This window comes from Monodelphis domestica, chromosome 2 (assembly GCF_027887165.1).
Source record: "Monodelphis domestica isolate mMonDom1 chromosome 2, mMonDom1.pri, whole genome shotgun sequence".
Taxonomy (NCBI): Eukaryota; Metazoa; Chordata; class Mammalia; order Didelphimorphia; family Didelphidae; genus Monodelphis; species Monodelphis domestica.
Window position 1 is genome coordinate 118,699,808 of NC_077228.1, and position 288,358 is coordinate 118,988,165.

The following is a 288,358-nucleotide window of genomic DNA, read 5'->3' on the forward strand; positions in this document are numbered from 1 at the left end:
TGAAGGGGGGAGGGAGAATGTGAAAAAAGTCTAGAGAGAAGAGGAGCTGAGATATAAAAGATTGGCCTGAGTACTTTCTCAAATGGCCAGGAAATCATCCAAAGGAGGGGGGGGGGGGGGATAGAGACAACTCTGCACAAAATGAGGGCTGTATTGGAGGGACATTAGAGTTCCCCGGTTTTGCCCAAGCTCCCACCCACTTTAAAAAAATCACTTTATACTCTCCCTTTCAATCATCTATTCTCTACTTAAACACTTCTAATACAGGGAAACTTGTAACTTTGTGAGACAGCCCATTCCACAAATGAATAGCTCTAATCTTTAGAAAACTTTTCTCTAAAAGTCTGTTGACCTGAAAAAAATTTAATCAATGTAGTTATAATAAAAAATTTTTATGTAATTTCCAATTCATTTTGATTTGCCTCTCTATGTACCCTTACTAATTATAATTTTCATTGCATTGTAATCTGAAAAGGTTGCATTTATTATTTCTGCTCTTTTGCACTTGTTTACAATATTTATATGCCCTGGTACATGACCAATCTTTGTGAATGTACCATGTGCTGCTGAAAAGAAGGTGTATTCCTTTTCGTCCCTATTTATTTTTCTCCACATATCTACTAACTAATTCTTCTAAGATTTCATTCACTTCTCTTACCTCTTTCTTATTTATTTTTTGGTTTGATTTATCTAGTTCAGATAGAGGAAGGTTCAGATCTCCCATTGGTAGAGTTTTTCTATCTATTTCATCCTTGAGCTCCACTAGTTTCCCCTTTAGAAATTTGGATGTTATGCCATTTAGTGCATACATGTTGCGTACTGATATTTTCTCATTGTCTATATTGTCTTTTATCAGGATGTAATTACCTTCCCTAACTCTTTGTACTAGATCTATTTATACTTTGGCTTCCTCAGATATCATAATTGGGACTCCTGCCTTCTCTTTCTCAGTTGATGCCCAATAGATTCTGCTCCATCCACTTACCTTTACCCTATGTGTATCTACCTTCCTCATGTGTGTTTCTTGTAGACAACATATGGTAGGATTTTGGTTGCTAATCTACTCTGCTATTTGCTTGTGTTTTATGGGTGAGTTCATTCCTTTCACATTCAAAGTTATGATTATCAGCTGTGTATTTCCCAACATTTTGATTTCTACTCCTAGCTCTGTCTTTTCTTCTTTCACTATTTCCTTCTACACCAGTGTTTTGTTTTTAATCAGCCCCCCTAGTTCCCACCCTTATTTTACTTCCCTTTCTACCCGCCTTCCTTCTTATTCCCCTCTTATTTTCTTCACAGTCTTTTTAAACTACCTCCCTACCCTCTCCCTCCCTTCTATTGCTTCCCTCCTCACCAGTCCCTTGGCTACCCTTCTACTTCTCTATACTGCACAAATCAATTCTCTGCCCCGGTGGATTTGATTATTCTTCCCTCTATGAGTCAATATCAATGCACGTAAGAATTGAGTATTTCCTATCTCCAACCTCTTTATCCTTATTGGTGTTCTACCCCACTCCTGCCATGCACTTCTTTATGACATATAAATTTATCCCATTTTGTCTCTTTCCCTATTTCTCTTCATATTAACCTCTTTTTAAAAACATTTATTGGAAATTAAATAATATGATTCTCCAAAATTGGTTAGTTAAAGAACAAATCATAGAAACAATTAATAATTTCATTGAAGAAAATGACAATGATGAGACATCCTTTCAAAATCTACGGGATGCAGCCAAAGCAGTACTTAGGGCGAAATTTATATCCTTGAGTTCATATATTAACAATAGGGAGGGCAGAGGTTAAAGAATTGGACATGCAAATGAAAAAACTAGAAAGTGAAAAAATTAAAAATCCTCAGATGAAAACTAAATTAGAGATCCTAAAAAATAAAGGAGACATTAATTAAATTGAAAGTCAAAGAACTATTTATTTAATAAATAATATCAAAAGCTGGTATTTTGAAAAAAACAAAATAGACAAAATACTGGTTAATCTAATTTTAAAAAGTAGAAAAGAAAACCAAATTGACAGTATCCAAGATGAAAAGGGAGACCTCACCTCTAATGAAGACAAAATCAAGGCAATTATTAAAAACTATTATGCCCAATTATGTGGTAATAAATATGGCAATCTAGGTAACATGGATGAATATTTACAAAAATATAAATTGCCTAGATTAACAGAAGAAGAAATAGAATACCTAAATAACCCCATATCAGAAAAAAAAATTGAACAAGCCATCAAAGAACTCCCTAAGAAAAAATCCTCAGGTCCAGATGGATTCACAAATGAATTCTATCAAACATTAGAAGAACAATTAATCCCAATATTATACATAATATTTGACAGAATAAGCAAAGAAGGAGTTCTAACAAATTCCTTTTATGACACAAATATGGTACTGATTCCAAAGCCAGGCAGGTCAAAAATAGAGAAAGAAAAGCACATATCAACCTCCTTAATGAACATATATGCAAAAGTCTTAAATAGAATACTAGCAAAAAGACTCCAGCAAGTGATCATGAGAGTCATTCATTATGACCAGGTGGGATTTATACCAGAAATGCAAGAATGGTTCAATATTAGGAAAACCATCCACATAATTGAACATATCAACAAGCAAACAAAAATCACATGATTATCTCAATAGATATAGAAAAAGCCTCTTACAAAAGGCTATTGAAAACACCAGAAAGTATATGAATAGAAGGGCCTTTCCTAAAAATAATAAACAGTATATATCTAAAACCATCAGCAAACATCATCTGCAATGGGGATAAACTAGAAGCATTCCCAATAAGATCAGGAGTGAAACAAGGATGCCCATCATCACCTCTACTATTTAACATTGTACTAGAAACACTAGCAGTAGTAATTAGAGAAGAAAAAGAAATTGAAGGCATCAAAATAGGCAAGGAGGAGACCAAGTTATCACTCTTTGCAGATGACATGATGGTCTACTTAAAAAATCCTAGAGAATCAACTAAAAAGCTAGTCAAAATAATCAACAACTTTAGCAACGTTGCAGGATACAAAATAAACCCACATAAGTCATCAGCATTTCTATATATTTCCAACACATCTCAGCAGCAAATTGGGAAACAATCTTCATAATAAAAACCTCTGACAAAGGTCTAATTATTCAAATTTATAAAGAGCTAAATCAATTGTGCAAAAAATCAAGCCATTCTCCAATTGATAAATGGACAAGGGACATGAATAGGCAATTTTCAGATAAAAAAACCAAAACTATTAATAAGCACATGAAAAAGTGTTCTAAATCTCATAATCAGAGAGATGCAAATGAAAACAACTCTGAGGTATCACCTCACACCTAGCAGATTGGCTAACATGACAGCAAAGGAAAGTAATGAATGCTGGAGGGGATGTGGCAAAGTTGGGACATTAATGCATTGCTGGTAGAGTTGTAAATTGATCCACCCATTCTGGAGGGCTATTTGGAACTATGCCCAAAGGGTGCTAAAAGACTGTCTGCCCTTTGATCCAGCTATAGCACTGCTGGGTTTGTACACTAAGAGATAATAAGGAAAAAGACTTGTACAAGAATATTTATAGCTGTTCTCTTTGTGGTGGCAAAAAATTGAAAAATGAGGGGATGCCCTTCAATTGGGGAATGGCTGAACAAATTGTAGTACATGTTAGTGTTGAAATACTATGTGCTGAAAGTAATAATGACCTGGAGGAATTCCATGTGAACTGGAACAACTTCCAGGAATTGATAAAGAGTGAAATGGGGAAAAACCAGGAGAACATTGTACACAGAGACTGAGACACTGTGGCACAATTGAATGTAATGGACTTCTCCATTAGTGCAATGCAGTGATCCAGAACAACTTGAAAGGATTTATGAGAAAGAATACTATCCACATTCAAAGGCAAAACTGTGGGAGCAAAAACCTAGAAGAAAAACAACTGCTTGACTACATGGTTCAATGGGTATATGATTGGGGATATAGACTCTAAATGAACATCCAAGTGCAAACATCAACAACGTGGAAATAGGTTCTGGTCAAGGACACGTGTAATACCCAGAGGAATTGCATGTGGGCTCTGGGAATGGATGGGGGTAGGGGAGGAAAAGAATATGATTTTTGTAACCAAGGAATAATGTTCTAAACTGACTAAATAAATTTTTCAAAAAAAAACAAAACAAAACTACTTCATGGTCAGAAAGATTGCAATCTGAGTCTCCCCATAGCACTATACTCCACAGGACTTGGGGGTCTCTAATGTGATAGAGAGAGGGGGGTGATTAAATAATCTTTTAGAAGGGGAGGGTCAAAAACCTGTTAAGTGAGTTCACTGGAGGTAGGGCAAGACAGCACTAGCCAAAGGCTGGAGTGGCTGGGAATAGCTTGGTATTCTTTAGATTTGATTGTCCTATTTAAAATTCAGTCCTCAGTTCCTGGAGGTGGAGAAGTAGGGAAGGCAAGATCATTTAAAGTCTATTTAGAATCATTATCTATAGTTTCTTTGTTTTACCATGGAGGGAAAGAGTCAGGAGATGGTCAACAAATAACCTTTTTAAGTCAAAATTTGTTTCCTTACAAATTATGTTCATTGGTTTTGCCTTATGCTGCCGCACAAACTAGGCATTTAGGTGACCAATTCTGTCTTCCAACATTTATTAGCTGTATGACTCTGGACAAATCATTTAACCCTGTTGGTCTCAGTTTCCTCATCTGTAAAATGAGCTGGAGAAGGAAATTGCAAACCATTCCAGGATCTTTGCCAAGAAAAATCCAAATGACATCACAAAGAATTGGACACAATGAAATGACTGAACAAAACAAAAAGCTATGCAAATTAAATTGAAATCCACTTCTGAATAAGAGGTCTTCCTCATTTCCTCTGTGCCTCCTTGTCTTTAGTCAAAAATTCTCAGTGCTTTGAACTTTTCCTGGGATTCTGTTTCTAAACCCTTTAGCATATTGGTTGCTATTCTTCTCTGACATGTTCTAGCTCATCAATGTCACTCTTTAAAATGTGACTCTGAACTGTGGGAGTAGAAACATCAAAGAAAAGCACATGATTGATCATGTGGTTTGATGGGGATATAATTGGAATTTTGGCATTAAAAAATCACTCTATTACAAATATGAATAACATGGAAATATAGATTTTGAATGATGATACATGTATAACCCAGTTGAACTGCTTGTCAGCTCTGGGAGGGGGAAAAGGGAGAGGAGAGGAAAAGATCATGAATTTTTAACCATGGAAAAATATCCTAAATAAATAAATAAAGTTTAAAAATGTGACTCTGAGAATCACTAAATATGACACTCCAGGAACTCTTATCTCAGGTGCTCTGGGCATTATTCTTCTGTCAATTTAGTTGAAGTTTGCATTGCCTATATTGTAAGTTACACCACACTATAGAATCATTTTGAACTTGTAATCAATTAAAACATGGTTCTTTTTTCACATGAACTGAAGTTTAGTGTTTTTTCTTCTTATAAATGTGAATTTTTTCATTAAAGGAGTGGAATTTACATTTATCTTCATTTATTTCATTCTGATTTGTATTTATTCATCATTCAAGCCTGTTATAAACTTTCTGAATTCTTAATTTGTTTAAGGGTTTGTTTGGCCTTGTAAACAGAGGATTTTGGAATCAAGAAGATGTTTTTTCAAGGCCCTTCTATGATACATATTGACTGAATAACACCAGGACTGGTAGGTTTAAAGACTAATGTTTCAGAACAATTATGGCATGTTTAGGAGGAACTGCTTTACTGTAAGTTGTGTGAAGATTAAATTTAACTCTCCCCTGATTATAACAATGGAATTAATTAACTCTCCCCTGATTGTGAAGATTAAATTGTAACCCCTGACTATTTTTAGAACACCCTACTTAAAAGTTGAGTATGGAGATCTGCCTGTTTTTAAATCTAATCACCAAAAGTGTTAATATCCCACTTAATCATTTCGAATTGAGGCTGGTGAAGAGGGGAAGAAGGATTTGAGACCCTGTTTCTTTAGACTGACATGTGGTGAGTGAAAAGCTGACTCTTAACTGCTGTATATTCAGAAGAGACTAACCTCAGGAGAGACCTATTTTCTTGAGAAAGATTCCCTGCATCTTCAGGGCCTTGGCTACAAGGGCCAAGGCATCTCTGGTTAAGAATGAACTCTCCCTGCCCAGGAGCCAGGAGTAAATTACTTAGTGTTTAGGCTAGATATCTTACCTTATCCTCTCTGATTTCTTACTTCACTCTTTCTACATTTTGTAAATAAATTGTAAATAAAATCTCTTTAGAATTAATTAAATTCCTGGGGACCACACTCTTAAATAATCAAGTCCAATTCTTTTAAAATTAACCCCATTTCCCCCTTATACTTGTCTATACTGTGAAGTCTATACTGTGAATTAAATTTAACTCTCCCCTGATTGTGAAGATTAAATTGTAACCCCTGTCCATTTTTAGATCTAATCACCAAAAGTGTAAATATCCCACTTACTCATTTAGTGGGAAGGTCTGTGACCCATGTATGCAATATGGGTGATGAATCAGAATTAAACTGACTGCTCCCTGGGCAGTCCTAAAGCAAAGCTTCAACTGTGATTGGGAGATGTAAAATTAAGGGAAGGCACAGGAAGTGACGTGAAAGAAAGTGTCTTTAAAAAGGAGTTTCAACTTTCTGAGTGGAGTTCTACTTGGAGTTGAACTTCCTATGAGAGAAAGTTCTTCATTCTTTGGAATTGAGACTGGAGAAGAATCTGCTGACTGGACCCAAGACCCTGTTTCTGGTGAAACTATTTTTAAATCTCTTCCTTTGGACTGACATGTGGTAAGTGAAAAAACTGACTCCTTTCCAGGATTTTCTGAAAAAACAAAAACAAAAAAACCCCTAGCCTCAGGAGAGACCTACCTCTTGAAAGAGACTTCCCCAGGTCCTTGGCTTTGCCAAGGACAACTAAGGACTAATTCTCCCTGTCAGGGTTGAGCCTTGAGCCAGGAGTAAACTACTTTAGTGCTTAGGCTAGATATCTTACCCTATCCTTTCTCTGATTTTTCTTACTTCACTCTTTCTACATTTTATAAATAAATTGTAAATAAATCTTTTACCCTATTTTAAATATAATCCAGTCCAACCTTTTATAAAATAACCTCTGTTTTCCCCTTACAATATCAATGAAATTACAGGTTAGCACCCAAAAAACAATAATAATTTTATCATCCAGGAAGCCTAATAGTCAACCCTCCTAGGGTCTTAACAGTCTTCATTAGTATATTGTTCGTGTCTTTGTCTAAGTTCTTGATGAAGAAAAAATTTTATTGTTGGGCAACTGGGTCACTCAGTGGAGGCCTGGAGCTGGGAGGACCTAGGCTCAAATCTGGTTGCAGATACTTCCTAGCTGTGTGACCCAGGACAAGTCACTTAATCCCAGTTACCCAGGCCTTACTGCTGTAGTTCTAATATAGTATTATTTCTAATATAGAAGGTAAGAGAAAAAAATCATTGTACTTGATAATGCTTGGATGGGGACTGCTGAGTCATCACAAAAGGTCTCCTACTTGGCATGTGTTGATATATTATTACTCACTAGATGTGATTATTCAACCAAATAATAGTCCATATAGCTACTATCATTGAGAACATTTCACTATCTTATCCTAGAAGGACATGATCAAATGCCTTACAGAATTCAGGATACATTGTACCTGTCACATTGTAGTATGATACTGATATGGGGGTACAGGCTTCCCCTAGGCACCTCAACACCTAGATTGTGTCCCAGTCAGAGAGTACACAAAAGACTCATTTTTCTTTGCATTCCTGCAATGCTAAGAAGGTGGCTTGGAGCCCCTCTGCCCTCTCTCTTCATTCTAGAGGAGCACAGAGAGGCACCTCCCAGCTTGCATCTATTTTATATCTCAGCTATCTGATGATCCTCTAAACTGGACAGTTCACCCCTTTTGACTTTGAGGTATAGGATATAACCACATGACCCATCTTGAGTTCCAGACACCATGTAACATGCCATCATTATCCCATCTCTAGTCACGTAGGCCCTGTTGTTGAAAGGGTATAACATCCCCATAACCCATCTTCTTGGGGAGGTAGTGTTCCACTTGCACACTGTCTCCTAGTCTTTCAACATGACTTCCAAATGAATAAATTTCTCATTTTATTTTTAAGCTAAGTTTTGAAGTCTTACATTGTTGCAAAGGGTAAACTATCCTGATCCAGGGTTTCACCTCAAAGCTTTCCCACAACATTTTGGTACTGGAAACCTGGGAGTCCTGAGAAGGCTGCTTCTCCACCCCCCGCCCCCACCTTCCTTCCCAAATTCATGAGGACACCACTTTTCAGGTAGGATAGGGCCTTTCTTTGGCTCCTGAAACCCCCTTGGAAGAAATTTGTGTTGGGTCCTGTAAAGATGGGATTAACTCTCCCCTGCCCATTTTTAGATTTAATCACCAGAAGCATATACACCCCACTTATTCTTAAGTGGGTGGGGGGGGTCTGTGACCCATATGTGCAATAGTGGGTGACAAATCAGAAGCCACTAACTGCCCCCCTGGACAGTCCTAAACAAAGCTTTAGCTATAATTGGTCCACAGAAAATGGAAGGAAGTCACCAGAAGTGACAAAAAGGAATGGTCTTTAAAAATGCCAAGAACTTCCTGTGAGGAGGTGTTTTGCCTTGAACTTGACCCTGGAGGAGCTCTGGCTGAGGATTGCTTCTATTAGCACTACCACGTGGGTGAGTGAAAAAGGCTGTCTCCCTTCCCTGGCTTTTCTGGAGGTACTAGTCTCTGGAGGGCCCCTAGTGGCTAAGTCCTTTGTTCCTTGGGCCCTCCTGCTGCGGCTTCTGGAGCCCTGAAGGAGTAAAGCCAGGGCTTGAGCAATAGTCTAGTTCAGTAAACTAGATTTCTTACTCTGTCCTCTTTCTCATTTCTCTACTTTCACTTTCTCTCTATTTTATGAATAAATTGGTAAAAAATCATTTGGAATTAATTCCTGGTGACCATACTCTTAAATAATTTAGTCCAACCATTTTATTTTTACCACTTATGTTCTGGCCCTTATAAGCCTCTCTCCCATTGGGAACCCCATGAGTCAGTTGGGCCGCTAAACCTGGGGTTCCGATTGTTTCCCTTATGTAATCAGTAGATGATCTGGAAAAAAAAAAAACACACCTTGGAGTCAGAAATCAATCTGATCTGAGTGAATGTTCAGGGCAATCTACATGGACACAAGGTTGTTGACCCTCAGAATGGGATTTTGGCCATTTCTTATCTAAATGGGACAGAGGCAGAGTGTACCCCAAGATTCCTCTTTGGGGTGCCTACTTGAAAACCTAGACAGCTTGTATTCCCTGCTTGGGTAGTGGTTTTTTGGGGGCTCTCCCTCCTGTCTGGGGAAGCCTCAGGGTTTGGAGTGGCTGCCAAACCTGAGGTCAGATTCTGTGACCATGCTGAATCTTATCATGAATTTGCTCACCACACCAGAGGGAAAAACATTTTAGCAGACCCTCCCATTGAAAAGGGATCAGGTCTACGCAGCCTGAACAAAATTTCAAATGGATTTTTTTTTTCATAACATTCTGGAAAAGTGAGAAAATTTGCTTTTTTGATGGCACCCCAAATTCTAACACCATGTGGCAACTGGATGTCTTTTGCAGGGAAGAGGGGGCATGTGGATGGAAGTCCCTTACATCTTAGAGGGCTTCCAGTTCTCTGAACCCTAATCTTTTTTGGGGGGATGAAGAGCCCCCCAAAATAATCCAGGCCAGGATGACAAAGGGAGCTTGGAAATCAAATAAGACAGGAAAAAATTAGGAAACAGGTTGATTATCAGAGACTGAAAGAGATTATTCCAGACAAAGAGAAGCATCCAGTCCTCTATATGAAACTGAGGAAATGTACCAATTTAGACCTAAGAAGCAACAAGGAATCATTGTCCTACATTCCCATTTTATTAGTCAATCAACTCCAGACATAAGGCAAAAAACTGCAGAAACTAGATCTTAATCTCCAAAGTCCTATTTTCCAACTAACCAAAGACTCGGGGTCTAAAGCTTTGTGTTAGGAATGTATTGATAGGTGAACAAGGACAAGGTCCTGGAGCTAAGCTTTTTCCAGCCATTCTCACCTCCCAACCTCAGTAGTTCATGCTTTACCCTGTGGAAGGAGTGGGCACTGGTCAAGGGACTGTCGTTTGAAGGAAGGGCAGCCCCTTGCTCTGTGCCCGGCCCAGGCTACACGGACATCGAAAACACAATTGTCCTACTAGGACGGAGCTCCAAAAACTCAGAGTAATAGAAGCCCTGGAAGGGCCTTTCCCAGCCTTATCTCCCATCAGGGCAGCAGCAGACAATCAGAATTGGTCAGAAATCCCTTACCTTCACAATCTGAAATGACTTACACTTTTAAACCCCAAGCACAAAGGCTTGTCACAATCTACCAACAACTTACCTTCTATTTGGGGGTAAAGAGAGGCCCATAAGGAGTCCTGATCAACTCTCCCTTCCTTCTCTCCCGGCCAGAAGAAGGAAGTAATGCTTAAATCTATTAGATTTAATTTTATTGGTGTTTATTTCAGTTAGAATATGTGTACGTGTGGGTTTGAAAGAGAACATACTAATTTTTAAACTATGCTTGTTGTACTGGAATTTGTGCAGTCTAGGAAGTTCTCACAAGTTACAAGCATTGGGAAAGAAAGATGTTTCAAATCTGTAAATTTAAACGACAACCTGTACTACTAAATGCTTTATGAAAAATGGCTGTGTTATGTGAATTGCACTAAAAACTATTTTTATTAAAATGAAATTAAAATATTAATTAATTAATAATATTAAAATACTACTATTTTAAGATAAGAATGATTTCATTGTTTGAATGTAAGCATGTTAGTTACAACCTGCCCATATTGTAGATTTTGTTCAATCCTAAGGGGTTACCTCAGTTTACAAATTTGTACTATGGCCTAAAATGAATGGCTGACTTGAATTGGATAAGCAGTGTGCTAAGATATAGTGTTTAAATTGTACAATCTTTTAAATTAGGATTCTTTGGGAATATTGATTAGCAATAGAAGTGAAGAGTGTTTCCCTCATTTCCCAGTACTACCGACAGCTCGGATATGAAGCTATCATAAACTATCTGCAATCATTAACCCTTTTCCTGACTTAAGGAAAAGGAGGTGTATTACAGTTCTAAATTTGAATATTTAGGCTTTGGATCTTAGTGCTCTAAGAATCTCCTTTCCTCAATATAAGAAGAACTTTTAGGAAGGAGGTGAGGGCCCAAGACCCAGATCTCTCTCAGATAAGTAAATGAACTGTAGTAGCTCAAGATAAAATCTTTTCAGTTAAATTATAAAATAATGAGAGTCTATGGGGAAAAAAAGAGAGAGAATAATAATAGGCATGCTTTAACTGTTTGTGTTTTCTGTCCATGTAAGAGGTCCCTGTACTCTGTTGTAGGTGCACAGTGGGGAAGGTTTGGGGGAAAGAAAACCTCTAAATGATTTTGAGGTAACTGTCTGTCTTTCTTCCATTTCTCTGGAAAAAAGAAGGAGCTGACAGACCAGAGAATGGTTTAAAGAACTCAAAAAGAGCGCTCCTATGTGTGGATTTGCGATAATTTAACTAAGTGAGAAGGAATTTTGCATTTTGCTTTCTGCTTTTTCTAGAAGACAGAGGCTGGAAAAATTTATTCTTAAGAACCCTTTTGTCTTAGCAGTTTCTCCCCTTGTGTCAGGGGCCTCTCCTTCAGGTGGTCAAGTCCCATGGCTCAAATGATCCTCTCCTCTCTATTGTCTCTTTCATAATCCAGCCCTAAACTCCTCTCTTTGTCTTGACTGTGAAGCTAATCAATTTAACATTCTTGTCCTTTATTTCTGGATCTGTGACTAAAATTGTGATATGTTGAATGTTAGCCAAATATGTACTTTGTGCAAGAAAAACATTTTAAAATGTAAACTTGTAAGGTTTTAAATAGAGGGCAAGTAATCAGCCCTGTAGAGCAAAAGGCTTGTTTGGGTTATGGAATCTCAAGATAGTAAAATAAGATTACTGAGAAATGGAACTTCTCTGAGCTGCAAATGGTGAGGATTTGCCACTTGAGGAAAAAGCTGTTGGGATCTCAACTAATGCTATTTTGAGTTTGGGATTCCCGGAATAACTGTCTGATGACTGATCCACCATTTCAAGAGAGAATGATGAGATACTCAGAGGATAAGTGGAAATCTATGACAGTTGGATAGGCAGTACTAGGCTCAATTAGGACCAGATCCTCCCGACTTAAGTAAGGATGATGATCCCTGAGTTATGGCATGAGCTATTAACAGTGTTGGCACTGTTTGTGAAGTCAGGCAGCATGTCCTCTTAACCAGTGTAGACAGTTATTATCTTTTCCTGCTTTTTCCTTTTATGCCAAAGCCCCATAATGGGCACATGATGTAAATTATAAAATGAAAGTTTCTATTTCCCCAAACAACCAAATAAGTCAATAGTTGAAGATAATGAAAGTGTTAGGGAATATACTTTAAGAAGGAAGTGGACTTGTCAGATCTATGGGAAAGGAAAGATTTTAAGACTAAGCAAGAGTTACAAAAAATTACAAAATGTAAAACAAATAATTTTGGTTACATTAAATTGAAAAGGTTTTATACAAACAAAACCAATGCAATCAAACTTAGAAGGGAAGTAACAAATTGGGGAAAAAATCTTTGTAACAAAAACCTCTGACAAAGGTCTAATTACTCAAATTCATAAGGAGCCAATTCAATTGTATAAAAAAGCAAGCCATTCCCAAATGATAAATAGGCAAGGGAAATGAATAGGTAGTTTTCAGATAAAGAAATCAAAACTATCAATAAGCACATGAAAAAGTGTTCTAAATCTCTTATAATAAGAGAAATGCAAATCAAAACAACTCCGAGGTACCACCTCCCACCTAGCAGATTGGCTAAAATGACAGCAAAGGAAAGTAATAAATGTTGGAGGGGATGTGGCAAAATTAGGGCATTAATACATTGCTGGTAGAGTTGTGAATTGATCCAGCCATTCAGGATGACAATTTGGAACTATACCCAAAGGGTGCTAAAAGACTGTCTGCCCTTTGATTCAGCCATACCACTGCTGGGTTTTTACTCCAAAGAGATAATAAGGAAAAAGACGTACAAAAAGATTTATAGCCAAGCTCCTGGTGGTGGCAAGAAATTGGAAAACAAGGGGATGCCCTTTGTCACCATGGAAATCTAGAGATCCCCAGTTTATTTAGTTTGAGTGTAGAAACCCCAGGTTTTGACCTTGTCACAGGAGAGGTTTCCCCCTGAGGGAAGGTTCCTCTTCACCAGACAATGGACTTCCTGGTAGTTTGGGTGGGAACAGCTAATCCCACCCAATATTAAGCATCCCTTTGGTCCCAATGGTTTCTCCCCCTAAGCTAAGATCCATTACCAGGTGGCCCAGCCCTGGGTTTGGTCTTTCCCTTTTGTGTCCATTGTAGGGCATCAGCCCCTCACTGTTATTCCTATCTGGAACTCCTCATTTTCCTTTCTTACCATTGTAAAGTCAATCAAGTGTCCCTCTAATCCTAAACCCCCCAGGTCATCTAGTGTGGTAGATAGGTTCACCAAATCCTGAGTCGGTGACACTCCCAGGGGTCAGTGACCAGGGCGCCCAGACTCTGTTTAGTCTCGGGGAGCAGCTCTGTTGTCATATTTAGTAGCGCTAGCCCCTTTTCCCTTGATTAGAGAATGATTTTAACTATTTAATAGTTCTGCATTTTTTCTAGTTGACACCTTCAATTGGGGAATGGCTGAAGAAATTGTGGTATCTGTTGGTGATGGAATACTATTGTGCTCAAAGAAATAATGAACTGAAGGAATTCCATGTGAACTGGAACAACCTCCAGGAACTGATGCAGAGCGAAAGGAGCAGAACCAGGAAAACATTATACACAGAGACTGATACATTGTGGTACAATCAAATGTACTGGACTTCTCCATTAATGGCAATGCAGTGATCATGAACAACCCAGAGGGATTTATGAGAAAGAACACTATCCACATTCAGAGGGAAAACTGTGGGAGCAGAAACACAGAAGAAAAACAACTGCTTGACTACATGGATCAATGGGCATTGGGGATGTAGACTAAACAATCACCCTAATGTGAATATTAATAATATGGAAATAGGTCTTGATCAATGATACATGTAAAATGTAGTGGAATTGCTCATTGGCTACTGGAGGGGTGGAGGTGGAAAGAACATGAATCATGTAACCATGGAAAAATATTCTAAATTAATTAAATAAAAAATTTCAAGTAAAAAAAAAGGAAATGGGGTTTATTAATCAATGACCTATATTTGCAGTCTTAATTTACCCAATTGAAGTTTGGATCATGGGTTTAGAATATGACCCAGAGTTTCTGGATGTCTTCTAGAACCTGTGGTAGAGAAGCCTATCTGTAAAGTATTGTTACTTATGTGTTTAAAGGAGCTGGACTAACCTATGCTTTGCAAAAGGATTTTTAGCAGAAACATCACAAAACATCTCTGCAAGCAACTTAGGAATCAGATTTCCTGAGGAGGGCCCATTCCTGTCACAAATGATTTCTGAAGACAGAGTCTGTTGGCTGTGGGGATAAGCTACCCAAATGCTAATGTTTAATATCAATTTCTATTGTACTAATTTTCTCTGTTTATATCTGTTGCTCCAGTTTTGCCCAGCCCTGGCCTCTACTCTTCTGCCTTAGGGACTGACCATCTACCTTGTGCTCTGCCAGTTAGTGTAAACAGTCTCCTGGACTTGTCCTTCAGATCTCCAAGCCTTCAGGTCCTCAGCTATTAGGCCTAGGCATTCATTGAGGACATGACCCTAAGGATCCTATGACCACATCCCCTCTCCTCCCTCCTTCCCCTCTGTCCCTCTCTCAGGGAAAGCTCTATGCCCATTAGCAGCTTTGAAGAAGCCATAGAAGACTATCACCCTTCTCCCCACTGGAATTTAAAGAGGGGGAAATGATATGGGGGTACAGGCTTCCTCTAAACACCCTGACACTCTAGATTGTGTCCCAGTCAGAAAATACATAAAAGACTCATTTTTCTTTGCATTTCTGCCCTGCTAGGGAAGGTGATTTTGAGCCCCTCTGACCTCTCCCCTTATTCTGAGGAGTACAGATAGGCACCTACCAGCTTGCATCTAGTTAATATCCCAGATATCTGATCATCTTATAAACTGGACAGTTCACCACCTTTTGACTTTGAGACATAGGACATAACCACATGGCCCATCTTTGTTTCAGAGACCCAGTAACATGCCATCATCATCCTCTCTCTAGTCACGTAAGCCCTGCTCTCAAAAGGATGTAAAATCCCCATAACCCATCTCCTTGGAAAGGCAGTGTTCAACCTATACAGTCTTCCTGCCTCTCAACATGACTTCCAAATGAATATATTTCTCTTTTTATTTTTAAACTAAGTTTTGGAGTCTTGCATTCTTGCAAAGAAAGGGTAACCTGTTTAGAGGCAGGGTTTTTATCTTAAGCTTTCCCACAATAATACAATGAACAAATAAAAATTCAAAGATCTAATCTAGGATTGGCTCATATACTTGTGGTTTATGGGATTATAGGCTCCAAATTCCTTTGCTTATAAAATGAGAAAAATGATTCTTGAATTGTCTACTTCAGAAGATTGTAATGAAGAAAATTATTATTTTTGTCAGTATTTGCTTCTTTCTTGATAACACTATGAGAAAAGAAAATACTGTTAAATTGGAATGACTAATAAGTCATTTTACAATCACAGAATATGAGAGTGGGATGAGGCCCCAGAACCTATGCACAAAAGGAATTCTTAAAATATCCCCAACAAGTGGTCATTTAGTCTTACTTAAAGATCACTGTCTGTATAGGGAACCCAGGGCATTGCATTCCACTTTTAAGCAGTTCTAATTGTCAAAGAGTTGTTTTTTTCCCTTTATTCCTGATATCAATTTTAATATATCCTCTTCAACCAAATAGCATGTACTCTAACTCATCAATGTCATTCTTAAAATGTGACTCTGAGAATCACCAAATATGATACTCCAGGTACTCTTCTCTTCTACCCATTGTTCTTGGTTGTCCTCTAGAGCCAAAAGGAACAAATCTAATCCCTTCTCCATCAGAGCCCTTCAAATACTTGAATAATATCATGTCTCTTCTACATCTTCTCTTCTCCAAGCTAAAAGTACCTGTAGTTCCTCCAAGAAATCCTCATATGACATGTATCCAAAGACTTTCGCCATCTTGGTTGCACTCCTAAGCATTTAACATCTTTTTTAAACTGTGGTCTCCAGAACTGAAAACAGAGTCCAAGACTGGACTGTGGGCACAGCTGAGTACAGGCAGGATATGGATGATAATCTAACAAAGGATGGTGAGAAGGAATGGACACACAGGTAGAAGGAGAACCAAGAAAGAGTAGCATCATGATAACCCAGAGGATAGCCAGTATCCAGAAAAAGAAAGTGGTCAAGTACTACAGAGTCAAGAAGAGTGAAGATTGAAAAAAAGGAATTGCTCCCAAAAGTTTTGACTATTAGGAGACCACTGGCAACTTTAGAAAGAGTAGTTTCAGTTCTGTGACAAGGAAATCACTTTAAAAGACTGATATATATTAATTTAAGGTCGCCAAGGAATTCAGCTATGTAATTCCTAAATGAAAACTCAAGTCAGCAGTCAACCTTTTATAGAGTTTAATTACAAACAGGAGGAAGAAAGGAATTAGAGATAGAGAGAGAGAGGGAGAGAGAAAGGGGAGAGAAGGGAATAGGGCTTAAATACCCCTTCTGTTTAGGCTGGGCCAAACGGCCCAAGCCCTTAGATAGCTGAGGCAAAGAAAGGAGATCAGTCCCTATTACTCACGTGACCAAAATGGAGAAACAGTCTCAGGGGCCTCCACTTCCAGCTTCCTTCAGAGCCAACTCTCAAAGCACCACCTCTCAGACCAAAAACCTCTCCAACCAACCACCCTCAGTCCTCAGACCCCTCTATCTTTAAGGAAACCATCCAAGTTCCCTCCCCTCAGTTCTCACATCTACCAATCACTGTCCATGTCTTCCCTGTGCCAATGGTGGCTCTACCTTAACCCAGGACCGCCCAGAGGTCTGTGGCTTTGCACATGTCTGTTGAAGGCCATATTCTCAAATAATTAAATCTTGATCCTTTGCTGCAACCCTTCCTAAATCCTGTTACCCTGAGTAGGGTGGAGATTGGAATGATTAAATTTTGATCTATGCTGCAGCCCTTTCCACTGTTCAGCAAAAGGTTTCTGTCCTAAAGTAATCTTAAGAAGGGAGGAGGAGGAACCTCCCTTGCCAATGGGGTTCACATTCCAATGGTGAAATTTCCAACATTCACAAGTCTAAGAAATTTTAAGGTTTACAGTTCAGCAAAGAGGTTGTGAGCAAGAATCAGAGGTCTTAGAAGGAAGTAAGAGAACAGGAAATAGAGTTAACAAGTGTAGGTAGTCTTTCTGAGGGGTTTAGCTGAGATAGGGAGGAGAAATATTGGACAGTTTGCCAAGATTGTAAGATTAAGTGAGGGTTTTTTAAGGATAAGAATAAGGGAGATGTGTGCTTGAGGGGATATCAACACATGGCAAAATTCTCTAATAAAAGAACAGGAATTGAGATGGTTACTGAGTTCATTAAGAAAAAAGGGATAATTTCCTGGAGTCCTACAGATAATAGCCAACAGCATCTGAATTCGTTGATAAATTTAGAAAGAGTGAACCCCAGAAGTTGCTTAATGATAGTGGTAGAAGGAGAGTCTGGCAGTGATAATATAGAGCAAGGAGTATTCTCTTTGACCAATGTGTCCAAAAATAGGAGAAAAAGAAACCAGTATTGAAAAGGATGACCAGAACTATATTAGAAAGCATTGTGATGAATGAAATCCTCTGGAGGCCATATTTTTAGTTATATAATATTATTTTATTAAAAGACTGCTCAAGATTTCTATGTTTTTATTTTAAAAAATATTTTCCATGTTTACATGATTTATTTTCTTTCCCTCCTCTCTTCCCTCCCTGCTCCCAGAGCTGACAAGCAATTCCACTGTTATACAAATATTATCACTTGATACCCATTTCCATATTATTCATTTTTGCAATAGAGCAATCTTTTAAAACCCAAACCCCAAATCATATACCCATATAAACAAATGATAAGTCATATGTTTTTCTTCTGCATTTGTACTCCCATAGTTCTTGATGGAGATAGCATTCTTTTCTCCTAAGTCCCTCAGGATTGTCCCAGATCATTGTTTTGCTACTAGTAGTAAAGACCATTATATTGGATTATTTCACAATGTTTCACTTTATACAATGATCTCTTGGTTCTGCTCATTTCACTCTGCATTAGTTCTGGGAGGTTCTTCCAGTTCATGTAGAAATTGTCCAGTTAATCATTACTTACAGCACAATAGTATTCCATCACAATCATTTACCATAATTTGTTCAGCCATTCCCCAATCAAGGGATACCCCATCATTTTCCAATTTTTTGCCACCACAAAGAGTGTGGCTATGAATGTTTTTGTATAACTCTTTTTTATTATCTCTTTGGGGAACAAACCTTGTAGTGGTATTGCTGGATCAAAAGGCATATATTCTTTTAAAGCCTTTTGGACATAATTCCAAATTGCCTTCCAGAATGTTTGATTAATTCACAACTCCACCAGCAATGTATTAGTGTCCCAATTTTGTCATATCCCTTCCAACATTTATTATTATCCTTTACTATCATATTGACCAATCTGCTAGTTGTGAGGTGGTACCTCAGAGTCGTTTTAATTTGCATTTTTCTAATCAGGAGGGATTTAGAATACTTTTTTCATGTGATTATTGATAGTTTTGCATTTTTTTTTGTCTGAAAACTGTCTATTCGGGTCCCTTGACCATTTTTCAGTGGGGGAATGGCTTGATTTCTTACATTTGACTTAATTCTTTAAAAATTTGAGAAATCTAAAACCATCAGCAAACATCATCTGCAATGGGGAAAAACTCAAAGCCTTTCCAATAAGATCAGGAGTCAAACAAGGATGCCCATTATCACCTTTATTATTTAATATTGTACTAGAAACACTAGCAGTAGCAATTAGAGAAGAAAAAGAAATTGAAGGTATTAAAATTGGCAATGAGGAGACCAAGCTGTCACTCTTTGCGGATGATATGATGATTTACTTAAAGAATCCTAGAGAATCAACCAAAAAGCTACTTGAAATAATCAACAACTTTAGCAAAGTTGCAGGATACAAAATAAACCCACATAAGCCATCAGCATTTCTATATAATTCCAACACAGCTCAGCAGCAAGAATTAGAAAGAGAAATTCCATTTAAAGTCACCCAAGACAATATAAAATATTTAGGAATCTATCTGCCGAGACAAACACAGGAACTATATGAAGACAACTACAAAGCACTCCCCATACAATTAAAACTAGATCTAAACAATTGGAAAAACATTGATTGCTTATTGGTGGGACGAGCTAACATAATAAAAATGACCATCCTACCCAAACTTATCTATCTATTTAGTGCCATACCCATTGAACTACCAAAAAACTATTTTACTGAATTAGAGAAAACCATAACAAAGTTCATTTGGAAGAACAAAAGATCAAGGATATCCAGGGAAATAATGAAAAAAATACAAAGGCAGGTGGCCTTGCAGTCCCAGATCTCAAACTATATTACAAAGCAGCGGTCATCAAAACAATTTGGTACTGGCTAAGAGACAGAAAGGAGGATCAGTGGAATAGACTTGGGGTAAATGACTTCAGTAAGACAGTCTTTTACAAACTCAAAGACCCCAGCTTTTGGGACAAAAATCCAGTATTTGATAGAAACTGCTAGGAAAATTGGAAGACAGTGTGGGAGAAATTAGGTTTGGATCAACACCTCACACCCTATGCCAAGATAAACTCAGAATGGACAAATGACTTGAATATAAAGAAGGAAACGATAAGTAAATTAGGTGAACACAGAATAGTATACATGCCAGACCTTTGAGAAGGGAAAGATTTTAAAACCAAGCAAGACTTAGAAAGAGTCACAAAATGCAAAATAAATAATTCTGATTACATCAAATTAAAAATTTTTTGTACAAACAAAACCAATATAACTAAAATTAGAAGGAAAGCAACAAATTGGGAAACAATCTTCATAACAAAAACCTCTGACAAAGGTCTAATTACTCAAATCTATAAAGAGCTAAACCAGTTGTACAAAAAATCAAGCCATTCTCCAATTGAAAAATGGGCAAGGACATGAATAGGCAATTTTCAGTTAAAGAAATCAAGACTATTAATAAGCACGTGAAAAAGTGTTCTAAATCTCTTATAATCAGAGAGATGCAAATCAAAACAACTTTGAGGTATCACCTCACACCTAGCAGATTGTTCAACATGACAGCAAAGGAAAGTAATGAATGCTGGAGGGGATGTGGCAAAGTAGGGACATTAATGCATTGCTGGTGGAGTTGTGAATTGATCCAACCATTCTGGAGGGCAATTTGGAACTATGCCCAAAGGGCAATAAAAGACTATCTGCCCTTTGATCCAGACATAGCACTGCTGGGTTTGTACCTCAAAGAGATAATAAGGAAAAAGACTTGTGCAAGAATATTCATAGCTGAGCTCTTTGTGGTAGCCAAAAATTGGGAAATGAGGGGATGCCCTTCAATTGGAGAATGGCTGAACAAATTGTGGTATATGTTGGTGATGGAATACTATTGTGCTAAAAGGAATAATAAAGTGGAGGAATTCCATGGAGACTGAAACAACCTCCAGGAAGTGATGCAGAGTGAGAGGAGCAGAACCAGGAGAACATTGTACACAGAGACTGACACATTGTGGTACAAGAGAACATAATGGACTTCTTCAGTAATGGCTTTACAATGTCCCTGAACAACCTGTGAGAACAATCTACGAGAAAAAAAAAACTAAACTAAACTATCCTCAAGCAGAGGACAAACTGAGGGAGTAAAAACACCGAGGAAAAGCAACTGCTTGACTACAGAGGTTGAGGGGACATGATCGAGGAGAGACGCTAAATGAGCACCCTAATGCAAATACCAACAATAAGGAAATGGGTTCAGAGCAAGGACACATGTGATACCCAGATGAATCGCGTGTCGGCTAGGGAAGGGGTGAGGGGGACCTGGGGGGAAGGAAAAGAAAATGATCTGTTTCCAATGAACAATGTATGAAAATGACCAAATAAAATAATGTTTTAAAAAAAAAATTTGAGAAATTAGACTTTTGTCAGAGGTTTTTGTTATAATTTTTTTCCTAGCTTGTGCTTCCCTTCTAATTTTGGTTGCATTGGTTTTGTTTGTACAAAAACTTTTTTATTTATGATAATTCAAATTATTAATTTTATATTTTGTAATATACTCTATCTTTTACTTGGTCTTGAATTCTTTCCTTTCCCATTGATCTGACATGTATACTATTCTATGTTCATCCAATTTACTTATAACTTCCCTCTTTATATTTAAGTCATTTACACATTATATATAGGGTGTGAGATGTTGATCTAAACCTAATATCTCCCATACTGTTTTCCAATTTTCCCAGCACTTTTTCTCAAATAGTGGATTTTTGTCTCAAAAGCTGGGATCTTTGGGATAGACCATCTTACTGAGGTCACTTATTCCCTGTCTATTCCACTGATCCTCCCTTCTGTCTCTTAGCCAGTACCATATTGTTTTGATGACTGCTGCTTTATAGTACAGTTTAAGATCTGGCACTGCTAGGCCTTCACTCTTCACATTTTTTTCCATTAGCTCCCTTGATATCCTTTTTTTTAAAACATTATTTTATTTGGTCATTTCCAAGCATTATTCATTGGAAACAAAGATCATTTTCTTTTCCTCCCCTGCCTCCCACTACCTCTCCCATAGCCAACGTGATTCCACTGGGTTTCACATGTGTCCTTGATTCGAACCCATTTCCATGTTGTTGGTATTTGCATTAGAGTGTTCATTTAGAGTCTCTCCTCAGACATGTCCCCTCAACCCCTGTAGTCAAGCAGTTGCTTTTCCTCTGTGTTTTTATTCCCACAATTTGTTCTCTGCTTGTGGATAGTGTTTTTTCTCCTAGATCCCTGCAGATTGTTCAGGGACATTGTATTGACACTAATGGAGAAGTCCATTACGTTTGACAAACAGTGTGTCAGTCTCTGTATACAATGTTTTCCTGGTTCTGCTCCTTTCGCTCTGCATCACTTCCTGGAGGTTGTTTCAGTCTCCATGGAATTCCTCCACTTTATTATTCCTTTGAGCACAATAGCATTCCATCACCAACATATACCACAATTTGTTCAGCCATTCCCCAATCAAAGGGCATCCCCTCGTTTTCCAGTTTTTGGCACAAAGAGTGCAGCTATGAATATTCTTGCACAAGTTTTTTTCCTTATTATCTCTTTGAGGTACAAACCCAGCAGTGCTATGGCTGGATCAAAGGGCAGACAGTCTTTTATTGCCCTTTGGGCATAGTTCCAAATTGCCCTCCAGAATGGTTGGATCAATTCACAACTCCACCAGCAATGAATCAATGTCCCCACTTTGCCACATCCTCTCCAGCATTCACTACTTTCCATAGCTGTTATGTTAGCCAATCTGCTAGGTGTGAGGTGATACCTCAGAGTTGTTTTGATTTGCATCTCTCTGATTATAAGAGATTTAGAACACTTTTTCATGTGCTTATTAATAGTTTTGATTTCTTTTTTTTGTCCTTCCTTTTTTTTATTTTTTTTTAGTTTTTTTTTTTTAGTTTTGATTTCTTTATCTGAAAACTGCCTATTTATGTCCCTTGCCCATTTATCAATTGGAGAATGGCTTGATTTTTTGTACAATTGATTTAGCTCTTTGTAAATTTGAGTAATTAAACCTTTGTCAGAGGTTTTTATGAAGATTGTTTCCCAATTTGTTGCTTTCCTTCTAATTTTAGTTATATTGGTTTTGTTTGTACAAAACCTTTTTAATTTGATGTAGTCAGAATTATTTATTTTGCATTTTGTGACTCTTTCTAAGTCTTGCTTGGTTTTAAAATCTTTCCCTTCCCAAAGGTCTGGCATGTATACTCTTCTGTGTTCACCTAATTTACTTATAGTTTCCTTCTTTATATTCAAGTCATTCGTCCATTTTGAGTTTATCTTGGTGTAGGGTGTGAGGTATTGATCCAAACCTAATCTCTCCCACACTGTCTTCCAATTTTTCCAGCAGTTTTTATCAAATAATGGATTTTTGTCCCAAAAGCTGGGGTCTCTGGGTTTGTCATAGACTGTCTTGCTGAAGTCATTTACCCCAAGTCTATTCCACTGATCCTCCTTTTTGTCTCTTAGCCAGTACCAAATTGTTTTGATAACCACTGCTTTATAATATAGTTTGAGATCTGGGACTGCAAGTTCTCCTTCCTTTGCATTTTTTTTCATGATTTCCCTGGATATCCTTGATCTTTTGTTCTTCCAAATGAACTTAATTATGGTTTTTTTCTAATTCAGTAAAGAAGTTTTTTGGTAGTTCAATGGGTATGGCACTAAATAAGTAAATTAATTTGGGTAGGATTGCCATTTTTATTATGTTAGCTCATCCCACCCATGAGCAATCAATGTTTTTCCAATTGTTTAGATCTAGTTTTAACTGTGTGAAAAGTGTTTTGTAGTTGTGTTCATATAGTTCCTGTGTTTGTCTCGGCAGATAGATTCCTAAGTATTTTATATTGTCTCGGGTGACTTTAAATGGAATTTCTCTTTCTAATTCTTGCTGCTGAGCTGTGTTGGAGATATATAGAAATGCTGATGACTTATGTGGGTTTATTTTGTTATCCTGCAACTTTGCTAAAGTTGTTGATTATTTCAAGTAACTTTTTGGTTGAATCTCTAGGATTCTTTAAGTAGACCATCATGTCATCTGCAAAGAGTGATAGCTTGGTCTCCTCATTGTCAATTTTAATACCTTCAATTTCTTTTTCTTCTCTAATTGCTACTGCTAATGTTTCTAGTACAATGTTAAATAATAGAGGTGATAATGGATATCCTTGTTTCACTCCTGATCTTATTGGGAAGGTCCCTTGATATTCTTGATCTTTTGTTCTTGCAGATGAACTTTGTTATAATTTTTTCTAATTCTATAAAAAAGTTTTTAGTTTGATTAGGTATGGCACTAAATTTAGGTATGATTGCCATTTTTATTATATTAGCTCATCCTACCCATGATGCTCAAGATTTCTAAACAAGCCAGTAGACTCCCTACACAGTCTGAACAGATGGGGCTCACCCAAGAGAACCAGAGCATCTGAGCCATCAGGTTTGGAGAGGAAAAAGGGGGAAAAAAGCCTTAATTCCTGTTCTGAAAGCCAATATGTCCTCCTTGCGATGTAATTGTCCAGTTCCTCCCCAGAAATCCTAAGAGGTTTCTTATTGAACAAAAGCCACACAGAAAATGAACTCAACTCAAGAGACTTGCTCCCAGGAAGTAGTAGGTCTTCCAGATGCTAGGTCACTCTAAGATGTAGCCCAGTTCTTCCTGCCATGTGGCTGTACAACACACAATATCCCCCCTCCCAACATAGTAGCTGCTTAGTTCATTACCTAATCAAATACTAGTTTTCCATGCCACCAGTTTTTATATCTAGACTAAAGAAGGGAGGATGTAACATGGCCTTTGGGAGAGACAGATAGTGTTTCAGCCCTTTAAAATCAAAGTTTTAAAATCAAAAAGTTTTGGGGGGGCCAAAAGGATACAAATTAATATTAACTTTCCACAGCATCAGTCATTTAAACCATTCAGTAACAGTTTAAAAAATAGAAGAGTAGTTTAATGGAAGAGAACGGAAAAGGGAAAATCAGAGTTAGATGGAATCAATAACCTCGTGGGGGATGGGGGGATGGAGGGTTGTGGCTCGCTCTTGTCTTGCTCTTCCCTCCTTGCTTCAGCTTCTTGCTTGCTCTGCTCTCCTCTCACCGAAGTGCCCCAGATGTTCTTTGCCTATCTTTTGGGTTTTTCTTTTTTTGAAAGTTGTTTCACTCTGTCTCCTTGTTGGTTCTTTCACTCCTACACTCGTTTTGTGGTGATATTTTAATCTTGGTCTGAGAGGATTCTCATGGTGGCACAGAGCTGCTCTGGATTACTGTGCCATCTTGGCTCCACCCTTGGAAATTAATCCAGGTCCCACTCTTTAATCAGTGTGTAACCTACATGCCCCACCTGAGTGGTTTAAAAGAGAAGTGAGGTGGGGCAGCTGAGTGGCTCAGTAGATTGAGAATCAGGTCTAGAGATGGGAGATCCTGGGTTCAAATTTTACCTCAGACCCTTCCTAGCTGGGTGACCCTGGGCAAGTCACTTAACCTCCATTGCCTAGCCCTTACCACTCTTCTGCCTTAGAACCAATACATAGTATTGATTCTAAGATGAAAGGTAAGTAAAAATAAATAAAAGAGAAGTGAGAATTATGAAAGGTGAATTTATGTTCTGCACAGCAAAAATAGTTCTCAGATTAAAAAAAAAACAAATTTAAATCTGTAATGACAATCCTCACCAAAGAAATAGAAGAGAGCAAAATAGAATGGAAATGCATATATACAGAAGTGAAGGACAACCTAAAAGAAGAGAAGTAAAAAAAAATAGTATTCAAAGAAAATATATTGGGGACAGCTAGGTGCCTCAAGGGATCGAGAGCCAGGCCTAGATATGACTTCAGACATTTCCTAGTTGTGTGACCCTGGGCAAGTCACTTAACTCCCATTGCCTAGCCCTTACTACTCTTCTGACTTTGAATTATTGATTCTAGGATAGAAGGTGAGGGTTTAAAAGTTGTTGTTGTTTTTTTAAATCTATTTGTCTTTGAAAGGAGGAAGTTGGAACCCCTTGGGCAACTGGCACCTGGAAGAATGGGAGAGCATGGTCACAAGGTAGCAGTTTCTAGGTAAATGTAGAAAAACAAGGAGACAGGGTATTGAACAGGAGGGGGAGGATGTCCTACCATGGGGCAGAGTCCTCTCTGACACCAGTAATAATTGGTTTTTGTTCTGAAAGTGAGATACAATGGAAAGGAGAATCCTCCGAGTAAGCCCCACCATGCAGTGGCAGAAAATATCAGAAAATTCAGAGGGAAGAACCTAGAAGGGATACTTTGGAAGCTTTGATTACATGAAGTATATAGAGAAAAGGGGGAGACCAGATAATTATAGAAATTAGCAGTTGGAGAATGAGGGTCAGGAGTAAACAGAAAGAGAAGTTGGAAAACAAAAGAGAGTAAGAGAAATCCTTTTTGTCTGGAAAGAAATATGAAAAATGAAATTTAAAAAACTAATGGATTGGACTAATTGAAGGGCAGGGGAGGAAGAGGGAATCTACTTATTGAAAGAAAAAAAGGAGGAAGAAAACTATAATCAGATAAAAGCAGAGGAAAAGAACTAATAAAGCCCTAAAAGCAATGAGGAAATAAGAGGAAATTGGGGTGAAGGGTAGAGAACCATTGGCAATAGGGTCAACTTTAAAAAACAGATTGAAGTAACTGAAGGAACATAAAGATTGGGCTTACAGCTGAAGAGAGGGAAAAATCATAACTTGAAATCTTTGGGAGATTGCTTTTGACTCTCTAGACATAGGCCTGCCCCTTTACTTTTTGGGGTACCTTCTAGGAATTTGTGGGCCTAATTCCAAATTGTTCTCTTGAATGGTCCCTGATCCACTGCAGTCCATAAGTATATCTATTTTTCCTTTATCCCCTCCAGACTGCATCGTTTTGGATAGGTATGAGGAAGTACTTCCGGATTGTTTGCATTTACCTTTTTTTCTAATCAATAGTGATTTAGAGCATTTTTTCATGGTACTATAGTGTCAACCCAGAAAAACACAGAACCACTAAAGCAGTTATAAAGAACAAGTCTTTAATCAGATCAAGGGAGACAGAGTTCTTAAGGCCACCACACAGAGTCAGGCACACAAACTAATACCACCACACCAAGCTAGGCTCTGCAATTCTGGATGTCTCTGGGAAAATGCACCATGAATGGGAATGTCCTTCATGGGAATATCCTCAATGGGAATTTCCATTGAACAAAAGAATTTGGGGTTTTATATACTCCTTAGGGAATGTAACTAGAGAAACAACTAACTAGTAACATAGGGGCTTGGGAAAGAGGTTGTAGCCTGAGACTACGGTAATCTAGGAATAGACCCAAATAAAATAAGAGAAATCAAGAAACCCAAAAGGGTACTTAATACTTAAGTATCTTTATCCCTCCTATTCTGAAGGGTGTTTAATAAGTGCTTGATGGCTTATTTTTCAGTTTGGGAGAAGGGTCAGTTTGGGAGTTGTTTTTGGACTGAGAGCTCTGAAAGCTGCTGTTTGTGTGGGCATTAGACAAGCTTCCACCCTGGTGACACAAACTCCTGCCCCCCAAGAGTTCCTAGGTCAGAAAAATATCTTATCCTAACATTTGGTTGGCTCTTCTGCCCCCAAATTTGATTTGAGGATTTATTTTAAAGTTGTTTGGAGGGGAATGTTGAAATAAATCAGCTGGGTTGCCTCTAATCTACCATCTTGGCTCCACCCCCTTGTTATATTTGCTTCAGACTTAATAATTTTGCATGCCAAGAAAGAAGCTTTTTCAACATAATCAACAATTTGGAGGAAAAAAGGCTTCTTGGGAAGGCAAGTTTCTGAAAATAATTAATTATAAAGTCTATTTCTCTTTTTTAGGACCATCTAGTGGGAAAGACTATTTTCCTCCTTCTATCCAGTTAAATTCTAAATTTCACATCCAGTTAAGGTTTTAGGGCATTTCATGGGGTTTTTCATGATATCTAATTGTTGATTTAACTTGTCATTGACATATTAGTAGGTTATTTTACTAGAAGGAAAGATTTTTACTTTTCCTAAATCTGTTCATAAGGTGGAATGATCATTTCTAGGAAGAACTTCAAACTCTGTTTAGACAATGGTGGCCCAAATTCCATTGAATTACTTCCTTTTTCTCTAAAATGATATAAGGAAATATTAGAGAAGATTTGGAGACCAACAGTGACTTTTATAGCTGATAATTACTCAGAAGACTATGTCCCTCACTCCAGAACCTGCCTTAGTTCTAGAGCTATGATGGCAAACCTATGGCATAGGTGCCAAAGATGGTTCAACTTCCTTTCTCTGAGGGCCTGTCTGTACTTGCACATCTCAATGGTAAAGGATCTCCAGGTCTCAGATTTATTACATCCAAACAAAGCTACATATTGGGGGGAGGAGTTCCCTTCCATTGGGCAAAAAGGGAATCTTGTGAGTCCAGTATGAAAGCAACGTATCAGAACTTCTAAGATTGAAGTTGGTAGTTCATTCTTAGACGAGAATATTGTTTCTATATTTTCTCCAATAAAATTTTATTGCATGCATTGAGAAATGTTTGGTGTCATCACACCATGTCAAGAGAGAACAAATAAATATTTGTTAAGCAGTTCTCACATGCCAGATGTCATGTTAAATGCACTGGGAATACAAGGAAGGGCATGACAGTCCCTGCCCTCAAGAGGCTCACAATCTAATAAGAAAAGATAATGCATAAAAAGGGACTGAAAAGGAGGGAAGGAGATACCAGGTGGGGGGTTTGATAAAGTTGAAATTGGAACTGATCTGAGGTGTGAGTGCAGATCTGTATCATTTTAAAGAATGATGAGTTTCTGGAGATCATGAAATCCAGGAGAGAAATTGGGTAGAAATAAGTAATGGTACATCAGCTTTATGATGTGCATTGTGTATATGCAACAAGAATGCAGTGATATTCATTTTCAGCTTTGGTAGATGAGCTCTGTCTTGCCTCTTCAGGGAGGTGCATCTGGGCAGCAGATCAGCAAGAGAGGACCCAGGGACTTGTGTGCTCTCAGGTTCCCATCAAGTCTGAAAAGCTCAGATACTATAACTGATGGGGATTTTTTATGCCCTTAGGTGACTAGTTATCCCCAGAGCCAATCCTGGGGATAATTTGTCTCCTTTTAGGGAAGGCTAATACCTGTTGCAAGAAGAATGAAGGAAGAGTTCCTCTATTCCATGCTGGGATAGAAAGAAAGGAGTTGTATCAGAGAAATGGGCCAGTCAGGTCCTTGGACCACTTTGTATCATTTTGGGGAAAATGCATATTTGTGATAGGGAAGGGAAGATGAAAGGTGGTCCTAATGCATGTTGTGGGGGGAAAACACTAGTAGGTATATTAGTCCTCTCATGGTGGCAATAGGAAAGTTGGTTTACTGAAATTTTTTACTTCTAGAACTGTTTTCTAGAACCTTTTGGTTCATTCTGCTTGTTTTTTATTTATTTTAATTAAAAAAAAAATGAGTTTTTCTCCCTATGAAGAAAAAGAAAATACCTGTGACAAATAAGCATGGTCAAGTAAACTATATTCCCAAAAGGGCCATGTCCGGAAATCTTGAGTCCATCACCGTTTTTTAGGAGATGGGCCACATGTTCTTAGTTCTCTAGAATCATGATGATCTGTTACTGCACTGGTCAAAATTTACAAAATTGTTTTTCTTTAATGCTGTTGTTATTGTATAAATTGTTCTCCAGTTCTGCTCATTTCTGCATCACTTCATACAAGACTTCCCAGATTTCTCTGAACTCATTCTTTCATCATTTCTTACAACTCAATGGTTTTCTATATACCATCATTTGTTTAGCCATTCCCTCTGTCAATGGGCTTAGCTTTCTTGCCTTTGTTCTATCATGCTGTCTCCTGCCCATTAAGAAGAAACACTGTCTTGGTCTTCAGGTGAGAGCTTGTCCAAATTTACCCTTCCCTCTATTCCCAAATATCATTACCTTAAAGTTGAGAAGTTAAATAATTCAAAAATAGGAGGGCAAAGTATTGGCTCAGGATACACAAACATGGAAAAAGAAGTGAATTATCCATTCACCTGCTCCAAAATCATCATTTGCTTATGTTTCCCAAGTTCTCTGCCTCTAGGAGAAGAGATGCTATAAATTATTTTGTACATGACTCTTTTCCCTTTTTCTTTGATCTCTTTGGGTATAAGCTTTTGGCTCACTTGGATCCCTACCCCAGCATAAGCTTATTTAAATACTAAAAACATGGCAGAAGCTCCTTAAGGTTTAAAAGTCACCCAAATCACCTTGATGTAGTAATCTAAGGCAAGATTAGGACAAAGGAGTGGGAGAGGTGATCAGAAAAGTAAACAAAAATATGAAGTGATGAGTAATGAATTAAATATGTACTAAGTATACAAAATATGTTTATATACTTCCTAACTTTAGGGAGTTTATAATCAAGTGACTTGATTTTGGAGCAGGTAAATAGATAATTCAATTCTGTTTCCATGTTTGTGGAACCTGGACCCATGCTTTGCCTCCTTACTTTTGAATTATTATTTAACCTTTTAGCTTTAAGGTGATGATTTTTAGGAAGAAAGCAAGGGGTAAATTTGGGGACACACCCTCACCTGAAGTCCAAGGAAGTATTTTCTCATAATTGGCAGGAAGCAGCATGATAGAACAGAGAAGGCAGGAGGGTTTTACCCTAGAGTTCAAGTCTGGGGTCCTCTTCATCCTTGGTAGTCAGACTTCCTGCTTTCCTGTGAAGAACTGGGTTGATCAGCATTTGCTTTTGTCCTGGAACTGTTAAGCCTTTCCTGAGATAGACTGGAACAAATGGAATGGTGGGTTGAGCCAATACTGCCTTAACCTTAATCTAGCAGCCAGTGATTTTTGTTCTTATAAACTAGTCTATGGAAATGACCCAGATCCTAGAGCACAGATGGGGATAAGAACCCTCAAATTTCCAGATGGTAAAACTATTGAGAACCCTGTTGTTTATTGATTGAAACCAGGAAGATTTTCTCTCATTGCTCCTCTGCTTTCTTTTGGTAGATCCAAGCTGGGGATCTTAACCTATAAGTCCTCATCCTAGTTATTGCCTTTTCACGATCTGCAGATGTATGATATTTGGGAATTTTCTAGTCACAACAAAAGAATTGGAAGCATATCTAAGAAAAGTTTTGGGGAGAAAGGTAGATTCAGAGAGTTCCATCTAAAAATAAACTTTTCCTTTCCATTTTTACTGGCTAATAAATTACATGGCCACAGTGTGTTGAATTTCTGAGTCCTTTGAATGCAAGATGGTCAACTCCAGAGAGAAGAGTCTAGACATGGGATGGAGGTTTAAAAAAAATAATAATTTATTTATTTTCCCATGGTTACAAAATTCATATTCTTTCCCTCCCCATGAGCATTTCAACTGGATTTTACATGTATCATTAAGACCTATTTCCATATTATTAATATTTGTAATAGAATGATCATTTAAGTCTAGATCCCCAATCATATCCTCATTGAACCATATCATCAAGCAAATGTTTTTCTTCTGTGTTTCTGCTCCCACAGTTCTTTCTCTGAATGTGGATAGCATTCTTTCTCATAAGTCCCTCAGAATTGTCCTAGGTCATTGCATTGCTGCTAGTAGAGAAGTCCATTATGTTTGATTGTGACACAGTGTATCAGTCTGTGTATAATGTTCTCCTGGTTCTGCTCCTTTCACTCTGCATGGGATGGAGGTTCTTGATCTGAAGACTTTTTTTCATATTTTCATCAATATTTCCTATCATTCCTTAATCAAATGCTGAATCTGGCCAAATGTGGGTGTAAGCAGTTCAGAGCTAAAGCTTTAAGCCAAAGACATGTTGACAATGAAAGAGCTGCCCAGGTGTTTCCAGGATGAGCATACATAAGTGGCTAGAGAGGATACCAAAGTCTTTAGAAGGCTAACACTGGAATGTGCCAGAGATAAACTGAGGTGGCTACTGGCTCCTATATTATTATATTCCCTTAATGGATAATTAATGCAATGACATACTATAGGCTTAAGGAAGGGAGCCAATGTGCCAACTTAAACAATTGCCACATTTGCAGTGACCTAAATGTCACATGTGGGGCAAACAAGTTATCCCATTTGTAATACATTAGAAAACAGCGTGGCATAATGGAAAAGAACTCAACTATGAATCAAGTAACCTCGTTTCTTTGATTCCTATTTCTTCCACTAATGCTTTGTGACATTTGCTAAATAATTTTGCCTCTCTTCTTCTAGTTACCTCCTCTGTAAAGTAAGTGCTTTGGCTACATAATTAGGCTTCTTCCAGCTCTAAATTTCTAAACTGAAATCAGTGGTGATGGGGAATTTTAATTTTTCATAAACCTCATGTAGCCAGGCACATAGTTTCACTTCAGTGACATCTAGAGCCATGGGCATCGATTAAATCAAGGGACTGTAATCTCTTTTGTGTCACGGACCCCTTTGGCAGTCTGATGGAGCCTGCAGATCCCTTCTCATAATAATGTTTTTAAATGCATAAAATAAGATGAATAGGATTATAAAAGAAACCCAAGTATATCGAAATAGTTATTAAAATATGAACGAAACAAGTTCATAGATACTCAGTGAAGAAACTTTGGACTATATAACCTATGAAACAAGGTAAAGATTATGTCTTCATTAGCTAGAAAATATCACATCACTCATACAAAGGTGAAGAATGGATTGAGTTATTATGCTAATTGTTAGTTAGCTTCTTGTCTCAAATTGGGACTTTAAAAAAAGGTGTTAAACTAACCCAGAACAGAGGAAAGATTGAGCTTGTAACAGCAAGACAGCCTTACAGAAGTGAGAAGACTTGGATAAAAACCTTCCCAATAACACAGACCAAACTATTTTTCAATAATAGCCTGGCATGAGTTTTTCTTCCCTGCCCTGCCATGCCCACATCTATTCCAACAGAGGTTGATTGCTTAAGCTTTTATAATTCTCAATTCCTGTTCCAAAGAGCTATTGTGGTTTCAATCAATGTGCTTCTGAAATAAGTGTGCTTATTATTCCTGGTCTACATTCTTTGTCATGTTTTTATACTACTGTGACATAACAGTCTTTGTACTGTGGTACAATGCCAGTCCTTTCAAGAAATCTCTAAGGGCTTTCAAATCAAGACCCACAGCCACCTGACAGATGGAGAAACTAAGCTGAGGCCCACAGAGAGGAGTGACAGGCCTGCCCATGGCTATGAGGCAAGGGAAGGGAAAAATCAAATCTGGGTCTCCTCTTTCCAAGTCTGAGACTCCAATGCCTGCTCTATACCATCTCTGACTATAGAGAAGAAGGTTTATATAGTCTTTATGGAAACTTCACTTGTAACTTTTAGAACAAAGTCTGCCTTCTTTAGGTGATTATTCCTAAACTGATACTTTCTCCATAATCTCTCTTGTATCCATCTCCTTTCTTTCTTTTTTGAAAAATAATTTATTTTTGCAATTACATGTAAAAATAGTTTTTAATATACGTTTTCCAAAATTATAAGATGATTATTTTTAAACTGGTACTCTTCATAATCTCTTGTATCTATCTTCTTTCTTTTTCTAAAAAATAATTTATTTTTCCAATTACATGTAAAGATAGTTTTAAATATACATATTCCAAAATTATAAGATCCAAATTGTTTCCCTCCCTCCTTTCCCATTTTCCTCCCAGAGGTAGTAAGCAATTTGATCTGTTATACATGTATTATCATGCAAAACATTTCCATATTGGTCACTGTTGTAAAAGAATACTCATATAAAACCCTAACCCCCAAATAAAAACACAAATAAATTAAAGTGAAAAAATCATAAGCTTTGATCTGCACCCAACACTTCTTTTTCTGGAGGTGGATAGCCTTCTTTGTCATAATTCCTTCAGAATCGCCCAGGATCATTGCCTTCCTGAAGTTGATCACAGTTGATCATTGTACAATATTGCTGTTCCTGTGCTTGGTGTTCTCCTGGTTCTGTTTATTTCACTCCGCATCAGTTCATGTAAATCTTTCCAGTTCTTTCTGAAATCACCCTGTACATCATTTTGTACAGCACAATAGTATTCCATCACCATCATATACTGCAATATGTTGAGCCATTCCCCATTGGATGACTATTCCTCTCAATTTTCAATTCTTTGCCACCACAAAAAGAACTGCAATAAATGTTTGAACAGATAGGTCCTTTCCCTTCATCTCTTCCTTTCTATCCATAAAATGGCCATAACTATCAATATAGACTCTTGATATAGCCTTCTAACTAGTCATCTACCATGAAGTCTATCCCTTAATTGAATGTAAGCTCCAATCTTCATACCACTTTCAAAACTTTACAATGGCTTTTTCTTGCCAATCAAGTAAGGCAGTCCTGGAGAAACTTCCATCCTGAGACCTCACTTTCCTGACTGTTCATTGCTCACCCAGACTACTATTTCAGAAATGGTCACTCCCAAGTGGATTCTCTGGACATCGATTTACAGTGTGGATTCTTCCTGGATGGTGTAGTCAGACAGGGTGTAACAATCTTCTAGGTTGGGGAGGGGTGGAGCAGGGTTGGACCCGGCCTGTGGAAGACTGGGTAGGGCTCCAGCCCAAATGCAATGGAGGAGTGCCTGGAACTAATTACCAGACACTTTTAGCACCCTGAAAAATATATCAATGGCTTTACTCATAATTTTTCCCTCCAAGTACTTTTGTGAGACCTTATTCTCAGCGTTAAATAATATCAAAACCAACAAAAGAAACAGATGGACAGATGAAGTTAGCAGTGCTTGCTTGGGCTTGAAGTGTACAAAATACCAAACTTCAATTGAAGATTTAGCCAATGAAATTCAGCAACAAGAAAGTCACTAATAGACAGGTTAGTTAAAGATTTCCCCCTCCCCCTAACTTAGTTCACAGCACCCACACAAGTTAAATAATATCAAGACTAACAAAAGAAACCGACTGACAGATGAACAAAGAAGTCACTAAGCAGGTAAGTTAAATAATTAGTTTTTGGTTTATTAAATAGTTATATATTACAATTATACATTTTTGTTATTTAAACTAGAAATATCTCAAAATTATGTTGTTGTTTTTTTTTTAAATCAAAGTGACATACCACCCAAGTTATGCTAGGTTTTTTGGCAAATTTTGATACACCAAGCTCAAAAGGTTGCCCATCACTGTTTTAGGTGTTTCCCAGCAAAGACCAACTTCTACTAGACTGGGAGAGTGCTTTCCTTGTCTTGAATTTTAGCCTTGACATTCTCAGGGATGTGTTTGGGCTTCACTTCAGGTGTTTCCAGTCAGGGTTTTCACAAAGATTTGCAACTCACCCCTGAGGTAAAGGACTAAGTAAAGAGTTGGTTCTTTCTGGATATTGTAGGGAGTGATCATCTTCTAGTTGCTTTCCAGCAAAGATCAATCTCTGCCGGTCTGGGGAAATGCCTTGTTTAATCAAGCAATTGACTGAAAACATGATAATACATGAATAAAACTGGTAAATGATAAGTGTTTGGCCATAGCAGAGCTGAAATATGACATTAAGTTCAGGGCACTTCATTTTAAAGAAAGCCATGGAAAAATGACAAGAATGTTGAAGGATTTACATCTATGTCATTTACAGAATGATTCAAGGAATCAAGAACAGTGAATTGGAGATGGCAACATTTGGTAGAGGGAAGTATTCGTGATGATTGTGTTTGGGTGTCTGAAGGACCATTTTGTGGAAGGGGGAATTAGATTTATTCTTTATGGCTATAGAGCACAGATTTAGGACCACTGGGCTCAAATTATACATAAGCAGTTTTGGGGTGAATATAAAGAAGTAATGAAAGCTGCCAAAAATGGAACAGACATGGGGGCAGCTGGGTAGCTCAATGGATTGAGAGACAGGCCCAGAGATGGGAGGTCCTGGTTCAAATCTGGTCTCAGACACTTCCTAGATGTATGTCCCTGGGCAAGTCACTGAACCCCCATTGCCTAGTCCTCACCATCCTTCTGCCTTAGAACCAATGCGCAGTATTGATTCTAAGATGGAAGATAAGGGTTTAAAGAAAAATGAAAGACAGCTTTCTTGGGATAGTGAGTTGGGGTCTGTCTTCCCATCCCACCTTCAGATATTCAAGTTAATGAGTTAGATTAGGGGAAGTTAGGCATCAGTGGAAAGTGGGGTACAGGACCTATCAGGCTCTGAAGTTCTAACACTGCTAATGCTGAATCTCTTCAGAAACAAAGAAGATAAAGCAGTAGTTCTGCTTTTCTTCACCCAGTCCATATATACTTCATAAACTCACACAGATAAGCATTTAAAAAAAATAGGACAGCTTCTCTACACAAAGTCAAGCACCCCTAAGGGTTCAGGCAGTGAGGACCTCCTTTCTCTTTGCTGTATCAGCATGCTCTCATCACCATCATTAACAATCTGTCCTTCCTAGTTTCCCCTGGGCTTAGGGCTCCAGCTGTCCCTCCCTCCCTCCCTCCCCAGTTCCAACCCAGGCAGAGGCTGGAGGCCCTCATTCTAAGGACAGAAATAGCTGTGCCTGGGCTCTGGATTATTTATATCTCCTTCTAACTGAGCACTCTGCCTGGAGGGCATTTGCACTGTGGAGAATCAGAACCACATTCCCAAATTCCCTAGCATGGCACCAAGGAGCTCTTTGATGGAGGGTTTGTAGCCGTGGCCATCAGGGAATCACTGGTCTCCAAAGGGACTTCGATCACGAGGGAGGTCTCGGGTGGGGAGCCTGGAGGCCCATGGATTTGCCTACTTTCAATATTTTAAATTTTAAATCCAGATGATTTGGATGAAAATGAATATTTATAATAATATATAAATGATTAATTATTTAATAATGGAACATTTATTTATATTATTTAAAATGGTGATCTGGTCAAATTGTCCTCATCCAGAAAGGCCAATGGTGGTGGTGGTGGGATGAGGTAGGGATAGAATGAGCCCTGAATGGATGATTAGTTGGGAAATCTTGGCTATTCCTCTCTCCCTGCCCCCTTCTTCAAAAAAGCATGAAAGGGGCAGCTGGAGGCTTAGTGGATAGAGTGCCTGGCCTGGAGTTAGGAAGACGCCTCTTCCTGAGTTCAAATCCAACCTCAGACACTTAATAGCTGGGTGACCCTGGGCAAGTCATTTAACCCTGCTTGCCTGGTTCCTCCTCTGTAAAGTGAGATGGAGAAGGAAATGGAAAACAACTCCAGTATCTCTGCCAAGAAAACCCCAATTGGACCTTGTTTGGAATTGGACACAACCGAACAACAGATAAAAACTCAGAGACATCTAAAAAAACGCATGAAGGGAGTTTCACACTTGAACTGTGACTATGCAACTCGCTTGTCTACCTCAGTATAAAATGGGGATAATTGCACAATAGTACCTACTTCCCAGAGTTGTGAGATCAAATGAGATATTTATAAAGCACTTTGCAAGAGTGCTCTCTAAATGCAAGCCATTATCAAGGTTGAAAGGTTTTGAGAGGTGATGAGCCAGGTGTGAAGGAGAGAAGATCCCCATAGATACATGGGAAAGCCTCCCCTTAACACAGCCTTCAATCCCCAAAGCTTATACCCCCCAGGGAGGCCATTTTCTACTAGACAACCGAGTTCTTATCACAGTTCTTGGTCTTATTCTTATCTATTCCAATCTTCTAATATCTTTTTACTACTTTCTTTGAAGTGCAGGAGGGAGCTGTGACAGTCCTTTGGGCATTCAGCATTTGGAGTGAGGGAACTAGGCAGGCAATAGTATAAACTCTTATCCTCCACTGGAAAGTTATCGGATACTTGAGTTGGATAGAAATAATTCTAGCTCGATACTTTTTTGGAAGATAGGCAGGGAGATAGGCAAGCACCCAGCCCCAGTCCTCCTCTCATTCCCTCCAGAGGCAGAAATCAGAGACAAAGTAGAACAGATTCCAGGCAGATAGTTATCCATGTTCCCAGGAAAGGAGATGCATTTAGATTGGACCCAATCATGAATACTATATATATTCTATGCACATATACCCACATATGTCCTACAGTCATCAGTATGGAGATGATTGCTAAGTCCATAGGAGCTGATAAAGTTATCAAGAGAAAGATGAGAGGAGAGGGCCAATGACAGAATCTTGAATAACCCTCCATTTATGAGGTGTGATATAGTAATGGCTAACAATGGATATAGAGAAATGGTCAAACGGTTGAGAGCCAGCAGAAAGCAGCACCACAAAAATCCAGAGAGGAACGTTTAGGAGAAGAGGGTGGTCATGAGGGTCAAATGTAGCATTAAGGCAGAGAACAAAGCTTAAGACCATTAGATTTGGCAATTAAGATAGTTGGCAACTTTGGTGACTGTTGAATGATGAGGTCAGAAATTAGATCAAAGAATTGAATGAGCAGGGAGGAAATTGAGGTTCAAGAACTAAAAATGTTTTGATTATTAAAAAATCATTGAAGATAAATAATAAAAGCCATCTTAAATCAAAAATTATTCTAAAATCATCTTATAGAAATTTCAAGGTATTTGTGTAAAATGAGATTCAAATTGGAAAACATTAGTTTGAAATTTGAAATATATAAAAATATCAATCCTATACAAAATTAGGAGTGATAGAAGAAAAATAAAACATACTAATGAAATTAATGAGTGGTTTATATTCTTTAATTAAATGAGGATAGGAATGATAAGAAATGCAATTCATTATGTTACTTATAAAAAAAGAGAGTTGAGGGGATGATTGAGGTTACAATCTCCTAGAGAAGAGGGGGAATGGGATTAAGGGATATGTAGAGAGAAGGGGTGGGCCTCATTAAGGGTTAGGTCAGGGTGTTGGGACTGGAATCAGGAAAACTCATCTCTCTGGCTTCAGATCTGGTCTTACAAACTTGTGTGACACTGAGCAAATCACTCAAAATCATTTGCCTCCGTTTCTTCGTCTGCCAAATGAGCTGGAGAAGGAAATGGCAAAACTATTCTAGTATCTTTGCCAAGAAAACCCCAAATGGGGTCACAAATAGGTGGTCATAACTGAACAACAAACCTGTCAAGAGATTGGGGAATGGATAGCACATTACATGGCATCAAAGCTTATTCTCCTTTGTAGTCAGTTTAGGTTAAGGGAGGCTACTCTGCACTTGGGTCTGACATAAGCTCACCCAGACACAACTGAATGTGTATAGTGACACTTGCTTGCCACTGTCTGACTGAACTCTTTTCAGCTGAGGTTCAAAAATTCCTAAGAATCTATTTTCCTCCCAGTCAACTAGACTCTCTGCATGTCTCCTATAGGGCCTGGTGACTGGGTCCCTGAAGAGAGAGGTACAAAGGCTCTTCAGGGCCCAAGAAGAGCCAAGAGCCAGGAGCCATGTGCCAGCTGCAGGGAGAGCTACCCCTAAGGGGAAAGGGAGCAACACAGTTGATGCTGCCTAAGAGGCTTCCCACTTCCAGTTGTTCCCTCCCATCCTTCCATCTGGAAAATGAAATGGTAAAATTTTTATATTATACCACCCATCACCTGGCTAGCTAAGGGAGTCTGGGAGTCCTTAAAACTTTTTTAGTATCTCTTTTGGATGAGCTCCTGCGTATATGTTTTCTTGCTTATGTCCTACTAGGAGCTCCCTGAAGGAGCTTCCTCTCTATCCTCTATTTTTCCTCCATTTTCCTTGAGAATGCCCAATATAGGGATACAATTCTTGGACTGGCTGCAGAAAAATGTCAAATGCCTTATTTCTCAATGACTAAACATTTTTTATTAGGTACAAATGTGAGAGAAGCTACTAGAAATGATCCTTTTCTAAGGTCCCAATACCTGCGCTCTCATCTAGTCTCTGTTCCACTCACCTAAGCTCTAACTCCTATACTAGACTGCAGGCTTCTTTTGCACCCTTTCCCCAACCATCCCATGACCTACATCTAGGCTGAGTTCCTTCTGATTTCTCTCCTTTTGGTTTCCATGCCATTTCCCTTATTTTGCTTTCTGGGCAGCACTTTTACACCACCTCCCCTCAAGTGGGGGATGGTTGCCAAGACAGTCTTCTCTTATCTCAATCTCTCATCTTGATGTTGGAGAATAAAATTGGAAAAAATTAACTCACCACCAGGTCCCCCATCCCACTGTCTCACTGGTTCCTGACACCAAAGTTCTAAACAGCAAACTCATTAGCTGCTGCCACCAGAAACAACTGGCTTTGAAAATTTAGGCAGGTAGAGATCAGGAGTGAAGATAAACACAAGCCAGGCCCTTTAGAAGGAACAAAGAAGGTAACCAGATCTCAATTACCCAGGTGTAAGGGAGATAATAGCTCCAAGGCTTGCACAAAGTAAACTGAGACTTTAATGCCTTCTCTTTCCTTGTTTAATCCTTGCCTCATTTTAAACTTTTCTTGGACATATATACTAAAAAATTGGCTTCATTTAAAATATCTGGAACAACTCATTTTAAATTTTAGTCTTTTCCTTCCTTCTTGATGGAAGATGGAGATGGAAGGGCCAAAGGTACAGAACGGTATGAAGAATTTTGAAGTTAAAGGGCCTGATGTAGAATTCCATTGGGTGAATCAATAAATACTCTTGGCTATTATGTATAAAGGAAAGGTGGGGGGAAGGGTCAAAGTTTTGACTCTGAAGTTCCTTCCAGTTTGAAATCTATGACCCTTTCTAAAAAATCAGTTGGGCATTTAGGATATTTAGGAAAGAAGGAAAATGAATTTTCCATTTAAAATTTCTATTTGAGAAGAAAAATGAACCTGGAATTGTTACTTCTGACTGGGACACACCATAGCAGGGGATGAGCCAGTACAGTCTGTTGTAAGACAAAGATCAAAACCTGGGCTTATGCTTTCTGGCCAGAATGAGGAAGAGGCAGTATCATGCCACCTGCTGGAAGGGCTTGGGAAGCAGCAGCCAGTTGCATGGCATGTGGGCTTCTTGGAGAGGATTTCCAGGCCTAGGGACCCAAGGTTATATGTTAATTAAAGTTGATGCTTTTGACAGGAGTAGATTCTGAGAAACAAATTTAAAAAGTAGGCCTGGACCTATTTGGCTGGGTAACAGTAGCTGACTAGTTGGTATAACCTCCACCCCATTATTCTAGAAAACTTTAGTACTTTTCTACCTTGCATCTTCCTCATAAAAGATCTCAAAGAGTCATTTCTAATATCAATGAAGGGTGCCAGGAATTATTTAAACTATCAATGTGGATTGTTAGGGGCAGAATGCGAGGGGTTGGACTAGATTATTTAAGAGTATGGTCACCAGGAATTAATTCCAAATGATTTTTTACCAATTTATTCATAAAATAGAGGGAAAGTGAAAGTAGAGAAATGAGAAAGAGGCAGAGTAAGAAATCTAGCTTAATGAACTAGACTATTGCTCAAGCCCTGGCTTTACTCCTGCAGGGCTCCAGAAGCCGAAGCAGGAGGGCCCAAGGGTCAATTAACAAAGGATTTAGGCACTAGGCCTCCTCCCAGATGGGGGGGCCCCTCCAGAGACTAGTACCTCCAGAAAAGCCAGGGAAGGGAGACAGCCTTTTTCACTCACCCACGTGGTAGTTCTAAGGGAAGATAGAAGCAGACCAAGGTCCTCAGCCAGAGCTCCTCCAGGGTCAGGTTCAAGGAAAAAGATATCATCACAGGAAGTTCTAAGCATTTTTAAAGAACATTCTTTTTTGTCACTTCCAGTGACTTCCTTCCATTTTCCATGGACCAATTATAGCTAAAGCTTTGTTTAGGATTGCCCTGGGGATCAGTCAGTGGGTTCTGATTCATCACCCACTATCTCACACATGGGTCACAGACCTCTTCCACTTACGCTTCTGGTGATTAAATCTAAAAACAGGCAAGGGGGAGTTAATCCCATCTTCACTGTATTCATTCTTATGGTGAAATCAAGGAACTTGTCTAAGGTCACAGAGCAAGTCAGTGGTATGACTTGTGTTACAAAAAACACATGTATTAATATGTATATACTCATATATACATTTTTAATTAGAAAATTATTTCATTTTCAACCTCCCTCCCCCACTGTAAAAAACAAAACAAATACCTTATAACAAGAATGTGTAGGTAAGCAAAGCATTTTCATACTGACCATATTAAAAAAAAATGTTTCATTTCTGTACCTTGAGATCATCCTCTCAAAAGGCTGGGAGTCTGTTTCATCAGCATAATGCTATGGTAGGGTCACTGCACGGATTGGCAATTCTAACAATATTTTTTTACAACATATTGCTGTATCACATATTCTGCGCTTGCTCATTTCGCTCAGTTCATACATCTTCCCAAGTTTCTCCAAATACATCTTCTTCAACATTTTTTACAGGTGAGTAGAATACCATTACACACGTATACCATTTATTAACTCTTCCCCAGCTGATGGACATCCCCTTAATTTCCAGTTTCTTTCCACTGTAAAAATAGCTATTATGATTATTTTTATACAGAAGTCCTTTTCCTCTTTCTTTTATATCTTTGGTGTATAGTCCTAGTAGTGGTATCACTTGGGTATGGACAAACAGTGACTTTTTGAGAAAAGTTTCAAATTTCTTTTCAGAATTACTATACCAATTTGCAGCTACACCAACTGTGCAGTAGTCTCTCACAATTGCCTTTTTCCTTTCTTATCATCTGATGTAGGCACACTGGAACACCAGAATTATTTGAATATGTATTTCATTATTTATTATTGATTTCTTTAATTTTTGATGATCTGGGGCATTTTAAAAATCATTGTTGGTTGTCTGGATTTCTTTGACCACTAATCTCTAGGGGACTTCTAGTCCTTGATAGTTAGAGTTGCCAAGGGTCTACTGGATAATTTTATATTAGCTGCTGCATTTAGCTTGAACCTGAGCAGACAGCACTCACTTTGAACTATCCAGGGACTCTTGTCTAGTCTTGTAGTGGAAAGAGCACTGGCTCCCATCAGGTACTTAGATTTGAATCTTTGATATTTGGCAAGTCACAGTCTCTCTGGACCTTAATTTCCCCATCTGTAAAATAAAACTAGATGGCATAAAGTCCCTTTCAGCTCTATGATGATGACTTTGCTATTACCAACAGTATAAACTATAAATTATAAACACTTCTCCCGCCCAAGTCAGGCCAGGCTGCAGCATATGTCATACATACACCTATAAGCTCCTCACGTCTATCCGTGTCATGGCTCCATTTAGAATGCCCTCAGAGCCCCTGCCAGCTTTTAAAAAATCTATTACAAGTGCTCTCTTCCTCTTAAATTGCTGTTTTACTTTGTCTTTGCTTGTGGACATATTTTATTCTTCTTTCCCTCCATACCCCAGGAGAATCTTAAGCTTCAACAGAGAAAGGGACTGTTTCTTTTTGATCCCCAGAGGCTAGTAGACACTTAATGTTAGGTGAATTTAACTTGTTGAATGGAGGGGCACAGCTGTACAAATAATTCAATATAGATTTTTGCATAGCTTTGCAAAGTCATTCTTTGACCTTTTAAAATTTGAAACTGATCTGCCTTCCTGTTCAATAAACATTTCAATTAGGCACCAATTATGAACAGAGTACTATATTAGAAAGTCTAATTACTTTTGACTTGTTGTTAACATTAAAATGACTGTTTCCTCAACAAGCTGTTAATATGATGAGACAGCCTAGTTATATGACAGGTGACAGAGTAAGGTAAATTTGATTTAAAAAGTGTATCCCAGGTTAACTCACAAAATAGATAATGCAAATATGGATAATAGTGCTTTGCCAACTATAGATACCTATTGAAAACTGGAACTTGGTTGTATACTATTAAGATTTTGAGCTTTATGAAATGGTATGTGCCTGGCTTTCTAGATCCATATTGTTCTGAAAACACACTAAGTTCAAATAAAAGCAATTCTAATATGGAGGGACACACATTTTCATTATTATCAAAATGGCTTGTCAAAAAAATTATCTTCATTATACCATGAAAAGGCATGGGAATATTTTTGAAAGACTTTCAACAAGTATTGAAACATATATCCAATTCCCTGAGTACTACAGTTAACTAAGGTTTTAAGGAGGGATATCCTTATTAGATAGTGAAAAACAATATAGCCAAGGCACAAAAAACTGGAGTCATATAGAATGCAAACCATTATGAAAAATCAGTATGAAAACTTAGAATGGGTCTATCTACATTAATAAAGAAAAACTTTAACACTTGAAAGAAGACAAAAATTCCCAGAGACCCCATCTACCACCTATTTTTTGTTACCTATTTTTTGTTATCTCATCCAGATAATTACACACATGGACCAAATTTAAATTTAGAGAACCATTACTTAATATGGCAGGTAATCTGAATATTTCAGTCATTTGTTTAAAAAAGAGATAATTATAATGGTTAAACTTTAGATAATGCTAATATGCTTTAGAAAATTTTTATGTGTCTTCTCAATTGATAAGGCAGACAGGGAAGATATTAGCCTCCTTTCCTATTCCTATGGTTTTTAAAAACTAGATGAGGGAGGGTGCAGATAGGTGGCTCAGTGGATAAAGAGCCTGGAGAGGGAAGGTCCTGGGTTCAAATCTTGCCTCAGATATGTCCAAGCTGTGTGATACTGGGCATATATAGACAGAAGGTAAGGGTTAAAAGAAGAGAAAAAGCACAAAACAACTAGATGAGTGGAAAAAAACAAAAACAAGAACATTTGGTGGCTAAAACCGAGAATATGCATTTCGCTGTTGTTGTTGCAAAGGTTGCTGTGCTTGCTGTTGTTGTAGGCGAACCTGCTGAGAGTAAGGATCTTCCAGAGATTTCACAATGATGGTGGTTTTAGGTCCAGTCTTCCATACAATTCCATTGGAGTCCTTCACAGAAGACTCAACTGTGATGTTATGAGTTCCAAGTATAGAAAAGTTCAACAGAAACTGAGTGCTAAAGTAATCATTGTGTGGTTCAACATTCTGCTCCATCTCATTGGTTATACTGTCAATAGGTATCTGGAATAGAGAAATTATGCAGACTGTCATTAGGCATTAATGTATTAGCTGAGTGCTCCCAGTGCCTTTTGCAAATCTCTTGTATTTGAGTGAGTAGTTTGAGAAGCAAAGCTTTGAAGAAATAAGATAAAAAACGCCAAGTTTAACAATCCAACTATATATTTTGCCAGCCCTCCTTCTCCCCCTCTCTTTCACACACACCTACCTTTTCCAGTCCAATTGCACCTTATTATCACTTCCCCGCTCCAAAATATTTTGTGACCCAGCTTTTTGTTGTTCTTTAAAAAACACACTCCATCACCCAACTCAGTGACTCCCATTCTTGGAACTTTCTCCCTCCAGGTCCACCTTCTACCAGAAGTCATCCCCAACCAGTCTCTTTTAATTCTGGTTTCTTCTCTTTGTTCATTATTTCCTATTTATCCAATACATAGTTTGTTTGTAAAAGTTATTTATATGTTGTCTCCCTCCATTAGATTGCAAGCTCCTTGAGTGCAGGGAAAGTCTCATGCCTTTCTTTTTATTCCCGGTACTTAGCACAGAGCCTGCATAGCTTACTAAATGTTTACTGACTGACAATATAGAATAAGAGACTGTGATTTGGGAAATGGAAAACTGAAAAAAGGCATGGAAGAGGAATCCTAAATAGGTGTAGAATCTCCTATTAGAATGAAAGCCCTTTAGGAAAGGCATAACTTTGTTTTTGTTTTCTTAGCAGTTATACTATTGATAGCACATAATAAGCACATTTATTAATTCAACAATAAAGAAAATCAGTGACACGATTCCATAATATAGAGTGGGATACTACTACTATATCTTTTATTGTAGAGAGTATGCAGATGTGTAGAACATCTTCTTAATGGTGGAAACAGTATTGGAACAAGGTGTTAATGAGTGACAATTATGGCTACTGGTTTGTTCATTCACATAGAGAACTGCAGACAAACAGAAGCAGCAGGAATTTCTCAATATTTGCTTTGACTAGTAATCGAATAAACCTTGCTTTATTTCAACATTCTTGCAAAGTAGTACTTAAACAAAATAGGTGCTTAATAGATATTTATTAAAGTAATTTTCTGATTAAGAGAAGAAAATAGGAGGGAAATTGTGAGAATTTTCAATTTGTGGTTTCAACCTTGAAAAAGGTGAAGCCTAAATCAAGAGTATTCTTGTTCATTTCTTGTGCTTAGCTCAATGCCCTTCCTGTATCTTGTATTGCTCTGTGACTCCATTTTTGCTCCTCCCTTTCATAGTTTTTTCTTTATAATCCTGGGTTCTCAAGCTACTAATCCAAGTTCACTAATAGAGGCATTTTGATAGAGGAAACCCTATTCCCATCTAATTTTCGAATTAAGGTAACTACATCTACAACCCTGTGTAGTTGTTCCTTTACTCCTTTTCTCTATGTGTAAATATTCAAAATGGGGCATGGAAAGGGTCATTGAAGACAAAAACCAGTGCATTCAGAACACCCAGATTCTAGTTTCAGCTAGCAAAGTAAGCTCTTTCTAGCAGTAAGCAAACAACAACGATGATAATAGTAATACTCAGGATTTATAATAAATATTACCATGTATTAAGCATTGTGCTAAGAGTTTTAAGATTACTATTCTGATACATTAACCCTGGGAGGTAGGTGCTATTTTTATTTCCTTTTCATAGTTGAGGAGATGGAAGTAGAGGTTAAGCATCTTGCCCAAGGTCACATAGCTAGTAAGTATCTGAGGTAGGATTTGAACTGGAGCCTTCCTGACTTCAGGCCCAGTGCGCCAATTCTAACGAAGGCTGACTGTCATTTACACCACAGATTTCTTTGTAAATTGACTTCCAAAATTATATATGCACTCTTCAGAGAAGGCTTCATTAAACTTATCTCTGTTCTATGAGTGTTAAAAGCTTTCCTTTTGTGAATGCTAAAAATGATTTAACATAAAGCAAAATAAAACAGAAAGATCTTGAAATCAATGTCATCCAGACCCAGAGATTTTGACAAGGTGCTTATGCTAAAGTACAACTTGGAAAAATGTATTTTTTTTCCTCAAAACAGAAATGGGACATTCCTTACCTTGTACTCTTGTATAGATTTACTCTGTAATGTTGAAGAGACATTCAAACAGACAGACTGAATTTTACGAAAGAGTCCTGGTTTGGATCCATGCTGAACTACGCCCTCTACCTTTAGAGCCAGTTGCTGATTATTCTGAACTGCAATGGGTTCTGTAGGGTTTCGTGGGGAAGGTGACAAAGCAAGCTGAAACATACCAACATCAAGATCAATAACAACTACGAGCAATTAAAAAAATTAAAATGAAAAATTTCAATTCCAAATTTTCTTCTTTCTCTTCCCCAACACATTAAGACAAGAAAAATCAAACCTAATAAAGACACATACCCACACACACACACACACACCAAATTTCAACATTATTCCTGTCTCCTCCCTCAAAAGAAAATAAAATTAAATGAATAGGAGATAATATTTCAATCTGCACTCTGCATCCATTAGTTTTCTCTCTCTCTGGAGGTGAGGAACATGTTTCATCATGAGTCCTTCAGAACTGTGGTGGATCATTGTGTTGATTAGTTATTCAGGCTTTCAAAGTAGATTATCTTTACAATAATGCTTTTATTGTATAAATTTTCTACTGGTTCTGCTCATTTCATATAAATTCTAGAAGTCTTTCCAGGTTTGAAAAAAAACCAAAAAACATCTCTTTCAGCATGTCTTACAGCACAACTTCTTTAGGCATTCAACAATTGATGGAATACTACAGAAAGAGCCACTATAAATGTTTTTGTACATACAGGCCCTTTTCTTCTTTCTTTGATCTCTTTAGGATATAAACCTAGTTAGAGAAATTACTGGTCAAACAGTATGTACTATTTAAGAGATTTGGGGGCATAGTTCCAAAGTACTTTCCATAATGGTTGGACTAATTTACGGCTCTACCAGCAATGCATCAGTATAACCTGTTTTCTCACATCCCTTCCAGCATGTTATCTTTATCATCATTTGTCATCTCAGATAATCTGAGAGGCATGAGATTGTACCTCAGAAGTTGTTTTAATTCACATTTCCCTAATTATTAGTTATTTAGAGAATTTTTCATATGGTTATTAATAACTTTGATTTCTTCTTATGAAAATTCCAATTCATAGCCTTTTATCATTTATCATGGAATGGCTCTCATTCCTATAATTTTGACCAAGCCCTCTACGTATTTTAGAAATGAGACCTTTAAAAAGAGCAAAATCTGCTATAAAGATTTTTTTCTCCAATTTCCTGCTTTTCCACTAATTTTAGCTACATTGTTTTTGTGTGTGCAATTTTTTTTTTATGGTTTATGTAATCAAAAGTACTCATTTAACTCCCATGAACACCTCCCCCCTCTCCCTCCCTCCCTCCCTCCTTCCCTCTCTCTCTCTCTCTCTCTCTCTCTCTCTCTCTCTCTCTCTCTCTCTCTCTCTCTCTCTCTCTCTCTCTCTCTCTCTCTCTCTCTCTCAATTCTTCCATGCTCCACTTCCATTTATTACTATTCATATTTAAATCAGGGTCTCATTTGGTATAACAGAGGTCTAGGTTTAGTATTTGTCAGACTACTTTCTAGTTTTCCCATTAGCTTTTGTCAAGTAGTAATGAGTTCTTATACTAGTTCTTATAGCTAGGATTTTGGGTTTATCAAACAAGGTTACTGTGCCAAGGCAAATTTCCACATTCATGGGTATATTAGTACTAGTCATTTGCTGCAGATTCAAAACAAAGCAGTTTCAATCAAGTTTTTCTTTGCCTCCTTATGAAAAAGTCTTTGTTCACCTCATCCCAGATAGGTGTAAGCTGAAAGGACCCCTATCTTGCTTGAGTTGGTCAGTGGAATAATTACTATAGAATATACATATATGTACCTTTCTAGGTATTCAGTGGGAATGAGTTACATATTAGTTTTCATGGTCTAATGTCCTACTCTTGATCTTAATTAATATTCAATACATAAATATTGAATTGAGACTTAAAATTACAAGGCTATTTTAAACAAATAAATCATCATAGTACAGATGAAAAAACAATTCAATGTTTCATATGTTAGGCTTTTTTTTTTTTTTAAACCCTCACCTATCATCTTAGAATCGATAATGTGTGTTGGTTTCAAGGCAGAAAAACAGTGAGGGCTATGCAATGGGGGTTAAGTGACTTGCCCAGGGTCACACAGCCAGGAAGTGTCTGAGGCCAAAACTGAACCCAGAACCTCCCATAGCCAGGTCTGGCTCTTAATCTACTGAGTTACTCAGCTGCTTCCTACTTGTTAGTTTTAATACTTTTAATTAGGATAAGTTATCTTTATGTTTAATGGGTTATAACTCATGATATTTTTAGGGGCAGCTAGGTGGTACAGTGGATAGTATTAGTAATGGAGTCAGAAAGTCCTGAGTTCAAATATGATCTAGACATTTACTAATTATATAACTCTGGGCAAATCACTTAACCTCAGTTTCTTCATCAATAAGATGAGGTTAATAACAGCAAGGAGCTCTCAGGATTGTGGTGAGGATCAAATGAGATAATATTTGTTAAGTTCTTATTCTTAGCACAGTGCACATAGTAAAACACTATATAAATGCTAGCTATTGGTTACTATTTTGAAGACTTCAAAAATTAGATAGCCCTAACAGCTTAAAAAGTCTTTCGATTTTTCCAACGTGAAACTGAATCTATATACCATTAACACTGATATTTTTACATGATAAATTTGAGAAAAACTTCCAACTGACGAAACAAAAAAGTAGTACTGAATTTTATTTGAGCATGTTACTTATTTGAACATGTTACTTGGGAACTGCAAATTCAAATAAAATATACTTCTCTTATTGACATAAATGAGTTCTCACAATCATGTAAAGTTTCTTTAAAATTTCAACGAGTATATTAATTACTACTAATCAAATTAGCTAAAATTATATACTATATTAAGTTGAGAAAATATCTAAAGCTATAACAATATTTATTTACTTTATTAAAATTTTCCCCCCTTAATTTTATTCCAGTAACAAATTTACATATAAGTTTTCCAAGGCTACATGATTCATGCTGTCTCCTTCCCCCCTCCTGGGGCTGATAGCAATTCCATTGAGTTATATAGGTATTATCACTCAAAATCTATTTCCATATTATTCATTATTTGTGAGAGTAATCTTATAAAACCAAAACCCCAAATCATATACTCAAATAAACAAGGGATAAATCATGTTTTTTTCCTGTATTTCTACTCTAACAGTTCTTTCTCTAGATGTGGATAGCATTCCCCCCCCCCCCATAAATCCCCTGGGATTGTCCCTGGTTATATAATTACTTATTAACAATATTCTTAACAACAGAGGAGGAAGAAGACAAGTCTAGTCCTAAGAGTAATAATAATAATTCTGTTCTATTGAGTAGCAGTGCTTTAATTTCTGAACCTATTAAGCATACAATAAAAGATCATGGAAAAACTTTACCACAGAATGTTTATCTTTTAGAAATTTCATTCTCTTTCTTTTCTACAATATTACTTTAAAGAGTAGACTCTCACTCTAAAAAGGCAGGTACTTAGTACTCTGTATAACTGCTTAAGGAATAGCCAATTGTCGGAAAGGGTAGAACATGTCTGATGTGCAAAGAGCCTGAGGTAATTTTTTCCACTTTACTAGGACTTCCACTCAGGTCCTTTGATCTAATTGTGGCATGGAAATAATCATTGAATCCTGAAAGCTGTGGCAGAAGTGCAAAAGTTCTGGGAAACTTTGTACTTATATATAACTGGAAGGGCTCTGAATGTGATTGGCCAAAGACTGTGATTACTTTCCAAGACCAGACCAGAATAGCTAAGAACAGATAAACTTGGGCCTTTCACTGATGAATTCTTTGGTCCTGGCAATTTCAATCAAACAAAAACATTTAAAATGGCCCCTAATCTGTGAAGTCATTTACCACCACCTCCAGTCAGCCACAGTGATGGAAAAAGAAATTACTCAATATCTACCTTCCTGCTCCAAATTATACCAGAATATAAAGAAGTTGTCATTAAATAGAAGAATAGTCTACAGGCTCTCGTCAGAAGGGGCAAATAAAGGGATTGGTAGAGCTGGCTTATTAAATATCCAAAGGCAACAAAAATGGCATTTCAAGATCATTTCACCTTAAAGTATGTATGATGAATACAAACAAAATGGTAAAAAAAAAAAGTTAATTTAAAAAATTTTATATAACACCCATTGAAGAGGATAAAGGAATAAGAGAAATTCTAGGAAGAATTTAACAATACCCTTTTTATACTGATCCTCAGTAATTTTTAGGTGGGTACCAGAAAAAATGGGAAAAAAATTTATTGCTTAACATCTTTGGGGATTTTTCAAGAAACCTGCCTACTGGACATCTTGAATTGGATGTCCCACATACATCTTACACTCAATATATCCCAAACTGAACTCATTCTCTTTCCCATGAAACTCTCCCCACTTCCTAACTTTTCTATTTACTGTCAAGGGCACCACCATGTATGTATGTATGTATATATGCATGTATGCGTGTATGTATGTATGTATGTATGTATATGTGTGTGCACGCGTGTATTGTATGTATGTGTATCTGTCCATATTTTGTTTGTATTTGGTGTTTTTGTGTTCTTTTCCCTATTAGACTATGAGCTCCTTGAGAGGAAGAACTGTCTTTTGTCTCCTTTATACCTTAGCAGTTAAGTTAGCATAGTGACTGGCATGTACTAGATGCTTATTATGCATGTTGAGACTTAAGGCATCATAGTTGGACTCGTAACATGTCTATTATCTCAAAACCTGACATACCATACTAAATAGTAAAAATAACACTTATTTATTTTTTACACTATGGTAAATTTTACACTTAAGATAAAATCAAGAAGAACTGATAGATCAAAAAAATAATTAAAGAAGACTTTAAAGAAATTGGTGCTGGAGGTGGCATAATTTTGAAGGCACTCAAGGACTGACTTTAAAAGGTAGCTCAGAAAAAAAAGAAAGACTAATGGACAAAAAAAGATAAATCAGATCTACTATTATGTTCAAAGGAGGCAATAGAGAAGACATCAATGTTTACCAATCTATAATACTAATTTCTCATTTTTGCAACATTTTCATGAGACTGCTTTATAATACATATACTAAAAATATCCTTGATGAAAATATGAAAACTTAGATAAGTTTCTGCAAATATTTTCTACAGTCATTTCTACAGCACTCACTCTGTGCTACATACTGGGGATATATAGAGGTGAAAAACAGTCTCTGCTCTTAAGGAGCTCACAAATGTAACAGAGAATTCAACATGCAAAAATCTAGGTACAAAAAAGATACATAAAGACACACACAGAGCATAAACTGGAACTAATCAACAGAGGGAAGGCATGGAGATTAAGGAAGACTGTGAAAAGTTTAATAATTTAACATATACTCTTTACTAATGGTAAGAGTGCTAGACTCAAATTCTGGTTCTGACATTTACTACTTCAGAAGACCACATCACCACATGCAAAATGAACTAAAAACAACAGAGAAAAAGAATACAAGATCCTGTTGAATTTATATTTTGATTACCACAGAGGAGGAAAAATGGTATTTGCTCCTACAAGACAAAATGCAGCCTTAAAGACACTTGACTAGCAAGCTGCCTCTCCTGAATATATTAGATCGTGCAGGATTTCTTTGATAAGTATAATCAAAGATAGTTAGTTCATTTACCAAATTAGGCACAAAACAGATGCTATAGACTGAGTCCAAACTGAAGAGGTTATGTATGTAAGGTGAGGCTCTTGAATACTTAGTATTATTTACTAACACTTCATATATCCTATCAGATGCCAAATCTTGTTATCTCTAGCTTCACCACACCTTTTGTGTCTGATCCCTCTTTTTACTCCTGGTTGTCACCATAGTTCAGCACCCCATTACCTTTTACTTAAGACCTTTTACCCAGAGAGCCTCCTACTCCTTTCAAGTTTCTCTCCTACTCTAGTCCATCTTCTACACTGCTACCAGAGTGACTATGCCACAGCCCTCTGCTCAGTTAACTACAACAGCTTCCTAAATTGCCTTTAGGATCAAATAGAAACTCTTCTGTTTAGCTTTTAAAGTCCTTTAAAACCTGGCCCCAACACATTTTTCTAGTCACACTCAACCATACAACTAAATTGGTCTCTCTGTTCCTTATAATCAACACTCAATTTCCTTTCTCCATACCTTTGTACCACTGGTGCCCTTGTCAGACTGTAGCTCTTTCTTGATCATTTTTCACAGAATCCTTCTCTTGCTTTAAAATACTACTCAATTGCTGCCTTCTATTGGGAGCTTTTCATGAATTTAACTGCTCAAAATTTCCCTCTAAAACTACCTTATATTCTAGTACTTTGTATTTATTTTATGTATGTATTTACCCTCTTTCCATTGGAATATGAAGTAAGAATTGTTTTGTTATGTTTCTATTCTGAGTGCCTACCAATTGTGTTTAATTATTTGTCAATTTATCAAAAGAAATAAAATTAGTAATTGACAAAGGAAAAAACAACTGGGTAAAAAAGGCATATTTCCCAGAATATAACACACAGTTGCATACGTAGGCTGCTGAATTAGCCTATCTGAACAAATAGCCTTTGAGATGGACAGTAAAATTAAGCCAGAATTGAATGGGAGGAAAAGAGCAAGCTAGACTATAGTTAGGAAATTGAGCAGGGCTTTCAATAATCTCTAATTTCTCTGTGGGACTAAAGCCCATCATTTAAACACCTATATTCTCTTGGTAATAATGCATGGCTACAAAATCATGGAACTTTATCTTGAAAAAATTAAAATTGTGGATAACATCAAAAGGAATGGTAGGGTGAGAAGCTGCAATGCAATAAATGATGAATTGTGCACAACTGTGCACTCAATTATGGAATTGGCATAAACTCAATTATGGAAGTTTTCTGGCTAAGAAAATTGCAACTGTCACCTGGCCTGAAGGCTTTCTGGGGCCAGAGGCAAAGTCTGGTCTACTCACACATTTGTTCCAGTGCTCATGACATTAACATGCCATGAAAAAGGGATGGTGTAAATCTTCCAACTCCCCTCCTTGTTATATCACCTCAAGTTATAAGACAAAAAGTATGGCCATAGCTGCTTGTATGTTAACAGTGCAGATAAGTCACTCCAGGGAAGACAGCTACTACTATCAAATACTTGGAAAATAATCACTTTTATAACTCTAATTGCAAAGCATTAACTAAGGCAAGCTTTTAATAAATGTATTTAATATGTAATCTTTGTATCCCAAGAAAACTCTCTTACCTTAATACTAGTAGATTGCAGTTTCTGGAAAAAATATCTCTGGAAGGAAAGAGGAACTTTCAGCAAGGCAATGATAGCATTGCAGAGGCAAGCTGTGTGCTGCAGTAAAGAAAACCAAACAAAGTCAAATCAGATGAAAAAAATCTAATAACAGCAATAAACAATGCTTCCATTAAGAAAATTAAAATGAGGTACATTTTAATTCAATTTGATTGACTTTATGTACTACTTGCTACAAGAAAGGTCCTGTCCTGGGTGCTAGGAAAATAAAAGCAAAATCATAACAGTTTCAGCTCTCAAGAAGCTTGTATTCTCTGGAAGAAAAACAGCTTAATTAGGACACAATCTTTCTGGTCAAGATGTACAGATAGACATACTTACCTAATTAACTCTCAAACATTACAATAGGAGAAAGGTAATTTATGTTGTTTTGGATTCAAGCAGAAAACACACATTTTTCATATATTTTGGAATATGGTAGTTTTGATATTTTCATGTAATATGCAGACTTAGTTGGTTAGTCAATACACATTTAAGTACCTATTATATGCCAAGCACTGTGCTAAGTAGAAGTACTGAAGACAGAAAAAGAGGCAAAAGACAATCATGTAGCTTAAAGAGCACATGATTAAAAGGAGGCAACAGGAAGTAAATAATTACATAAAAACAATCAACATAAAGAAAAAACTGGAAATAATTAAAAGAGTGAAAACACTTTTTACTCTTTAAGAGGAAATTGGGAAATTAAAAGGGAGTTGGAAAAAGGGTATTTTAGTTGGGACCTAAAGGAAGTGGAGAAGAAGAGGGAGAGCATTCTAGTCATGGAGGACAGTCAGAGAAAATGACCAGAAGGAATGTCTTGTTCATGGGAAAGCCACGATGCCCCTATCACTGGATTGATGAATAGGTGTTAGGGAGGATAAAGTATAAGACACCTGGGAAAGTAGGAGGGGCCTGTGTTAAAGGGCAGAAGAGGAGCAGGACAAAAATTAGCAGGGATGGGAGGATCAAGGGAAGGAATGGAAGGATCTTCAGGACAGTGGAGACATGAGCATTTTGAAGGCAGGAGGAAATGAACCAGTAGAGAGGAAGAGATTGAAAATATATGAGTGGTAATGAAAAGGGGAAATCTGTTGGAGGAGATGGGATAAAATGATTTCACTTGTGCAGGCAGAGGGATTGGCTTTGGTTAGGACTTCATGTGAAATAGGTGAAGGATGACAGAAGGCATATGAATGATAGGAGACAAATAAGAGAAAAGAGTGTGAATGACCTCATTTTTTCTCTGTAAATAAGAGATAGTGAGTTAACCTGGGAGTAGTATAGTAGGATTATCTAGCAAAAATGAGGGCCCCGCTGAACTAGTGTAAGATAAATCTGTAGTGGACTCAATAAGCCATGTGATTTTCTCCACCTTCATTCTATAATAAATGGGTATGAGTTAAACCAATGGCAACAGATGGTGGGAGGGATTCAAGGCTAAGGCTAATATTAGCAAGGCACAATCAAAAATATAAGGGGGCTAAAGATTCAAAGAGACAGTGTAGAATAGAACTGGTTCAGTAGAAGGTCAAAATGGGGAAAAGGGAAGAGTCCTGGGAATATAGCCTGGGGGGAAACTGAGGCATCTTCCCATAGGAAGTCACAGTGTAGATGAGATGATTTTGTCAATCCTAAACAGAAAAGGTGGAAAACCAATAAATTATGGTCAGAGGTGGGGATTTTGGAATTTCTACAGAAGAGATGCATTTGTGGCTGATGGCAAGATTAAGAATACAATCATCTTTGTGTGTGGTGAAGGTGGAATGGAGGAAGAGTAGGTCATGAAAAATGAGCATGTTTGAGGAACGGAGTGGTTAGGATGCTTGAGAATGAAGTTCTTAAGTCTGAGGGTAGGGTTTAGGAAGAAAAGAAAAATTTTGAGTCAGGTGCCAAACAACTGAGGAAGGGTGTGTGACAGTGTGTGAGAGGTGTGTGACAGAGGCTGGCACTAAAGAAAAAGTACCAAGCTGAAGAGTATGTGAAACTGATCACCTTGACGGGGGAGGGGCCCCAAGGGATTGGAATCTGGAGGAGGAGAAGACTGGCTGGTAGAGAAGTTGGTTTCTCTCAGTCTTGAGATGTCAAAGACAGAAGGTGGAAAAAGACTTTCTCCAGAGGGTTACCCACCTTTCCTGCTGGTGACTGGAAATATTTCCCCCCAACACTTTTCAATTGAAGGAACTTTCTGAAGAGAAACCTGAGCAGACTTTACCTCAGCTCCTGTTGCCCAGGGTTGAGTCAACCTGACTTTCTCTCAGGGGGCTTAGGCTGCCAAGGCATGAGTTCCTCCCAAACTCAAGGAGGGAGGGGAAAGGGTTTAGAAAGAGGCAGGGACCACTTTTCCCCACTTTCCTTTTCCCATTCTTTACTGCCAGTTATTCCTTTGTATTATCCTGATTGAGTGGACATTAAAATAGTTATCTGTTCCCCAAGTTGTGAACAAGTGTGAGTGAACAGATCAAGGGGAGACCCTTTGGTCTCGAGTAGTGGGGGGGGGGGGACAAGAGGGACAAGAGTGAATCTGGGAGACAGCTTTAGCTAAGGAGGGAAGGCAGAAGGAGGAAAAATCTTCAAACCCCCTCTTTTGGTCACAGGGGTGACCTGGTGGTCTGTAGACAACAGCTACATGTATATCAGTGCTCTTGGGTCTGTTGCCTTCCTCCTCATCATACTAAAAGGTATGAGAGTTGATGGAAGTGTTAATGGACACAAAAGGTGAAAGAACAGTACCCAGCACATATCCTCCAAGTCTGCAACTTCAGTCTTTTGAAATTTTATTTCTGTCTCTTATTTCCATATATAGTACCACTAAGATGTATGAGTCCATAGAGAACAAGTAATAGTAATGGAAATTAACTGGAGTGCAGATTCTCTGTATTTGTGTATTTCAACTATATCCAATTTTGTAATTTAAAAATGAATTAATACTTCATTTCTAAAATAAAGTTTCAAGAAATGAAGTTAAATTTTGAGCAACACATTTTTCCACCCAGAAGAAATAGTGAACTATTCAAATTTTGGGGGTAGAAGTATTATTAAAATTTCAAACTTATCTTATAATCAGGGATGCAAATCAAAACAACTCTGAGGTATCACCTCACACCTAGCAGATTAGCTAACATGACAGGAACAGAAAGTAATGAATGCTGGAGGGGATGTGGCAAAGTCGGGACATTAATTCATTGCTGGTGGAGTTGTGAATTGATCCAAACATTCTGGAGGGCAATTTGGAACTATGCCCAAAGGGCGCTAAAAACTGTCTGCCCTTTGATCCAGCCATAGCACTGCTGGGTTTATACCCCAAAGAGATAATAAGGAAAAAGACTTGTACAAGAATATTCATAGTTGCACTTTGTGGTGGCAAAAAACTGGAAAATGAGTGGATGCACTTCAATTGGGGAATGGCTGAACAAATTGTGGTATATGTTGATGATGGAATACTATTGTGTTCAAAGGAATAATAAAATGGAGGAATTCCATGGAGACTGGAAGGACCTCCAGGAACTGATGCAGAGTGAGAGGAGCAGAACCAGGAGAACACTGTACACAGAGACTGATCACTATGGCACAATAAAATGTAATGGACTAGGAGCAATGCAACAATCCAGGACAATTGTGAGGGACTTATGAGAAAGAACACTATTCATATTCAGAGGAAGAACTGTGCAAGTAGAAACATAGAAGTAAAATATATGATTGATCACATGGGTCGAGGGGGATATGATTGGGGATATAGACACTAAAGGAACATCCTAGTACAAACATCAACAGCATGGAAATAGGTTCTGATCAAGGACACATATAATACCCAGTGGAATTGCGCATTGGCAACGGGAAGGGCGGGGGGAGGGGAGGGAGGAAAAGAATATGATTTTTGTAACCAAGGAATAATGTTTGAAATTGACCAAAAAAAATTAAATTAAAAAAATGAAACATGTAAATTTTTCAGGGGAAGGGAAAGGGCTGTTTCTCTAGAGGGCTTAGGAGAACCACATGTTGTATTTGTATGAATTGTAGAGATAGGAGTAACTTTGATTTTTATAATTGTTTTGACTTTGCAAAATGCTTTCATTAAAATCATATGAGTTAAAAAAAATTCAAACTTAAAGGACCTTAGTGATTATTATCTAGTCTAAATTCTTCTTTAAAATATGAGATGCAAACAGACACAGAGAGGTTTGTAACTTCCCCAAGAACAAAAAGCCAGGTTTAAAACATCATTTCTTGACTTTCAAGTCATTGCTTTTTATACCAGACAATGCAGACCTGGTCCTTTGGAGGTTCCCCAGCTTAGAGGTCTACTTCAAAGCACAACAGCACATAAGCCCATCTACAGAGACAGTTATCTATCTTTACCTGAACAATGCAAAAAGATAATTATGATATCTTCTAGTCAGGGTTGGTAGGTTTTGGTATTTTCACCTTGACCACAAATTCTTTTAACTGCTAAAATAAACTTTAGGAAGAATCTAAAAAATTATTTTAATACTTCAATTAACTATTTAACTTGTATAAATATAAATTAAGAAGAATTTGTGATTGGACAAATATAGCTAGAAATTAAAGGCTATGTCAAGACTTTGAGGCCAGAGGATAACAGATTGTGTGGCTACAACATTTGGTGTTTAGAACAATTTGTTATTTTCAAGTTCTGATAACCAGATAGGAGAAACAAATAGCTAAGAGAGTAGAGTTACTTCTCCATTTCTATTCATAGCCCTTATACTTCAGGGAATAGGATAATGATTAGAATTAATTTAGATTATATTTGAAATAGTGGTAATCCATTCGTGTAAAGGGTTCATGTTTTGGTATTTTAGCTACACTGATCTGATAAATTTGTTAGGGGTAATATGGTTGAATTTAAAATTCATTTAAGGGTTAAAAAGATCTTTTAAACAAAAAATTCACCAACAAATTAAAAATACTGCTACTTGCCATATAAGAGACAGGAGCATATTTCCGGTTCAGTGATTCTACCTCTTCTAAGACATGATTATATACAGACATCATTCTTCTTTCATATTCACTATCAGCATGAGTTGATCCAGTGGAACCATATTCCTGGAAACTGAAGAAACCATCTAGTCAATCAGCAAATTGATTAAATATTTACTATGTAATAAGATGTTGCATGGCTACATATGGTATAGGAGTGCAGCCTAAACCAGATTAAAATGTAATTTTAAAATGTTTAACAAAAATAAGTCAAAATACAACATAGATAATATTAGTTTGTAGTTTTTCATGTAAATATGAGACCAAGAGGGATACATTTCTATTTGGGTTCGACACTACTGTTCTAAGAAATATAAAGATATATAAATAGTGGTTTCTGCCTTCAAGGAGTTTTAGTGAGGATACAACTTTATTGAGGAACTAAGACATACTGTGCAAGTTAGCATATATCATGTGAAAGAATACTATTATTTATATGATAAAGGCAATGGTTTAAGAAAACCTGAGAAGACCTCCATGAACTGATACAGAATGAGGTAAGAAGAACTGGGAGAACAATTTTAAGGTAATGTCAATACTGTAAAAATGAAAAATTTGAAAAGACTTTAAGAACTCTGATTAATAAAGTGACCAGCCATGATTCCAAAAGATGATGAAGCTACCCCTACATGATAGGTTGTAATAATTAAAATTAGTCATCAATAATTAAAATATTATATTAAAAGACATTTATTAATGATCATTAGAAATAAAGGAATAAAAGGGATACAAAATAAAACCATGTGCCCATGGCTAACCAGCCTGTTCAAAATCCCCACTTACCACCACAGTTGCTGACAAGAAGCAAAGAGGCCTGGGACCAGCAATCCCACTGCCTAATATACCCTGTCTACAGGAAGTACATAACGATAGGAATTCAGTGGGCTCCCAGGAAATGTGGTTTTTAGGGTAACAGATTTCCAATTATACAAGGTGGACTCAGCACATACAATAAACAGTAACAACAATTTGTAAAGAAAATCCACTTTGAAAGTCTTAGGAACTATGATCAGTACAATGACCAACCATAATTCCAGAGGACTCATGATTAAAGAGGCTATCCAACTCCTAATAAAGATTCAAGAGTATAGATTGAGACATATTTTTTTGGACATGGCCTTTCCAGAAATTTGTTTTGCTTGCTTTCTCAAGGGGGGAAGAGGAGGAGAGAAGAGAGTGAGTAAAATTTAGTAAAATAACAACAAAACCATTAATTAAAAAAGGTAGGACGAGTTTGGTCTTGAATAATAACAACTAATAAGTATGCAATGCTTTAAGGTTTACAAAGTGCTTCACATATAATTTCATTTTATACTCATAAGACTCTTGTGGAATACATTTTATAAATATCATTCCCATTTTATGGATGAACTGAGAAGCACAGAGAACTGATTTGGTCACTCTGTAGAGTCTTACTTGAATTGAAACCCAACACATTTCTGGCTTCTCGGGCCCCTTTAGTTATTCTGTCTACACTGGAAGATGAAGCTAGGTTTGGTTCTATCTTGCTTGACTCCACTTTCTGGATAACTAAAGCCAAACCAAGTCAAGCATCTCTCTTCTAATGCCTTTTTTATCTTTCACCATTAGAATGTAATTATTATAAGGAAAGGAGCAATGCTGCAAGGCAGAAGCAGGAAGGTTCCAGAATTCAAGGGAAGTGATGGGGGTGTTGCTTCTTCTAAGAGATAGTTAAGCAGGCAGGAGGTTGAGTTTCTGTCTAGTCCTCTAGGGTGGACCTAGAGAACTAGATATTCTCTCTGCTGTGGCTTTCTTTGTGATCCAATCTGTTCCTGTGTATCCTGTGGATTGACTGAGATATTCCTACAGAGCTGTTTGAGACACCTATAGCCATCTGTCAGTAAGACCATCCCTTTGAGCCCTGTTCCTGCTTACCTTCCTATTTGGGTTAGAGAAGTATATTGTATTATAGGAACTGGGACTTTAGGTAGATAGGTAACTGACAGTGTAGATACCATCATTCTGAGAGGTTATCAGCTTATTTTGGGGGGGAGGTTTATTTATGTTCTTTAGTTTAGGTATCCCAAACCCTTTTCACCTTTCCCTCAGTTATTAAAACAAACTGTTATTATACAGTCCCTGTGTTTATTAGTTCAGGGTCTGGCTCTGCCTGCCCTGGGCTGGTATACCCTTCCCAAACCAGATTACCGGTCCTATAATACCACCCTTGAAGCCACATAGTTATATAAGTGTCAGATTAGTTATTTCTTCAGTTGGTGAGCTAAGTAGGGCATGCCTAGACAAATTGGGGTAGGCCATAGGGATTTTGTAGGGAGTGATAGTTGGAAAGACTACAACAATTCCATTTCCACTGGGAGTGACTGATTGCTCTCCAAGGTACTGCAAAATAGAATTTTAAGGGTGATTCACACTGGGGGGGTTTAACATCATTTAAAGAGCTAATTTAAAAGGATAATTTAAAGGGACAAAGGGAATTTTTTTTTGTTCTGTTGGTGATTCTTTTTTGTGAGCAAAGTGGATTCCAATACCACCTATCCAATACTGTATTATTACAATTCTGCATAGCTATAACATCATGATGGGGGATATGGTTAATGCAGTTTTAATGTTCATATATAATTGTTTCCTTTACATTCCATATGGTATTTTTAAAATGTTTCCTGATTTTTGCTACCTGTTATTAAGCTATGACTGGATGAAACCAATAATGGGGATTATGATCCAAACAATTTGTGCCTATTTACCTCTTTTGGGTTTATATTTTCTGGTTTTGTACAAGTGTAGATGGATGTTTTTTGGAATTGTCTGTAAACTAAAGGCTATGTTTCAATGGATATGCAGGGATTCTGAACTTAGATTGATGTTATAGAGCAGTGTTTTAAAGAAGGCATGGTACCAAATAATTATGCTGGCTTATGGCTTAAGGGAAGATATCATGTTTAAGGATAGGAACAGAGGAAAGGTTAAGGAACAAATGAGATTGGAAAGAGAAGCTGCAGAATTGAACAAGAGCCCAGTGAATTTGTTTCCTTTTAGGGATGTTCCAATTATTTCTCACAATGAAGTGTTTAATGTAAAGTCTCATAAGTGTCAAATTAGTTATTTCTTCAGCATGTACTCCTTAAGAAAAAGGTCAGCCTGATTTGCTCTTTTTTGTATCTCTCAGTATTAAGCATGGTGCCTGATACATAATAAACACTTAATAAATGTGCCATCTCTCACTGCTTTTCAGGAATACAGTATAATTTGGAGGAGTGGGAAGAAGACCACTATGTATGTATGAAGAATGAGAATGAACAGTAAACAAGCTAAGTGCTTTTCAAGTATTAGCTTTTGTAGATGAGGAAACTGAGGTGGATAAAGTGACTTATCCAGGATCACATAGCACATAGAGTCTGAAGGGAGGTTCAAATTTAGGCGTTCCTGACTCCAAGTGCAGCAGTCTATCCACTGTACATCCTATCTCTGATCAGGTCTGGAGAGTTAGCCTGGATATGCAAGTCCAGAAGACAGTTAAGTGGGCAAATCTGGCTAGAGCAAATAATTTCCATAGAAAATACTAGAATATGAGATTGAACCTATAACCACCCCCTAAATTAAAAAAAAAAAATCTTAAAGCTAACAGCTCTCTTCCTGTTAAATGGTTTTTAAAGAGAAAAAGGATATTTGAGAACGCACACTGGTCAGATATATACAAATGCTGTTAATCAATTCTGTACTTAATGAGTGCATGACAAGACATAATGGAGATTCATTCATACCATGAATTTTAAGGCTCCAACATAAAATCAATGGGATAAGAGACAAAAGGTCATTTTGTTGTTCCTCCTAGGCCAGGGTATTCCAAACTGTGTTGTGTGGAACCTTAGTGTTTATGAAGTGTTAGCTAATGGATGAAAAATGTTAACGTGAGGTGAGGCCTCTATCCTAGGCTGTACCTCCAAAAGACTATGCTTATGCTAAGCCATGGCACACTATACACACTTCCCCATTTGGGCTCTAATTGCTGGCTGACCCTGTTTTAAATAGCCAGGGTCTGTACAAAAGGGAAAAGCCTGAGGCAGGAGGTATTGCCCCTCATTGATGACCATTTCTATTCATACATATGGTTCTATTTTCTTCTTACCAAAAAAGAAAAAAGACAAATGCCAAGGCAAAATGTATAAGGCTGGATTGAATAAAGAGTGAGAAAAGAAGAACCATAAGGGACAAAATAGTTTAGGTCCAGTCTTACTAAATATATATAAAAATTATATTCAATCTGTTTTTTAAATGACAAGCTCATTATATTTTGCTTTTTCTGATACATTACTGAAAAAAACATGAGGTAGAAAGTAGAGAGTAATATCCTCATTTTATTATTGAGGCATTCATAATCAGTTGTTTCTTTTACGAAGTATTATCTCATTTGTTTCTTATAGCAACCCCACAAAGTAGGTTCTGTTATTATCCCCATTTTAGAGTTGAGGAAATTGCAGCAAAGGTAGGTTAAATGACTTTTCCAAGGTCATGCTGCTACAAAGTGTGTGAGGCTAAATTTGAACTCAGGTCTTCCTCACTCCAGGTACAAGGTTCTAGCCACTGTGCTGCTTAGGTGCCTCAGGAGCTTCTATCTCACCAAGAGATATTTGTCTACCTGAAACACTAGGAAGCAAGTCACTATCTAAAGCCACAGTAGAGCACATCAGATTCTTACCCATCCTGAAGAATTCCCACTCTTATATGTGCAACACAAAGGAAATCAGAAAGTGGGATAGGTTTTGTTTGTGTGTTAGTATGGCTAATCAATCAAAAAATGCTTATTATGTTGTGCCAGGTACCAGGGACACTAAGACAAAATGCCCAAGGAATTCATATTTTGTCTGCAGAAACAACATGCCTGCATATAAATAGATACAAGAATAAATACAAAAGGGGGCAGCTATGTGGCTCAATGAATTGAGAGCTGGACCTAGAGAAAGGAGGTCCTAAGTTCAAATTTGGCCTTAGATACTTCCTAGCAATGTGACCCTCGGCAAGTCACTTAACCCCCATTCCCTTACACTCTTCTCCTTTGGAACCAATACATAGTATTTTTCTAAGGCAGAAGGTAAGGGTAAAAAAAAAAAGGATTAATAAATACATGGAAATTCTAATGGGGTAAGATCAGACATTGGGGACCATCAGGACATGGTGCTTGTGCCAAATTCTAAAGGAAGAGGTAGGTAGAGGTGAGAAGGAACAATATTTCAGGTGAAAAGAACAGCAAGGAGATGGAAGGTCTTGTGTAGAGACAGCAAACTTCTAAGTCTGGCTAGATGGTGAAAGATATGAAAGGGAATATCAGTTTGGATAGGCATATTGAAGCCATATCACAAACACCTTTAAATGGGAAATGTAGGTGTTGGTATTGGATCCTGGAATTTTTTGAGCAGAGAAATGATGTGATTAACTCTGAGTTCTAAGATATATGACTTTAGCAGCAGGGTAAATGACAGACTGGAGAGGGTAGTGACTTGAGATTTTGTAACAGTCCAGATGAGAAATGATGAGGACTTAACTGAGAGAGCAGAGAGAAGGGAAGGGATGTGAGAAATGTTACAGAAGGAGAACAGGAAAGAAGTGCCACCAGGAAATTGGCCCAAAATTGAAGTTTGGGATCAGTCAACTGGAAGGGCATATTTATATGAAAAATGAAGGTGTGGGGGAACTGAATAACCAAAGAGCATGGGAAACATGTTAAAGGTCATGTCATTGAGATGAGAGTGTAAAAACTATTTGAAATTCTGAAAGTAGAAGCTAAGTTATAAATGGTCCTTTTATAAGAAAAAAACAGGAATTAGGTGATGGTATAAAGGCACTGAGGATAAGTAAGAGAGAATTAGTTCAAGTGAATGAGGCAAGAGCAGAAAAGAAATGTGCCGCAATCTGCTGGTCAACTGGTGAAGAGTTTTACAGGGCTCGTGTATAGTGATGGGAAATCAATAATTGAGGGAGAGATGTTAAAAACTACTCAGCTGATGCTTCATGTTGTCTTTGAGAAATTTTAATTAGCAATTTCAGTTTTGAATGCATATTCCAAATCATAAAAAACACAAGAAATGCAAAACTATGACCCTATTATTTGGGGAAGAACTTTAAAAAAGAAGGAATTCAAATTCCTTTTGTTTTGGAAAGCCAAAGGATGTTTCAAGCAAAAATCATTAATTTCTTTATGCTAAAATTTTACCCTATGGGAGATGTAAAAGAGCAATTAAAAACAATGGCTATTTTTGCTAATTTGAATGATTTTAGAAATGCTACCAGTAGAAAACCAAGGGGCAGAAGATAAAGCAACAATTTAATCAGGCTTACCTTGCCGATTCTGGATCCAAAATCAGGGCTTCTATTGCATGAGAGATCAGCAAACAACTCTGCTGCTGTCTAGAATAATGTTAAGGATTTTTTGGGGGGGGAATGGGGGGTACAGACCTATAGATTTGTGATTTTATTGGTGTCAACACCCAGTATGGAAAACTCCACTAATTAAGTTAGCAACTTGTCTCTAACTTAAGAAATTTATAAGAATGGTCAAGTTGCCCCTCAATATTAAAGGATATATTAAAATATAGAATTTCAATATTAAATAAAACGCATAAGAATTTTAAGCTGGCAGGGAGCGTAATGATCATCTGGGGTTTGAGTTTCACTAAATGAGTCAGCTCTCTCTTTTTAAAAAAATTTTGAAGATTTATTTATCTACCAATTACATATAATAACAAATTTCTCCATCAGTTTTCCTAAGTTATATGATCCAAATTGTCTCCCTCCCTTCTTCTCTCCTGTAGCTGGCAAGCAATTCAATCTGGGTTATACATGTATTATTCACACAAAATGTATTTCCATTTTATTCATTTTTGTAAGTGAATAATCTTATAGAACCAAAACTCCCAAATATATACCCAAATAAACAAGTGAAAAATCATGCGCTTTGATGAGCCAGCTCTTAGGAGCTGTACTGACTTTGGGCAAGTTGTTTACTATCTTCTGAGCCTTGGTTTCTGGGAAATGGGGATAATCTCACAGAATTATTGTGATGCTCAAATGTGTTGGTGCAAGTGAAGCATATGATATAAACTACTATCATTTAGCCCAATCACTTAATGTTACAAATGAAAAAAACTATGATTCGAATAGGTTATATCATTTGTCTAACTAAGGTAACTGAATCTTAATAAGGGGGGAAGGGAGAAGGAAGTGAGGGAAGGAGATGGTTTGGATCTTATAATTTTGTAAAATGTATATTGAAAATTACTTTTACATATAATTTGAAAAATAAAATATCTTTGAGTAAATTTTTTTTTAAATTTCCTTCCTGGATATATAAAAAGTTAAGTATGATAATTATGACAATGAAAAGCTTCAGTAATATTAGCAGGAGCAGCTATACTAAAATTAGTTAAAGGGCTATTTTCTTTGTGAAAGGGATATACACTAAATAAATAGAAGTTCTTCTATCCATCTTAGTTTATAGCAGGAATTAACCTTTATTATGTCACAGAAATATCAAAATAACATTACAATAACTAAATTTCTAATAGAAGTTGGTGAAAATAAAGATGTATTTTTCCTCCACCTAAGTTCATGGACTGTGAACCCAACTTTTAAGAAACTCCCAGTTTAATCATGCATTTAGATTCTATGGCTTGAGGGAGTATTAACTTGAGAGGTTTCAGAGAACAATGATGATTAGAGCTTTAAAGATAAAGAAATGTCAGACCTCAAGGTCCCTTCTAGTCCTAAACCTATGATCTTATAAATAGAATTATAGAGTATGAAGTAGAGAAACACAATAATGGTTTCTAGAATAAAAATATATTATCCTTGAATAGTTTAAGGAATATTACTGATCACCATCAGTAGGATAGATACTTAGGATAGTGCTTCCTTTTTATGGAGGTATTTGAGAACAAATTTCTCATATGTTCCCCAAGACAGAACATATTAGAAATAATACCTTTCATTTTTAAAATGATAAGGTAAATATGTACTCTCTGTATATCCCATGTTAGTTTTTTAAAACTATGCTTATTATTTAAAAATAGGCTTATTTTGATGGGCTACATGTTGTCAAGGAAGCATTACCATGCAATACTTTGTACTTAAAAGACTATTTAAAAGTACAATGGATTTGGAGCAGGCAGGATACAACTCAACATTCCTTAATGTCGCTGAGTCTGCATCAAAAGATGCCTGATAAAGATCCTCATAACGGGAGGCGAGGCTTCGGAATTCTTCCATAGACTGTTTCATCTAAAAAGGAAGAAAACTGCAATGACCACACATTTTTTAAAAGCTGTTATATAAAAAAGAAACAAAATAAAATCTGCCTCCAACTGATGAACATCATGCACATTCTGGTGAATGCTCAATTCTTATACCTTTTAATTTTAGAAAGTTTTAAATCAGAATGTTAACTAAGCATTTCTAAGAAATGCAAAAAGACAAAATTGATATAGTCAGAAGTATAATAATCTACATATAAAAATAAGTATATATGAAGTAAAACATTTTTTTCCTGGCTATTTTATAACAAAAATATCTTAATGCTACCTAAATTAAATCTTTACATCCATTAAGTGAAAAAAAACCCCAAAACTTTTCTCCATTAAGAATCTAATGCTTTATGATCTTCTTCATAGAACAAAGATGACAAAATGCAGGTTTTCTTTTCCCCATAGAAATATTTTCCTTCATGAAAATTTGAAATAAAAAATCTGCTTCTGAAACCAATCAAAAGCCAAATGGAAAATAACATACCAGCCAACTGTCAGTAATAGGCCTTGTACACCATTAAAATTTGTTACCTCATAAAAGACTTCAAAAAGTCTTACAAGACAAACCTATCTGAGAATAGATTTGAGACATGCCTGATTGGAGATGCGGCCACATCTTTGAAGGTCATTTCCCAAAGTCATGGCTATAGTTGTAGCAATAGCAGGGGGAGGACTTGTCTTTAGGCTATTACAGGTGCAGAAAAGTTGAGAAAAGGCCTGCAGAAGGTCAATTCTGAGTTTTACAAACTCACACTGAAAACTTAAAGGATTCAGAGGTGTGCTGGCAGCCTAGAAAAACAAATATAAGTTTAAGTATGTATGATGTAAACATGATACTAAGATGGTGCACATTAAATGACTGTTATAATTCAAGCAATAATACCAATAATAATGTATAATCCAAACCAAGATAACAGAATTTTCATAAAGATGGAAAAATACCTAAATTTATAAGGGAAAAAGCCTAATCTAAAAAAGTCAAATATACTAGAGAAAACATGGGCTATGAGACATGATCATCTAAAGAAACATGGGCCTGAATGAAATGGTGAGCCATCCTTACATTCTGGACTGGGTATGATATGTAGGAAAAATAGACAATAACCTATATGGAGTCACAACATACAAGGTACAATTTGAGGGCTACTCCTAGAATTTGCTGATATAACAACATTTATTTCCCTTGCCAACCTGTCAGGACAGAGCACCATCTCTTTCTATAAGAACTGAAATTCATTTCACTAGAGCCAAGAATGGTCAAAAACATACAAAGTAAAGAGGAAGGGGCAGTCAAGTAACGGTGGATAGAGCACTAGGTCTGGAGTTAGGAGACCCTGCATTCAAATTTGACCTCACACATTTCTTAGCTGTGTGATCTTAGGCAAGTCACTTAATCCCAACTCCCTAGCCTCTACCACTTTGAGGCCAGCTTTCTCTCCACTTTGCCATACTGTCAGGAGGCAAAACTGGACCAAAAAATAAAAATGACCAAGAGGAGTAGGAGTTTAAAAAAAAAAATTTTTTTTGAACCCTTACCTTCTGTCTTAGAATCAATACTGTGTATTGGTTCCAAGGCAGAAGGGTGGTAAGGGCTGTGAATTTTAAAACTACTCCACCCTACTCAGGCTGTACTTTAGAAGATCTGATTTAGCTATCTCCTGATTAGTAACAATGGAGATACTTGGTTTAACAAAATCAAGTCTTGGGAACTCTACATTTCTCCACCATATTTAGTTTAACAAGGTCAGGAATGTCTGCACCATACTCAAGGATTAAGTATTTGAGAAAATGGCTTTCAACAGACATGTGCAGAAACAGCAGACAGACCCCTGGGCTGTCCTAAGTCAAGCTAAGCTAACACTGGTACAGATGAGATGCAGGAAAGTAATGTAAAGTAATGTAAAGTAAAACCGTCTATATAGGGCACGTCACTTGCTCTCTTTGGCCTCTTTTCCTGGAGAGGAGTCTCTGGCTGGCAGCATGCTAAGCATTCTGACATCTTGGTGTGATGGCAGCTATTTGTCTGGGTTTTGGTGGTGAGTTTGCCCTTGAGCTAATTCAGGTTCAGGCATCTTGGTTGAGCCATCTTGGAGTTCAGGCTGATTCCTTCCTCTTTTTCTCTCCAAAACTTTACCTTCTAGAGCCTCTAATCTTCCCACCCGGCACAAGCCAGGCAGGAGAAATCCTAAACCCTTTTCCTTCTTAAATTTCTTTCCACTATATTAATTAAATCACCATAAATTTCCAGACTGACTTGGGTAAATTTTTTTTTGTTATTTAAGATATCCATGGCAGCCAATAATTAATATAGTTTAGGTCACAACGCTAAAATTATCCTTTACAGGGCTAGGCCAAGGGGGTTAAGTGACTTGCCAAGGGTCACATAGCTGGGAAGTGTCTCAGGCCACATTTGAACCCAGGACATGCATCTGTAGGCCTGGCTCTCAATCCACTGAGCCACCCACCTGCTCCCTTGAGGAGTGAGAGTTTTGAATTCAATAGAAGAAAATACCTACTTCCAAAGGGATGAAGCTCCTATTTGGGGTGGGGTGGGGTGGGGTGGGGTGGGGTGGTGTGTGTGTGTGTGTGTGTGTGTGTGTGTGAGAGAGAGAGAGAGAGAGAGAGAGAGAGAGAGAGAGAGAGAGAGAGAGAGAGAGAGAGAGAGAATTGCTCAGTGGATTGAGAGTCAGGCCAAGAGATAGGAGAGGTCCTGGATTCAGATCTGACATTATATACTTCCTAGCTGTGTGACCCTGGGTAAATCACTTAACCCCCATTGCCTAGCTCTTACTACTTTTGTGTCTAGTTACCAAATCACAGTATTGATTCTGAGACAGAAGATAAGTGTTTTTTTTTTTTTAAGTATTTAAAACAGAGGCTGGACAATAGCTTATCAAAGAGAAAACTGGACTGGGAAGAAAGTTAGAAAGAGGTCCTATACCTTTATGCTCTCTAATAATTCTATGAACAGTAGGCTCTATTTAAGTTTTTATATTGATAAGTTTTTATCCAGTCTCTGCTTAAACACTATATCTATCTACCCATTTAGATATGTCAAAAACACCACCAAATATTTCTTGTCTGATTATATAAACCGAGAGTTAAAAAGGACCTCTCAGATCATCTCAGAAGATAAGTGATGAGGTCATCACTTATCTGAAATATGAATCCCTTTTATAACATTCCTGAGAGGTGACTACTCAAATTCTTAACATCTTCGTTTAAGGAGAGCTTACGGTTAGCTTTAGGTTATTCAAAAGATTATACTGAAGAATTCTCTAAAAGAATGTGCTACATCATAGCAGAAGCTAGGATTAGTTATTATTAAAAGTACTTAATGGGATGTTTCTGAAGATAACTCTACAGAACTGAATATATTAACTGATAAATTTAAGCTATGTCTTAAGTCCTAGGACATTAAATTTAGATGATCTTTATATACTTAGTTTTATGAAGTATTTTCTAACTTATTTTGGTAGTGAATTTTTAGTTCCCTCAATTATAAAATGGGCATAACAGCACCTGCCCTGCAGGGTTGTGTGGGAATAAAATGAGATATTTGTAAAAGAGATTAGCACAGTGCCTGGTACATAGTAGGCACCATATAAAAACACTCCCTTCCTTCCCTTGCTTAATCTAAATTATTGAGAAATATGGTAATCTTTTATCAGATTATAAATATGTTCTCACCTTTATCCTTTTCTGAAGGTATTACTAAAGAACCAGCCATATGCAGGCAACTAAGTGGTTCAGTGGATAGAGAACCACAACTGGAGAGAGAAGGTACTGGGTTCAAATTTGGCCTCAAGACATTCCCTAGCTATGTGACCCTGGGCAAGTAACTTAATCTCAGTTGCCTAGTCCTTAATGGTCTTCTACCTTGTGAAAGAAGGAATTTGCAGGAACATGCAAATGAGGTGAAATTGCAGAGAAGCAAAGGAGAGGAGCCTTGGAATGTTTATGAAAAAGAAACTATAGCACACGTTCATGCAAATTCCTTCCTTCACTTGGAACCAGCACTTAGTATTGATTCTAAGACAGAAAGTAAAGGTCAAAAAAAAAAAAAAAGAAACAATCATATGACAATAGAACCAGAAGGAATCTTGAAGATTATCTAATTTAAGACTTATTTGATACTTTTTTTTTTTTAATCCCTTACCTTCCGTCTTGGAGTCAATACTGTGTATTGGCTCCAAGGCAGAAGAGTGGTAAGGGCTAGGCAATGGGGGTCAAGTGACTTGCCCAGGGTCACACAGCTGGGAAGTGTCTGAGGTCAAATTTGAACCTAGGACCTCCCATCTCTAGGCCTGACTCTCAAGCCACTGAGCTACCCAGCTGCCCCCCGACTTATTTGATACTTAAGAAATTTGAAAACATGTTTTATCACTTGTCCAGAAATCACAAAACTAGTTACTGCTTAGGTAGGTACCAGACTGATGGTCTTCCAATAGTAAAAGAGTTCATATAATTCTTCATATTTTCCCTGTTATCTACAATAAAATCCTGGCCAGGACAATAGGAAGCATAGTGGGGGCTCAACATAAACTCACATACTAGCTATGTGACTCTTGGCAAGTCACTTAACCAATACCTGCCTCTCTTTTCTCAACTACAAAATGGCAACAATAATAGTACTCATCTTCCAAGGTTATTACAAAGATCAAAGGAGATATTTGTAAAGTGCTTAGCACAGTGACTGGCATATAGTAGGTGCATAATAAATATATATTTCCTTCTTCCTCAAATCATGTAACAAATAACAAAACATATAATTTCCAGCACTAGTACAGCTGATAAAATGCTTATTTGAAACTATAAAGCTAAGTTATTAACAGGTGAAAATAGTGTGGATACTATTAGGCAAAAGCTAATAAATTACGTTACCAATATAAATATATTCCTAAGAACATGTTTCCCACATACTAGGGAATTAAAATACTCAAAGAGTTCACAAAAGCCCCCTTGTCCCTGAAAGCTTCAAACTTCTAACTGGTTGGGCAGGAACTACTAAAACCCAGTCATTTTCTCAAAGATGCACTAATAAGGACATGGATGGATCGTTAATTAATTAGTAGGTAAACAAACATGGTTATGCTCTAGTGAATCAAAGGAGATATTTATAGAGAGCTGTGCAAACTTCTAAATGCTAATTAAATGTCAGCAACTATTATGATGTTCCTTTCATTTTTCCCCTTCTTTAAATAAGATAAGAAACTTCCACAAATTTGAATGCACAAAATGAAATAAACAAATGGGACCTTCATATTTCAAAAAATGCATTCTTAATAAAAAAAAATTTTAACCAGATAAAAAAGGCACCAACAAAAATATCTTCAACTCATAACTGCCTCACTGTGTTATTCTATTTTAATTTCCATCATTATTATAAAAAACAATAAAAGAAATTTTCTGCTCTATATAAGTTATTATATTACTATTATATTTCTGCTTGACCTGAACATAACAGTTCTTTTTACTGAAAAAGCTGGATCTTTTATTCTAAATAGCACTCATATCATGTGTTACTGTCACAATCCATTTCCAGAATATCCAGCTAGATTACTGTTCAAATTTTGCCCGGTCATTAAAAATAAATGAATGAGTGAATGAATGAATGAATGAATAAATATTTTTTAAAATGTGGGTGGCTCAGTAGATTGAGAGCCAGCCTAGAGACAGGAGGTCCTAGGTTCAAATCTAGCCTCAGACACTTCTTAGCTGTGTGACTCTAGGCAAGTCACTTAACTCCCATTGTCTAGCCTTTACTGCCTTGGAACCAGTACCCAGTATTGATTCTAAGAGGAAAGGTAAGGACTTAAAAAAATAAAATAAAATAAAATAAAATAAAATGTCACCCACAAAGCTAACTTTTAAAAGAGATATGTATTATTGCCTTCAACAATTAATTAAAATTAGATTTCAAAAGCTTTAGTCCAAGCACATGCTAGGAGAAAACACCTACAATTTCATGTTCTCCCATTATGCATTACTTCATATCAGAATAGTTCATTTGTCAGAGCTTCTAAATTTGAAAGTCATAAATGACACATACTCTCCATATACTTTGTGATACTGAGACTCATTGGCCTCCTCCTGTTCCTCATTCACAAGACTCTATTTCCTAGGCTGAGCCTTTTCTCTAACCGTGTCTCATATCTGGAATACTTTCCTTTTCATCTCTACCACCTCCTGGCTTCTCTGATTTCCATCAAGTCTAAGCTCAAATCCCACTCTCTACCAAGGGTATTTGCTAGTTCCTTCCCCTGACGTATCTTCTCTGAGATTATCTTCCATTTACCCAATAATTCTCTCTCTCATCAAATATTTGTTTGGCTGTTATGTAGGAAACAGTCTATATTATTAGAGAACAGAAACAGGACCAATAAAAGGAAGGAAGTTTTCTATCTCAATATAAAGAAGTAGTTAATAGTTAAAGATTCATTTTAAAAAAGGCAAGGGCCACTTTGTGAGATGGTGAACTTGAATTTATGTGTGGAATTCTCTCCCTCAAGTTACAGGTAAAACCCTACCTTCTACCACAAATCTTTCCCAATCCCCCTTAATTCTAATGTTTTCCCTCAGTTGATTACCTCCCACTTATACTGAATATAGCTAATTGTACATAGTTGTGTTCATATAGGTACTCTCCCATAAGATTATAAGCCCCTTGAAGGCAGGGACTATCTTTTATCTTTCTATCTCCAGCACTTAGCATAATGCTTGGGCACATTGTAGGCACTTGATAAATGTTTACTGACTATTCAGGCCAATAGAGGGACTCTTTTTCCAGACTGTTGTAGAGAGGATACCAGAACTGGGTATAAGGTTAGACTACATGACCTGAAAGGTCTCTTTTAACTCTTAAGATTTTAATGAAATGAGAATTATTCATCTTTTGTCCTTTTTTTAGTAACTGTAAGAAAAGAACACTAAAGCACTTGTTTCCTTTTTTTGTTTTTAAAGAAAACTTTACCCATCACAACTGGATATCACACATAAGTAGATGCTTAACCAATGGAGTTTGATGTTAATAATAGTGGTAATGACTTGTGTAGAGTACTGTGTAGCAGAAGGATAGAGTGGGAGGATTCTTTATTCCATTCATACTTTCTATACACAATTGGCATTCTTCCTTCTAGAAGGGATTTAACTTGCTCTTACTATAATTAAACAAATTTTGATTTTCTGTGCATGCTTTAAAAAGGGGATTCACTATCAGTATTCTACCAAATAGCAGTTTAAATGAGTATTGGGATGATAATTAAACCCTTCTTTTTAATTATTTATAAGAAGTTAAAAGGTTATTGAACCAAGTCTTTGAAAGAGGTAATTAAAAGACCACTCAAACAAATGTCTATTTTCACACAGGTCATAATTATTATAGCAAAACAGACTCACTGTTAAGGATGCTATTCCTTTATGGTAGAATTTTAAAGATTCAGCAATGCAGGAAAGTGCTGAACTGTAATCCTCTTCTTGCAACCCAGTGAGGCACTGCTCTGCATGGGAGAATTCCTTCAAACTGTTCAGCCAAAAGTAGAAGTGTTCTGAGGCTACCTGAGTCAGCAGACTTTGATAAAGCTCTCTGGCCATGTCATGATTACCCTAAGAAAGGACAAAAAAGGGAAAGTGATATTTTTTTTACTTGAAATAGTTGATGCTGCACCTAAAAGGAAAACTGAAGTTTGGATAAGTTTGATAATTACTCTTCACATGATATACTTTGAGATTCAGTGAAAATATTTCTTTAGGATAAACTTACTAAATTGTTCTCATAGAAGATAAATTTAGATACAAAAAAGAAAAAAATACAATTAATTTTAAGTTGAAGCATTGAAATTACTTAGGGGAAAAAACTCCATATTAGATTAAAAACTGCTAGGAAAACTGAAAAGCAATCTGGCAAAAATTAGGTTTAAGGTAACATCCTATGCCACATTCAACAATAAATTCAAATGAATATATGATCTTAATATTTAAAATCACACCACTGAAAAAAACCTCAAAACATTAGAAGGTTAAGTATATCATATACCTTTCATGGCTATGGGTAGAAGATGTATTCTTAACCAAATGATAAAAGCAATTACAAAACATAAAAGTATAGGTGAAACTGAAAAGCTTCTGTACCAACAAAATTAATGCATCTAGGATAGGAAGAAAATTAACTGAATGTGGAAAAAAATCCTTGAAAATAAGGGTTTAATATTGTATATATAAATAATGAAGATTTACATTCATACATACACTACACACACTCTTCAACAGATAAATGAACAAAAAGATAGAAAGTTATCAAAAGAAATGCAAACTATTAACAATCATAGGAAAAATGCTCTAATTCACTAATAAAAAATTAAGAAATACAAATCAAAATATCCCTGAGGTTTCACTCCATTCCCAGGAAATTGACAAAAATGACCAGAGAAGGGAAAAGAGTAGATAGACATAATGGTATAGTGTAGGTGCATCTGTGAAATAGCACAACGATTTTGTAATTTGTAATTATGAAAATAAAGTGACTAAAATGTTCATTCCCTTTGGGTCAGAGATTCGACTAGTAGGCTTATATCCCAGAGGTTACATAGGAACAAAGACCCCCTCCCACCCCCCCCACCCCCGCCAGTGCTTTTTGTTACCACATAAAAGAACTATTAACTGAGAAATGAATAAACAAATTGCAGAGAATGAATGTAATGGAATAAGACTATACTTTAAGGAAGGATAAATATGGTGACTATAAAGAAGCATGGAATAACTTATATGAACTGATAAAGTGAAGTAGTAAGCAAAACCAAGAAAACAATATAAACAAATGACTACAATAATGTAAATGAAGAACCACCATCACAAAAAAAAAAGTGAATATTGCAGAGTTAAAAAGAAGAAACATGGTAGCAGAGAAGAGATAGGAGAAGATACTTCCATCTAACTTCTTTGCAGGTTCATAGATATGGAATATTTCATATATATTCAGGCTTTTAAATAATTTATCAATGGATTTTGCTATTTTTCCTTTCTTTTTTTGGTAAAAAAAAAGTATCTTTTATATATGATTGCTCTCTGGGAGGGGAGGGGAGGTCACACTAGAAGAAATATTGGTGATAGAAAGCTAGTCATTTTAGACTTGACTATGAAAAGTAGCAGTACCCTTTTCTCATCAATTTGGAAAAGCATACTTTTTCTGGTAGGAATGGATAATTATATCTATGATTTCATTTGCATTAAGGAAGTCCCTGGGTAGAAATTTCCTCCACTAGGTCTCTCAGGTGTTTTGTTTCAGAGGTAAACTTGAATGCTGACTTTCCTGACTCCAAAGTCAATCCCTCAACCTACTTTTCTGTAAGCACACATCTTTTTTGGTCTATTTATACTATTTTAGAGAACAACTGGATGAAGATTCTGGAATCTATTATGAAAAAGAAAAACAGATAAATACATTTAATTCTAATTATTTCAAACTTCCTTCAAAGCATTTCTCAGATTTTATCATTCCAGGTCCTTCACTACTAAGATTCCTGAAATGTAGAATCCTCTTAAAACAAAAGAGTAAACATTTCCTTTTTTTTTAAACCTTAGAAAGAACTGGTGGGGACTGTTGAGTGTAGGGGAGTGAGAAGAGATACATAGAAATTTCTTTCTTTCTTTTTTTTTTAAATCCTTACCTTCCATCTTAGAGTCAATACTGTGTATTGGCTCCAAGGCAGAAGAGTGGTAAGGGCTAGGCAATGGGGGTCAAGTGACTTGCCCAGAGTCACATAGCTGGGAAGTGTCTGAGGCCAAATTTGAACCCAGGACCTCCTGCCTCTAGGCCTGGTTCTCAATCCACTGAGCTACCCAGCTGCCCCCAGAAATTTATTTCTTATGTAAAAAGATTCATGAATTCTTCTAAGTATAGAAAAGTGGTGGATTTTGTATAAAGTGTATAGTGATGATGGTTGAGATATATAGTTCGTGCTAGACTTAAATCTTTTGGACTTCTGTAGAAACTCACAATGATTCTGACATATAGGCTTGTAATATATATATTTTAATAAGAAAAAAGTTTAAAATAATCTTTCTCCACATCATCCAAATTCTTAACCCAAATCTTAGAATTATTTTCATCCTAAGCAGTAAGTGTAGTTGGTAAGCCTTCATTCTGAGGATTCTTTTGTGTTGTTTCTCTCAATATAGGCTATTTGGAAGATTAGTACCTACCATCCTAGATGCCTGTCTGGCAATCCGGTATACCGTCCAACCGTTAGAGACATTCTCAAGTTGTTGTTTAATAACAGTTTTAACTTCAGCAGATAAGGTTTTTTGACTGGCTACAAAAATCACAGTGGCTAAAGAAACCTAATGTCAAAAGAAACAAAAAAAAAGTGAACATAATTACCCATATAATGGCAAAGATATTCCATGATATCCCCCCACCTTCCCCCAAATGATAAGATTCTCTTTTGATTCTGAATGCTCCTTCTCCCTTTCTCTTTCTGGTATTATATTTTCATCAATACTTCAAGGATCCATTATTCAACCTGGATGAACAGATTGTAACTCCCCTATTCCACTGAAGTCTTCTTGAGTTGCTGTGGTTGAAACAAAGCAGGTAAGCAATCTTTTGGTAAAAAAAAGTATCCAATTTTAGCTAGGATATCATATAGTAGATTGCACTGCCTATACTTCAGTTTGGTTTGAACTGAAAGGGCATTAAATACATTTGAAGAATCTGAGAACCTTGGATCCATCTATCTCCAAGCTATGATGTAGATTTGACAAAAGATTTTAGTGAAGACACAAATAACAACAATATTTGAAGTTATTGTGATTCTAAATTTATCTTAATCAAAAGTAATACCAAGGAAGGCTTCTGGGACATAAGTTGTTTTCATGAAAATTATAAAGGCTAAAAAAAATATAAACTACTTAAGCAAGAAAAACAAAAAGCCCTCATTGTTAGCCATTAATTTGAAAATTCATTTGTTAAATTAGCACTCAATTCTAGCATAAAGCTTTTTGAGGTGACACCAAATAACAATGACCTCCCAAAATGTTAAGAAAAATGAACTATCTTCAAGATGGAAACGTTATTTCAATTAGAAATGAGCTTAGTTAGCTGTCTCTGACCAATTATAAATACTGACACTTTCAAACATGCTTTGAACTGGTGGTATTTGTTTTCCTAATGAAACCAAAAAGCACGACCAGGTGACGTTTTCAACATTCAATGCCCTCTTGTGGATGAAATATAGAATACATTTTTTATGGACGTGTGAATATCTTCTAAATCTGTTTCTACCAGCATTTCTCAAGCATTCAATCAATAGGTATTTAAGTACTTTCTATATGCCAGGCATTGCACTAGGAAATAGGGATACAAATACAATAAATGGATAAACCTTCCTGCATATAAAGCTGGAAGGGGCTGACAATCCACCTTCCTCATTTTACAGATAAACAATCACAGGTTAGGAAAAATTAACCTAATTGCCAAGGTTATAAAGAAGGGTAAGCATTTGGGTATAGATTCAAACCCAGGTCCCTAGATTCCAAATCCAGAACTTAGAAAAAGAAGTAACTCATTTTAATTTCCAACATGGAAAGCAAGTTAAACTAGGGTCTGAATGGCATAAAGAATGACTACAAGTGAGTCAGTCATATAGCTTAGACGAGTCAGTTGGCTGGTATGCTGCCAAGATCATTTGTTTCTGCCCTTCTCTCTTCTTTACTCTTGGCTATATATCTTCAATACTTTCTACCTTGCTGGTCTTGGGGACTGAGAATTCCTCTTGTTCCCCACCAAAGACCACTTCAAGACAACTTCTTTACCACATTTACTCAGGAACTTATCCTCTAAGATTCAGTCTCAAAATTTACCACCCAATCTGCATTATGGTAGTTGTAACATATTCTCATTGGACATTATTCCCGCTCCTGTATGCTACTATCTAAGCAAAATGGTCTTTTCATTGAGGATACTCCATTTTCCATCTTTGTGCCTTTGCAATGGATGTTCCATGCACCATGAAGAAGGAATGTTCCCTCTTTAACTCTATCTTACCAAAACCTTCTTTCAAGGTTTACTTAAGGGTTATCTTGGCATTGCCCTGACTCTCAAAATACCTTGTTTTTAATTCCTTTCCTATTTGGTTGTACAAATGGAGTGCCCAATGGGATTTTTAAAAAATTTGGATTTGTTTATATTTATTTTATATGTATCTATATATAACTGTGTTGTCTTCATTAGAATAGAAGTTCTTGATGAGTAGGGATTGTTTTGTATAACTAGTGCATACCATGCATCTGGTACACACTTGCTTAATAAATATACCATGCATCTGGTATACATTTGCTTAATAAATACCCATTGATTTATTAATTGGTAGATATTTCTAATCCACTGTTTTGAAATGAGGCATTTAATTCATAATTTAGTTGCTTCATAGGTAGAAAAAAGGCTTTGTCTCTTGGAAATTTAGTTGAGATGTTAGCAAGGCTATTTTAGTTGAACTGTCCTATAAGAGGGACAAAACAGTATTTACTTCACAGGATTATTGTGAAAATCCCAAATCAGATATGTGTAAAATACTTAGCACAATGCCTGGCACATAGTAGGCAATACATGCTTGTTTCCTTCCCTTTCCCTAAAGTTCTTAGGAAAAAAGGTAGTTGTGAAAGGGAATTTTTAACTCCCTTTGTTTATTTTAATTTAATCAAGAATTTAGAGTGCCCCTCTTTTCACATTTAGTCAGGTACTTGAAGAACCTTTTACTAGAAATGGAAGTTCACACCCTCAAAGACTGGAAGTAGATCCCACTGAGAGTGCTCCACACCCCGGCAGGCTAGACAAATTAAGGAACTGTGATTGGTTTCTAAGATATAACATTAAGGAACTGCTGGGTGGAGAACAGTGCTCATAAGGTGAGAGACAAAAGGAAGTCAGGCATTCTTATTTTGGATTCCCATTTCAGATATGGCTTCTGATTTTGGCTTCCTGATATGGACTTTGGATTCTGGTGGACATTCAGATTCTGCATTGGTGGCTCTTGAAGAGACTACTGTGACTCCTGGTTGGGGATCAGTTCCCGAGGGAGACTTTGTCGGAGTTGAGCTGGATTCCCCTGGATCAGCAATTATAGGGTATTTAGATAGGCAATAATTTCTACCTCCTTCCTACTACTCTCTACTTTGCTGTAATAAAGCTACTAAAGCTAACAGCCTCATGACTTAAGATTTAATTTTTATAAATGGTGACCACAATAACTTTTAAAACTCTTTATATTTGGCCAAAAACAATTTTAACTCTTATATAGTTTTAAGAGTAGTTTGATTGAAAAAAAGGATTTTCTAGCTCATTACTAGTAACAACTCAAACAATACCCAATGTACAAAATTAGTCAAACATTTTGGTTCTAAACACAGTTTTGAAGTCAATTCTCTCATATAGTGTTCCCTATTACTTTTATACCATCACATATAAAATTTTTGATTTTTTTAAGTTTACCATTTGCTTTAATAAAATATTAGATTAAATACAATGAGGTATTTACTTCAAAGGGTTGGTGTGAAGATAAAAAAGACTATAGCAGCAAAGATTTAGAGTCGGAAGGGACTTTTAATATCACCAATTCAATCCCTTTATTTTATAAATGAGGAAACTGAGGTATGATAAGAAATGGAAAGGGATGAAAGTAATTATCCAAGGTCACACAGGTGAGATGTGAATCTACATTCTCTGACTCTTAAGTCCAACAACTTTTTTCCAATGTAATAATGTTAGTTCCATGAGGACAGGGACTTTTTTGCCTCTTTTTGTCTCTTCAGCACTTAGAACACCTAGCACACAGTAGGCCCAAAATAAATCTTTCCTGACTATAATATCAGTAACATATTTTTCAAAACCTTAAAATTCTATAAAAGTATTAGTTTTGATTATTAGTAACCTGTCAGGTTCACTCAAGTTGTATAGTAGTTTAAATGTTTTAAAAACAGACACAATTAGACTGGGTCCTACGAAATAATAGTACATTTCAAAGAAGTGGTTTCCTACCAAAAGCTCTTGTTGTTTATCAGTAGAAGAACGTCCAATTACTTTGTAGAGTTCCATTAAGTCTCCAAGCATCCCATCACCCAAGACTGGCAGCTGCATGGCAATGGAAGCCAGACAGTGGCACATGAGAATCCTGGATGCATCCTGAGCACTGTGTAACTGAGTCAGCAAAGACTCAACTACTGACTGGCTAAGATGAGGACGGCACTTGGCCAGCTTCACCATACAAGTCAAAGCAATCTGCATATCAAAAAAATCAGTTTAGTAATTCTCATTTTCTAGTACTTAAATTCATTCTTAATGCAAAAGAATTCTATACACCAATTATTAGTAACATAGTGGGCTAACTTCTTGGAGATACAATATAATTTGTGTTGGATGGGACCTCAGTGGTTATCTACATTAAACTATAAGTAATAAAAATCTCTTGTACATTAATCTAAGAGACTCCTCTTAACCTCTATAGAGTAAGAAAAGAAGGTTCTTCCTTTTCTTTCTGAAACCACTTTTGATTATCCCTGGTCAACTTCAAAGCACTGGACATCCTTCTGTGTTTAAGTGTTGTGCTTGAGATCTGCTTTGGCAGCCATCTGCCTCTAGTAATTTCTTTTGCTTTCACTTTTACAACTTTAACTTTTTAAAGGGTATTTATGAAATGTATGTATGTGTGTACAAATTGAGGAGGAGTTGGTGGCTGTAGAGGCAGGAGTGGGGAAGAGAGAACACACATATGGGGGTTAGCATGTGCTTGTTTACATCTGTAGTTTCAGCCTTCTATTGTGAATCTTAGAATGTAGGAATGTATTCCCTGATATGGGTATCCTCCTATATGTATAATTTTCTTCCTCTTTCACTTCTGATTTGCTAGCCTTTTTATTTCTTCTACTCCTTAGTTTAATTTTTAAAATAATTTATTTAATGTCTTTTCTTATAATTGTATTTACCTTTCTTATGTTTCTGTTATTTGGAAGCAGAATGATCTACTCACCTTTTTGTTATTTTTAAAAATGTCTTGGGGGCAGCTGGGTAGCTCAGTGAATTGAGAGCCAGGCCTAAAGACAGGAGGTCCTAGGTTCAAATCTGGCCTCAGTCACTTCCCAATACACAGTATTGATTTCAAGATGGAAGGTAAGGGTTTAAAAAAAAAATAAAAATGCCTTAATTGTTGCTCTGTGAAGGTCCATCTTTTTTTTAATCAGTGGTGCTTAGGTTGAGGATGTCATTTGGGTTGCTTAAAAGAAATACTATTCTTGTCTCTGATCTCTTGTTAATGTGAAGTAATATTGGTTATGAAATCAATCTTCATATTTTAATATGAATTGGCTAATTTCCTGTTACTTAAATTGTTCATTTTAACCATCATGTCCCTTAAAGCTTAAAGGATGGGGTTTTGTTTTTTAAATATCTTATGCAATATCTCTACTTATTTTGTCTATTTGGCTCTGGGTACTCTGTATCTAGTGACATAATTCCCCCTTTTTAGGGGTGGTTTGAGTTGCTAAAGGTTCCTTCATTTTCTGAATTTTCATTTTGCCAGTTAAACACTATAAAAAAGCATTTCCTGACTAGTCATTAGCCCTACAGTATCAAAATCCAGTACCACTAAATTCCATATATAACATATATTTATATTCATGTGTCTAGATGTAAAATTCCATCAGCTCTAGGTAAAAATATGGTATATATGACTTTATATATGTCTTGAGGTTCACATTAATATTGTATGTTTTAGATTATAAACTCTAAGTCAGAAGAGATCATAAATTTTATCTGCTTTATACTGTATTCAAGACAATATTGTATACACAAATGTTTAATCTCTTAGGGTGAAAATTTAAAAGTGTCAGCTTAAAATTTAATTTGGGTATCTTTTGGGATTTTTTAGATGAAAAACTAGGTTTTAAAGTGAAGATTAAAATAAAGCTTTTGTTCATGTAATATAAACAACTATGTTAAAGCAAGTAATATATCACCTTTAAAGTTGCTTGAGCACCTGGACTATCATCTTGACTACAAAGCACCAGGAGAGATTCGAGACCAAAGACTGCATCCTGTTCCAATGCCAAGAGTTCTAGAGAAATAAATTATACATACTGGAGTGATGAAGTATTAAAAATAAAAATATAAGTACAGTGATAACAAACAGCCTGAGAAACAGAAATTACTAAAATTCATATGGCCATTACAAAGATAGTAATTAAGACTGAAACAGTTTCACTGGGATAAAAAGTGAACATAGCATTTCTTTTTACCTTCTACACTACTTTAATGAAATATGACATCCCCCCCCCACTTATTAAAAGTTAATATGACAAAGATAGTAATAGAAACTCTTAGGTGGGGAATACTATAAGGAATAGTAAGCATACAGCATGCTTTATGTCTTCTCTAATGGATAGTATATTTAATATGTATAAAGTTATACATTAAACTATCCAGAGACTACCTAATTTCTATGCAAATATTAGTCAGGACAACAAAAACTTATGGTTTATAATGAAAGCTGAATTATACTTGTAAGATGTAAATATAAACTAAACCAACACCCTTATAATCTCATTAACTTAAAAAGTCAAATGCAAAAATAATGAAATCCTTTGTATCAAAAATATTTTTTTACTATCTTTTCAGTCTTTAAGAATTACAATTCTTCTGGAATGACCTGACAACTCTAAATGAATAATAACCTGAAATCCCATCATCATGTTGATTCACTCAGTTTTTAATACGCAATACTTTTCAATTCCCTCCCATGGCCTCTTCCTTCTTATAGGCAGAACACTAAACTGCTCCCAAAGCCTTCTTTCTTAGGGGGCTAGGATCTACATTTTTCAAGGAACTCTCCATTTTCAGCAGCTCAGCTTGGTTTCTTTATAGAATATCCTGTTGCTGGTACTCTGTAACTTCTCTTCCTCTCCCTCCATTTTCTTAGCTTCCTACTGTGTGTTGTTGCCCTCTTAGATTGTAAGCTCTTTGAGGAAGCTCTTATCTGTAGATAAGTTCTAACAGATAAGGGTAGAGAGAATTGAGTATGAAATGGAAGACAGATAAATGAAATGCTTTTAAAGCAGATGTGCTCCAAACAGAATGACTAGAGACTAAGAGAGGCTACTGTATTGGTAATTCCTACACAAAAGACCAAAAATAAGCAACTAACCATAACTGGATATTCTGATAGACACTTACTGCTTATGGAATCTCACTGACATGCATAGTGTAGTAGTTAAAAAAGTGGATTTAGAAGTAGAAAAATTAGATTAAAATCCCAGTTCTAGTTCCTACTAGTCGGATGACCTGGGGAAACTTCCTTAACCTTTCTGGTCTTCAAAATAAGGGGTTGGACTAGTTAATCTTCAAGTCCTCATCTAAAGAGCCAATATATTCCTTACATATGAGTTTACTGCTTAACAAATGTTACTTGTTGATAATGGAATGCATATGTCTTTTAAAAACCTTATAGTTTTATAGTTATAACTATAACCTATAGTTAACTAAACAAGTAGAGAAAACTCAGAAATGTCAAATAACCCATTTTCTCCAAGCCAAATAAATCAAGTGTTTCTGAAAGCCGTAGGTGAAACAGGTATAGTAGGCTAATTCACATTTCTGTTTGCTTGAATCATCTTTTGTTACTTCAGCCCCTGATCATGTTTAATAAGGTCCTAGAAAGATTACACATATTCCCCCCCACCCCCAAGTTTCCTGTGGGGAATGCTAAAGGAAGAATCCATGGTTAGTTTCACAGAAGATACCTATTAGAAGTCAAAAGTGTCCCTACTTGCAAGAATACAGATATAAGAAGAAAAACATGAGGAAATGGAAATCTCACCAAACCTTTCAAATTCTAGTCTCACTGCCTATATTGTAAAAATTTCTGTAATTTCTTATTTTGCTCAATAAACTTTGAAAAATCTTTATTTAAGACCATTTGGTAGTGACAGTCAAGAGGTATAGCATGATGTGGAGTAATGAGAGCTACACTTAAGACTTAAAGTTAGGAAGAACTAGATTCTTCTAACTAAATATCTGTGATATTTACTAGCTTTGTGACCTCTTGCCTGACAATCTGAGGCTGCCAGATTCCTCATTAGGCTATATAGGGTTCTAGCTCTAAAATTACTAATTAATCCTATGATAGAGCAAAGTACTTAATAGGATAATGACAGAAGGAGAGGGGAAAAACAAAACACACCAAAAAGCTAGTATAAATGTTTAAGTCTCCAACCCAAAAAATTGCTCAAATTTACCTTTTTCTTGACAAGAAGCAGTTATATTAGTTAGAACCCTTACTCCATGAACTGCAATACCTCGGTTATTATGGTAACAGCATTCTTGTGCCAATTTGACTAAATCAGATGACCTTGGTGAAGTAACTGAGTTTCCTAAAAGGAAAAAAACAGTACAAATGAAATTCATCATAACTGTCTAAAGCAGTGGTTCTCAACCTCTCAATTTGTAGCAATGAGAATACATAATGCATATCAGGTATTTACATTCCGAATCATAACTATAGCAAAATTACAGTTTTGAAGTAGCCACCAAAATAATTTTTTGGTTTGGGGTCACTGAAACATGAGGAACTGTATTGCAGGGTCACAGCATTAGAAAGGTTGAGAACCACTGGTCTAAAGCAATATGGATTATATGTCCTTTTTAATTTTTAAGTTAAAACTTCTTGCCTTGCTTTTATCTCATTTCCCATTCCTACTGGTATTATAACATAATTTTACTTCTTTTTGTCAGAATGGCTACGTAAGAGAATTTTTAAAAACCTAAATCTAAAAAGAACCAATGTAAAAAACAAAATAGAGCTATGAGTATACTTTAGAAATTAAATTCCACATTTTCAGAATGGACTAGAGATGATGCTACAAGCTCATTACTTAAAAAATATTCAATCAATGATTTTTCTTGATAAAATTAATATACAGTACATGCTTGAAATACATATTTCAAGTTTCTGTATTAAAAAATAATGGATAGGTGATGAAAACACTACACAAAATGAAACTCTGAAAAACTCTAAATCTCAGAAAAACACAACATATTTATGAAAGTCAAGAGATTAATTAAATCACAACTTTACAAAAATACTCATCAAGCATTTTTAATAATAATAGGTGCCTCCCAGATTGCCACATATTAAATCTTAACAGTACAGCTTGTTTTATTTCCTTAAGTTAATTGGGATAAAAACAAAATTATTTGGACAAATCTGCCACCAAGTCGAGAATTGCTTCTTAATCAAAATAAAGATAGGAGACAGTTACCAAATAATTTTAAGGAAAAAAAATATCTATTTTTATATTGAAAATGAAGTGGCTATTTAATAATGGCCCAAATTTAAGATACTTATTTACCTGGTTGTCTGTTTTGAAAATTCACATGGTGAGTGATAAACAACTTGTGAAGTTTTATAACATCAAAGGAAATGATCTATTCTCAAACATCTGGTTTTGTATGATGGCCCTAAAAAAAATCTGAAAGATTCTAGGAGCAGATTAACTTAAGGACAGTTTCAGAAAGAGAACTCCATTATTATAGTTTGTTTGCTCCTGCTGGCAACTAAAAAACAAACCAAAACAAATGAAACCCAGTCTTTATAAGGAATAGGGATGCCTTCTATACACTACATGAAAAACTGATGTTTACTATTAACAAGACTAAAATAAATACATTGTTTTTTTGCCACTTCAAATAACTTTATTCCTGGCTTGTTATATCAAGCCTTCTAACTATGACAGTTGGGTAATAGGTAGGTTAATATTCCTAACAAACCTAACCAGTTTTTTCTTTATTCAGGAATCCAAACCTCACCCTTCTCCTCCCAAAGAAGTAGTTCAACCTATAGAATAACCTTGTGGTTTATATGGTATCCTTTCTCAGAAAGTAGTATAGCTTTCTTTTTCATTATTGAAAAAAGTTTCTACACCTCTTTATCTTCAGTAATTTATAAGGTTATTACGCCAAAATATCTTTGTCAATATGTTGCTGGCTAAAACAAATGTGCATCTTAGGATCTAGGTTTAAAGAAAAAAAAATCCAATTTATGGCTTATGCTACTAAACCAAAAGATTATCACTCTTTTAAAAAGTTTTCTTTTTTTTTTTTTTTAACAATATGACATCTTTGAAAGACATTTCTCAAGAAATGTAAAGTCAGGCCCACTAAAGGTAAAATATAATAATTTGCAAGCCTTCCAATCAAATAGAGATCAATTTATGAATGGACATATTTCCTCTTCTGTAAGTCAAAGATAAGAAATGTGGATTAAAAATGGTACAGTGGCATAAGTACTAGGTAGAGTTTTACTTAAGATATATTTAATATTTGGATAAAAAAATAAGAAAAATAACAGCATTGCAGAAGGTCCTAGTATAATCAGTAGTTTTCTTATATTATTTGCTTACCTAATAACAATGGCTTAAAATCTCGAGTTTCCCATTCCAAATTGTAATAGAAATAGTCAATGACAACCAAATGTTGATCTGCTGCTAATATCTTTAAAAAATGTCATTTGCCATTGTACTATATATAATAAAAGAATGAAATGAAGTGCTGTTTTAAGATTGTAATTTTTCTGTTGCTCAATTCATTAACAACTTTTTAAGTAAACCATGGTTTGTTATTAGGAGCTGTGCAACAGAAGCTCGGTGATTTTCAAGGTTATTCAGCTCTTCCTCAGGCTCAAATCACTATTAGTATTCAATTGTGGGCCTAGTCCAATTGCTGTCTTGTGAGGAAACTTTATTCAATTGTGAGAATTGGGGGAAAACTATATTGCATTGTTATAGTCTAACCTCTCGTAGCTGGGAAATTAGACAATCTTTAGACGTTTAGACGTTTATACTGGCCAGAAAGTCAGATCTAAAGATTGATGCAAGTTTTCTAACAACTATCCATCTCAAGCAACTCATATGCCTTATCTGAAAACTGGCCCCATAATGATTAATCAGTTGTTATTTCCACATTCCTTTTTTTTGTTTTTGTTTTTTTTACAGATAATTGAATGGGGGAATGGGGGTACTTTTTTTTTTTCTGAATTCAGGATATTGTATCTGCTTATACTCACAATCCCAACTTGGAAAATCCCTAATCTTCCTCCAATTAGAAATCAGATTACCTAATGTATCCTGCTTAATTGTTTCCTAATAATTCTTATTTGATTGTTTTTAATATATAAAAGTCTGTTTCCCCCTATATATGGAATCTAGCCGTAAGCTGGCCTGGTCCCAATTTGTTGGGAAACTGACATGTATTGCTTAGTACACCAATAAACTCAGAAGCTCAAAATCTTTGTTTCGTCAGTCATTTCATCTTTCACTCACCAGAGTCCAAAGACTTGGGGTTTGATCTCTTGCCCTGGTGGGGGTATATTCAGTAATAAGTCACAATCTCTCTGGAATTCAGTTTTATTATTTGTAAAATGATGGTGGTACAGTTACTGCTATCACCACCATCACTGCTAACTACTAATCCTAATCTTAGCATTCATATAGCCTAGACAAATGCTTCTTAATTATTATTTGATCTTCATAATTATTTAATCCCCATAACAACTCTGGGAGGTAGGTGCTATTATTCTCTCCATTTTACAGTTGAGGAAATTGAGGCTAACAGAGTTTTTAGTGACTTGCCCAGGATCACAGAGTTAAGAAATGTCTGAGGTAGGATCTGAACTTGTCTTCTTGTCTACCTGACTTCAAAGAGCTGTTGGAAGGAAAATACTTTAAAGCTGCTAAATGATATATAAATAGAAATCATAACTGAATATTTATTTTTACTTATTTATTATGCACTTTTAGTAGTCCAGGTATAGAATTAGACTGCCCTCTTCTTTCCAAACCCGGACAAACCTAGCCTGCCCCTCTCCCCCCGCCCAATTCAAGAATATAAGAATGAGTCAGAAAGATGGGAAATCAAAGGGGACATATTAAGTGAATTAGCTTGGTTTGGCATTTTGTGCTTATGTGAGAGATGCCTTTCATTTCTGGTATTTAGGGGGATGAGGTAGAAGGGAGATGAATATGGAGAAAAAATTAAGAAAATAACTACTTTTTGTTTGAATAAAGCCATTATAGCATGGTTTCACCATTATAACATGGTTTCATTATGAGATTTAAGATATGACTATCTAGAACACTAGGCACATTAATTATATTCAAACATAAATAAAAACTATTCAATAAAACCAAATGTGAATGATTCTGAGCATCAGCCATACCATTATTCCTTTCTCTTTTTATGGATAAGAAAAAATTGTTATTAAATAAATGCATATTTATGTATCTATACACACATGATATACATGTAATTAAAACTGCATGGCACAGTAAACAGAGCCCTGGGTTTGAAGTCAGAAAACCTAGGCTCACCTCCTGACTGCTATTTACTCTCTTTGTGACCTTGGGAAAGTAATTTTACTATCAAGAACTAATTTTCTTCATTTATAAAATGTGGGGATTAGGAAAATCTCTAAGGTTCCTTTCAACTCTGATTCATATGGACATATGGAGTAAAATGAAAGAATTACTGCACTAGAAATATCGTGATTATTCAATACTTAACATACTCATTTTTACTTTCTCTGGGAAATTTTTAAAAAGAAAATTATCTTGCACATAAGCGAAAGAGTTGTTTAATCAAATGACTTAATTAGTTAAAAGCAAAACATCCCAGGAATTTTATTAAAAAAATATTCATAATAAGAGCTTTATTGGTAAACAAACTACTACTTTCTAGTGTGGAAGAGAGAAATGCTGAAGTAAATGCAAGGACTAGATTTGCAAGGTTCTCTCATGAAAAAAAAAAGATAGAACTCTGGCTGCTAACGGGGGATGGGCATAGAACATCCAGTTAAGAAAAGGAGTGAGAGATTACTGGCTTTTACCTTTTTGAATTGAAGAGGGAAGGAACAAAATCCTGATTGAGCCTACTTAACTACAAATCCCTTGTTGAGCAGAAAAGATCCAGACTAATTATCTGTCCTACAGTGGTTGGATAGACTTTTTCCCTTTGGGGAAGGCAATAGCCTATCCTTCAGAAGACTTCTTCAAACTATATCTCTGTGCTAAGAAATACCATCATCTTGAACTTACAAAGATACTAAGATCATCTGGGACTTAGTCCCCAGATTTGAGCCTCAAACCCATGAAGAAATCTATAGGAGGAAGATAGGTCAGGGACTTCCTCTTTCCTAATTTATTATACCCAACCCCTTCTCTAATAAATAGATATTTTCAACTTACTGAGAACTTAGAAATCTTAAATGTACTAAAAGGGGAATCATAGATACAATCAACTACAAAAGAAAGAGATTGAAGGGGATTTTCTCTTACACATCAGCTCTGGTCAGATATAACTCCATTTTCCAGACAGCTCTGCCTGGGGGGAGGGAGAAATGGTGTTTCTCTTTATCTGTTCCCTCTCTCTCAATTACCTGGCAAAACTTTGGTTCCTGATTCCCTGCTAGTACACTAGGTATGAGGAAATGTACTATAATAGAGATGTGATTTAATAAATTTTGTTGGTTATTATGTACCTTTATAAGTATAGTGATCATTTTTATCAGGGTAAAGTTCCCACATTGGAAATTTTTAGTAAGTTGAAGGAGAGCAATAGTCTTCAATTATGATCTAACCCCAACCAAAATCAACTAGTAGCAAATTGATGGCCTATTTGATAATTATAATGAGTAGAAATACCATAAAAATAAGATCTTTCAGAATTTGAATATTCTTTTAGAAACTCAAGATAATTAAACATAGTTTAATTTTATGAAAGTGAGTAATAACTTAAAGGAGACTTCTCATCTTCCTTACCTGGAGCAATGCTGAAATAATGCTTGATCGCTATGGTCCCTGACAAGGTAGAGAGGACAGAGAGCATTCCTAGTTTCAGACTGTCATAAGGAGTTTGGAGGGCACACTCACAGAGTACCTGAAATTGAAAAGGGGCATAAATATAAGGATTAGGCCACTCCTCACTACTTATTTTAATTTTTCTGCAGTATAAACAAAATAAGTACCAGTCACGCACTTTTATATGGGGACAAAAATCAGTGGCACCTTTTTGGAGAATTTCAATGGACCAAAAACTTACAATCCCCTCACTCTGCTTGAACTTCTCTTCTACTTATCATCATAGCTAGAACTTATATGTTGCCTAGTATGTGCCAGGCACTGTTAAGTACTTTACAAATATAATTTTTTTTGATGTTTGCAATAACCCTGATTATTATGATTTCCATCTTATAGTTGTAGAAACTGAGGCAAATTAGTTAAGTAACTTACTTGAGGTCACAGATCTAGAAAACATCTGAGGTTGTATTTGAATGCAGGTCTTCCTGACTACCAACTCTGTTGATTTATCCATTGATATCCATCTATTCATAGTGTTAAGAGATTTTTTCTTAATCTCTCCCTTTTTTTCTTTAAGAGGCAAGGGAGCAAAAAGATTTCTGAGTAAGAGCCCCCTGCTGTTCAAGCTGTCAGCTGATGACAGGAGGATGTGGCTGACAGTTGGTAGGTGAGTTGCGGGCAGTTGAAAGAGGCTTGTCTCTGGGTACCCAGAGAGCAGAAACGTCTGTCTGTGTCTGCGAGACAAACTGGGAGTTGGAAAAATAACTGACAGTGGGTAAAGAGAAACAGATTTAAGGAGGTGGCAGGTAATTAATGTTTATTGATTACTGCTTGTTGCTTAACTCAGATAGGTAGTTAGAGAGTGGACAAATTCTTAGATCTTCAGAGTAGGAGAGTAGGCTGGGTCTGGCCTGGCAGAAGACACTGCCCTTGAAGGCAGATAGCTGTAGGGTTTTTTAGAAAGTTTTAGTTAGGATTGGGATCATAGGTAAAGGTATAAGAGTTCTCTCACTTTCCTCCTTTCTATTTCCTATTGAACTTTCCTCAAAATAAACTAAATAAATAAAAAAATAAAACTTTGTGTTTTACCAAACTGCTCTTCTGACTTCTATTTAAACTCTACCCCAAAATTTAACCCATCACACTAGCTACCTACATTTATGAATAAGTAATATTTTCTCTATGTATCATGTCCCAGATTCCTAGAATTCTCTCCTACCTCATTCTTTTAAGTCTCAGGTAAATTCTCACTTTTTCTATAAGAAATCTATTCCAAATCCCCCTTAATGCATGTGCATTTGTCTTAGTGCATTAGTCTGTTGATTATTTCTAATTTATTCTGTATATAGCTTATTTGTATAGTTATCTATCTGTTGTCTCCTTCATAGATTGTGAACTACTTTGAGAGTAAAGCCTAGCTTACATGCAGGGAGCTAAGACAGTGAAATAAAGGGTGTTCTGCTTTCCTGAACCCTCCATGTACACACAAAAAGAAAACAAATTCCTTCAAAACAAAGGAAAGCAGGAGGAATGTGTCTTATTTCAGTAAGAAGAGAGAGTAGCCCAGGGAGCACAGTATCTGTGGGAACCAGTAGAATATGGACCTACCAGGCTGCTAAAAGGCCAGAGGTTTGAAGAAGCAGAGCAGGACCAAGCCCAATCTGAGATACTTGGCATGAGTAGTGAAGGCAGAGTAGGCAAAAGACCAAAACACTTTCACAAGGTGGCAGAACACCCAAGGCAGCAAAGTGGCAAAGCTCAGCTTAAGTCACATGGAACAGTTAGCAAAGCCAGAGCAGGGACTGAAACCAATGTACTTCTATGTGGTGTGAGGCAGTGAAGTGGCAGAATGGGGACCAGTCCAGCTCATGAGACAATAGTAGAACTGGCAGCATGGGGAATGGAATCTAGCTGGACAAAATAGGTGCAAGCTTTCCCACAACAAGGGCAGGAACAGCAACCTCCAAAGACACAATGCTGGAAACAAAGGCAGAAGGGCCTACCCCAAGTACCACAGAAGAGTATTCTGCAAGCTTGGAACAGTGCTTCCTCTACCCCAGAATCAAAGAAGGACTTTAATAGAAGAACAGAAAACAAACAAACAAACAAACAAAAAAACCCTGGAAAAATGAGCAAAACACAAAGAAAAAACCAGACCTTAGTCACTTTAGTGACAAGGACACAAACGCAAAAAAATGAAAAAAGGAAACATGTGAAGCCTTAAAGGAAAGTTTGAATGGATGTCAGGACCCAAAGAACCTTTGGAAGAACTTAAAGTCTAAAAATCAAATAATGAGAGATTTAACAGAAAGACTTCAAACACAGGTGAGACAGAGATATATCAAAGAAAATAACACCCTAAGAATTAGAATGGACCAAATGGAAATGGAGGGGGTAAAAAACAACAACAAAAGAAAAACACTGAAGAAAATTACTCTTTAAATTTAGAGTTAAATTGGCCAAATGGAAAAGGAAACAAACTCAAGGAAGAAAATAATCCCCAATTAGAACTGGACAAATAGAAGCTAATGAATCCATAAGATATCAGAAAAAAATAAGATAAAATCAAAGGATGAAAAAATAGAAAATCTGAAATACTTCACTGGAAAAACAATCAATCTGGAAAACAGATCAAAGAGCAATAACTAAGAATCATTGGACTACTTGAAAGCCATGATCAAAATAAGAACCTGAGCACCATATTAAAAAAAAAAAATCACTGGGGAAAACTTCCCCGATATCCTTGAAAAAGAGGGAAAAATGAAATACTCTAGGATTACTGTAGCCAAATTTAAAAGTAAAGATTTTATTTTGTCTTTCTTTACATATCAAGCACTTAGTACAGTGCCTGGCACATAGCCTGCACTAACTAAATGCTTGATTAACTAAGATTTAATCTAGTAAACACTTAAGTAAAAAAAAAAGTCAAATTACAGTCTATCTTCAACAACACTGAACAATCAAATTTCAACAACACTGAATAATCAAATTTCACCTTAAATTGTTAATTTAAAATTATGATTTTAGCCTTCAATAAACTAGTGTATATGTTTTTATATGCACATGGTTATTAGGTGTTCAAGAAAAAAAAAAGGAAGAAGTCAGTGGTCCTCATATATCTTACATGTTCTCTTTTCAAAGAACACATTAAGACAGGGGGGCAGCTAATGGCTCAAGGGATTCAAAGCAAGGCCTAGAGATGGGAGGTCCTGGGTTGAAGTCTGACCCCAGGTAAGTCACTTAACCTCTACTGTCTAGCTTTACTGTTCTTTTGCCTTGGAACTAATACAGTATTGATTCTAAGACAGAAAGTATGTGTTTAAAGGAAAAAAAAATACATAAAGTGTTTCAAGTTAATGGTTCATCTAAATCACTTGAGAAATAGATTAAAGTAGCCTGAAATCATCAACAGTAAAGAAAGTCAGTGTAGTATACTGGTAAGAGCATTAAACTTTGAGTCAAGGTTTCAGTTCTGCTTTAGATACGCAATAGCTATGTGACTATAGGATCACTTAAATTTGTCAGAAAATACATCTGTCTTTAAAATAGGGACAATAAAACCTGTCATATCTACATCACGGTTTCAAAGGATCATATATAGTTTGCATTTTTTTGTTTCCCAGGCATATGAGAAAGACTGATGTCTTCTACAACAGCCTACTTCTAGCCTAGATGATATTTCCTTATGACCATAAATTTTCTTGAGTCCTCCTCAGTAATATTTACCCATAAGTACCCACCTCTTTAGCTACTATTATAAGGAAAAGAAGGAACAGTTGCTGTAAAGGAAGCAGGAAGGTTCCAGAATTGTAGGAGGGTTGCTTTTCCTTGGGGACAGTTGAAGCTGGAGGTTGTGGGTCTAAGCTCCTTAGGTGGACCTCATGAGTTGGACTAGTCTCCCTCTCTTGTGACTGTATCCCTTACCTAATGGCTGGTTCCCGTGTCCCTGTTTGTATCGTGTGGATGATAGTGATTTCCAAAAAAGCTGCTCAAGAGATCCAAGTGGTAAATGTCAGTGAGAACTCTTTCCTCTTGTCCTGTTCCTGCTACCTTCAATTCCTTACCATTTTTATACACCAACTAAGGGGGGTTTAATTTCACTAGTTGTAGGAATTAGATTTGTAGGTAGAGAAGTGTTAAATAGTGTAGATACCAATTGCCATACTTATCAACTTGATTTTGGGGGGAAAGGTTATTTATAGTCTTTAGACAGATCATCCCAATCCCCTTCTCTTCCTTCTCTTATATTAAATAAATCTTGTTTAGTAATATTTGGTATCCTATGAGCTTTATCTTATTGGTCTTCCCAAACCCTGTGTCCTTCTGATATTGGTCTCAGCAATCATTCCTCGACCCACTAAAATCCATTATCATCAGATAGCTTTTAGAAACAATTATTTTAGTTATATGTGTGTGTGTGTATGTGTGTGTGTGTAATTTCACTATAGGCTCTCCTCAACCTATCCACTGTTTCCCCTCTATTATAGTACCATTATCTAGCTCCTAGTCCTTATGTAGCTATATCTCACAAGTCTTAAGATTCCAGGACTCTCAATTTCCATCAAGTTCATGGGCGAGCAAGTGCTTGGCTGTAGGAGTGGGATTTCACTCTCTATGCAGTCAATGTAATTACAGAGGGAGAAAACAAACCTCTTGGATAATATGCTCACACTGATATAAGAGAACAAATAAGTCATAGAAATACAATATGGTAGTTAAAAAAAAGGATTAAGAGTTAGGAAGACCTGGGTGTGAATTCTGCCTTAGACAATTATTAGTTACATGCCCCCCCCCATCAAATCAGTTCATAATTTTGTGGAAAAATTATCACTTTTATATTATTCAAGTTACCTATTTTTCAAAATTGCTTATAATCTTTATTTGGAAAAGAATACACCTCTTACCTATAGCTGTGAAATATACACAATTCCTTCTAATTTTTTTTAATAGCATAAGGATCATACATTTTGAGATGAAAGTTATTTTAGGAAATTATCCAGTCTAACATTTCAATTTTATAATACAGTTCAGAAGTTAAATTTTCACAGAGATAACAGATTCCGAATTTGAACAGTCACCTGATTTCTAATCCAAACCTTTTATCAATATACCGTGAAAGATAGGAGGAAATAACTTTGTAACCTCTAAGCACTATAGAAATGAGTAATAGTTAACTTTATGTGTATCTCCCAGACCCTGAATTCAGAGCCTATTCGTTTTTTATAACAGCATTAGACTCAAAGAGAGATAGAACCTAAGATAGGGAACAAAAAGAATTGAATATTTTCTAACTGTACTATCTACTAAGCCAGTGATGGCAAACCCTTTGGGGACCCTATGCCATGCCCCACTCCCACAGACTGCATGCCCAGGCCTGTCCCCACTGCATGCCCTGACTCCTGATTACATGCAGTGCCCCATCCAATCCTATGTCTGTAGGGTTAGGTTGCAGGCTGGCAGGGTGGCCTGCTCTAGCTGAAGGCAGGGCAGGTGTGGCCATGTTGCTGCCACAGCCAGCAGGGGCAAAGGTGGGCTAGCCACATTCAGCCCCGGAGACTGTAGAGGGAGGCTAGAATTCTCCATCCCTGTGTTTGGGGGCTGGGGGATTGGGAGGGGGAGGAAGGGAAGTCTGCTCTGGCTGGAGGCCCCTGGCAGCACAGATAGCTGCACTCAGACATGATCAGCCCTTGGTGCCATTGAGGGTGGCTAGGTTCAGCCCCTGGGACAGTGGAAGACTAGAATGGACTGTCCCCTGTGTTCAAGGGCAGGTCCAGGCTTCCAGTTAGCTAAGCCTAGGGTCCTGTATGTGCCCACAGAGCTGCATGCCATAGGTTCGCCATCATGGTACACTAAGTAATAACTAGATGAACTGGATTCCTATATGCAAAATGGGGGCACACAGGTAAAAAGAATAAAGTTTGTTTTTTAATCTTCTGATCAACTGGGATAAACTTTTTCCGCTTTCTCTTGTTATTTTTTCAAAAAATTCTTTATTATAAGGAATGGCTTCCTGGAAGAGTGAGGGAGTGATATAGCAGTAAACATTGGTAAAGAAAAAAGTTCTCTATTAAAAGTATTTTTTTTAAACTCTTCCCTTCTGTCTTGGAGTCAATACTGTATATTGGCTCCAAGGCAGAAGAGTGGTAAGGGCTAGGCAATGTGGGTCAAGTGACTTGCCCAGGGTCACAAGCTGATTTAAAAGTATTTTTAAAAAATAGTGCTTCTGTTTTGCTCAGTTTAAGGGCTGCATCACTTCTTTTCTTCAGCTTGGACTGGTGCTATAGAAAGACAGGGTGACTTTGCTTCCCTGATACTTGCAGTATAAAAGATCAGTCCAGGGGGAAGGTCATGATAAACCTTTACCTTGCCTCCTGCATGATCTCTGTGGAATCCCTTCTTAGCTGTGATGATTCTCTAGGAAAAGTTGATTATTATTTTAAAATTTTCCTCCTTTTGCCTGACTATTTTCATCTTTGTTGAAGTAAAAAGATTTTAAATTTCATATATCTTCTATGTGTGATCACTGCATTTTAAAGCCTTTGAAGCCACTGTGGTCTTAGTCTAAAATAAAGACATTATATACATAAGTGTATACTGTATTAAGGAAAAGACTGCATTTTGATGGACAGAGACATGTGACACAAAATCACATGGGACCCTGGGTCAAGATTCCAAGCAAGGAGGTTAGGGGAGGTTTTGTTCCAACTGCCAGTAGTTTTTCTTTCTGGAGCAGAAGAAAGAGCAAGAAGTTTGGCTGGTAGCTGCAATTTCAACCATACAGAGATACAACTGGCACTGGAAGACATCAGCTGTGGAGAGAATACTTCAGCCAGACTGCAGGTCAGCTGGACTGTAGAATATAAGGAAGATTCATCTACTTGGCTGGGAGCTGTTTTTACCTTTCCTCTTGGACCTTGGCCCAACTTGGACTCAACTTTGTGAGATACTATTTATGTGGGACTTAACTTATTTAGCTTAGGAAGTTGGTCAATAGGATAGTTATTGTGATTTTTAGATTTTCTCCATCTTGCAAGAAACATGCTACCTCTCCGAATCCAGAAACCGAACTGTTTGGAGAAGACACCATGAAGATGCCTGCACAGACCACACAGTGCACCAGAAGATCCAGAGGGAACTTTGGGATGTGGTGATTTGAACTGTGTGGGGTTTAAATGCATTTGTTTTGTATGTATACTTTCATGCCAAAGGGGACTGCCTCCAACTGGCTTTTTATCAATGCATCTAGCAATTACTGGTTTTCTTCTTTTCCTCTTATTCTCAAATTGTTGTAATTTCAAAGTTGGTATGTTTACAAGACCCAGTGGAGAGACTAGTCTTCCTCAAGCCTCAGGGGGGTGGAGGTAAAATGGAGATTTGAACACTAGAAGGCAATCCCCAGAAGTCCTTGGTATTTCCCAGAATTCCCTGTAATCTCACATGAGTGTGCACCTGGGCGAGATCACAATTAGTATTTAACTGGCTCTCTGCCTCACATGCTCTCTGTTCAGCCATTGCAATGATGTAGTAAGTAAGCTAAGTGTGAGCACTCTGAATGGGCTAATCAGCCCTAGGCGCGTGTTTTTCTTATTTTGTATTCCTTTATTCCAAATAATCATTAATAAACCTCAAAATATAATACTTTTATTACTAGAGACAAATTTAATTTTTACACTCTGGCTAATCCACGAAGGCTGTGACGAGTACGCTCAAAAAAAAAATTTCCTGAATTTTCTTTCCTCTTACTCTACTTCCTACTCACTCAGTCAGTCTTTTAACAGCTAACTTGGCTTAAAGACATAGCTGCTAGAACAGGTGAGTATAAAACTCCTTAAGTTGAATTGAAAACAGCAGTTTTTCTTTTTAAGTGGCAGTGGGGAATCCTGTTTATAAATAGGAAAAAAAAAATCTAATTAGCTGACCATTGCTGATTAGCAGTGAGGAAACTCTGGGAAAAGGAGTCCTTGCTTTGATCTCTACCAACAAAAAAAAGAATGGCTAGATCACCATAGTAAAAGATAGGGAGCCAGAGTAAAGCCCATTTTCCTGCTTTTCAGCCTCTCTAGTTTTAAAAATTTAAGTGGGCTTTGCTGAAAGAGGATAGCACACATGGTCCTAGCAGTTTTAGCCTGAGGGCTAAGGAAAGATCACTTGTGACCTCTCCCAAACATAGTTTTAAAAGAAGCCTTACCCCAGGCAAAAGGCTTTATTTTGTCGGCCTTCTCACTTGTGACCCCTCCCAAACTTTTAAAGGGAGCCTCAGGCAGAAGGCATCATTCTTTAGTCATTCCTTTACACACTGAAGAACTGAATAAATTCCCACCCAAAAGCCTAACCAGAAAGAAAGAAAAGGAAAATTTATAACACGTTAAGACATTAAGGGGCAAAAGTTACAGGCAACTTAGTGATTGAATTTAGAAAAATGTGGCTACAACTGATGCATGGCTTACTTAAGAATTAGCTTAACTGCTCCATGACCAAATTTGTAAATAAATGTATTATTCCGTGTCTCTCTGAAATGGCTCATCCCAGAGGACTTATGGCTATATATGATCACTGCACTCCTCCTCCTTGGGATTGTAATTGCTGGAGCTTTAATATTGTATCTAATTTTCTCTAAGAGAGCACTGGAAAATACCATGCATAAGATGGAGAAACAAATAGGATTATGTCAGTCTCCTCCTGAAGAACATGTTTCACGGCCAAACCAAACGACTCCTCAACAGTAGCAGAACTAAATACTCGGCTTGAGCTTCTCGAGGATAATATGGGGGAGATCATAGCTTCTATACAAAGCATTAAAAGAGACTTAAAAGTATCCCTTAATAGCAGTGATTTAACTCTCCATACTGCATCATTATCAGATTCCCTATCCCACCCTGCCCTATGCAATTTGACTCCTAGTTCTCAAATAGCTCCCCCCACCCCTAACCAACCAGCTTCTCCCCGCCCACTCGGCTTCCACTCCTAACCATCCCACTTCACCCCACCCCCACCCCCTCGGCTCCCACTCCTAACCCTGCCCATACTTCTCCCCCCCCACTCCTGAACTGGCTCCCCCCACTCCTAACCAACCCGCTCCTGCCCCACCACCTGAGCCCCAACTCCTGCCTCCTACCCAGCACCCTTAGCCCCAGCCCTGCTCCCTACTCCTGATGCTTGCCCCCTTAGCCCCAGCCCCTCCCCCACCCCCTCAACCCTAGCTCCACCCCCTTATCCCCAGCCCCGCCCCCACCTATGTCTCCTACCCTACCCCCTTAGCCCCAGCCCCACCCCTCATCTATGCTTCCTACCCCACCCCCTCAACCCCTTCGCCCACCCATGCTTCCATCCCCAATCCCCTTACCCTGAGTACCCCTGCTACCTGCTCTGACCACACTACCTTAAAGCCCCCGTTTCTAACCATCCTACCCCTTCCCCTTCTCTTACCTACCCCCTTAAGAACCAACCAAGAAGCCTAGAAACAGGAACACTAGATAATCAAGATAGAAATTTTTTTTCCGTTAAGGGAAGTACCCACCTTTAATAAAGATGGGAACTTGGTATGTATAAGACACCATACACCTTTTAAAACTGATGATTTAGACAAATTCAAGGGAGATCTTCCATCATTTGAGGAAGAATCAATATTAATTATAGAAAGATTAGAGAACATATTCAGAACTTTTGACCCCTCTTGAATGGATGTTGAAAATTTGTTAGAAAAATTTCTGAAAAAGAGAGAAAAAGAAAATGTCATCTCTTTGGCTAATCAGAAGCGAGGTAAAGGAGCACACCATTAGCCAACTGCAGATCCACACAGGAACCCCAATGTTGCTCCAGATCACACAAAACTAACCCTGGCCAGAGAAGCATTATTGACAGCCAAGAGAGCTTGCTCTGATAGACCTGAAACATGGTCAAAATTTTAAAGTTCCAGACAATAAATTGATGAGATCCTCTCCCAATTTATGGACACTTATTAACATAGGAAATACATATATGGACCTTGATTTGACCAGAGAAAGGGACATTAGACAAATACAGAGTCAATTCGTTGAGAATTGATGTTCAGTGGTAAAAGACTACTTTAAAACTAGCTACCCTGATTGGGACTCTATGGACCTCGAAGAATTGAGGAAAGTAGCAGTCTATGTTTATAAGGGTCGTACAAAAAGACCTTTGACACACAATAAGTCAGTGGAAGACTTAATGAAAGAAATTGAAAGGATACAAGAACAACTGAAAAATAAGGGAGACCATAGCACCTCTGCAGGAATCCACAGATAAATCATTAACATGCCTTTTCTGTGGGAAGAGAGGCCATGCAATGATGGTCTGTAGGAGCTGGCTATGGGAAAAAAGAAATAATAACAACTTTAGAAATAATAACTATAGGAACTGTAATGCCAATCAAAATAATGACAGTGCTCCAAATATGGAAAATGATAATATCCAAAACAATGCCCAACAACAAAATATAAAAAAATGGAGCTCATCCAAACTATACTCCAGGTGAAAACCCCCAATAGCGTGGGGGATCCCAAAAAACTGCCCAAGAATCTTTATGAAGGTGTGAAGGGGGAGTAAGAGCCTTGGAATCAGAGTGACATCTTTGATTTTCCAGACCCTGATATTTTAATGCCAATAATCCCTATACACTCCCCTGCAAATAGTAAGGGCACTCATGTCACTTTAAAAGGTGGGAAATTCATACTACGATTGTCTTTTGGACACTAGGACATCTAGGTCAGTTTTGGTAAGCAAACCAGATGAAAATTGTGACTCTACTGGCTCTCTAAATGTAGTAGGTGTATTAGGAACACCTTTAAAGGTCCCAAAACTTTCTCCTCGCATGGTATGTGTGGGACTCCTGACTGTTGAACATTCTTTCCTTTTTAATGCCTGGATCCCCCACAAACTTGCTGGGGAGGGATTTACTATGCAAACTACAAGCCACGATATTGTGTGCTCCAGATGGCTCTATGTCCTTGGAAGTGCCTGAGGAATCCTTAAATTTATTCCCAGTACTTCTCTCAGAGAGCCAGGAGGCTAAAGAGCCTGCCACCATTGAAATACGTACATATATAGCGGAGTCTCTTTGGGTCACGTCATCTTCTGATGTAGGCTTACTCAAATCAGCTGTTCCTGTGCAAATTAAAACAAAATCCAGCCGAACTCCTTCCATTCCTCAGCATCCTCTCAAAGGAGGCAATAGAGGGCATTACCCCAGTAATTAACTCATTAATTAAACAGGGAATAATAATCCGTTGTAAATCTAAATACAAAATGCCCATCCTGCCCATTAAAAAACCAAAAAGGGAGTCTGATGGCAAGCACCTCTATAGACTCATACAGGATTTGAGGGCTGTGAACATTATAAAGAGACACTCCATAGTTTCCAACATCAATACTATTATTTCCTCTATTCCTACCACAGCTACATACTTTACAGTAGTGGACTTGTGCTCAGCCTTCCTTTCCATACGCATACATGAGAACTCCAAGCATATCTTTGCTTTCACCTGGCAGGGATGCAAGTACTCCTGGAGTCAGTTTGCCACAAGGTTTCATAGATAGTCCGAGTTTATTTGCACAAATTTTGAGCCAAGATACAGATAATATAAAATTTAAAAAGAGCAAATTAATCAAATATGAAGATGATTTACTTTTGGCTTCAACAGATGCAGAAGAATGCCAGGAAGATAGTAAACACCTTCTTTTGGAATTGCACAAAAGAGGGCATAAGAATAAAGTTCAGTGGTATCTCCCTAAAGTAGAATATTTGGGGTTCATACTGACTGCGGGTGCCCATTCTATTTCTCCCAAATGAATTGAAAATATTCAAAACTTGAGTGCTTCTATGACTAAGAAACAGTTAAGAGCAATTCTGGGAGCAACAGAGTTTTGTAGAAAATGGATCCCTTGCTATTAGGAAATTACCAAGCCCCTTATAGTACTAACAAAAGAGTCAGTCCTTGAACCACTTAAACTAGAGCCAGAACACCTGTCAGCTCTATCAGACCTAAAACAAGCTATCCTGTCTGTCCCTGCTCTAGGCATCCCAGATTACAACAAACCATTTACTTTGTATGTACATGAGCGAGGAGGGGGAGCATCAGGTGTTTTAATTCAGACTTTGGGACCTTCTCAATGCCAAGTTGTTTATTATTCAGCCCAGCTGGACCCAGTAGCTTCAGGAGCACCACAATGTCTTGGAGGTGTGGCCACTACAGCTTTACTAGTGACAAAAACTGTTGATCTAGTATTGGGATGCCTATTAACAATCACGTGCCCACATGAGGTAGAAGCATTGTTGCTAAGGCATAGAACATAGACATTTTCTGATCAGTGAATTACAAGGTATGAAATAACCTTGTTAAACAATGAAAATATTACTCTAAAACGCTACACAACCCTTAACCCTGCCACCTTGCTTCCAGATTTACCAACTTCAGGAGAACCATTACACAGTTGTGAAACACTAGTGTCCGTGGCAGAAAAGCCTCGAGATGATCTCTTAGACACTCCCTTAAACAACTCAGATCTGGTCTTTTTTACTCATGGTTCCTCTTTTATGAGGGATGGCATACGCTACACTGGAGCTGCTGTAGTCACAGAATTTGACACTGAGTGGACAGCTTCACTGCCCTCTAATATTAGTGCTCAAGGGGCAGAAGCCATAGCTCTAAAACATGCCTGTATAATTACCAAGGGTAAAAAGGCAACAATTTATACGGATTCTACATATGCCTTTGGCATTTGTCACTCAGTCGGGATGCTATGTCTCCAGAGAGGATTTTTAACCTCAGCTGGAAAATCTATAGCTAATGCAGAAATTATTAATGAAGTTATTTCTGCTCTACAGTTGCCTAAAGCCCTAGCTATAGTTCATTGCTCTGCCCATACAGATGGCACTGACCCTGTCTCTAGGGGAAATGACCGGGCAGATACTGCTGCAAAGCTAGCAGCCATAGAAGGGCCTGAATTAATTTTAACATTAACAACCACTGATGATTTAAATTTATCACTTTCCTATAATGAAAAGGAAGTGGAAAAATGGAAATAAAAATTCAAAGCAAAACAGATTAATGGAGTATGGGTGTCCATCTGAAGGAAAACCCCTGGCCCCTAGAAGTTTCTATCATCAAATTAGACAATATGTTCATAAAAATGGTCACTTTGGTACCCAGAGCATCAGGGACTCTGTTAGCAGACTATGGATAGCCCTGGTATAACTACCATAGCCTGCTCTACCTGCCAGGCATATAAACAACATGCCTTTCGTGGCAAAGCCTTTGGTGGACGTCCTCTTGCTTACACACCTTTTGAGCACCTGCAGATAAATTTTATAACAATATCAAAGGCTGGACAATATAAATTTTGTCTAGTCATAGTAGACCAACTGACCAGATGGCCAGAAGCATTTCCTATGGCCTGAGCCACAGCGGCTTTCATTGCTAAGGTGCTTTTAAAAGAGATTATTCCTCGCTTTGGCCTGCCAGCACATATTGATTCTGATAGAGGAAGTCATTTTACTGATTCTGTTCTAAATCATATATATACTTGCTTGGGGATAACTCACAAATTCCACGTTCCTTATCATCCCCAGAGCTCAGGCAAAGTAGAAAGGATGAATAAAGAACTTAAAACTATGATTGGCAAATTATGCACTGAAACACATTTAAAATGGCCTGAAATTCTCCCTCTGGCACTATTTTATCTTAGAAGCAGGCCCAGGGGAGATCTACACATCTCACCATTTGAGATGCTTTCTGGACATCTGACTATACAGGCTAAGCCTTTCTCCCTGGCATATACATCACTATTAGGGGGAGATACTACTATTGCTTTCTATATACAGGAATTACAGCATAAACTGCTTGAACTCCAGGAATCAGGAGCTGCAGTACAAGCTTGAACACTAGACTTTTCGCTTCATGACCTGAACCCAGGAGACAAGGTGTATATAAAGAACTTCCAGCATACTGGAGCAACTCAGCCTTTGTGGGAAAGACCATTCCAAATATTGTTAATTACTCCAACATCTATAAAGATTGGAGAGAAGGACTCTTGGATTCATTGCTCACATGTAAAGAGAGCATCTTCTATTGAACCCGATTGTCTGTATCCTATACATGCATTGGAGATAATAATCCATTGACCAGTGGACACTTTTTTCCCTAACACATTGAATTCCTGAATATTTTTTCTCTTTTTCCTTATTTTTATTATTTTTTCTTTTTTTATTAAAATATTTGATTTTTCCCTTTTCTCATTTCTATGTACTCAAGGTACATACAATCAATATTAATTTTTCAACTATAATATAAGTTTAAATATATAGATATATATATAGATATATAGATATATATATACTTGCTATAATATTAATACATACCCAAACAGCTTTAGACTGTGGGAACCTGCCATATATTGATAATTGTTATGGGACTGTGATTAATGCTGGTGTCTGATTCTAGGAAACGGGATAAAAAAAAAAGGGGGCACAGACTTAACCTGAAATAGTGCCAAAAGAGCACATAGGTAAAAAAAAAAAGAAAACAATCCAGGTAGGATTGATGCACTTCTAAGCCAATACTAAGGACTTAAACCTAGCATGAGACTTGAGGTTGCAATGCTTGACATACGTTAAGACGTAGGCCTTCCTTATATCCACACTCTTCATGAAAATACTTACAGATAAGTACCAGAGGTAAGCTATCATCCTGGCTCCCTCTATCCCTGAGAATGAAGGTAAAATCAGACCAGAGAATGACATTTCCCTGTCTAAATAACAATCTGGTCCTTTTTTCTCTCCTATATTATGGCAACTTCCTGTAGCCATAGCTGCAAATGGGTAACTGAAATATTACTGCATTCTGTCCTACAGACTTATGGAATTTCTAATTTCTATTACTTTAATTGTACCCTAATACAAGGGCCTATTAAAAATTTATTCTTGATTAACCAAAATTTTGTATACATAGATTTTTGATATTTTGATACTGATTTTGAATTCTTAAAAAAAAAAAATATATATATATATATATATATAAATAAAAGGGTTTAAATTTTCTTTCATTATTTTTTTCTTTTGTTATTTGTTTTTGCTTTTTTTAATTGACTCACACATACCCATAACTAAACCTTGCATCCTGAACTGAACTGGGTGTTTTTCAGCACCTTCTTCAGGGGAGATTGTATTTTCATAAAATCCAAGATTAAATTTTTATTCGAGAAAGATCTTCAGAGAAGAAGCTTGCTAACTCCTAAATCCAGAGAATGAACTGTTTGCTGAAAGATACCTAAACCCTTAAACTACAGGAAGATCTAGAATGAAGCTTGGGGTGCGGTTGATTGAACATTTATTCTGAATGTATATTCTTATGCCAAAAGGGGACTGCCCCCTAATCTGGCTTTTGTCAATGCGCCCAGCAAAACAATTGGTTTTGCTGTCTCTCTCTCTTCTATTTCCCCCTTATTTCTAATTATTGTAGTTTTCCTCTTAGAGGGTAAAATTTTGTATACACCTGCAGTTAGAAATTTTTGGGTGTGCAGGATGCTTATGTTTAGTGATCAATTGGGGAGACTAGTCCCCAAATCATCATGGGGGGGGGGGGGGGGATTGTGATTTTTTAGATTTTCTCCATCTTGCTCTCTCCTCTCTCCTCTCTCTCTCTCTCTCTCTCTCTCTCTCTCTCTCTCTCTCTCTCTCTCTCTCTCTCTCTCTCTCTCTCTCCCCTCTCTCCTCTCTCTCCTCCCTCTCTCTCTCCTCTCTCTCTCTCTCTCTCTCCCTCTCCTCTCTCTCTCTCTCTCTCTCTCTCTCTCTCTCTCTCTCTCTCTCTCTCTCTCTTAATTTCTTCCTCCTATTGTAATTAAATCACCATAAAACTCCATTCTGACTTGAATGTTTTTCATTTTAGGATTTTAAAAATAAAATCCTTGGCAACCAAATAATTATTATATTCAGTCTCAACCATAAAATTTAACCTTTACATTATTAGGGGATTAGTTTGGGGATAAGATTTAGAAATTTCCCTTCTCCTTCTTACTCTCAATCCTATCCCATTTCCCATTAATAACTCAAAATATTTACATGTTTACCACTTGTTTCTTCCCCTTAAACATCCCATAATAACACACACCATACAATAGTGGTATGAAGATGAAAATGTGGTTCATGATATACATGTCAATTCCCTCAGGATTGATTTGAGGAAATCAAAAAGTAATTATATTTGGTTAATTAAATTTCAATGAGGTCAATAAATAGGACTATAATCTGATAAAATATAAAAAGCTATAAATAAAAGAATGTAAGATTAAGATTTTTAAAATTTTATTTTTATTGTCATGCAAAACACACTTCCTTATTGGTCACTGTTGTAAGAACACTCATACATAACCAAAACTCCACAATAAAACCATAAATACACTGATGTGAAAGACAACTCCAATAGTTCAAGATTAAGATTAAAAAAGAAAACCAAAGCCCAAAACCTTGAAAATGGGATAGCTAGGTGGCAGAGTGAATAGAGTGCCATGTCTAGAGGTGAGAGGACCTGGGTTCAAGTCTGCTACAATCATTTCTTAGCTGTGGGATTGTGGGTAAGTCACAAATCCATTTTGCTTACTCCTTGCCCTTTTATCTTAAGAGTTATTACAAAGAGAGATAATAAGGGTTTTTTTAAAAAGAAAACTTAAAATAAAGTTTACTCTTACTGAAAACAGAAAATTCCAGAACATCTCTCCATGAAAAAGAATATTTTGTGGGCAGGGACAGAAACATGTTAGTGACTATGTTTCTCCCTAAGAGGACCAAGAAGGAACAGATAAAGGAAAAAAATATACATCCAGTGCCCAATGCTAAAGAGAATGAAAATGGCAAGTTACAGCAGAAGTTTGTAGGAAAAAAGACATCTTTTTTTTATGTTATTGTTAAGTACAGAAAATAGGAGGTCAGCAGCAGATTCTGTACTCAAAAAACAAGTATTTTTCAGATCTTGAATCTTGGCCATATCTTAAATTTATAAGTGAAGAAATAACTCAATAGAATCTAATCTAGGTCTACTGAATTATCAATTTATTCCAGAAATGTAAATTATTCTCTTAGAACACTGACTATAACACTCATAAGACTATATTGCTTGGAAAAAAACAAAAGGAACAGATTTCTGGCCCTTGTGCATACTTTAATTCATATATAAAACATTATGTGGTTTTTTGATTAAAAAATTGATGTTTAAAGTTTACATACCTGTATGTTCTCTTTGCTCCATGTATGTGGTGTTTTATTTGCAAGTAACTTCAGGTCCTGAATAGCAAGTCTCTTTACTGCTTTCCTGGGATCATTCTTCAAGTATTGTAAAAGGAGTTGAATCTATAAAGAAAGTTATCATTCATAAAGAATAACATAAGAGTTTAAATTTTATTTGGGATTTGATAAAATCATTTATAAATTACTAAGATCTCTCTTAAAACATTCTGTGTTTTTTCATGTTCATGGCAGTAGAGATTTCATCAACTATCCCACTACATTTAAAAGTGGTGTTTATACTATAGTCTACTTACATGTGCAAAAGTATCATGTCTAAAAAATGAATGCTCATACCTTAATTAAAACTTTATTGCTAAAAATTGCTACCAATCATCAAGACTTAATCTTTTTGCTGGTGGAAGGTCTTGCCTCAATGTTGATAACTGATCAGTGTGATGAATGCTGAAGGCTGAGATGGCTGTGACAATTTCTTAAAATAAGATAACAATGAAGTTTGCTGCATCCATTGATTCTTCCTTTCACTTGAACACCATTAAGGCCATTAAGAGGTAATTAATTGGTCTAATTTCAACACTGTTGTATCTCAGGGAACAGGGGAACCCAAACAGAGGGAGAAAGACAGTGGAACAACCAGTTGGTGGAGTAGTCAGAAAACATGCAGCATTTACAATTACAAGTTCAGTGTCTTATAAGGATGGAGTTTGTAGCATTCCAAAAACAATTTACAAAAATATCAAAGAACACTGATCACAGATCACCATAACAGAAATTATAAAAATAATGAAAAAGTCTGAAATATGGTGAGAATTACCCAAATGAGACAATGTGAGGACATGCTATTAGAAAAATTACAATGATGTGATTGCTTGATGAAGGGTTGCCACAAACCTTCAATTAAAAAAAAGCAACATCTGGGAAGCACAATAAAACAAAGCACAATAAAATGAGGTATGCCTGTAGGTTGTTTCTAAGTTCATTTGTTTAATTATTTAAGTAATTAGTATAGAAATCAAAATTTAAGTTCCCATAGAAACCTCCCTATAAATGGTAAAGTTCCATGGATCTATGTAAAATGTCTATTTAATTTGTGACATAGATTTAACAGTTGTACCTTTGCTATGAAATATAAACATAATTTTGCTATATTACTAATGATTAATCAAAATAACAAAGTTGAACAAACTAGCTTTCAAAAAATTTCTGAATGCTAGAAACTGTAAAAATAATAAGCAATGAGTTGATTATTGATTATAAACTGATTTGATACTCTGCTTTACTGTGCTTACAAAGTATCTTCAGTTTATATCAATGAAGTGAAGCTTATAAGTGAACTTCTCTTCTGGGCCAGGAGCAAGGATGCTAAGGAGACTCTTGTTATAGAAAAATAAACTATTTATTGAGAATATAAGGATAAAAAAAAAGGATTTCTAACTCAAAGGGATTCTAACTCCACTCAACTCAAATAAAACTCCCTGGTTCCACAAGAAACCGCTTCTCCTGTTTCCACAGGCTACACTGATCCTTCCTGATCTGGCTAACCCAAATTTTTACCATTCTATAATAAACACTATTATCCTTATATGAAGTATATAACTCTTAACTCCAAGTTATAAAAATAACAAAGGCTAGCTGGCTGAGCCTCAGCAAGAACCAAGTTAGGACTCTGAGTCTTAACAGACTAAGAGTTCAAACCAAAGACCAGGTCTTTCTTTGGTCTTCTTAGATATAAAGACAATTTACTAAACTGCAATAGACAGTCACTAGTGTTTCCCAAGTTGGAAAAGGAAAATCACTTAGCTCCTTCAGGTTTTTCCTTCTTTTCCTCCTACCTTAGTGAGGAGAGAGAGAACTGCTCCTACCACTCCAAGAGAAACTATCAGAGACCAACTGCCAAAGAAAAAATTACCCCTCCCCCACACACTGTCAACATTTAAAACGGACACTGTCTCAACTCTGTTTCAAACTCCAAATCTGTCTCAAGCCAGCTTCTCTACTTCTTATCGCTAAACTAATATAACAAGACTTAAGTTCTAATATCATCATTATATAATTGAGAAAAAAGCAGCTTTATTTAAAGGTAGATAAGGAAATAAATGGAAGCCAATCAACTTAAAAGACTTCTGAGCTTTTCAAGCACTTTATAAATTAACAGCACAATCATTATGGAATAGGATGTCCCCTTCCAATTAGGAATTTGGACACTGAATTTCTCTTTGAAACTGAAGCTAATGAGAACCAACTTAAAATTCACACTTTAGAGGTTGGTTTGTAAATGTGTTGTTGATGAGACTGGGGTACTTCAAAATTTCAGGGAGAGACTTAAGGTAACCCTAAAAAAAGTAAGTTAATCATTTAACATGTAATTAATGTAGAAAAACTTAACACTTGGAATTTTAATATGTTTTCAAAGACTACACACAATTACAGAAGTTATAATGACTGATAAAGAATAGTGGAGAAAAATGAATAGTAATGATTTACTTGTATTCATATAAACACTGTTCCCATATCGGTCACAACTAAAACTGTTTTCTGGGTCATAAATGAAACAAAAAGAGAGAAAATGAAAACTGGAACAGAAGATAAATTTCTATAAAGAAGCAGGCAAAAGTTAGAAAACAAACTGGAAAAAGGTGGCTAAAATAAATGAGCTTGTATACAAAAATCATAACTAAGCTTTGAAAAGTCTAACAATAAAGGAAAAGCAAGAATCTGGTATGTATATGCTTCAGGGGGAGGAAAAAGTGAAGACATGGCCATGGATCAAAGAGCCCCCTAACTCACACCTAATCCATGGCCCCAGAAACTTAGTTAATATTTTAAGGGAATAGTGGAAGAAGAAAAAGCCTTAGGGTACGTGAATAATTACAAAGGCAGTATTATAAATGGCTATACATAGGTAAAGACCTATATATATATATATATATATATTAGTATTTTGGTTACTACTATCTCCATCAATATCTGTACAACTTCCCAAATTATGGGCTATAAACCAAATTAAAATTAACAATGTTGAATAAAGCAAACTTTTCATTTCCCCATAACAGAGATAAAGTAACTGAAAGATAAAAGGCTTTGAATATGCAAAGTAGAAACACACTATTTTTCAGGATGGTATTCTTAGAGAAATAAAAATGTTTTATCTGGTAAGGAAAAGGTTTCGAATGACCAGATGTGAAACTACCAATTATTTTTTCTTAAGGATATACAAAAATATTGGTATAGCAACCACAAGTAAAAAGCAAATATATGGAGGTTACCAGAGAATGAAGATTAAAAAAAAGTCATCAAAATTAGAACACCTATTTTTATTGTATTTATGAGGTGTGAACTACAAGTTTATTAGCTGTAATTGTCTGAAGAAATGATTTAATAAAGAAAATAAAAATTACCTGCTTGGGAGTATCAACTAAAGATGAAGCAGCAAGCAGTGTAAAAGTATGCAGTGTAACAATGACCATCTTGGTAGAGGGATAGGAAGTGACCAGCTGTTGTAGGAGTTGGCGAGCACTGGAAGCCAGGCTTGCATCATGATGCATATGTTGTAATATGGGGATCAATTTCAGTTTCAAGTCTACTGGTGTAGCTAAACCTAGTGCAAAAAATAAGTGTTATGGCTCCCAGATAACTAAAATTACTGCTTGTCCCAAGCAATTCATATACCATTAAATAGTCAAATAAATCTAGTTCCAGATAGGCTTTAACATGGCAAAACAAAAGTAATAAACAACAAAGAAAAAAAAGGCTTTTGTTCTATATCCCCTTTTAAGATTAAAATTCATGTGACTTATGCTTCTATTTTCATTTCTTCTTTCTTTAAAAAAAAAGTTTGTTGACATTTTTCTGTCTAGGGTGTTCCAAGAAGACTAGCACCACTGGTGTAAGGGCTTGCTCATCCACTTATGGTGTTTATCTTTCATCCAACTCTTACCTATGGCTCCAAGAAGTTGTAGCATGCTCAGCATCCACAGCCTAGTAAAACCATCTCTGCAAATGGGCTAACCTAGGTTGAGGATAACCAACTGGCCTCAACACCTCAGTCAGGTGGGGTGGGGGGAGGGGTTGTCTCTATCCTAAGCATGTGAAGTCCTCCCCCCAGTGAAATGGGTGGATGAAGACAGTTAGTTCTAACAGTCATGAAAGCAGCTGAAGCAGGTGTTGTAAAGTGCTTAGAGCAGAGTCAAGGCACTATCATGCACTGCATCTCAGGCCATCATCAGTCATACTGAATTTTGCCTTGCTACTGTACTTATAAAGCACCTGGAACAAAGTAGGTATTTAATAAATGCGTGTTTCCTTCCTATATTAAAGAGAAGGTGATATCTCTATTTTAAAGCCTGTTTAAAGAATATACTTTTTCCAAACTATATAGCTCATCGTTTCAAATATACCTAAAAAACTCACCTTCCATCTTAGAATCAATATTATGTATTGGTTCTAAGGCAGAAAAGCAGTAAGGGCTAGGGAACAGTGATTAAGTGACATGTCCAGGATCTTACTGCTGGGAAGTGTCTGAGGCCAAATTTGAATCCAGGCCCTTCTGTCTCTAGGCCTGGTTCTCTATCCACTGAGTCACCTGGTAGTCCCCTCAAATATACTTCTATTAATCATTTTATCAACAAGCATTCAGTAAGAGGTTACTATGTCCTAAGCACTGTAATAGGCACTTGATATACAAAGAAAAAACCCAAACAATCCTCTTCCCAAACAAGCACATGTTGGATCTCAAAAAATATAAGTGGATATGTAATATATATATATATATATATATATATATATATATATATATATATATATATATATATATATATAATAAAGTAATTTCAGGGGGGTAAAAAGAAGATATGGCATATAAATTAAGTTGTGAAGGAAACTAGGGATTCTGAGAGATAGAAGTGAAGGAAGACTGTATTCTATGCCATGAGTTCTTTCAAAGAGAGAGAGTTAAAGAGGAGGAAGCTCAGAACAGTACCTCAGAAGTAATAATTGCTAGCATTTAAATAGCACTTTACAACTATTTCATTTATCTTTAAGACAACCCTGGAGGAAAGGAGCTATTGCTATCCCCATCTTATGGATGAAGAAACTGAGGCAGATTTAAGTTATGTGACTTGCTCTGGATCATACAGCTATTGAGGTAACTGAGGGAGGATTTGAATCCTGATCTCCCTGGTTCTAATATCTAACCACGGTATCAATTACGTACCTTTAATTGTTAGTGGGCAAAACATGGTGATTCAGCAAAGGAGACTAAGAAGGAATGGAAAGATAGGTAGAGAGAAAATTAGAAAAAAGAAGTATCACAAAAACTCAGAGAGGACAGTATTTATTAAGAAAATGTCAATAGATTTAAATCCTGCAGAAAAATCAAGAATGAGGCCTGACAAAAAGGCCTTTAGAATCAACAATTAAGAAATTATTGGTAATGTTAAAAAGAAGAGAAATAGGAAGAGAGCTAGAGTGAATAATAGAGACAAGTGTTTTTAGAAGAGGGAGATATGAATATATCTTTTGGCAAAAGGGAATAAGCTAATAGATTGGGAGTCTGAAGAGAACAGAGGGAGAATCAATCAAAAGAATGAGTTTTGGTGTGTGGAGTAGGAAAAAAAAGATAGAGGTCCCTGAGAATGCTTCAATCTTCTCCGTAAAGTACCAATGAAGGTTGTCTGTTGAGAGGGTGAAAAGACCAGGTGATCTGGAGGTTTCAAGAGATCCTAGTTTTGAACATATTTCCTGTATGATAGGAGTCAAAACAGTAAAAAAAAATATATCATAGGATAGTGATGAAAATTAGAAATTAATGTATATTTATAGTGGACACAAATTCATATTTATGGGTGATTTCCTTCAGCAATAGTTAGTAACATCTGAGTAGAAACAGAGGAGGCAGATAGTGGTAGTAATGGAAGTAGAGAGGGCAAGAAACTTGCAGGGGATAAGGCTTAAGCTAGATAAGGAAAAGAAGCACCATCTCATGCAGCCAGCTCTATAACACTATACTTTTCTCTGCAGCCCCCCCCCCCCCAGTTGTTCTTTCCTTCCTTCAAATGCCATACATTATAAGGTAAGGAAGATTCCCATTCAGATCCTGAAGCAAAAACCTCTAAGATTAATTGGTAGATATAACATATTAAGTCTAAGTTTTCCAGCTGTTCATGTTATTTTATGAGGTTTTTCAGTATTAACTTTGTGGATTCACCTTTTATTGTTCAATATTTAGTGTAAAAATTTCCCTTCTTATTTCTGAAATAGAGAGTTCTGCAGAAAACAATTATTCTGTCACCTTGCTAATAACATGATTCCTAAACCTATTCATTTTACAGATGAAGCAACTGAGGCTCAGGGAGATTGATTTGTCCCAGATCATACAGATAAGAAGCACATCTGAAAAATGAATCTATATATAGGTACAAAGGGTCTCAGAGGTCATCTCTTAGAACTACTTTACAAATGAAGACAATGAGGTCCCAGGAAGTTTAATGTCTTTCCTAAGGTCTTTTAGAGAGTAAACTTCAAATTTGAACCAGGTCCTGACTTTAGGGCCAGGGCTCTTTCCTCCATAAGCACACCTCTTTCCTTTTTCCAAGGCCAGCACTCTCTTCCACAGCACATTGTAAAAATGTACAAAAACCTACTGTGGTTATTTCTTAGTCATGGTGTTTTCCTAGTTACATTTCTAAGATTTTAGGTACAATTGGCTATTGCTTTCTCTTTCTTGTTGCTATGGGCACTTTAAAACTGTGAATTTCCTTGGAGTACAACTTTGATAGTGATGTATAGCATCTATAGTACCATTATTTTTGAAGTAATCTATGTTTTTAAAATATCCCTTTTCAAGGGGGAAGCTCCAATGGCTCAGTGGATTGAGAGCCAGGCCTAGAGATAGGGAGATCCTAGGTTCAAATCTGGCCTCAGATACTTCCAAGCTGTGTGACCCTGGGCAAGTCACTTAACCTCCATTGCCTAACCTTTACTACTCTTCTACTTTGGAATCAATACACAGTATTGTAAGACAAATGGTAAGTTAAAAAATAAAATAAAATGTCCCTTTTTGCCCAGTAACTATAGACTAGGTGATTAAAAAATTTCTACCAGGAGTGGGTTTGATGCCTTTTACTATCCATATCATTTTTTATTACTAGTTTGGAAGCAGTATGGGGTATTTAGGGTTAGGTATAATGTGTTCCTTTTCAGTATTTGCATAGATTTTCTTTGTGGCCTAACAAGTCAGTCGATTTTATACAAGTATAGAGAAAACTAGAATAAAAAGTTACATTTAGAGCGAGAGGAGCAGAACCAGGAGAACATTGTACACAGAGACTAATACACTGTGGTATAATCGAACGTAATGGACTTCTCCATTAGGGGCGGTGTAATGTCCCTGAACAACTTTCAGGGATCCAGGAGAAAAAAAAACACCATTCATAAGCAAAGGATAAACTATGGGAGTGGAAACACCGAGAAAAAGCAACTGCCTGAATACAGAGGTTGAGGGGACATGACAGAGGACAGACTTTAAATGAACACTCTAATGCAAATACTATCAACAAAGCAATGGGTTCAAATCAAGAAAACATCTAATGCCCAGTGGACTTACGCGTCGGCTATGGGGGGTGGGGGGGAGGAAAAGAAAATGATCTATGTCTTTAACGAATAATGCTTGGAAATGATCAAATAAAATATATTTAAAAAAAAAAAAAAAAAAAAAGTTACATTTTTTTTTTGTTATACTGAAATGCTCCTTATCTATCAGATCTAATTTACATAATATTATCTTTAGTCCTGTAATTTTTTCTTATTCATCATTTTATTGATAATGGGGTGTCAAATTTATTAATTTTAGGTAATCCAGTTCTTTTTAAAAATTTAACTTAAACCAATTACATATAATAACAAATTTCCACATAGTTGTCTTGAGTTATATGATTCAAATTGCCTCCCTTCCTCCTTTCCTCCCTATTCCCAAAGCTGGGAAGCAATCCACTTTGGATTATACATATATTATTGTTCAAAACATACTTCTATAGTGTTCATTTTTTAAAGTGAAAATAATCTTATAAACCCAAAACATATACACCCAAATAAACAAGTGAAAAATTGTATGCTTTTATCTGTAATCCTACTCCAACCATTTTTTTCTCTGGAGATGGACAGCATTCTTTGTCATAAGCCCCACAGAACTGTCCTGGATCATTGTATTGCTGAGAGGAGTTAAGTCTATCATATTTGATCATTTCACAAATATTGCTGTTACTGTATACAGTGTTAAAAATCTTGTTCTCACAAGGTTTTTTTCCTTTGTAAATTTTGCTAAATAATTATTAGCTATATATACCTACCTATATTCAAAATTAATATAATCTCATTTTATGTTAAACATATTACATAACAGCTTTCCTTATCTTTTAATATATTTTGGTCTTACTGTAACTTGATTGAATGTCATTAATTCTATTGTCACTTAAGCCAAGTTAGAAGTTACATATTAGAATTCCAGGTTGTCTACTAACTGTGAAGTTCAGTTGACCACTTTCTCATCACTAAAATGGAATTGATAATAATTGCACTAGCTAATTTACTAGGTGTGAGGATTAAAGGAGAATATAAGAGACAATATAATCTTAACCTATTATATAATAAATGCTTTACTTTTAAACAAGGATAAGTTTGGCTAACAACCACATTTCTTGCTTTTACTCTAAAGTCATCAACCATTTACAAAAATTAGCATTTATATACACAAATTAAAAAACTATATATAAAGCCATAAACTGTCTGCTTCCTTGGCTCTTAAACTCTTCCGAGAACCATTTTTCATATTTAAGTATAGAATAACAAGACAGCTGGAATAGACTTAAAATATTTTCCTTGTATCAAGTATCCAAAGTTATCATGGGTCTAAAGAAAGAAGCTTCACTTTTATTGCTTATGAGCACAACCCAAGATCTAGGATATGATGGCAAAGAGCCACCTGCCAAAGATGGAAAAAGATGAATTTTTTATTGTTAACACAAAATAAACATGTGTTTGGTTTTTTTAAACTGTCAATGATCATTTAGAAGTCTACACTTCAGAGTTGCATCCTATGTTAGGATAAGGTTCTAACAGTGTAAAATCACCAATAGTTAAGATTATCCTTGAAAATTCCTTTAATTTCCCATAATAGTAAAGTATTTCTAACTAGATGGAAGAGGAAGCTCATTTCAAAAGGTAAATAGAGGGCAGCTAGGTAGCTCAGTGGATATTGCCAGGTCTGGAAATAGGTTCTGGGTTCAAATTTAGCCTTAAGACACTTCCTAGCTGTGTGACAGAAGGTAAGAGTTTTGTATGTGTGTGTTTTTTAAACAGGGCAAATGAATCTGAGATGGGGACTATGGAAATAATTGAAGGTAATTTTTATTTTCCATATTTTTACTATACTTGATGAAGTGACTGATTAGGAACAGGTAGCAGAAAAGATTTCTATCAAAAGAAAAAATAAAAATATGTAAAGATTTAGCTAGCATAAAAACATGTTAAAAGAGAAAAATTATGTTTAAAAAGGCTAGGTACATAAATGTGATTATTACATTAGAGGGTGATCATACCACCACACAATTGTTGCTTCTTCAGATTAATTTTAAGACAAGAGAAAACATAAAGATGACAAAGAAAATATTGTGGAAGCTTTCTAATTGACCAGGGAAACTAGGAAGGCTAAATAAGGTTTTCCCTCTCATTAGTTCCACCATCATAATCAGAATGGACTGTCTGGGGGTATTATGAAGAAGATATTGTAGGATTATGCTCAATGGAAATAGATATTCACCTTATGGGAGATAACCACAGAGCAAACAACAGAGTCACATCTCAAGTGATTTAACATAAAGTGCTATATAAATGTTAGCTATTATTACCTCTCATTTTATACTTGCTCCAAGGAAAATGTTGACAGGGAATTGATGGGCAGAACTGCCAGCACTATTTAAATAATTTCTTCTTTTTTTTTTTTGTCAAATGCATGCATAGGTCTGATATACTATGATATATAATTAAATTATCCTAATTAACTCAATAGTGCATAAAGCAAATATAAAGAAAAACCCATTTGTTTCTTATTATGAATATGGCACTTACGCACCTTGAATCATTTCACTGATTTTGTTACAGATTCCTGCAGCGAAGTCTCTGTGGAAAGAGGATAGATGTTTAAAGACATCTTTAGTTAAATTCATTGAACTTTTCAAAGGACTGAAAAGAAATTACTTTATAGAACTCTCCAAAACAGCTGGTGATCTCAAAAATCTAAAACCTCTAAAACTAACTTTAGTAAGTCTTACATAATAGTATACAAGAGTTTTCAAGCCCATAAAATGTGGACTAGCATCAAAGAACTTGGAAAGTGTCTAACAAATCATATAGTCCAACCCCCTCATTTAAAAGATGAGAAAACTAAAGTTTTGAGAGACTAAATTACTTGTTCTTAGTCACCTAAAGAATAAATAGCTGGAGAGGATTTAAAGAGAGGTTCTTTAACTTTAAATTCAGAGCTCTTTCTACTATTCCACACAATCTCTTAGTTCTAGTCCTTTAATGAAATTACATCCTTTACTTCCCATCTTAGAATTTCCAATCTTACTAAGTCAATTTAATTCAAAAAACATTTATTAAGTATCTGCACCGAACAAGCCAGAGTCCTAGGCATTGGGGGGGGGGGGGGGGAATTCCCCACCTCCAAGGAGTTGACAATCTAAAGTGGATGATGGTAGTAGTCTCTTGGTAACCGAGGATGACAATTGTCTTTGTGCGTTTTCATCTATGGTGTATAGATGAGTGTGCACAAAGACACTTGTGCATGAAGGAGATTTAAGTGGAAAAGTCGATGCACAGAGACCGTCCCACTCTCTCGGCGTTGGAAGCCTGGGTCCAGTGGCACGAAAGGTCGTTACACCTGGAGACTTCCTCAGCTGCATTGGAGTGCTAATAGGTCATATTTAAACCTTACTCTCAGTGAAATCAATTCTGAGAGGGAAGAGCTTCTAAATCCATTGGGGTCTTGAATTCTATCTTATCCTACAGGGAAAGTGAGAAGGGAAAACAAAGGGGGATAGGTAAGGGGCAGAGAGTACAAAAAGGGAGGGAAAGAGAGGGGGGAGGGAACTTAAACAGAACCTAAAACTTAACAGAACCTAAAAAAAACAAGAAGGGAACAAAAAAGGAGGGACCGGAAAGGGAAGCATATTAAATGAGGGGATTAGGGAGATTGGTTAAACATAAACCACTGGTTTAAAAGGATATAGCAAAAGAAGAAAGGACAGAACTAGGAGAGGATATTAAAATGCTGGGGAATACACAAGTGACAATCATAACATTGAACGTGAATGGGATGAACTCACAAAGAACGAAAACAAATAGGAGAGTAGATTAGAATCCCAAATCCTACCATATATTCCCTACAAGAAATACACCTGAGGCAGGTTAGAATGAAAGGTTGGAGTAAAACCTATTGGAACTCAACTGATGGAAAGAAGGCAGGAGTTCCAATCATGATAGCTGACAAAGTCAAAGTAAAAATAGATCTGATTAAAAGGGATAGTGAAGGTAAATACATCCTGATAAAAGGCAGAATAGACAATGAGGAAATATCATTAATCAACATGTATGCACCAAATGGTATAGCATCCAAATTTTTAAAGGAGAAACTAGTGAAATTGAAGGAGGAAATAGATAGTAAAACTATACTAGTGGGAGACATGAACCTACAAGTATCAAATTTAGATAAATCTAATAAAAAAATAAATAAGAAAGAGGTAAAAATGTGAATGAAATCTTAGAAAAATTAAGAGCTAATAGATATATGGAGAAAAACAAATAGGGACAAAAAGGAATACACCTTCTTTTCAACAGCACATGGTACATTCACAAAGATTGATCATGTATTAGTTCATAAAAACACAGCAAACAAATGCAGAAAAGCAGAAATAATAAATGCAACCTTTTCAGATCATAACCCAATAAAAAAATGATCACCAAGGATACATGGAGAGCCAAATAAAAAATTAACTGGAAATTAAATAATGATTCTTCAAAATAAGTTAGAGAACAAATCATAGAATCAATTAATAATTTCATTGAAGAAAATGACAATGATGAGACATCCTTTCTAAATCTATGGGATGCAGCCAAAGCAGTACTCAGGGGAAAATTTATATCCTTGAGTTCATATATTAACAAATTAGGGAGGGCAGAGGTCAATGAATTGGGCATGCAAATCAAAAAACTTGAAAGTAAATAAATTAAAAATCCCCAGAAGAATAAACTGAATTAAAGATCCTAAAAATTAAGGGAGAAATTAATAAAAGTGAAGGTGAAAGAACTATTGAACTACTAAATAAGACTAGAAGCTGGTATTTTGAACAAACAAAATAGACAAAGTACTAGTCAATCTAATAAAAAAAGGAAAAAAGAAAACCAAATTAACAGTATCATAGATGAAAAGGGAGACCTCACCTGCAATGAAGAGGAAATTAAGACAATGATTAAAAACTATTTTGCTCAATTATATGGCATTAAATATGCCAATCTAGGTGATATGGATGAATATTTACAAAAATAAAAATTGCCTAGAGTAACAGAAGAAGAAATAGAATTCTTAAATAATCCCATATCAGAAAAAGAAATTGAACAAGCTATCAAAGAATTCCCTAATAAAAAATCCCCAGGGTCTGATGGATTCACAAGTGAATTCTATCACACATTCAAAAAACAGCTAATCTAGCCTCAGACACTTCCCAGCTGTGTGACCCTGGGCAAGTCACTTGACCCCCATAGCCTAGCCCTTACCAATCTTCTGCCTTGGAGCCAATACACAGTATTGACTCCAAGACGGAAGGTAAGGGTTTAAAAAACAAAACAAAACAGCTAATCCCAATAATAATCAAACTATTTGACATAATAAGCAAAGAGGGAATTCTACCAAATTCCTTTTATGACACAAATATGGTATTGATTCCAAAGTCAAGCAGGTCAAAATCAGAGAAAGAAAACTACAGATCAATCTCCTTAATGAACATTGATGCAAAAATCTTAAAATGCAGTACTAGCAAAAAGACTCCAGCAAGTCATCACAAGGGTTATTCACTATGATCAGGTGGGATTTATACCAGGAATGAAAGGATGGTTCAATATTAGGAAAACCATCCACATAAGTGACCATATCAACAAGCAAACCAACAAAAATCACATGGTTATCTCAATAGATGGAGAAAAAGCCTTTGACAAAATATAACACTCATTCCTATCAAAAACACTAGAAAGTGTAGGAATAGAAGGGCCTTTCCTATAAATAATAAACAGTATTTATCTAAAAACATCAGCAAATATCATCTGCAATGGGGATAAACTAGATGCATTCAGGAATAAAACAAGAATGCCCATTATCGCCTCTTTTGTTTAACATTGTATTAGAAACACTAGCAGTAGCAATTTGAGAAGAAAAAGAAATTGAAGGTATTAAAATTGGCAATGAGGAGACCAAGCTATCACTCCTTGCGGTTGATATGATGGTCTACTTAAAGAATCCTAGAGAATCAACTAAAACGCTAGTGGAAATAATCAACAACTTTAGCAAAGTTGCAGGATACAAAATAAACCCGCATAAGTCATCAGCATTTCTATATATCTCCAGCACATCTCAGTAGTAAGAATTAGAAAGAGGAATTCCATTTAAAATCACCCTAGACAATATAAAATACTTATGAATCTATCTGCCAAGACAAACACAGGGAACTATATGAACACAACTACAAAACACTTTCCACACAATTAAAAAAACATTAACTGCTCATGGGTAGGATGAGCTAACATAATAAAAATGACAATCCTACTCAAACTTATTTATTCATTTAGTGCCATACCCATCGAACTACCAAAAAACTTTTTTTACTGAATTAGAAAAAAACATAAAAAAAGTTAATTTGGAAGAACTAAAGATCAAGGATATCCAGGGAAATCATGGAAAAAAAAATGCGAAGGAAGGTGGTCTTGCAGTACTAGATCTCAAACTATACTATAAAGCAGTGGTCATCAAAACAATATGGTACTGGCTAAAAGACAGAAAGGAGGATCAGAGGAATAGTGACCTCAGAAAGACAGTCTATGATAAGCTCAAAGGTCCCAGCTTTTGGGACCAAAATTCACTATTTGATAAATACTGTTGGGAAAATTGGATGACAGTGTGGGATCAACATCTCACACCCTTCACCAAGATAAACTCAGAATGGGTGAATGACTTGAACATTAAGAAGGAAACTATAAGTAAATTAGGTGAACACAGAATAGTATACCTGTCAGATCTTTGGGAAAGGAAAGATTTTAAAACCAAGCAAGTCTTAGAAAAAAAAAATCACAAAATGTAAAATAAATAATTTTGATTACATCAAATTAAAAAGTTTTTGTGCAAACAAAACCAGTGCAACAAAAATTAGAAGGGAAATAACAAATTGGGAAATAATCTTCATAACAAAAACCTCTGACAAAGGTCTAATTACTCAAATTTACAAGGAGCTAAATCAATTGTACAAAAAATCAAGACATTCTCCAATTGATAAATGGGCAAGGGATATGAATAGGCAATTTTCAATCAAAGAAATCAAAACTTAATAAGCACATGAAAAAGTGTTCTAAATCTCTTATAATTAGAGAGATGCAAATTAAAATAACTGAGGTATCACCTCACACCTAGCAGACTGGCTAACATGACAGCAATAGAAAGCAAAGCATGCTGGAGGGGATGTGGCAAAGTGGGGACAATTAATGCATTGCTGGTTGAGTTGTGAATTAATCCAACCATTCTGAATGGCAATTTGCAACTATGCCCAAAGGACGCTAAAAAACTATCTGCACTTTGATCCAGCCATAGCACTGCTGGGTTTGTACCCCAAAGAGATAAGGAAAAAGACTTGTATAAGAATATTCATAGCTATACCCTTTGTGGTGGCAAAAAATTGGAAAATGAGGGGATGCCCTTCAATTGGGGAATGGCTCAATAAATTGTGGTATATGTTGGTGATGGAATACTATTGTGCTCAAAGAAATAATAAACTGGAGGAATTCCATGGAAATTGGAACAACCTCTAGGAAATGATGCAGAGCAAAAGGAGCAGAACCAGAACATTTTACACAGAGACTGATACACTGATACAATCAAATATAATGGACTTCTCCATTAGTGGCAATGCAGTGAACATGAACAACTCAGAGAGATCTATGAGAAAGAATACTATCCACATTCAGAGGAAAAACTGTGGGAGGATAAAGACCAAAGAAAAACAACTGCTTGATTATATTGGTTGAGTGGGGATATGATTGGGGATATAGATCCTAAATGAAAAACCTAGTGCAACAAACATCAACAACACAGAAATGGGTTCTGATCAAGGTCACACATAATACCCAGTGGAATTGTGTATTGTCTACGGGAAGGGTGGGGAGAGGGGATGGAGGAATAGAATGATTTTTGTAACCAAGGAATAATGTTTGAAATTGACCAAATTAAAAAAAAAAAAGAGTCAAGGCTTAAAAATCTGTGCTGGGAAAATGGAAGTTAATAACTATGAGACATCAAGAAACAAAGTCAAAAGAATGAAAAAATAGAAGAAAATGTGAAGTATCTCCCTGAAAAAACAACAGACCTAGAAAATAAATCCAGGAGAGATTATTTAAGAATTATTGGACTGCCTGAAAGCCACAATAAAAAAAAAAAGAGCTTACATAGCATCTTTCAAAAAATTATCAAGGAAAACTGCCCTCATACTCCAGAATCAGAGGGCAAAATAGAAATGGAAAAAATCCACCTATCACCTCCCAAAAGAGATTCCAAAAAGATAATTCCTAGGAATATCATAGCCAAATTCCAAAACTCCCAAGTCAAGAAGAAAATATTGCAAGTAGCCAAAAAGAAACAATTCAAATATCATGGAGTCACAGCCAGGATAAAATAACTGCTTCTACATTTAAAGGATTGGAGGGCCTGGAATATGATATTTCAGACAACAAAGGAGGCAGAACTTCAAGGCAAGAATCACTCACCCAGCAAAACTAGGCATAATCCTTCAGGGGAAAGAAATGGGTATTCAATAAAATAGAGAACTTTCAAAACATTCCTGTTGAAAATTTCAGTGCTGAATGGAAAAACTGACTCAAATACAATACTCAGGAGAACCACAAAAAGGTAAATTTGCAACTCCAAAAGAATTTTGTCATTATTAGGACAGTTAGAAGGAGTATACATAGAGGTGAAGGGTATGAGTTGAATATGATGGGATGCTATTAAAATAAATTCAGGCATAAGAAAAAGGAATGCATTGGGTGAAAGGGGAAGGGAATAAAATGGGATAAATTATTGTACATAAAAGAGGCATGAATGACCTTTTATGTGGTGGGGAAGATGAGGGAGGTGGGGCGGAGGTGGGGTCATATGAACTATACTCTCATGGGATTTGGCTCAAGCTGAGGGAAAAATATACAAAATCAGTAGATACAAAAATCTACCTTATCCTAAAGGAAAATAGGAGGGAAAAAATATAAGAGAAGGAGGTGGGGCTGATAGAAAAGAGGAAAATTAGGTGAGGTTATGGTCAGAAAATAAACAGGTGGGGGCAGCTGGGTAGCTCAGTGGATTGAGAGTCAGGCCTAGAGATGGGAGGTCCTAGGTTCAAATCTGACCTCAGATATTTCTCAGCTGTGTGACCCTGGGTAAGTCACTTGACCCCCATAGCCTAGCCCTTACCACTCCTTCTGCCTTGGAGTCAATACACAGTATTGACTCCAAGACAGAAGGTAAGGGTTTAAAAAAATAAATAAAAATAAAAAATAAACAGGAAAACAGGATGGAGAATAATACACAACAATCATAATGGCACAGTTTTTTTTTACAACTCTCTAATAATATATAAAAGAATACAAATATATAAGAATACAAGTTATTCCCCAGTTGATAAATGGTCAAAGGATAAGAACAGGCAGTTCTCAAAGTAATTAAAGCACTCTTTAGTCATGAAGAAATTGAAGATGAAAAGATTTCTAAGTCATTTTCAATTCTAAATTTTTCTAATTCTAAATCTGTGAACCTTTTAACACTGTTTTCAAAGAGTTCCTCTAGACCCATAGACTTAAAAAAAAAAATGGAACCTTTGGTTTCATTCCAGCAAGAAAGTTTCCTCCCCCAATGTGTATGTCATGCAACCCAAAGCCCAGGCAGTTGTCCCCTTCATAAATGATTTTTAAACTGGACTTCTATGATCTTGGAATCATCCTGAGAGGTCCAAACCCCAAAATCTGACAGGGAAGGTGTAATAGAGGCTCCTCAACTAGGAAAGTTAAGGTAAGAGAAGTGCTGGAGCAGTGACACTAAGAAATAGGGTAAAGGAGAAGCTGGGATTCTCACTCCTTCCCCCCACCCACTTCCTGTCTCTCTCAGTTAGTTTTAACAGCTCTTCTCAGATGGTAAGTTTAAAGCAGCTTTCAAAAGACTAATTTCATACTATAGTACTTTCTAAAAGGGATTTGTTGTAAAGAAAGAAAGTTAGGGATTTAGGACAGAAAAGAGGGAATTTATGGTTTCCCTACTCTACTATGAAATTCAATACAAGGAAGTAAGGTTGATTTATCTCTGAGGGGATATTGTTGATAAATTGAAAAGGATCTTCAGAGTTGTGCCCCAATCTTTTGATGTTAATTCACTAGCCAAGAATTCAGAGCAGTGGCCTGCTAGCTCCTGATCTCCACAGTTCAAGAGAGAAGAAGTGATCAGTTTCAGATGCTGATTTCTTAACTGTCTCCCTGACCAAATTCTTCTTTGGAATCTTCCCTTCTCTCCTTGATTGACAGTCCTTCAAGCTTCCATTCTTTGCATATACTTGCCAACTTCATTAATGTAATCTCTTCTTCACAAAGGGTCAGGTTTCTCTAAGAAAACATTTCTACTTTACATTACGATGCATGTTAAATAGGTCTCATTTCAAAATTCAGCCTTAGATGGAGAGTACCACCCACTTTAGTCTGAATTCTCAAACATCTAACTACAGAAAAACTCAAGACAATACAGCAGCATATTGTGGGTCACTATGAGCCTCATAACATCCACAAGCTTTTGTTCTGCAACTTATAATATTACTGAGTTGTTTTTGAGCACGAAAAGTTGTTAATTGCTTGTTCAGTCACACAGTAAGTGTTAGAGCAGGGATTTGAGTCTATGCTTTCTGACTACAGGGTCAGTTCATGTGAACTCCACTTTGCTGCCTCCCTGGTATCATGCTCCCATGTTACACACACACTCCAATCTCTTCCACTAGACTAATAGGGTATTGACTATTATCTTTTAATAGTTTTATTATGATAATTTAAGGCTATTACATAAAAATTACATCTAGATTAAGTCAACAATTTAAATTTCTACTAGATACAGAGCACTGGGTTATCTTTTAACTTAGTGGCTCAATTAAAAAAAAGAATCTATGAAACTGTATCCTATACTTGACTCAAATAAATTCTCCCAGCCTAAACTTGTGTCACTATACATATTCTGAAAGCTATTTCTGGACCACCTATAACTATAACTTTTAATCTAAGTATATTATTAATATACTGTCACTTTGACAGTGATCGTAACAAGACTATTAATAATTGGGTATAATTTCATATCCAGGTATGACTGTGAAAGGTGATTAATATAATGCTCTTAGTATCTGAGACTGTTGGTAAGTAGGAAAAAAAATTATAAATATAAGAGATAAATTATAAATGTAAGAGATAAATTTCTTAACAATTTTTTAAATGGAGAAAATATATCGTTTTTTGTTGTAAATTTTTAATAAGAGACAATATTTCCAGAAATTATATATAAATTACAAGGAAGCAATAAAATTTATTCTTAAAATAAAATAAAACGGAAGGAATAAAAGGCTAGTGTCCATTGAAGAGAGATTATCTCTTCAGCAGAAGCTGATTCCTTCACAGTCTTTCTTCTTTCCACATATGCTGACCCTCTTTGTAAGTTTACTACACACATACTTTACAAAATAGAAAATGGTACTTAATGTTTCCTCTATTTCATAATGTATGTTAATCTTTTTTCCCCAACTAGACCTTAACTCCTTTTAGGGGTGAGACTATGTGCTATGCATCTTTTATATTCCCCAAAGCAGGGCAATGACTATTTACTAGGTGCTTGAAAAATATGAACATTTACTCGTTCAAAATACTAAACTTGGGAACCTAAAAGTTAAAAGTATGTACTTACTTGGACTGTGCAGAGAAATTAGCAGCAGCAAACACAGCAGCTTCAACTTCCACATTATCATGTGAATCTAGGCTCTGACGAATACTATGATGGGCATTCTTTCTCTCAGGAATGATGGATGCCAAACTTCCCAACATCCTATAGTATTCCAAAGATAAAGAAAATAGATGAATTTAGAGTCAAAAGGGGAAGTGTTGTAAAAATGGAGATTTGAACCCTAGACTTCAATCCCCAGAAGTCCTTGGTATTTCCCAGAATTCCCTATAATCTCACCTGAGTCTACCTGGGTGAGATCACAATTAGTATTTAAACTGGCTGTAATGCCTACTTCGGCTCTTCCTCTACTCAGCCATTGCAATATGTAGTAAGTAGGCTGTGAATGGGCTAATCAACCCTAGGCACATGGTTTATTATTTTGTATCCTTGATTTCTAATAATCTTTAATAAACCTCAAAAAAGATAATACTTTTATTATAGAAACTAATTGAATTTTTACAGTGTTACACTTTATTTTTAAAAACTAGATTGGATGAGTACTTTCATAGGCCATATCTGAATAAAAAGGTTGGTTATGAAAATGATGCACTGAAATATAAATATTCCTAAAAACATGCCTTGAAGTATTACTTTATTAGATACATTGTAGAGAAAAATAGCTTTTGAAAGTTCTCAGGTATTGTTTATTAATAGATTAAAAAATAATTTACATGAGACTTAATATTTTCAATTCTCTGATGAATGTTTTTTTTAAAAAGCAAAGCAAAGGCTAAATATTTTTTGCTGTCATTCAAAAGTATCTAAAAGAGGGGACCAAATACTATGTAGAATCTTTCTGTATCTGCAAACACTAGTAACATGATTTTAAAAACAAAGCATTCTCTACATAGCTGTATAGTTTAGCAAAACAAATTCTCCCATTAGCCATGTCTAAAAATGTTTATCTTGCAGCATTTTAAAGTCATCACTTCTATGTGAGGAAAGCAATGGAGTCTTTTCAAGTTTTTACTATAATAGTACTTTTTAAACCCTTACCTTCTGTCTTAGTATCAGTGATAAGACAGAAGAGTGACAAGGGCTAGACAATTGAGGTTGTGACTTGCCCAGAAGTTTCTGAGGCCAGATTTGAATGCAGCTTCTCCCAACTTCTGACCTGGCTCTCTACCCACTGAGCTATGTAGTTGTGCCCCTATAATGTTATTGTATAAATTGTTTTATTTCTGCTCATTTAGATCTGCATCAGTTGAAAAAAGCCTTTTATGTTCCCTTCTAAAATCATCAATTTCATCACTTTTATAGTATAATAATAGCATTACATTTCTATACCACAATTGTTTGATCAGTCCCCAATTGGTAGATAATCCATTTTGTGTAATTTTTTGCTGCCACAAAGACTTCCTTTAGGAATTTTTGAATATATAAATCTTTTCCCTCTTTCTTTGGTTTTGGGTACAGGTCCAGTAGTGGTATAGGAGAGTTAAAGAGTATATTCAGTTTGTTAACTTTATGTAGTTTGTTAACTTTCCGGGCACTGTCCTAAATGTAGTATGATTTTAAAATTTAGAACATGAAGAGAACTGAATCCCTCATCTACACATTCCACAATAAAATCTTTAACGCTTCAAACAGTTCAGTGACTGGAAACTCATGGAGCTACAATCAAGTGATCATAGTCAGAGTATTATTCAATCTATTGAAATGTAATTATATACTGCTTTGGAAATTCTACAAATTCCTTCCAAGTATTTGTTTAATATCATAAACGTTCTCAGGGGAACTGCTATTCATTTTTTTTTTTAGTATTTTACATAGTAAATAAATTACAGTTGTAGCTAAGAGGTGTGTATGAGGCACCATCTAGTAGTGGAGAGAGAACTGGTCTTGGATTTATGAAGGTGTAGCTTAAGGTCATACTTCTGATACTTATTAGCTATGTGACTATCAGCAAGTCACTTAAACTTCCAGGACTCCTTTATCAACAATACAAACATTAGGCAGTAAGATGTATTTAAAGAATTTCCTCACTGAGAGATCCCCATGCTAATTAAATAACAGGTCCAGATTGAAAAAAAAAATATTTTTAATTTTACCCGGACAAACTCAAATCATTTTTTCAAGGACAGAAAACAAAAGTTTATTCTTGATGGTCACTATTAGCAGAAACACTTATAAGTGCCCCGATATCCTTGCAATAACAAGGATCTCTGAAAAGACTCTTTTCTTTTACTTACTAAACTGACTAAAAAGAGGGGAAGGAGCAATAGCAGCCGGAGGGCCCTTAATAAGATACAATTTTAACAGAACAAAGTAGTGGGGGGAGTGAAAGTGGGAATGGCACCAACAACCAGGGAGAATTAGAAAAAGCCTCTTGAAGGGGTACTTTTTCTGAGCCTTAAAAGGCCATTTTGCCTTCCTAAAGGTATAAATGAGGAAGGAGAACATACAAGGCATGAAGAAATGAACAAAGCCAGAAAATGGAATGTCATGTACAAAGTAATAATAGGCCTCATTCTGGCTAAAGTGTAAAGAGTATAGGCTAGAGCTAGATTAAAAGGACTTTAAATGCCAGAGAGGATTATTTCATTCTATAATAGGGTAGGAATTAGTAACTTTCTTTTGTGCCACGGACCCCCCTTTGAAAATTTGGTTAAACCTATGAATCCTACCCCAGAATTTTTTAAAATTCATAAATGAAGAAAATATTGTCATTTAGAGATCATTGCAAATAGAGATAACTTTTCCCCCCATCCATATCACAAATCGTAGGTAAAAAATATGTATAATAGAGACACTAAAGCTTCGTTATTACTACAATTTCACTCATCTCCAGGCAGTCTTCTTGACTTTTCACAAGGCTTTTGTCTTTTCACCCTGTAGGATCAAATGAAGTTCATTCCACTTTCTGGACTACTTCTTATACTGGAAGTATTTTCTAGCCTATAGCTTTTTCCGCTGATTGCCTAGCTCCCCCTAGAACCTCTACTTTAAGGAAGAAGTCTATGCCAATCATGTGTTTATTTCTCTGCAGCCTGCACTGCATACTCTTCTCTTTGTTGAACGTTGGCTACTATGCCATAGAAATCTTTTCACTTTGGAAACTAGCTCCTGTGCTGGGCTACTTTCTCCTTGTAAGCACCTTGAGGGAAAGGTCTATATTTCCTTCTTTTTGTAATTGCATTCCTCAATATTTTGCATAAAGCCTGGCACAGGACAAGTGCTTAACAAATGCTTGTTAGATCTAACTTCCATTAGCAGGGAAGTGATATGACTGGTGCCATAGGATTATCAATTTGGCATCTGGATGAGGAAAAGGTTGGAGCTGGGAGAGTATGGGATACAGGAAGACAAATGAGAAGCTACTGAAAAACTCCAGGTGAAAGGTGATGAAGGCACACACCAAAGTGGTTGTGACAAGGGGGAGAAAGGGAATTGATGTACAAGATATTGTGGAGATTGACTGCATAAAGATTAACACCTGATCTGGTATGGAGAAAGGGAAATGTGAGAAAGTAAAGAGTCAATGATTTCTAGCTTTTGAAGTTGAGTGACTGAATGGATGAGAAAGCATTAACTGGTAAAGCACATAATGGTGGTACCCTTGATTGAAAAGGAAAAGTTAGAAAGAGTGGATTTTGGGGGAAGAGAATGAATTTGGTTTGGACCAGTTTGAGATGTCTATGGGACATAGAGGTCTGTCCAGCAGGTATTTGGAGATTCAAGAATGTAGCTCGGGAAAAAGATGAGAAAGTTAAATCTATGAGAGTTGATGAAATCAGTAGAGTATGGAGGGGAGGAAAAGGAGAGAATGGGATGTATGGCAACCCTTCTCTTTTTCCCTAATATAGCTAAAAAACCTTCCTTCTTAATTGTCTGTAGTTTCTCTGCCAGACTACTCATTCAGACCTTTAGTGCTCTCAACAATATTCAGATAGGGAAGTGCTATGTTTTTGCATATTTCCCATACTTGCCTTTGCTTCCATCTTTGTATATATATTTTTGGATTTTAAAGTTAGATAATGAGTTTTCTATGCGTCCACAATCATTCTAGCCAATTCCTGCTTTTCTCCATTATAAGTGTTAAATCATTCCAATCAAATCAAACAGTACATCGATAGGAAAAAAAATCAACTAGACAAAAATGTAGAAATAATATCCCTCTCTAAGGCAAGGAACAGAGACTATTTAAAAAGTTTCTCAGAATCATTTGAAAAAATTGCTTCTATGATCTATTTTTAAAAAAGTAAACTTCAGTCCTACCTCAACAAAGAACCTATAGTGCATTATATAAAATTATTCCTTTTATCTTTAGAAGGACCCAAGATCTGAAATTTGTAGATGTATTTTGTATGTATATTTTTTATGTAGTTTTTTTAAAAAACATTATTTTATTTGGTCATTTTCATACATTGTTCATTGGAAACAGATCATTTTCTTTTCCTCCTCCCCAAACCCCCCCACCCCTTCCCAAGCCGACGTGCGATTCCTCTGGGTATCACATGTGTCCTTGCTCTGAACCCATTTCCTTGTTGTTGGTATTTGCATTAGGGTGCTCATTTAGCGTCTCTCCTTGATCATGTCCCCTCAACCTCTGTAGTCAAGTATTTGCTTTTCCTTGGTGTTTTTATTCCCTCAGTTTGTCCTCTGCTTGAGGATATATATATATATATTTTTTGCTCATAGATCGCTGCAGGTTGTTCAGGGACATTGTAAAGCCATTACTGGAGAAGTCCATTATGTTCGATTGTACCACAATATGTCAGTCTCTGTGTACAATGTTCTCCTGGTTCTGCTCCTCTCACTCTGCATCACATCCTGGAGGTTGTTCCAGTCTCCATGGAATTCCTCCACTTTATTACTCCTTTTAGCACAACAGTATTCCATCACCAACATATACCACAATTTGTTCAGCCATTCTCCAGTCAAAGGGCATCCCCTCATTTCCCAATTTTTGGCTACCACAAAGAGCTCAGCTATGAATATTCTTGCACAAGTCTTTTTTCTTATTATCTCTTTGGGGTACAAACCCAGCAGTGCTATAGCTGGATCAAAGGGCAGACAGTCTTTTATCGCCCTTTGGGCATAGTTCCAAATTGCCCTCCAGAACGGTTGGATCAATTCACAACTCCACCAGCAATGCATTAATGTCCCTACTTTGCCACATCCCCTCCAGCATTCATTACTTTCCTTTCCTGTCATGTTGAACAATCTGCTAGGTGTGAGGTGATACCTCAAAGTTGTTTTGATTTGCATCTCTCTGATTATAAGAGATGTAGAACACTTTTTCATGTGCTTATTAATAGTCTTGATTTCTTTAACTGAAAATTGCCTATTCATGTCCCTTGCTCATTTTTCAATTGGAGAATGGCTTGATTTTTTGTACAACTGATTTAGCTCTTTATAGATTTGAGTAATTAGACCTTTGTCAGAGGTTTCTGTTATGAAGATTGTTTCCCAATTTGTTGCTTTCCTTCTAATTTTAGTTACATTGGTTTTCTTTGTACAAAACCTTTTTAATTTGATGTACTCAGAATTATTTATTTTGCATTTTGTGACTCTTTCTAAGTCTTGCTTGGTTTTAAAATCTTTCCCTTTCCAAAGTTCTGACATGTATACTATTCTGTGTTCACCTAATTTACTTATAGTTTCCTTCTTTATATTCAAGTCATTCGTCCATTCTGAGTTTATCTTGGTGTAGGGTGTGAGGTGTTGATCCAAACCTAATCTCTCCCACACTGTCTTCCAATTTTCCCAGCAGTTTTTATCAAATACTGTATTTTTGTCCCAAAAGCTGGGGTCTTTGGGTTTGTCAAAGATGTCTTACTAAGGTCATTTACCCCAAGTCTATTCCACTGATCCTCCTTTCTGTCTCTTAGCCAGTACCAAATTGTTTTGATGACCTCTGCTTTGTAATATAGTTTGAGATCTGGAACTGCAAGGCCACCTTCCTTTGTATATTTTTTTCATTATTTCCCTGGATATCCTTGATCCTTTATTCTTCCAAATGAACTTTGTTATGGTTTTCTCTAATTCAGGAAATAGTTTTTGGTAGTTCAATGGGTATGGCACTAAATAGATAGATTGGGTAGGATGGTCATTTTTATTATGTTAGCTCATCCCACCCATGAGCAATCAATGTTTTTCCAATTGTTTAGATCTATTTTTAATTGTGTGGAGTGTTTTGTAGTTGTGTTCATATAGTTCCTGTGTTTGTCTCGGCAGATATATTCATAAGTATTTTATATTGTCTAGGGTGACTTTAAATGGAATTTCTCTTTCTAATTCTTGCTGCTGAACTGGGTTGGAGATATATAGAAATGCTGATGACTTATGTGGATTTATTTTGTATTCTGCAACTTTGCTAAAGTTGTTGATTATTTCGATTAGCTTTTTGGTTGATTCCCTGGGATTCTTTAAGAAAATCATCATATCATCCGCAAAGAGTGACAGCTTGGTCTCCTCATTGCCAATTTTAATACCTTCAATTTCTTTTTCTTCTCTAATTGCTACTGCTAGTGTTTCTAGTACAACATTAAATAATAAAGGTGATAATGGGTATCCTTGTTTGACCCCTGATCTTATTGGGAAGGCTTTGAGTTTTTCCCCATTGCAGATGATGTTTGCTGATGGTTTTAGGTATATACTGTTTATTATTTTTAGGAAAGGAACTTCTATTCCTATACTTTCTAGTGTTTTCAATAGGTATGGGTATTGTATTTTGTCAAGGGCTTTTTCTGCATCTATTGAAATAATCATGTGATTTTCGTCGGTTTGCTTGTTTATATGGTCAATTATGTGGATGGTTTTCCTAATATTGAACCATCCTTGCATTCCTAGAATGAATCCTACCTGATCGTAGTGAATAACCCTTGTGATGACTTGCTGGAGTCTTTTTGCTAGTATCCTATTTAAGATTTTTGCATCTATATTCATTGGGGAGATTGGTCTATAATTTTCTTTCTCTGTTTTTAACCTGCCTGGCTTTGGGATCAGTACCATGTTTGTATTGTAAAAAGAATTTGGTAGAACCCCTTCTTGGCTTATTCTGTCAAATAGTTTGTATAGTATTGGAGTTAGCTGTTCTTTGATAGAATTCATTTGTGAATCCGTCTGGACCTGCGGAATTTTTCTTAGGGAGTTCTTTGATGGCTTGTTCAATTTCTTTTTCTGATATGGGGTTGTTTAGGTAATTTATTTCTTCTTCTTTTAGTCTAGGCAATTTATATTTTTCTACGTATTCATCCATATCACTTAGATTGCCATATTTTTGCCATATAATTGGGCATAGTAGTTTTTAATGATTGCCTTGATTTCCTCTTCATTAGAGGTGAGGTCTCCCTTTTCATCTTGTATACTGTCAATTTGGATTTTTTCTTTACTTTTTTTAATTAGACTGACTAGTACTTTGTCAATTTTATTTGTTTTTTTAAAGTACCAGCTTCTAGTCTTATTTATTAAATCAATAGTTCTTTGACTTTCAATTTTATTAATTTCTCCTTTGATTTTTAGGATCTCTAATTTAGTCTTCATCTGAGGATTTTTAATTTGTTCACTTTCTAGTTTTTTAATGTGCATGCCCAATTCATTGACCTCTGCCCTTCTTAATTTGTTTATATATGAACTCAAGGATATAAATTTCCCCCTGAGTACTGCTTTGGCTGCATCCCATAGGTTTTGAACGGATGTCTCACCATTGTCATTTTCTTCAATGAAGTTATTGTTTCTACGATTTGTTCTTTAACTAGCTGGTTTTGGAGAATCATATTGTTTAATTTCCAATTAATTTTTGATTTATCTATCCATGTACCCTTACTAATTATTATTTTTATTGCACTGTGGTCTGAGAAGGTTGCATTTATTATTTCTGCCCTTTTGCACTTGTTTGCAATGATTTTGTGCCCTAGTATATGGTCAATTTTTGTGAGTGTACCATGTACTGCTGAAAAGAAGGTGTATTCCTTTTTGTCCCTATTTATTTTTCTCCATATGTCTACTAACTCTAATTTTTCTAAGATTTCATTTGCTTCTCTCACCTCTTTCTTATTTATTTTTTGATTTGATTTATCTAGTTCGGATAGGGGAAAGTTCAGATCTCACACTAGTATAGTTTTTCTATCTATTTTATCCTTGAGCTCCTCTAGTTTCTCCTTTAAAAATTTGGATGCTCTGCCATTTGGTGCATACGTATTGAGTACAGATGTAATTACCTTCCCTATCTCTTTGTACTAGATCTATTTATGTGAGGTCACTTGATTCTAGTTGTTGTATTCTGGTTCTTAAAGATTGTATTTCATCTCTGGCTTTTTGGTTGTCTTTTTCCTTCTGGTCTGATTTTCTTTGAAGATCGTCTTTCATCCTCTTTACCTCATCTTTCATCTCCTTTGCCTCATTGTTCAGCTGGTTGATTTTGGCTTTCAAGACACTATTTTCTTGTTTTAGTTCAAGTGCCTGTTTCCAGATGACTTATCTTAAATTTTAAATTCTTTTCCCAATTGTCTTTAGCCTCTCTTAGTTGTGTTTTGAGTTCTTCCACAGCCTGTATCCAATTCGCTGGGATTTCTGGTTTATTGTTTGCTGATCTCTCCCCCTCTGTTCCATTTGCTGAGTAGTAGCTGTCTATTGTAGTTTCTTTCTTCTTTTTCTGTTGTTTGCTCAAATTCACCCCTTCTTTACTCCCCGTATTTGTCTGTGCTCTTGTTCCTCTCATTTTCTTTGTTTTTGGGGGACTTCTATCAGTCTCCCCACTTGGAGCTTTAACAGAAGATCTCTTGGTGTAGTCTCTGGGGGAGGGTTGTTGGGGGTTTGAGCTTCCCTGTCCTCTGGAGGCTTTTGCTTGGCTTAAAGTCCAGCAGTCAATGAGGATGGGTGGGGAGCCTGGGCTTCCCTGTGTTCTGGAGACTTTTGATGGGATTATATTCAGCTGGTTCTTTCAGAAGACTCTGCTCTCTAAGGGGGAGGGGTCATGGCCTCCCTGGGCTATGAGGGCTCTTGATGGGATTAGGTTCAGCTTCTTTGTACTGAATGAGCCCTAAAGCAAAAAACCTCCTCCTCCACAATCTGTGTTGAATGTCGGGAGACTGGCCCAGGTTGCTTTCAAGGTAAGTCCTTCCCAGGCCCTGTTTCTATTCTTTCAGAAGCTCTGAGGGCTCCTGATGGGATTAGGTTCAGCTGGTGTGGGCTGAATGATCCCCAAGCCAAAAAAAAAGAAAAAAAAAACCAACCTCCTCCTCCACAATCTGTGTTGAATGCCGGGAGACTGGCCCAGGTTACTTTCAAGGTAAGCTCTTCGGAGCAACCCCTTTGCTGGCCCTAAGGTCTCTCTCCTTTCAGTAGCTCTGAGGGCTCCTGATGGGATTGGGTTCAGCTGGTGCCCTAAAGCTAGGACCTCCCTTGAGACTCAGTTGGAGGGACCCAGCCAGGGGGCTACAGGCTTCCCCCTTCTCTCTATGTTTCCCTGCTGTCTGTGTTGCGCGTCCCAGAGACTGGCTCAGGTTGCTTTCAAGGTGAGTCCTTCAAAATAGCCAGCCCTGGGGCCCTTTTGCCGACTCTGAAATTCCTGCTGCCACCGTGGGCTCAGCACTCTGGGTTGGGGGGAATGGGTCCTGGGACCTTCCTTCTGCCTACCCCTTAGATCCGAGTGATCTAGGGTTTTGGGGGGCCGTACCTTTTGATTCAGGTCCAGGAGGAGGGTTCACTGGGTCTGTCCTGTTCAGCTTGAATTTCGATGTCCTAGGAGCTCTCAGTTTGTGATCGGTAAGGAAGGGTTTCTGAGGTCTGAACTTTCGCAGCTTCTAAGCCGCCATCTTGACCGGAAGTCGAAATATTTGTAATGTAAAATTTGTAGATGTATTTTGAATTTATTTTATGTAGTTTAAAAAAAGCTACATAACAGAAAGCCACAGTTTTGTGTACAATACTCTTTTCTATTCTACTATATATGGGAATGTCCATTTTATTTGGTGTCTGTTATATTCAGAATAAAAGAATTAGAACTAAAAAAGATCCCAGAAGCCTAGCTCTTTCCTTTTAGCATAAATAATTTTTTCAATGTAGACTGAATTATCTGACTTCAAAAGTTGTGAGTACAAGTCACCCATTGAGGTAACAAGTTAAATTTTAATCCGAATTTTTAAAAAGTATATTATGATAATTAGAACTAATTAGGGTTAGGCTTAATCTAAGAAGTGAAAGTCAAAGTAAGACAGATGTAGTCAGAGTATACTAGAATTTTCTACATTGTTGTATAAAAATGGAGACTTGAACCCCGGACTCCAATCCCCAGAAGTCCTTGCTCACTTCCCAGAATGCTTTGTAACCTCACTGAATTCTCACCTGGGCAGAGAGAAAATTTATTATTTAAAGAGTCTCTGCCTATGGCTGTCTCCTCTTCCTGTTTCCACTTGCAAGCAGAGGGGTCTATCATTATGTAGGTGAGATTGAATGGGCCTCTCGGCCCACCCAGACACATGCTTTCTTAGTTGTATTTTCTCAAATTCTCAATCTTAAATAAACCTCTAAAAATATAATACTGCTAGAGAGAAACTAATTTTTACCTGCCACAGCTTGGCCCCTAAATTTTTCTTAACAGTTGAGCCATCCATGTGGATGATGGAGGATAGGAAGAATAGGAAGTACTCCCTCATTAAAAAAGTGAGTAAAAGCTGGATGATCACTATCATGTTGTAAAATAGGTTTCTGTTCCCAAAGGAAAAGCAGGTTTCTTTCTAATGTATCTTACAAGTTTTAAGCACCTATGATTTTATGGACTATATTTTCCAAATGTTTTAAAGATTATAAAAAAGCAGTATGATTTTTTCCCTGTTAGGGGTAAATTTAGGGGGTTTTGACTGAATATATTATACTAGTGGTCGCCAGGGATTAATTCAAATCCCAATAAAAATACTCAAGTCAGTTTGGGAATTTTATGGTGGTTTAATTAATATAGAGGGAAGGAATTAAGAAGAAGAGAGAGAAAAGGGTATAAGATTTCTTCGGCATAGCCTAAGCCAAGGGAAGTTCAGAGAACTCAGCCATGAGGCTTCCTTAGAAGATTAAAACTAGCTCGGCTTCCGGTCATGAGTTCTATTCTGAGATGAGGGGCCTCCTAAGAGGATAGTGCTTTTAGGAGGTAAAGGAAAAAGGAATCAGCCTAAATTACTCACCCAGGTCACTCAGGGAAGACGCCTCACCTAACCCATGCTATAGAGCTTCTCCCAGTTACCTCACCAGCAAGCCCCCCGCCAAACCGCCAGGACATCCAGCACACTGCCACAAGTCACACCAGCCAGAGCAAGAGCCACATCTCCATAGACCCAAGAGAGGAAGTGACGTAAAATATATAGACCGGTTTTTACATCACTTCCTGCGTCTCACGTGTACCAATGCTAACTTAAGCTTGACCTAGGACAGTCCAGAAGGTCTGTCAATTGTTTCTTATTTGTCACTTGCTAGCACATGTCTGTCATAGGACATTCTCCTCAACACTTAATCCTTAGTAGGGGTGTAGACATTCCTGTTTGTTAGGATTTTTTAAACTAATCAGGGTGTAGAAAATCTAAAATTCACATCCCTCTATATTGGCATTAGATTATTACATTGTCCACAAGTTAAAAACGTACCAATTAAGTTTTACATTTAAAGCAACAAATTAAATTTGTGATTAAAAGAAGTGTGTTGTAAATCAATGATGGAATATAGACACCAAGTGTCTTTTAATGAATCAAAGCAACCTGAGATAGTGGTTATAAGCTTAAGGAAACAGTCAACTTTAAAGAAAAACATTGGGCCTACAGAGTACAATTTATGTATTATTTTCTAGCATTTTATAACAAAACAATAATAAATTGATTCATCTAACCAGAACATGTGTATTTTACAAAACCACTATACAAGTTATATTACTATTTAAACAAAAATTATATCATAGGATACAAATGCTAACTTATCAGGAGCAATAGATTGTTTTCTCTTTGTCATTATTTGTGCTTTAATCAAACAAATGCAAATCTCTAAAACCCACAAAGAAATAATTTTTTATCTTCCTTGTTTTAACTAAACTGGTGATAAGTCTTGTCTTGTGAATAATGTTAAATGTAAAGTGAAACTATCATACCTGAGCGTAATAGCTCTTGCCACAGGGTCATTGCTATGAATCACAGAAAAGATCCTCTTCACAAACTCATCCACATTTAGAATCTTCTCCAAATGCTTTTCACTTTGTTGAGTAACTTTAAGTACACACAGTCTGAGAAAGTTGTTTCTAAAATGGGCAGGGAATGAAAAATTCTGTGTTTAAAATAGTAATTATAAAGATCAATACATAATATTGAATTTTCTATCTTTAAGCTGTTGTTTTGACTCATCGCTAAAGGAAAATGAGTAGAAAGTATTAACAGTGGTTTACTTATTTCTTCTGTGACATGAATTAAAAAAAAATCAATTCTGTTAGCTAAAGACAAGCCAGACTAAATTAGGAGATAGGCTTTATGTACTCAGAGGGTGACATTCTCCACAAGCAGTTGATGAAGAATGTGCCATTCACAATTCAGCAAGTAATATTTATCCATTATTTGAAACAAAGAAAACATAACAACTATTCATCAAAATTGGGGGTGGCCACACAAAGAAAAACAGAATACTTGTTAAAGGAAAATGTATATTATTTGTTGCAGTAGATGGAGAAAGGGGTTTATTTAACAGTACATCAGGCCAGACAGAGGACATTCCTAGGACTCTGGAATTCTCCACCTTTAGCAACTAAGTTTTTTTGTACTGATAGGAGGAGGGAAAAAGACACAGAAGGACACCAGTTGCTGCAGCTGGTCTGCAATTAATGAAAGGTCACATACAACAAAATAGTTGATACCAAACAAGATGGAGTGAGTTATAGTATTCCAAAAAATTTATTTTCAATACTCTTCTAATCCATGGGCCCACAAGGGCAGTGATTAACGAAGGAAGAGTTCTGCTAGTGTGCCTCCCAAAATGTCACCCCCCCCCAACGTTTACATATACATGTAAACAATCAGAAGAGTGACACATTACCCAGTGTCATTTTTGTGACACATTTTTTTCCCCATCAAGGTAAAGTGTGGTATGAGAGGAAGATGAAAAGAGGGTCTAATTCGTATATATTAAAGGTTAATATATTAGTTTTTTAAATAGCTAAAGTTTAAAAAGCAGGAGTACAGAAAGTGTATGTACTTTATATTCATTTTTATAATACATCAACAACTCTATGGGGCAGGTAGGTGGCACATTAGATACAGCCAGGTCTGGAGACTAAAAGTTCCTGAGTTCAAATATGGCTCAAACACTTCCTAGCTCTGTAATCCTGAAGCAATTTACTTAACCCCAAATGCCTAGCCCTTACTGCTCTTCAGCCTTGGAACTAAAAATATTGTATCCATTCTAAGACAAAAGGCAAGGTAAAAAAACAAACCCCAAAAACTCCCCAACCCTTTTAGAATGAATATATTTTATTCCTATTTTAGAACACAAAAGTAGAAAAGTGATCGTGGAAAAAAGCATTCAGTTAGGAGTCAAGAAGTCCTGGATTCTGGTCTCAGTTCTGATATTAATTAGCACTAACTAATGTAATTCTGGTCAAGTTAATTAAAATCTATTGGCTTTAAGCTCTTTATTTTTAAAATAAACTCAATTTCTATCTTAGAACCAATTCTGCAGTAAGGGCTAGGCAATGAGGGTCAAGTGACTTGCCCAGGGTCACAGAGCTTGGAAGTATCTAGGGCTGGATTTGAATCCAGGTTCTCCTGTCTCTAGGTCTGACTCTCTTTATACACCTACCTACCCCAGTTTCTAATCTTTAAATTTCATGAAGAAAAATTTAACATTTTCAACAAACATTAAGCAAGCAACTACTACTATGTATAAGGAGCTTTTCCAGGAATACAAACACAAAAAACAAACTGCACTCAAGAGAACTAATATTCTACAGGGTTATGCAAAAAAGTATACAGAAAAGGTATAGTACAAGATAGACAGTAAAGAGGAAAAGGATGAGATCAAATAAGTTGATTTAGAAAACCGGAGAGGAAAGAAAGCTTACAAAGAACTTTGAGAAGACTTCAAGGAAAAGATACTACTTGAGCTAAGTCTTGAAGGAAATTAAGGCTTCTGAAAGGCAGAAGCCTGGGAGGGTGAGATGGTTTGTGCAAATGCATAGCAACAGGAGAGAGAATTGGGAGTTCAGAGAATAGTTAGTAGTCTGGTTTCGCTGAAAGTCATATAAATGAAAAAAGTATAAATCAAATTTTTAAAAGTAGTTTGGAGCAGTATCTTTTACTATTCTCAGAGAAAACACAGAGAGATATGAACTAGACAATGACACGTTTAGACAGAAACAGAACATAGTTAATGAGGGGATTGGACCAAATGGCTTTTGGCATTTCTTTCACCAACAGATCTGTAAAAACTTATGCACTGAGTTGTTAGAAGCTAATTTGGCTGGCTGTATCAGTGGAATGCTCCACGGGTCTGTGCTTGACCCTATGCTGTTTAGTATTTTTACTAATGTCTTGGATAAAGGAATAGATGGCATGTTCATAAAATCTGTAGATAACAAAGAACTGGAAGAAATCAGTAACATGCCGGACATATAGATTTGGGATCCCAAAAGGCTACAGCACTGTTCTAAATCTAATAGAAAGAAAATTTAATAGCAGTAAGTGTAAAGTCTTACACTTGGGAATTTCTAAAAATCGAGAAAATAAAATACTTTAAAAATTCGTCACAAGCACAATATGGGGAAGCAATAACTAAAGAGCACTATGTCAAAAAAGACCCAATTTTATTCAATTCGAACAAGTCTTTAACAAACATTTATTTTGTACTAAGGATAAAAAGACAAAAAAAAACACTCCCAAGATATGGGGGTTTGGGTGAATTAAAATGACAATATTGAATGAAAAGTGGGATGTGGCAATCAGAAAAGTTAATGTGATATCAGGATGTATTAAAGAGAAACAAAGACTGGAATAGGAAGTAATAGTTGTGGTCATATATATAGCATATGATAGTTGCATTCAAATATACAATTTGTATTGTTCAGTCAAGTCTGACTTTTTGTAACTCCATTTGGGGTTTTCTTAAAAGTGATTTGCCATTTTTTTCTCCAGCTTTTTTTTTGCAGATAAGCAAACAGATGAGGAAAACAGGGTTAATTGACTTGCCTGCGGTCATACAACTAGGGTCTGAGACCCCATTTGAACTCAGAAAGATGGGTCTTCCTAGCTTCAGGATTAGTACTTCATCTACTATGCTGCTTAGTTGCCCTCAAATATAACAATAAAGAAGAAAAATTTTATATATTAGCTAGCATTTACATAGTGTTTTAAGGTTTGCAAAGCACTTTATAAATACTATCTCAATAGCTCCTTACAACAACTCTGAAAGTAGGCATAATACAACTCCAATTTTGTAGATGAGGAAACCAAGGCAGGCATTAAGTAAATTATCCAGTGCCACGCAACTAGCAAGTGTCTAAGACTAGATCTGAACTCAGGTTTTCCTGATTCCAGATCCCAAGCTTATCTACTGGGCAATCCACCTAGAAAAGGAATTTACACTTTTGCCTAAGATGGAAGAATTATGAACAATGGGTAGACATTGAAAAGAGATAAATTTAGACCCAACATCAGAAAACACTTTTTAACAATTAGGGTTGTCTAAAACTAGAATGGTTTGCTTTGGCAAGTAGCGGGTTCCTCCTAACAGAACAACTTTAAGCAGTAGTTAAATGACTATTTCTCAGATTTGGCTATGGATGGGACTGAATTCCTTTCAGACTCAGGTTCTGTGAATAATTATAATTATTTTGGTCATTTTTTCATCTGAGAAGTAACTGTTTTCTTTGTTGACTCTTTAGAGTTGTTATAAGTATGTGCTTTTATTATTTTAATAGATATCGACTTTAGATATGCATATTAATTTTAAGTTTATATGACCTATTTAAGTTTATATTTTATTCAGAAGGAAAACTTTGATGGAGATCTTGACAAGGTATTTAACAGCTGTGCACTTCATTTTTAAAATTTTTATTAAAATTTTTTTATCATATGAAACATATTTCCAGATTATTCATTTAAACCAAAACTCCCCAAAACATACCCAAAGAAATAAATGTGCTAAATCATATGTTTTCATCTGCATTTCTACTCCAATAGAGATCTACTCCAATAGAGTTTCTCTGGAGATGGACTGTATTCTCTTCCGTAAGTCCCTCAGAATTGTTCTAGATCATTGTATTGCTATTAGTAGCAAAGTCTATCACATTTGATTGTTCCCCAACATTGCAGTTATTGTGTATAATGTTCTCCTGGTTCTGCTTATTTCACTCTACAGCTTCAAAAATTTGGGGGTGTGTACACTTAAAAAAAAAAACATTAACAGAATAAAGTAAAACTATCTAGTATAGGGGCAGAAGTAGGCTGGTTTAAATACATTTAGGAAGCCTTCATTTAGCACAGAGTATGCAGATGATGCTTGGGATCAAAACCCAAAGTAAACCATTCTTGCCTTGAAAAATCTTATATACTTCTGGAAGAAACAACACACACACAGCTTAAGAAAACACAAAATGAAACAGTAAAGAGGGTAAAGGTGCTCTAATAACTTGGAAAATAAAGAAAAATTGTGTATAGAGGATGACATTTGAACAGAATTTCAATGGAAACTAGAGCTTTCAAGAGGCAGGGGAGTGGATGGAGACCATTCCAAGCATGAGAGATAGTATATGCTAGTGATGGCAAATCACATATGCCAAGGATGGCATACAGAGGGCTCTCTGTGGGCATGTGTGCTACCCCCCCCCCCAAGTTAATTACTAGAAAGGCAAAGGGACTTGGACAGCGCTGCTCTTTTCCCCCTCACCACTAAGCCTGATGACAGTTTTTCACATCCCCTGCCCCTTTGCCTAGTAGCACAATGGGAGCACACAGGAGGTAAGGTGGATGGCTCATAGGTGGTAGAGCTGGAGGGGAGCAGAGTACTTGGACTGCCCACCCCCACTTGCTGAGGACATTCCTCACTTCACCTATCCCTCTGCCCAGTAGCCTGATGGGAGCCCTTTCTCCATCCCCTGTGTGGAGTAAGGGGTGGAGGGGTACAGTGGGGCACACTTGGCATTTAGTAGAGGAGCTGGCATGCACATGGTCTCTAAAAGGTTCACCATCACCAGTGCATACAATGATTAGAGGAAAGAAATGTTATTTTAAAAATTACTGACCTTTACAGACCACTTTAAGGTTTTGAAAGTGCTTTATGTTTATTATTTCATTATTATAATGACCTAGTAAGATAAATACTACAGCTATGATTATCTCCATTTTCTTGAAAAAGGGAAAATGATTTGCCCTGGAACACATATCTAGCAACTAAGACAGAATTGAAACAAATCTTCATTCTTTGAACCAAATCCTGCTTTTCAATGCCCAATGGCGGAGCTTTGGAGAAAGAGAAAGGCTGAATATGTAAATTTTGGAATCATCTGCAAGAAAATTATAATTGATCCTATCAGAGTAAATTAGAAAACAAAAGAGAAAAACAAACAAAAATAATAAATCAGGTAACAGATAAGAGATCAAGAGAAGAGAATCCAAGACAGAGAAAAAGAGGCCTTTTGTCCTAAACCAAAACAAATGACTTTAGAAACTTTAGAAAGGGCATATTAGACTTACCCAACTCTGAATACATCTGCCAGCTTTAGGAATGCAGAGTTGATGAGAATAGGGAATGGATACTTCTGAAAGAGTCTAGGAAATCGTACAACTGCTTCACACTGTTCTCCAAGTTTGCCAGATCTCAGTCCTATTAAAAACAACAATATGACAGGTATAAAATTTACAATAGTAAAAGTATTTTTCCATTTAGGGCCACGAAGGGTTTGTATATTACTAAATGCAAATTAAGATAGTAATAGCTATAGCAATCTGCTAATAATTTGTATTCTACAACACCATGATTATTTAAATGGAAAGAAATTCTAATGTTTCCCTGAAAAAATCTGTCAATGAGAACTATTTGGAAGCATCCTAGATAATATTTCTCAACAGATAAGATGGTAAAATAAAAATGGAAGCAAAGAATTAAGTTTCTAAGAATTGTTTTCTATGGTATTTTCATCAATCTAATTCACGTGCTTATCTCTTAAAGCTACTCAGAATCCTGGATAAAGAATAGCTTCCTGTTGCTTTGACCAATTACTTTCATTACCTATGTAATAAACTTCATATTTATAGGATCTTTTAAAGATTTGCAAAGTTCTTTCCTCATAAGGATCTCATGAGTTGTTCAAAACTCTGTTAAATACGACTGTTTCCATTTTATAGAAGAGGAATTAAGAGAAGGAGAGGGGAAATGATTTGCTTTGTAATAACAAAGCTATGAGAAATCTTATCAGCTGTCTATTTTCTAACAGCTAAAACTACAAAACATACTTAAGAGTACATAAGTATTATCATCCAATTTACAGCATGTGTATAGTGTTAGTAATTTGTGTGCTTATAACTTATTTTCCCATAAAAATAGCATTATAAATGTTGATTCCAACATTTTATTAGGTCTATAATAACCTCCCTACCCCATAATGAATCTGAAAAAATTCCCCAAAACATCCTAATAAATGGTGGTTAGAGAACATACTTCAGGTATTTATCTTCCCCTATTCCATTCCCAGATAAAATTTGGAGAAGTGAATGATGAGACGGGTAAATGGGAGAGGAGGGCCACTCTGATACATAATATTTATATGACTTTGAACAAAACACAATCTTTCGTGAAATAAGTTTCCATATCTGTAACATAAGAAGCAGGTAATATGTCTAGGGTTGCTTTCACCTTTAAGTTGATCTGAAAAAGGATGAGTCAGAGGCAGGATGAAAAGTTCAGTGAAAACTAAGACCAACTTCTGAGAAAGGTAAAGGTCAGACAGTAGAAAATATAAGTGAAGATGGATCTCCCTTTCTTGCTCCAAGGATGCTATAGCAAAACTGGAGATGAAAGCTGGGGAGGGGAAAGGTAGGAGGAAAGTTGGCATAAGGGATCTTAGAATAGCAGCCAGTTGGGGATTTGTCCACTCCTTCTAACAACCAAATCGAGCTGGAATGGCAATGAACAGACTAGTTAGGAAGGCAAAAGGCAAAGAAAACAAGTCTAATCTGTATCTCTGGGTTCCCTATTTTTATCTTGCCTTTACCACTGCGGATAAGTAGTTTACCAAGTCCTAACAGAGCTTCAAATGGGGCTTCAAATGGAAAGGCAAGGTATACAGGGTTGAAAAATCCCTAAAAGCATGGGGAAGACAAATTTCTGCAGTTATTTTTTACAGGTCTTCTCCATTTCTACTATACTTTCTATCCTCAACTCCATCTCTCAGAATTCCAAGTTTCCTTAAAAGTTGAGCTCAAGCATCACTCCTACCATAATATCTTTACTATGTCTTCACCACCCCAGCCCAATTAGGATCCCTTCAGCCCAATCTATTACTTCCAATTTTGCTCTCTGTTTCTATGTTTTCAGTATGTGGACTGTAGGCTCCTTGAGGCCAGTAACTGCTTCATTTTTGTCTTTCATATTCCCAGCGCTATCGAATGCTCATTAGTTGAAAGATGCCAAACTCAGGCATATAAGGGATACGAGTAAGTTCAATTTCTCAAATCTTGATATCCTTCAGTAATAACTGCTAACATTTATACAGCACTTTACATATATTGTTTCATTTTATCCTTACAATAGCGTGAGACAGATTTTACAAATAAGGAAACAGCTGAGAAAGGTTCAATCATAGATCACACTGAATGTTTCTGACTACAAGTTCAGAGATCTATCCATTCGTTATACTACAGTCTCCTAAGTACTACTGAAGATTTGAATGAAATATAAACCAACTTTAAGTTGTCATAAAGTAAACAGAAAACTATGAAATTCCAAAATAACTATTTACAACAGTATTCTATATTATCCTATTGGAAAAACTAGCCCAGATTACATAATCATGAAAATAGGGAAGCATCTATAATCTTGTCGATTCTTGATATACAGGTATTAAATCAATGACATTCAATTTATTCAAGGATTTAAAAGGTCACATGATACCTTTAAAATATTCTACCTTTCAAAAAGGTTGGATAAGGGGCAGTTAAGTGGCTCAGGAGATAGCGAGACACTTTTTAGCTGTGTCTGGACAAATCACTAAAAACTCCAACTGTCTGGAATGGATATCCATTCTAAGACAGAAGGTAAGGGTTTAAAAACATTTTTAAAGGTTGAAAAAATATATAAATCGGCTTCATTTCCTTCATCTCTGCTACATAAGGTCTCCTCCAATCTAACATTCTTAGAATATATTAGTAACCAGATTATCTAACAAAGAATAAAAAAAGCATTTTAGGTAACAACAAGATTGAAACTGAAATTCCACAAAATCACAGACCCTTAGTTTTTGACAAAAAAAAGAAAACAATTACTACCACAAAATTAATATTCTTCAAAATAGAGATGAAAACATATTAAAAAAGTAATATAAAACCCAGAATGGCAGCCTAAGACTGCTACCACTATTCACTATGGTAATTATGTATTTCTTAACCACCTTACATGTATAAAACTGTTTTTTTTAAAAAGCTGTTTTTAATAGGTTTCTATCTTTTAAAATTATGCAACTGATAGTTTTTGATCACCTGGTCCCTAATTCCATTTGCTCAGTGGTTTTATTATTCCATTTTGCTTTAGCCCAGTGCTTTTTGGGAAGATATGTCAAGTTATATAGCAGAACTGTCTAGTTATTTATCTCAAAGTTTCAATTTCTCTGAAAATAGGGGTAAGACAATCCCTTCCTTTTGGTCCCTTCCTACCTCCTTCCAGAGCACCTAGATGGCCCAGGGAATAGACTGCCCTGGAGGCAGGAGGATATAAGTTCAAATTTTATCCCAGACTTAATAGCTTTGTGATCCTGGGCAAGTCACTTAAACTTGTTTACTTCATATTCTAAATTTGAGAAAAGAACTAAAGAAAACTAGACTAAGTTACTTTTAAACTACTCTACCCTCCCGCCCCCCCCCCCCCCATTGGACTGTGAGGTCCTTGAGCCCAGAGAATAGGTCTAATTTTTTCCCTTGGCCTTTCCTTTCTATCCCTATCGCTCAGCACAGTGCCTGCCTAGCTATGTTTGACTTGTTCTAGAGAGGCTGGAGTTATAGATTGCAGAGGGCTTTAAGTACCAAATACAAAGAATTTTTACTTTTTCCTAGAGGCAAATGGGAGCCACAAAAACTTTGTAAGCGTGGGGAAAGAAATGGCTGAGAAACTTTAGACTGGCAGAAATACAAACCATTTGTTCTACTTTGCTCTTATAGCGAGTAGAACAAAAGCCCCATGCAAATCCTCTACAGGACTGAATATGTATTCAAAAAACCCAAGTCCATAAGGTCCATAAATCTGAGGTAGTATACTGTTAGGTTGAGCGCTTCTGAAGCAGACAGTTTAAAACCCGCGAACTCATAAATCATCGTACAATTTTTATAAACTAGTTTGACTTTAAGGGAAATAAAGCTCTAATAAAGCAGGTGCATGGCTGGAGAGCGAATCTAAAGATCCAAACCTTCGCCATTTCACAGGTTTTCTACAGCCTCCCATCCTTACTCCAGCTACCATTGCACCCTCCAGCACCTGGCCCGAGGAAACAGGCTTTTAAAAGAAGCTCTTCCCTAAGGAGTTCCCCTTCCGTCTCGCAGAAATCGAGATCTAATCAACGCCAGCTTCCAAGTAAGACTGCACCACCCCCAAAGCATGGCTGCCGCGCATGCGCTACCACGGCCGTCTGAAGGCCTCGACCAGTTGGTGGCGCCATTTCCCCTTTCTCCCCACCCCGTTTTGACGCGGACGAGCAGTTCCCGTGATACCTTTATCCAGTTCCATGAGGGCTGAGTTTGCATCTAGCTCCTGTTCGCCGTAGCCGGCGTCTGCCAAGAAAGATTTAGTCGAATTCGATGCCATAGCGCTTTAAAGCAACCCAATCAGACTACTCAGGATTGGAATTTCTCCCTCCAAATTGTTCTCGCGTGTTTTCTTACCCCCTACCCGGCTATCCGCCAGCTAATATCGCGCATGCGACTTAAGTGCTCCGCCGTTCAGCGCCGCTTCTTTCCCCGGCGCAGGCGCAAGTGGAGCCAATAGTCACTCACTCTGAGGCTTCCGTGGTTGGGGCAGGGGAGCTAGTGGGAAAGAGGCGGGGATCTCGAGGCAGGAGTGGCTTGCGTCGCGGCTATGGAACAGCGGAAGCCAATCAGAGAGCGTTACGTCAGTTTGGCGCGGAGTTTGTTGGCCCGGCCCGGCAGTGGCGGGAGGTAGCCTGTATAAATGGGCAGGGGAGAGGGGAGAGGGCTTCGGGGTTCTACTGCTTGGGCTGCTTGTAGGAGTTCTCCGTCTGCTGCCCGTTTCCCGCCGGCCCAGATGCTATTCCACTCGCTCCTCCGCCAACCCCGCCTGGGCGCGGTTGGGAATGGTAAGTAACGGTTCTAACGGCCGCTTGCCGATTCCAGTCTCAGTCTTTTGGACTACTTCGCTCCCCCACCCCGACCTGAGCATCCAGTCGGTGCTCTCCCCTCCCCCCTCCACACCCTGGGCTTGCGCCAAAAGCGCCGCCCGAGACGGAGATAATAGAATAGGTCATGACCCGCCCCCCTCCCCCAAAGGTGGTCGTGCGCCTTAGGCTCCTCGGAGAACTTGAGAAAGTGTGGCAGCTTGGAGTGGGCTTCAAAAATAGGGGTAAAAATGGCTCTCTGTGGGGTGAGGGAAGGATGTGGCGACTGCAATTCTGAGGCTTTTCTTCAAGTAGGGGTGGGGGAGTGATGTACTCTGATCACTTGAGATCTTTTCCAGCGCCTAGTCTAATTAATGATTTGCCCTAGTTGGGTGGGGAGGGGGGAAGTAAAGTACTTTGCGATACTTAAAACGTTAGATAAATATTATTCCTCCATTAATAATGTGGTTTCCTTCGAAGAATCAGCTTTTATAGTTCACTTGCCGGGAGCCTATCCTTGCAGCCCACCCCCGCCCCAGCCTCGTGTCTACCCTCTAAGATTATCACCCTTATAGCATGAAGTGTATCTTGTTTGAAACGTGTGTGTGTGTGTGTGTGTGATAACCCTATTAGAATATGAATCTCTGAAGGGAAGAAGCCTTTTCTCGATCTCCCTTAATGTAGTGCCTTCCCTTTAAGATGAACTCTAGTGTATCTAGTTTGTACGAGGTTGTTTGCTTGATCCCCATTAGATGGGAGTTTCTGGAGAACAAGAGCCTTTCTTTGTATCCTCAAAACATAGTACAGTGTAGGCACATAGTAGGAGTTTAGTAAAATGCTTGTTTACTTGAGATCAGACAGTTTTTTTATATCCCTAGAACTTGGCCCTCTGTCTGTCCGGCACAAATAAGTGCTTAAATTCTTCCTGATTGACTGTGATAGTCTTTCTAGTCTTCTTCCTGCCCTGCAAACCTGAGGTCTCTTGCCTAAGCTAAATGAAACCTTAGTCTTTATCTTCCCGGCAAGAGTCCTCTCTCCTTTTAACTCCTGACTCCCAGGCATACAAGTTAATTCTGTCTTTTATCTCTCGCCTGTTAAATCGCTCTTTCCCTTTGCTTTTGCTGATTCTCTACTCCCCTCCCCACCTTACATGCATTTTTCTAGAACATTTTGCCAAGTTCTCACCTTTGTTCTTAACACATATCTATCATATTTGTGTGAACAGGATGTACCACTCCATTATGCCATAAGCCTACTTTTTTTTTTAACCTTACTTTCTAATTTAGAATAAATATTGTGTATTGGTTCTAAGGCAGAAGAGAGTGGCTAGGGCTAGGCAATGGGGCTTAAGTGACTTGCCCAGGGTCAAGCTACTAGGAAGTATCTGAGTCCAGATTTGAACCTAGGATTTCCAGGCTCTCAATCCACTGAGCCACCTAGCTACCCTCAACTCCCATTTTTCACTTTTATATTTCCAGTCTTGCAAGTATAAAGTATCCTAAAAGTCTTAGTGTCCAAAAAAGGGCATTTTGGGGACATCTATATTAATAAATGTTAGTTGAATTGAGATATCTCTTTAAAATTAGACATCTTTAATATTCATATCAACATTATTTATTTTGGGCAGACATTATTAAAAGGGAACCAAAATACATCTAGAAACAACAAAATAGAAAATTTTTTTCTTTTTAAACCTTTACCTTTTGTCTTGGTTCTGATTCCAAGTCAGAAGAATGGTAAGGGCTAGGCAATGCGGGTCATGTGACTTGCCCAGGGTCACATAGCTAGGAAGTATCTGAGGTCACATTTGAACCCAGGACCTCTCCCATCTCTGGGCTTGACTCAATCCACTGAACCACCTAGCTGCCCCCCAGAGTAGAAATTTTTAAGGCACATTAGTCAAGAATGTGCAGTACTTTATGAGAAAGAACACTATGTTCAGAGGAAGATCAGTGGGAGTAGAAACACAGAAGAAAAACAACTACTTGATCAAATGGGTCAATGGGGATATGATTGGGGTTCTAGATCCTAAATGATCACCCTAGTGCAGATATCAATATGGAAATAGGTCTTCACCAATGACACACATAAAACCCAGTGGAATTGTGCTCTGCTATGGAAGGGGGTTAGGGGAAAGGGAAGGAAAGAACATGATTTTTGTAATCCTGGAAAAATACTCTTTAAATTAATCAATTAAATAAGATATAAAAAAATAAATAAAAGAATGTGCAATACTTGACAATTAAGCAAATGTTAATTATTTTATGACATTAAGTACTACACAAAGAAGTACAGGCAACTTGAAAATTATTTTCCAAAAATTCTTTGTAAATTGGTAGAGTTTACACATTTCTCCATAGAATGATATTATAAATTGTGGTTAGAGTTGTAGTTTTCAAAAGCCTGTTTAATCCACAATGAAGATGAAATAATAGCAGATGGTATTATTCTGTTTAGGGAACTCAATAACCATGCGTATCATTTTTTTCATTCAAAAAGGATTGTCAGTAGCATTGGACAAGTGCTTTTCTCTTTCACTCCAGCTATGATAAAGCAGCTTAGTAAGTGTTAAGAGGGAAATAATTTGCCTTAGAATGCTTTCAGGGAAAAATGTGTCCCTGAAACAGTATGGATTGACAATTTTTTACATAAATGAGATTTGTATATTGGGGAATTTCCATTTAAGAAATGGATTCTTGGATCTCCATATATATGCTATGTATCTAGTTATTTATCATTTATAATTTGACATGTCTAAAATTAAACTCATCTTTTCCCCAAACCTAGTGTCCAATCTGAGTTTCTTCCCTTTCCTTTATTCTCTTCTTCCACTATTTCTAATGCATTAGGATGTAAACTCTTTGGGGGTAGTCGGTTCTGCTTTGTATTTATATCCTCAGGATAGCATAGTGCTTGGAACAAAATAAGTACTTAATACACTTTTTCATTTATTCAGTAAGGTTGCAAATTCTATTCATCATTCCTATTTACTATGTCTTGTATTGCTTCTTTCTTTCCTTTCAAGTTGCCACCATTCAGATCCAAGGCTACTTTATCTCATATCAGAACCATTGCAATAGTGATCTGTCTTTAGTTCTTCTTACCTCCTTAGCAGATTAATACCCCCCACTGCCCCCCAACATTTCTTTACAGGTCATCCTTCTGCTCCCTCTGCTCAAAAAATATATAGGACTTCCATTGCCTATACAATTAATTCTTTAGCTGGTATTTAAAGTCCTCTACAACCATCCCCTCATACACATCTGTTTAAAATGGTTTAAAAAAATTTATTGATATCTTGTTTTTAATGTCATCTACTTTTCCTAATGAATTTTCTCCTTCTGGAGAGCTGTCCCTTAAATAAACAGAAGATGATGAAAAAAACAGCCCAGCAAAACTAACCAACATATTAAAAAAGATTATCTGTAGTGTCTCATACTAATAATCCTTTACCTTTGCAAGGAAGGACACACACCTCTAACATTTTACTTCTCCAAGGAATCTATAATCAAGCCAACTTGTTCTTTTCATGTTGTTAATTTTTTTTTGCCTCACTGCCTTTTAACTCTTTATAACACTCCTGGAATACTTCCCCTTTTTCTTTTCTAAGGAAGATAAGTAAGATATAATAGATTGGGTATATCCTCCATGTATGACTTATTCAAAAATTCACCCAATGGAATAGCTAGATGGCTCAGACGGGGTCAAGCCTGAAGGTGGGAGGGTCCTGGGTTCAAATTTGAACTCAGGTAATTCCTAGCTATGTGACCCTTGGCAAGTCACTTAAACCCCATTTTCTAGTCCTTACTACTGATACTTAGTATCCTAAGGCAGAAGGTAGGCATTTTTTTTTTGAAAGAAAGAAAATAAATCACCCATAATAAGACAAGGGATGGGGGAAGGGAAGGAGGGGGGATGTGTGCCACATTGTTGGTGGAACACCATAGATCCAAAAAAGAGTCAAGTCTTAGGTCCAGACTTTCTTTCAAAAATCAATTAAAATTTTATCTTCCTGTACAAAGTGTTTACCAGTTTCTCTAATGCACGTAGTACTTAATATCTATACTATTCATTTGTCATTGATCTTATTAAGCTAAGGACTGATATTTGTTAAAGCCAAATCTGACAAAAGTATGTCTTCATATCTTTATGTGTAAGAGTAAGATAATGGCATATCTCTTGATATCCCTAACATAATATGTGATCAAAAAATGTTTGTTGAAGATTATGCTCTCAAGGAGTTCAATTAGGAAATAAAACTATTGCCTGGGCAATGAGTATAAAAACAAAAATATAAATAATAAAATGGTATGTTGTTGGTCAGTCTATTAAAAAATATAAGGAATTCATAGAAAACAGTAGAAGAGATAAAAGCAGTTAGGAAAGATTTCATAAGATTGTAGATTTAGTATGTAGAAGAGCCCTCAGAGATCATCTACTCTAATCTCATTTTATAAATGAGGACCGAAGTGCTTAAATAAGGACACTAAGGAAATAAATTATATGGCCAGAATTTGAACCCAGATCCTCTAACTACAAGCCTTGTGCTTTTCTCCCATATTCTTTAGAGGAAAATGGAAGCTGTACCCTAAAGGATTGGTATTTTTCTGATGAGAAACATAGGGGAAGATGTTCTAGGCCAGAGAACAGCCTAAAACGGCAAGAAAATGATGTCAGATTTATTGTGGATGGGTATGTTTTTGTTTGGCTATATGGTACAAATCATATAGGTATCTATCATTGTAAGAATGTCTGATATCTAAAAAGTTGCTTTTAAGCAAAAAAAAAAATAGGGACAGTTGTTTTGCAAAATAATAGTTGGCTGCTGCTGTGGTCATCTAATTGTCAAAGAATTCTAAAATCTGAATTGTTTTATCATCTAGTTCAAACCATAAACTTAAACGAATCTGCTCCACAAGATCCAATAAGTGGACTTTTTCGCTCTTTGCTTAAAGACCTTAAGTCAGGGCTTATCCACTTTTTCCTATAGCAGCTCCTTCCATTTTTGGATTGTGTAAATTATTTTGATAACTATCTTGATATGCTAGAGTTGCCCTTCTATGTGTGATGAAGGTGTGTAAGACTGACTATTTTCTTAGGTCTCAAAATGATTTGGGGGGGGAGGGGGAATTGATTTGTCTTTGTGACCCAAAGTAACCTGAAGAAAACTAACTGTCCTTAAAAATTATAGTCTGGCTAAAGTCCACCTGCCACTGGCTCATTCCATACCAGTTCTCATGGTTTCTCTAGGATGAGCTAGCCAAAAGTCCTTGGACTTTGTGTAAGTGTGTCTGGTCCCAGACGCTATCAATGATTGAGTTTATCACTTGGCCTCAACTATGGAACATCTAGCCCTAAGACTTAGTGGGTCATTGTATTGCTGAAACCTTGAGACTGAGTCACTTCATACTCTTATCATGCTGTCTTATGCTAAAAATATGTACCAGAGATGTCTTTGTTCCTCTTTGAACCTGGGAACCCCACAACCCCATTCCTGGGCATACTTGCCAGTGCCACCCCAGATCTCTCCCTGAATTGGCCCCTTCCACCCCCTTTCCTGCCTTCCTTCACTAAGAATTATATAAAAGTAACTGCTAGTCAACTATACTTTGAGTGTTTATTGATATTAGACCAGTTTACTCCCATAAGCATATATGTCCTTGCTTAATAAAGATTACCTTGATTTTAAAGCATTGTGTCTTTTGGTTATCTGTTGGTTCTAGAAGAGAAGGGTGGAAGTCTCTAGGGGGTCTCAGCTCCCTGTGGTGTTTGCTTCCACGAAGTGGGGGGGGGGGGGGGAGAAACCCAAGTTTCATATAGTTTATACCTCAATTTATAGAATAGATCTCATTATTAGGACATTTTTTCCTTATACATCAAACCTTAAATTTGTTTCTTTGCAGCCTTCCCACTTTGCTCACAAATCTGTTCTCTTGAATTGAAAAGAGGAGGGTGGCAGGGAGAATAGTAATGTAAGAAGGGGTAAGTAAAGATTGGAAAGACAAATGGATTAAGTTATGAAGGGCTTTGAATGACAAACAGGATTTTATATTTGATCTTCAGGATAAAGAAACCTAGACTTAATTGAGGTGGAGGCAGGGAATGATATGGTCATACTTGTGTTTTAGGAAAATCATTGATGGTTGAATGGAATGGAAGATGGATTGGAATTGGGGGAGACTTGAAGCAGGCAGCCTTATTATAATCAGGTTGTTGCAAAAGTCCAAGCCTGAAGTGATGAGGTCCTGTACAGAGTAGTGGTAGTGTCAGAAGAGAAAAGGAACATGTTCAAGGGATATAGCAAAATTGAAATCAACAGTCCTTAGCAATAGTTTGGATGTGGGCGATGGGAAATAGTGAGGAGTTGGGGATGACACCTACTTTGTGACCTTGCAAGACAGAAAATGGGATTGGCCTCGACAGTAATAAGGAAAGTAGGAGTGAGAAGGTTTGGAGGGAATGATGAGTTTAGTTTTGGACACGTTGAATTTATTTAGTCTACTGTAAATACAATTTGAGATATCTGAAAGGCAGGTGGAATTGAGAATTTGGTCAGCAGAAAGATCAGGGTAAGATGAGTAGATTTGAGAATCATCAGCATTGTTCTTATTCATTCAGGTCTCACTCTTCATGACCTGGTGAACCATAACACACCAGACCCTTCCTCCACTATCTCCTGAAGTCCATCTTTAAGTATTCAGATGTGTTGATTCAATTCTGTGGTGCCCAGCTTTTCTTATAGTCTGGTTCTTACAATTATACATTGCTACTGGAAAAACCATACCTTCAACTAGAAGGACCTTTGTCAGCAAGATGATATCTCTGCTTTTTGGTTTGCTGCCCAGATTTGTCATACCTTTCTTTTCAAGGAGCATTAATTTCATGACTGTAATCACTGTCTGCAGTGATCTTTTAGCCCAAGAATGTAAAATCTAACACCAGCATAGGGATAGCAATTAAATCTAAGTGAAGTATTATAGAGGGAAAGGAGAAGGGACCAGGAGAGAATCCTATAGGAGATCTACAGTTAGAGGGCATGACCTCGATAAAGATCCAGCAAAGGAAACTGGAGTATTGAGTAGAGGCTGATAACAGTGTTAAAGGCTGCAGAGAGGTCAAGAAAAATGAGGATTGAGAAAAAAAAGCCACTGGATTTGGCAACAAAAGACTCACTAGTAACTTTGGAGAGAACAGTTGTAGTAGAATGATAAGGCTAAAAGCTAGAGTCTAAGAGGTTAAAAAGAGTAAGAAAAGAAAAAGTGGAGGTACCTATTGTAGAAGGCTTTTTCAAGAAGTACAGCCACAAAGGACAGGAGAAATATAGGAAGATAGGAATGGAAAGATAAAGGAAATAATGGTGGAGACATGGGCATGTTTGTAGGCAGCTGGGAAGAACCCAGAAAGCAAAGAAAGATTGAAGAAGATAGAGTGGGGGTGACAGAAAGCAATCTGTTGGAGGAGATGGGATGGAATAGAATTGCTTGAGCCAAGTGGAGGAATTTAAAGAATAAGGACATCCCTTCTTGCAAGACAAATAGAAGAAGAGAGAGTGGCAGAAAAGTATCTGAGTGAGTTAAGATGAGGAATAGTGGCTTATGATGAGTGGCCTTTTTGGTGAAGTATATACAGTATAAATTTTACGAAAAGTACTGGCTCATGCAAGTGACCTTTTGGTGAACTGTTTAAGGATATTTACCTCTTCATTTATGATAATGCCACCCAAATGGCCTTTTTTGTGTAAATGGTACAAAGATCTTTGCTTTCCGAATAAAAAGTGCTGAGATATGACATCTGAAATTGATAGGCCTGTAGTACAAGGGAATAAATGCTAGATCTGAGTTCAGAGCACCTTGCCTCCAAAGTAATAGATGTGCCTCTTGTTGTTACCTTTATGACCTCTGGGTAAGCCATCTAACCTCTTTGGACCTAACTTAAATTTCTTCATCTCCAAAATTAGGAGGTGGCCTCTGAGGACCCTTCCAGCTCTAAATGTTATCTCTATAAAGAATTTACTTTTTTGTTTTAGGATGGTCTCCACAGTATCCTCTCCAATCACTTCTAGCTGGCTATCAGTGCAGTTACAATGATGATCACATTTCTTATGGAGAGATGGGCGTTCCAGTTCCTCCTTTTGGGTGTACCTTTTCTACCGGTAAGGCCTTTGCTACCTTTAAAACTATAAAGTCCAGGTTAGGTCTGAGCAGATGTTATTTGTCTCATATTTATACTATGCTAAGAAGTCTTGTGTGTTTGTTTTTGTTTTTTTTTTTTAAATGAAACTTAAGTGGGTGATAGTTTTAAAAAATAATGTTCTCTAGAGATACTTCTAAAATACTAAAATCTAAAGCTAGAATAAAATACCTGGGAGTATACCTGCAAAAACAAACCCAGGAACTACATAAACATAATTTTAAAATATTTTTATACAAATGAAGTCAAATCTAAATAATTGAAGAAATATTAACTGTTCATGGATGGGCATAGCCAATATAATTAAAATGACAGTCCTACCTAATCTACTTATTGAATGTCATTCAAATTAAATTGTTAAAATATTATTTTATAGAACTAGAAAAAATGACAACAGTTCCTTTGGAAGAACAATCGATCAAGAATATGAAAAGAATTGATGAAAATTTTGGGGGGGAAAGATCTAGCAGATTTTAAATTGTATTATAAAGTAGTAATTATCAAAATTATTTGGTACTGACTATGAAACAGAAAGGTAGATCAATGGAACAGAACAGACATACAACAATAATAGTAAAAGATTGTATTTGACAAAAACATAGATCTAGGTTTTGGGGATAAGAAATTTTTTGAGATAAAATATTTGGTAAAAATTGTTGGGACAATTGGAAATTAGTTTAGCAGAGCTTACGCCATTCACTAAAATCAAAATGAATACATGAACTATATATAAAAGGATATATAAGTAAATTAGAAGAACAGGGAACATTACCTGTCCTTTACAGATAAGAGAGGAATTTATGAGTTAACAGAAGATGGAGAGCATTGTGAGATGTAAATGGATAATTTTGAATACATTAAATTGAAAAGGTTTTGTACAAATAAAATATTGCTAAGATTAGGGGGGAAAAAAGCAAAAATTGGGGGGAAATTTATAGACAATCAGGTAGAAGTCTCATATCTAAAATATATAGAGAACTTTGTCAAATTTATAAAAATAACTTCCATCCCCCAACTGGCAAATGGGCAAAAATTAATAGGATATTTTTGAATGAAGAAATCAAAGCCATATTTAGGTATGAGAAAAAATGCTCTAAATCACTACTAATTAGAGAAATGCAAATCAAAACAATTATGAGATATCATCTCATACCCATCAGATTGGCTAAAATGACAACTATCAGCGAATGTGGAAAAATGGGGGCACTAAAACACTGTTGGTGGAGCTATGAATTGTTCCAACCATTTTGGAGAGTAATTTGGAATTATACCCAGAGAATTATAAAACTGTGTATACCCTTAGTCCCAGGGTCTGTTTCCCAAGGTGATCAGGGAAAAAGGAAAAGAACCTCTTAAGTTCCAAAAATATTTATAGCAGCTCTCTTCGTGGCAACAAAGAACTGGAAATTGAGGAGCTGCCCATCTATGGGGAATAGCTGAACAAACTGTGTGGTATGATTGTGATAGAATACAACTGCTCCTTAAGAAACAATGGGGAAGCTGATTTTTTGGAAAGAACTGCATGGGATAGTGTATAGCAAAATAAGTAGAGCCAAGAGAACATTATACATGGCTACAGATTTAATACTTGAAGAATAAATTGTGAATATCTCCAGAGAATGAACTAAATAATGGAAACATGAAAGAAATTATATATATATGTATCTGCCTCCAAAATAATGCTTTCTATAATGCAGGGAAGGAAAGAGGGGTTGAGACACTTGTAATTAAATTCTATTAATAATTTAAAAAATAATACATTCTCTAAACTAGTGAGCTATATGTCAGCTCTTTTCTCAGAGCTGTATGTCAGCTCTTTTCTCAGATCTGATATAGTAATGAGTAGGATTTTTTTACCCCCTTTTTAAAAAAAAAATAAAAAAACCCAAGTATGTTTTTCAAAAAAGAGAAGTGAGGGGACAGCTGGGTAGCTCAGTGGATTGACAGCCAGGCCTAGAGATGGGAGGTCCTAGGTTCAAATGTGGCCTCAGACACTTCCCAGCTGTGTGAATGTCAACTTGACCCCCATTGCCTAGCCCTTACCACTCTTCTACCTTGGAATCAATATGCCATATTGATTCCAAGACAGAAGGTAAGGCTTAAAAAAAAAAAAGTGACAAACTACCAATATCTGTTGGGGTATGGTAAGGCTAAGGGCCCCTGGCTGGGCCTGCCCATATTTCTCCTCATTGTAGCACTCAGAGATAGATGAAGTGGTGATATGCTATGATGTCATAAGTGTTCTGCTTGGTTTTTAGAAACATGAATTTTGGGATCAGTTCTAAGAATATTTTCTTTTAATAAATAATCCTTCTGTTTCTAATATTCTTTATAAGGAGGTGGTATAAGGTACAGGCAGGTGGCTGGCTCAATAGATAGTCAGGCCAGGAGTTGGGGAGGACATGGGTTCAGATTTGGTTTCAGATACTTCCTAGCTATGTGACCCGGGGAAAGTTCCTTAACCCCAATTGTCTAGCTCTTACCTCTGTCATGCTTTGAGATAATTGGTATTGATTCTAAGAGAGGTAAGAGTTTAAAAAATAGTCAGCATAGTAGAGTGGATATTTAGCTATCTTTGGAGTCAGAAAAACATGGGGTCAGTTCTTGCATGTAGTGCTGTAAGCAACCCTGTAGGCCAGTTGCCAATTTCCATCCATAAAGGAATTCTCCACACAGATAAAATAACAGGTACAGACCCCCCCAAAAATTATCAGTGTTTCATTTGTTAGGTAGATGATGGAGTTATCCACTGCGTTTTTTGGTTTGGTTTTCTTTTTTACTGTTGCATATTTTCCAATGAATACACTTACTTTTGATCAGTTCTATATATGTATTTCCCTAAATCATTCTAAAGGACATGTGGTGTTCATGTAAAGGCAAGAACAAACAGTTAATGAATGGAGGAAAATGGAGAAGCTTATAGAAGAAAAACCTGAAATTGTAATTCTCCCTTCCCATGAGCTGGGTCACTAGTGGTCAAATTAGAGCTTTTTAAAAGTGTTACTCTTGATTATTGGCCTCTGTCTGAATTTAGCTATTTTAACATTAAGCTATGAATAGTATAAACTGATGCAATCATTTGGTGATATATAACAAAAGCCAAGAAAACTGGTTATACTCTGACCTAATAATCCCACTATGGGGAGTATAAAAGGGAAAGAAAAAGACCTATTCTTACTAAGATATTTATAGCTTCATCTCGTTGTGGAATGTTTAATCTCACAGGAGCATCATGCAATGAAAAACTGACTTGTCCCAAAGAAGGACAAAAACATATGCTGTAACGAAGTACAGGGAAAGTCTACAAAATAATATATAACTAAGAGAATTATACAATTATGTTAAAAATATCTGGATTGGAAGAGGTTTTACTGTTATTTATAAATTGCTATAAGTTCATTGCCAAGTATGAATTCAGGCTTCTTTTAGAAATTTGATTAAACATAAAAAGACCTTATGGAAATCTAAGGAAACTGTCTGAATCTCTAACTTAACTCCTAACTTTTGACTTGTATCATGTATCATCTCAGTCTCAAGTAGATTTCCTTTGTAACTTTTCATTTTTCCTGAAGGATCTGTTTTATTAGAACATCTTCAACCTGTAGTTTTGGGAGTAGAGTTCATATGTGGTCTTCATTTTTTTCTTCTTTAGCTCCCAATTTCGAACACATCCTTGCAGTGGCCAATGAAGAAGGCTTTGTGCGACTATATAACACAGAATCTAGAACTTGCAGAAAGAAGTTCTTTCAAGGTAAATCTTCTTAAACAATAGATTTAAGCATGTTTGAGAAACATCAATTCACAACTTCAAAAATTTATGATCTTTGTACTAAGTACTATGGGGATTAGAAAGCACATAAGGATATGGATACCTGTCCTCAAGGAGCTCACAATCTAATTGGGGAAGTGGAGTAGAGGAATAAGGCAAGCATAGAAATTAGTCTTACAAAGTACAAAATGATAATTGCTATAAATGATAAGAAAAAATATTAAAGGTATTCAGAGTAGGGACATTTCTCCAGTAAGGAAGGGGGCAGGTAGGTAGCTCAGTGAATAGAGCCAGGAATAGAGATGGGAGGTCCTGAGTTCAAATCTAACCTCAGCCCTTTCCTAGCTGTGTGATCCTAGACAAGTCATTTAACCCCAATTACCTAGCACTTAGTGCTCTTCTGCCTAGGAATCAGTACACAGTATTGATTCTAAGACAAGGAGGTAAAGTTTTGTGTGTGTGTGTGTGTGTGTGTGTGTTTGTTATTAAGTAGTAAAAGGAAAGACTTGCTAAAAAAAACTAAGACATTTGAATTGGAGTCAAAATATGGGTGGAGATTGTTGGGGGCTGGAACACTGCATGGAGAAGAGATGATAGGAATAAAGGTTCAGTGAAAAATAACCCCAGTAATAAAGGAGTGGGAATAGGGCAGATGGAAGGCCTTGTCTGCTAAGGCAACAAGTTAAGCTATAATAGTTCCCTGTTGCCTTTCTCATTGAGAGTTTTAAAGCAGATCAAATTTTTAGAAAAAATATAGGATAAATTGAAGAAAGGGGGAGTAACTAGAAATAGGGAGATCAGTTAAAATACTATTTTAATAGTTCAGGTTAGATAAGTGTAGTTAGGTGACTCAGGGGATAGAGAGCCAGTCCTGAAGACAGGAGTTCCTGGATTCAAAGCTGGCCTTGGATACCTGCTAGCTTTGCAATGTTGGGCAAATCACTTAACCCTAATTGTCTAATTCTTACTGCTTACTTAGTATCAATTCCAAGACAGAAGGTAAGGATTGGAGGTGGGGAAGAAGGGGGTGAAGCTAATGACAATGTAACCTGATATGATGATTAGGAATTGGGTAGAAGAAATAGATTTTAAAGACTTAGAAGAGATACTTGATAAATTCTCAAAGAGAATAAAATTGTCTAGGGTAAGGGTCAGAATCAAGATAGTGGGAACAATGGGAATAAGACACTAAATTGGTATAGAAGTGACGATGAAGTAGGCAGTGACAGACTTCACAATACATCCTCAATCTTACTCTAGGACTGCCAGAATATTTAGGATATTCTCAGTGTGCTTCCCAAAGGTGCCATTCTAATTATTCTTTCCTGTCTTTTCTTTGCATAGAATGGATGGCCCACTGGAATGCCATCTTTGACTTGGCCTGGGTCCCTGGAGAACACAGACTTGTAAGTGACTTTCTTATTGGTACTAAATAAACACTGGTAAGCTGCTGGCTAAACTGTAGTACCTTGTTTCTGGAAGGTTACAGCATCAGGAGATCAGACAGCCAAGATTTGGGATGTGAAAGATGGTGAGCTGATTGGAGTTTGCAAAGGTCATCAGTGTAGCCTCAAGTCAGTTTCCTTCTCTAAATTTGAGAAAGGTGAGTGTATCTAATCTTTCTACTGTACCAGAGTTTGATTTGTAGTCAAAAAGAATCTGGGCTTAAACTTTGCTCCTGCCCAAACACAGAACTCAAGAAAATCACCAAAAGGTAATTAAGAAAGGAAGGGGGGAGAAAGGGAAGTAAAATAAGGGTGGGAATTAGGGGGACTGATTAAAAACAAAACTCAGGTGTAGAAGGAAATAATGAAAGAAGAAAGGGCAGGACTAGGAGAGGAAATCAAAATGTTGGATAATACACAGGTGGTAATCATAACTCTGAATGTGAATGGGATGTACTCACTCATAAAACAGAAGCAAATAGAGTGGATTAGAAACCAAAATTCTACCAAAAGAGATAGGGAAGGTAATTACATCCTGATAAAAGGCAGTATAGACAATGAGGAAGTATCAGTACTCAACCTGTATGCACCAAATGGTATAGCATCCAAATTTCTAAAGGAGAAACTGGTGGAGCTCAAGGACGAAATATATAATAAAACTATATTAGTGGGAGACCTGAACTTCCTCTATTGGATCTATAAATCAAACCCAAAAGTAAATAAGAAAGAGGTAAGAGATATGTAAGGGATAGAAAATGTGTTTGGTTTTCATGAAAGGTTGGACTGGATTATTTGATATAACGTCCCCATGGGGAAGCTGGGTGGCTCAGTGGATTGAGGGTCAGGCCTAGAGACCGGAGGTCCTCGGTTCAAATCTGGCCTCAGACACTTCCCAACTGTGTGACCCTGGGCAAGTCACTTGACCCCCATTGCCTAGCCCTTACCACTCTTCTGCCTTGGAGCCAGTACACAGTATTGACTCCAAGACAGATGGTAAGGGTTAAAAAAATAAATAAATAAAAAAGAATATGGTCACCAGGAATTTAATTAATTCCAAAGAGATTTATTTTAACAATTTATTTATAAATATAGAAAGAGTGAAAGTAAGAAATTAGAGAGAGGATAAGGTAAGATATCTAGGCTACACATTAAGTATTTTGCTCTGGCCCTGGAGCCTCAACCTTGAAGATGCAGGAAGCCTCTCTCAAGAGGGTAGGTCTCTCCTGAGGCTAGTCCCTTCAGAAAATCCAAGGAAAGGGAGTCAGTCTTTCACTCACCATGTGCCAGTCCAAAGGGAAGCAGTCTGAAACCTCAAGCCTGAGCTCCTCCAATGCTAAATCCGTCAAATCAAAGATGAAAGTCCGAAGAGAGCCCTCACAGGAAGTTCTTGGCATTTTTAAAGATCATTCCTTTTCGTTACTTCCTGTGACTTTATTCCATTTGACATATTCCAATTGCAGCTAAAGCTTTGCTTAGGACTACCCAGGGGGCAGTCAATCGATTCTGATTTGTCACCCACTATCACAAACAGACCTCCCCCTACTCAAGGGTGAGTGGGGTGTATACACTTTTGGTCATTAAATCTAAAAATGGGCAGGGGGGAGTTAATTTAATCTTCACAGATGTGAATGAAACCTTAGAAAAATTAGAGTTAATAGATGTGTGGAGGAAAATTTCAGTAGCACATGGTACATTCACATGGCAAACAAGTACAAAAGAGCAGAAATATTAAATGCAACTGTTTCAGATTATAATGCAATAAAAATAATAATTAGTAAGGCTACATGGAGAGGCAAATCAAAAATTAATTGGAAATTAAATAATATTCTCCAAAATTGGTTAAAGAACAAATCATAGGAAAAATAATTTTATCGAAGAAAATGACAATAAATGAGATATCCTATCAAAATCTATGGGATGCAGCCAAAGCAATACTCAAGGGGAAATTTATATCCTTACATGCATATATTAACAAATTAGGGAGGTCAGAGGTCAATGAATTGGGCATGCAAATTAAAAAACTAGAAAGTGCACAAATTAAAAATCCCCAGATGTAAACTGAATTAGAGATCCTAAAAATTAAAGGAGAAATTAATGAAATCAAAAGAAAAAGAACTATTGAATTAATAAATAAGACTAGAAGCTGGTACTTAAAAATATATTAGACAAATAAAATAGATAATATATATAATATATTAGATATATAATAATATATTAGACATATATAATACATATATATAATATACACAAATAAAATAGAGTACTGGTGGAAAGAAGAAAACCAAATTAACAGTATCAAAGATGAAAAGGGAGACCTCACCTCTAATGAATAGGAAAACTATTTTGCCCAATTATATGGCAATCTAGGTGATATGGATGAATATTTACAAAAACATAAATTGCCTAGATTAAAAGAAGAAAGAGAATACTTAAATAATCCCATATTAGAAAAAGAAATTCAAAGAACAACTAATTACAATACTATACAAACTATTTGACATAAGCAAAGGAGTTCTACCAAATTCAAATTCCTTTTATGACACAAATATGGTACTGATTCCAAAGCCAGGTAGATCAAAACAGAGAAAGAAAACTACAGACCAATCTCCTTAATGAACATAGATGCAAAAATCTTAAATAGAACATGAGCAAAAAGACTCCAGATCACAAGGGTTATTCATTATGGTCAGGTGGGATTTATACCAGGAATGCAAGCATGGTTCAATGTTAGAAAAACTATTCACATAATTGGCCATATTAATAAACAAACCAACAAAAATTACATGATTATCTCAATAGATGCAGAAAAATCCTTTGACAAAATACAACACTGATTCCTATTGAAAACACTAGAAAGTATAGGAATAGAAGGGCCTTTCCTAAAAATAATAAACAGTATATATCTAAAACCATCAGCAAATATCTTCTGCAATGGGGACAAACTAGAAGCCTTCCCAGTAAGATCAGGAGTGAAACTTATCCCCTCTATTATTTTAATTTAACATTGTCCTAGAAACACTAACAGTAGCAATTAGAGAGGAAAAAGAAATTGAGGTAATTAACAATAGGCAATGAGAAAACCAAGCTATCATTCTTTGCAGATGGTATGCAAGAATCCTAGAGAATCAACTAAAAAACTAGTGAAATAATCCAATAACTTTAGCAAAGTTGCAGGACACAAAATAAACCCACATAAATCATCAGCATTTCTATATATTTCCAACACATCTCAGCAGCAGGAGTTAGAGAAATTCTATTTAAAATCACCCTAAACAATATAAAATACTTAGGAATCTATCTGCCAAGATAAACACAGGAACTATAAGAACACAACTACAAAACACTCTCCACACAATTAAAACTAGGTCTAAATAATTGGAGAAACAGTAATTGCTCATGGGTAGGATGAGCTAACATAATAAAAATGATAATCTTACCCAAACTAATTTACTTATTTAATGCCATACCCATCAAATTACCAAGAAACTTTTACTGAATTAGGGAAAAAAAAAAAACTATAACAGAGTTCATTTGGAAGAACAAAAAATCAAGAATATCAAGGGAAATGATGAAAAAAAGTGAAGGAAGGTGGCCTGCCTAGCTGTACCAGATCTCAAACTGTACTATAAAGCCTGCGATCATCAAAACAATGTTACTGGATAAGAGACAGAAGGGAGGATGAGTGGAATAGACTTTTGTGGTAAGTGACCTCAGCAAGACAGTCTATGATAAACCCAAAGATCCCAGCTTTGGGGACAAAAATCCAGTATTTGTCAAAAACTGCTGAGAAAATTGGAAAACAGTATGGGAGAGATTAGGTTTAGATCAAACACCCTACACTGAGATAAACTTGGAAGGGTTGAATGACTTGAATTTAAAGAAGGAAACTAAGTAAATTAGGTGAACACAGAATAGTATGCTTGTCAGATCTTTTGGAAAGGAAAGAGTTAAGACCAAGAGTTGGAAAAAAATTAAAAAATGTAAAATAAATAACTTTGATTACATAAAATTAAAAAGGTTTTGTACAAAAGACGCCAATGTAAGCAAAATTAGAAGGGAAGCAATAAATTGGGGGGAAAATATAACAAAACTCTCTGACAACAGGCTACTCAAATTTATAAAGAGCTAAATCAAATGTACAAAAAAATCAAGCCATTCCCCAATTAATAAATGGGCAAGGGATATGAATAGGCAATTTTCAGATAAAGAAATCAAAACTATCAATCACATCAAAAAGTGTTTTAAATCTCTTATAATCAGAAATGCAAATCAAAACAACTCGATATCACCTCACACCTAGTAGATTGGCTAACTTGACAGCAAAGGAAAGTAATAAATGTTGGAGGGGATGTGGCAAAATTGGGACCTTAATACAATGCTGATAAAATTGTGAGTTGATCCAACCATTCTGGAGGGCAATTTGGAACTGTGCCCAAAGGGCTTTAAAAGACTTGCCTGCCCTTTGATCCAGCAATAGCATTGTTGGGTTTGTACCCCAAAGAGATAAAACAGATGAAGATTTTTACAAGAATATTCATAGCTGCGTTCTTTGTGGTGGCAAAAAATTGGAAAATGAGGGGATGTCCTTATTGGGGAATAACTGAACAAATTATGGTATCTGTTGGTGATGGAATACTATTGTACTCAAAGGAATAACAAACTGGAAGTATTCCATGCAAGCTGGAATGACCTCTAGGAATTACACTGTGCTACAGTCGAATGTAATGGACTTCTCTACTTGCAGCAATGCAATGATCCAGGACAATTCTGAGGGATCTACAAGAAAGAACACTATCCACATTCAGAGGAAGAACTGTGGGAATAGAAACACAGAGGAAAAACAATTATTTGATCACATGGGTTGATGGGGATATGACTGGGGATATAGACTCTAAATGATCACCCTAGTGCAAATATCAATAATATGGAAATAGGTCTTGATCAGTGCAGTGACACATGTAAAACCCAATGGAATTGCATGTTAGCTGCAGGAGGGGGGTGTGTGGAGAAGGGAGAAAAAATGATTATTGTAACCCTGGAAAAATAATCTAAAATAATTAAATAATATTTTCCAAATTTGAAAAATAAAGATAACTCCACAAAGTTTATCAACAGGATAGTTCATCCATATTTAAGAAGGCAGTGTCTAACACCTTCAAAAGTAATGTACAAACAAAGTTTAGAGAGATGCAGGTTTCTTAGTTTAGGAAGAAGGCAGATACAATTCAATTTCATGTTGATAATAATAACTGAGAGCCTGCCTGATGCTCTGGGGGCTATTTATGGGCCATTGGCCTGTGGTACATATCAATGTCTTGGCACTAATAGAACCACACTTATCAGTAATAAGAATATGATCCTAGAGAGATGGATTGCACTTCCACAGTGGTCTCGACAGACTGTTATCAATCAGTGATTAAACTATTGACTATACCTTATGTTGAAGACTGTCCCTCTCTAGTTGAATTTCCAACTGAAATAGAGGTTTTGAATGCCATTAGACTTCTCTTCTGTGCCAAAGTTCCTGGTACTGATTCTATTTCTGCAGAGATTTATAAGGGAAATGGTCTACCACTCATATAAAAGTTGACTGAAATCTTATGGGTTATATGGCAAGAGAAGGTTATCCCCAGGAGACTAAGGATACCTCCATTGTTCATCTCTATAAAGGAAGAGGAAATAAGTTGTCCTTTGAAAATCATTCAGAGGGTCCGTCTGGCAAGATTCTTGCTGGTGTCCTCTTTTAGTAGGCTGATCCTTCACTTAGAAGATTCCCATCTACCCAAGAGCCAGTGTAACTTCAGAAAAGTCTGAAGAATGGTCAGTATTGGTCTTTGCCGCCTCATAACCCCATGAGAAATGCCAGGAACAGAACAGAAGTCTATATACAACATTCATTTATCCAATGAAGGTCTTTGATGCTGTTTGTTATGAAGGATTGTGGAAGATGATGGCAAAATTTTGTTGCCTGGGGAAGTTCATTAGTATTGTTAAACCAGTTCCACAATAGTATTCTTGTACAGGTTCTGGATAATGGACAGTGTTCTTGTACTTTCTCAGTCACTAGTGGAGTGAGGCAGGTTTGGGTGCTTACTTGCATGCTTTTTATCATAATGTTTTCAGTGATGTTGTTGAGCACCTTCATTGAAGACAAAAACAGCATCAAGGTAAGCTACTGCACTGCACTAATGATAAATTATTTCACTCAAGACCACAAGCCGAGACTAAAGTGGAGGGAAAGTTGATGCACGGATTTTTGTTCACAGATGATAATATACTCAATGCAGCCTCTGAGTCTCAGATGGATTAATTCTCTGCTGCTTGTGCTAATTTTGGCCTGACAATTAACAAGTGTGTAAAGGGAACCCCCTCCCCCAGGGTCATCCAACCTGCATCCCTGCACTACGTTACTAGACTAGTCACGTGAACGCTCCAAACATAAGTCATAGGTGATGCGTCCAGGCCAAAAGAAAGGATAAAAAAGAGGGTGTGAAGGATTGCAATTTCTCTATTTCCTTGGATGGTGGCATTTCAGGACAGGCTGGGAGCATAGCGCCATGTGTCAAGATTAGAATAGGCTTTAATCTATGTATCTTTCTCTATTTCAAGTATATATTAATAAATCCTATGGAAACTAAGAACCAGGATTTTTAAATTTAATTTTAACACAAAATAGGTTCTCTTCTAGGCAGCACTGTACCATCCATATGTGGGACTATTAGTTACAGCAAGTGAAGAAATTATCAATACTACAGATAAATTCACTTACTTTGGCAGTATACTTTCCAGAGATGTCCACATATATCCACATAGATAATGAGGTTTGTAGCATGCAAAGGGAGTGGTATCAGATTGCCTACAAAACTGAAGCCTTTGTGCTGATATCATTCTATGTCTGTTAAGCAGGACAGTATACCAGCACCATTGTAGGAAGCCAAATTACTTCCTTCAATTTGAATTGTCTTAGGAAGATTCTGAAGATCATCTAGCAAGATAAGGTACTAGATACTGAGGTTCTTTCTTGAGTTGAATTGCCAAGCTTTCAGACTACTGCAGAGAGCATGGCTCTGATTCACTGGCTATGTTGTTCAAATATAGCATGCATGTTTTCCTAAAAGGCTTTTATAGAAAATTCTCATACAGCAAGTGTTCACACAGAGGTCAGAAAAAACAATACAAGAACACTTTCAAAGTTTCTCTGAAGAACTTCAGTATTAATTGTGAGACATGAGAGAACTGGCTTAGGACTGCCCTCTATGAACATGGAAGATTGCAGTAAGTCAAAATAAATGTGAGGTCCACAAATTTAGACATCTCCATTCCAAATGTTGATACAGGCTATTTGTGCACTACCCGTGATAGAGGTTTTTGAGCTCATCTGAACAACCACAATTGATCGCATTGCACCTTGACTGCAACACAGTGCTGGCATTTTGCTCCTTCACTAGTATAATGAACAACAAGCAAATATTTAAGCAGACAAATGCAAAAGATCTGCACATAAACCTATAAACAAATCCACTCTCCTTTTCCTTCTAGTAAACTTTACATCTTGGGACCTTAACTAGTCCTCTGGACTATTCGCCACTAGAAAAAAAGTGCCTATGACCAATAATAAAGCATTAATTCCTTAATATAGACCAACAGTCTACATCTATAGTAAAGAACAAGATCTGGATTTATTTTTCTACTTGTGTTTCCTTAATTCTTTTTATTACTTGGTCCAAGAATGAACCAAACTCTATTGCTACCTGCTCAAATTCCTGCCCCTCCTAGCTTGGCTCTGCAATTTTTCACCCTGCTTTCATTTCTTGAGCTGAGTCATACATCAACTTCTCTCTGAACAACTGAGCCTATTCTTTAGGCTTAATCCTTTTCACCAACTCTTCTCTAATTGTTTCTCCTTTTAAATAACCAAATCCTAGGTTGTAGATATCTGTCAATCAATTTTCCTTGATGTAGTAGTAAAAGGGTAGGGGTAGGGCAAGTACCAAGAGCTAGGCCTGGTGTTATCAATGAGTTAACTTTGTTCAGATTAGCTTGGAGAGCTGTATAGAGATCACATTTTCCTGGATACACCCTCTACACATAGCAATTTTGAAAGTTTCGTCTATGGAAATGGCAATTACTTTTAGGTACAAAGGAACATATAACTGAGCTACTGTACTAGTTTGTTCATAGAGAAATCACTTCTATTTGTTTGCCTGCTATTAATGTTAACAGTGACAGCCTATCAAGGGGCACATAAAGTTTTTATTTTCCCACAGCTTTTCAGAAGCATAGATATTAAATAAGGTGTACTTATACTCCAATAGATACACCTCCAGCCAGGTTGATTCTGAGTTCTTTTATTAAAAGAAAAATCAGATTATTTAATCTCTAGGGAAGAAATTGGTGAAAAAGAAAATGCATACTTAAAGCCTTGTTTCCTTTAAGGGTTTTTGTTGGTAATTTTTGTTTGCAGGGTGGAATGAACTAATGGGTCAACACTTTCAGGTTGACATTTTAGGATTATTCTTTCTCTTGCATTTTTTGAGTATCTGCCAATCTTGACTCACATGTATGTGAAATAGCTGAGGGGAACAAACCTGAACTTAAGCAGGCTTAATAGAACACTGAGATTTAGTCAGAGAACCTGGGTTTAAATCTGAGCTCTGCCATGTACCCATAGCAGGCCAACAACCTATTTTGGCATTGATAAAATACAAGGGTTGGGCCAGATGGCTGGTGACTTCTCTTCCAAAGGAAATTCCATGATTAAGTGATCTCTGAGCTCTCTTCCGGTTCTAAATTTATGATTTCCTTGGGTAATAAAGAATCAACTCTATGTACATATATATGTGCATACACATATGAATCAGTTGATCAAGCACTATATACTAGGCACTGCTGGTTCTTGGGAATTTAGATGAAAAAGTATAGTATACAGCCCCTGAATTAAAGGGGCTTATATTTACAATGTTGTGTGGTAATTATATAATTTCTTTAATAGTGATACCTTTTTTTGCAGCTGTCTTCTGTACAGGTGGAAGAGATGGAAACATTATGGTCTGGGACACTAGATGCAGCAAGAAAGGTAGCAGTTGTGTTTTAACATTTCCAAATATGAGGATTTCTTTTTTTAATCTTATTACAGTATTTAGAATGATCTTTTCTAATTACCACTAGGGGGCATGTATGTTCACAGAACAATTAAGAAATCTCTATTAATACCTGAGTTCATCACCTCAGTTTTGTTGTGTTTTTTAGATTTCCTTTAGAGTTGAATTTTAAGGGAGTAGATTCAAAATGTTGCATATATATATAGTCACTGTCTACTAGTTTTGCTTAAACTGCTTTTTTTTTTTTTAATTTAGCTTGCTTTTGGATGTATGGACTAAATTAAATGCCGGATCAAATTACTTTATAGTCTTATTCATTAGAATGCTCTGTAATGGCATCTTTCTTTTGTTTTGTACCTAGTCAGTCATGCTCTATTTACTGTTTCTTTTTAGTACACTAAAAAAACTTCAATAGATGTAATATAGCTGTTGCTAGCACTAATTTCACTTAATCACAAATGAATGAATTCAAAGGAAAGCCCTCTGTGATGTATTCTATAGTTTTTTTTTAATAATTAATTTGTTTATTGATTGCATCAAAATTCCCAGATATTTCCTTCTCTTCCCCTCCTTGCCTTAGAGAAAACGTCATTTGACAAATAAATAAATAAATATGTGTGTGTGTGTGTGTGTGTGTGTGTGTGTGTGTGTGTGTGTGTGTGTGTGTGTGTGTATAACTTATATCTTGGCCTATTTTTATTTATCAATTTTTTTCTCTGGATGTGGACATTCACAAGTATTCTTCAAACCATAGTTTTTATTATTAAGACTCAATATGAGATATAAAACTTTATGAAACTTGCTGTAAAATCTTTCAGATGGATTTTATAGACAAGTGAATCAGATCAGTGGAGCTCACAACACCTTGGACAAACAAACCCCATTGAAGTCTAAGAAGAAACAGATTTCAAGAGGACTTGCTCCTTCTGTGGTAGGTTCTTAAAATTTCTAAACATTTTTAGATCCTATTCAGGCAATTGTTATCTATGCTTAGAGTGTTTTATTCAGTTGTTGGTGTCACTGATTCAAGTACACTCGTATTAAGCACCTACTATCCGAAAGGCACCGTTCTAGGCATTGTGAATGCAAAAAGTAGGCTTTGCCTCCAAGAAAGGTAATATATTCACAGATAAGTAAAAACTATAACTTTTAAGGCAGAAGAAACAACTAATAAATGGTCATTCTAGAAGACTTTGTGGAAGAGGTGGCACAGAGCTGAGATATGAATGGAGAGAAGGATTCTGAAAGAATTAAGAAAGAGTATGTCTTAGACACGAGGCTCTATTTGTAAATGCTCAGAGACAAGATGGATTTTTGAGTTGGGGAATGAAATGTATAGTGCATCAAAGAGAACAATATGAAATAAGGGTAGGGAGGTAAATGAGGTACTTTATGGTAGACCCTAAATACCAGACTGCACAGTTTTAAATTCAGAGGCATTTAGGAGCTAATGGAGTTTTTTTGAGTAAGAGAGTAGTTTCATAGTTGGACTAGTAATTTAGGAAGGTTTTTTTTTTTTGACAATTTGATAATGGATTGGAGAGGAGAGAGACTGGAGTCAAGGAAACTTAACTGGGAGACTAACCATCCCGATAAGAGGTAAGATGGGTCTGGATTAGGGCCCTAAACTGATGGTATGTTGTTTAATTTTGTTTTCTGAGCACCTAATTAAAGTTCCGTCTGGGATATGGTTCCTATTTTCTAGCATCTTACATTTCGAGATTAAATATGAGGCATTTTCATCTGTTTCTTTTCTAATTGTACTAGTGTGGTAAAGTTCAAGAGTATAGCAATTAATAGGACATTAGATAGAAGCCAGTTCTCCTGGATTCTATCAAGGAAAGAAGATAGGAGTTAGAAAACTAGATAAGTTTAAGATACTTAATGGAGTCAGAAAGAACAAACTTCTTTTTTTCACCTTGTTTTGTTAGGATTTCCAACAGAGTGTAACAGTGGTCCTGTTTCAGGATGAGCATACTCTAGTGTCAGCAGGAGCTGTGGATGGGTAAGAGTATGGTTTATACTATCTTTTAATAAACCTCTTTCATGAAGTATGATAGAGCAACAACCTAGTGACATTATAATCTAACATATCCTGTTATACAATGAATAACCTAACTGAAATCAGAATACTTATGAATCAATCCAGTTAGGTCTCTTTTACCCTAAGAACAAGAAAGATAAAATCGTTCACATACTTATGGATCCTTTTAAATTTACAAAGCCCTTTCCCCATGCCAGCCAGTGAGGTAGTTTGTAGAAATCTTATTTTCTCCACTTGGTTGCATAACTCATATAAGTATTATAGTCAGGAATAACATCTAGCCAGGTTTTATGATTCTAAGACCAGTACTTTTAATTGTGTACCACAATAATCTGTCCTCTTTTTAACTGCCAGAGAATTCCTTGTATTTTAGACATCTATCTCCCCTGGTTTAAGAATAGGAACTTCTGTATGACTTGGAAGAAGAAAACTGATTATTTGAGATTAAAAAAATTTTTTTTTCAATTGGAACCCCCTAACAAGACCTGGCTGCTTTTCCAAACTAGCAATAGGTCTCAGTCTCTTTTAGGTATCTTTCAAGGATCTGTGATTTTGTTGATGTACATACTCAATCCCCTGATATAAATCCAAATCACTTTAAGGACTTAGTAAGCTACTATTGTGAATTCATCAGCCAGCCTGATGATGAGCCTCTTTGCATAGAACTAAGCTATAAATAGTATCTACAACCCATTACTATTATTTAACTTTTTCCATATCGTTAGAAACTTCCAGACCTTTGCTCTGGAGGTATAACCTTAGAAAACCAAGGGTTTCTACTATGCTACAATGAAGCATTTAAGTTAGGAGTAAAGAAGGGTCCACATTAATTCTTTTGTCTATTTCTGGATTGATAAATCTGTGTTTGGATTTGTTGGTAACTATTGATATATTATTCCGTTGGGAGGAGGAAAGTGCAAAATTATATTCGCGGATATGTATTTGTTTAGTATTTCTATATAAGCTTTTTTAAAATAGGCTGTGATTTTTTTTTCTTGTTGCCTTTATCATCTGTAGTGCCTGCTATAGAAATTAATAATTTTTTTTCAATCTGTGAAATGTTGTCTTTATGTCCTCTGGAAGCTGGCATCTTTCTAGAGACTAAGATCCTAGATAGTAGAGAATTTTACTTCATTCATTAGTTATGTTTAGGTGGCTACTATTTTTAGTCTTTTTTTTTTTTTACAGAAATACTATATACAAATCCTAATATTTTAGTTTCAAATTGTCTATTTGAAGTGGAAGTTAAGACAATTATTTTATTTCCTATGTTATCTAAACATTTCATGGGGCAGCTTATGGTCTCGATTATTCAAATTATTGTTTAAGATCTCAAATACAATGAAATGGCCTTAGCTATCATTCCATTTACTAGTGTTAAAGATTACATACTGAATATTATAGGCTTGGAAAGTGCTTTCTAAAAACAATGGGATGGATATTATTAAAAACAACCTTCTTCCTTTTCTGTTCTCTTCGAGTAAACTGCAAAGTAACTGCTATCATTGGGCCAGATCACATCTGTTTCCCTTTTGTCAAACAAAGCTTCACAATGAACCTTCTATATAAACATTTCTCAATGAGAATCCTTCATTATACCTGGTGGAGGTGCCTAAGGAGTTCTGTGAAAAATCATCCCAAATTTAGTAGGTGTGAAGCAAATTGGAAAGGGGAAGGCACCACTCTGAAAATCTCCTAACCTCTTTCTTGCTTTTCAGAGTGGTCAAAGTATGGGATTTGCGCAAGAATTATACTACATTTCGACAGGAGCCTATAGCTTGCAAATCCTTCCCATATCCAGGTAGCAGCACACGAAAACTAGGTAAGTAAGCCTTTGCTCTGGACAAAAGTAACTTTAGGGTAACCTGGAGGTGATGGGGTGGTCAAGATTGTTTCAAAGAATAAAAAATGAACATATCACATTAACCAACCACTTTCATAATTGCATAAATGAAAGGGTTGCCTTTGGGAATTTTTTGGTTTATACGATGTGGAGTTATTGGGTTGTTGTTGCTATTGGTATCGTTTAGACTTTTGGAGCTAATGAGATTAATACCTAGGAATTTCTGAGATGTGAGAATCTTTCACTGTTAGAGAAAAGATTCTCTGTCCTGTAAGAAGCAGAAATCTGATGATTCTTTTGGTGTGATCTAGTCATAGCAGTGATCCATTTTTATCACTAAACTAGTGTCACTGCTGCCCACTCTTACTAGTGGCCTGCTGATGGAAGTCTTCTTTCTTCAGGGTACTCAAGTTTAATTTTGGACTCCACTGGCTCTACTCTATTTGCTAACTGCACAGATGATAACATCTATGTGTTCAATATGACAGGATTAAAGACTTCTCCAGGTAAGACAATAGTGTCAAGGAACCACTGTCAGGAAGTTGAAGACAATTGATATTTTTGCTCATAGTCACCTGGTAATTTAACAGTATACTTGTTAGGAACAGGAGGACCAGAATATTTCAGATGTGACTGCAGTGAACAGGTAATTGTTATACTTTAGGATTCTAATTTACCTATGTTAAGCAGCCTAATTTCTATGCACTGATAACTACCTTAAATGATATCCACATTAGTTCCATTAGGCTTAGGTCAGGGGAACAACCTCAATTTTTTTTTGTTCCTGTATCCATTCTGTTTAGAAAAGCATTTATATACTTAGGGTTACTCTGCTGAAATTAAAGGTTTTAATTTTATTTATTTTTCTTCCTCAAATGGCAGTCATACAAGGATCTAGATATACTCATATAGATATGTATATGCTCCAGAATAAATCTACTTTATTATTGTATGTATGTTTGATTTTATCTATGAAAATTCAGATTTATAAAGCAGATTAACTAGGGCCTGGCCATTTATGCTTCAAAATATTTCCCTCAAAATGAGAAGTTTCCCACAAGTGTCCTTCCAAATGGCAAGTTTTCAAAATATACTTTTGAGGTAATAATTATATGCCATTCCAGGATTACACCCATTATTTAAAATGAGACATACCTCTACTAACGTGATTCTGACTAAGAGCACTTCTCCACAGGAAAAGAACTTTGAATTCCTTTACCAGTCCCTAGAGCCATACAGTCCTCACTAAAAATAAAATAAGATAAAGTGATAAACAAGAAACCTTAAAATAGTAAAGAACATTCAGAATTTTCTATTGGCTGTTATTAGGATCTTATTATCAGAAACAGATCAAGACTGGCACTTTAGATGCCCTAGATTAGGTCTGATATTGTCTAAACATAAGTAGGAGTATTTTGAAAGAGATTTTTTAACTTTATTTTTTGCTTATTCCCTAAATAGAACAAGAACTTGAACCCCTACTGACTTCTAATTTATTTAGAGACCTAGTAGATTTGTCTAAGTGTTGCCCAAACATTAGATTACTTATATATAGTCTCTGAGGAAGATAACATTTGTTACTATATGGTCACTTATGCACATGTTTTAAGTTCAAAATCCCAACTGAAAGGGCCAAAGAATGCCCTTTGAGGGCTTTGAAGAGGAAGTAGCATGTAAGCTACCCCTTCAAGGAGATAAATGTGATTTAAATAGGAGGAGATGGGAGGAGGGATATAGAACAGTTGAGGCAGAGAACATGAAACGGAGGCAAGAAATAATAGTATAATTATGAGCAGTAGTTGAGCTAATGTTTAGTTTAGCCTAGTTTGGCTAATATGAAAAAGGAATAAGGGGGGATAAGGTCAAAAGAGTTGTTTATTTAGGTCATGGAAGACCCCAAATGCTGGACTCTAGGGATTTTGGAGCTTATTCAGTCTAAATATACTTTTAAGAAAGTTTCTTTGGCTACAGAATGGATTGAAGAGGGAGACTAAAAGTGGAGAGACTCCTTATGGGTCTATTCCCAGAGGCAAAAGTAATGAGAACTTGAGAAGAATCTGGAAATGGATATGAAAGAGACTTCAGAGGTAAGGCCTAGATGGCCTTGGAAGAACTCCAGATGTTTAGCTGAGAACAGAAAATTAAGCAGGGACATGATTGTTTTCAATTACTTAAGGAACTCTCATGGGGGAAAGAGTTTAGGCTTATTCACAGAGAGTAGTATTAGAAGTAATTGGTGAAAGCTCTAGAGAGGCAGATTTAGATTTGATAGAAGGAAAAAGTTTGTCAAAGTTAGAGCTTTCTAAAAATGAATTGAGTTTTCTGAAGAGGTTGTATTATCACTGGAGGCCTTCAAGTGGGAACTAAATAATTGCTTGTCAGAAGGGTAGGATGAATACCTCTAAGCTTCTCTAAATCTGTGCTTTAATATCTGATTAGATATCATAGAGAAGGAAGAAGTCAAGTTAATTCTAGCTTGAGAACTAAAAGGATATGAGTGCTATTAATAGAAATGCATAAAACCAGAAAATGGTTGGAGGGTGGGGTGGTGTTTGTTTTTTAGAAAGAGAAATTCCAATATCAATAAGAAATTCCCATATCAATAGGCAAAGTTTCAAATGCTGATAGATCTTATAGGTAACAAAACTCAACAAACAGTTAAAAATATAGCTCTGGACCTTGGGAGAGAGAAATCCAGAAGATGCAAATTTGTGACATCTGAAAGAAAGGAATAACATATAAAAGATGGTAGTTGAAATTATGAAAGTGGATGAGCTTGCTAAGAAACCACATGTAGACTGAAACTAAAGATGTGACCACAACAATTTTACCATGAATCAGCAGAGGGCAGTAAATACTTAAGTGTTTGCTGGGAAGTTCAGTCTAGTTTGATATTCATTGCTTTAGAATCAAAGATAAGGAAGATAGTAACAGTTCCAATTTTAAGGTTGTATTCAGAGCATGGGAACCAGCTTTGCTGAGCCTAGCACAGTATATTGAGCCCAAACAAATCTTAGTGTCAAAAAAACTTTTGGAAGTGGTGTTGGTGTAAAATCTTGCTTATTTAATTTATATCCTGATAGCTTTCATAGTAGAAAAATGAAGATAAGCTTTATTCTTTCCAAAAGGGTTATCTCTCTGAGTTTTTTCAGGATAGCTTTGAATTTAAGTAATGTCAATTATTTTCCATGCTATGAGAAATTAGTGCATGACTGTGCACACTCAGTTGGTTAAATTCTCTGTTAACTGGGAGAGCTTTTAAAATAGATATTTGATGTCACAGCCCTTGTCATTTAGCCCCCTAGAGTCTACTCTCAAGTATATTGAACTAAGATTGAGTGATATGACCTACCTGGATTCTGGAAAGTTCATCATTTGAAGACTAGACTTGACTTACTTTGTTTTACTGTTGTGGATTTGAATATATCATTTTATACCTTTTCTGCTGGAGGCCATCAAGCCACAATGTTTTGACACGGTCACTCGTGGAAACTGAGGGTTGCAAGATGACCCCCTAGAAGGATGGAGATATCCACTTAGCCCCCCTCTGTGTAACTTCTCCCACTAATATCTCTTACTATTGGAATTGCTATGATTATTGTTCTCTCCCTAGCATCAGGAAAAATGAGAGCAAAATATTTGCAGAATTAATACATATGTCCCACTTTAATCCCCCCGAATATCACCAAAAGTTCATACTTACAAAATTAAACCTAAAGATTCCTGTGTATCCACTCAGGTGGAAAAACTCCCCTTTTTCCTGAGTTTAAGCCTCTAGCAAAACCACATTCAGATTCTCCACCCCCACTGTAAGCCAGAGACGACAGGCATATTAATCACCTCTCAGGCAGGGACTGATACGTCACCCTTCATTGGTTTGTTGTGCTTACTGAAGCCCAAGCAACATATGTTAGATACCTCAGTGAAACATTAGAAAAATGAAAGCTGGATACTGGAAAATACCTAAATCTAGATTGTGTTGACCTTACTCTTTGACCCTGCACTTAGCAGCAGTGTTTTTGTTAGTTATCTTCTAAGTAATTCTGATTGATTATGTAAGTTGATTAAAAGCAACATGGTATGCAGGATGGTCATAGAATTCTATAGATTCCAACAACAAACACAAAGCTTTACTAAAGATAAATGTATTTCTTGTCACAGGCAGGATAACCAGGGGTCAGTCCCCATTAACCTGAGAGGTGCTCAGGCTTGCTAAGAAAAATCATTATTAAAGTGCCAGGCCTGCAGTCAAAAAGACTTACTTTCCTGAATTTAAATCTGACTTCAGAAATTTATTAGCTTTTATGACCCTGAGCAAGTCATGACACAACTGAACAACAACAAACAAGAAGATTAACTTGAAATTATTTGAATATGATTTATTAGTGATATTGGTATATTCACATTCTTTCCTATCTGATATGTACTGTATTCTTTTGGAAGTAAAGTGAATTTATTACACTTCTGTGCCAGGTACTATGCCAAACACTTTTACAAATATATCTCCCTTGGTCCTCACAACAACTCTGAGATAGGTGCTATTATCATCCCTATTTTACAATTGAGGAGACTAAGGCAAATGGAGGTCAGGTTCTAAATAAGGGTCTGAAGAAAGACTCTGCACCTAGAACTCTGTCCACTGCTACCTGGGAGCAGGGGTCAGGGTATGGGGTACTCTAGAGAATGTTGTGCATCTTTAGTTAAGCCCTAGGAATAATGGGAGCTGGCACTTTGTTTTCTTCTTCCTTTGTCAGTGGCTGTCCTCAATGGTCACCAGAATTCAACTTTTTATGTCAAATCCAGCATTAGCCCAGATGATCAATTTCTGATCAGTGGCTCAAGTGATGAATCAGCCTACATCTGGAAGGTGAGTGACCTTTTAATATGATACATAAATACTGTTGCCAACTTCTTTTTTTACTAGAGATGGTGTGAATTAGATAGTGAGCCTATTATGTTAGCAGTATTTCCCCTGCTAGGGCAAAGCCTGCTTCTTGTCCCAATCAGTAACTGAGTTCTTTTAACTGCTAAAAACTAGTATATATTCTAAAACCAACAACTGTTGTATTTGAAGCTTTTCAAAAGCTGTCCTTCCCTGCTATGAACGAGTTCCTTAGGAATTTAGGGTTTCAGGAGGGTGCGTGCAATTACTTTCTCTTCATCTTCTGACAAAAATATGCTACTGAGGGGCAGTTGGGGGTAGCTCAGTGAATTGAGAGCCAGTCCTAGAGACAGGAGGTCCTAGGTTCAAGTGTGGCCTCAGACACTTAGCAGCTGTGTGACTCTGGGCAAGTCACTTGACCCCCATTGCCTAGCCCTTACCACTCTTTTGCCTTGGAGCCAATACACAGTACTGATTCCAAGACGGAAGGGTAAGGGTTTTAAAAAAACAAAAACAAAAAAACATGCACACATTATGGAACTATTCATTTTTGTCTCATGGCTAGGATTCCTGGTAGTCTTCCCTACCCCAATTCACTAGTCACTACTTTTTTTTTCTCAACAGGCATTAGAAAGTCCCAGACCCTTTAACTATCTTTCAGATTTATCACTACACTTAATTACCATCATAAAATATGACTTGCTTGATTTGAAAAAATTCAACGCCCCTACAAAGCTTAATTTTTAAGCCTTATTGCTCTTCTTTTTTGTATATTATTTGTATAGCTTTTTGGTAGCTAGGAATCTTGCCATCATTTGAAATTCTAAAGAAAAATGTCAAAAAGCATGTATTAATTATTGAAGGAAGATTGATTAGAGGAAATTTGGAGATAGAAGGTAGGAATTGGTTACAATAATACTTTGGGAGCTCAGAGATGGAGAAATACTAATAGGCTTTTCAAAATCTGAAAATTAAGTGCTCTCTAAGATTTCCACATTAATTCCCAAGTATTAGTGGGAAATTAATGAAAGATACAGGTCTAAATCTCATCTTTAAAGTCTCTTCTGGGTCTTAGAAATCCAAATCACATCAAGTTCCTATCCTTCCCAAGACAGAGCTATAGTGTTCTTATAATTTCCTATAGGTGATAGGAACTGAGAACTTGAGGCTCTTGATGAATCTGGTCCTCTTGATTGATTTCATTTGCTGATTTGTGAGAGACAGGGGTGGTCACAGTTTTTGTGGACACATAATTTATATGTCCCTACAGTTGTTAAAACAACCTTTTTAGAAGCCCATAGCAGTATTCTATGTGTCCACAAGGTGATAGTAATGCTTCATTGCAAGAATGTCACACATTCCCATGGTGTTCATTTAACGAAGTTGTGTTATCTTTAATTGAAAAGCTAGAAAAGTAAAATCTCTAAATTTCTTTATTGATATACTTAATTGATTTTTTACTTGCATAATTATCTTTCACCTAAAAAAAGGAAATTCTCCACTCTAATTCTTGTATTCAGATTGTCCCCGTAGTGCAATACTTTTGCCAGAAATTTTTTTAATAGAGCTGTGTTAAAAGCCCATGTTTTGGAACTCTCCCTTTACCCCATCATTACTTTATAAACTTTATTTGACTTTGTATCCTGAGCTTTACCATCATGTTCATGACAATATCAACTGTTTCTTATATTGGAAAATGTTAGTTATCTGACTACTTTTTAAAAAAATGTATATCTAACTCAAGGTTAGGCTTTATCTTTCTCTCCTTTCATTTGTTTTTCCCTCCTCTGTTTTTCTTTCACTGTCTTATCTACATTCCTTCACCCACTTCAGTTTCCTTATTCTGACTCCCAACCCTCTAAGAGATTTATTTCTAGCATAATTTTTTGCATATGTTTCTTAGAAGTTTTTGAAAAGTCCACCTTGTCCCCACCATACGAATACTAAAGCACAGAAGTCTTCCTCCTCCCCCCCACCCCCTTCTGTGGGATTTCAAGGCCATCTTCCTTCATTACAAGAATAAGGATAAAATTATTCTACTAGATTTCTTGAAACTCATTTTCAGGCCATTGCACATATGTGACCTGTTCTGATTTTCATGACTATGTCTCATGTCAGTGTTGATTGACATGGTTTAGATGATAGTCTTTTCCTGCCTGTCCACACATAATTCAGTGTGCAGCCTCTGATATTTGAGATTCTGGCAAGTTTGCTGTTCCTTAAATTGAACCTGCCTAGTTTGAGTGGTTCATTTTCTCTTATCCATTGTGAAAAAAGAAAGGAGACTATTTTAAAGCCAAAACCAATTTAAGTCTAAGTGACTATCCAGAGCATTAAATTGTCACCCTGTTTGAATGCTCTAGAAATCAACATTCTCATAAGCTTTCACTGTCCTTGTTAAGACTAGAAATAGAAAACACAAAGAGGCAAAAGAAAAGAAATTTTATATCTTAGCAACAAAGTTGAACTTTAACTTTTTTATTTTAATTTTGATTTAACTTTGTAAAAATTAAAAGAGAAAATATGGTCGAAGAAGAAAGTATCCATGAGACAATGGTCTAGGCTTGTTTTTGTTGTGTGTTTAAAGAGAAGACTTAATTTGAGAGTTTTTAATGATAGGTTTTTTTTCTTATTTCTTCTGCTCCTTCCCTCCTGACTCCTTTCTGATATAGCCATTGAATAGTATAGGGGTGACTAAAAATAAACTGTTTTGGCACAATCCTTGACTGCCACTGACTGGCCAAACATTGAGCCTGACACTTTAGGAAATGTAAATGATCTCATGGCAGGAATAAAGATTAGTCTTATTTCCAACTGGACAAGAGTTAGGAGTTTCTGTAGGGAAGGATGCTGATCTTATTGCATCTTCAAGTGCGAAAAACGTTTTTATGAGGGTTACAGATGACAGAGTCAGATACTTCGAGAGTTAGCTGAGAAGCAAGCTCAAGGGTTGAAATTTTGAATTCCTCATGCCTTATATGGAGGTTATGGTCATAATAATGAGAACTGATGAGAGAAAGCCCTCTGCATTTCCTTCTAGCATCTTGCATATTCCCAGAATATATAAGAATAAACTTATACCTTGGGCTTCAGAATGCTTCCCCTTTTCAAACACAAAGCAAACCATCTGAAGAAGACTGGTATTCTTCTTTCCATAGTTTTATAGGCTTTGGGAGTGAGAGTGTTTCTTATGGATAACATTTGATGAAAAAGCTCACTTTAATCCTAATAGACATTAGGTAACCCACTAAGACAACCTGGACTTAATTCTTTTGCTTTTTGATTCATTGAGTACATGTTGTACACATGAAGAGGAGTAAATTGATTAAAATTCACCAGGCTTCTTCAAAAAGTTAAGTTGGATAACCTTTTTAAATCAGTGTGCTAAATCTCTTTGCCACAAGTTGAGGGAATCTATTAAAATCACTTAGTCATCTGCCCAAATTTCCCTTTCAATGTTACCTACACTTTTCTTCATGAAAATAAACCATGATTTGGCTCCTCTGTAATACATAGAGACTTACTTAGCCTCTATCCCTGTATCTCTTACCAAGCTTCCTCCTAACCATTTTCTAAATTCTTATGTTAATAGTAGTGACATGAAGTTGTATATACTCTTTTCTACCAATTAATTCTCATGATCTGTGATAAACAATTGACAGCTATTGTATGTATGAGTCATTTGGAAGAAGTTATAGAAGGCATATCACCAGTAGCATTCAATGAAAGAAATTTTGAATCTCTTAGTCATAAAAATAGTACTGTACAACATGACCCTCCCCTTTAAAATCACTGAAATTGCAAAGATGACACATCCTCGAATGTATTAAAATTTGAATTAAACAATTAGATAGAATGGGCTTTACTGAAGACATTTATGCTTGGCTAGAAGGAATCTAGGATACAGTATAAAATCCTAGCTTCTCCCTTAGAGGATTAAAAAATTAGGTTTATTTTGGCTATAATAAAAGTCATTAAATTGGCTTTATAAGCTCATAGTGTCTTTGTTTTCACTGTCTGAAGCATATTTCAAGCATCTTAAAGATTCAAAGTTAATTTTATGTTCCTGAAAGTAATTGCCTAGAGAGAGAACACAATAGCTAGGCTATGTAGGATAGAGACTTAAATTGATCCTCTAACATTTCCCACTTAAAAAAGTTACACTCTAACCAACCTGGAAAGTTGAATAGCTAATAAGGCAAGCTAATAAGAACATTTCTGAAAATATGGAAAGTGTTAATCTAATCTGGGAATATTGATTTAACCTGAAATCCTTTTCTCCTAGGTTATAGCTTCAAACAATATATTCATTTGCTTTATCAAGATTCAGAAGAGAAATCGCTAATTTCACTATAGTAAACAGGATTCTTTTTCTGGAGCACAGCTATTAGGCAGTCTGCCTATTGGATTTGTGTTTTTCCTTCTAACATTGTACAGGGTGTAAATGGGAGGTTTCAAAGTCCTAAGCACTTGTATAATTGATAGTCTCAGATTTTTAAAAGATAGGGCTACTTTATTGCCATATTAACTTTGTTTTCTTTTATGTGAGAGTAGATCTCTGAACCTTGGTGTCCTCCTACTTTGCTCCTGGGCCATTCTCAAGAGGTCACATCTGTGTGCTGGTGTCCAGCTGATTTTACTAAGGTTTGTAACTATATCTTTGTGGCTTTTTGAAGTTTGGCTTGAGAATTATTTAAACTTAGTTTCAGCATGAAGTTAGTCAGGCAGAAGTCTGTATTAGAATTATTCACTCATATTCTAATTTTACCATTAGAGAAACCTTATACAGTCAAGAATAGGAATAAATTCCTGATCTCTTTAACCCTTCTACATACATAAAAATGCCCTAAAATTTTAATTGAACTTATATGCTTTTTATTAGTAATCCAAGGTTTTTACTTTACCTCACATTCTCAATACAATGTCATTAAAAATGATAGTTTGATCATTAATAGTCCAATTTGGACTTTAATATGAAATGTAAATATTAAGTATATTAGACCTTTCTGAAAAGAGCATATAAAAAATGTCTGGAATCCCAGTAGAATGAAGAATACAGGCGTTTTTGGTTTTGCTTTGTTTTTTTTCTATAACGGTTATAGAGTCCTGTGTCTTGGTAGGGAAAGGAAAAAAACTAACCTTCTCTTGGGGGGCCAGAACTTTGGAGGACACATGAGATTTTTTCCCTTTCAGTTACTGAATTAGAGAAAATGTATAAACAAATACTTGAGCAGCTTTGGCGTTGTTAGCCAATGGCCATAAGTTTTTCCAGGCCAAACTTTCTTTGCCATAAAAGGCTTGGGCACTGGAGTGGTCAGATATTTTTAAAGGGGCAAAGGTTATTTTTAACTTTCTTAAGTCAAGGGTGCCAGATGTTTTCTTATTTGCTTTTGTACCTATTGAAAGATGAACCTCTAGGGAACCTTCTCATTCTGCTTGTCACATTCTACCAGAGTCCTGAACTCTGTTGCTTAGTGAGTCTGAGAAAACTGGCTAAGAGTCAGAAGAGAACTTAACTAAATATATTGAACTGACTTCAAAAGATCTGTGATTTTCTTAGTGTGGGCACTTCCTTTATTGATACAGATTTCAAGTCTCCTTAAGATGTAACAGGTTGTAGAAGACTTACCATTGCCCAAAAATGTCATCACCTGCTATCCAACCTCCTGGTCATGAATGTGGTTTAACTGGTCCTTGGGCAGCAAGCATCCTATTGCTAATAATATGTGCTGTCAGCCTTGGAAACTGGAAGGGCTTTCGAAAACTTGTGCTACATTGTCATAGCCTCCAGGAACCCAGGGCTACTGTGTCTCTACTATACCTTAGTACTAAGGTATCCATGTAGAGCTTGAGTTGAGCAGGAAGATTGAGTATTGAGGGAAAAGTACTTCGAAAGAATCTTAAGAAAAAACTGGATGTCCTAACAAGAAGATACATATATTTACAAAAGGTAGTAAAATATTCTTGGGAAATTGATATTAACATGCCTCATACTATGACTTTCTATGACATACTATGACTGGATTATAACATAAAGGATTTACATTAAATTGAAGGAAGAATTTCCTGACTTTATTTTTATTTTTTTAAAACCCTTCCCTTCCGTTTTAGAACAGGGTAGCTATTTTCTTCTGTCTTGGGTTTTTAAGGCACAGATCCATCTGAAAATAGGGAATTGCACCTTAAAACATTCTTGGTAAGGGACTTTCACTCAAGCAAAATACCACACTAATAAATTAGTCCTAAAGACCTAATTTACTTTGTCTTGTTGCAAGTCTTTGACTTAAAGTACAAGATACAGTGAGCTGAGTCTCTTGAGACAATGTGCTCTGGACTAGAGTACTACCCTTGAAGTCAAGAAGACCTGGTTAAAATCCTGCCCTCTAACAATTCTTAGCTATTAAAACTTGAGCCTCAGTTTCTTTATCTGAAAATTGGGGATACTAATACTTGTAGTGTATACTATATAAGGATGTTATGAAGCTCAAATGAGATGATATATATATAAAACACTTCATGAACTTTAAAGCCCAGAAATGTCAATCAATATTTGTTGTCACCCAGATTGCTACCTGCTCTGATGATAATACCATGAAGGTTTGGCGTTTGAAGCGTGGCCTGGAAGAAAAACCAGCACTAGACAAACATACTTTAGTAGGTTGGGCATATCAGAAGAAAACAGAGGAGAGAGCTGGCCTGGGTAAGAATTCCATTCACTTCATACTTTGGTGGTTTGATTAGGAGTGGTGGTTTATATGCTTTTAGAGATAGTTCCAAGTCAAACTTTATCTTGTTTCCATGAATAAGTGAAGGAGAGGGCAGCTCAATAGAATAGTGGATAGAGCACCACCAGACCTGGAGTCAGAAGGACCTGGATTCAAATATGGCCTCAGACATAGCTTAGCTCTGGGATCCCTGAGCAAGTCACTTACCCCCCAGTCACCTTACCCTTTTACTGCTCTTCTACCTTGGAACCAATACTTAGTATTGATTCTAAGAAGGTAAAGGTTTAAAAAAATATATCTAATGAGTTACCTTCCAGGTGCTGAGCTTTATAATGTATTCCATGAGAATATATTGTATAAGATTCCCTGCCCTGGAGATTATAGTTGTAAGGGAGTTAAATGGTTGTCTTTACTTTAGACGACTACATTAATTGGAACATGTGCTATAGGAAGAGGACAATCTTAAAAAGAGCCTTCAGACTGATGCTAAGTGCTGGGGCCTGAAAAAGACAAAGTAGTCCCTGTCCTAGAGAGTTCATATTCTAACAAGGAGAGATAGCACATAGGATGTTTTCAGCTGTACATCAGATGGAAGGGCCCTGTGATCCAAAGTAGTTGCCATTGCTGCCTCTGGTGACAAGAACTTTATTTTCTGTGAAATTGGCAGAGGTTGTGAATAGATCTTTGCTGTGAACAAGGCTTGTCTAATGATGGCTGTAAGGACCAGGCTAGAAACAGGGTTAGTAAAGGGTGGTGCAGAGGGGCATTTTGGGCTAACTACATGTGGGGGGCTATGCTGGAAGCAAGGCCAGTGCTCTTGGGGCACTGCAGTTCTTGGGCTCTTGAGTTCTGAGCTATCTTGATACATCCCCTAAAACATCTCCTGTCTCTCCCTCAGGATTCCTTGCTGCTTCCTTCACAAGACTGTATGTAATTTTAAAAAAGGGATTTTTAGGAGTTAGAAAGGAGAAAGTGTAGCAGGTGTTATTTTCTGATGAGGAGAATGAGAACTCACTTAGTCATTTGTAATTTGTAAGAATAGCCAGTTAGAACTTGAACCTCAAATTTATCCCCAGTAGGTTACTTGGCATTGTGTGGATTGTGTGGATTTTTGTGCATCATTGCTCTTCTAAATGGCATTTAATGTTATGTTAGGATTTGATCTTAAAGAGACCTTTTACCTAGTCTAGTTCTCCTTTTTACAGATGAGAAAAAAAGACAAAAGACTTGTCCATAATTACATAGTATGTAGCAGAACTGAGATTTGAACACAGATTTTCTGACTCCAAATGTAGACACTCTCCATTTCAATATGTTGTCTTAACTTTTAACCAGTTTTCAGCACTATTCAGGCAATTATTTGCTCACAAGCATTTGTCTAAGACTTAGGTTCAAATCCTGATTCATTTCCTTACTATCTCTGTGATGTTGAGTAAATCACTTCATTTTCCTAGATCACACCTTTCTCATCTGTAAATGATGGGGTTGGACTTGATGACTTTTGAGGTACCTCCCTGCCCCAGATCTAATAAACCATTCTGTGTCTCTATAAGGATTTTTAAAAATCCTTACCTTCTGTCTTAAAAAATCAGTGGGTTCCTACATAGAAGAGAGATAAGGACTAGACAGTTGGGGTTAGGTGACTTGCACAGGGTCACACAGCTAAGAAGTGTCTGAGGCCAGATTGGAATCTGGGACCTCCTGGCTCCAGGCCTGACACTTTATCCAGTGCCTATTACTTTTTATGATTTTGTACATACTTTGAATTTACTTATCTTTGTACATACAGATCATTACAGTTAGAATATAAAGCTGTTTGTGGACAAAAGATAGGTATCTTTTCTTTGCATCCCAGTTACCTAGCACAGTGACTGGCACCTATTAATAAGCATTTAATGAATGTTTGTTAAATTGAAATTAATTTTGACCCCTTCACAAAGACATAGTAGAATTATTTCCTTGTAAAAAATGAGTTCTCTAACACCCCTTAACGGCAAACTGTCATTCAAGAAACCTGCAAGATAGTGGTTCACCCTATGCCAGTTGTCCTCCCAATTCTAGAACATATCCTGCCAAAGGTAAGTTAGTAGGGATTCCACTTGGGTAAGTAGAGAGCCCCCTATTGCATTTTGTGGAGAACAACCACACCAACTTGGGTTTCCTTAGAGCAAGGTTTACAGAAGCACTGAGTCAGATCAGTCTCTATTCCTCCCAACCCCCCACTCCTTTCTACTCCAACATAATTCCCCTGAAGGAGGAGGAAATGCCCTAACCTTACAAACACAACAGACTTCCTGCCAGCCTGGATAGAAAACATGAAATGTGTACTTTGAGAGCATCAGAGAATTTTTAAGATATGAACCACCATTGGTGCTTTCTTTCTCCTCTCATTCTTTCCCTAAAATCAACACATCACAAAGCCTATACAACTATTTTAGGACTTTGGCTGACATGTCCATCAGCCGGTTCTCCCATCCTCTTGAATGGAACAAATGACTCCTCTGGCTGTACAGTGATTGTTGACCTGTTCCAAGGAGCACAGCAAATGAAAACTTCCTTCCCTCCTGAAATAATAAATGTACACAATCTCCAGAACATTAATATGAAAACTTACATAACCAGGAAGCTCTGTGGACAGAGTCCCCACTGGTTTTTTACTCCTTTTTCTGTGTTCCACATGTATTTGATAGAAAGAAACAGAATTTTTACCTTGGTTTTTCTATTGCTGTAACACTGTCAACTCAGTAAGAGTGATTGTAAGTAAAAGGAACTAACAGAGATCTAGATTTAGATTCATGATGTAAGAATCCTATGGGAAACCTTAGTTTTTCCCTCCAAATCTATCCTGAAGATATTTGGTTGAAAGGGGGCTCTAACTTTTCCAAGGAATGTAGTTTTAAGAGTTTATTTGTGTTCTTCAATGCCTGATAGACTTCTTATGGAACTTCAAGATTTCTACCTTTGAATCCACAGAGGTCCTTAAGAGCTTTTAGAGGCTAGAGAGAGAAGACAGAGGTTGGCAAATGCCTGCTCTTAGAGGAAAACTTACCTAAGTAGTGAAAAGATTTGTGATTTAGGATAGCTAAAGCCTGTGTGGTTGGTCCTACTTTAAATGTTTATTTAGACCAGGAGGAAAAAGTCATACTTGTATATTAACTCTCTTGCAAATCTAGTTACATGTGAGTCCAGCTTAGTAATTAAACTAATCCAAGTTCTAATTCAAAAGCCTTATGGCTACAGTATGAATAGATGCCTTCTGCATGCCATTTAAAAGAATGAACACACTTATAGGGAGCCTGAAGTTGAGAAGTTTGATGGCTGAGGGGGTATGGCTTTCAGAAAGTAGGAGGAATGGAAGATGTATAGAATAGTAGAGATTTGCCTAAGGTAACTGATACACTTCATTCCTGCCACACTCCAGAAATGAGTAATATCAGAATAATAGGGCATGCACAGAATTGCCCTGTCAAAACCAGGATTGCATTGCTTTGCAGAGAACAGACAGAAACTTGAGTGCACGCATGTTCCCATATCATCTATAATTCCATCAGCACTTGGCACTTTTTAAAGGACATAAAGATTGACCTATGTTCTAGCTTCAGAACACTCAGTGTCCCCTTGAGTACATGAACTCTCAGCATCAGAACAAGGACCCTCCTTACCTAAAAGTTAATAAGTTCAAGGAGATTTTTGTTACCCTTAGAATTTCTCTAATTCCTTTTAGCTTGAGGGCCCTTTCTACTAAGGGGAGGAGGAGGGGAGTTCACAAACAGGTTTTGCAGACTTTCATTTTACTTTGTAGATTACATTCTTGAGCAGATTTCTCAAAGCAGCCTGGGCCATTGCCATGTGACTACTGCCAAATTTTAATTTGATTCAGCAAATATTGAACATCTATTGTGTGTCAGGTACTGTGCTAGAGCTACAAAGATTTAAAACAATAAATGTCCCTGCTCTCCAGGAGTTTATTATATTTTGCTGGAGAATACATCATGTATACAAATAAACATGATATAAGATGGTAAAGAGTACCAACATGGGATGGGAGTAGGGGTGGTAACAGGAAAGGGCGGAGATGGTACCAAAGCTGAATCTGGAGGCAGAAATGAAGATGGTATTCCGTGGATAGGGACTGCTCGTGCAAGTGCAGAGTTGGGAGGGGAAATAGTAACGTCATAGTATAGCCCATAGTTGGACTTGGATGGTATAGAGCTCCCAAAGGAGAGTATCCCATGAAAGAACTGAAAAGTGGTCAGGAACCTGATTGTAGAGGGCTTTAATGGCAGGCTGAAGGAGCTGTATTTTATCTTCTTTTTTTTTTCTAAGTTCTTACCCTTTGTCTTAGAATTGATACTAAGTATTGGTTCCAAGACAAAAGAGCAGTAAAGATTAGACAGTGGGGGTTAGGTGACTTGCTCAGGGTCACATAGCTAAGAAGTGTCTGAGGCAAAATTTGAACTCCCAACTCCAGGCCTGGCTTTCTATCCACTGTACTATCTAGCTGTCTCAAGTTTGTCTTAAATTCTTTTCTTAATAGCCCTTACCTTTTGTTTTAGTATCAATTCTAAGACAAAAGAATAGCCAGGGCTAGGCAAATGGTATTCAGTAACTTTGTCCAGGGTCATACAACTAGTATGTGTCTGAGGCCAAATTTGAACCCATTGTCCTCATTGTGCTCCCTAATTGCCATACCATGTTTGTATTTTTTCTTAAGAAACAGTGGGGAGAGCTAAATGTTTTCATGAAAGGAGCATGTTAAACCTACAATAATTGGCATGATTGTGGAGGATAAGTTGCAAAGAACAGAGACTGTATCAGGTTGACCAGTTGGGAGGCAGTTAAAATAGTCCAGTTAGTGAGGAGGGAATGGAGATAGTCAGATGTAAGAGATGTTGTGGAGGTAAAGTCCACAGATGTGGCGACTAGATGCTATACTGGGTAGAGTTCATTCTAGATTTGAAGACAAGGAAGACTTGAGTTCAAAACCTGTCTTAGATTACTTATTTTAGGTACTTATTTATGTGACTCTGGGCAAGTCATTTTAACACTTCAGCTTCAGTTTTACCATCTGTAACATGGGGATAATAATAGTGATCTCATAAGGTTGGTGTAAAGATCAAATGAGCTGATGTATGCAGAGAGCTTCTCAAGGCCTAGAATATGACATAAATGCATGATTATTATTAGATATGATGTAAGTGGGTGAAAGGTCCAGGATGACTCAGAATTTACAAACTTGGATGGTTAAGAAGATGATAGTTCCCTAGGCATCTAGTGGATAGAGAGCTGGGCCAGAAGTCAGGAAATCTGAATTCAAATCTAGCCTCAGACACTTATTAGGTATAGACCCTGGACAAATTATTTAACACACTCTGTGCTTCAAGTTCCTCAACTATAAAATGGAGATAATAATAGCATGCATCTCCTAGGATTGTGAGGATTAAACAAAATAATATTTGAAAAGTATTTAGCACAGTACCTGGCACATAGTAAGCACTTAATAAAAACTTGTTCCTTTCCTTTAGTAAAAAGGATGCTTGGAGGGAGAGGTATGTTCAAAAGGGAAGAAGGGAGATATCTAACAAGCAGCTGATGATACAGGAGTTAAGGATAGAGATTTAGGCTAGATATATAGATATGAGAGCCTCTGCTTTACATCTGACATTTGAGAGCAAATGAAATAATAGGGTAGAAGAATAACATTCTCCTCTCAATGTCATATGAACATTTTCACACCTGGTTATACCCATCACATTTCAGGGATTCTAAGTTCCTATTGATCTTTATCCAAACTACCTGATTCCTCATTCCCATCCCTATCAACCCCTTTGTGCAAATTCTCACCCTAATTCCAGCCAGTCCATCCTCTGTGCCCTCTGGAATGCCTGTTCCATAGGCAACAAACTTTCCTTCAACTTAAATCTTTTCTTCTCCCATTCCTTCCATCTACTAGCTTTTACTGAAACCTGCATTTTCCCTGATGATAACACATCAGTTGGAATGCTCCTTGCTCTCCCCATTGTCATTTTAAGGTTCTCCCATTCTATCACTCAGTAGCTTCTCTTAATTGAGATTCATTACAGTTAATATGTCTATTTTTTATAGAAGGTCACCCACCCCTCCCACACATACCCAGTTATTTTCTGTCTTTCCTCAATGAGTTTGATACTTGGACCACAGTTTGATTCTCCCTTAAATTCTCTAACCACTCAGGTCCTTATCCAGCTCATCTCCCATGTGCTACTTTTCTGCCCAACCTCAACCACCTCTTATGGACCTGATCTTGTCTTTATTCTGACCATAATCTATTAGCTTTCCACCTCTTCCTCTCCCTCTGCCTTTCCTTATATAGCCCTACTCTTCATCTGAACCATGGCCTCCAATCCCTTGACCCCTTAATTCTTCCTAAGGCTATCTCCCCTACTAGCCACTCTCCATCTTGACTCCGTGATGAACCGATTCAACTCTACACCACTCTCCTCTAATCCTTTGCCTCTTATATTTCCAACTGCACCCAGCCAAGTTGAGCCTGGATTGCTCCCCCCATTCATTTCCTTTCTTCCACATGTGCTGGTTCCACTACAAATTTGCCATATAACTGGCCCTCAGTACGGTTAGACAATCTTTCTTTCCATCAACTCATCCTACTCTTCACAGCACTTCTTCCAAACCTTTTCACCTATCTTCAAACCTCTTATAGCTCCCTCTCACTCTTTGAGCTGAGAACCTTGCCTCAAATTTTACTGAAAAAGTTTAGGCTGTTTGCTGTGAACTCCCTCTTATGCTCTCTTCCTTCTCTTCTATCACTCAGGTGTTTTCTGCTACTTTCTCCTCCTTCACCCCAGGGCCAGTCCCTTTATCCATTCAATCAATCTCATTCTATCCTGTCTCCTCTAACAGAATCCCCACTCTGTTACTCTGACTCTTTCAATTATTTTCTTTATTTTTTTTAACCTTTACCTTCTGACTTTGAATCAATATTGCATATTGAATCCAAAGCAGAAGAGTAGTAAGGGCTTAGCAATTGAGGTTAAGTGACTTGCCCAGGGTCATCCAGCTAGGAAGTGTCTGAGGCCAGATTTGAACGGAGGACTTCCAATCTCCAGGCCTGCCTCATTATCCACTGAGCCATCTCACTGTTCTTCTGTCACTTATTTTCAATCCCTCCCTCTCTTACTGACTCATTTCATACTGCCAGAAGCATGCCTACGTTTCCTCATTGAACCTTTCATTCAGAAAAAAACCTCATTGACCCTTCCATTCCTACCTAATTACCATCCTATATCACTTCTGCCCTTTTTTAGCTAAACTTGAAGAAGCTGTTTACAATAGGTGCCTCTGTTTCTCTCCTCACCCCTTACATGAGTTGACTTCTGAAACTGCACTCTCCAATGAACTCTTAGTTTTCAAATCTAGTGGCCTTTCTTAGACTTCATTCTCTTAAACTTCTTTGCAGTATTTGACACTATTGATCACCCTCTCCTCCTTGCTATTCTCAGTTTTCAGGACACTCGTCTGGTTTTTCTCTACTGACTTCTTCTCTGTCTCCTTTGCTGGATCATCCTCCAAATCACACCTTTTGCCATAAAAATCCCTCAGAGTTCTGGCCTGGGGCCTTGGTTTTTTTCCCTCTATACTATATCACCTGATGATTTCATTGACTCCCATAGATTTCTAATTAATATTTCTATTCTGAAGATTCTCAAATCTTAGCTATCCTACCCCAATGTCCCTGCTTGACCTCGTTTCCCATCTCCACCTGCCTTTCATACATCTCAAACTGGATATTGAATAGACATTTCAGGCTCAGTGTGTCCAAACAAATCATCATCTTTTCCCCTTCCCACTCATAGAGGGCAACATTATCTTCCCTGTCCCTTAAGCTCATGATCTGGGGGTCATCCTGGATTCTTCTCTATCCTGTGTTGCTATTCCCCTACCCACCTGCATTCCCCTCTCCACCCCCCATATCCAACTTGCCAAGTCCTATTGATTCACCTTTGTAACATCTCTCATATGTCCCCTTATTTCCTAAGACCCTGCCATCTCTAATGCAGGCCCTCATTACCTCACACCTGGATTTTTGCAGTAGTCTGTAGGTGGGACTTCCTGCCTCAAGTTTATCCTCCAGCCAGTAAAGTAAATTTCCTAAAGTTTAAGTGGCTTCCTTTCACCTACAGGGTCAAATACATAATGCTCGCGATCACATTCAAACTCCTTCATGATCTAGCCCCCTCCTACCTTTCTAGTCTTCTTACACCTCACTCCCTGACAGACTCTTGGATCCAGTGACACTGGCTTCCTTTAAGTCCCAATGAAATCCCACCTTCTTCATGAAGCCTCCCCCAACCTCTCAGTTCCAGTTCTTTCTCCCTATTATTTCCTCTTTGTCCTTTAGATAGCTTGCCTTATGTATAATTGTTTGCATTCGTGTCCCCTATTGGATCATAAGCTTCTTGAAGGCAGGATCTTTCTTTTGCCTCTTTATGTGTCCCCAGTACTTAACACATAGTAGGTGCTTAATAATAAATGTATATTAATTAATATGTTTAATAATGATATTTTAAGAATTTATGATAATTTAATATTAATATAATGTTAATTAATGGTAAAAAGAATCTAGGACAGAACCTTTAGGAAGCACCCATATTAAGAATACCAGAGATGCATAATGGTCTAGCAAAGGAGAATAGAGAGCAAGAAAGGGTAGAAGGGAATGGTCAAGTCTTCAGTAGCTACAAAGAAGACAAAGAAAATGAAGTCAGAGAACAGACCAGTTAAGAAACCATTGGCATTTACAATTAATATTACTATATAAACAAACAGAATATTTAACCTGAACAATGTAATTATAATGACCAAACTTGGATTCAGTGAAGAATTGAGAAGTTGTAACTTAATCCATTCATTGCAGAGGTGGGGATTCTGGGTATGGAATATTGCATGTGGGATCCCATATGCTTATCGTATTGGTTGGTTTTGCTGAATTAGTCTTTCCTATTCATCTTTTTTAAAAGGGAAAACTTGCTGAGTTGAAGAAAAGAATACATTTGGAAATTATGTAAAAATAAATGACATTTTAAATTTAAAAAAAAAATTTTTTTTAATGAGATCTTTGGTGACCTTAGTAGCTTTAGGCGAGTGATAGAGTTGAAAACCTGATAACAAGAGATTAAGAATGAGTGAGTGGTAAGGAAGTAAAACCAATTGAGTATAGACATTTTTATTTATTTGTTTGTTTTTAGGGTTTGTCAGTGAAAGAAAGAAAAGTTAAGGAATTGTCTTTTTTTCCCTTAAGGATAGAGCAGACCTAAACATATTAGTGGGCAGTAGGGAAGAAGCTAATAAATCGAATGCAGGAACTAATAAAATGATTAAAGCAAATTCCTAGAGGAAGTAGGATAAAAGGCATAAGGAGAAACATTGACTTTGGCATGGAGAAGCGTCACTTCTTTAGAGGCAGGAGAAGATATGGATCAGAAGACTGAAGATGTAGGGGGAGTTTTGAGGTGTGCAGTAGGAACACAAGGGAACTCATGATGGATGGCCTTTATTTCTCCTACAAAGTATGCAAAGACATCTATCATTTAAGGAAAAATAAAATTGTATGAAGCAGTGAGGATCTGGTTAATATCAGATAATGTGAATTTATAGTAGGCCTAGTTTTAAATTTCTTACAGGGTCATTCAAATAAAATGTATGTTATATAAAAAACCTTGTGAAACCTTAAATAACTTTATGTGTCAGTCATTATTATCATCATCATCATTCCAGTCACATTCAATAGCTTGGGTGTGTGGGTAAAGAAAGTGATAACCCAGGTGTGAGTCTTGACAAGATATAAATGATTATAGGATGAAGTGGCAAGGAGGCAAAGACTGGAGTACTTTGCATAATAAAAACATATAGCACTTGAAGGTTTACAAAACATCTTGAATATATTAACTCCTTTGAACCTCACAATAACCCTAGTAGGGACTATTTACAGATTGGGAAACAGACTGGGTGCATAAGTGATTTGCCATAAGCCCATACAACTAATAGGTAACATGGATTTAACCTAGATTTTTCTGACTTCAACTCCAATATTCTGTTCATTTACTAAATTGATCCACTTAATTGTACCAAGACTGTGAAGGGGGAGGAACATGAGACCAGAACAAAAGTGTACAGCTAGAAGAATGAGGAACATTGGGTGAACTGAAGGTCATGGGAAGGAAGGTTCAGAAGCAGTAAGATAGATGGAAGGAAGGGTCCAGGAGATAGTGATCAGGGGTGATTTAACAGTTCAAAATCATAAAGTTATGAATGAATCTAAAAATTAAAGTATGATTCTCTGTGAGTGGCTGGGATGGAATTAAGACATGGGTCACAGGAATTGAGGAGGTTGGTTAGTGGGGAGGCAGCATTGTTTGAGGGCATCTGTATATTGAAATTCCTGAGAATGAAATAAGACATTTGGGGGAGATAGACTATGAGCCAGGTACTGAAATCCCTAAGAGAGAAGAGAGGGTGACTAGAAGCTGATAGATCATAACAGCCAATTTATAGAGATAAATGGAGTGAACCTCAAAGGACAAGAGGCTGCTGAGTGAAGATGACAAAGGGAGGATCTGGAAGTGTTAGAAGCAGTGCAAGGAATATGTTAACTCCTTCTGGCCCAAGTGTTACACTGTAAAGATAGAATGTTTTTAATCCTAGACAGTTCTTGTTTACTTAATCTAACAGGGGCATAAACATGGATAATTAAGAACCAGAGGAAATCTCATGTGAGTTGTTAGGGACAAAATCTTTTTTACCCACACAGTCTTTCCTTAGAGCAGCTGATAGAATCCCTTTCTCTAATTCTAAGGTACAGAAAAATAACTTGGTGTTCATAAAATGTCTCTGTCTTTAATGTCTTGGTTTCATGACTATCTCTCCCTCAGCAGCAATGACAAGCAACCAGATGACCCCTGCCAAAGCTCCTAGAGTAAAGAATGGTCCACTTGTTTCTTCTCCATGGTCAGCAGCTTGTGCTCCAAATTGTGCTGGAGACCTTCCTTTGCCTTCTAATACCCCTACGTCCTCTGTGAAAACTCCTGCAAAGGCCCAGACTCAGATCAATCAAAAGGACTCTCCACCCTCAATTTCCCCCAAGCCACCTTCATCTTCCAAGATTTTGTTTCAAAACTGGGTGAACCAGGCACCCTCTTCAACTCCACCCAACACACCATCTGTCCCTGAGATCCTGATTCCATCTCCAAGAAAAGCCCTCATTCCTGTGAGCCAGACTCTATCCCAATCAATGACCAGCCCTGAAACAGCAGCCCTATCTAGAAATAAAGCGAAGAGGAGGCTAGATTCCAGCTGTCTAGAAAACACAGAGCAAAAGTGTTTGAAGAATTGCAGCTGTGTCACAGAGCTGGAGGGGAATGCTAAAAGATCTCATCTGGATCTGTGCTGCCTGTCAGGAAACCAGGGAGCCAGTAGTGAAGACCTTCTGGGACTCAACAAATTAAATGAAATTGAAAAGGCCAGTGAGACTACTCCAGCTCCAACTTCTCCTGCCAGTTCCTGTACTCCAGCAAGCTTTGGATCATCACCTCTTTGTTTTAAACCCTGTGGAGGAGGATCTGAAATGGTAGACAAAGAGAATAGTTCCCCCGAAAGAAAAAACTGGCTGTTAGCTATGGGGGCAAAATGGAGGACTGAAAAGGGTGGGAACCGGAGTCCTTCCAGTGGTTCATCTTCTCAGACTAAGAGACATGATGGGAAGTCTTCTCCAGTAAGTCCATCAGGCATCTTGGTAAAAGATACTAAAAAACTTTCAATAGTTTTTTCTAAGCTTAAATGGTACTACATACAAATCTTTTAGGGAAGAGAGTCCATTTTACTCTTTTGTTGTATTATTTTCCACAGTTATTGCCACCCCTTGTAATTTAAGAGACTACAATCCTGTGAGAATTGAAAGGGAAGGGACTTGGCAATTAAGGATAAGAAATGGCAATAAAGAATTATATCTAGATCTCAGGCTTTTAAGAACAGGATAGGAAGGAATTCATTTTAATAGATTGCTGAGGCCCTTGCAGAGCAAATACTTGCCATAATCTCTGCCTTAAGTACTTTGATACATAATATACATTTTGTACATTTTCTTACAAATACATTGAAATGCTTATCAGAAATTTTATCATCTTATAAAATTTCAGAGTTTACGTATTTTGTTGCTGAAATAAAAAGGGGCTGCTATCCACTGCCTACTTTGTCACACGAGTAGCATTCAGCTCCTTAGTAGCTAGGTCAGAATGAGCCACAAAGAAAGCCAGTTCATTAAGCATAAAACATTTTTGCAGTCCTTTGTATTTTTAAGAAGATCTACAAAGACTTACTAAGAATATCAAATGTGCTTGACAACTTGACAGGTTATAGTAAGTAGTATGAGTGAAGGGGAAGTAATGGCAGGAAGCATAGAACCCTGTCTGCTTCCTTTTCTCCCTAAAGAAGAATTTAGATGATCAGGCTTCACCATTGGCAACAGAGTTATCAGAGAAACTTTTAGTCCAATTGTGTAGTTTATAAGGTCCCTACAATCTTTAAAGTCCAAAGACACTTAACCAGTCTGATTTCAGAGATTGCACAGAAATAATAATTAGCTAGTATTTACATAGCACTTTAGAGTTTGCAAAGTAGTTTATACCTACCTATAAGTGTGAATATATACTTACTTGTAATAGAACTAAGTCCAGCTTCAAGTTAACACTTAGTTATCCATGAGAAAGATGGCAGAAGACTAACAAAACCCATCAACCAGAAGTTAGTTTGGTCTCCACCCCAGATAGTAAAACTGAATGGAATAAAGGTATTAATGAGCAAAAAATTTTAAAAATAAAAGTCAAACTGGGGCTTGAATTATTCTAGTCATGTTAATTCTTTTTTATTAACTTAATTTATGGAATTATTTTTCCATATGCTCAAGGAAAATACCTAGGCAGCATCCAATTTACAAGTGGATGAAGTTCCAAAAATGTTTTTGATAGGTGGAATTTGGTGCCTACTTTACTTAACTCAGAATATAATAATAATGACAATAGCTGAAATATAGAGCTTTAAGGTTTGCAAAGCATTTTGCACACTTTTTTAAAAACCCTTCTGTTTTAGAATCAATACCAAGTGTCAGTTCTAAGGCAAAAGAGCAATAGGCTAGGCAACTGGAGTTAAGTGACTTGCCCAGGATCCTAAAGCTAGGAAATATCCAAGGCTATGTTCTGTCTAAGCTGTTGCCCACACTCATACACATTTTCTTATTCATAGATGAGAAGAAATGGGCTTGGGACAGTTAAGTGATTTTTACCCAGCTAGTAAGTGTTTGAGGTGGGATTTACACTCAGATTCTTCCTAATTCCAAGGACTGTGCCATATCCATTATATTGTGCTTAATTATAATATTAATAGTATTAGCCTGAGATCTGTTAGCAGAAGGCCATGTGGTCCAAGATGGGGAAGAGAGTTTCCTCCCCATTTCCTGGCCACAAGGCAATCTAATTAGATTAAGTCATAAGCCAACTGACCCACAACCCTCCCTGAAATATTTGCTTTTTTTTTTTAAGAAGATACTTATTAGTCCAAATGATTTGTTCATTGGTGCAGTTTGAGGGAACATAATAAAAGGGAAGAGAAAATCAGATAACTCAGGGATCACTGAGGAGTTATGTGGATCAAATGAGAATATATATATATATACACTCTGCAAATCTTAAGTACTATACAAATATTGTTATGGTTTTTACTAAACTAGGCAGGCCAGCTTTACATAGCACCTTGATCCACAGTTTTGCTGGTAAATGTGGTTATAGCTATAAGAGATGATGGTTTTAAGATATTTAATATTGAATGAATAAATGACCATATCAATATTAGTGGTATCATCAATTTAGTTTTTCTTAACTTCCTAAGAATAATGAGAAGTATTGCACAAACAACACTTAGATCTTGATGTTTTCCACTTTTAGGTTGCAACTACACCTGGTTCCATGAGGAAGATCTGTACATATTTTCACCGAAAATCCCAAGAGGAATATTGTAGTCCCGAGCAGTCTAAGGAGCTGTAGATTGTTTATTATGAACCTGAACATGGTAAGTTAACAGAACCTTGGTCTTATGAAGAAATAATTTAAATGAACTAAGAAAAAAATCATAGTTTTGTGATGATAAAAAAAAACTAACTTTATTTTTTCCTTTTTTTAAAGGAAATACCTCACCGTTGAAAATCAGCATGAAAAGCTATGTCCTGGAGGTGGCTAGCTCCTGGTTTTGTTAACATAGTGTAGATTCTGCATCTGTAGGGCAATGCAGGCTTGTGTTTTTAAAGTTCATTTATAAAAAGTTAATCTTTTTCTATAGAACATATTTGAATAACTAATTCTCTTTGGGGAAATGCTGTAGATGCTTTGCAATAATAGCACAGCATATTCCATAGGCACAAGACCTAGTTGTATAGTTCTCTGTTCTGCAGCCTATGATGCAGAACAGCTGAAGAGGCCAGGTAAAATCCTCTGAAGTTCTCCAGATCTGTTCAATGTTCTATTCCTTTGTATAGCAAAAATGTGTGGCTATTTATGAAGAAATCTTGTAATTTGTTGTAAATATGACATTTCCATTTGGGAACTTTAGTATTTCCTACATTTTTTTTAACAAATTAATAAAAACTGTTTGATTTTTGTTTACCCTGACATAATATTAAAATACATGAAAAGAGGCAGGATTTTTTTTAAGGTTTGGTTTGGTAAATTGTTATTATAAAGGTAATAATGACTGGGAAGCACAGTATGACAGAGAAAATAAACTAGCTCCAGAAACACAAGAAACCCTGGTTTTGAGTCCCAGCTCCCTTTAGAACTGAATCACCTTTGACATCCAATTCACTTTTCTTGTATCTCAGTTTACTCATTACCATTTGCACTACTTATTTGTTGTAAAGAACTTGCTTTGGAAACCTTAAAGCACCATAGAAAAGTGAGTTCTAGGCAATAAGAGGAAGAAAATCTTGATATTTCTACCTTTGGTCAATTCTTTATTCAGTTAATAGGTGTTCATCCTCCCCCTCCCTCCCACTTCCCCCCATGGCTACAGTGTTCCAAGAGCTGGGATACAAAATCAGAACAGTCCTTGCACTTTAGGAACTTTATATAATAGAGAGCCACTGTGATTTTTAAGCAGAGGAATATTGTCACCAGCATACTGTGATATTCATTTGCCAGTAACTATGTTAAGTACTTTATAGTTATTTCATTTCATCCTCACAACAACCCTAGGAGGTAGGTGCGCTACTATTACCCTCATTTTACAGATGAGAAAACTGAGGCAAACAGATTTGTGACTTTTCCAGGGTCACACAATGTCTGAGGCAAAATTTGAACCCAGGTCTTCTTGACCCTGTGTTCTATCCACTGTGCCACCTAGCTGCCTCTAGTTGAACTCAGGGTTGCTGCTTGATTGGTAACAAATACATGTTCCTCTCATAAGTAAAGGTTATAGTGCTTAAAGTTTCAGCATATTTACAAAGCAGCCTATTGTCACACTGATGTAACATTTTAAAATTCTTTCCATTTAGTACAGGAAAAATCCAGCATATACAAATAACAGTAAATCTGGATTAGGGTATTTAGCTGCATCAGTTAGCTTTATCCCTGCTATTTCAGCAGTATTAGTTAACATCCATTCCCTTTCAACTGAATGGTCTGGTGTTTGGAAAAAGATAGACCACTCCCAGTTTTACAGTGGGTTGAGGGCAAGACCCCAAAACCCATCCTAGTCAAGTCCTAATTTTCTAAGCTCAATATTTCTAGCTTTCTCCTTAATTAGGAAGTCTTAACTGCAAGCCTACTTGCCTATTTATCCAATTTTATTTTTTTCTGGCTTTCTACCTATAACACCAGCAGGGTGTATCTTGAACCCTGGGCATTTACAAGTCATAAAATTTTCAAAAACTATTTGACATAATTTCCCCTTAACAAACTTAATGACTTGCCTGTGAATTTATCTAGAGCCTTCTTTTCTAGTTTTCAACATGTAACTTATAGATGTGTATTTAAATTACCATCTTCTGTCCAATCAGAGCAATCTGATTTGGGGGGAAAAGTTATCCCAGCTCTAAGCATTTACTAACTTAACTCTGTGAAAATGTACTGCATTGTAGAGAGTGCCTGTCCCTTCAGTTTCAAAATCCAGGGAACTAATTTTTTCTTGTCTGTATCTGTCATGATTTTCTGGATTTTATACACTTCTCTTCATCCTTTTGTCATTCTATCTTTAAGTCACTTAACATCTCCATCTCTAAGTCTGTTTCTTTAAAATAGGAATAACACTTAACATGAGCCTTGTGAGTATCAAATGAGGGGAATATATGTAAGCACTTTCTAATTTTAAAACTACATAAATGCTACCTATTAATTTTTTTTAAACTCTTACCTTCTGTCTTTGTATCAGTTCTAAAACAGAAGAGCAGCAAGCTCTAGGTAGTTGGGGTTATATGCCTTGTCCAGTGTCACATAGCTAGGAAGGGTCTGAAGCCAAATCTGAACCCAGGTCCTGGGGCTTTATCCACTGCAGCACCTACCTACCCCATCTATTCATTTTAATTGCCCTTTTCTAATTTATTTCTTGAGGTAGAACAACCAGGACTGCATACAACACTTCAAATATATTAACCAATAAAGAATATGTGGGAGAGAATAAAATTCCTGTAAGCTTTATCTCACACACACACACACACACACACACACAGTTTGGTCATATTAATGGAATCTTTTTCTTAGGTTTTTATTGTAAGATTACAACCTTCATTTCAGCCAAATTGACCTATAATTCCCTGAACTTGGCATACCATCTCTCACCCTCCTCTGCCTTCACACAGGTTATTCTCATGTCTGGAATGCTTCTCTTCGCCTTTCCCAACCAGAATCTCTGGCTTTCTTCAAGACTTGGGTCATGGGCCACCTCCTATCCTCTTGTCAGTTCTCACATTCACAAATAAACTTAGCTTTTTATATTTTGTATCACCACCATAGATTGTAAGTTCCATGAGAGCAGGATTTGTTTTGGTTTGTATTTGTACTACCAGTGCCTTGCCAACCTGATACCTGGCACTTAATAAACACTTGTTTGATTTAATTTATGAAAAGTAGTTATTAGATTCTTTTATGTCTTTTTCTTATTGTGGGAAGGAATGATTTACCAACACTTGCCAAAGGTAGTGTTGGTTATTGTTTTCCAAGGCCCACAGGGGAAAAAAGGTAGAAATAAGAGGAAGGACAGAGGATAATTTCACCAATCCCAGCAGCATAGCTGAACTTAAAATTGGGGGGAATGAGTCCAGAATCATGTTTGTAATTCTGTTTGAAAAACAAGCATTTTAATTGGCTGTCAGAAGTCAAATACAATGAAATGTTATCCCAAATGTGTTGATGTCAGGCCTCGAGCTCATCTCAAATAATTGGAGTCATAAGTCCTTTTACTTTAGCTAGTGTCCCTTTCTGACACTACTTTTAGTTGCAAGAAATTCTTGAGTTTTACAGCACAGAGCTCAATTATTTGACAAAGTCTATTATTTCCAATGATATGATCTAGTTAAGTCTGAATGAGGTTTCAGTAAAGCTTGCCTTGCTTGGCCAGGGTTGGGACAAGTAAGATGCTTTGTGCTTCTTCCCCATTCTGTAACAGTAGTGCATTGGTAGTGTCCTCTTTATATAAAAAAGGACTGTAGGTAACCTGGGCTGCAGTTCAATTGAGGGAGGTAGTGGAGCCAAATACTTGATCATATGACGAGGGACCTAGCCACTGATGTTAGCAACTTCTCCTGAGCCACCATTACACCCTCTCCAGTCTCCTGGTGACTATCACACATTTGGAATCCAGGGATGGAGAGAAAACTCAGTCCCTCCAAAGCAAGTGTTTCTGGGTCATAAATTATCAGTCCCAGACTTGGGTCCCTGCCATATCACTGGCAACCAGCCACCCATCTAGTCGTGGGGCATTGTGAGAGACCTATTAACTATCTGCTTTATGTATTGGTTGGGCAATTATAGATAAACTATGCTCGTCTAACATCTTACATTTCTGTTAGATGCAAGATGAGTTTTAACAGTTTGATGTTAGTTGCCAAGAATACAGTTATGCAAGCCTGACTTGTTCAGAACTTAATTTGTTTCCTAGCATGGGGAAAACTTGCTGGATCCACTCCTACAAATAATAAGAACAAAGGGGCATTAAGGAAGGAGTTAAGATAGCTACTTGAAGAATCTCCAATGTATTAGCGCTCCACTGAATCTGCTGTGCCTCTACAAGTAGAAACGAGAGAGATTCTTGCAACAAGAATACGAAGTAAGTTGGATCTTCAGATACCTTCCCAGATAATCCGAGAAGGTTTCAGGAATACACAGGATCCCTTTTATTTTGTTTCAAAGATGTAATAATGCTCTACTTGTTATTTCCTTTGTAGTCAAACAATTGATCATATTCATGTACCTTTCTATTTGATTTATATTCAAATCATTACAGGACATGGAAATAAGTCTATTCACAAATGCCTTTTTGTGTGGGGAGGCAACAAGGATTTATTAAGTACTTACTCTAGGCCAGGAAGATTAAAACCAAACAAAACTTTTCCATACCCCATGGAGCTCACATTCTAACAGGGAGAGAAAACATGTAAACAATCATGTATATGGAAGTAAATTGCAAAGGGGAGGGACTTAGCCCCAAAGGGACATGGAAAGAGGCCTCCAGAAGGTAAGATTGCAGCTGAGTTTTGAAGCTGAGAGGTAGAGTGTGGAGGGACAGAATATTCCAGAGGTGGGGTACAAGCAGAACAAAAAGAGGCTAGAGATGTCCAGTAGGCAATTGGTGATTAGGAACTGTTGAATTATAAAGATCTGAGAATTACTTGCAAAGAGAACACTTGAGCCCATGGGAGCTGATGAGATCCAGTGAGAGAGAGAAAAGCTTTTCCAGGACAGAACCATTGGTGAGTCCCCAAGACCTGAGAGGAGATGGTATCCAGGAAGAGATGACAGCGAGCGATCATAGGAAAGGGTTTTCAGCTTTTCAGTGCCACAAAGAAATACCTAATGATGGACGTCTTTAAATTTTATTGAACTATAAAGCACAACTCTCCTCCACAGGCTATAAATGAAACCAAAAGGTTTTCCTTATAACACATTTGATACCAATTCCATCCTGCACACAGTCCTATCGAATTCTAGAATTCACTTTCCATATTGGAAATACCCTCATCTCTCTAACGTTCCTAATAGATTTCTTCCTCTCCACCTCTCCTTCAGAATCCTCATCTGGTCTACTTTTGAAATTGTATCAAAGCTTTCCCTGCCTTTTTTACATCATCTGACAACCACTCTCCATCCCTTCTCTCCTACCCCTCCATGTAATGAAACATGGTTCAGCAAAAAAAAAAAAAAACAAAAAAACAAACCTATATTTTTCAAGCACCAGGAGCTTTAACAAGCATAAAAATATCCATTTGTGGGGGCAGCTAAGGTAGCTAGCCGTGTGACCCTGGGCATGTCCCTTAACTCCCATTGCCTAACTTACCTCTCTTCTGCCTTGGAACCAATACACAGTAGTCATGCTAAGATGGAAGATAAGGGTTAAGAAAAAAATCTCCCTTTGTAAAGGAAAAGCAGCAGTAATTTATCTCCAAACCAAGCCTGCTTTGTGAATCTTTGGGTGTTACAATTCATTCCACAAAAAGATCAAATGTTCACTTTGTATTCCACACTGTGCAAGGTACAGAGCTGTAGAAGGCAAGGGCTCTGCCCTGGAGGAGCTTGATCTAACATCCCAGGACTTGTCAGCTTTCTTAGAAGAGAAAGTAAACATCAAGTTCCTTGCCTGCACGATTAAAACTCACTTGGGGAGTATTCTCTGTAGCTCCGTGTCTACCTCTATAACAAGGTAAAAAGTTCTGATTTGGTCATTGTCCTTTGAATGTACTTCAGACTCAAATCAGCCACATGGTGCAATTGATAGAATGCCAGGCCTTGAGTTGGAATGCTCATCCGGAGTTCAAATCTGAATTCAAGCTGTGTGACCCTGGGCAAGTCACTTAACCTTGTTTGCCTCCATTTCCTCATCTGTAAAATGAGCTGGAGAAGGAAATGGAAAAACACTGGTATCTCTTCCAAGAAAACCCCAAATGGGGTCATAACTGAACAATGGCAAATTGATCATAATCATTGAGATATAATGTAATTCTATATTATAATAATATAATTCACACTTGCATTGTGAAGAGGAATATAAGCTAGATTTTTTTCCTGTACCAGTTTTATTTAAAACAAACATCTTTCTCCATAATGACTAATGGTTCAAATAATTCCGAACAGGAATGATTCAGATGTAGATTAATAATTACAAGTGCTTTAAGTAGTATACAAACAAAATTATAAAAAATGAAAAGAATAAAATGGCTATTTACAAAAGGGATTAGGGCTCTCTACAGATCTCAAGAGTGAAATGGGGAAGAGGAAGGAGGAGGATGTAAGCTAGATTTAGGAAAGACTAGTTCAAATCTTGTCATAGGGACTTACAGGTTCTGTGAGCATGGGCAAGCAATTTTAATTTCTGAGAATCCGGTTTTTTAATCTGTAAAATGGAAATAATAATTCAAACTCAAGTTCAGTGCCCTTACTATGGTACCACACTGTCTCCCCAACCAGTTCTCATTTAGTGAAACTGCCCCATGCTCCATTTTTCATGTCTCCTCTGACTGTCCAAATTAGGACCCAGGGCTCCCTGACACACTTTGAAGCTCTCCCTGCTTCAAGTCATGCTCTCTCTACTAGACCACTTCGCCTAGATCTACAGTGATAACCTGGATTTCACTCCTGATTCTCTGGGTGCTGACCTTTGGCCTTATCTTGCCCCCCACCCCACTTCTAGCTATATTTTAAGTACTGTCTTTCCCCCATTGGAAGGTAAATTCCTTCAGGACAGGGTGAGGCTGGGTTTGTCATTTATATTTATGTCAGCTCTGAGCACAGTGCCTGGCACCTAGGAAGGGCTTAATAAATGTTTTCTCTCTCAGAATTAAAAATGCTGGCCACCAAAGTCACTTGAACATCTTCCTGGGAAAACCCCACCCTGGGGACTCACTGGGTAGCAGACTATTACTGCTGCTGCTGCTATTTTAGGACCTTTGGTTCCAAGCAATGTGACTCTCCCTTATCAGGAGGCGGAATCTAAAGCTCTGCAAACAAGGTGGGGAGCCTTCTCAAATTGCCTTCCCCGAACTTGGGTGCTTAAGTTACCCTTTCAGATGGAGGACTTAAGGCTCGAATATTTTCCTTGCTACCATTCCTGATGCTCTAAGTCAGAGTCTAGAAAAGTATCCCACAAATAGGAGTGCCAGAGAATAGAATTCTATGCTATTGAAATAGTGAACTAGAAATAAAACCATCTGGCCCTGCTGTGTTGACAAGAAGTTAGTAAATATCATTGATACTAAATCACTTCATAACTAATCCCAGGACTATACATACTATTTGACATAATTTATATCACAAACATGGTACTGATTCCAAAACCAGGCAGGTCAAAAACAGAGAAACAAAACTACAGACCAATCTCCTTAATGAACACTGATGCAAAAATCTTTAATAAGATACTAGCAAAAAGACTCCAGCAAGTGATCATGAGAGTCATTCATTATGACCAAGTGGGATTTATACCAGAAATGCAAGTGTGGTTTAATATTAGGGAAACCATCCACAAAATTGACTACATCAACAAGCAAACCAACAAAAATCACACGATTATCTCAATAGATGCAGAAAAAGCCTTTGACAAAATACAACACTGATTCCTATTGAAAACACTAGAAGGTATAGGAATAGAAGGGCCTTTCCTAAAAATAATAAACAGTATAAATCTAAAACCATCAGCAAGTATATTAGAGAAGAAAAAGAAATTGAAGGTATTAAAATAGGCAATGAGGAGACCAAGCTGTCACTCTTTGTGGATGATATGATGGTCTACTTAAGGAATCCTAGAGAATCAACCAAAAAGCTAGTCAAAATAATCAACAACTTTAGCAAAGTTGCAGGTTACAAAATAAACCCCCATAAATCATCAGCTAGAAAAAGCATAAAAGGTATTAGAATATTGGGGGGAGGGGGAAGTATTTGGTGGGTAGATGGCCACGAAGTATCATGGAGGCCAAGAAGAGAGCTCAGCTAGCAGAGCTTGGCATCTCAGGCATATGACCTAAGGTCCCCCCCTCCCCCAAAAGGGAAAAAAAGTTTTTATAAAACTAGGAACTTTGTTTTAATGAATTACAAACTAAATTACAAATAACATGAACAAGGATTGGTTATGGGGGAGGACAGACAAGACCATAGGAAGACAAAAATATGTTTTTTAAAGATTTCCCTTACAAACTCCAAAGGTGCACATGGCAGCAAAATTCCTCCCTAATTAAAATTATATTGGGGGGGAGGGAGGAGCTGTGGATGGGACATGAGGATGATAGTCAAAGTAGATGTGATGTGAGGATGGCCAGGAAATAAATGCAAACATGGGTTTCATGCATGTGTAAATGTTTATTCATTTCAGTTATTTCCAAATGATCCCATTTGGGGTTTTCTTGGCGATGACACTAAAATGGTTTGCCATTTCCTTCTCCAGCTCATTTTACAGATGAGGAAATTGAGGCAAACTTGCCCAGGGTCACACAGAATAAGGGTCTAAAACTTTTGAACTCAGGTCTTCCTGACTGCAGGCCTGGTGCTCTATACACTGTGCCACTTAACTGCCCCACTGGACATATTATACATTGAATTTTTAATTGTGCAAGTATGAGAGACCAAGCAAGGTCCCTCCAAAGGAAGAGAAAATACCAGAAGCATGGAAAAAAAAATCTCAGGTCCTATTAATACTGAAAGGGTGACAAAGAGATCATTAAAAAGGTCATTGGCTACATTTTTACCATCACACAATTGCCTAAAAGATGAAGACAGCATAAGGTCCCACTGCGCGAATTGTTAGTTGGAATTGGAAGAGTCAAATTCAATGAGAGTCTCATGTTCATAAATCAAAATTATTTCAGATTCATTTAAAGAAATAACAGAGATGGCTCGGTTATATGACTTTCAATCATAAATATCAGGTAAGGCATAAAACTGGGAGATTTGTATTTGCCAACATTATTTGCCACTGTTAAAGAGATCCCAGGCAGAGTCCAAGTTGAAAAGGGATTCTGTATGGATGGATAGCAAGGTCTTCCAGACTCCTGAGAGTGGACAACATGCTGTTTTTATTTCTATATTAGATTTGTGACCACTCCAAAGAGTTTGGTCTGACCATCCACACAGAAAAAAAAACCAAGCAGATGAAGAATGTCCATCATCCAGATTTGAACAATCACTTAGATGCATAACCTATAGAGCAGGAAGGATCTTCATTGTTTGTTTTTTTATCCTGGCAATTTTTTTACCCCTTGGCAGTCTGATGAAACCTATAGACCCCCTTCTCAGGATGATGTTTTAAAGTGGATAAATTAAAATGCATAGGATTGCAAAGGAAGTCAATTATGTTGCAAATACAGTTATCAAATTACCTTTTCTAAACTCAAGCCTGGAATCAAGGAGATCTGATTTAAAATCAAGCCTCAGATTTTGACTAGCTATGTGACTCTGGAGTTTTCTAAGCCTTAACATGGGCATAATCATAGTACCTACTTCATAAAGTATTGTGAGGAACAAATTAGGTAATATTTGTAAAGCTCAGCACAGTGCCTAGCCCATATTACTATGGGCACTTTAAAAATACTTATTTCCGGAGAAACTAGGAGAATTGAAGGAAGAAATAGACAGTAAAACCATATTAGTGGGAGACTTAAACCAACCATTATCAAATTTAGATAAATCAAGTCAAAAAATAAATAAGAAAGAGGTAAAAGAAGTGAATTAAATCTTAGAAAGATTAGAATTAATAGACATATGGAGAAAAATAAATAGAGATAAAAAGGAATACACTTTCTTCTCAGCACCACATGGCACATTCACAAAGATTGACCATACACTAGGTCACAGAAATATGGCACACAAATGCAGAAAAGCAGAAATAATAAATGCATCCTTTTCAGATCACAAGGCAATAAAAATAATGTTCAGTAATGGTACATGGAAAACCAAATCAAAAACCAATTGGAAATTAAACAATATGATACTCCAAAATCATTTAGTTAGAGAAGAAATCATAGAAACAATTAACAATTTCATCGAGGAAAATGACAATGGCGAGACATCTTTTCAAACCTTTTGGGATGCAGCCAAAGCGGTAATCAGAGGTAAATTCATATCCCTGAGTGCATATATCAACAAACTAGGGAGAGCAGAGATCAATCAATTGGAAATGCAAATAAAAAAACTCGAAAATGATCAAATTAAAACCCCCCAGCAGAAAACCAAACTAGAAGTCTTAAAAATTAAGGGAGAAATTAATAAAATTGAAAGTGATAGAACTATTGATTTAATAAATAAGACAAGAAGCTGGTACTTTGAAAAAACAAACAAAATAGACAAAGTACTGGTCAATCTAATTAAAAAAAGGAAGGAAGAAAAGCAAATTAACAGCATCAAAGATGAAAAGGGGGACATCACCTCCGATGAAGAGGAAATTAAGGCAATCATTAAAAATTACTTTGCCCAATTATATGGCAATAAATACACCAATTTAGGTGATATGGATGAATATATACAAAAATACAAACTGCCTAGACTAACAGAAGAAGAAATAGAATTCTTAAAAAATCCCCAGGGCCTGATGGATTCACCAGTGAATTCTATCATTCAGAGAACAGTTAATCCCAATACTATACAAACTATTTGACATAATAAGCAAAGAGGGAGTTCTACCAAACTCCTTTTATGACACAAACATGGTACTGATTCCAAAACCAGGCAGGTCAAAAACAGAAAAAGAAAACTATAGACCAATCTCCCTAATGAATATAGATGCAAAAATCTTAAATAGGATACTAGCAAAAAGACTCCAGCAAGTGATCAGAAGAGTCATTCACCATGATCAAATAGGATTTATACCAGGGATGCAGGGCTGTTTCAATATTAGGAAAACCATCCACATAATTGACCACATCAACAAGCAAACCAACAAGAACCACATGATTATCTCAATAGACGCAGAAAAAGCCTTTGATAAAATACAACACCCATTCCTATTAAAAACACTAGAAAGCATAGGAATAGAAGGGTCGTTCCTAAAAATAATAAACAGTATATATCTAAAACCATCAGCTAATATCATCTGCAATGGGGATAAACTAGATGCATTCCCAATAAGATCAGGAGTGAAACAAGGATGCCCATTATCACCTCTACTATTTGACATTGTACTAGAACACTAGCAGTAGCAATTAGAGAAGAAAAAGAAATTGAAGGCATCAAAATAGGCAAGGAGGAGACCAAGTTATCACTCTTTGCAGATGACATGATGGTCTACTTAAAGAATCCTAGAGATTCAACCAAAAAGCTAATTGAAATAATCAACAACTTTAGCAAAGTTGCAGGATACAAAATAAACCCACATAAGTCATCAGCATTTCTATATATCTCCAACACAACTCAGCAGCAAAAACTAGAAAGAGAAATCCCATTCAAAATCACCTTAGACAAAATAAAATACCTAAGAATCTATCCCCCGAGACAAACATAGGAACTATATGAACACAACTACAAAACACTTGCCACACAACTAAAACTAGACTTGAGCAATTGGAAAAACATTAACTGCTCATGGATAGGACGAGCCAATATAATAAAAATGACCATCCTACCCAAACTTATTTATCTATTTAGTGCCATACCCATTGAACTCCCAAAATATTTCTTTACTGATTTAGAAAAAACTATAACAAAATTCATCTGGAATAACAAAAGATCAAGGATATCCAGGGAAAAAAATGAAAAAAAAAACACATATGATGGGGGCCTTGCAGTCCCAGACCTTAAACTATATTACAAAGCAGCAGTCATCAAAACAATTTGGTACTGGCTAAGAGACAAAAAAGGAAGATCAGTGGAATATACTGGGGGAAAGCAACCTCAGCAAGACAGTATACAATAAACCCAAAGATCCCAGCTTTTGGGACAAAAATCCACTATTCGATAAAAACTGCTGGGAAAACTGGAAGACAGTGTGGGAGAGATTAGGAATGGATCAACACCTCACACCCTACACCAAGATAAATTCAAAATGGGTGAATGACTTAAACATAAAGAAGGAAACCATAAGTAAATTGGGTAAACACAGAATAGTATACATGTCAGACCTTTGGAAGGGCAAAGACTTTAAAACCAAGCAAGAAATAGAAAGAATCACAAAATGTAAAATAAATAATTTCGACTACATCAAATTAGAAAGCTTTAGTACAAACAAAACCAATGTAACTAAAATCAGAAGGAAAACAACAAATTGGGAAAAAATCTTCATAGAAACCTCTGACAAAGGTTTAATTACTCAAATTTATAAAGAGCTAAATCAATTGTACAAAAAATCAAGCCATTCTCCAATTGATAAATGGGCAAGGGACATGGATAGGCAGTTCTCAGATAAAGAAATCAAAACTATTAACAAGCACATGAAGAAGTGTTCTAAATCTCTTATAATCAGAGAGGTGCAAATCAAAACAACTCTGAGGTATCACCTCACACCAAGCAGATTGGCTAACATGATAGCAAAGGAAAGTAATGAATGCTGGAGGGGATGTGGCAAAGTAGGGACATTAATTCATTGCTGGTGGAGTTGTGAACTGATCCAACCATTCTGGAGGGCAATTTGGAACTATGCCCAAAGGGCGACAAAAGAATATCTACCCTTTGATCCAGCCATAGCACTACTGGGTCTGTATCCCAAAGAGATAATGGACAAAAAGACTTGTACAAAAATATTCATAGCTGCGCTCTTTGTGGTGGCCAAAAACTGGAAAATGAGGGGATGCCCATCAATTGGGGAATGGCTGAACAAACTGTGGTATATGTTGGTGATGGAATACTATTGTGCTAAAAGGAATAATAAAGTAGAGGAATTCCATGGAGACTGGAACGACCTCCAGGAAGTGATGCAGAGCGAGAGGAGCAGAACTAGGAGAACATTGTACACAGAAACTAATACACTGTGGTATAATCGAACGTAATGGACTTCTCCATTAGTGGCAATGCAATGTCCCTGAACAATCTGCAGGGATCCAGCAGAAAAAACACCATTCATAAGCAGAGGATAAACTGTGGGAGTAGAAACACCGAGGAAAAGCAACTGCCTGACTACATGACAGACTCTAAAGGAAACCCTAATGCAAATATTAACAACATAGCAATGGGTTCAAATCAAGAACACATGTAATACCCAGTGGAATCACGCGTCGGCTACGGGGGTTGGGGGGGAGGAAAAGAAAATGATCTTTGTCTTTAATGAATAATACTTGGAAGTGAGCAAATAAAATATTATAAAATTTAAAAAAAATACTTATTTCCTTCCTTCCTTCCTTCCTTCCTTCCTTCCTTCCTTCCTTCCTTCCTTCCTTCCTTCCTTCCTTCCTTCCTTCCTTCCTTCCTTCCTTCCTTCCTTCCTTCCTTCCTTCCTGACATTAGTATATACAACTGAGACCTAAGAGATCCAGTACAAATAAACAATGAATTGGGCCCAGAATTAAGCATGAAAAGTCAAGTCTTATTGTCTTTAAGAAAACACAAAACTCCTTAAATGATTCCAAGCTTTTTCCCACAAACAAAATACCATCTTTATAAAAACCAGTATTCTGCTAATGTTGTGCTCTAAGGCTTTGAGTTAGGGAACACGACTGTTGTCAAAGAATGAAAAACAAATGTCACACAGAGAGAAATGGAGAGGTGTCTTGTAGGTTCACACCCAATCTACAACATAAAACAAATAAGGAACTTTAAGAAGAACCAGAATAAAGGAAGTTATCAGGAAATTATATAAGCAAAAAGTATGGGCTAGTCCCATGATAAGAGTGAGAGATAATAAGTAAATGGAAAGCCCAAAGGTTCCCACTGGTACCTTATGGTGTCAGTCAGAAGGGAGGGTATGGATAAGAGTTTCATGGGATGGGCAGACATGGATGAGTAACAATCTACATTCCTGAAGGTAACATTTACAATGACAAAATCACAAATCTATTTGAATATTGTAGAATATTTGAGTGCACTGGATCATAAAATTTCCCTGTTCAAAAACCTCTAGTGCTTACTCACTTCCTACAATATAAAATTTCAATTCTGGTCTAGTATTTGAAGCCCTCTTCAATCTGCCTCTATCCTACTTTCTGATGTAATATTAGAGTTTTCTCCTTCCCACCCATCAGGTTGTATTGAAGATGTATGAATGTTAGCTATTTGTTTGCATAATTAAATTAAAACTACTCTAGGGGAGCTTATTTTCTTTTTTTTTTAAATATATTTTATTTGATAATTTCCAAGCATTATTCGTTAAAGACATAGATCATTTTCTTTTCCTCCCCCCCACCCCCCATAGCCGACGCGTAAGTCCACTGGGCATTAGATGTTTTCTTGATTTGAACCCATTGCTTTGTTGATAGTATTTGCATTAAAGTGTTCATTTAGAGTCTATCCTCTGTCATGTCCCCTCAACCTCTGTATTCAGGCAGTTGCTTTTTCTCGGTGTTTCCAGGGAGCTTATTTTCTAAGTGTGGAGAAAACAAAGGGCAGGGGCAGATAGATTCTTCAGTGGATAGAGAACCAAGCCTAGAGATGGAGGTCCTCAGTTCAAATGTGACCTCAGACACTAACTAGCTAATCCACAACCTTCAAATTTCTGTGAAACCTTTCTTTCCTTTCTCTCTTTATTACCTCCTCAAATCAGACTTTTAAGCATCTAATTCAACAGTTCAAAACACAGCTGAGATCAGGTGAGTATAAAACATTTTTTTCTCTTTTCTCCTTAATTTGAATTTAACACAGCCGATCTTTCATCTTACAAAGATGTTGAAAACTTGCTACAGGCTTTTTAACTGAACGTTGTGAGAGTTAAAATGGTTGAGGTCATAAACTGTAGCGATTAAAATAGTGGATGATATAAATTATAGTAGATAAAAGAGTGGATGAGTTAATTGTGACCACAGAAAATATGTTTTCACTACAGTGTCTTGTTTTTAAATCAATATATAAGGTGGTCACCAGGGAAATATTCCCAATTATGAATATACTCAAGTCAACTGGGTTTTATAGAGAATTTAATTAATAATACAATGAGGAATTAAAGAAAGAGAGAAAAAGGAAATAATGAGAAAATGATAGGCCGGCCCAGGGCAGCCCTGGCCAACTCAGGTCTAAGCCCTAAAAGAAAGATCAGTCAGTCCTTAATCACTCACCACAAGATCTGTTCAAGCAAGGATTCTAGTGACACTAGGCCAGCTTCATCTCAGCTGACTCCACCAGCTCAATGCCTGAATCTGAATCTCAATCCGAATGTCCCTGAGAGAGTCCCGAGAGAGACCCTTCAAGGCAGCCTTGGCCAGCTGCATCCTTCAATTCAGCCTTTCCCAGCTAACTGTCCCAAGAGAGAGCTTTTTGTCTCCTTTTAAAGGGAATTTTCTCCTATGTCACCTCCCCTAAGTTCTTACATCTACCAATCACAGTAGACATTTTTCAAAGGACAGACCATTCTTAGTTCACACCTGAGTAGACTAATCTTTTGAGTAATTCACACCTGAGTAGACTAGAATCTCTGAGTAAGTTTTCACCTCTTTGCTCCTTGTAAGTTCACAAGTTGCCTGACCTTTATAGGTACTTAGCACCCTTTTGTATTAGTCCTAAAATAGGCATGGCTTAAAACTTTTTGTCTTACTATAAGTATGGGTTTAAGTACTTTTCATTGTTCAGCAAAGAGTTTACAACTTTATCTTCCCCTAGGGCAGACTTAAGTAGGGGTGGAGTAGAGGTCTCACATTCCTGATCTAAGAGTTCTCACATTCCTGATCTAAGTACCTGCACTGCCCAAATGGGGCATGGTCCCAATGGGGAATGATCCCAATGGGGAATGGTCTTAACCCAACCTTATGAAGTAGGGTCTGGGAATTTTTTAAGGTTTACAATCCTAACCTTATGAAGTAGGGTTTGAGAATTTTTAAGGTTCACAATGTGAGAAAAATAAAATAATTTCTAATGTCAATAAATCCTGGGGACGCAATGCAGCACATTTGTCATCTCAGGATCCCGAATGGGACTATAACAACTCTGAGGATTATTTACAACTATACCATTGTAGGGAGGCCATCTTAAATGCAATGAGAGAATGTGCTTACAGCACAGATAAGTGGACAGAATTTGAAAGAATTAAGCAAAATGAGGAAGAGACAACCTCTCCACATTAATGGACAAAATAATTGAGTTTGGTGGTCGATACCTAGATTTTGACCTTTCTAAAGAAAATTGCAAAAGACAAATTAGAAGGCCTTTGTCGATAACTCTTGCAAAGTGATTAGGGACTATTTTAGAACTCATTGCCCAAGGTGGCCTCAAATGGATCTTGAAGAATTACAAAAAACTGCTCTATGTGTTTCAAAGGGAAACAAAGAAAAGGAGGAAGAGACGAATGATCTCATGGAGAAAATTGAAAAACGATTGACATATTTAACAGATAAGATTTTGCTAAACTGGAAAAAGGGCATGGTACTCAACCAATGGCAGTTTCCCCTCTCCAAGAAATCTAATTATCAATCCATTACCTGCCAATTTTATGAGAAGAAGGGCCACAGAATGATAGAGTGTAGAAATTTATTCAAGGCAATCAGAAATAATATGCAGTTTAATAACAACTACAGAAATAATAATTATAGAAATAACTATAATAATGATAATGGAAACCACAACTTTAGGAATGATAAATATAGGAATAAATATTGGGGAAAACTATAACTCAAACCAAACAACTCCACAACAATATAACTTAAGTGGTACTTGTCCAAAAAATACTTGGAGTGCTAATGCCCCTCAGGGGAGTGCCCCTCAGGGGGGGTGCCCAAGGAACTTCCCAAATACTATGAAGGTGTTGGGAGGGGCTGGGGCACAGGAATCAAAGGATACAACCTTTTATTTTCCGGGCCATGATGTCCTATTATCCGTTGTGCCTATCCACTGCCCTCCCCCATATTGATGTGCCCCATGTTACCTTAAAGGTGGATAACACCTATTATGATTGTCTTTTGGACACTGGAGTTTCCAGGTCTGTATTAAAGAGTACACCTGATTTACATTGCTATTCCATTGGCTCAGAGAGTGTAATGGGAGTGTCAGGGATACCTCAAAGAGTTAAAAAGATTTCCCCTAGGATGGTGTCTATAGGACCCCTAGAAGTACAATACTCTTTGCTCTTGATTCCTGATTCCCCTTTAAATTTTCTGGGGAGGGACCTTCTATGCAAACTCAGAGCCACAATAACTTGCTCCCCAGATGATTCTTTATCATTGGAAGTACCTGAGGAATCTTTAAAATTACTCCCTGTACTTTTCTCAGAGAGCCAGGAGGGGAAAGAGCATCCCACCTTTGTAATACCTGCAGATATACCAGAGTCTCTTTGGGCAACATCTTCAGATGTAGGCTTACTTAAGTCAACTGTTCCTGTGCAGATAAAAACTAAATATAGCCCACCTCCATCCATTCCTCAGTATCCCCTCTCAAAAGAGGCAATTGAGGATATTACTCCAGTAATTAACTCATTAATTGACCAGTGAATAAGAATCTCTTGTAAATCTAAATACAATTCACCCATCCTGCCCATTAAAAAACAAAAACAAAAACAAAAACAAAAATAGGGCCTGATGACAAGCACCTCTATAGATTTGTACTGGATCTCAGGGCTGTGAACAATCACATTATAAAGAGACACTCCATAGTTTCCAACATACATATGATCATTTCTTCTTTTCCTAGCACAGCTACATACTTTAAGGTAGAGGACTTGTGTTCAGCCTTCTTTTCCATACCCATTCATATCTTTGCTTTCACCTGGAAGTGCTCCTATTATACATGGAGTCATCTGCCCCAGGGTTACATGGAAAGTCCGAGTTTATTCACACAAATTTTGAGCCAAGACATAGATAATATAACATTTACAAGCAGTAAATTAATCAAATATGTGGATGATTGACTCTTGGCTTCAACAGATGCAGAAGCATGTCAGGAAGATAGTAAACACCTTTTTTTGGAACTTCACAAAAGAGGGCATAAGATCTCAAAGAATAAAGTTCAGTGGTGTCTCCCTAAAGTAGAATATTTGGGGTTCATCCTGACTGCGGGTGCCCATTCTATTTCTCCCAAATGAATTGAAAATATTCAAAACTTAAGCACTCCTACCACTAAGAAATAGTTGAGAGCAATTTTAGGAGCAACAGGGTTTTGTAGACAATGAGTTCCTTGCTATGGGGAAATTACTAAACTCCTTATAGCAATAACAAGGGATTCGATCCCTGAAGCCCTCAAATTAGAGCCAGAACACCTGTCAGCTCTGTCAGATCTAAAATAAGCTATACTGTCTGCCCCAGCTCTAGGTATCTCAGATTACAACAAGTCATTTACTTTGTATGTGCATGAGTGAAGAGGGGTAGCTGCAGGTGTTTTAACTCAATTTTTGGGACCTTCTCAATGCCCAATTGCTTATTATTTGGCCCAACTGGACCCAGTAGCTTCAGAAGCACCATCATGTATTAGAGGTGTAGCTGCTACAGCCTTACTAATGACAAAAACTGTTGATCTAGTATTGGGATGCCCATTAACAATTATGTTCCCACATGAGGTAGAAGTATTGTTGCTAAGGCATAGAACACAGGCATTCTCTGATCAGCAAATTACATGGAATGAAATAACCTTGTTAAACAATGAAAATATTGCTCTGAAACACTGTACAACCCTTAACCCTGCCACCTTGCTTCCATATTTACCAACTTCAGGAGAACCATTACACAGTAGTGAAACACTAGTGTCCGTGGCAGAAAAGCCTTGAGATAATCTCTTGGACACTTCCTTAGACAATCCAGATCTGGTCTTATTCACTAATGGTTCTTCTTTTATGAGGGATGGCATATGCTACACTGGAGCTGCTGTAGTCACAGAATTTGCCACTGAGTGGTCAGCTTCACTGCCCTCTAATATTAGTGCTCAAGGTGCAGAACTCATAGCCCTGAAACACACCTGTATAATTGCCAAGGATAAAAAGGCAACAATTTATATGGATTCTAGATATGCTTTTGGCATTTGCCACTCAGTCGGGATGCTATGGCTCTAGAGCGGATTTTTAACCCCAGCTGGAAAATCTATAGCTAATGCAGAAATTATTAATGAAGTTCTTTCTGCTCTCCTGCAAGCTGCCTGAAGCCCTAGCTGTAGTTCATTGCTCTGTCCATACAGGTGGCACTGACCCTGTCTTTAAGGGACTTATGTACTTAAGGTACATATAATCAATTTTTTTATTCTGCAGTAATATAAGTTTAAAATATATATACATGCATATATACATATGCTATAATATTAATGCATACCCCAAAGCTTTAAACTGTGGGAACCTGCCATTTATTGATAAAATGCTATGGGACTGTAATTAATGTTTGTGTCTGATTCTAGGAAATGGGCTCAAAAAGGAGTGCAGACTTAACCTGAATAGTGCCAAAAAGAGCACACAGGTAAAAAGAAAGAAACCAATCCAGGTAGGATTGATGCACTTCTAAGCCATTACAAAAGGACTTGAACTTAGTATGAGACTTGAGGCTGTGATGTTTGACATATGTTAAGTCGTAGGATTTCCTTGTATCCATACTCTTTGTGAAATACTCACAGACAAGTACCAAAGTTCGGCTATCATCATGGCTCCCCATATTCCTGAGAATGACAAAAAAGTAGATCAGGGAATGACACTTCCCTATCAAAATAAAAATATAATCCTTTTTCTTTCTTACAGTATGGCAACTTCCTGTAGTCTTGGCTGCAAATGGGTAAGTGAAATATTACTGCAATCTGTCCTACAGACTTATGGGATAGAAATTACTTTAAGTTGGACCCTAATATAAGAGCCTATTAAAAATTTATTGGACTCTAATATAAGGGCCTATTATGAATTTATTCTTGGTTACTCAGCATTTTATATACATAGGTTTTGATACTTTGATTCTGATTTTGAATTTTTTTTCTTTCTCCCAAAAGTTTAACCTTCTTCCATTTTTTCTTTATGTTTTTTTTCTCTTCTTTTGATAATTGACTCATACACCCCAATAACTCAACATTGCATTCTGAGCTGAACTGGGTATTTCTCAACACCCACTTCGGGGAGGGGGGGGATTGTATTTTAATAAAAATTCAAGATTTTGAAATTTTTGTTTGAGAAAGCTCTTCAAGGAAAGAAGCTTGCTAACTCCTAAATCCAAAGAATGAACTGTTGCAGAAAGATGCCAGAAAACCTACACTACATCACGAAGATCCAGAATGAACTTTGGGTGTGGTTGATTGAACTGAAGTTTGATTGAACATTTATTTGAATGTATACTCTTATGCCAAAAGGGGACTGCTCCCTAATTGTTTTTTTTTCAATGCACCCAGCAAACATTGGTTTTGCTTTCTTTCTCTCTTCTATCTAACTATTGTAGTTTCCTCTTAGAAGGTGAAATTTTGTATACACCTGCAGTTAGAAGAATTTAGAGGTGCAAGATGATTATGTTTAGTGATCAATTGGGGAGACTAGTCCCACAAACATCATCAGGGGCGATTGTGAATTTTAGATTTACTCCACCCTGCTTAGTCTAGCAATCAGGAATGTATATACCCCTACTTAAGGATTAAGTGTTGAGAAGGATGGATTATGACCAATGTGTGCTAGCAAAGTGACAAATCAGAAACAACTGACAGGCCCCTTGGGCTGTCCTAAGTCAAGCTTAAACTACCATTGGTACATGTGAGACACAGGAAGTGATGTAAAAAACGGTCTATATATTTCGTGTCACTTCCTCTCTCCAGTCTCTTTTCACGGAGAGGTGGCTCTAGCTCTTTCGTGGCAGAGACGTGGCTGGTGGTAGCGTTCTGGGCGTCTTGGCGTTTTGGCGTACTTGCAGCTCTTGCCTGGGCTTGGGGTGAGTGTGCTAGGTGAGTGAGTTTAGACTGATTCCTTTTTTTTCCTTTACTTTTCCTAAAACGCCATCCTCCTAGGAGGCCCCTCATCTTGGAGGAGGCCTCATGGCTGGAAGTTCTCTGAACTCCCCTTGGCTCAGGCTAGGTCAGAGAAATCTTATACCCTTTCCCCCCTCTCTGTTCTTCTTAATTCCTTCCCTATATATTAATTAAACCACCATAAATTCCAAAACTGACTTGAGTATTTTTATTGGGATTTAGAAATTAAATCCCTGGCGACCAACTAAATTTATATTTAGTCTCAACCCTAAATTTACCCCTTACACCTTGGATGAGTCATTTAATCCCCATTGCCTAGCCTTATTGCTCTTCTGCCTTGGAAACAATATGCAGTATTGATTCAAAGATGGAAAGTAAGGGTTGTTTTGGTTTTTGTTTTTTTAAGAAGGTAAATATGGGGCATATGCCCTCTATCACTGTTCTTTGAATTTGGAGAAGATAGTATAGACTGACCACAAGCCAAATTGGATTCCTTACCAATTTCTTCCTTATGACAAAAGTAGAACTTCTATCCCATTGGTTCTCCACCTGTCAAAATTCTGTCCGTTAATGGCCAACTTAGGTACATATTCTCCGTGAAGTCTCATCAGATCCTCAACTGGATGGGGTCTTTTTTCTCCTTGAAATTCTTTTAGTCCTTAATATGAACCTTCTTTTGTACTTAACTGTACAAGCACAGCCAATACTCAACTTTTGTGAGGGTCACATTCCTAGAAAACATTCAAAAGTCAACAATGTTGAGATATTGAACCTATGGGAAATAGCAGTTAGGTTCTCCAACTAGCAAAAACTATAATCTTAAACTAGAGGTTGCTGAAAATACATTTTCTGCATACAATTCTTCATAACAGAACATAAATTCTGGTAATATGCACTTTCCTAACATAGTAATTATGAAATAACCCATAAAATGCAATATGCAAAATAAAAGTGGTAACATGCAAAACATTTTTCTCACTAGTAATTCCCAGAATTCTGTAGCCTTTTGTGTTAATATCTCAATTTTTAAAAAACAGTTTTCAAAAAATATTCATTTTTCATAACACATAAAATCTATAGTACCATAAATACCATATAGCAAATAAAATTCTTAAAAGCAAAAGCATTTTTTAACCTGAGTCTTGCCTTTCACCGTGTCAGATGGTGGTGTGAAAGCACTGTACTATATCTTATACTGCTATAAACTTCTTTACCCTGTCATCCTCTGAAAACCAAAGGAGAAGTTGCTGGGAGTTGCTGCCATCAGTAGACACTGAAATCGTCGAGGTCTTGACATCACCTCTTCATGGCTGGTGGATGGTGTTGGAGATCGTGAAGGATGCATTAGCTTGAAATAATCCATCAGTAGTTTCTCTTTTGTAAACTATTTGAGATCCTTAATGGTCTCAGAGTATGGGAGAATAATAGAAGCAAGTTGACATTTAGCCTTGAGGTTGGGATCAGTGACAGGATCAGCAGTCTCCTTGTCTCTAACCCTTTGGTCCTTTAGGCAAACAATTGCTACAGACATTTGGGCATGAAGTTTATCTAATACCTTTATTTTCTCACTAAGCCACATCATTGATTTTGTGTGCTTGAGCTTAGAGTCCGAAGTACTTGCACTGTACTTTGGAAGCATAATTGTAATACAAGACTTGAGTTTTAAAGGCAAATGACATGCAGTGAATGCTCAAGGAGTTCTTTACAAAGGAAGGATGAACAAGAGCAGTGAAGCACCCAATAGGATACCGGCCAGGTCACAAATGGACACACATAGCACCTTCTATTTTTTTCTCTCCTGCACATACTCTCAAATATGTGGGGTTGCCAACTCAAAAATGAAAATTAGGTTATTAATAAAACCACACAAATATTTGAAGTCACAAAAGTTGAACCCAAGAATGTCGAGGATTTTCTTTACTTTGTATTATAGTTATTTGTACATGGTCTTATCCTGCCCCCCAACCCCACTAGATTAGACACTCCAGGAAGAACTACTCCTGATTTCATCTTTATTTGCCCAGAAGTAAAACTATATAGAGTAAGTTTTTTACATATATTGAATAGAATTTAGAACAACTTGTAATTTTTGTTGTCCTGTGGGACCCTCTTATTTTCCAATTTACTCTGACAGTATTTCCAATTCCATTCGTTATCTCCTTTTCTATTTTATTTTGGTCACCAAAGTCGGTTAGCATATGATGCCAAACTTTTGAGTTCAATCCCCCAGAGGGGCTGGTTAGTTTCCTTCTGTTCTTCTGCTTGAGATGTCTCACAAATGCATGCCATGGACCAATTCCAAATTCCTGAGTTCCAAAGCCATTGCTTTGGCACAATAGAATCATTCTGGCATCCCTAGAACTAACTGAGCTAATACATATAAAGATCACCAACGTCCAACCTGACTCTCATTTTACCTTAAATAACCCCACTATTAAATGAGTAACACTGAGGAATGGCAGTCCCCGATGACTGGCCAACTCTTCACCCATGTGTTTTTCCTGGTGTCTCCTTGTTTAGAGAATATGTCAACCTTTCCTTCTACTCTAGATTACACTATAAGGCATTCATTATTCTTTTTCAATATATTTCTATGGAAGAAAATGGTTGTCCTGTTGCACTTTCTTTTTTGCTACTGCTGAAATGACAAGGATCATTTCTATCATTCTTGGATGCTTCCTTTTCCATATTCCTAGCCTTACTTTTCCAGTCATTTAAGTGTTTCAATAGGTAAGAGCACTGGACTTGAAATCAGGAAGGAAGGCTTAAGTTCAAATCCTTCTTCAGATAATTACTAACTATGTGACCCTGGGTTACTCAATAAAATTTTATCAGCCTCAGTTTCCTTACCAGTGAAATGGGAGCAATAATAGCATCTACTTTATAAGGTTATTGTGAAGGTTAAATGAGATAAAATGTGCAGTGCTTTGTAAATCTTAAAGAGTTATATAAATGTTATCTAGTATTATCATTATTATTATCAAGCTTACTATCTTGTTTTTTGTTTCCTTCAGGACCTAAAAGGAGTTTCGCCTATCCATCCACTCAGAGAAGAATGTCTATTGTCTCTATTGTAACATTCATTTGGATGGATATCCTATAGAACTCGTCCAACCATATTTCTGAATATTTAAGAATTTTGCTATATGGATGGGGAGATGAATGGAGGGGAAATGAAAGGAATAAGTATTTATTAAGTGCCTCCTATATGGCAGGCACTGTACTTAGTGCTTTATAAATATTATTTTATTTTACTCTCACAAAAACTCTGGGAAGTAGGTACTATTATTATGAAGAAACTAAGGCACTAGAAGTTAAGTGACTTTCTCAGGATCACACACCTAGAATTTAAAGTGAGTTATGAGCTCAGGTCTTCCTGACTCCAGGCCCAGCGTTCTTTCCACAATACTACCTAATCACATCTTGTTGTAAAAAAAAGAAAATCCTTTAACATGGCATTTTGTCCTTTTCAGTGAAAAAATCTCAAAATGAAAATTCTCAAGAATATTATACCCAAATTCCAGAGCTCTCCAATTGAGAAAAAAATGCTGAAATCAGACAGAAAGAAATAGTTCAAATACCATAGAGTCACAGTCAAGATCACACACAAGATTTATCAGCTGCCACTATAAAGGAGTGTAGTATTTGGAATAGGATGTTCTGGAAGGCAAACAAGCTAGGATTACAAACAAGAATAATCTACCCTGAAAAAAACTGAATCATTTTTCAAGGTAAAAAAAGATATTAATGAAACTGAAAACCTTCAAGTCTTGCCAATGAAAAAAGAGCTGAATAGAAATTTTAATATTCAAATAGAAGAATTGAGAGAAGCATAAAAACATAAACATGAATGAGAAATCATAAGGGACTTAAAAGTATATGGTAAGATGATACATATAGCGCCTGAGAACTTTATCATCATTTGGGAAGTTAAAAGGAGTCTATTTAGCAGAGGGCATGGCTGTGGGTTTGTTAGGTTGGATTGATCTCAAAAGAATGGAAAAGTGAGAAATAGGGAATGCACTGGGAGAAGGGAGATCTCATATGAAAAAGGCATACCTTTTTATAATGGAAGGAGAAAGGGAAAAAGGAATGGGCAATACTTGAATCTCACTTTCATCTGAACTTTTTCAAAGAGGGAAGAATTTATATACACACAGATTTGGGTATGAAAATTCATCTTACCCAACAAGGAAGTAGAAGAATGGGCTAAGAGAAAGTGGGGAGGAATGATAAAGGTAGACAATGGACAGAAGAAAAATAGACTGAGAGATTAGAGCAGGATAAAAAAGAGAAGGATAAATTTAAGAGAATAGGATAGAGGGGAAAACAGTTGGCAATCATAACTATGAATGTGAATGGGATGAACTCACTCGTGAAATGGAAGAGGAAAGCAGAATGAATTAAAATCAGAATCCAATAATATGTTGTTTTCAAGAGACACACTTGAAGCAGATAAACACACATAGAGTTAAAATAAGGAGCTGAAGCAAAATTTATTATGCTTTAGGTGAAGTAAAAAAAGATAGGGATATTAGATTATGCTAAAAAGTTCTATGAACAATGAGAATAAGATTAGTTTTGAAACTATATTCATCTAATAATTCTATTTTTAAAAATTTACCAAGGATAACTCCAGGAAGGAATAGATGTTTAAAAGCAATAATAGTGGGAAAATTTAATACTCTGATCATATTCTTAATATGATAAGTTTAACAAAAAGATATTAAAGAAATAAATTATTAAAGTCAAAAACATATTAGACCTAAGAGATATGCAGAAAGAATTCAATGCGAAGAGCAATTAATACAGTCTAGTGTTCATGAAACATATCACATTCCACAAGGCAAATATGTAAAAGCAGAGATTCTATATGATACATATGGACATTATAATGAAATAGCATCTTTTAACATTGTTAAATCCCTGGTGGTCTTCAAAGCTAAAGAAGTACCTGATTGCTCATTAGTCAAGTGAATAAAATATTGAACTTGGATTTAGACCATTATTTCTCACTGCTGGATGTGCCAATTAGGTTCCTGGGCCTTTGTTTCTCTCCAAAATGCATAGAAAATATTTGTTGCTAACTTCTAACTATCTTATTAGGGGATAGTAAGGGTGATAACTAGAATTTTGATGCCATGATTCTAGAAGATTAATCATGAAGCATGTTACTCATCTCGAACTGATTGCCTCAAGGTGTATAATATGATATACATCTTTATTACATGACAAATGTGGGAATTTCTTTCCCTTAACTTGTACATTTCTTACAAGGGTCCTTCAGTGTTGGCATTCTTTATGTTGTGATTATTTTGTAGATTGTTCTTAGATTTACTTAATTCACCTTGCATACAAATTTGTCCAAACCTTTCCAGATTTCCCTGAATTTTTCACATTCATCATTTCTTATAGCATAATACTATTCCATACCATTCATATGCAACTATTTGTTCAACTACTCCCCCCAATTGGTGGGCCCTCACTTTTTTTGTGAGAGTGAATTTTGTGAAGCAGAAGCTGAGGTCATTGGGAAGGATGGAATAGATTCCTCAAAGTCTGTAAATAGCAGTGAGGCTGAAGAGAAAGTGATATAAACAGATCACATGAACTTCAAAAGAGAAGAATTTGTTGAGCGATCAAGGGGAAACCATGGTCTGGAAACTGTAGTGTGGTACTGAACACCCTAGAATATGTTCACCTGTTTTCCTCTTCTATAAGTGGGGAAAGTATGATAGTGATGAATGTAATGGAAGAAGGAATATATAGTGGTATGAGCCGAAGAAAATAAGATTTCAAGTAAAGGGGCGGTGATAGAAGTATCTGTGGTAAAAGTGGAAGACGGAGGGAGTTGGTTCATAGTGTATTTTGGGACTATTCTTAATCATTCTAGAACAGAAGTTTTTAACCTGGGGTCTGTGAACTTTGATTTAAAAATATAATTTATAAAAATTTATTTTTATATTATATATTATAATCTGTTATGTTATATTATATTGTTGTTATATTGTATTGTTATATTATATTATATATTATGCTATAAATATATAATTTATATAAAATATATATGCATTGATAATGATTATATTTTAATTATACAACAATTTTATTTCATATAAAATCTTTTGATTTGATATTTAATTTTGATAACTATTATATTTCAATATAATTGAGTTCCTTTGCAATCTTACATATTTTTGCTTTATGCATTTAAAAACATCATTATTCTGAGAAGGGATCTATAGATTTCTCCAGATTCCCCAAAAGAATCTAGGACACACAAAAAGATTAAGCACCCCTGGTCTGAAAATGAACAGGAGCTTGGCCTTGTTTTGGTCTTGGGATCAAAGAATTCACAAGTCCCCTTTGGGTGGATAAGTCTCAGCTTCCTCATCTATAAAAAAAGAGGTGGGATTAGGTGGTCTTTGAGTTTCCTTCCAGCTCTAATGCTCTGAACCTAGGATCCCCACTACTGCCCTGGAATGGCTACCAAGGAATTCACATTTATATGGTGCTTTCCAGGTTTACAAAGTGCTTTTCCTCACAACGATTCTGAGAGATGGAAGTCACCATCCCAGAATCACTAACTTCATTCCGTGGTTGAAGAAACCATCAGCCCAGATAATAAGAGCTTCCATTCTTACAGTACTACATGAATCATTAGAGGATTTTTCCACAATGGTCATATAAGATTAGATAGTAAAGAGAGGATTATCACCATTTTATGGAGGAAGAAGCAGGGGCTAAATTCAATTCACTGTGATACATTTAATAAGTGCCCACTCTGTGCCAAGCACTAACCAGTGCCTGCTCTCAGAGAATCTACATTCTACTAGTGTTATCGTTACTCTATGGTCTAAATGGCTTAACTGTGTTTACTTGGTTATTTAAATTTTTTTCATTTTAATAACAAATTTCCACATAAGTTTTCTGAAGCTATATGATCCATATTGTCTCCCTCTCTTCTTCCCTCCCCACTCCTAGAGCTGACAAGCAATTCAATCTGGGTTTTATATGTATTGTCACACAAAACACATTTCCATCTTATTCACTTTTGTAAGTGAATAATCTTATAAAACCAAAAATCCCCAATCGTATACCCAGATAAACAAGTGATAAAGCCTATGTTTTCATATGCATTTCTACTCCAACAATCCTTTCTCTAGAGGTGGATAGCATTCTTTTTCATAAGTCCTTCTGAATTGTCCTGGATCATTGTATTGCTATTAGTAGCAAAGGCTCTCACATTAGATTATTCGCCAATATTGCTCACTTGGATATTTTTGATGGGTCTGTGATCTCAGGCAACTAGATGGTGCAGTGGCTAGAATGTTGGACTGAGATTCAGGAAGGCCTACATTCAAATCCTACCTCAGACACTGTGATCCTGGGCAAATCACTTAATTTCTGTTTCCCCCAGTTTCTTCAATTGTAAAATGGGAATAATAATAGCACCTCCCTCATTCCAGAGTTTTGGGGTTTTTTTAGTAATATTTTATTTTTTCCACTATTACATTTAGTAAGAACAATTTTTTGCCATTCATTTTTTTAAAAGTTTTGAGTTCCAAATTCTCTCCCTTCTTCTGAACCTCCCTCTCTGCCCTTCTCCCTCCCTGAGAAAGCAAGTCATCTGATATAGATTCTACACGTATAATCTCTGAAAAAAATTTTCCATACTAGTTGTTTTATTCTCAAATTAAAAAAAGAAAATGAAATATATTATGTTCCAGTTTGCATTTAGACTCCACTTCTTTCTTAGAGGGCAGATGGCATTTTTCATCATGAATTTCTAGAATTGTCTTGGATCACTGTATTATTGAGAATAACCAGGTCATTCATATTGGTTCATCAAGAAATATTTCTGACACTGTGTACAATGTTCTCCTGGTTCTACTCACTTCACTTTGCATCAGTTCATGTAAGTTTTTCCAGATTTTTCTGAAATCATCCTGCTTGTCATTTCTTCCAGCACAAAAATATTCCAATTGTTGAGTCTTAAATGATATCATATTTATAAATCATTAGCCTCCTGCCTGATTATATAGCAAGTACTTAATAAATGCTTGTGTCCTTCCTTCCTTTCTGCTTTCCTCTACACAGTTTCAATGCATTCTTCAGCAAAGAAAAGAGCAGCCCATACATATAGGCTCTCATCCTGTCACTCTTGTGTATGTCCTCTTAGAAATCTCCCATGAGGGTTCACCCAACATATTCGGGGGCCTTTCAGATACAGGATAAGATAGACATAGGCATACAGCTCCAACCCTAGAACTATTTCATTTCTTAGCACATTGTTTCTCATGTCGCCCGCCATTTTCAGCCCAGGCAACCCTGCTCCTTCTAGGTCAGCAGCTCTGTCCTATTTCTGCACATTCAGTTTGCTGACTAATGGCTTGTCTGTTGGTGCCAGTTTCCCTTACTGAAGCAAGGGAAAAGTGAGAAGTCTGGATTGGCACCTTATTTTGGGAGCTGTCGTCAAAGGCCTGGCTCTTGGGTTTTGCAAGTCTGGCATTCATCAGCAGCTATTACTACCAGCCTGGACAGCTAGTCTCTGCCTGGACTTGGCTGGGGAACCAAGTGGTTTTAATCCCTAGTTACAATGCTCTATACACAGCAAGCACTTGATAAGTATTGGCTGGCCAATGGATGCTAATGGATGCATTGCCCAATCTCTTTGTGCTTTGACTCACCTCTGTTAAATAGAGATTATACACACAAACTGTATATTATAGAGTATAATGTTATACCTGGCATATTTAAAATATGTAATTGATATATATATATATATAATACATAATAATATATAATATATGACAAACACATATTACATATTTTATATGATTTGACTTCTTGTTACATATTTCCTGTAGACAAGGAATATTAGGCAAAGGCGTGAAGGGTTCCACCTCTTTTTGGCCCTGTCAGGGAGCATAGCGGTGGTGAGTGGGGATTTTGAAATGACTAATCAGCCATGGGCATGTGGTCTTTATTTTGTATCCTCTTTAGTCCTTGATTTATGATCATTAAAAATCTCCTAAAATATATTTTTACTATTGAGATTTAATTTTAATTCTTACATATGTGAAATGAAATGTATATAAATAATTTTCTGTTCCCAGGATATGGGTTGGCTAGTTTACACATTACATTTCCAATAGTAGGACTAGCTTTGTGTTGGCCTGCTCAGATCATCCTGGGACCACCAATGTGAATTTGTAAGAAAAGTGACTGCAAGACAATATAGGACCAACAAAAGAACATTGATCTACAAAGAAAGCTTGGTTCTAGTTCTGCTTGTATATAGATAATTTCCTTACTCTCTCTGGATCTCAGTTTCCTGATTCATAAAATTGGGAGGTTGTACTAAGTGATTTTGAAGTTCCTTTCCAACTCTGATATTCTGTATTAAGAACCCATTTTTAAGTTTGAGGCATTTTCTCTTTTTTTATCATTTCTGTCCCATACAAAGTCATAATATCTTTATATTCCACTTAATGTCTAAATATTTATAAAATTAGATTAGATGGTGTCTCTGGCATTAGCAGGGAATCAGAGAATTTAACAAAAGGGAGTTGGTTGAATTCAGCCTAACAGTCCCTTCACTTAAAATTTTCTTGCCCGGTGACATTGACTCTAGGATTTTTTCCCTATTCTGTATAGGATAGAAGAAAAATGATTTTGTTTGTTGAGGGGGGAGGGGAACACAGATTTATTAAGCACCTACTATGTGCCAGATACTGGGCTAAGCTTATAACTGTTATTTCATACTCAAAACAACTCTACGAGGGAGCTTTATTTTACAGTTGAGGAAACAGGGACAAATAGAGGTTGAAGGATCTCAGGATCAGGATCTCAGGATCACACAGCCAGTGAGTGTCTGAGGTTGGATTTGGACCCAGGTCTTCCTAACTCCAAGCCTGGCACTCTAGCCACTGAACCATTCAGGTGTTTCTCATGGGGACAGGTACTGTGGAGGACAACAACAACAATATGCTACCCAGCTAAAATGTCACCCTCTCCTCATCTGACCTCACAATCCTGTGCTTTGAGTATTGGGTAGGTTGGTTTTTCTGGCTATTTTTCTCCGGCAGTGGGGATGATTCTCACTAAGCCATCCTTACTCTCTCACCTAGTCCCCTCTATGTCCAATGACACACATTTTCAAAATAGCTGGTGAGAGCTAGAGAGTGTTCTGGCTGGTTGTGGAAATAGAGTAGAGTTAATTGTCCTATATAAGGATCCAACTTGTGACCTTGGCCTGATGAACATCATGTTCTGACCGACTGAGCTAACTACCCACGGATAGACTTTAAAAATAGGTTTGTAGGAATTGCTACAGAGCATATCTGTATGGCTGAATATTCTAGGGACATCATTAGGCAGGTGATTCTTTGATTTCAGGGACACACTTAGGTTTCCTCTGAGACACTCAGTACCCCTCAAAAGGCTGTATTCATAGTGACTCTCCTATCTTGACTTTCCTTCATAATTAAAACCTAAAAATATTTTTCAACCCTTTTTTTCAGTGTTTAGTATTGTTCTTCAATACTTCAAAAGATCTATTATTTCACTGGTATGTATCCAATGGAAACATCCATAAAATGAAGAGATTAGAAAGGATGGTCCAAGGGAGTAGCATGATTGCATTGGAAAGAGGATTGGCCTTTAGAGACAAAAGACCTGGGATTAAATACAAGTTCTAGCATTTATTTACTAGAAAGTAACTTTAGAAAGTCTTGCAATATTTCTAAACCTTATTACCCTCATCCGTAAAATGAAGGGTTTGAGTTGTGATTTCAATTCACTGATCATACAGAATGCCTTTCTCTAGAGAGATCATAGTTGTAGAGTTGAAAGGCCATTGAATCTAGTGGCCTCAGAGGTCTTTAAGTCCAAGTCCTCATTTAAGAGATGAAGAAACTGAGGCCCAGAGAGGAAGAGAATTGTCCACCATTATATAACTAGTCAGAGTCTGAGGCAAGAAATGAATCCAAGTCCTCCTGATATCTAGTTGGGGCTTTATCTACCATATCATTCATTCAACAAGTATTTATTCAGTAGGGCAGCTAGGTGGCTCAGTGGATTGAGAGCCAGCACTTAAGTCAGGAGTTGAAATCTGTCCTCAGACATTTCCTAGCTGTATGACCTTGGGCAAGTTATTTAACCCCAGTTACCTAGCCCTTTCCACTTTTCTGTCTTGGAATTGATTCTAAGACAGAAGATTTTTTTTTTAAAAGCACCTTTATTTTTTTAATAAAGGTTTAAAAAAAAGCACCTAGGTAGACACCTACGGGAATGTCTACCCCAACCATGAGGAGATTTCTCTCATGGAATGGGAGGATGAAAACAATTTTTTCCAATGGTCATGAAGACATGGAAGTAGGGGCTGTGCTAAGAGTGGGTGCTCTCAGAGCTTTGATCAGGCATTAAAGATTCTGAGATCATCTACTACATCCCAGGCCATCACCACTCATCCTGGCTTTTGTCTTGCCACTGATCATAGATGATTCTGGAAAAGAGAGTGAGGCTGTCTTTGGGCAAATCTGCCTCACTTCAATCCAATTGATGCACAAGTCAAGACATCAGCCAATGATGTCATTGGTCCTCTTCAAAATTGAAGGATGAACAATAATCGAGAGCTAAGATTGGACAATTAAAAAAAAATTAGGGGGCAGCTAGGTGGTTCAGTGCGCTGAGAGCCAAGCCTAGAGATGAGTGGTCCTGAGTTCAAATCTAGTCTCAGAGTCTCCATAGCTATGTGACCCTGGGCAAGCCACTTAACCCCCAATTGCCTAACCCTTACCACTCTTCTGCCTTGGAACCAATATGCAGTACTGACTCTAAGACAGAACATATGGGTTTAAAAATAAATAAATACAATAATATTTTATTTTTCTCCAGTTACCTATAAAATTTTTTAGCATTTGTTTTTTAAAATTTGAGTTCCAAATTCTCTCCCTTATTCCTTCCCTCCCTCCCTTCTCTCCTTCCTGAGATGGTAAACAATTTGACACAGATTATACATTTGCAATCATATAAAACATTTTCATATTAGTCATTTTGTGGAAGAAAACTGAAACAAAAAAAATAAAGAAAGTGAAAAATAGTATGCTTCTGTCTGCATTCAGAATCCATTAGTTCTTTCTCTGGAGGCAGATGACATTTTTCATCACGAGTCCTATGGGATTGTCCTGGATCATTGTATTGCTGAAAATAGCGAAGTCATTCACAGTTGCTCATCATACAATATTGCTGTTATTGTGCACAGTGTTCTGTTAGTTCTGCTCACAGTTCTGTTCTTTTTTTTTTTTAATGATCATCTACAAAGCAATAAATGAAGGCTCTAAACTGGATGATCTCTAAGATCTTCCCAGCTCTGTCTCTACTCAGATGATCTCTAAAGACATCTTGCAGTTCTGACATTCAGTGAATCAAAATAAACAGTCTTTTGTTTATATTAACTCCCTCTCTGCTGGAATTTCACCCCAACAGAAAATAATGGTCCATAAGTCCAAAGACTCTAATGAGAATATTGTTTCCCTATCCCTGAGAAGCAGGATGAGCCTACCTAAGTACACGAACAAGTTTTCATTGCACAGAAAAGATCCATCACTTGGTCTGTAGACTAATTCTAGATGGTGGGCTATAGCAACTCTATTCAATTCAATAATACTTATATAGTCCTACTATGTTCAGAGCATTAAGTCATCCTCTGATTCTTAACCTGGGGATCACAGACTTCATGGAGAGGAGGACACACTGGAGTTATTTCAAGGGATCCAGGAATTCATATGCTCACCGAATATTGCCTGTTTATTTTTTTTTCTTTATCAAACAAACACACCTTCCTAGACTAAAGAATGTCTTTGAAAACTGCTTTTTTGAAAAAAAAAGTATTTAGAAGCTGTTGTAATTAACAAAGTACAAGTTAATGCAAAGGCTTTTGTTACGTTGTTGCTGTTTTTGTTTTGTTTCTTTTTTCAGTACCCTGGACATTTTTGGGCATTAAAAAGGGATCCTCACACAAAAAAGTTGGAAACCACAGTAATAGTCATTAGGGCATAGAAAAATTAGTAAGAAGAAAGAAAATACGTATCACTCTGACTTCATCGTACTTCTAGTCTAATTCTCTATGATCTATAATACAAAATGGAATATGACAGATACAGATAAGAGACATACGCAAAATGATCTATGAGGGCCAAGGAAGGAAAGATAATTTCTAACTAGGAGAATCAGGGAAGACTTGAAAGATATGCCCAAAGTTTAGAGTAACAAGACTTTAAAGCAAGCAGACAAGTTTAATACTCATAGGTACCATTAAGACAGTGGGAAGAAAACAATGAATATATCTAGATAGATGGACATAACTAATATAAAAAGAAGCAGGATAAGTAAAGGGGGTGGAGGTGAGATGGGGTAGCACTATCTATTTAAAGGTATATTTCTACAAAGCAAACTGAGGAACCAGAGTGAGAAAACAGGATGGAGAATAATTGGGGTAAAGGTCAACAGCAGGAGAAACAAAAGTGATTTTACAATTAGTGAATATTACAGATCAACTGAGCAGCAAGATGAAATGGTTAGGAGTTTGGGAAAGAAAGCAAAGACTAGAACAGAGGTAGGTTAGAGTAGTGATAGGAGAATTCAATTATCCCAACATTATCTGAAATTTTTTTTCTGTCAAAAGCAGAGTGGCTAATAACTTCTTGACTTAGAGATGATGTCATCCTTCAAAAAGTGAAGAAACCAGCAAGGGGGAAACTATTCTGGGTCTGATCACCACTAATGGAGAAGAACTGGTTGCTGGGGTGGATATGATGGGAAATCATGGATCGTAGATTTTGAAAAAGGAAATTTTCAGAGGTCTCAGGATCCCACAAACTAAAATGTTATAGGGTAAGTAGGAGATGCTCAAGAAGGAAATCCTGAAGACACAAAGAGAAAACTATTTTAGTGAAGAAGAAAAATGAGATTTGACTGAATAGACTAATGTGGATGCAGAGGGAATTGACCTGATATGTTATACATACACTTTTTTTTAAACATTATTTTATTTGGTCATTTCCAAACATTATTCATTGGAAACAAAGATCATTTTCTTTTCCTCCCCTCCCCCCTCCCACCACCTCTCCCATAGCCCATGCACGATTCTACTAGGTTATACATACACTTTTTTTTTTTTAAACCCTCACCTTCCGTCTTGGAGTCAATACTGTGTATTGGCTCCAAGGCAGAAGAGTGGTAAGGGCTAGGCAATGGGGGTCAAGTGACTTGCCCAGGGTCACACAGCTGTATACATACACTTTTAAAGAAGAAATGTATGGAGGATGGAAGAAGTAAGGCCACTTAGCAACCTCCAAAGTGATTTTCATAAAGCCACATCACACCTCTACTCAATAAACTCCAATGGCTTCCTATCACCTCCATAATAAAATAGAAAATTCCTCTAATTGGTATTTTAAAGCCCTTAGTAACCTAGCATCCCGCCATTTCCCCAGACTTCTTACACCTTAACTTCATCTCTCCAACACTTATTTATTTTTTTCCCAACATTTTAGAAAAAAAAACATCAAACCCTTACCGAATGGTTTGTAGCAATATTTTGAGCCTCTTTAGAGGCTGAGGAGTGGAGAGAAGAATGTGCTCCTGGCTTAGGAGGTTGTATTTTGGTCCTCTCTATACCTTCTCAGTAAATATTCCTTTTTTGTAAAAGCTAGTTGATTTGTTAGTTGGGTAATATTATTTATTTTAAACTCTTACCTTCCATCTTAGAATGGATATAGGTATTGATTCCAAGGCAGAAGGGCACAAAGGGATAGGTAATGGATATTAAGTGACTTGCCCTGGGTCACACAGATAGGAAGTTGTCTGAGATCAGATTAAGCCTGGCTCTCTAGCCACTGAGTCTACCACTAGCTAATCCTTCTCCATCACTTTTTGATCAAGTAACACTGGCCTCCTTGATGTTCCTCCAACAAGACACTCCTGACTCATGGCATTTTTTTCTGGCTTTCACTCATGCATAGAATGCCCTCCCTCTTTATCCTGCCTTCTGGATTCCCTGGCTTCCTTCAAGTTCCAGCTAAAACCAAAGGAAACCTTTCCTAATCTTGCTTAATTCAAGTGCCTTCTCTGTTGGTTATTTCTTATTTATACTGTACATAACTCGCTTGTATATTCGTTGTTTTGCATGTTCTCTCACCCATTAGATTGTGAATTCCTTGAGGCTATCTTTTGCTTTCTTTGTAGCCCCAGTGATTAGCATAGTGCCTGGCACATAATAGGAGCTTAAGAAATGGTTGATGACTGATGATGATGATAACTGACATTTATGTATAAGGATTGCAAAATGCATTGCATGTATCATCTTGTTTGATCCTTGCCATAACCTTGTGATGTAGATGCTATGATTATCCTTATTGTATAGATGAAGAAACTGAGGTTTAGAGAAATTAAATGACCTTTTATCCAGCCTTGAAGTCTGTTACAGCCCCTAGAGTGTAAGGCTTTGTTGCTTCCCACAGTTGATTATTTTCTACTTATCCTGTACAGTAGCTTGTTTGTAGGTATCTGTTTACCTTTTGTCCTGCCTATTCGATTATAAACTCCCTGAGGTCAGGGATTCACTTTTGCTTTCTTTGTATCCCCAGTTGGACCTGCCATAGCTCAGGCTCATCTCCTCATCTCATTGAGGCATTAAAATAGAGCACTGAGAATAGACACTATGATAGGAAAAAATATATACAATGTAAGTTAGGTAATAATATTTATGAAGAATTTTTTTTAAAAGAAGCTAGACAGATATCTTAATAACTGGCTTCATCTGAATATAAAAGGTGGTCAAAGTAGATCCACTGTTCACTGTCTTTCTTGTGAAAAATAAAAAAAAAATGCTACATGGTGTGCCATCATACTGTATTCAGTTATGTCATAAAGGAATTAGATGAAATGGAAGGCAGAATTTTTTAGTAGTAAGGTAGTATATTAAGCAAGATTCATGAATGTAAGAGTTAGAATACTCTCTCCTACAATCTAAAGAACTGAGGATGTCTAGCCTGGGGAAGAGGAACATAGGAGAGCTGCCCTTAAGCAAGAAGGGATGTAAAGTGTAAAAAGGGATCAGACTTGTTTCACTTGGTTCCAGAAAGCAAAGCTAGAAACAGATAGAGTAAGTTTCAGAGGTGTGATTCTGCCTGATAAAAGAAAAAATTTCTGGATAACCAAAGAGACCCCAAAGTGGAATGAGCTATTGAGCTATTATCAAGAATCTTCATTAGCACTGGAGGTGATAGTATATGTTGAATGATGGAGGGAACCATGATGGATGATGGAAGGATGATGATGACAGTAAAACAAGATGTTACCCATATAAGATGACCCTCCAGAACTAATATGTTGGACATGTACTTTGAGTTGCTGAGCATGTTGGGTTTCTGGCTTGTCAGTCTTTGTCTCTCAACTAATCCCTTTTGTTCCAATGGCACCCATTTTTTTTTAACCCTTACCTTCCATCTTGGAGTCAATACTGTGTATTGGCTCCAAAGCAGAAGAGTGGCAAGGGCTAGGCAATGGGGGTCAAGTGACTTGCCCAGGGTCACACAGCTGGGAAGTGTCTGAAGCTAGATTTGAACCCAGGACCTCCTGTCTCTAGGCCTGACTCTCAATCCACTAAGCCACCCAGCTGCCCCAAAATGGCACCCATTTTTAAGAGAGTTGATAATAGCTGGGGCATATTCTGAATGAATGTGTAAATAAAGGTAATTGTTCTCCTTAGGTGGAGGTCATTAAGTAGTAATAAGAGTAAGAGCTAACATTTAAATAGCACTTGAAAGTTTCCCAACTTATTTACACAAATTATTTCTTTTAAACCTTACAACTACTCTGTGACTTAGGTGCAGTTATTCTTCTGACAGAGGAGGAATATAACTTAGAGATTTTAGACAACTTGTCCAATACCATACAACTAATAAATATTAGAAATATAATTTTAACCCTGGTATCCCTGACTTTAAGTTTCTATTGGGTTGTTTGGGGATATTATAGATATGATTCCTCTTCATGTATAAATTGAACTAGATTACCTCTGAGGTTCCTTCTAATTATAAGATTCTATGATATACCAAGGGATGAATTATTTTTTATATATTCTAATCTTGAGGAAGGAAACCAAGAGGCAGCCCACATTCTCTAAGTACTTATTGTTCACAGAACATTGTGTCTATACACTATGAGAAAGATGATTTAAAAAATAAAGTCTTCTTCAGGAAGATTAGATTCTAGCTGGAGAGACAGAAGATGTACAAGGCAGACAAGAAATGCAAAGAAGAATATCAACAAGAGCAAATTATTGTGGCATAGCAAAACCAGGAGAAAAATATATACAATGAATATAATAATGATATAAGTGAAAAGAACACTAAAAAGAAGCCGGACTCTAAGTAATGACAATGACTGAGGAAGATCCTAGAGAAAAATGTACTTTCTTCTTCATGTCAAAGCAGTAAGGGACTATGGGGGCAGAATGTGGCATACTCTCAAACAAGATCACCGTATTACTGAATTTTTAAAAAAAGTTTTTCTTTAAAAAGAGAAAAGGACACATTTATACAAAAATATTTATAGCAGCTCTTTCAGTGGTGGTAAAGAATTGGAAATTGAGAGGATGCCCATCGATTAGGGAATGATTGAACAAATTGTGGTATCTGATTGTGATGTAATACTATTATGCTTTAAGAATGAGAAGAAGGATGGTTTCAGAAATAGCTGAGAAATCTTGTGTGAACTGATGCAAAGTGAAGTAAGCAGAACCAGAACACTGTATAGAGTAATGGTAATATAACAATGATCAACTGTAAAAGATTGAGCTTTTCTGATCAAGACAATGTCCCAAGATAATTCCAAAGGACTCATGGTAAAAAATGCTATCCACCTCCAGAGAGAAAAACTTATGAACTCTGAATGCAAATTGAAGCATACTTTTCTTACTTTCTTTACTGTTCTTATTTGTGCATGTGTTTTCATTCGCAATATGATTAATGTGGAAATATGTTTTGTATGACTTCTCATGTATAATCAAATCATTTTGTTTGCCCACTGAAGGGAAGGGAAAGGGACAGTGAAGAGAGAGAGAACTGGGTACTCAAAATTTTTTAAAAGTTACATTTTTTATATGTATTTGGGAAACATTTAACAAAAGTAAAAAATATTTAAAAAAATGTTTATTAAAAGGGAAGATTCAATGATGTAAGATAATGTGTATGTGGAAATAATTATAATGTAAAAGCAAAAAGTATCAAGCTTATTTAGAAAAATATATTTTAATATATAATGTATAAATATATTGATGATGAAATATTATGAAAATATTATTATTTTATAGTCTATTAGAGCTAAGGAATTGAAGGAAAGAGAGAAGACCAGAATTTAGAGTTAATCAGGGAAGAAATCCAAGTGACACTTAATTTATCAAGTCAGTGTCTCCTCCAAACTATCCTGGCTAAGTCTATTTGACATTTAAACAATGATTCCAGCCAGCCTTAAAACAATGTCAAACACCATGAACAAAAAACAAAGTTCCATCTATGCTTCTTGTAGCCAACACAGGAAAAGATGGATTTCCTTACACTCTTCAAATCACTTCTCTGATTAGTATTAAGTTTAAACCTTCTATATCACATCATTAGCAAGAAAGACATGCAACACCACCATCCTCTTTTAGGGTGACTTTGGGAAGTTGAACATCCTTTTCTTTGTACACAGAGCCATATGATGACTGCAATTAGGACTTGCACTAGTTGTGGCTTCAAGTCTAATCTATAGAGTGAGCTGAGAGGAAGGTAAAATGTATCTGGTCCCTGTGCCCATCAAAGCCAGTTCAATTCACAGAACCAAGGTAGAAGAACTGCAAGAAGGAAATTCCCAAAAGATTGGGTTGGAGTTAAAAGGCACTAAGAAGGACACTGATCCTGGCTCAGGGAGATAACCACTAGCTTTTTTTTTCTTTACTTCATGCAAGTTACCCTCACCAATGTACTTTTGTATTTTCTTCCTTTATTCATCTCACAAATTCTTAACATCATACATTTGGAAGGTGCCTCAAACTAATTTAGTTCTCTACTATTTCCTTTAACCCCAAGCTTCCTTTTAGAAAACATTTTTGTCTCTTGTTCTTCCCTACCTCCATCTTCTTCCCACTTTTTAATTCATCTGCCATATAGCTGCATAGTTGATATTTTTAAAGGAAATGCCTGGCTCAACATTCCTCCTGTTCAAGAAGCTTCATTGATTCCCTTAAACATTGTCCTAAGCACTGAGACTACAAATAAGAAAAACAGTCCCTACCCTCAAGAAGCTTACAATTTAATGAGAAAGTCAACACACACAAAGAACCTGAAAAGGGGGGAGGTGAAAAAATTATGATGGGATCAGAATGAAGGAGAACAGATGGTGGCTTGGGACCCATGGGAGCCTTCTTTAAATAGAGCTTTGCAGAGGAGTTTTGTTTTTTTTTTCACTCTGCCCTCCAGTCCTCTAATCAAGGGTTAGAGGTAACTGCTGACATTGATGAGTTGGGGTATCCAAGTTGATGTAATCAGAATAACGAGTTTCCTTATGATGAGTTCTTCTCTTCATGGAGTCCCCACTCCTGCTTTGACACTTCTTCACCTATTTATCAAAATGTAATGAACTTTTAAAAAACTCTGCTCTCCATCCTCATCTTAAATATACCATCTGAGGGGGAAAAAAGAACAATTATGACTTCATAGCCTTCTTTCTTTCTTTCTTTCTTTCTTTCTTTCTTTCTTTCTTTCTTTCTTTCTTTCTTTCTTTCTTTCTTTCTTTCTTTCTTCCTTCCTTCCTTCCTTCCTTCCTTCCTTCCTTCCTTCCTTCCTTCCTTCCTTCCTTCCTTCCTTCCTTCCTTCCTTCCTTCCTTCCTTCCTTCCTTCCTTCCTTCCTTCCTTTGTCTTAACTTCCATCTTAGAATCAATACTGTGTATGGGTCCCAAGGCAAAAACTAGTATGGGTTAGGTAATGGGAATTATGATTTCCTTAGGGTCAAACAGCTTTTGAGGCCTTCTTTGTTCTGTGGTGCCTGATGTGATGGGGTTACCACAAAAGTTCTTTTCCTCCCATCTTGGGAAGGATAGGACATTCTATGAAGAATGTCCTCTCCCAACAGAGTTGACTTTTGCAGTAGTGGCACCTCTGCCTTTGGGTCTTTGTTAGGGTAAAAAGGTGATAGAACCTAAGGCAATGAAGCTCAATGCAGTACCAGTCAAAGAAGAGTGGTAAAACACTAGTTATTCTATGCCTGTAGAATTAGTTCTAGGTAGTTTCCCTCTGCTGGAGAGTGGAAAAGGACTTTGTTTATAAACTTCTTCTTCCTGGGGGAGCTGGTCCTTTGTTAGTTTGATAGATTCCCCCCCACAGTACTCCTTCCTCTTGCTGGACTTTGGCCCATGATATGATGTATACTGCTTTTGCAGGCTTGTCAGATTCAATTGTTTTTCAGCTGGAACAATCTTTTAACAAACAGTGCTGCTTAATTCATTCAGGGTGTGTGTGGTGGGCAGGGGAATCAACCTTCAACACACTGAATGAATAATAGTCATTTTAAAATCATATGTTCTCTTTCTCTCTTGTTTGCAGATGTGGGGGACTGTGAATGTGTATCACCAAATATACTCTCAGGTTTGAGTAATATGTTGATTTAGTTTTGCTGAATTTTTTCCCTCTCTTTTATAAAATTCTGTATAAGAGATGGCTATCTGGACAGAGAAAAGATATATTGGAAAAAGGAAAGTGAGATAAAAAACCAAAAGCTATCAATATGACTTTAATTAAAAAATAAAGTCATAAAAAATGTCATCCACAGCCAAAGAAGGAACTGTTGGAATCTGATTCCAGATCAAAGCATGCTATCCTCCCCCTTATTTCCTTCATAATTTTTTTTGTTGTTGTATATGTGATATATGTCTTCAGACATGACTTGGGGGATAAGGAAATAGGTATTTGATGAAAGTACTGATATAATCTATATCAGATTATTTTCTGCTTCAGAGAGGCAATGCAGGAAGAGAAGGAAAGAATCTGAATCATAAAATGTCAGAAAACAATTGTAAAAAAAATGTTTCTACAAGTGATTGAAAAAAATGAAATTCAATTAAAAAAAAACAACTCTTGTGCTAAGAAAAATATTTGGAAAGGCTGATGGCTTGACCCAGGATAACATTTCTAATATGCCTACCTTCTAATGAGTCATCTTGCCTTTTGTTTTGCCACTGGATTTCAATGACTGTGGAAGAGAGTGTCTCTGCCTCACTTAAATCCAATTTATACTTGAGTCAAAAATTATCACCAGTGATGCAATTTTGGTCCTCTTCAAGTACAAAAGACAACAACCAAGTACAAAAAGACCTATGTTTGAGTTGCAATATTTCCCTAGTATTAGCTTAGCAAGATATTCTGGATATAGAATCAAAACCAAGAGTAGTTCATTATAAAATCTCAAGAAGTGAGGCCAAGGATAATTCACATTCTTCTCCATCTTCTCTGGCAAAGGGAAAGGTGATCTGGTCTAAAGTGATCATAGCAGCTTCATTCCTGTCCCCTAAGATACAAGGTTACCTTGAAACTACCTTGCCAGTCCTAAAATTGTCCTGCCAAGAATAAGAATCACCGAATTTCAAGGCTGGTAGACACCCAGTCTAATTTGTGCTTGAGTAAAAAGATCTATTGCTAACAAATGGTCAACTAGCTTCTACTCCAAGGTCTTCACTGAAAGATAGGTTGCCATATTATAAGACAGCTTATTTTGGACAGTTCTAAATAGTAGGGATTTTTTATTTTTCTTTTCAATTTAAGTTTTTAGGGATGTTTATATGTACATTAAAAACATTTACAGGCTACCATCACTTCAAGAGAGATCTCTTGTAATGAAAACAGTTAAGCAAAACTATACTATAGAGACCTGGTTCGAAAGTTTATGCAATAGTTCACATCTGTTGTAAACTTCACTTCTATTTTTTTTTTAATTAACAGAAAACTATTTTCTTACCTTCCCATCTCATAAAAAAAAAAGACAAAAAGAATTCTTATAGTACATATGCATAGTCAAGCAAAACAAATTCCCTCACTGGGTATACAAAAATATATGTCTCATTCCACACCCTAAATCCATCATATTTCTATAACGGATAACATGTTTCATCATCAATCCTCTAGAAGAAAGGTGTCAAACATACTTACAGGTGGCCCACAACACTCCCCAGGATAGTTGGAATCAGATTAAAATGTAATTAGGAAATACTGAACAAAATAAATAAAAATGCAATAAAGCATAATGTTAACATGTGGTTTTCTAAGTCATCATGGGCATCTTTCTTCCTTCTCCTTCTCTTCTCCTTCTTGTTCTTGTTCTTGTTCTTGTTCTTGTTCTTGTTCTTCTTCTTCTTCTTCTTCTTCTTCTTCTTCCTATTTTTCCTCCTCTTCCTCCTCCTCCTTCTCCTTCTCCTGCTTGTTCTCATTCTTCTCCTTCTTCTTGTTCTTCTGTTATTGTTTTCCTCCTCCTTCTCTTCTTCTCCTCTTTTGCCTCCTCTTCCTCCTCCTTCTCATTCTTCTCCTTTTTCATCTTCTTCCTCTTATCTTTCTTTGATATTGCCCCATTACCTCATAATCAACTTTGTATTCCTAAAATATTCAGCTCCTTTTACACATGACTTACTGAAATGTTATGAATGAATGAAAAAGCATAAATTAAATGTCCACTATGTACAAAGTACTTGGGGTACAAATTTTTAAAAGAGGGCAATTATTTCTTTCAATGAGTCCACATTCTAATAGGAAAGGAGTCCTTACCCTGGAGTCCATGGACAGATGGAGACCATGAACTTGGATGGAAAGAAAAAGTGTATATTTTCACTAACTTTTTGTTAAGATTCAGCATTTCCTTTAATTATTCAAAACAATTATTCTCAGAAGGTCTATAGTCTTCACCAGATTGTCAAAGGACTCTATAACATTTAAAAAGGTTTAGAACTTCTTGGATAAAAGAACAAATGCATGGGAGAGTTCAGTTGCAAAAAGGAAGCCTATTGTCAAAACAGAGGTATTGCATTTTCTTCAATGTCATTTCCACTGATAAAACCATATCTGTTTTTGATGTTGAACGATTTAACAGTGCCAAGGACCTTGGTAGCAAGAACATTCTATTCCAGGAATTCAGTAGCTCTGGCTGCTGAGGAGTGGGGCAAGGTTGCAGTACCTATAGAAACAGTTGCCAGGTTGAATTTCTTTCAGTATTGATTCCCTGGTTAATGGCTATGGCTGCTGGGCTAGAAGCAGACCAATGCTTTGGAGAACACTGGAGGACTATTCCTGGACTTCTTTGGCTCCGAGACAAGAGCTGTGCCCGTTAGGGTCTGAGGGAAAGCATTGAGGTGGTATTTGCTTGGCCTGTCATCTCCTGACTCTCCCTCAGGGTGCCTTGCTGCTTCAGCTATGTTGGCTTGCCTGCCATTGTTTAGCAGTTGATGGGGATGGCTGACCATGCCAATCCTGTAGTTATACAATTGATTTTCATAGGCAATAATGGTATAGGCCAGGAAAGGTTGGTCAAGAACCAAAGTAGGCCAGTAGGGTTGATGAAAGTCATTTTAGATGGGGAATGGGCATCATTGTGAAGGAACAATAGGAATAGGAAAGATATATGGCATCCACACAGGAGTAAATAGGTCATGAATGCCAGGTAAATAGACCAAACTCCATGTCTGAGATTTGAACTGGCTTAGAGGACATGGACTGGAAGGAGGTTACTGCTTTGTAAGCTAGTTATGGAGTGAAGAAGTTTGGAACAGGAGGTGGGGCGGAACAGAAGAGAAACAGCAGAAATTGGTCAGTTAGAGAGACAGTACGGTGTAAGTGGGCAGTATGATTAAAGCAGGCAAGCTGGGGTCAGTACCTAGGACATCTGGCAAGGGGATTAGGGACACAGGCAAAAGACCAGTGGAAACAGGGGTAAAGGTACAATTTGTGATTGTTCAGCAGTTTCAATCATGTCTAACTCTTCGTGATCGATCCCATTTGGGATTTTCTTGGCAAAAATACTAGAGTAGATTGCTATTTCCTTTTCTAGATCATTTTATAGATGAATAAACTGAGGCAATGATATTTTGGCAATATACTGGCAAATAATACATACAAATTATACATTCAAAATATACATACAAAAATATAAAATACAGGCAAATAAACTGAGGTTAAATGACTTGTCCAGGGTCATATCTGAGACCAAATTTGAACTCAAGTCTTCCTGACTCCAGGCCGGGCACTCTATCTACTGTACCACCTAACTGTCCATGAAGATTCGATTACCCAAAGACCGAGTAACAAATGAACATTAGGGACTTGGTTTGAAGGAAATTAGGACACAAATGTTAGAATGCAAACACAGGGAACTGGGGCTATACAAACCAAATAACAACTCATATTTTATCTTTTAATTTATAAAGAGAGGCAACATGTTCTAGTGACTAGAGAGCCAACCCTATAGTCAGGAAAACTTGGATTCAAATTTTATCTCTGATTACCTTGGACCCATCAGTTATCCTCTTAGTAGGCAACTGTCAAATCCCATAAACTGCAGAGAAAATCCCTACAGCATTGGCAAAAGAATTTTCTATGCCAACACCATCTAGGATCTAGTCCCATCCCTTCCCATCCCATCTCGAAGTTTTCAAAGCCCTTTTCTTTTCCTGTTGTAACTCCAAGAGGTCGAAGAATGAAAAAATCATCATCCCCATTTTTGCAGATGAGAAAACTGAGACAAAGAGAGGCTAAACAAGCTCCCCAAGGTCACACAACAAGTCAGCGGGAGGTTTGGGGATTCTTGCCAAGGTTCTTTCCAGGACCCAAAGCTGCCTCTCAGACTTCCTGGGCACGTGGAATCAAAACCATAGAAAACAAAGTCAGCTCCCAGGCTAGACTTGGTAACAGATTCCAGGACTGCTGTCTTCTGAGCACTCTAACCTCAAGAGCGCTTTTAACCCCAAAGAACAATTGACATTGAGAGGGGAAGGTGTATTTAGCAGAAACCTCAGTCCACTGAGTCAACAAGCTCTCTCTTGAATCAATATTGACTAGTCAAGGGTTTGGGGCTTGCCTTGCTTTGTTCTCTAGTTAATCTGAAGTTCATTCCAGCAGAGGTGATCTTGTTATACATTCCATCCTCACAAGACTCAGCTCTGAATGGCCTTTGGGGTCAGGTCAGTCAATGGGTTTTTTCTTCCCCAGCATCCTACTTTGATTCTCCTCCAAATCTGTCATGAAGATGGGAAACAGTTGTGTTTGTTTTCTACTGAGTACAGGGCAAAAGTGTGTGTGTGTGTGTGTGTGTGTGTGTGTGTGTGTGTGTGTGTGCAGGAAGGGGTAGGCTGGCTACAAAAGAGATTCAACTTAGATTGCAATAAGATGAGTTTTTGAGGTTTATGAGACAAGAGAAAGAGTTCCCAAGGAGAAGTCCCATAACCGTTAAGAGAAAGGCAGAATACTAATTTCGGTGAATACTTTGAGATAGAGTGAGGTATAGTGAAAAGAACATTGAAATTAGAAGACCCAGAAGACCTGGAGTAAATTCTAATTTGCATCCTTGTTACCTACATAAATTTGGTCAAGTGCCTTAACCTCTCTGGGTCTCAGTTATCTCATCTGTAAAATGAAAGATGTGAGCCAGATAATCTCTAATGTCTCTTACAACTCTAGATTTGTCATCTTGTTAAGTCCTATTTGGAGACATTGGGTTGGACTAGATGACCTATTAAAGTCCAACAATTCTATGAATAGTTTTAATATAGCAACAATTTGGGGCTGAGCCTGACAAAGAGCCCTGGGAATTTATGTCTGAAATGGAAAAGAAATGGGATAATAAATAATAGGTCATTAAAGGGAATCCAAGGGAACTTTACTTAGCTGTAGCAGCAGGACATTCAACAAGGGGACCTTCTGAATTGATTTAACTGAGGGAAGCTCAGACGCCTTTGAGCTTGGTCTGTCAGCCTAGTGCTCCTTGGGACTATTTTGAATCCTCCCAAGTGATTAACAACACTCAGGAAGTAACCAATAGCCTGAACTTTTAGTTCCTCAAGCCAGTTAAGTCTGGGGGTGGTTTTGATACCTTTTAAGGAAAAACCAGCCTAACTCTGGTGGAATTAGAATTTTTCTCTCATCACAATGTTCCCCTTGATGGTAAGATCCCTCTAGAGTACCCTTCTCTGTTTAAATGGCTTGACCTTGACTTTGGGAACTCAACAAGACTGACATAGACAGCAATAAATGAGGAAAAGAAAAACAGAAACAGAAACCTAGCCCAAACAATGTAAGAGGTCCCTGAAATGTTGGTTGAATATGGGAGACCAAAGACCAGAAATCTCAAGTTTCACATCCCTTGTCTCCCTTCCACCTCCCTTACTACTTCTCAGTTTGGAATGACTAAATCCCAAATATAAACCAACTGATACATTTAGTGGTTAATGCCAAATCTTTGCACTGAACAGTCTTTCATCATAAAGAGTGACCTTGAGCAGGCATGATGCCAGAAACATCAGAACTGAAACAAAAATGATGACACTTCATTGTCACTGATCCACATCACAGGTTAGGAAGAATTGCCTTGTAGCACCATCTACTTAATCTCCTCTGGCCCCCAAGTTCCTGCCCTATTCCTCTTTGGTCATCCCCTGGGGAAGGGAAGGATACTAAGTCTTTATACCATTAGAGGTCTCTGAGGAACTACTCTCCAGTGGGGTTTGGGTGTCTCAACCTTCCTTTGTTGTTAGGAAACAAGTCACTTCCCAGAAATGTTATCCTTTGTCCTCCAAGCCTTCTCCAAAGAAGTCAAGCCAGGAAGGATGGGTGACCCTCAAGAATGAAATTCTGAAGACACAAAGGAATACTATTTCAGTGAGGAGGAAAAATAGGATTTGGTTGACATTAAGCTTAGGAATATTGAGCTCAGGATTGCCTACATATACTCAGGGAAGTTAGGAGGAAACTGGGAAAGTCTTCCTGCCAAAAATTAGATTTGAGATGAAATTTAAAAGAAACCAAGAAAACTAAAAAAGCATATTGTGAGAAGGGAGAGCATTCCATGCATGGGGCTTATGAAAAAAGACAGGAGGCATCATATGTGAGGGACAATATAAGCTTAGTGTGGCTATGTTCTGGCTTCTTAAGTCTGGTACTTTTTAAAATAATAAATACAGAAAGATTTTTTATTCACCATACCTTTCAGTTATTTGTAATGACTGAAAATGTGGTTTGCTATAGGCAGATTTTTTTATTTTGTGAAATCCTGCCTAATCCATTTTCACATTTTCATCAGATACCCTTATATATATATAAATACTTCTCAAAGACTTGATAAAGATAAGAATATCTAAATTTATATCGCACTGTAAGATTTCAGAAGTACTTCATATATATGTATACATATAAAATCTAATTTGATCTTCATAAAAAATTTGTAAGGAAGGAAGGTGCTTTTTTTTTTTTTGGTAAGTGAGGAAACAGGCTGAGAGAAGTTAAATGATTTACCTAGGTTGACATAACTAGTATCACATAGCTAGTAAGACAAGATTGGAACTCATATCTTTCTGCCAGGTATTCTAGCTGAGAATGTAGATGTGTATCCATTATCACTTTTTTTTGGTCATTCTTTTTGGTTATTAATATTATCTTGAATATTTTCCATTCTTTTTGGCATCTTTCCCTCTTTGAAATATCTTATGAAATGATCCCTCAAAGCATTCAGGTTTGGGTGCTTCCAGGATTGATTTTGGTGTATATTTGGTCTTGTCCAGCAGAGAGTTCTTCCCAGTTTAGTCCTCCTAAGGGTTCTATAGTACATTAGAAATCAAAGTGTAAGGGTCCAAATTTGGCAGTTTATAGATCATTTTGGAAATTCAGACACATTTTTTTCTGTTATCTTAGTTTATTTATGAATTCTTATAGAATAATATGGCTCTTTTGTTTTAAAACATTGTAGAACTTATGTCTATTTCAAATAACCCTTTATTTCCATTTTGAAGAAAGGACAAAAAAAGAAGATGCTCATTTGTTCATTAATTTAGTTTTGTCATTTCTATATTAAAAGTCAAATAATATAAAAAATTTTAAAGGAAAAATATGACTCATTTGAGTTTTGTGGCAAGCTTTCTGTATACTTATTATCTCTTACATTGCTTTTTGCTGATTTATAAGATGATACTGCTCATGGTCTTTTGTTATTAAATTCATAGTCAAAACCAGCACTGCTCTTTGCTACTCTCTATGTCCATTTACCAGGGAGATGTAGTTTTTGCTGGCTAAGACAGTTTGGGGGCTGCTTCAGTCTCTATCTGGTGATGGCCATTCTACACTGGTAAGACTTACACAAGAAATGATGGTAATCCAAGTCAATATCTTTGCCTTCTTCTTTACCCTCTGCTTTCTGACATCATCATTAATTTTTTTTATTTTTTTATTTACTATATATATATAATATATATATTAATTAAAAAAAATAATAGGTTGAGTTGGGGCTACAACAATTACACACAGCACCATCTTACTTGAAGACTTTTAAAAATTATTATTTTGAGAATGATTTTATCCTTTCCTCTAACTAGACAATGACTTGATTATACATAGACAATAGATGCGTGAATGAGTTCCTTATCTGTAACCAGTCATTTCCTATCTGTTAAACCATAGTAAATTTTATTTTCTTCTACGTTGTTTACTGCTTGCAACATCCCATACACTCCTGCTTTTACTTTTTGGAGATCACTTACAATATACAGGTAGGAAGTTTCTGAGTAGTTAACAAGTCTTTCTCTTCTTTCGATTCTGAGTCAATTCAATTCAAAACCTGAGCCAAATTTTCACCCTTCTCCCCTGTGACTAGGTGACTACATGCTTAACTATAGAACTGCCAAGTATTGAAATACTGATAGTTCTCAGCTTTCCTGGGCATTTTTTGTAGTCCTCTAGCAATTAAATGTTGCAAATTTGCCTAGAGAAGGGAGAAAGGGAGGCAAGAAAGCTCTCCCTCTTCTTCTCTGCTTATGGAGGAAAGGATCCAGAGACAGAGAAGTGAGAGCAGCAGGAGGAATACAGAGTGGGGCCAGCCACTTGGAGACTTGGCCAGAACAGAGAGAAAGAACACATGGAGGGCAGACATGCTGCTGGGTGGGCAGAAGGGTCAAAAGTCTCCTATCTGGGTGCAGGAGGTCTCAGGAGAAGTCCCTGACCCAGCAGAGGTGGTCCCTATGGCCATATGTTCTTTGACTGTTAGGTGAAGAAAAATTGTTTCAGTGTTTTTGATGGGGGTGGAGGTGGAGAGAGAAAGAGTAGTCCTGTAAAGTTAACAGTGTATTTTTTTGGAATGAGGATTTCCTTCAAAATTCTTTACATAAAATTGAATTCTTATAAAGGGAGAACTGTCAGCACATGTTGACTTGGTTTGAAGGATATCATGGGATTTCTGCAATAGATCTTTGGCATGTAGGCTGCGATTAACTTCAGAGAAGTCTTTCTGCTTCTGTTCATGAACACCTCAAGAAGAACTGAGCATATTTCCCATGGAATGGCGTTTCTTGTGGCCTTTGGTCATACTATCAAGCCAACTCAACAAACTTTTCTGTTTGTCTCTCCAAGGAGAGCCTCTGAGCAATCTTTCTAGTAACTTTTTTGTGTCTTCTAGTTTCCTTTATTACAAGAATACCAAGATTGATGTGAATTCTTCATTCTCTTTGGGCAAGGAGCTCGTGTTTAGGGTAGAATGAATTTAATGTTTGCAAATGATTGAAAAACTGTGATTCTTAGCACCCTCCATCTCCCTTTTCAGACATACTACCATCATTTATGAAAAAGAATAAAGAAGCTACATAAGACTGAGGGTATTTTTGTATTTTTCTTTATTTCATGCATGGCCATAACCAAAGAATTCATTAGGTAGTGGCCAACCTACTGATCATTAACTTTCCTATTTTTAGCTAGGCTGTTCCTTGGTGTAAGGCATTTGTTTGTTGCTAGGACTACACTCAAAGAATTTTCTAGCTGGGTAGAACTTACTGGAGCTTATATTCTGCTGGCATAGCCTCTAAAAGCCTCCAGTCAACTCTGTGCTATGATAAGGCATCAGAGCAAGACTTTATAATAGAGTATAATAAAGTTAAATAAAATTGTGATTTATAAAGCATTATAGATGAGACAGATATAACATTTCTTTGGCATCTATTTACTTTAGATGCTCTATGAAATATAACATAGTTCAAAACATAATCTACAAGCTTCTTGCTGTAGAACCAAGATTTGCTTGACCACTTTATCAGTGAAAAGCATGGTGGACTTAGATTTAAGATGGCTGGTCTTAAATTCTGGCTCTGGTACTTGCCAGCTTTGCAAGTTACCAATTCCCTAAGTTGTGGAATCAGTAAAATGGGGAGAAAACTCTTTCTACTTCCTACTTCTTGAGAGAGATTTTTTGGTGGGGAGGTAGAGATGGGAGATTGTAGAGAGAAAGAGCTCAACTCTATACAATAAAGTTAACACGTATGTTTTTTTAGAATGCAGATTTCTTTTAGAATTAAATTGAATCCCCATAAAGGGAGAACTGTTGGCATGTATTGACTTGGCGTGAAGGATATCATACAATTTCTCTAAGGGATCATAGAGGATTTTCCAGGCAACATCCTTGTTATACAGATGAGGAAATGAGGTAAAGCACTGAGAAGTGCTTCTTTTCAGAGGCTTTATGATTAGTTCAGAGTAATACATCTGGTAAGAGTCAGGGGTAGTTTCTGAACACAGATCATCCTGACTAAACCCAGTCTCATCTGTCACACTACACTGCCTCACAAAATTGTTGCTGTAAGGAAAGTATTCTCTAAATGTAATTTGTTGTTGTAGCCTAGTGATGTTGGCAGGGTCAAACAAAATGGCTACAACCAAAGGTTCCAACGCTTTTCATCCATCATCTTGACAGGCACTTAGTTAATATGCCTCAATAAAAACTATTGCTCAATAGTAAGGTCTTATGAAAGTTATCTAGTTTTTTGTTGTTCATTCGTGTCTAACGCTTCATAATCTGTATAAAGTTTTCTTGGCAAAGATACTGGAATGGTTTGCCATTTCCTTCACCAGTGGATTAAGGCAAAAAGAGGTTAAATGACTTGCTTCTTGCCTAATTCATACATTTTCAAAATAACAATGGTGGACATATGCTAGAATTTGGAAAATTATCTTTCAACTTCAGGTCCCCCACTCACTTTAATCTTAGGCAGATCACTTACCTACAATGGGGTTCAGTTTTACCATCTGAAAAATAGGAAGGTTAATCATCAACCTACTTCTCCCATAAAGGTTTTATTAGGATAAAAGAAGATAATAGATGGGAATGAAACCAATATTGCTATCTAGGTTTGAAGGATTGGTATTCTCATTCCTTTTGAGTATTCTGGTTCTAGGAAATAATACTTAGCAAAAGACACTAACAAAGTTGCCATGTTGTTAAATAAAGAGCACTAGATTTGCATCAAGAGATTTCAATTCAAATCATAGTTTCACCACTTACCAGGATGAGTCACTTCCTCTCTTAGAGTCTCAGTTTCCTCACCTGTAAAAAGGAAGAGTTTCTTTCTTTCTTTCTTTCTCTTTCTTTCTTTCTTTCTTTCTTTCTTTCTTTCTTTCTTTCTTTCTTTCTTTCTTTCTTTCTTTCTCTTCTAGTTCCAAAACAATCTAATTTTTAAATCAGGGCAGCTAAGTGGCACAAATTGACCAGACCTAGCATCAAGAGGACCTGAGTTAAAATGTGACCTCAGACACTGACTAGCTGTGCGACTCTGGACAAGTCATTTAACTCTGTTGGTCTCAATTTCCTCATTTATAACATGAGCTGGAGAAGATAAACCAATTTTAAACTCTTTTCTTTCCTCACATTGCTTTTCCCACACCTGCCTCTAGTCAGATGGAGGTCCATGAACTTTTAAAAAATTACTTTTCCATATAATTGGCTTCCTTTGCAATTTTATGCACTTTGTTTTCTGAACCTAAAAACATTTTTTTGAGGTCAACAGGTTTTACCTGAGTTCCAAAGGGGCCTGTGATACAGAAAGAATCAAGATGCCCTACTCCAAGGGCTTCTATTTCTTTCCTACAAAGCCTTGATCATTCAGCTAGTTCTCTTGGTTCACTTACTCAATGACTCAACAAATCTCTAATGAGCCCCTACTATGTTCCCCAATGCTGTATAGGCACTGTGAGGTACATACAAATATAACTAGAAGATATATGATCTCCTGGAGGCTAGGATCAAAGGCAACCATATAAGGCAGTGTTTAATGGTACCAAAAGAGGATAGCTGGCTGGCAGAATAGGTGGAGCCCTGGGTCTGAAGTCAGTAAGAAATGAGTTCAAATCCAGCCTCAGACACTTAAAAGCTGTGTGACCCTGAGCAAGTTGTCACTTAACTAGTTTTCTCCACTGAAAAATGGAGATAATAATAATAGCACCTACTTTACAGAGATAATATTTGTAAAAGCATTTAGCACAGTGCTTGGCACATAGTATGTGCTTAATAAGTAGTTATTTCCTTAGTCTCTTCCCAAGTTCCTAGTATAGGAATGGGTCCATAGCATCAGCACCCTAAAACCTCTAGTAGTATGTATTCAGTTGCATCTGACATTGTCCTTGTTCATCCTTCACTTCAAAGAGGACCAATGACATCATGAGGTATTATCTTGACCCTCTCTTGAATTGCATTTAAATGAGGCATGTTAAGGGTAAATTTTTAGGGTTGACACTGAATATATTATTTAATGGTCACCAGGCATTTAAATTCTAAATCCCAATTAAATACTCAAGTCAGAATAGAATTTTATGGTGGTTTATTTACAATAGAAAGTAGAAATTAAGAATAAGGGAGAAAGAGGGAAAAGGATAGATCTACTTTGGTCTGGCCTGAGCCAGGGGGAGTTCAGAGGCCTCAGCCAAGGGACCTTCCCAGAAGATTAAATCTAGCTTAGCCTCCAGCCATGAGGATTTCTCCAAGATGAGGGGCCTCTTTGGAGGCCGATGCCTTTAGAAAGCCAGGGAAAGAGGATTCAGTCTTAAAGCTCAGCATGTGATTGCGTAAGGGAAGCAGTCTCAGGTCTCTAGGCTCTAGCCCTCCAAGTCAAGAATCACCGCAAAAAGCTGCCAAAGACTGCAAAAATCCTCTCACAGGAAGTGATGTGAAATATAAAGGCAGTTCTTTATATCACTTCCTGTGTCTCACATGTACCAATGGTGGCTTAAACTTGGCTTAGGACAGCCCAGGGGGTCACTCAGTTGTTTCTGATTTGTCAGAATTGCTAGCACACATGGGTCACAGACCATCCTCCCCTACAGTTAGTTAATCCTTAAGTGGGGGTGTATACATTCCCAGTTGCTAAAATTCTAAAGACTAAGCAGGGTGGAGTAAATCTAAAATTCACAGGCAAGATGCACAAACTCATCAGTCTCATTCTCTTTTCCAGAGTCATCAAAGGTAAGAGGCAAGACAAAAGTCAAGATGTCTGGTGATGACTCAAGATGCAATGAATGACCTTGGCATCTTTGGTGCCTGACCAAGTTCTAAGCACTTCACAACACCTACTTCAGCCACTTTTATAGCTATTGGAACAAATTGTTCTCATCTGCCCATTCCACCAGGAGAGGTCTTCACATGCTTCAGGTAGACATCCGTGGAGATTGCCAAAAAATGATCTCACATTCTGACAAGAGGAGAGAGGACCAGCCTGGTTCCGTGGTAGTTAAACTACCCAACTGTTCTCTATCCTACCTTGAGACTAGAAACTTATTATCAAGGATGTAACTATCCTAAGTTAGATCATCATCACCCAAACCCTTTGGCACATTCTACCCAAAGTCTCAGGCAGCTTGTTCAGTGTTCAGGCCAATGGAATACACAAAACACCTGGAACACAGAGACACAGGGAAAACTATTCCAAAAACACCACAACCTCATGTTCACACAACGCAGCCATGAAGAAGACTCACCTGGCTTTCTGTTTCCCTCTTTTATGGGTCACCAACCTTGTAAGCAACAGTGTTACGGTTTATGGGTCTTCCTGTCTTATTGTTTATCTAAAGGTTGCCTCAGAGCAGGAGAAAGCCTTATGCAGTTCTCTGAGCATAAAACTGCCCCACAGTTCTCTGCTCACTTCAGTAGCCCTGGTTTCCTTCATAGGGGGAGGTTTGGAGCAGCTTGGGAAAACTATATAGGTAAGATATCACTTGTTCTGGACCTTGAAGGATGGAAATTATTTAGATGGAGAGAAATGGATATTCCATCCAATGGGGAGAAATATATAAGCACGGGTCCAAAATGAGCATGGAATAAAAATGGCATTTGTTGTCAATTGATGCATTTTCTAAAAGGGTGTCCTCCCCACCACCCCATAAACAGTCTTTAGGAGCTAAAGAAATTAATTCCTGAATGATCAATTTTATGGCACTATAACAGTGTAAAGGAAATATTTTGAAAGCCAGGGAGAGCTTTCCAGAGCCCCTTAAAATGACATTACATGAATGGTCACCTACTCAGCTGATTCTAATTATAATAATTTATTAGTAAGATATAAATCTGGTTCCAGAACAAATATCCAGCAGTACTGTATCACCTTTTAAATTGGTGTCAGGTGCTTTGTGAACTTGTCCTTGCTAAAGACAACAATGAGGGTAGTGGACCCGGGAGCTCTCCAGCTGGAAGAACTTCAGAGGAGCCTAGAGGGCAGTCTGGCTACACTGTAGATCTATAGGAAAACCAAACCGAAGCAGGTAGATGAGCAGGAGACATGGTAAGCATGGGTCTCTGAACCTCATAAAGGAACATCACTTGGGATGGAGAAAAAACATCAATGTAAGATGGTAAAATAGAAAATGACATGAATGAGAACATAGGGTTATAAAACTGGGCATACCCTTTGATCCAGCAATATCCTGATAGGTCTGTATTCCAAAAAGACTTTTTTTTTTAAGGAAAAGGACCCATATATGCCAAAATATTGATAGTAGTTCTTTTTGTGGTAGCAAAGAATCAGAAAGTGAGGGGATGTTCATTAATTGGGGAACGATTGCACAAGATGTGAAATATGATTGCAATGAAATACTATTGCACTATTAGAAATGATGAGTAGGATGCTTTCAGAAAAACCTGAAAAGATTTACATGAACTGATGCAAAGTGAACTGAGAGAAATTAGGAAAGCATTGTACACAGTATCAGCAATACTATGTAATGATCACCTATGAATGACAACTATTCTCAGCAATACAATGATCAAAGATAATTCTCTAGGGTTTACGATTAAAAAAATGCTCTCTAATTCTAGAAAAAGATACATTTTAGTTTGAATTCATATTGAAGCACACTATTTTTCACTTTACTTCATGAATTCTTTTTTTATATATGTATCTTCTTCTACAATATGACCAACATGGAAATATGTTTTGGATGATATCACATGTATAACTGCCATCAAATTGCTTACTGTTGGGGTGGGAGGAGGGAGAGAATTGGAACTCAAAATTTTTGAAAACTAATGTTAAAAATTGTTTTTTCATGTAATTGTGAGAAAATAAAATATTAAAAGGGGGAAAGCATAACATTTCAATCTCTTCTCTACCAATCAGGTTTAAACATTTATTAAGTGATTTTTAAGGAAAACTCAGGAAAGCAAACAAGACTGTTCTTGTTCTCTGGATGCTTATATTCTAATAGAGGAAGATAGCAATGAAATGGGGAACTAGAAATAGGAAGGAGCAAAGCCTAGGGTGGTTCCAGGGGCAGAGTCCCAAGTTTTCAGAGATGAGAAGGTAAAGATGAAGGCTGGAGAGCAGGTGGCAGAGTTTGGAAATGGCTGGGAAGTGACTTACTGCTTGGGCAACTCAATTTTCCTGTGCCTTGAAATAAAGAGATGAAACAGGTAGTATGGCAGGGTAGGAGACAGGAAGATCGAAGTTCAAATCCTGCCTTACATATTCACTAACTATGTGAATCTAGGAAAGAAATAAACATTTGTGAAGCACCTATTATATGCCTGGCACTGTGCTAAGTGTGTGTGTGTATATGTTGTTATGTTGGTTGTCTCTTGAACCAAGGATGACGATTGTCTTTGTGTGTTTTTGTGCACAAAGACACCTATGCATGAAGATTTAAGTGGAAAAGTCGATGCACAGAGACAGTCCCACTCTCTCGGCGTTGGAAGCCTGGGTCCAGTGGCACGAAAAGTCGGTACACCTGAAGACTTCCTCAGCTGCATTGGATGGCCATGTTGTCTTTTGTGCTCCATCATGCTCTAAGCACTCCACAGTGCCTTGCTGCATTGCCTTCTCAGCCGTTGAACCTTCTTGTTGGTTTCTTCCGCCTGTTCCGCCGAAGCAGTCTTCACATGCTGGGTGAGCAAAGCCCTGGTTCACCAGGGGTCGACGACCCGATGGCTACCCTCACAAGGTTTAGCTGGTCTGTCGAAGCTGTTGCCCGGGGTGTGGCTGCTGCCGCATGCTAGCAGCTACTGGGAGCCACAAGTGAGAGCTGGGTGTCAGGTGGGGGTCAGAGGCTGGAGAGCTGCCCTAGAAGGGCACGACAAGCCCTCCATACCAGAGATATTACCCCTCCCTGAGCACCCCATACATACACATATGTGACAGGTTGGTGTCCTAGTGGATGGGGCGCTAGGCTTAGAGTTGGGAAAACCTGAGTTAATTCAACCTTCGATAAGAGCTAGGTGATTCTGGGAAAGTCACTTATCTATGCCTCAGGTTTCTCATCTATAAAATGGGGCTAATAATAGCACCTACTCCCAGGATTGTTGGGAAACTAAAATGAAATACTTTTTTAAGTGCCTTGCAAACATTAAATCACTATATAAATACTAAAAGTTTTTGTCAACTAGATAATCTCTTAAAAGTCTTTTTTTGGTCCAAATTCTACGATCTCCTTCCACTGAAACCTAGTGTTCCTTTGAGAGCTATGCTGACCTCCTACCAATGGACCACTGAAACTCATGACTTTTGCCTCATTGACTTTGTTAGCCTGGGAAATTTGGCTTTACACTACTTTTTGGATTCATAACTTGGACCAGACTCACCAAATGTAATAAATTGATCATTTTTTCTAGCTCAATACCTTTTTAATTTATGGCACGCATATAAGGACCAGATTCCCATTTTAATCTAACAATAGCGTTGAATGCCTGACTACATTCTGAAGTCTAGACTTCATCTCTTGCTAGTCCCTTCTCATTTCTGGTTCTAACCCTGTTCCTGCTTCAGAAATTACCTGCTACATTTTCCCTATCCATGATTCCCTTAGCTAGCCACCAAGCCTAACCTAGGAATTTTTGTGCCTCTCTGGCAAACTCATTTGGGGGAGAGGGGTGGCCCAGACAATAATATTCTTCACATATGGTCTTGCCAGGAGAGGGGGTAAGTCCATCTCTTCCAGAGTTCAGACTATGCCCTTGTAACTCAATCAGTGGTTCCTGATTTTTCTCTGCCCAATTCTACCCTTTTTCTCCTCCCCAGAAGGAAGTGAAGGAGTATGGTGGTAGAAGTCAAACCAAGGCCCAAGGAAAAGGATGTTATGGCATTACCCTAAGAAATATAGACTGGTTGCCAGAAGGCATGAAGCACATGAATGGTGAGCCTGAGGACCATCATGGGGAAGAAGCAAGTTTTTCTGGGTGGGTATTTGTGTTCTGGAACAGAGTTCCAGCTGCCCCACCCTTGTATGACTGTCAAACCTGCTCTTGATCTTGACTTGTTGGTACCAAGATTCTGCCCCCCTACCTGATGAGTATCTTTTTGGCTATCATGCTTTTTTTTTTCTTCCCCTGCTCCCCCAAACTAGAGAATGTTCAATCTGTATCCTAAATCCTGCAGAGCAACAGCCTAGAAAGATTAAGCTAAGAGTAGTAGTACCACAAATTTTCAGGTTTTTAAAATGCCCAATTAGCATGAGCAAACTTTCCTCCCAACAAACCCCAAATCCAGTCCCAGGAGACAATAATTAGCTTTGCTTTGATACCTTTCCAAGAGTCATACATGTTTCAGTTCTTCTGCAGGACCCATACACTTGAATAACCTGTCAATAAGCTTTTCTTTAATGCCAATTTTATCAAAGACAAAATACCTGGTCTGTGGAAGATCCATGATTATCTTCCCTGTTACATCTTCTTGGATCTGTTTTCTAACACACTTTTGGGTTCACACAATGTTAACCAAATTACTAACAGGTAGACTCTTGGTTGTGATGATTATTTACCTTCTTGTCCATCAAGCATGGCTCTATCTGGGGTATATAAGGAAGGGGGTCCCAGAAACAGGAGGACCCCAAGCCAGGCCACTTCTGGTGGGAATGCATTTGATTTGTAAAGGAAAATATGGCCCAAACAGCCTTTATAAGGAATGATGAAATGGGAAAGGTCTTTAATGGCATTTTGACTCTTGGCCACCCAGGATATGACTTAATGTACTGAACACGTGTACCTGTAGGTTTGGCAGAAGGTGGGGGTACCAGGGAGTGGTAACTCTGGAAATGTTCTCCTCCCTCTTGAAATCCTTCCTCTGAAGGACAGAGGCATCACTGTATCAGCAGGAAATGGGTTCAGCCTATTAGACTAAAAGGGAAAGAATCCCTCCCAGTTAGCTTCTCTCTTCCTAGAGGCTAAGCTGATGACTGTGGGAAGATACCAGGTCCTGCCCATTTCCTGGGACAGAATTTCCCTTGCTGCCCTCAACTCTCCTAGCACAGTGACCTAGAATATAGAGACTCAAGAGCATAGTGAAGGTGGGGCTGAGGTTTGACATCAGAGATAGGGTGGGGAAGGGGCTTGGGGCTGAGAAAGTATGGGTGGAGTGAAGTGACTCAGGGAGGGGTAGGAGGCTTGTTTGGGGTTGGCCTTGGCAGGCAGGAACAGATCCAGGGAAAGGCAGTGAGCTACAGATCTCTTGAGCCTGGCATCAGAATCAAAGTTGCTGTAGCATTTGCTGAGCAGGGAAGAGGCAGCCTCCTCCTTCTCTGTCTGAGCTTCAGTGAATGAACTGGAGGGAAAGGTCCGTCCATGGACCAAAATACTAACCTGTCTGCCCCCAGCCTCTTTAGAGGGTTCTCTAAAACCAAGACTTGTAGACTTCTAAATACTGAAATAGAGAGAACAGATTTCTCAAACAGTTGTTATTTTGGTGGAAGAGAGAGGAAGAGGGGTAAAATGACAAGTCTTTGCTGCCTCTAGCTTCTACCTTCCTCCTCCATTCTTATTCTCCATTCCCCTTCCTCCTCCCTCTCTTTAAGCTTTATCTTCTTTCCTAAGTATTCTGTACTCTCTAGCTAGGAATTGCTAATCAGCTCATTCAAGTAAAAGATCTCAGGAGGATTTGCATTCTAAAAGAGGCTATGAGAAAGAGGGTAATGCCTAACCCTGGAGGGGAGAAAATCCTACTAATGGGATTTCAGGCATCTACTGGGAGCTGTTTTGGATCAAAATGCTCTTCTCAAAATCCAATGGTTCCCTGATATGTTTAAATTCAAATATGAAACTCAGTTTGGTCTTAAAGACCTTCACATGATTCAGTGGATAGAGCACCAGAACTGGAGTCAGGAGGATCTGGGTCCAAATCTGCCATTAAAAACTTCCCAGTGACCTTGGGCAAGTCACTTAAACCCAAATTGCCAAGCCCTTGTCTTAGAACCAATATGACTTCAAGACAGAAGGTAAAGGTTGTTTGTTTGTTTGTTTGTTTTAAGTCTTTCTGGGAAGAATCTAAGACCAAATGAGATAGAGAACATTATAAGATGTAAAATGAATAATTTTGATTATATTAAATTTAAAAGTTTTTGTGCAAACTAATCCTATGCAACCAAGATTAGAAGGGAAGCAACAAACTAGGAAAAAAGTTTATAATAAATTTCTCTGATAAAGGTCTAATCTCTCAACTATATAAAGAACCAAGTAAAATTTATAAGAAACCAAGCCATTCCCCAATTAATAAATGGTCAAGGGATATGAATAGGCAGTTTTCAAATGAAGACATCAAAACTATCAATAATCATATGAAAAAATGTTCTAAATCCCACGATTAGTGAAATGCAAATTGAAACAACCTTATACCTACCAGATTAGCCAATATGACAACAAAGCTGTCATAAATGTTGGAGGGGATGTAGCAAAATTGGAACACTAGTGCATTGCTGGTGGAGTTGTGAAGTAATCCAATCATTCTGGAAAGCAATTTGGAATTATGCCCAAAGGGCTTTGAAAAAATGCATGCCTTTGATCCAGCAATACCACTACTAGGTCTGTGTCTCAAAGAGATAAAAAGAAATGGGAAAGGACCTGTTTGTACAAAAATATTTATAGCTGTGCTTTTTATGATGGCAAAGAATTGGAAACCAAAGGGAAGTCTCTCAAATGGAGAACAGTTGAACAAATTGTGGTATATGATGGTGATGGAATACTATTGTGCTGTAAGGAATGATGAACTACTTGATTTCTATAAGAACTGGAAGGACTTACATGAACTGATACAAAGTAAAATAAGCAGAACCAGGAGAACATTATACAAAGTACCAACAATATTGTGGGATGATCAAATGTAATAGACTTTGCTACTAAAAACAATTAGTCAAAAATTAGTCAAACATAGACAGTAAATAAGATAGTCAAGATTCTAAGAAGTATCTTTTGACTGATAGAAATCTAGAAGAAAAAATATGATTTATCACTTGTTCATATGGGTATAGGACTGGAGATTTTGGTTTTAAGAGATTATTACAAAAATGAATAATATGGAAATAGGTTTTGAGTGATTATATATAGGTACTGCTAGATCAAAAGGCATGAATTTTTTTCAAAGCCCTTTGGACATAATTCCAAATTGCCTTCCAGAATGATTGGATCATTTCACAACTCCACCATGTGTATATATATATATGTATATGTATAACCCAGTGGAATTGCTTATCAGTTCCAGAAGTGAGGAGAGAAGAGGGTAGGGAGACAACATGAATCATGTAACCTTGGAAAACTTATGTGTAAATTTGTTACTGGAATAAAAGTTAAAATTTAAATAAATAAATACATAAATATTATTATTTTTTAAGCCCTTCACATCTTTTTTGTTACTGTTTAGTAAATTTTCAGTTATGTCCCAATCTTCATGGCCCCATTTAGGATTTTCTTGGTAGTAATATTGAGTGGTTTGCCATTTCCTTCTCCAGCTCATTTTACAGATGAGGAAACTGAGGTTTAAGTTCAAGTGAGTAAGTATCTGAACTCCAGACCCAACTTATCCACTGTGCCACCTAGTCAGTCCATCTTTAGAGTCTCATCAGACATTACTGCCCTTCATACCTTCAACAGTCTAGTCAAAAGAACTTTCTTTGATGCTCCTTATACACAATATATCCTTTCCTGTCTCCATCCTTTTGCTCAAGCTGAGTGGTATGCTGGAAAACATTCTCTCTTTACCTCTTAGAATTCTAGTGTCCCTCAAAACTCAGCTCAAGAACCACCTTCTGCATGAAGCCATGCTGTATCCTCCCAATTGCGAATGTCTTCCCATCACTTTCCCCTCCAACCCCAACCTTCATTGCCTGGTCTATCCATCTCTGTGGAGATGTTGTAGCTCCAGATAAAATGTAAGTTCTTTTAGAGGAAGGAATTTTATTTTTGTCTTGATAGTCCCAGCTTCTAGCAGGAGGTTCTTAATAAGTGGTTGTTAATTGATCCATGAGGAAGGGATGAGGAAATAGTGAGGGAAATCTTGCTAGGTCTCTCAAATCTGGACTGAAAGTCTGGACACTAGAGATTGGCCTTGGTGATGACTCTGACCAGCTGGATGAGCCCAAGTAAGTCACTCCCCTTCTCTGGGTATCAGTTTCCACATCTGTTAAATGGGGGAATTTGACCTATATAAGCTCTATAGTCCTTCTAATCATGGTATTTTAGAATTTTCTGGTTAGCTGAGTAAAATGACAATTACTTCTAAAACAATTGAAAGGTGATAGTGTAAGATCAAATATAAAGTTGGAAAGTACCTCAGAGGTTATCTAGTCCAACCCCATTATTTTACAGAGAAATAAACTGAGGCCCGCAAAGGTTAAAATGATTTGCCCTAGGACACATAGGCAGTAAATATGATAGTCAAGATTCAAACAAGCATCTTTTGACTAATTGAAGTGCTCTGGAATTCCTGTTCCCATTTCAGTAGAAGCCCAAGAAAAGCCATTATTCTGGACAAACCAGCATTGTCCCAATAGACACCCAAATCTAACCTGCTATATTCTCTTCATACTTCTCACTTTTAAACTTGGAAGTTATTCTGAGGCCTTTATATTTACTCCACGTTTCAATTGACAACATCAGGAAAAGGGGCACATGTTATTCAAGCCCTTCAAGAATGTAAAATCAAGGAATCTGGGAGACACATAAAAGAGGCAGCTTGGAAAGGGTTCTGGGCCTCTTCAATGACTTTCTGAACAATCCCTTCTCCACCCTGGAGACTGGGTGCCCAGGGTCCCCCTTGAACCAGAACAGAGGGAGTATCCTTGGCTCTGAGCCTTTGTTTATACAGCAGTAAGAAAGGGATGAGGATCTCTGCTTCGGCCCCGAGGCACAAACACTTGGGCAAGGCCAGCTGGAATGTAAACACTGGAATGCCAGGGTCCTGAGCTGGCACTGGCTCCAGGGCCAGGCAGGTACACGGTGACCTTCCTACCTTCTCTTCCTTCCCTGAACGTGGGCTCGGAAGGCATCCAGCTCCCCCTTGTTTCTCTCCTTTGTTTTTCTTGCATTTCACTCCTAATTCCAAGTGAATTTTACCTCCCAGTCCCCCTAGATGAGAGTGACCTTCTGGGGGGTATGAAGGGAGTGCATATGGGCAGCTGTGGTTTTTGAGTATGAGTGTGAGTGTGAGTGTGAGTGTGTGTGTGTGTGGTTGTGAACCTAAGGAATGGATCCAATTGGTCTTTTGCATTCCACTTTTCCCCAGTCAAACCCCTCTTCTCTTGGGAACTGGAATAACAATTATGTACACTAAATATATGATGTTTTGCTTTTCAAATTGGACCATACCCTAGATTGGGATGGAAAACAACCTCCAACGACTATCCATTGGGTCTCTTGAATATTTCTTGAATAGTTTTGTTCTCTAAGCCGAAGTGGCTACCTTGTGAAATGAGTCTCTGCAGTAAATGGACTTTTCATTTATTTAATCATTCCAAGTTCCTCTCTGGCAGGGAAGACCAGCAGTTCTCTCTGTTTGGCTGATCAGGCCTTGACCTAGGACAATAACTGGTTTCTATCACTACCAAAGAAAATAAGATTCAATAAAACATTCTTACCAAGGATCTATTCTAATGAAAGCCTGTAATTACAGACAACTTTATAGTTTATATCTTCATAACAATTCATATCTTTATAACCATTCCATGAGCTATTATGTTCATTTTAGAGAAGGAAAAATCCAAGGCTTAAGTGACTTTTATCTACAATCCTGTGACTTACTCAATATGTCACACAAATAGCAAATGTTGGAGCCAGAATTTGAACCCAAATCTTTTTCAGACTCCAAGTCTACCATTGCTCTTCCCACTTCATACACCTAAAGTAAATAAACTCATTAATGAAAAGGCATAAATGACTAACGAGCTTAATTCATATGCCTCCAATATCTGCATTTCGACAACTGAGTACAAATCCTCAAATTAAAATAACAAAACTATTTCAGCAAGTTCACCTACCAGAGATTCAAACAGGCAAATATTTGGGGAACCTAAAGTCTACCACCACCCTCTGATTTGTCTCTTTATTCTTTTACTTCTATTAATGATCATTAATAAATCTCTTAAAATATAATAAATATTGTACATTAATTTTAATTTTTACATTACTTAGGTCCAGCATGAACCATAATGCTCAGGTTTACACAATAGAGGAAAGAATGATAGATTTGGAGTCAGGAGAAACCTTGGTTCTAATTCTGCTTTTGCTGTTTACTCTCCAGGTGATCATAGGCAAATCATTTTACCCCCATGCAGCCTCTGTTCCCTCATCTGTAAAACTGGTTTAGTCTCTGTACCATCTACCTAACAGTGTTATGGAGAGGAAACCAAATATGTAGAGTACTTTGCAAAATTATAAGCAATATAGGCAAGTCAGTTATTATTTTTGTTTCCTTCTAGGAAAAAAAATGTACAAAAGGGTCACACTATCTCTGAAGTTCCCAGGAGCATTCCCAGCTGGGTAACACCTCCCCCAACCCACCATCTCCCCCATCATTTACACAGGTGTGGCTTTTGACTCAGAGTTACAGGAGGAAATGACTGGTTTCTCCTTGGAAAAAGAGGTCCATTTGTGTTTGTGGCAAAACAGATCGAAATGTGATGTGCCAATGAAAACACACTTCCCCTGTGCCACCTCCTACCAACAACCTGGCTCCCACTGGGTTGGTTTTGATCCTGATCCAATAAAGTACCTCTACCCACCAGGCTGTCAGTCTGTCTGGCTTGACTTCCTGCCTGGATCCCTATATAAACTATGTCAATCTGTCCTGGAGACTAGGAAAATAACATGGAGCCCAAATGGTATCTTTCCCTTCTGGCAAGACCTCATGAAACCTGGAGGCTCTTCATTTCCATTAAATCAACAAGTATTTCATTATCTACTGCTCAGCACTGAGCTTAGCTCTCTAGGAGATACAAAAGAACACTTCCAAATCTAGCTGTCAGCTTAATAATAAATAATGATAGCTAGCATTTATAGAGCATTTCTACTATGTGTCTGCCACTATGTTAAGTGCTTTACAATTATTATCTCATTCAATCTGCACAGCAACGCTGGGAGGTAAGTATTATTATCCCCAATTTTTACAGTTGAGGAAACTGAGGCAGACAAGTGAAATAACTTGCCCAGGGTCATCCATCCAGTAAGTCTCTAAGGCTGCATTTGAATTCAGGTCTCCTGACCCCAAGCCCTAGGGCTCTATCCACTGTGCCACCTATCTGCCCCCATGTTATTTTCTTCTGGATTAATACCTTCTTTGAGGACTGGGATCATTAGATACAAGACATACACAATTGATAGAACTACAGTAAATAGCAACAGAAGACAATATCTACACTGTCAAGAGATCTTAAAAAAAAAATCTTCATTTCCACAGTAGTTTTGGATTATGAACAGGACTGATCTAATGGAGGAAATCTGTCCTGACATCACATTACCTTTCTTTCCTTCTTTCCTTCTTTCCTTCTTTCTTTCTTTCTTTCTTTCTTTCTTTCTTTCTTTCTTTCTTTCTTTCTTTCTTTCTTTCTTTCTTTCTTTCTTTCTTTCTTTCTTTCTTTCTTTCTTTCTTTCTTTCTTTCTTTCTTTCTTTCTTTCTTTCTTTCTTTCTTTCTTTCTTTCTTTCTTTCTTTCTTTCTTTCTTTCTTTCTTTCTTTCTTTCTTTCTCTCTTTCTCTCTTTCTCTCTTTCTCTCTCTCTCTCTCTTTCTCTCTTTCTTTCTCTCTTTCTTTCTTTCTCTCTTTCTTTCTTTCTTTCTTTCTTTCTTTCTTTCTTTCTTTCTTTCTTTCTTTCTTTCTTTCTTTCTTTCTTTCTTTCTTTCTTTCTTTCTTTCTTTCTTTCTTTCTTCCAGAAAGGTAAAGGTTAATCAAATGGGATTAAGTGACTTGCCTAGGGTCACACAGCTAGGAAGTGTTTGAAGTCATATTTGAACTCAGATCTTCCTAACTCCAGCTCTGGTACTCTATCCATTACCTATTTGCCATCACATTACTTTTCTTCTGGATGAATACCCTCTCTAGTAACTTTAATCCTGACGTCCTGAAAGTCAAGTTTTCTGTTTCACAATCCAACTCTCATTCCACATCACTACTGCTATATAATGCTTCATATCTAATGCCTACCACCCTCAGCCTCTTCTATACATGCGAGGAGATCAAATGGAGTATGAAAGAATTTATTCATCCTTATAAAGAAATTAACAGAATGCACCAGTGGAAAGAACAGCTTTGAAATCAGAGGACTTGGTTTAAAATCTCAATTCTAATGTATACTTGTATGCCCTTAGGCAAATAATTTAGCCACATTAGGCCTCAGTTTCCTTTTCTGTGAGTAAAGGGGGATGCACTATAAAGTGTCTGAGGTAGCTTAATTTAGGAAGATTAGTTTCTAGGTCAACAGCTAAGATTCTATGATCTAAAACAAAATATGAGGACATTTTAGAGTCTATAAAAAGAATCTTGGTTAGGATAAGCTACCACTCCATGTCTTTTCTTCCCATCTTTGCCTAAGATGACCATTTCCTTTTTTCCCAGAACCTCCAAGTGGTTCTGGTTCTGCACAGTTTCTAGTTCTTTGGGGTTTAAAAAAACAAAACAACTGGGGGCAGCTAGGTGGCTCAGTGGATTGAGGGCCAGGCCCAGAGACAGGAGGTCTTGGGTTCAAATCTAGGCTCAGACACTTCCTAGCTGTGTAACCCTGGACAAGTCACTTAACCCCCATTGCCTAGCCCTTACCACTCTTCTGCCTTGGAGCCAATATACAGTATTGACTCCAAGACAGAAGGTAAGGGTTTAAAAAAAAAACAAACCATCTGTCAATTTTAACAATTGGAAATGGACACAACTAAGCCTATGCCTACACAGTCCAATTTGTTGATCACCTTTTTTCTTGCTTTCATCATTGTTCTTTCCCTCAGAAGAATGACCCTTAACATTATGTCATTTTAAGATTAATGCAATTTCTCTACCAAGCAATGCCATAGGAACCAAGAGATAGAGGGAAATACTAGACTGGTCAGAGAAGATTTGATGAATGAATCAGTATTCGAGCTAGAATGAGAACAACAGATAGGTTTAAAATAGGGTGGGAGGAAAAGTATGAGCAAAAGAATATATGCAGACATAGAAAACATTAGGAAACTAACTAGAGTGGAAGATTCCTGTTGGGGAATAATGCAAGATAAGATCACACAGGTAAGATTGGTTCTTTCTACAGAATCATCTTTTATCTCATTCCTCATCTTCAAAGGAAGAGCCATTGATTCTCCCCAAAGACCATAAAGGAGAGTCAATGATGTGAAGTTAAAAAAGATTAAGAGGGAGATTGTGATAAAAGTTACTTGCCTCTGATGACCTGCTCAGGGAAATTACTCATTCTACTGCCATCTTTCTATCCCAGAAAAAAAAGGGGAAAAAACATAAAGGAAAAAAAAAAGCTTCTGTCTGAATCTCTCACTCCCTACTCTCAGAGGGTGGTTCCAGACTAGGAAACCCATTAAATCCAGCTGATTCTCCATGGTGGCTTAACCTTTTGGAGGAAAGTTGACCATATTTTCCAAATCAAAGGTCCTACTAGACCATCTTCAAAAGTAGCAATGGCCCCAAATTTCAAAACCCCATAGCAAAACTGGAAATGAGCCTCTAATTTAGCCAAGCTAGTCTTTAGTTATTATTTTTTTATCCTATAGTATTGAGTGTATATATTTATGTTCTGTCTACTTTCTTTAATCTTATTATGTCTTTTACTATTTTTAATATTTGTGTTCTTCATGTTTGCCATTTTTTAGGATCCTATAAAGTATATGTTAAGGTCACATGGTATTGACAGATAACTTCTTCAATGGTCCTCAGATTATGAGAAATAAACCAAGACATGAAACAGGGAGACATATGCCCAACATATGCTTCCTAGTTTCATGGAGGATGTCCTACACAGAAATCAAATAAAAAGAGTTTCCTATAAATGGTGAGATGCTCTAGATGCATCTAGTCTCATTGCATCAAATTCTGGGATATTATAGGACTGCCTAAATGTGACCTGTGGCTTCTCATAAGGAATTGATTGAGTAATATAAGAAGGAAAAAAACAAATGGAGAAAGAAAGCATATTGTGCATGAAGTTGGATTGGCAGCCCATTTAGTTGGTTCAAATGAGATAATGTATACAAAGTGCTTTGCAACTTTAAAGTCCTATAAATGTGAGTTATCATTGTTATTGCAGCACATGAACTTGTGTTCCCAACCCACTCTCCTACTAGCAGGTCAAGTCACTAGTATGAGCCTATTGCTTCTCCATCTTATAATTATAAATATATATATTATAATTATATATATATAATTATAAAATAATATTGAAGTGTTGGGTTTTCTAATAATATTGCTCATAAGCCTCTACCCAGTATTCCTTCCTATATCAATTGCCAATTAAAAATAACATTACCCAAGGGGCAACTAGGAGGCTCAGTGGATAGAGTGACAGGCATGGAGTCCAGAGGACCTGGGTTCAAATCTGATCTCAGACACTTTCTAGCTGTGTCACCCTGGGCTAGTCATGTAATCCCAATTTGCCTAGCCCTTGCCATTCTTCTGCCTTGGAATTGGTACTTGTCTGGATTCTAAGATAGCCAATAAGGGTTTGAAAAATAATAATAATATCACTCAACTGATAGCAGCTAGCTTTAACAAAGGAGTATTTACTGAGAAGGTATAGAGAGGACCAACATACAAGCTCCTAAACCAGGAGTACATTCTCCAGTGTTGCTTCAAACCATTCTTTTCACCAAGTTCCCTTCTGGCTGTGGTATAGCCAATGAATGATTCCCCACACCTGCTTGCAGGATGTAATGCTTCACTTGCTGGGTCAATTTAATGCTGGACTGAATTAGGCAGGTTATGTGACTGCATCTGGTTTTCCTCCCTGCTCACAATCTACCTAGCCTATTATTCTGTCTTTGATATTTATCCACCCAAGATCAAAAAAGAAAATTGGAAAGAGATGGAAGAAGCCAGGATGCCAGGCATTCATAGCCAAATGATGGCTAGATGGAGGTAAGGCAGCTAGCCTAGAAGACAGGCTGCTGCTGCTATCACTTTCCCTTTAAAGAAATAACTGCACTTTCTTGCTGTTTCTCCATTTATTGTCTATTTGAACCTGTTGTATGAACATGCAAGTCAGGTTTAAAAGACAATAAAAGGCCTTTTGGCCAATAAATTATCATCTCTTTTTTTAATATCTTCCATATATTTTTTAATGGTTCTTTTCCCCCATCCAACAAATATGTTTGGTCCTTCCTTATTCCAAAATACAGTCAGAGTTGCAATACCACTAATCTGCAGTCCTATCTTTATCCTTACCCTCCCTGTCAGATTTTTGCTAATAACAATAATGGTAACTAACATTTATGTAATGTTTTAAAGTTTGCAAAACACTTTGCAAATATTGTCTCATTTTATCCTCATAGTAGTAGAGCACAGAGTAGATTGAGTGCCTTCCTTGAGGGTAGAGACTATCTTTTACCTCTTTTTCTGTCCCCGGCACTTAGCACAATGCCTGGCATATAGTAGATGCTTAATAAATGTTTATTGACTGACTGACAGCCACCTTGGAAAGTAGATGCTATTATTATCAAACTTAATATGGAAACTGAGACAGATAGCTGTTATGCACTTGCCTAAGCCCACATAGGCTCTCAGAGTCTCAATCTGGATTTGAATTTAGATGTTCCCGACTCCAAACTCAGCAGAAGATGCACTGGACTACCTAGTTCTTTCAGTTTCTACAAGGAACAGCCTACAACTGCTGCTTCTGTTTCTTCACTCCCTCCTCATTCGTTAATCTTTTACGACTTAGGTTTGAGTGGCTCCAGTTTAACTGTACTCTCTGGAAGTCCTTCATTGACCTCTTAATCAACAAAACTGAGAATTTTCCGTCAGTCTTCATCTGTAGAGACCCCCTTCTCAACTGGAGAGATTTTTAGGGAATTTGAGGTCCAGCTGAAGCAGCAGAGACACAAACTCCAGACTGAAAAAGATACAGAAAAATAGTCCGATGAGAAGAGAAGCAAGAACGGGATCTCTGCTAATAGAAAAGAACGCTGTCTATGGACTCAAGAGAGCTCTCCCTAGAAACTGAGAGCTGAGCTATGGAAAGGACTGTACAAGGAAAGAAAGGACTGTCAAACCCTGAAGTTCCAAAGCTGTGATTTGATGGCGCCTTATACCATTGTGCTCTGTTTATACTCAGTTTTCCGGGAGACTCTGTGTGCTTGTCAAGGAGATTGTGTCCCAGGTTGGAGGGGTGGAGTCACAGGCGGAGAGTGATGTTTATAGCTACCATATTTGCTATGTCACCCTAGTAAAAGCTTTTTCCTAAGAACTAACTTAGTCTACTGGCTGATAGGCAACGGGAAGCATATCAATAGGGGTTTATGGTGAATTGTTTTCAAAGGGTTATCTACAAGGTAATCCCAGGACCTGGCATAGCGGCTGGTCTCTGGAAACTCAATCCATCCGTGCAAATACAAATTAAAGGAGCAGAATGGAATGGGTGCCACATGAATATCCGCAGTGGGGAAGACTACTCTATAGCCAAAGTCCTGCTGGGAGCAGCAGAGGGATGTGTGGCCGGTGCTTCATATATTAAAGCTGAGGACTAAAAAATGGGCAGCCTTCAGGGAATGAAGAAGTCAATTGCTGGATTTAAGCATGCATAGGTACACACCAGGAGAAATCTGTCTTCCCTAATATGTCTCCATAACAAAGGGTTATTAAGTTCTCTTACTACCAATGAGAGCTTTGTTTTAAAAGCACCGACTCAAGTTCACAGCTGATTCTCACACCTGAATCATCGGGATCTTGGGTTTGCTCTTTAAAAGGAGCTGAAGGGAAAGAAGGTCAGATAGGAAAGATGCATGGTCACAGAATCAGTCCCCTGGAAGAAGCTGATGCAACTATGGTGCTTGCCACTGCCTTCATGGACCCTAGACTGGAAATGGGTGGAAGCGATGGTGGAGAAGCAAGAAATTCCTGAGCCAAAGCAGGAGTTCCAGGAATATCCGTTGGCAGAAGTGTAACTGTAACGGTGGAATAGCAGCAGCAGAATAGAGGAATCCTGGACCAAGCCAAGAATATGGTTCAATTAAAATGTTATTAAAGTTAAAAATAAAGAGCAAACCCAGAACTTGCCCTTCACTGCTCTTGGGAGTCATGTGGTCTGGGCAATTCTAGGGAATAGGAACTTCTTTCGCCACCATGATGAGCCCAAATGCCCAACCACCTACACAGTCATTCCAGTAGCATAAGGTCATATTGGGATTAAGGCACCCAATGAAGGGAAAGAAATAAGGATTGCCAGAGAGTCAATTTCTGCTTCCCTGGTCCTGCATGGTCCATGTGTCCACTAAAGGTACCATTGAAGGTTAAGGTATGGTTTTTCTTTCCCTTATTTTCATGGGTCTTTGCCTTGTTCCTTGATTTCATCTCTAACATCTTGACTTGGTCCAGGAACTACTCTGTTATTCTTCCACTTCCTGATATTGTCCACTCCCATTCCTAGAGCTATATTTTATCCTGGAAGAGAGATAGAGGGGACAAACATTTATTAAACTTCTACTATGTGCTAAACACTGTGCTAAGTGTTTTACAAATATTATCTCATCTGATCCTCACAACAACCCTGGGAGGAACTGCTATTATTCTTCCAATTTTATAGTTGATGAATTTGAGGTAGACAGAAGTTAACAACTTGCCGAGGATCTCACAGAGCTAGTAAGTATCTGAGGAGGTAATAAAACACATTTCTAGAGCTTAATAAGTTTGTTAAATTAAAATTAAATGAATTCCAAAACAAAACAAAAACTCATTTCTTCCTGGTTCCACTCCCATCATTATCCACAGGGCCACCTAGCTACTTCCCAGAAGGAGAAGGCAAGCAGAGGAATGTGGCTACTTAGGCCTTATTTGAGACAACTCATTCTTTTTGTGTGTATTCTTATTCTTTCCTCTGTACGATTTCCTTTTTCTAAATCCCCTTAGGTCTAGATCTAATCTCATTTTAAAGCAAACCTTCAAGAGCCCTCTTCAAGGGCATGTGAATCAGCTGTGAACTTGAATCAGTGACATAATAAATACCTTCTCCATCTGTGGGACAAGGAGGACTTTCTATCTTGTATAGGGTCTTGTTAAGAAAGCCAGAAATTTAGGGGAGGCTTGCCTTGGGATATCCCTGGGTCTATCTAATATATAAGCAAAAAGCAAGTAAGAATGGTGGCCAAAAGTCAACTCTGGTAGGTGGAAGGTCAGAATCGAGAATTGGCTGTAGAGGAAGATAGAATAGGCACAGGTCATTCTTGAGACAATTGACATGACAGCTAGGAAAGTCTTGCAGTGGTGATGAAATATAATGGATTGGATGTGTTATACAGTGAATAGGGATGCTGGACCTGGAGTAGGAATGACCTGATTCTAAGTCCATCCTTGGACACTTACTAGTGGCACGATCTTGGGCCATTTAACCTTTGTCTGCTTCAGTTTCATCATCTTCCAGGGTTGCTGTAAGGATAAGATGAGATAATATCTGTAAAATGATTTGCAAACTTTAAAGAACTTTATAAATGCTAGTTATTAGCTATTAAGTCATGCAGTCAGGCAGTCAACAAGCTTACTGTATACCAGACACCCTGCTAAGCTCTGAGGATTACAAAAAAAGGCAACATAAATAAATGAGACAATTTCAAAGGCTTTCTCAGAACCCTGTTTCTGTTCCGTAAAGGCTATTCCTCTGAGCCAAGCTCTTTTGTAGGGGCTGAAGAGGGCAATTCTGAACCCACAGGTAAGAAAGCAGGTAAAGAAATACACCTGAAAGGCTGCTGAAAGGAGAGTGATTATCTTGTTTCATGCAGAGTACATGAGGCAACAATGACCCATGTCCTAGTAGACCTGGAATCATGTTAGCAGAGCTTCCTTCCTTTCCTCTAATGACAACCTGCTTTTCACCAAAAACAATCATCTCTGTTCATTACTGGCAACCATCCATAGTCTGGACAGCAAAAATAGACTGGCCATTCTCTGTTAATTCTCTGCTTTCGTTGATGAGAAACAATCAACCATTTGGTTTACTTTCCCTTCAAAAGTCCAGGAAGCCTTTGGACAAACAACTCTGGGGAAGTTTTAGTGAAAGGCAAGAGTTGAAGTATTGGAGCCTAAATCATCTGACAGGTCCTAGGAAAGTGATGAAAGCCAAGGAACTCACATTTAAGCAGAAACTCTTGGACTTCCTATCTCATCATCTAAATCTGGTACAACATTCATCATCATTACCAAGGGGAAGGTTTCAGATCTACATAAGAGGAAATGTTCTAAAGAAGAGAGCTGGCAGGAAATGTTCTAAAGAGAGCTGGCCATCAGCAGACAAGACTGCCCGAGACGCAGAATGTGCCTACAGTGAAATGAAGGGATTTAAGCAAAAGTTGTTCCATCCTAGTTGATCTGGGAGGTTACAGAAAGGATTCTTCAATGCGCCACTCATCTTTTGGTGGACCTGTGATCTTTATATTCAGACATGGTCAACATATTTTTTTTTACTAGTCTGGGCTTGTTTTGGTTTTACAATAATAATGTTTTGCAATAATTGCAAATAATTTGCAATAATAATTTTTATTACAATAATAATATTTGTTTATTGCAATAATAATAATAGCTAACCCTTAGATAGCACTTTAAGGCATGCAAAGCACTTCCCATAGTAATAGACATATACTGTATAATCCTCTTTGAGCTTTACAGCAAAGGGGAGGGGTGCTTTTATTACCCCCATGTTACAGAGAAGGAAACGGAGGCTGAGAGAACTTAAATGATTTTCCAAGAGTCACACAGCTATTAAGCCTCTGAAGCAGGATTCAAACTTTGGTCTTTCTGACTCCTTTCATTGGTGGGAAAAGTAAGTTAGTGGGTAGTGATGGGGATGACAAAAAAGAAAAGATAGCACATTGAATAAAACATTTAAAAAAGAATAGTAGGGAATAAATTTTAGAAGGGTAAATAAATGGGACAAATTGTTACTTCTGTGCTCAAGTTAATATTCACTAAAAAAAGAATCTAACAGATTCATGGTTTCATATACATCTCTCTTTTGTAATTTTTCTTCTTTGTATAATGATATGTTAATGATTATTGGTGACTGTTACATAATAAAAAAAAGAAAAAAATTTAAATCCTTACCTTCTATTTTTGTATCTCTTCCAAGGAAAAAGAGCCTTAAATGCTAGGCATTTGAGGTTAAGTGATTTGCCCAGAAAGTGTTTCAGATCAAATTTGAATTCAGGTCCTCCCAACTCTAGACCTGATGCTCTCTGTCTACTGTCTACCTGCCTTGGTTCCATAGAGTTTTGTTTGTTTGTTTGTTTTAACACTTACCTTCTGTCTACTAAGTATCTATTCTAAGGCAGAATTACTATAAATGGGGTTAAGTGACTTGTCTAGGGTCACACAGCTAGGATGTATCTGAGGCCAGATAAGAAAAAAATTTAAAAGAGAAAGTATTCCTCTTTTTTCATAGCTTTATTTGACATCTTATCCAAACTTGACCACATTAATGCTTCATTAGCTACTGCCCTTGAATGTCTTGCCCTCTGACCTTCTGCTGCTCTCTATTGTGGTCTCTTTGATCCTGGAAAGGATTCATCATCCAATTATTTCCTTCGGGGCTTCTGAGTGTCAATGAATAGACAAGAAATCAAGTTGCTTTTACCCATATGATGGAATACTCCATTGAGGCTCAAAAAAAAATTCCTTAATATGGAAATAGGTTTTTGAGTGATAATATGTGTATAGCCCAGTAGAAATGTTTGTCTACTGTTGGAGTGGGGAGGGAAGAGGAGAGGGAGACAATAAGAATCTTGCAACCATGGAAAAATAATTTAAAATAAAATAAAAATAAATCCTCCTAGCCTCTTATTATGGACTTCTCATTCTCCACAATGACTGTTCCAAATCTTTCCTTCTCTTCAAGTTTCCAACTGTACCCCCAACCTCATTTTAGTAGATTTAGCTTTTACCTTAAACTCTGAAGGTTTTTTAAGCTTTTTTTTTTAACTCCTAGTTCCCATGGAATTCCCCTTCCATTCCTCACACCCTTCCAAGCATTATAAAATCCTCTCTGGTCACAAAAGATGAAGAATTCTTACTTCTCTCTCAGTTAATCCTTCCGTTGTCTCCTATCTTACCTAGGACCCTGCTCTTGCAATCAGCCCTTTCTACCTGTATTTTCTTTCTTTTTTTTTTAAATTTCTTTTTATTTTATTACCAACTTAAAAAGCATGAACAATCATGAACATGTCCTTGCATGAAGAGAAAAAACACCATCGATCTATAAAGCTTGTTTTTTTAAGTATGTAAATATAAAACAAATAATATAAGTACATATCTATGTGATTTAATTCCATAGGTCTTACATTGCCTTGATTGTGTCCTCATAGGAACCTTTTTTTGCTCTCTTGTTATTTTTTTATATTTAATTGGTGTTCTTTTCTTTCTTTTCTCTTCCCTTTTTTTGATATTACTCTCTATCTCCACTTCCTACTTCCCCCCATTACTCTCAAAGTCTTCTCTTGTCACAAGTAAGTAGAGTTAAACAAAACAGATCTACATACTAGTTATTTCTGAAAAATGTGTGTTTCATTCTGTACCTCTAGTCCATCATTCCTCTGCCAAGAGATGGGAAACACAATTCATCAATGGTCTTCTAGAGTCATGATTGATCATTATACAATCTGTTCTTATTTTCTGCACTTCACTTTGCATTCATTCATGGGGGCAGGAAGGAAGCACAGTGGATAAAACTTAAAACTTAAAATTGGGAGGACCTTGGTTCAAATATGACCTCAGATGCTTCCCAGCTGTGTGACCCTGGGCATGTCATTTAACCCCAACTGCCTAGTCCTTACCACTCTTCTGCCTTGGAATCCATACTTAGTATCAGTTCTCAAACAGAAAGTAAGGGTTAAAAAAAAAATTAATTCATACAAGGCCTTCCAAGTTTTTTTGAACCTATTCCCTCATGCATTTTTTTCATTTCATCCTTTCCCTTAGCTCCTTCCTATTTGCCTATACACATGCTCAAATCTCCTGAGTCTTAAAAATATTAAAAAGCTTCCCTTTAATCTTTCTAATCCACCTCTATCCTTCCCTTCATTACGAAAACTTCTCGGAAAAAGCCACACCTTCACTTCCTTACCACCCACTCTCTCACAAGCTCTTGTTTTCAGGTTTTTCTGCCCTACCTCCCTATATAACTGTGATCTTAAAGGTCACCAGTGACTTTCTCATCTTTCAATCCAATGGTCTTCCTAAGTCCTCATCTACTTTTATCATGACACTCTGACACGGTTGGTACTCTTTCCTTTTTTTGTTTTTTTTTTTGTTTCAGAGACATCTGGTTCTCCTACTTTACTAACAGCTTCTCTTCTCTGTCACTGATTTCTTGACCCCTTCCCATCCCTCTTGGGTTTGCTAATATTCTGTTCTCAGCCCTCTCCTTTTCTGTCACTCTCCTGTCACTCTCACTCATTCCATTGGTTTTATATACCACTTTTGTGTAGAAGACTCAAATCTGGTGTCTCCAACCTTGCTCTCACCATCTCTACCCAGATTGCAGCAGAAAGAGTACAGGATTTGGAGTCAGAAGACCAGGTTTCAGTCACTTCCAATCTAGGTGAATCAATATCTCTGGATCTCCTTTTTTCTCATATTTGAGATGAAAGCGCTTTATGACATAACCTCTAAAGTCTCTCTGAGAATCCTATGTTCAAAACTTAATTTATTTTCTCTCTAAAACTGCTTGAAGATAGGTCTGGTGTCAGGAAGACTCATTTTCCCCAAGTTCAAATCTAGCCTCAGACACTTCCTAGTTCTGTGACCCTGGGAAAGTCACTTAACCTTTCTTGCCTCAGTTTCTTAATCTCCAAAATAAACTGGAGAAGGAAATGACAACCGACTCTAGTATCTTTGCCAAGAAAACTCCAAATAAGATCAGGGAGCATTGGACACAATTGATACAACTGAAAAACAAAATTTGCTTGTACCTCTGACTGTATTATTTCTCTCTGTGATGCCACTATTCACCCACTCTCCTTGGTTTTGCCTCTTATGCTTCCCTCTCTTTTGTGTCTCATCTTTCTGTCATTTTCAAAGTTTTGTCATGTTTTCTTCTGTATCTCTCATGTCTGTTCCTTCTTTTTTTCTTTAAAAAAATTTTTTTGTGTGTTAGAATTAATACTGAATATCAGTTCTAAGGCAGAGAGTGGTAATGGCTAGGCAATGGGAGTTAAGTGACTTGCCCAGGTTCATACCACCAGAAAGTGTCTGAGACTGAATTTGAACTGAGGCCCTCCCATCTCTAGGCCTGGCACTCTATCCATGAGCCACTTAGCTATCCCTTTCCTTTCCTTTTAACTTCTTCTGCTGCCTCTCTGGTGCTGGTTGTCACTAGTTCCAAGTGAATTCTTTTAATAGATTTCTAATCAGTTTCCATTTTATACCAAATCTAAACCATTTTTAAGCCAGATTAATCTTTTTCATGCAGAGTTCTGGTTGAGGGGCAGCTATTTCAAAGGCTACAATAGTTCTCTGTTGCCTACCAAGAAAAGTTCAAACTCTTTATCAGTTTAGTGTTTAATATCTTTCACAATCTGGCTCCAGCCTGTTTCTAGAGTGTTTTCACATTATTCCTTTCATGCACTCTACAAACATATCAGTCCATTTGCTATTAAATGATAATAGAGAGAAGGCAGATCTTCCTAGTTTTAAATGCATCCCAGGTCATCACCAGTTGTCCTGAGTTTTGTCTTCAATGACTCTAGAAGAGAGAATGAGGCTGACAACTCTGTGACTCTGCCTCACTTAAATCCAAATCTTGCCCAAGTCAAGACATCATCCCATGATGTCACTGGTTGGTTCTCTTTGAAAATGAAGGATAAAAGGTAGCTGATGGCTTAGTGGATAGAGAGCCAGGCCTGGAGATAGGAGGTCTTGGGTTTAAATCTGGTCTCAGACACTTCCTTGCTGTGTAACCCTGGGCGAGTCACTTGCCCCAAATGCCTATTCTTTACTGCTCTTCTGCCTTAGAACCAATACTTAGAATTGATTCTAAGCTAGAAGGTGAGGGAAGGAAGGAAGGAAGGAAGGAAAGAAGGAAGGAAGGAAGGAAGGAAGGAAGGAAAGAAGGAAGGAAGGAAGGAAGGAAGGAAGGAAGGAAGGAAGGAAGGAAGGAAGGAAGGAAGGAAGGAAGGAAGGAAGGAAGGAAAGAAAGAAGGAAGGAAAGAAAGAAGGAAAGAAGGAAGGAAGGAAGGAAAGAAGGAAGGAAAGAAGGAAAGAAGGAAGAAAGAAACAAAGAAGAGAAAATAAAGGATGGAGAGTAACAATAACAATCACTTTCAGGATTAAATATGAAATCCTTCATTTAGCATTCAAAGTCCCTGATAACCTAGACTCTTAATTATTAATAATCCTTTCCAGCCTTCTTACTCCTTATGCCTATTGTACCCAGCACCACCATATTGCTACATGATCCCGTGACACTGACTTCCTTACTGCTTCTCAGACAAGTTTTCCCTCTCCCAAATCTGAGGATTTTTAGTGTCTGTTCCCTGTACCTAGAATTTTCTCCCTCTTCAACCTTGTTTCCAGGCCTCCTTGACTTGTCTTCAAGATCTATTAAAAAACCCCATTTTCTATATCTTCCTGGTTTTCCTTAATTCTAAAGCTCTTCTCACACTGATTATCTCCCATTTATCCTGCATAGAGATTGTTGGTACATAGTTGTTTGCATGTTGCTTTCCTGATTACACTGTGAGCTCTATGCAAGAATGGACTATGCTTTGACTATCTTCGTATTCTCTAGGCATAGCATATGTGCTTAATATTAGGTTTGTTGACTTGACAACTGAATGAACTGAATTAAATTTAATATCAGTAGGACCAGAGTAGTATACAATAACTGTCTGTCTTGTCTCTCATACACATACATCCCCCACTTAACTTGTATATATTTTGAACTTACTAACTTGTGCACACATATATAAAATCGGTGTTGTAAGTACTGCCTTTGATATGAGTGGATATAGGTTCAAATTCCAACATTTCAAATGACTAACAATACAACGCTGAGCAACTCCCTGGGGCTGTTTCCTCATCTGTAAAATGGAGGGAGATGGTTGGGAACTAGTTAATATAAATCCATTATTTCTGTCATTTCTCATGGTATAATGTTAATTTCTTGAGGGCAGGAATTGATAAATTTTGTCTATGTATATACAGTTCACTCCTAATATAGTACCTCACATCAAATCAGTGCAAGAATACTTGAAAAACTGAATTGATTCTCAAGGCCTTCCACAATCAGTGTCATCCCATTTTTCTAGCTTTGTCTCATATTACTCCATTCCACGTGTCTACACTCACCCTGTTCCCTATTGCCAGAATGAACTCCCTTACCCTTTGTTCTTATCAAATTCCTATCCATACCTTAAAGGTCACTTTAAATGCCACCATTTTCCTGAAGCCTTTCCTGATTTTCTTTGTCATTAACAATCTTATCCTCTTGGTCATCACAGAGAATTTTCTTTCGCACCTCTAGTAAATTTACCATATGTTATTGTTATCTATATTGTGCCTTATCTCTCTTCTAATGTACATGAAAACAGCTAGTATATCTTTGTATCATCCCCAGTGCCTAGCATGGTACAGACTTAGTACATGCTTATTGAATTGAATCGTTAAGTTCCTCAGCGAACAAGAGGTTGGATTAAATGGCCTCTTGGGTGTCATCCAACACTAAATGACAGCTCTATGATTAATATCATGGCCATCTGTTCCAAAGCATTTGGTAAATATCCTGCATGTGGTGGTTGGCTGGATGCTAAACAGATAATTCAGTAGATAGGGTACCTATTCTAAGGAGTTTCCTATTATAAATAACACAGTTGGGAGAGAGATTGGTAGGTAGGAATGGGCTAACCCAGGAGGGGTCTGCAAGGCAAGACTGAGGTCAGAGATTCTTGCCCAGGTATGGGTTTGATAGGGTGGTCTCTGAGGTTCTTCCACAAATCTAAGACTCTGGAACTTCTTCAGACTGACTTTGAACCTTGACTGGGCCACTAGGGGGGTCAATGGTCTAGTTCTCCTGTTTGCAGATTCAGAGTATTGATTTTATCAGTTTACTCCAGGGTGATTAGATTCTGGGAAATAAATTCATAGATAAGATTAGATATAGAGTTGGAAGGGAGTTCAGAGGCCATCTACTCCAACCCCCTCATTTTACTGATGAGGAACTGAATTCCAGAGAAGTCAAATATCTTGCCCAAGGACATGTAGCCAGAAAGTGGCAAAACTAATATAACTTACATCCTCTGACTGTAAATCCGGCACATTTTCCATTGGACTAGAGTTACAGATGGTCCATAAAACATTGCCTTCTAGTGAAAGTAAGTCTCTGTTCAGAAGATCAAATTAGTATCAACAATATGGAAATAGGTCTTGATCTCAAAGAAAACCCAGTGGAATTGTGTGACGGCTATGGGGAGGGGTGGGGTGAAGGAGGGGAGGGAAATAACATGAATCATGTAACCATGGAAAAATATTCTAATTTAATTAATTAAATAAAAATTTTCAATTAAAATTTTTTTTTAATTTTTAAAAAAGATCTAATTAGAAAACAAAAGTTGTCTAGTGAGCAGGGACTTAGAACAAAGTGAGTTGGGCATTCTTCAAGGATTTTCCCTTTAAGCTAAGATGGTGGAATTTCATTTCTACATTTTAAGGATACTTTGTTGAAAGAACTAGGGCTGTTCATCTAGAATCCATTTCTCATTAACAGCAATGGTGACAGCATGCTGACAAATTAATTTGCTACCCAAATTCCTTATTAGTCACTAAGAATTTCAGTCAATCTGTGACCTCATGATGGGCAAGTTATGTCTAAATTATTATAGCTCATCCTACATGAAGTACTTTAAAACTCTATACCTTGTGTCTTAGAATCAATACTAAATATCCGTTCCAATGCAGAAGAAAGGTAAGGGCTTGGCAATATGGGTTAAGTGACTTGTCTAGGGTCACAGATCTAGGAATGTCTAAAGTCAAATTTGAACACAAGACCTCCTGTCTCCAGGCATCCTATCCACTGAGCTACCTAGCTGCCCCACTGAGTATATTTTAGATTTGTTTTCTAGAAGAGATTTTAAAGTGATCCCTTTTCTTCTCAGTAATGTACTTTCAAGGCATCTCTTAGGGCAGGTTATTTCTGGAAAGATTTCTACAAGTGACTAATCTCATTTCATGTGAATTATTATTGCCTTTAAGTAATGATGAATAAATGAATGGTTATTCATATTTTAAGAAAGGCAAACACATTTTCATGGAGTTTTGGTTAAAGAGTCATTCAGATATGTAATTTCATTTTTTCTATACAGTAGTCCAATGAAATAGGTAGGGCATTTATATATTCTAGAGACAAAAAAACTGAGATTCAGAAAATGGAAGTAATTTATCCAGTATTACAACTTCTAAGTGGAAGATCCAAGATTTAATCCTTCTGACTTCAGAACACATTCTTTGTTGTCTTTTTAACCTTTACTTTCTCTCCTAAAATCAATACTATGTATTAGTTCTAAGGCAGAGGAATGGGGGTTAAGTGACTTGACCAGGGTAACAGAGCTAGAAAGTTTCTTAGGTTAGATTTGAATCCAGGTCCTCCTATCTCTAGGCTTCACTCTTAGTTCACTGAGCCACCCAACTGCCCTCTGGCAGACCACATTCTATTACATCATGTTCCTTCCTCTTCAGTTTCAAAGGATGACATTTTCTAAAAACATTCTTAAATACAAGTACCATTCCTACTCAAGAGTATTCTGGTCACTAATTCTACTTACACTCTAAAGCCAATTCATTCAGGTAAGTTTTTATTTAGAGTGTTACTATTATTGTAGAAATAAAATCATAGAATGCGGACTGAACTGCGTGTGGCCAAAGGACCACCTGGCGGTTACTTCTGCTCCAGATCAGAGGACTTAGCCAGGTGGTCATTGCTTCTAAAGATCATGTTAAATGTAAAAATATGTATGTATGTATGTCTCTCCTAAAGCATTTTTAAATAAATATTTTAAAAATAATAAATATTTTGAATCAACATTTTTTACAATTAGAAAACCTGAGTAGGTCAGGGGCAACCCCTCTTCAGTGGTTGCCATTTTTGATTTTTGGTTCTGATACCTCTGAGTTCTGAATTCTTGCAGGACTTACTTCAGGAGTAATTTCATCTATGCATTTTTCTTTGTTCTCACCTATGTTCCAAGCTGGAAAGCAGAGGGGTATGGTAGAAGTGAATGATTTATAGTAGAGGACCAGCATTCAAACCCAAGTTCTGCTACTTACTCCCCATATGACCTTGGCCAAATCACTCTCTGGGACTTCACTTCTTCATCTGTGTGATGAAGAAGTTAGACTAGATGAAGTTTACTGTCCATTTTAGCCTTAAATCTATTCTAGCTGGCAGTAAAGGGTCATTTTAGGATAGAGGGAGTGTCTTAAAGTCTGATTTCCTGACCATTTTTGATTTAGGGCCAGAATGGCTATGTCTATACACTTCCTTTAATCCTATTATTATGAATTTACCAAAGGGGAAACACCTGTAGCCTGCATTCTGTGAAGTCTCAGCTTGCATCCAAGGATACTTTTCCCCTGACATAATCCATAAAAAGGTCAAAGGTCCAGCAGGACCAGGTAGATACTAGATCAAGTTTTTTCTCCCAGCTGTCATGTATAACTTTAATTAAATTACATGGTACTTCACTGTTTTTGCCCCACATGCCGATGTATCTTCCCTCCCCTCCCCTCCCCTCCTTAGATTAGAAACATGCCAGGGCAAACATCATTCTTGTTAGCCTGGGAGTCCATGGGAGCCATGGACCATATTTCTTCCTTGTAGAATCATAATGTTTAATATTTGTACCTGGGGTAAACAGCATGAAATTGGCAGTCAAATGTTGCTGGGAAAGGGGGAACAAGTGGTCAGCAATCTGGAAAAGAGAGATACTCATTTGAGGCATAATATCCACAGTGAAAAAGGGAAACACTTGGTAACTTCACCTTTTTAGCTAATTATTTTTGCTAAGTACATGCCAAATTCAATGGATTCTCTATACTCCAAAAGCAAGACTTGTTGGCTTCCTCTAAATTTCAGCACCCTGAAGGCAAAGTCTTAGTTACAGTTCTACGTCATGTCTCCTTCTCCCCCCTTATCTCATAGTAGCTAGGATAATGTCCTTCACATAGTGGCTTGTTGATCCATGGTGCTGATTGACTTATTCATGTTAAAAATAATAAAAATAAAACTGAAGAATCTTCTCCCTAATGTAAAAAGACTTGCTTAAACCTACATTGGGAAGTCACTTTCCATGTCAATATAATTGAGCTGATTTCGATGATTTAAGCAACTGAAATAACTAGACTCCCAAAATTTCATGGAGGCAAATAGCCAATTTACTTTTGTTGGATTTTTAGCAAATTGTCTAACTCATTGGGAGAACTCACATATTTCATGGTGATCAGTTGATGGTAGTTTGGGTAGATGAGATCTTTATAGATCTTTAAAAATGAGATTGAAAGCAATATGGTTCAGTAGAAATGCTAGTTATAAAGTAAGAAAAACTTGGATTCATAGTCCTGTGTAGAGGAAAAATTCTGTATTTGAAGGCAGTCAGTCAGTAGACATTTATTAGGTACCTACCATATGCCAGGCATTTTGTTAAGTGCTGGAGATACAAAGAAATGCAAAAGATAGCTTCTGCTCCAAAGGAGTAGTGTCTAATGGAGGAAACAACTGCAAAAAACTATGTACGAACAAGTTATGTATAGGATAGATTTGGAAATAGTCAGCAGAAGGAAGTTTATAGAATTATGGAGGATTGGGAATAGCTTCCTGTAAAACAGAGGTGTTAAACTTAAATAGAAATGGGGGTCACTAATTCATTTATTAGAATCCCTACAGCTGCATATTGATTTAGTTTTAAAATGTAATGTTATCTATGTTCTATTGGATTTTTATTTATGTTGTTAAGTCTTTTTCAATTACATTTTAATCTGGTTTGGGCTTCATTGGAGCATTGCTGCAGATGATGGCCCCCAGCTGCATGTTTGATGCCTCTGCTATAAAAGATGGGATTTTAGTTGGGATTTGAAGCTGGGGAAGCCAAGAGGCACAAATTAGGGATGAGATAATTCCAGGCAGTGAAAATGCCAAATACAATTTGTATAAAAGGGAGAAGCTACCTCAAAATTGGAAGAAAAGAGATTCTAAGGGTATAAATATATTAGGTTGGTGTAATCAAGGAACAAAGGAGGACCACCCAGTGGCAGATAGTAGAGGACAGTTATTGGCTCTACAGGAATCTGAGTGGAGGTCCCAGACTGAGGGAAATCCCCCCAAAAGGTTACCTTTTTCTCTAACTTCCCTTTCCAGTACCTGTCTTTTTCTACAGATACCATAATATAATCAGCTATTTCATTATCCAAATATTTTGAGTAATCTTAATTTTACTAGCATGTAACCCCTGACTCAAAAGTACTTAATAGATGCTTTATCCATCCATTCATCCATGAGAAGCCAAAGCTCACTTCCTGTCCTTTAGAAACATCATCTTATTCATCAGACTCTTAGAAACATCGAGTAAATAGTATAAGACAATATACCTTTCTCTTTTAAATTATGTCAAGTTCAGAGAAATGACAAGATCGAGTTCTTTGTTTCTTTTTTTTTTAACATTGTTTTATTTGGTCATTTCCAAACATTATTCATTGGAAACAAAGATCATTTTCTTTTCTTCCCTCCTC

The 288,358-nt window shown here is 37.0% G+C and overlaps 2 protein-coding genes and 1 long non-coding RNA gene across 7 annotated transcripts; 1 reads left to right on the forward strand and 2 right to left on the reverse strand.

The window, feature by feature from the left end:
• Positions 1-41,819: 41,819 nt before the first annotated feature.
• INTS7 (integrator complex subunit 7) lies at positions 41,820-150,137 on the reverse strand. 3 transcript variants are annotated; one of them, XM_001366601.4, is made up of 20 exons: positions 149,800-150,137; positions 145,579-145,708; positions 139,995-140,141; positions 127,889-128,026; positions 118,730-118,776; positions 112,002-112,201; positions 108,586-108,708; positions 91,311-91,428; positions 85,737-85,871; positions 83,463-83,560; positions 81,490-81,729; positions 77,658-77,795; positions 74,856-75,062; positions 68,052-68,246; positions 67,331-67,434; positions 65,497-65,565; positions 59,122-59,254; positions 54,142-54,240; positions 46,877-47,062; positions 41,820-44,808 (listed from the first exon to the last, which is right to left on the reverse strand). In XM_001366601.4, the coding sequence occupies exons 1-20, from the start codon at positions 149,891-149,893 to the stop codon at positions 44,524-44,526; spliced, it is 2,886 nt and encodes a 961-aa protein (XP_001366638.1). In that variant the 5' UTR covers positions 149,894-150,137; the 3' UTR covers positions 41,820-44,523. The 3 variants fall into 3 exon arrangements, with proteins under 3 accessions (XP_001366638.1, XP_056671873.1, XP_016285627.1); XM_056815895.1 differs by lacking the exon at positions 149,800-150,137 and adding an exon at positions 149,567-149,706; XM_016430141.2 differs by lacking the exon at positions 139,995-140,141.
• An 83-nt stretch (positions 150,138-150,220) lies between these two features.
• On the forward strand, positions 150,221-205,569 carry DTL (denticleless E3 ubiquitin protein ligase homolog). Of its 3 annotated transcripts, none has more exons than XM_001366650.4 (16): positions 150,221-150,401; positions 158,446-158,571; positions 162,262-162,360; positions 163,723-163,784; positions 163,861-163,981; positions 172,834-172,899; positions 173,743-173,855; positions 174,856-174,929; positions 176,687-176,790; positions 177,213-177,317; positions 181,566-181,678; positions 186,248-186,337; positions 188,258-188,393; positions 199,347-200,185; positions 202,410-202,533; positions 202,647-205,569. In XM_001366650.4, exons 1-15 carry the CDS (start codon positions 150,257-150,259, stop codon positions 202,506-202,508), a joined length of 2,292 nt encoding a protein of 763 aa, XP_001366687.2. In that variant the 5' UTR covers positions 150,221-150,256; the 3' UTR covers positions 202,509-202,533; positions 202,647-205,569. The 3 variants fall into 3 exon arrangements, with proteins under 3 accessions (XP_001366687.2, XP_007481418.1, XP_056671874.1); XM_007481356.3 differs by having other exon boundaries at positions 150,222-150,401; positions 199,350-200,185; XM_056815896.1 differs by lacking the exon at positions 150,221-150,401 and adding an exon at positions 150,540-150,664.
• A 66,580-nt stretch (positions 205,570-272,149) lies between these two features.
• Positions 272,150-286,646, reverse strand: LOC130457139 (uncharacterized). The gene is made up of 3 exons (XR_008916205.1): positions 286,479-286,646; positions 275,963-276,025; positions 272,150-273,497 (listed from the first exon to the last, which is right to left on the reverse strand). It is a non-coding gene; the product is annotated as an uncharacterized LOC130457139 (long non-coding RNA).
• Positions 286,647-288,358: the final 1,712 nt, after the last annotated feature.

Excerpts from the sequence above, each read along its gene's own strand:
- INTS7 (XM_001366601.4), bottom strand. The coding sequence starts at position 149,893 with ATGGCATCGAATTCGACTAAATCTTTCTTGGCAGACGCCGGCTACGGC. Across the intron at positions 140,142-145,578 it reads GCAGATGTATTCAGAGTTGG|AAACAACTTTCTCAGACTGT; the intron begins GTAAGTCTAATA and ends TGCCCATTTTAG. Across the intron at positions 68,247-74,855 it reads AAGGAATAGCATCCTTAACA|GCTGCCAGCACACCTCTGAA; the intron begins GTGAGTCTGTTT and ends TTGTTTTTCTAG.
- DTL (XM_001366650.4), top strand. The coding sequence starts at position 150,257 with ATGGGCAGGGGAGAGGGGAGAGGGCTTCGGGGTTCTACTGCTTGGGCT. Across the intron at positions 163,785-163,860 it reads TCCCTGGAGAACACAGACTT|GTTACAGCATCAGGAGATCA; the intron begins GTAAGTGACTTT and ends TGTTTCTGGAAG. Across the intron at positions 177,318-181,565 it reads AGGATTAAAGACTTCTCCAG|TGGCTGTCCTCAATGGTCAC; the intron begins GTAAGACAATAG and ends TTCCTTTGTCAG.